The following is a 275,828-nucleotide window of genomic DNA, read 5'->3' as shown; positions in this document are numbered from 1 at the left end:
ACACTAAACCAACCATTAAACTGCGGTTCCGCAGCCACTGAAAATGACTGAGGGATGGGCCAGCAGACATCCTCCGCCAGCTCACTCCTACCCCAGCCCCGAGCCTCCCTCCCGGCCTCTGTCCACCCTCCACCCTTGTCCTTGACCTCCCTTGCCTTCCCCTTGCTCTGACCGCTCCCATCCTCTCTCATCCCTGACCAAGGCGGCCTCCCGAGTATGGGTGGAGAGTGGAGTGGGATGGACAGAGCATGTCTGCGGGGCACATCCCCGAGACCCAGTAGCTCCCATCTGCAGGCAGCGGGGCCGCCCTCTCCCTGCCCCAAGGCAGGCCACGCTCATTTCTCTTTCCCCTTGTACTTGTAGCCTCCAGAGGTGAAGTCCCCAGTGGAGCCTATGGCTACTCTTACATGCCCAGCGGGGCCTATGTCTATCCCCCGCCAGTCGCCAATGGAATGTACCCCTGCCCTCCTGGCTACCCCTATCCACCGCCCCCGCCTGGTGAGTGTGTCCTTTGCTGCCCAACCCCCCCTCATGAGCCCACCCACCCAGGCTCCCCCCAGGCCAGGGAGACTTCATTGCTTGAGCTGCTTCAGGACTAACAAAGGAGCTGGAGAGGCCCCCCCTCGGAGGGGGCCACAGCTGGGTGCTCACTGTGTCCTTGTTGCTCTCTCGCCAAGCAGAGTTCTATCCAGGACCCCCCATGATGGACGGGGCCATGGGATACGTGCAGCCCCCACCACCACCCTACCCTGGGCCCATGGAACCTCCGGTCAGCGGCCCCGATGTCCCCTCCACTCCTGCAGGTGAGGGCCCTTGGGTGTTGGCAGCCCTTCGGGACCAGCCCTCTCCTCCCCAAGGTCGCACAGAGAGCCTCAGGATGGCCAGAGACTGTTGAGAGCCGCAGATGATGGATGACCCCTGGATTACCCCAGGGGCCCAGCAGGGCTGTGGCCTGGTGGAGCGGAGCTAGATTTTGGCCCCACCCCCATCCCTTAGATACCCATGTGCCCTGGGCGGGGAAGGTCACCCTGTGTGCCTCTCGATCCTCTCATCTACACTCAGCTGGTCGGCCACAGTGGCACCTGGGGAGTTGGCTCAAGGATTAGATGAGGTGAGACATGCGATCGGCCTGGAAAGGACCGTGCCAGCGCGTGGCATGTGCTCAGGAAACCTCACCTGCTGCTCTCATTGGTGGAACTGGACCCCCAGCACCAGCTGCCCCAAGCCATGGGGCCCCGGGGTCTCTTGGCTGAGCTCAGGGGGAGGAGAGCTTGTCACTGACACCGGGTGTGTTTTACTCTCATAGCCGAAGCCAAGGCCGCAGAAGCAGCTGCCAGCGCCTATTACAACCCGGGCAATCCTCACAACGTCTACATGCCCACGGTGAGGGGGCGTGGCAGTGCCGGTGCAGCCCCGCAGCCGCAGATGCTGGGAGCTGCGGGGGGAAGACCGCACCATGTTTTAAACCTTCTAACGCAAATCTCCCCTTTCTCCCTTCTTTAGAGCCAGCCGCCACCACCTCCCTACTACCCACCGGAAGATAAGAAGACCCAGTAGGCCCTCCTGCCGCCCTGCCTCACCCTCATCTCTCTACCCTACCCCTCCCATTGGGGCTGCGCTGGGGCTTGGGGAGGGGAGGGGGCGCCTTGTTCTCCCTCCAGGTCTGATCATAAACAATTACCAGGAACTAGCATTGTGGGACATTAGGGCCCCCGGCCTCGGGAGAGGTGCCGCTCAGCTTCCCATACCAGCCCAGAGCCCACAACGCTGCCCAGCGTACCTCCCTCACTGTCTGGGGCTCTCCTGGGAGTACGGGGCATCCCCTGTTCCTGTTTCACTCTCAGCTTCTCCCCTCAAAGGGACTCTCTGGCCACCTCCTCCACCGCAGTCCAGCTCCCTCAGTCTGGCACCCACTGCTACACTCAGCCTCATGAGCCACTTCAGAACAGCCAGGTGTCTTCCCGGGCCCTGCCAGACCCTGCTCACATTCCCTCTGCTGGTCTGTGCTGGTCTCAGAAGGCCACCGCGCCCGCATTCCACTCAGCCAGGGTCCAGCTGCAGCCCCCGCCACCCTTCCTTCCCTTCCCTGTCCTGGGTCATGTTGTTGCCACCCTGTGTGACTTTTGAAGCTGTAAAATGAGCTTCCAGGGCTTGGGTGGCGTCGGGGGCAGGGCTGCCGAGGCTGGGAGGAAGCCCTTCTGCCTTTTGCTGGTGTTTCTGGAATTTGCTTTCCTCACCTCTCACTTCCCTCTAGAAGGAGCTTCCTGACTGGACCCAGAGAATGCATGTCTGTCCACTTGGTGGCTGCTGGGTGGGGCCGGGAACAAGGGCCCCTGCCCCTGTGTGCTGGCCGGGACCTGCCACCAGCCCCCCAGCTTGCTTCTTTCCCTTAAGCTTCGTGCCCCTGGATGCGCTAACATTCACTCTTGTTTGTTCCTGGACTGGCCATGAAGTGAGGAGATGGTTATTTAAAGAGAATTCCCTATTTATTTGACAAAAAATCCAGTTAATATATTAATGTGAAATAAACCCTGTTTGCACCTTGATTTGTTTGCTGGAAATGTGAAATAGTAAAAATGAAATAACTCGACCCTTTCTGGCTCTGCGTGTGGTGACCCGGGGGTCTCTTCCGGAAGGAGAGCCGTCTGGCCGCCAAGGGCCCTGGAGGCTTTTGGGATGGTTCCCTCCCACGGGAGGATCCCCATTCTCACGGCCCAGCCTGTCTGGTCCCCAAGACAGCTCTGGCCTCTGGAGCCGGTTCTTACGGTCATCGCTTAGCAGCCGTGTCCCTCCCCCACCGAGTCCCCAGGGCCTGGCTGGGACAGAGGTGGATGTGGCCCAGAGTTGGCTTTGATGGGAGGGGTTGGGGCTGCCACCTTGTCCCCTGCTGGCTCGAGGAATGGCAGCCCTGGCCTAAGTCCTGGTTGCCGGAGGGAGGAGGCCGAGTCAGCCCTGGAGCACGTCAGGACCTATGACAGGGACACTGAGGTAGCCGAGCCGGCTCGCCACCACCTATGTCACGTGCCCTGCTGTGACCTTGAAGGGACAGAAGGGTGGGAAATGGCCAAAGGCCGTAGCCAGGCCCACGCGCCCCCGAGTCCCCCAGCCCAGCACTGGGCACAGGGTGGGCAGGCCACAGAGCTCTAGGAAAGCCCCATGCTGAGGCGCATTTTCCTGTCCTCTGGGAGCCAAGTCTGTCCTCAGGAGAGATCGGGCAGCAGTCGCTCTGCCTCCTCCTCCTGGCCGGCCTGGCCCAGAGCTCTCTGGGACTTGGCTAAGCCCCCTTCAAGGGCGTCTGAAGGGAGCACCCTCCTGACTGCCAAGGTGGGGGCAAGGGTACAGGGCTGTCCCTGCCCAGCACAGCTTGGCCCCGTCATCTCCATGGAATGTCACCTGTGGGGCCAGGCAGGCTGAGCAACTGGCTGTCCTCCAGGGAGACGCCTCTTGGGAGCCCTCACCCTGGGCACCACCCCACCCTACCCCGCCCCGCCCCACGTCTGGACGCACTCGAGGAAGTGGGGTGAGAACCCCCCCGGGCCCAGGTCAGCTTCCCTCAGGGTCCAGCCCAGCCTGGGCACAGCACATGGATGGGGCAGGATGCTGCCCGCCTGTTCTGGGCCCCCCCGCCCCCTGCTGAGAGCGTTGTCCCCTTCCTAGGGCCTCTGTGGGAGGGTGGGGCGGGGCCAGGCCTGCCCACGGGGTCCACCTTCTGCTCCAGCCAGAGGAGGGTCCTGTAGGGATCCCGGCTGGGGAAGGTGCAGGGGGCCTGGGAGACCGCCTCTCCAAAGCGGTGAAACCCTCACCCTTCCGTCCCCCGCCAGCCGCCCTCCCTACAACCTCCCCTGACAGAGGGTGGCAGCCCCAGGCTCTTTGCATAATCCTGTGGCTTCGCTGTCTTCACCCAGCACCAGCGGACAGGGAAGGGCAGAGAAGGCCACCATGGCGACACTCCTCTCCCATCCACAGCAGCGCCCTCCCCTCTTGCGCCAGGCCATCAAGATAAGGCGCCGCAGAGTCAGAGATCCACAGGATCCCCCGCCCCAAATGGCCCCGGAGGTAGGAGTGACCTCACTGGGGAGAGAGCTGGCCTTGGGGAGCACTGTGGTCTCGGGTGCGGGTGCCCTGCTGTCTGGCCCCACCTCTCAAAGGCTGGGACTGGGGACCAGGGACCCTCCCCCGCCTACCCCACCCTGGGGAGAGCCCCCTGGGCCAGCAGAGCAGGGGCTGCCAGGTGGACTCTGGGTCACTGGTGGGCCTCAGGCCCTGTGGTCTGAGGCTCTCTGAACCCCTCCTTCCCGGTAGGCCTGACCCCATCCCCTGCTCCTCCAGCTTCAGAGGAGCCGACTCCGTTAGGTGGGGGTGTCCCTGCTGTGGGGTGAGCTGTTTGGGGAGCAGCAGACCCCTAGGCCGGCATGGCACCCCCCTCACCTCCACTGCCGAGCCTCACTTCCGCTGCTGGGTGAGGAGCAGCCGCCACTGATAAGCAGAGCTGTTTCCTCTGGGGAAGGGAAGGAGGTGGGGTGCGGGTGCAGAGGGCTCACGCTGCTGGGAGCCCATGGACCTCAGCCACGGCGGGCCCGGGGACAGACCTCCAGGAGGCCTGCTGGGGGAACAGGTGCGGGGCATCAGTGGGGCTGGAGGCTGGGGTGCTGGGGCGCCCATACCCTTGGCCTGGTTCAGGCCTCAGAGGAGCCGTTCCTGTCCATCTGAGCCTGCTCTGGGCCTCCCGGGACACTCTGCCTTTCCACCTTGCTCTGCAGATCCGGCCTCCGTCCCACCACTTCTCCCCCGAGCAGGTAAGAGTCGGAGTGTTGGGGTGCAGAGAGGTGGGGAGGGCGGCTGTGTGTCCTCCTGCTGGTCGACGCTGATGGCAGCAAGCAACTTGCAGTGAGCAGGGGGCTCCTGGGTCTCAACTCCCTCCGCTGCACAAGCCGCCCCTTGTCCTGCCCATAGCGAGAGGTGTTGGTGCCAGGGGTGGCTGGTGGGGTCCCCAAGGTGACCCCGTGTGTCTCAGCGGGCCCTGCTCTACGAGGACGCACTCTACACTGTCTTGCACCGCCTGGGTCAGCCTGAGCCCAACCATGTGACGGAGGCCTCTGAGCTGCTGCGATACCTGCAGGAGGTGAGCCCGGCTCCCACCCCACCCCGCTTCCTGCAACTGCCCTGTCCCGTGCCCCCAGCCACCCACCCGCCTGCCTCCCCACCAGGCCTTCCACGTGGAGCCCGAGGAGCACCAGCAGATGCTGCAGCGAGTCAGGGAGCTTGAGGTAACTTGGGGCCAGAGCCACCCTGGGCAAGGAGGGGCCTGGGAAGACCAGCCCCCTCAGGGACTCAGGCCGTCTCTCCTGTTCCTCCAGAAGCCAATATTTTGTCTGAAGGCAACAGTGAAACAGGCCAAGGGCATTCTGGGCAAAGATGTCAGTGGTGAGCATGGGGTGGGGTCCCCGAGGAGCTTCTTCCTGGCTCCTTCCTCTCCCATCACAGCCTGGCCCAGGACTCTTGGCGGGAGCACCCACCTCCCAGAAGCCCTGTAGCGCTGGCCCCCCATGCTGCTGGTCCCCTTCCCTCTCCCCAGGAAGAGGCTCAGCCCTGGGCGGGGGTGATGAGGGCCTCTCCCAGGGACCCAGCTGACTCCCTGGCTGCCTCGTCTTCCCCACTCCTTCACAGGGTTCAGCGACCCCTACTGCCTGCTGGGCATTGAGCAGGGGGTAGGTGTGCCGGGGGGCAGCCCCGGGTCCCGGCAGCGGCAGAAGGCTGTGGTGAGGCACACCATCCCCGAGGAGGAGACCCACCGCACGCAGGTCATCACCCAGACACTCAACCCCGTCTGGGACGAGACCTTCATCCTGTACGTGGCCGTGCTCCAGCCCCCACTCTGTCCAGGTCTTTCCTGGGTGGCAGGGTCTCCCCCAGACAATGAGATGAGTAGGTCGTCCTGGCTCAGGGGAGGGGGTTTGGCCCTGGACAAAGACTGGAGAAGCCCATCTCTAGGCACGTTAGATGGACAGTAGGTCAGATGGGACAGAACGACATCAATGCCACGCGTGCTGATGAGGCAAGGAGGGTCAGGCCCTTGTGGGTGAGTCTGGGGGTGCCTGAAGCCATACCTGAAAGGAGGCAGGGATGGGTGCGGTGGTTCACACCTGTAATCCCAGCACTTTGGGAGGCCGAGGTGGGCAGATCACTTGAGGCCAGGAGATCGAGACCAGCCTGGTCAACATGGCAAAACCCCATCTCTAGTAGAAATACAAAAAAGGCCGAGCCTGGTGGCTCACGCCTATAATCCCAGCACTTTGGGAGGCCGAGGCGGGCACATCACAAGGTCAGGAGATCGAGACCATCCTGGCTAACACGGTGAAACCCTGTCTCTACTAAAATACAAAAAATTAGCCAGGCGTGGTGGTGGATGCCTGTAGTCCCAGCTACTCGGGAGGCTGAGGCAGGAGAATGGTGTGAACCTGGGAGACGGAGGTTGCTGTGAGCCGAGATCACGCCACTGCATTCCAGCCTGGTGACAGAGCAAGACTCCGTCTCAAAAAAAAAAAAAAAAAATTTAGTGGGGGCCGGGTGCAGGGACTCACGCCTGTAATCCCAGCACTTTTGGGAGGCCGAGGCGGGTGGATCACCTGAGGTCAGGAGTTCGAGACCAGCCTGGCCAACACAGTGAAACCCCACCTCCCCTAAAAGTACAAAAATTAGCTGCGCGTGGTGGTGCATGCTTGTAATCCCAGCTACTTAGGAGGCTGAGGCAGGAGAATCGCTTGAACCTGGGAGGCGGAGATTGCAGTGAGCCGAGATCGCGCCACTACACTCCAGCCTGGGTGACAGAGTGAGACTCTGTCTCAAAAAAAAAAAAAAAAAAAAAATGGCCAGGCGCAGTGGCTCATGCTTATAATCCGAGCACTTTGGGAGGCCTAGGCGGGCAGATCACGAGGTCAGAAGCTCAGAAGCCCAAGACCAGCCTGGCCAACACAGTGAAACCCCATCTCTACTAAAAATACAAAAATTAGCCAGGTGTGGTGGCGGGTGCCTGTAATCCCAGCTACTTGGAAGGCTGAGGCAGGAAAATTGCTTGAACCAGGGAGGCGGAGGTTGCAGTGAGCTGAGATCCTGCCACTGCACTCCTCCAGCCTAGGGGACAGAACTAGACTCCATCTAAAAAAAAAAAAAAGGCAGGGATGTGGCTGGGAGGAGAGGAGTTTGGCAGGGATAGGCTACAACTCCATGGCTCTGGGCTGTGGTCACTTATGGCTTCATCTGGGGGCATCCACCCTCCAGGGCCCTCAACCATGCCCTTTTCGCCATACAGGGAGTTTGAGGACATCACCAATGCGAGCTTTCATCTGGACATGTGGTGAGTGACCTGGCCTGCCCCTAGGGATGGGAAGGGAAGGGATCTGGGGTGAGAGAGGCGGAACCTCCTCCTGGAAGAGGTCAGGCACTCTCTCTGCTTCCTTCTCAAACCTCTGTCCCTCCAGGGACCTGGACACTGTGGAGTCTGTCCGACAGAAGCTTGGGGAGCTCACGGATCTGCATGGGCTTCGCAGGTGTGTGTTGCAGGGCTCACAGGGAAGGGGTTGGGGCTCCTTCTGCCCTCCATCCCCTGACATGCACACTGGTTGCTGGAGTGCAGGCTCCTTTGGGGTCCAGGTGGCCACGGCGGGGGGTAGATTCCAGCCTAATCCCTTCCAACGTTTGCTGCGTCCCCCTCATGGGACCCTGCCTGATGCAGGATCTTTAAAGAGGCCCGGAAGGACAAAGGCCAGGACGACTTTCTGGGGAACGTGGTTCTGAGGCTACAGGTGAGGAGGATGAGGAAAGGGGCCCAGGAGCGAGGCAGAGGGAGGGGGTTGGGAGGGGTTCTGGGGAGAGGCTCTGTGTCCTCACAAAGCTGAGCCTGGGGTCCACCTCCTGTCGCCTCCACTGCCCCTGACTCGGTGAGGTTCTGACGCTCACGGGCTGGGCATCCCCGGCTGCCAGGACCTGCACTGCCGAGAGGACCAGTGGTACCCCCTGGAACCCCGCACTGAGACCTACCCAGACCGCGGCCAGTGCCACCTCCAGTTCCAACTCATCCACAAGAGGGTAGGTCGGGTCCTGGGCCAGTGGCTGTGCCCAGCTCCTGCGGTGGTCTGCTGGGTTGGGGGGCTGGCTGCACCAGGTATGAGGCCCTGTCTGCTCACAGAGGCCTCATTGCAGAGAGCCACCTCGGCCAGCCGCTCGCAGCCCAGCTACACGGTGCACCTCCACCTCCTGCAGCAGCTTGTGTCCCACGAGGTCACCCAGCACGAGGTACTGCCCTCCCGGGGCTGGGCGCAGCCGGGGCTGCCCTTCAGGTCCTGACACTCCTCTACCTGCTCCCCTCAGGCAGGAAGCACCTCCTGGGATGGGTCGCTGAGTCCCCAGGCTGCCACCATCCTCTTTCTGCATGCCACACAGAAGGACCTGTCCGACTTCCACCAGTCCATGGCGTGAGTACACAGCCCTGGGCAGAACCCCTGAGCCACCAGCCCCCCACGCCCCCTGCCCAAGCTGGTAGCCCAAAGTGTAATTCTCAGCAGAGTTCCCTTTGGCCCAAAATGTGTGTTTTAAGTTTTGAATCAGTTGCCAACTTTAAAAAGTCTAGAGATTCGGCTGATGCAGTGCTCACTCCTGTAATCCCAGGACTTTAGGAGGCTGAGGCAGGAGGATCACTCGAGCCCAGGAGTTCAAGGCTGCAGTGAGCTACGATCACACCAGCGCTCCTGCCTGGACCACAGAGTGAGACCTCATTTCCAAAAAATATTAGAAAAAGCTATCTGGAGATTTGACATACCATCCAGATCTTCAGCTTCTCATGAAACACAAGTGCTGGAACTGCAGGGCCATCATTTTGTTTTTTTTTTTTTTTTGAAATGGAGTTTCACCCTTGTTGCCCAGGCTGGAGTGGAATGGTGCAATCTTGACTCACTGCACGCAACCTCTGCCTTCCAGGTTCAAGTGATTCTCCTGCCTCAGCCTCCCGAGTAGCTGGGATTATAGGAATGCGCCACCACGCCCAGCTAACTTTGTATTTTTAGTACAGACTGGGTTTCTCCATGTTGGTCAGGCTGGTCTCGAACTCGCGACCTCAGGTGATCTGCCTGCCTTGGCCTCTCAAAGTGCTGGGATTATAGGCATGAGCCACCGCACCCAGCCATTTTGCTGCTTTTTTTTTTCTTTTTGAGACGGAATTTCGCTCTTTCGCCCAGGCCAGAGTGCAGTGGCACGATCTTGGCTCACTGCAGGCTCTGCCTCCTGGGTTCACGCCATTCTCCTGCCTCAGCCTCCCGAGCAGCTGGGACTACAGGTGCCAGCCACCGCGCCCGGCTAAGTTTTTGTATTTTTAGTAGTGACGGGGTTTCCAGGATGGTCTCGATCTCCTGACCTCGTGATCCGCCCGCCTTGGCCTCCCAGAGTGCTGGGATTATAGGCGCGTGCCACCGTGCCCAGCCTTTGCTGCTTTTTTGAGTGGACAGAGCAGAGCGATGTGTGTGCCTCTGCCCATCATGGCTGCCACTGGGCCCACTTGAGTTGCTTTCGTCTCCTGAGTCCTGGGCATTTGAATTTGGACTCGGTCCCTAACCCCAGCCCCGTTTCCCAATGCCATAGCCTTCAACTCAGCAAAACTACGTGCTGATAAGGACAGATCTATGTTGAGGGCCACTTACGTCAAGTCCTAGGAAGGCCGGGGAGGGCACAGGGGGTCACAGCCATTCCAGTGCATGTGAGTAGGGCAGAGATGGGACACAGCCAGCTGGGCTAGTGGCTCGCGCCTGGAATCCCAGCAATTTGGGAGGCCGAGGCAGGCAGATCACTTAAAGTCAGGAGTTTGAGACCAGCCTGGCCAACATGGTGAAACCCCATCTCTACAAAATATACAAAAATTAGTCAGGCGTGGTGGCGCACGTCTGTAATCCCAGCTACTCAGGAGGGTGAGGCATGAGAATCACTTGAACCTGGGAGGTGGAGGTTGCAGTGAGCTGAGATCGCACCACTGCACTCCAGCCTGGACGACACAGCGAGACTCTGTCTCAAAAAAAGAAAAAAAAAAGAGGTGGGACACATCCAGGTGCTGGCCAGGGGAGGAACAGGAGCAGGATGCCGCCTCAGGCCTGGGCTGCGACTTGGAGTCTGAATGGGAGGCAGAGGGAGCCCAGGGGAGTGCATTTCTGGGCTGGGGTCAGCTTGTGTACTGCTAGGACCTCAGGCAGGTGGGTGATCTGGAGACAAGGGTGGAATGGTGGTGCAGCTGGAGACTGGAGCAGGCACCAGATGGGGAGGGGCCTGGTTTGCCTGCAGGGCCCAAGCACAGTAATGCAGGTGGCTGCAGTGTCCAATAGGGACCTCGGCCTGTCCCCAGGCTGCTCCTCTCCCCCATCCTCTGCCCTCCCACTGGACGTTTGTGTGACATCCCCCCAAACCATCTGAAAGGAAGTTCTCGCTGATGCTTGCCACATGTGCACGAAGGCTCAGGTCCATAGATCCTATTTTTCTTTTCTTTTCTTTTCTTTTTTTTTTTTTTTTGAGCTAGAGTTTCCCTCTTGTTGCCCAGGCTGGAGTGCCATGGCACAATCTCAGCTCACTGCAACTTCTGCCTCCCAGGTTCAAGTGATTCTCTTGTCTCAGCCTCCCAAGTAGCTGGGACTACAGGTGCCCGCCATCACACCCAGCTAAATTTTGTATTTTTGATAGAGATGGGGTTTCACCATGTTGGCCAGGCTGGTCTCAAACTCCTGACCTCAGGTGATCCACCTGCCTCGGCCTCCAAAAGTCCTGGGATTACAGGTGTGAGCCACCGTGCCCAGCTAATCCAATTTTTCAAAAACAGCAAGAAATCCTGAAGTTTTAAAATCACAAAGATCTCAGTCTGGGCAATTTGAAAAGCATCTATGGAAACAAAGAAAAAAAATCCTGGCTGGTCACAGTGGCTCACGCCTGTAATCCCAGCACTTTGGGAGGCCGAGGCGGGTGGATCACTTGAGGTCAGGTGTTCGAGACCAGCCTGGCCAACATGGTGAAACCCCATCTCTACTAAAAATAAAAAATTTAGCTGGGCATGGTGGTACATGCCTGTAGTCCCAGCTACTTGGGAGGCTGAGGCTGGAGAATCGCTTGAACCCAGGAGGCGCAGGTTGCAGTGAGCCGAGATCGCACCACTGCACTCCAGCCTGGGTAACAGAGTGAGACTACATCTCAAAAAAAAAAAAAAAAAAAAAATCCCGCGTGTCCTGTTGAGCCACTAGTTTTCAGCCTGTACTGGTGGATGGTTGTCCACCAGGGGCCCTGGAGGAGGGAGGTGATTCCCCCCACCTGAGGCCGGGTGAACAGGGGAAGGTGATTCCGTCCTCCCTGCCCAGCTGAGGGCTTCCTGTTGCCTGCAGGCAGTGGCTGGCCTACAGCCGCCTCTACCAGAGCTTGGAGTTCCCCAGCAGCTGCCTCCTGCACCCCATCACCAGCATCGAGTACCAGTGGATCCAGGGTCGGCTCAAAGCAGAACAGGTAGGTATGCAGTGGGCAAGGGGCGCTGGGCAGGCAGGGCTCAGGGAAGGGGCAGGGGAGCAGCAGCGGCTGTCTAGGCCCCTAAAGCATCTCCTGGCTCTGCAGGAGGAGGAGCTGGCCACCTCATTCAGCTCCCTGCTGACCTACGGCCTCTCCCTCATCCGGAGGTTCCGCTCCATCTTCCCCCTCTCTGTCTCGGACTCCCCAGCCCGGCTGCAGTCTCTTCTCAGGTCAGTGGCTGCCTTCCCCTTCCTCGGTGGGGTTAGGGATGAGGGAGCAGCTGGGGTGCCTGCAGGAGTGGGAGAAGCCTGTTGGAGGAGTGAGTGCAGTGTGGGGCAGCAGGCACTTTCGACACAGCTCTTTCCGTCTTGCAGGGTCCTGGTACAGATGTGCAAGATGAAGGCCTTCGGAGAGCTGTGCCCCAACACTGCCCCATTGCCCCAGCTGGTGACTGAGGCCCTACAGGTATGGTACTCGCGCTGGGGATGGGGGAGACCAGCTCCTGGGCCTGGCAATCCCTCCCTGTTCACTGCCTCTTTGTCGACAGACTGGAACCACTGAATGGTTTCACCTGAAGCAACAGCACCATCAACCCATGGTGCAGGTGAGGGGCTGGGCAAGGGGGAGGGCAGGGGGGCACGGGGGGTGGTGCCTGCCTCTGGCAGCCCTGCCCGGCCCACCTCTGTCTCTGCAGGGCATCCTGGAGGCAGGCAAGGCCTTGCTGGGCCTGGTACAGGATGTCATTAGTGACCTGCACCAGTGCCAGCGCACATGGGACAAGATCTTCCACAAGTGAGCAGATAGCCAGGTCGGGAGGTAGTGGGGCATTGCCTCAGAGCCGGAACCATGGGGACCCTGGCGTATGCCACTGGGTGACACCTGCTGCCTTTCCTCCAGTACCCTCAAGATCCACCTCTTCTCCATGGCTTTCCGGGAGCTACAGTGGCTGGTGAGTACCTCCCCTGTCTCTAGGGCATGCCCTGCAACAGAGCTGTGGGCCCCGCCCTCCACCCCTTTCCTTTGCAGGTGGCCAAGCGGGTGCAGGATCACACTACGGCTGTGGGTGATGCAGTGTCCCCAGAGATGGGCGAGAGTCTGTTCCAGCTCTACATCAGCCTCAAGGAGCTCTGCCAGCTGCGCCTGAGCTCCTCAGAGAGGTGGGCAGCAGGCCAATTGTGGGCAGCTGCAGGGGCACAGGGGACGGGAGGGTGGACGAGGCCCCAGGGCCCATGGTGGCCCCAGCCTTCCCGACGCTGAGCCCCGGCAATCCCCAGGGATGGAGTCCTGGCCCTGGATAATTTCCACCGCTGGTTCCAGCCGGCCATCCCCTCCTGGCTGCAGAAGACATACAACGAGGCCCTGGCGCGGGTGCAGCGCGCTGTGCAGATGGATGAGGTGGGGGCGTGGCCAGGGCGGGGGTCGGGGCCCTGGTTTGGGGTTGAGGCTTGGGTTCTGCCTGGACCTCCAAAGCGTAGTAAAAGCCGGTAACCTGCTCTGAACATCCCTTTTGGGTGCACTTGAGGCCAGTTTTGTGCAAAACGCTGCCTCTGGATATCCTTGGGGCTGTGGCTTCACTTTGCCTGAGATCCTGCAGCCTGGGGGTCTAGGCGGAGCCGTGCTTGTCTCTTGTGAAGCTCCCTGCTCAGCTCTGTGCCTGGTGATGGTAGCTGCTCTATGAATGAAGGAAGGAGGGAAGGGGGTGGATTTGGCAGTATCCTGAGTCCTCCTTTCTTCCCCCAGCTGGTGCCCCTGGGTGAACTGACCAAGCACAGCACATCAGCGGTGGATCTATCCACCTGCTTTGCCCAGATCAGCCACACTGCCCGGCAGCTGGACTGGCCAGACCCAGCGGAGGCCTTCATGATTACTGTCAAGTTTGTGGAGGTGTGGCATCTTCCATGTGTCCTTCCCCCTCTTTCTAGAACAGCCACACTACCACCCACCGTTTCTCCCGTGCTCTCACCCAGGCAGCCTCCCAAAGCCTGTATCCTAAATCCCCCAAGTCGCTGAAATGCCCATGCCCTCCCACCTGCCCTTCCTGGATGCCCCACCCATGGATCAGTTCCCTCTGTCCAACCCCACCCTAGGACACCTGTCGCCTGGCCCTGGTGTACTGCAGCCTTATAAAGGCCCGGGCCCGTGAGCTCTCTTCAGGCCAGAAGGACCAAGGCCAGGCAGCCAACATGGTAAGGCCAGAGCTGGGGCTGGGAGTCTGGCTGGGTGTGGGGACCAGCCTGGGCACAGTTCAGGAAGCTCTGCATCTCTGTCCCAGCTGTGTGTGGTGGTGAATGACATGGAGCAGCTGCGGCTGGTGATCGGCAAGTTGCCCGCCCAGCTGGCATGGGAGGCCCTGGAGCAGCGGGTAGGGGCCGTGCTGGAGCAGGGGCAGCTGCAGAACACGCTGCATGCCCAGCTGCAGAGCGCGCTGGCTGGGCTGGGCCATGAGATCCGCACTGGCGTCCGCACCCTGGCCGAGCAGGTACCTTGTCCAACCGCACAGTCACCCCATCCCATCCTGTCTTCAGCCTGCCTGGCTCCAGCAGGACCTGGGCCAATGTCCAGCCCTGACCCCTTCCTGCATCTAAACTCAGGCTCTAAGGAACTCTCCCATCCCCAACTCATGCCCTGACCTCCCCCCTTCTTCCGTTTTGTGTCTCCAGTTGGAGGTGGGCATCGCCAAGCACATCCAGAAACTGGTGGGCGTCAGGGAGTCCGTCCTGCCTGAGGATGTAAGTGGCGCTTCTGCCTGCTGGCCTTCACCGCCCTGCCAGCTCTGTAGATCTGGGGTCATTGAAAGCCTTGGTGTCAAAGATAAGTCCCCCAGACTAGGCAAGGCATGTTCTTTCCCTGGGCCTCAGTTTCCTCCTGGGATGCTCACAGGAATGGGTTGGGTCACTCCACCAGCTGTCCCAGCACTGACAGTCAATGAGGGGGCTGCAGTTGGGGAGGGCTTAGACTTTGCAGCCAAACAGGCGAGGGTGCACATCCTTCTCAGCTGCCTCCTAGCTTTGCCGTCCTGTTCACACAAGCCAGCTGACCTGTAAGTGGGGGCATATCATGACGCACACCTTTGACTGGAGGGTAGAAGAATATTCATTCATTCATCAACTATTTATTAGGTATCCACTTTGTCCTATGCATTGATTTAAGCACTGGGGATAGGTCAGTGAACAATATGACAAAATACCTGCTTTCCTGCAGCTCACATTCTAGTAGTGGAGGTGAAAAAAGAGCTACATAGTGAGTATCCATAACTATAGTGATAGTTATAGCTATTAACTCTATGCACAGGCGTGTATGCGCGCACACACACATGCAGTGTGCTAGATAATGATAAGTCTACAGAGAAAAGTTAAAACAGAGAAGTGGGTGGGAAGTGTCAGAGGGTTGTATTTTTAGATGGTGGCCAGGGAAGGCCGTGACAGCTGAGTGAAGACCTATGGGAAGCAAGGGGAGGAGCCATGAGAAGTTCTAGGGGAAGAGCATTCTAGGCAGAGGAAACGGCAAGGGCAGAGACCCTGAGGCAGGACCATGCCTGGAAGGTTCCAGGGCTGTAGAGGAGGCCAGCGTGGCTGGGACAGGCTGAGCAACGGAGAGGGGAAGGCAGAGAGGTGGGCAGGCCGGCCTCTTACAGACACTACAAACTGCTCTCACAGAATGGTTCCCGGCCCTGTTTCCTCCCTCCAGGTCAGGGGAAGGGGATGGGGGTGGGGCCAACATGGGCCGGAGCCACACCCGCTCCCCGTCTCCCTCCCCAGGCCATTCTGCCCCTGATGAAGTTCCTGGAGGTGGAGCTTTGCTACATGAACACCAACTTGGTGCAGGAGAACTTCAGTAGGTCTGTAGCAGCCCCTGCCCTGGGCGCGCTCACCACCTCCCCCTCTCCTCCCACAGCCCCTCCTTCCTGGGCCCCAGCATCCGTTCTGAGGGGTGGAGGTGAATCCCTTTGGTGACCTCCCTTACAGGGTGCAACAGGCTCTGCTAAGGCTCGCTGCAGGGACGGGGAGCTTGCCACGTCGCAGGCCTCCCTATTTCCTGCTGCCCAGCTCTGAGTGCTTTGAGTTCTTCCTTAGGCTGAGCCAAAATCTACCTGTCCTTTCTCCTTTAGTCCCAGGCCTGTCTTCAGGGCCTCCCTGACTGCTCCTCTGCCCCCATTAGGTTACAGGTGGTCCCCGCCCACGTTGCAGGGAGAACTTCTAGCTAGGGTGTCTTATAGCAGGGACCCAGCATGCCAGGCAACAGGCGGTGGAGTCCAGCACATGGGCTCTGGACCACCTGGGTTCAGACTCCGGCTTCATCACTGCTTAGCAGCCTTGGGCAAGTTCCTGGTGCAGATGAGAATAGTTCTGGCTTCTGCTGAGGATTAAATGGGTCATGTGAGGTGCTGAGCATGGTGTCAGTACAAAGGAAGTGGTCAGTGACTATTAGCTGTAGTGACGATGATGATGACAGCGCCCCACCTCCCTGTGGAACCTGGGCCCTGAAGAGGCCGCCAGCTCTCCTAGAGTTCTGTTCCACCCCCAGAGGCATAGCTAGGGCCCCTCGGAGCCCGGCCGTTTTTATTTCTTAAACCATGTATATATATTTTTTATTTTTTTGAGACAGAGTCTCACTCTGTCGCCCAGGCTGGAGTGCAGTGGCACGATCTCAGCTCACTGCAACCTCCGCCTCCGGGTTCAAGTGATTCCCTGCCTCAGCCTCCTGAGCAGCAGGGATTACAGGCGCCCGCCACCAAGCCCAGCTAATTTTTGTATTTTTAGTAGAGACGGGGTTTCACCATGTTGGTCCGGCTGTTCTTGAACTCCTGACTTCGTGATCCGCCTGTCTCAGCCTCCCAAAGTACTGGGATTACAGGCGTGAGCCACCACACCTAGCCTGTTTTTAACATTTTATTTATTTTTTTCACCTTTAAGCTCTGTTGGACTTGATCTTAGACCATATTTTTCACATAAACCAGAGTTAAACCTCCACCAAGAGGGAAGTTTTACTCAGTGCTGTCTCACGAGCCTTTAGAACACCACCAGGCATGGTGGCTCACGCCTGTAATCCCAGCACTTTGGGAAGCTGAGGTGAGTGGATCACTTGAGCCCAGGGGTTCAAGACCAGCCTGGGCAACATGGCAAAACCCAGTCTCTACAAAATTATACAAAAACAAAAACAAAAACAAAAACTAGCCAGGCATGGTGGCGTACACCTGTAGTCCCAGTTACCTGGGAGGCTGAGTTGGGAGGATCACTTGAACGTAGAAAGTGGAAGCTGCAGTGAGCCGTGATGGCACTGCTGCACTCAGCCTGGGTGACAGAGCGAGACCCTATCTGAAAAAAAATTTAAAAAGAACAGTGCCTGGTACATAACGGGCACTTTAATGTGTTGCACAAATTAATTAATTAACTACTTTTTTGATGGGGGGACGGAGTCTCTCGCTCCTGACCTCAGGTGATCACCCCACCTTGGCTTCCCAAAGTGCTGGGATTATAGGCATGAGCCACTGTGCCTGGCCATGCTTTTTTTTTTTTTTTTTTTTGAGATGGAGTTTCGCTCTTGTTGCCCAGGCTAGAATGCAAAGGCATGATCTGGGCTCAACGCAACCTCTGCCTCCTGGGTTCAAGCGATTCTCCTGCCTCAGCCTCCCGACTAGCTGGGACTACAGGCATGCGCCACCACGCCCGGCTAATTTTGTATTTTTAGTAGAGACAGGGTTTCTCCATGTTGGTCAGGCTGGTCTCCAACTCCCGACCTCAGGTGATCCGCCTGCCTCAGCCTCCCAAAGTGCTTGGATTACAGGCATGAGTCACTGCGCCCGGTCGATGCTTTTTTTTTTTTTTTTTTTTGAGACAGCGTCTCACTCTTGTTACTCAGACTGGAGTGCAGTGGCTTGATCTCGGTTTACTGCAGCCTCATCTTCCTGGGCTCAAGTGATCCCTCCCACCTCAGCCTGCTGAGTAGCTGGGACTACAGGTGCCTGCCATTATGCCTGGCTAATTGTTTTCTTGAGATGGAGTCTTGCTCTGTTGCCAGGCCAGAGTGCAGTGGTGCAATCTTGGCTAACTGCAACCTCCGCCTCCTGAGTTCAAGCGATTCTCCTGCCTCAGCCTCCCAAGTAGCTGGGACTACAGGCACACGCCACCACGCCCAGCTAATTTTTGTATTTTTAGTAGAGACGAGGTTTCACCATGTTGGCCAGGATGGTCTCAATCTCTTGACCTCCTGATCCATCCGCCTCGACCTCCCAAAGTGCTGGGATTACAGGCATGAGCCACCGCGCCCGGCCTGCTCCTGTCTTTTTTTTTTTTTTTTTTTTTTCTGAGACGGAGTCTTGCTCTGTCGCCCAGGCTGGAGTGCAGTGGCAGAGTCTCAGCTCACTGCAAGCTCCACCTCTGGGGTTCACGCCATTCTCCTGCCTCAGCCTCCCGAGTAGCTGGGACTACAGGTGTCTGCCACCTCGCCCGGCTAATTTTTTGTATTTTCAGTAGAAATGGGGTTTCACCATGTTAGCCAGGATGGTCTCGATCTCCTGACCTTGTGATCCGCCCGCCTCGGCCTCCCAAAGTGCTGAGATTACAGGCGTGAGCCACCGCGCCCGGCCTTGCTCCTGTCTTAAATCATGGTTCTGTCACAGGGGGCCTGGCCTCCTCCCTGTCTCCAGCCTTGTTTGTGGGTTCCGTTAGTCTGCTGGGGAGGGTTCTTCACTGAGTTTGAGAGGTGTATGTTGGATAGGACTGATCCCACCTGCCCCTTGCTGGTCCTGTACCCACCCTCTCCCCAGCCTCACCTGGGGTGGGAGGCGGAGGGGGAGGTTGGGGGTGGGAGGAGCTGGGGTGGGGCTGGGTCCCTGAGGCCTCCCCTTTCTCAAGAGCGTCTTTGCTTCCTCCTCCGCCACCACCCTGCCGTGCTGTGTCTGCATCCCTCCGGCCCCCGCCCCAGCCTCCTGACCCTGCTCTGGACCCACACGCTCACAGTGCTGGTGGAGGCGGCCGCCTCCCAGCGCAGCTCATCCCTGGCTTCCAACAGGCTGAAGATTGCCCTGCAGGTAACAGAACCGGTCACAGCAATGATAACCCTGGTGGGAGGGTGCCTGGGGTCACCTCTGATGTCTCCCCCAGAACCTGGAGATCTGCTTCCACGCTGAGGGCTGTGGCCTGCCGCCTGAGGCCCTGCACACTGCCACCTTCCAGGTAGGGGCTTTGGGTGAGCTTCCCCGTAGGAGGTCCGGGGAGCCTTCCTTTTGGCACTCACCTATGTCCAGGGTCGGCTACATAATTTATGGGGCCCAGTACAAAATGAAAACTGGGCCCCTTATTCAAAAGTTATTACAAATTTTAGAATGGTGATGACAGAACCTGAAACCAAGCCTGGGTCCTCCTAAGCACAGGGGCCCTGTGTGCCTGCATGGGCGGTGGAGGGGCCGGGGTGGGGTCGGGGAAGCACGCCCGTGAAGCTAGCCCTATCTGTGCCTCTCCTGCTGTCTGGCCGGCCTGAGGGTGGCCCCAGCCCGTTGTCCCATGACCCAATACTTTCCATTTCAAACGGACATGTTACCCTTGACGGTGAGCTACTGGAGGGCAGGCCAGGGCTGTGGTTGGACGTGCAGTCCAGGTGGATTCTCAGCTGTATGTGTTCCCAGGCTCTGCAGAGGGACCTGGAGCTGCAGGCGGCCTCCAGCCGGGAACTCATCCGGAAGTACTTCTGCAGCCGAATCCAGCAGCAGGTGAGGCCCCTCCCTCGCGCTGTGCCCTCTGCAGGCCCTGGAGCACCTCGCTCCCGCTGTGTCCCTGCTGACCCTGCCCCTGGTCCCCACCCCAGGCAGAAACCACCTCTGAGGAGCTGGGGGCTGTGACAGTCAAGGCCTCCTACCGTGCATCTGAGCAGAAGCTGCGTCTGGAGCTGCTCAGCGCCTCCAGCCTGCTGCCCCTGGACTCCAACGGTGAGTGGAGGCTGCCCTTTGGCCACTCTCCGTGGTCCCGTCCTGGCCCTCCTGTCTCAGTGACCCTGGGAGCTCCGCTCACCCTGCAGGAGCTCTGGGTGCATTTCCTCCAGTTACCAGGAGGGGTCAGTGCCGCTGAGCAGAGCATAGCTGTGGGGGTGGGGTGCCTGGGAGACCCTCAGCTGACACACACTCCTTGGCCACTTACCAGGCTCCAGCGACCCCTTTGTCCAGCTGACCTTGGAACCCAGGCATGAGTTCCCTGAGCTGGCCGCCCGGGAGACCCAGAAGCACAAGAAGGACCTTCACCCATTGTTTGATGAGACCTTTGAATTGTGAGTGGGTCCCGTTCTTCTCCCAGTCCCTCCCCTCATTTCCCCCCACCGGGCTCCCTCAGGCCTGCTCCTCCTGGCTGGGGCCAAGGGGCTCCCCTGAGATGGCCACATTTGGGCCCAAGGGATAGGGCACCTGGGACAAGAGTTTGCAGCTGGATACGGTGGCTCACACCTGTCATCACAGCACTTTGGGAGGCCGAGGCGGGCGGATCACTTGAGGTCAGGAGTTCAAGACCAGCCTGGCCAACATGGTGAAACCCTGTCTCTACTAAAAATACACAATTAGCCGGGCATGATGGTGGGCACCTGTAATCCCAGCTACTCGGGAGGCTGAGGCAGGAGAACCGCTTGAACCCGGGAGGCAGAGGTTGTCGTGAGCCAAGATGGCGCCACTGCACTCCAGCCTAGGTGACAGAGCAAGACTCCGTCTCAGAAAAAAAAAGTTTGCTTCCCTTAGGGGAAGGGGTGGACTCCCACATGTTTAACTTAGGGACTTCTAGGGAAGGGTCCTGTCTCTGAGGTTCTCAGTAACCTGCTCCCAGTTCCTCAGGACAGGTGAATGGGGAACACAGGACCCCTGGTTTAAAGCATCAGCCCACGGTCAGAGCAGGCATTGCACCACATGGCTGAGAGGTGCCAGGCTGAGAGCTGGCTTTGCAGTCCTAACCCTGGCTGGTTCCCAACACCAAGTGGGTGAACCCATGTGCCGAGGCTGGGGGTGGCCGTGCTGGGGCTGGCAGCAGAGCCCTGACTCTCCCCGCAGCCTGGTGCCTGCTGAGCCGTGCCGCAAGGCTGGGGCATGCCTCCTGCTCACCGTGCTGGACTACGACACGCTGGGGGCCGACGACCTGGAAGGCGAGGCCTTCCTGCCGCTGCGTGAGGTGCCTGGGCTGAGTGGCTCTGAGGAGCCTGGTGAGGTGCCTCAGACCCGCCTGCCCCTCACGTACCCCGCACCCAATGGTAGGCCTGAGCCCGGGGCAGGGTGGTGCAGGGATGGGAGCCTGTAAAGCTTGGGCAGGGGCCCCAGAGAGGTGACGCCAGGGTCGGAGAACAGCTTCCCTGGAGATGGGAGCCAGTGGGACAGCCATGGCCCATCTCTCAGTCTAATCAAGAGACTAGTGAACTTCAAGCTAAGTGTAACGTGACTCTCCCTGCATGGGGAAGTCACCAAGAGGTTTAACTGGGGAGAAGGGCCTAGATCTCACTCGGCAGGGCCACATCCCTGCAGAGCATTTTTGATACCAGCAACGGTCTGATGCTTGTGCACTTACTATGAGCAAGTGCTAAGCACTTTATGCATTCCAGCCAACGAAGCAGATATTATTAGCACTCTTTTACAGATGGGTAAACCGAGGCATGAAAAGGTTAACTTGCTAGCTTTAGGTTCTCACATAAAAAAGTAATAGTCAAACCTCAGGCACGTCTCAGCCCCTCGCTGCAGTCACGACAGTGTCCCGGCAGCACTCTGTCTGTTACGCGACCGGATGCGTGTCAGACCACCTCCTGGGCTGGTGGGCTGGTGCGGGTCTGTCACTTGTTTCTTTCCAGGTTGTCGGGGAGATGGAGCAGTGCTGTGTCCCCCTGCCACACTCTTCTCTGCCACCACCAGGCACTGCCTCTCCTCCGGCATCTGACCCCCAAACCCCTCTCTCCGCAGGGGACCCAATCCTGCAGCTGCTGGAGGGCCGGAAGGGTGACCGAGAGGCCCAGGTCTTTGTGAGGCTGCGGCGGCACCGGGCCAAGCAGGCCTCCCAGCATGCCTTGCGGCCTGCACCGTAGCCGTAGAGGTTTGCGGTGGGGACTTGCAAGGGCTTTCCTGTAGGCTCTGGGGCTTCCCCGCCACTGCGCGGCCCTCCAGCCTGGCCTAACACTTGGGGAGCCCCAGCATGCGGAGTGCCCAGAGTGCAGACCTCCCCTGCCTCCCATGGTGATGGGGGCTCAGCAGCGACATCTCTACTCCCGCCTCCCTGCCTCCAGCCCTGGCTGCAATGTCTCCACCACATCCCAGCACCAGGGGGAGGAAACCCTGCCCCTACCCGCCTCTCAGAAAAGCTGCTGTGGTGGGCAGGGGATTGGGCCATCTGCCTCCTGGCCTTCCTGTTCCAGCCACTGGGGTGGGGGCCAGGTTCACTGGGACCAGGGCTACAGGCACAGAGTCTCCTGGGGAAGGGAGAGGGGACCCTGCCCAAGATGAGGCTCCAGCTGCCCTGGGGGGAGGGTGGTGGCCATTACTAGAGGGAGCCTGGGTCCTCTCTCCAGGGGCTGCCAGCATCCAGGCCAGGAAGCCTGGAGCCAAGAACCTTCTGGCTCTGAGGGAGCAAGAGCTGGCAGGCGGCGGGGCTGGCACGGACAGACGGAAGCAGAAAGGACAGTTTGGCCGCTGTGTCTGCTGCGCACGCCTCCTCCCCGGACAGCACCTGCCACCTAGAAGCTTTCTTAGCAAAAAAATTAATAAAAACCAATCCATTGTCCTCTTAAAATATACCTTTGGTCTACAGTGGGGCCCGGAATGCGAGCCAGGCCAGGTAGCTTCCTCCCCAGCCCTCAAGGGACTTTGAGCTACCCCCCCACCTTGGGGTAGCTACAAAGCAAGGGGGTAGGTGTGGAAATAACTGAGGCAGAGGCAGGGAGGGCTAGGGTGGTTTTTGGCTGTGGGCTTTGAATAAATTGCTTTACCAGGCATACCAGTTCCTGTGGTGACACCCAGGACAGGGACCCGTTCCTCGGGGGAGCACAGTGAGCGGGGGCCTCCCAGGGGTGCAGGTTGAGGCTGAGGGGCTGCTCTTGAGACAGTAGGGTGTAGAGGAGCTGCGTCCCTACCCTGCCTGGGGGGTGTCAGAACCTGAGGCCTGGTCATCACGTCATCCTAGCTGTGTGACCCTGGTTCCATGTTGGAACCTTTGAGTCTGCACAAGATGAGCACAGGAGTTGAGGTTAGCTGAGATGACATCCAAGGCCCGAGACCATGCAAAGAGGATCCCACCAGGGTGTTTTCTCACCCCCACCGCACAGCCTAGTTGAGGAGGTGGGAGGGAGGACGTACCTCTTAGGCCTCAGCCCCTCATCCCTCAGGGGCAGAGTGGGGTGAAGAAGGCAGAAGGCAGGACTTCCTCTGGGTCCTACCAGCAAATCATCCCAAAGGGAAGGTGCTGGGTTTTTTGTTTTTGTGATGGAGTCTCTCTCTGTCGCCCAGGCTGGAGTGCAATGGGGCAATCTCAGCTCACTGCAACCTCTGCGTCCTGGGTTCAAAGGATCCTCCTGCCTCAGCCTCCTGAGTAGCTGGAACTACAGGCATGTGCCACCACGCCTGGCTAATTTTTGTATTTTTTTTTAGTAGAGATGGGGTTTCACCATTTTGGCCAGGCTGGTCTCGAACTCCTGACCTCAAGTGATCTGCCCGCCTTCGCCTCTGTTTTTGTTTTTGAGATGGGATCTCTCTGTCACCCAAGCTGGAGGCAGCTGTGCAATCACGGCTCACTGCAGCTTCGACCTCCTGGGCTCAAGTGATCCTCCCACCTCAGCCTCCCTAGTAGCTGGGACCACAGGCATGCGCCACCATGCCCAGCTGGGAAGACACTGTTCCTCTGAGAAACAGTTAGGGGCCCTATTGCCAGTCACCGCTAACCACACAGCCCTAAAGAGTCCTAGGGCCTGGGAGGCCTCTTGTGTCCAAGGCTAAGGGTCCCTGTGTCATCAACCCCTAGGCCTAGGTCGGAGAGCACTTGAACTGTCTTGGGGCCTGATGGGTCCAGGAAGCTTCCAGCCCTCTCCAGCTGCCTTACCACACCTCAGGGGTGTGGGCACCAGCCGTTTCCATGGCTGAGGCAGGGCTCCTGGCCCACCTCATAGTTCAGAGGCCGTCTTTTGGGACCCACTCCCCCTCACCCCCATGTAAACAAGCTACCACTGCAAGTTCATATTTTATTTCCAATAGGTTTGGAGCTTTGTTGATTTTTGCATTTTTGTAAAAAAGGAAAAAGTTTTCACTTAATTCATTGAAAGCCCTTTCGTGCTGAGCCCAAGGGGGAGCCTGGGTCAGGACCAGACCCTCTCAGTCCTCTTTCTCCTACCCCAGACACCCGGTGCTGGGGGTGCGGCTGCTCCCCTCCGCCCACTCTGCCCTCCCGCCCCTGCTGCATCTCTCTCTGTACAGAACAATTTTTAAAATGGAAGCTAAGACACAATATACACTGGACAGGCACACACACACGCACATAGGCGTCCGCCCAGAACAGGGCGGGACACCAGCTGCACTCAGAGAGCACCAAGGAATGCATACGGAGCCCCTCCGGGTAGGAGGGCAGGGCCTGGGCCCCCTTGGTCCTCAGTCCGCACTCCTCCCCGCCAATTGCCCTGCTAGCTGCCAGAGAGGGGAGGGGGCAGGGAGAGCTGGGGGCAGCTGGTGGGGGGGGGGCGGTCATAGAATGAGTACCAGCCTGGTAGGCGGCCCTGGGGTCAGGGAGGCTCTTGTGGGGAGTCCGGGGGGAAAGGACTGAGGGTGGACCCTCAGGAAACTGAGGGCTGGAACTCCTGGGCCTTGCCCCTCAAGGAGCTTCAAGGGCCCAGGTGTCGGGAGTGGGGCTGGCCCTGCAGCACTGGCCTCCAGCCCTTGCTGTTCTCCCCAAGACTAAATATACATTTGGTAAACCTAGGAGCTAAGCCAGCTGAGACCCCCAGCACTCCCCCTCAGGCCTCCCTGAGGCCCTCACAGCTGGGGGCCAGGCCTGCTCTGGGGGACCCACGTCTTCCACACTCCACCCTTGCCCTGGCAAGGAGGTAGGGGGAGCAGGGCCTGCCCTGAGGGCTTCTCCCCTCCCCTTAGTGCCTTCCAGTCCCACCCTTCCCTGCTCAGGCCCCAGGAAGAAGTTAAAAATAGTTAGTTCCTACATTAAAAAAGAGACAGAAACAGATTCTCTGCCAAAAGGCCAGTGGGGGAAGAGGGGATGTCAGCTCTGCAGTGGGAAGGGCAGGGAGTGGGTAGGGGAGGACTGCAAAATAGTTTCTTCTTTTAAAAAGTGCTTGGTAAGTCTTTTAAAGTGTGTGTCTATATCTATGTACAGATATACACACAGACACTGTCCACACCACCACGCATACCTGCACACATACGGAAATGTATACATATACATAATCATATACATATACATACATACATACACATATATATATATATATATTCATATATATATGTATATATATATATACTTTAAAAAGTCCTAGGTGAGAAGATCTGGGCCAGGCTGGGCCAGGCCTGCAGGGTCACGACTGGAGGGCGTGGGCCCGGCCAGGCTGGCAGATGGGGCACTCGCTGCCCTCGGCGCAGAGCTCACACAGCGCAGCGTGTTGGCACGGCAGTACTGCCCGCTTCTGTTCCTGACACTTAAGGCATTTCACCGACTGCATGTGGAACACGGCCTGCAGGGAAAGGGGCATTGTGGTCACCATCCATGGGTCTGGCCCCAAGTTGAGCAAGGAGTTCCCTTGATCCTCACTTCAGCCCCTTGGGATGGGGAAACTGAGGTACTGAGCTCCACAGTGTGCTCCCAGACCCCTGTTGGCAGGTGAGAGAGCAGGCTGAGAGTCCACCTCTGCATGGGGCATGGCCAGGCTGCCACAAGACCCACCCCTCACAGAGGCTTTGCCCAGTCTTATTTGACCTTGTAATCCCCAAATGGGGAAAATGAGGCCCAGAAAGGGCTGGGACATGCCCAGGGCCACACCTGGGGGCTTGGCTGCCCGAGAACAGAGGAGACAGCTCTTCCCACCACGCCACGTTGGCCCCTAGGACCCAGCAGGAGACCTGGGAAGGCAGGGGTAGCCCTGGGGTCCTGGGCCTCACTGGAAGGACCGCTGCTCCATGGAGGGTGTACAGGAGGACGCATTTGAGTGAAGCTTGGTCAGGGCCGCCCTCAGGGGTGCTGGGGGTGGCACCAACACCCCTCACCCCCAGCCTTTTCACCTTCCCCAGTGCACTCTCCTCACCCACTCCCAGCAGGCCGGCCTTTTGAGTGCTGGCCCAGTGCTGGGCAGAGGCTCTCAGGAGGGTGGCCATCCCTGGAGCAGCCTGCACCGGGTCAGAGTCCAAGAGCTGCTGAGGCCACCGTGCATCCCACCCAGTGCTCCCTGACCTGGGCTGACCTTGTCCACTTGTTCCAGGTGGGCCCGCAGTTGTTTCTGGAGGGAGTAGAGGGTAGAGAGTGAGAGCGCCTCCAGGTCGGAGAAGGGAGGCAGGGCCTGGGGCTCAGGCCCCGCGTGTAGCCGCTCTAGCTCCTCCTGGAGCTTCTTCACCTGCACCTCCAGTGCATCCCGCTGCTCCCGGGCCAGCTCGCACTCGGCGCCCGCCGCACTGGCCCGCTCACCAGCCTCCTCTGCCTCTTTCTTCCAGGCATCACAAGCCTGTGGGCCCAGCATACAGTCTCATCACAATGGCCCTGCCCTGCCCCTGTCCCCAGAGAGCATCATCTCTTGGGGGCCACTCTGGCTGCGAGGCCTGGTGGGAAGCTGGGTTGGCTCTCTGGGAGGAGGGCAAGGAGGAGGCTGATGCTGTCTGCACAGAGGTTTCAGGACCTGCAGGAGACTCTCCCCTCTGTGGCCAGGGAAAGGGGCCTGGGCCTAGCACAGCAGGGGGCACAGGGTAGAGCTGGGATTCTGGCCAGCACCCATAGGGTAGCCTGCTGCAGCTGGACAGGGGGCCCATTTCAGAACCCAGAACCTTGGGCTTGAAACCCTGGAGAGGCAAGGCTACTGGGAGGAGGCAGGTGGTCCTGGGACAGACTACAAGCAGCTCACAGAGGGAATTTGAAGCCTGCAACAACAGTAACCACCCAGGGTCCTGACTGGCAAAGCAAGTCCTCCTAGGCGGAGAGCAAGCGAACAAAACTGAGTTTCTGCTCTGTTCTTCAAGCCCCCGATTTCCCCCATCCCACGCCCGCTCTGTGAAGGAGGGTCTTGGGCTGGATGCCACCTGGCACTGGGGAAGGCCGGCAGGCGCGGGGCCTGGTACCTGCTTGGCCTGCTTCCAGGACTCCTCCCACTGCTTGATGGTGCTGTTGGCTTCATCCAGCTCTTGCCGAAGTCGGGCCAGCTCAGCAGCCCCTGGCCCTGATAGGAAAGCGGGGGAAGTGCCCGGGGAGAAGCTTCCAGAGGCAAAATGCTCCCAGATGCTGCTGTTCATCCCGTTCAGACCTGCCCCAAGGAGGGGAAGAACATCAGCTCCGGAGGGCTTTGGGCCCAGGCCCTGGCCAGCCCTGCCTCAGGGGTTCCAGGGACTGGCTGTCCACTGGATGGGTGTGCAAGGCTCCAGCTAGTGTCAGGCCAGAGAATTTTGCAGGGACAGGCAGGCTGTGAAGGTGCAGGTGGCGTGGGCGGAGTCAGACCTAACCTTGAGTGCCACCTGCTAGTTGGTACCACTCAACTTCCGAGGCTCAGCATCGTCATGTGGGAAACGGGACTCCCATCGCTGGCCTCACAGGGTAACTCAGGGGACTCAGGAAGTACTGCATGTGAGAGCAGCCCCAGGCCCCCGATAGTGGCAGTTTATGACTGTGGCTTCACTTTTAGGCCTTTTTACAGCCTGATGTGAGGCCCAGGAAGAGATAAAGGGGAAAAGACAGGCCAGAGCCTCATCGGATGGCAGAGCTGGGGCAGGAAGAGCTCAGGGAGCCTTGGGGCCATCCCCCTTGTTTTACAGACGAGGACCCTGGATAAAATGTGTTACCAAGAATCACACAAATTGTAAGTGGTAGGGCCAGGACACAGACAGAGAGTGTGGTTCCAAAGGCCTATGCTTTCCAGTCAACTATGCCGCGTGCATAGCCTCCCACCCAATGCCAACCCAGCTGCCCTCTGCTCACTCGCTCAACACATGTTTACCAACATCAGGTCCCCCTGCTCTGGACCCCAGGGCAGCCCCAGACTTCCGAGAAGGACCCATATCCACCTCTGGCCTCACTCTGCCCATATGTACTTTCTGGTGACTTCTTCCTTGCTCCCTTTCCCACTAATCCAACCGGGATGTTCCAGAACCAGATTTAAGACGCTTTGCTCTCTGAGACACACAAGTGCACCCACAGAGGAGGGACATGGTCCTGTGCGGAGACCCTGTGCATGCACTGTCTGAGCCATCTGCCCCGTCCCAGAGGAAGACCTCAGGGTCACCCCACCCACATGAGACCAGCCCTGCAGCAAGCTCTCCTGTCCCACCCATCTCTCCTCCTCCGTTGGAGAAGCTCTCCTGACTCTGCTGTCCAGGTAGGCCCCTCTATGATTCTCAGGAGGATCCCAATGGCTGGGCACCCCTGCTTCCCACACTGGCCACAGCTGCTGGACAGCAGGGACTGCTGCCCTCACACCTGTATCAATACACCTGTGCTCAATGGTCACATGGTGCAGGAAGGACTGTATGGCCAGTAAGTGGAGCTAAGTCAAGACGCCACCAGAAGCCAGGCATGGTGGTGCACGCCTGTGGTCCCAGCTACTCAGGAGGCTGATGTGGAAGGATTACCTGAGCTCAGGAGTTCCAGGCTGCAGTGAGCTACGATCATGCCACTGCACTGCACTCCAGCCTGGGTGACAGACTGAGACCCTACTCGAAAAAAAAAAAGATCCCATCCGAATATGGGGCAAGTCCGAAAAATGCAACACCAAGCACCTAAAGCTGACAGAATCAACGTAACAGAGAACAGCCTCTTCAACACTGGAAGGCGCTGAGAAATCCATGTGCTGTTCTGGGATCAGGAATGAGATAAGGGAAGCCACCAAACCCAATCAGAACTCTGAAGGGCTCAGTCCCTGGGCCTGGGCAAAATGCCGGCACTTGGGGAGGGAGCTCCTGGTGTCTGCAGCTGCTGGGGGTAGTTAGAGCGGTGGTGCCATGGGCTTCCCATCCCACCCTCAAGAACATCCCCTGACACACACAAGAGGAGATGCACAGCCGGCCCACAGTGGCACAGGCCTCTGTGCCATTCTTCTAGCCACTAAACCTTGAAGTGCCTTCAGGAACTCCTAGTCCATACCATTCTAATTCTGTGGGCAAACAGCCTTCTGGGCCAGCCCTGGTCCTCCCTGGAGCCTCTGTCCAGCAGGAAGGGCACCCGGAGCCAGGGGTTAGCCTGTCTGGCTTCTCCCTTGGTCCCCTGTGAACCTGGCTGGTGCCAGCCAGCCTCTCGGAGCCTGGGGTGACTGGGTAGAACAGAACCATGCTGTGAAAGAGACCAGGCCCAGCCCTGGCGACTGACACCCCTGCTCTCACCTGCACTGGCCTCGTGCCTAGCACTTCAGCCCCATTACTCCATTCAATGCTCACAACAATGTTAGGAGGTGGATGCTGCCGTTATACCCATTTCACAGCAGAGGAAACTAAGGCAGAGAGGCTCAATCACTTGTCCAGGGTCACTCAGACAGGAATCTGACTCTGCCTCCTTGCCCAAGGCCTCTCCCCTAACCCCCAGCCTAGCTGATATGCCGTAGATGGGGTGGCCAGAGGCACCTCCTAAAGGCGCAGGTTCCTGCCCCAGTTCTCCTGAGTGAACCACTCCCCCTCTTACCCAAAGATCCATGTGATGCTGAGGTTCCCAAAAATGTGTTTTCTGACTGGCTCAGGTGGCCCTGGGGCTGCTGCAGGAAATGCGAGGAGAGGCTGACGGGAGGGGACGGGGATGCTGAGTGGAAGGAGGCAGAGCTGCCCAAGGAGCCGGGGATGTTCACGGGCGCAGAGCTCTGCAGCAAGCTGCCGCCTGCAAGAGAGGCCCGGGGAGGACGGGCTGGGTGAGGGCAGCGGAAGCCAGGCGGGCCACACAGAGCAAGGGGCCTGGGCCAGGCAGGAACCCAAGGAGTCCTCCAGGCTGCCCTGCCCACCCACACCCAGTACCGATGGTGATGCTTCCTGGGTGGGGCACTGTGCTGTTATCGAAAGTCTTCTCCAGGGCAGCCACGCCAAACTCATTCAGGTCCAGGTCATCCAAAGCAGACTCTGGGGACAGAGAAGAGTGGGATGTGACCTCCCGAGGGCCCATCTGACACTGACCACCTCACCTACTGCCCATGCTGCATCTTCACGCCCATGCTACACGGGGTCCGTACTCTCCCAAGCCCCTGTGCCCTTCCTTCAGCTGCTTCCTATGCCAATCCTGACTCCTGACTTCTGACGCCGTCTGCCAGTCATGTCCAACCCAAATGCCTCTCCTTTCTGAATCTTCTTTGATACTTCCAGGAGGAATCACATCCCCATCCAGGGTCCCTGCCTCGGCCAAGGGTCTTGTCCCCTGATGTTACAACTTGAGGGTCTCAGCCCCGGGCTCAGTGGGGGTGGATGGGTCTCTGGGCACTCAGTGGCTGGTGTATAGCAGGTGCTTGACAAATGTCCACTGGGTGGGAAGTTTCCCTCTAGAGGGCAGGAGCAGCATGTTGCCATCTGTCTCCTCAGTGCCTGCCACAGGACCTGGCACAAAGCGGGCACCTAGAAATGAGTACTGAAAGAAAGGAGCACCAACTTCTAGCACCAGGAATTCTGAGAACGTCATGCTGGCTATTCACTACACAAGGACACCAGTGAGATGAATGGAGACTGAACGACACATCTTGGGGTGAGACTGTACTCGCCAAGGGGAAAAGGCACCTCTTTCTAATTTGCACAAAAGAGCTCTAAGGGCCAGTCCTGGCCCTACACCTTGGGGTCATTTCCCCTTTAGCTCAAAGGACTCAGAGTGCCCACCCCCTGATTTTCCCAAGACAGATGTCTAAGGGGTCTGGTGTGCTGATTTGAGACTTGCTTCAGAGACTGGGGGGTCTCTGACCCCAGACCCAGTCCTGGGCTTGCAAACAGAAATGGCCTAGTTACCTATGACTGACGATTTGAGACTCGCTTCAGAGACTGGGGGGTCTCTGACCCCAGACCCAGTCCTGGGCTTGCAAACAGAAATGGCCTAGTTACCTATGACTGACGATTTGAGACTCGCTTCAGAGACTGGGGGGTCTCTGACCCCAGACCCAGTCCTGGGCTTGCAAACAGAAATGGCCTAGTTACCTATGACTGACTCCACCGTATCGCTGGTGGGGTAGAAGGGCAGAGCATTTGCATTCATGCCGGGGACGCTGCTGGTGCCCACTGGGCTAGGGGGGGTAGCTGCCAGGCTGGAGGTGATACTAGAAGAGATGCTTGAGGTCAGGGGGCTGCCTGCGGGAAGGATGCCCAGCATGTCCTGCAATGAGAGAGGGAAGAGGAGAGGCAATGGTAGGCCTGCATATGGAGGCCAGGACGAGAGGCTGGAGAGGGGCTGGGGGCAAGGGAAACGGCCCGTGCCAGCTCTAGTCCGGGTGCCCCCATGCCCGCATGGGCCCCGGCACACCCAACACCTTGTTGAGAGCATGGAGTTGGAGGTACGGAGGCTGCCAGGCCCACTCGCCCCTACAATCCTGTAAGCAGGGAAGAGAGAAGCGAGTACAGGGCCTGGCAGAGTGCAGAGGCTCCAGGAACACTTTCTCCACTGAGTCTAGGAGGTGAGGGGCTCCAGGGCCTGACCCCCTACCCTCTCTGGATTTGTGGCTGGGACCCCACTTTAGTCCTGCCCTCAGCTTTCGGGAAAAGTGGTGCCTCCCACTCCCCAAAGCCTCCTGGGGTTCTGGGCCAGTCCTGTCCACAGCAGAGGGGAGGAAGGGGGCTGAGAGCTCTATACCTGTTTGGGCTGAAGCAGAGGCTGCTCTTGACTCCTGGGCTCTAATGAGTGGGGTTTTAATTTGGCCTGAGGGAGAAAATTCAGGGAGTGGATGAATGTGGTGCTGGGGGGTCCCTGAGTCCATCTGACCCTGAGGCTGCTGGTACCAGGGGGCAGGTGGTGGCAGACATGCAACCCCTCTTCACATGCATGCGCACACCCCCTTCTTCCTCCCCACCCCCTACTCCCTTCCCCTACTCTAAGCAGGGAGCTGCCCTTCTCCTCCAGGTGACACCAGGCCTCATGTAAGCCCAGAAGGTATCTCTGCAGGCCTAGTTAGGGACCCCTGTGTCCTGCTTCCCCAGGCCCTGCCTTTCCATGAAGGCAGCTCAGGGCAGCAGGACCGCACCCAGGCGGGATCCGGCTCCTCTCCTAACCAGCTCTGAGGCCCAGGGGAGGCTGTGCAGCCTCCCCAGCCTCCCCGTCTTCAGCTGCAAATGGGCTGACACTGCTCCCTCTGTTCAGTCCTGAAGAGGCCGAGGACAGTGGAGTCCTAGCTCCCAGTCATCCTCCCCGTAGCTGGACCAAGACATTCCTCCAAGATTCTCTTGCCCCACGCAGGAGAAGGCTAACCTCACTGCAGCCTCCCTCATCCCTTACCTGGCATTTGAAATTTTTCAGGTACTCGGCTCCCACCTGGTCTTCCCTCTCGAAGCCGGGAGCCTTCTTATAGCTGCCAGGGGCCAGGCCAGACTCCCCAGGGAAGACGATGCCCTCCAGGTTTGGGGGCTTCCTGATGGAGCCCGGTGGGGAGCCGCAGAGGTTAGACGGGCTGCCTAGGCTGCTGTTTCTACAGAGGAGCTGCGGAGAAGGAGGGGAGGGAGTGGGCCTGGGGGCACAGCACAGCCTGGTATGTGGCCCGTCCTCCACCCTCTCCAGAGGGAGTCTGCAAGGGGCTCAGTCCCACTTTCATCTGCCAACGAGCAGCAGAGACCACTCGGGGAGCCCGAAGCTCATGAAGGAAAGGGGGGTGACCTCAGGCTTTGTCCCTGCCACCAGTCCTACAGGCTCATCAGCACAGGCTCTGGGGACTGCCCTACCCCACCCCCGGGCCTGGGCTTTTGACGAAGAATGCTGAGATGGAAAAGACAGATCTCTCTGGCCTGAGGACAAATACCAGGATGGTCTCCCGAGCCCAGGCTGAGAGGGCCTAGGAGGCAAGTGTTGGCTCTGTCAGGCATGGCGCCCACCCACTCCCCAGGATGGACACGTACGGCACTGAGGTCAGGGGCATGCGGGCTGGAGGGGCTCACAGGCACCGAGTCTCCGGCAGCAGACGGCATGTACAGGACAGGACCCGGCTGGGTGGGGCTGGACACAGCTGAGGAAGGCTGCAGGTCGTCACTTAGGGGTGGCTCTGCAAGGGGCAGGGGGAGGGGTCAGCAGGCCCGAGCCAGCTCTGTCCCTCCAAAAATGCTCCTGGGTCCCTTCCAAAAGAGACCACAAATCCCCCTGCACATAAAGGGAAGGTTCCTACGACATCTCTAGTAACACCATGTCTGTGCATTTACTGTGTGCCAGGCACTGTGCCAGCACTTTGCAGTAATTGTGCATCTTCATGGTGACCAGAACATACCAGTAATGTGCTCTCCATTTTATAAATAAGAAAACGGAGGCTCAGAGAGGTAAGGCAAACCCACCAAAGTGACAGAGCTAAAACAGAAGAGCTGGGACTTGAATGCTGATCTGCACAACTCCTAAGCCTGAATCACTTCCTTATGCTGTCTCAGCCAGGCGGTCCCAATGCCCATGGCCGGGGACCACCTCTGCATCAAGAATATGCTTCTCCCGCCCAGGGTCCTCGATTTATTTTCCATTCTCATCTCAGAGATAGGGCCTGAGCCTGGAAAGAGGTTAAGGAGACCCAGGGCAGTATTTTGGGGTGGAAAGAGGTGTTAACAGGTACAAACTGGAGCTCTGTCTCTGAGACTGGTGGCGGCCTACAGTATCATGCTGAGGATCCAGACCCACACTGTCCCACAAGACAGCCGAAAGCCACATGTGGCTACTGAGCCCCTGAAACAGGCTGGTCTGAATGGAAATATCCCGTAGGCATTAAAATGCATATCAAATATTATAGACTTAGTACAAAAAAAGGTAAAATGTCTTGATATTTTTGTATCTTGATTATTGAAATAACCTTTTATGTTGGGCTAAATACAAATATGTTATTAAAATTAATTTAACAACATATTTTCCAATTTTTAATTTTTTTAAATTTTTAATTTTTAATTTTTTTTAGACAGAGTCTCGCTCTGTTGCCCAGGCTGGAGTGCGGTGGTATGATCTCGGCTCACTGCAACCTCCGCCTCCTGGGTTCAAGTGATTCTCATGCCTCAGCCTCCCGAGTAGTTGGGATTACAGGCGTGTGCCACCATGCCCAGCTCATTTTCATATTTTGCTATTTTTGTTAACATGCTTAAATATTTTAACTTTAAAATGACATATGGGGGTTGCATTATATTCTGACAGGCTAGCTCTGCTCTAGAAGCCTGAGCAGGACTCAGCAGAGAAGAGCTCCATGTTCCATTAGTGATGTCTGTCATGGGTATGACATGGGGTGGCTGGTGGGATTTGCCAACTCAGCCATGGGAGGCACAGTGCCTCAACCCTCCCTGGAACCATGAGTGCTCAACCAGGGGGATACAATCCCTGCAGCCTCTATCATACTACTTTGGAAGCTCTAGGCCTTCAAGGCTACTTCCAGAAAGGTGGGGGAATGGAGCTTCCAGTGGGGACAAGGCCCGCTGCTGGCAGGCCAGAACTCCTGTGCAGGGAATACTGCCAGGGGCCATCCCCGGCCTAAGCCTGAGCTAGCCAGGCGAGGGAGGGGTGGGAGAGGGCACTGCCCCGGGGCAATGGGAACAGCATACGTTCTACGTGGGCAAAGGCGCAGAAGGGTCCTCGGGGACAGCTGCCCGACTGCTGCATGTCGTTGCACTTGGTGGACTTGTAGATCTGGAGGGCAGAGCACAGACAGGTCAGGCTCAGGCCCTGAGGGAAGGCCGGGCAGGCTCCCCTTCCTCCAGCATGAGTGCGCTGGCTTAGTCATCTCTTGCCCTGTGTCCCCGGCCCCTCCCCTCCCCTGCACTATGTCTCTCCCTACCAGCTTCTTACTCAAACTCCTGAGGCAGCCCACCACCACTCCCCACTGTCACCGACAGCCTCCGTTCTGGGGCCACAGGTCCCACCAGCCCTCCCAAAGGGATCCCCCAGTGACTCTCCACTCACGGGCATGGCCAGGGCTGTGCCTCCAAGCGTGCCTCCTGGGCATTAAGAGAGCCACAATCTCAGGCAACCACCCCTGCCAATGTGACCCCTGCCAGGATACCCTGGGTTGCTACCTATACTAAGTAACCTTCCACTCTGCTGTCTGCAGCTACATAATGTAGTTTCTGTCCGCGTGTCTACCTCAGGGTGTCCTGGCTTCCATGGAACACCAAGGGCAGGGACTGCAGGTACCTCTCTGAACCCCAGACAAGACCTAGGCACACAGATATGGCGCAGGCTACCTCTTGGGGCCAGAGGGCAAGGGAACTGTGTCAGGGAAGTTGCTGATAATCTAGGCCCTGATATGAGACAGGGCAACAGGAAGGAGCTTATTTTTTTCAATCCTTTTTTTTTTTTTTTCGATGGAGTCTCGTTCTGTCACCCAGGCTGGAGTGCAGTGGTGTGATCTTGGCTCACTGCAACTTCCGCCTCCCGGGTTCAAGCGATCCTTCCACCTCAGCCTCCCGAGTAGCTGGGGTTACAGGCGCTCACCACCAAATCTGGCTAATTTTTGTATATTTAGTAGAGACGGCATGTTGCAGGCTAGTCTCGAACTCCTGACCTCAAGTGATCCACCCACCTCGGCCTCCCAGAGTGCTGGAATTATAGGCATAAGCCACCGTGCCCGGCCCTATTTTTTCAATCCTGATGTCACTGGATTATAAGCACCATGAGCGGTGGAAAGCCCAGAGTGGCCAGGTCGCCACACTCCATCTATACCTGCCCTGTCAGGAAGCCTGGGGGACACAGAACTGGAAGCAGAGGGCTGCTTGGTAAGTGTGGGCTCAGAATAGGAGAAGATGCCAAATTCAGCATGCAGGGTTCCTCTAGGCACTGCCAGGGGAGAGCCGGTAGCCACAAGTCCCTCTTCCAGGACGGCATCAGGATGGGTTCTGCCAACATCTCCACGGATCCTGCCTGCCTGCCTCTCTCCTTACTTCCCAAAGCCACCCCCCTGCCCTGCTGTGGGGCCCACCTCGGGGTGGAACTGCTGCTCGGTGCGGGTGTGGCAGTACTGGCAGGCGTCTCCGTTCTCACACTTGCCAGGGTCTCCCCACTCATCCCCGTGCTTGACGTTTGGACATGGAGACGACCTGGCCAACAAGAGGGTGGGGTCAGATGGAGAAAGGAGAGGGTGAGATCGGAGCCTAGCAGGTGCCACCTGGACCCAGCCTCATAGGCGTGAGCACGGAAATGGAAAAGACCAGCTGCAGAGTCAGGGCCTTGCTGGTGCCACAAGCCAAGCTCTTTCTCTGACCCAGCCTGGCCGCATCACCACAAAGGATACTGTTTGATTCCCCTCGGCCAGGCCCTCCCATTAGCCCAAGTAGGGTCAGGCTGGAGCTACAACCACACTGTCCACGCTGTGGCCTGGTCCTCATTCAACACATTCCCCTCAGGATCAGAAGCAGTGGGGCCTCAGAGACGGTCTGACCAGGGTCCTCATTCATGCAGGAGGTGAAGCTGGGCTCCTACTGTCCAGCCATCCTCACTATGCCCTCCCCTGGGCCCTGGGCTTGCGATCCTGTCATCCCCAGGACCAGCCTCCCCTCCTCCCGGAGAGCCAGTGGGAGCAGCCTCTGCCTGACCCCTTCCCTGCCACTCCTCCCTCCCGTGGCTGGCCTTCTGGGGCCTAAGGACCTGTATTTGTGCTTCCGGGGGCTCCGCCGCCGGTCCTTGCTGTTGTGGTAGTAGGGACAGGCATAGCCTTGGCGGCACAGCCGCGGGGGCTTCTTGCAAGGCTCCGTCTTATAGTTCCCCAGCACATAAGCAGTCTCTGCACAGGGGGCCAGAGGGCAGGGGTCAGGTGAGAGGAGCTGGAGCACCCCAAGACTAGCAGGACTGGAGTGGAGGGAAGGAGAAGCCACTGGGAAGGAGTCCAAGACAGGAGGCCCCTGCGAGATGTGAATAGGGCCCCTCCTCCCAGGCCATGGCACAGCCCCAGGTGCAGCAAGGACAACAGATGCTGTCCATCAGAGAGACACTCACAGCTCACAGGGTGAAAGGGCACTCTTGCAGGGCGGAAAACATTTACATGTGCATTTATGTACGTGCCTGTGCACATGTGAAAGCCTGGGGGGATCTTGGGAACATGATGTGTCAGGGAAAACGCCCCTAGAGGCGCCTTTTGAATGGTGGGTGTAGGGTGGGATGCAGGCCAGGTCGGGGCTTCGGCTAGAGCAGGCAGTAGGTGGTGGTGAGCCAAATCCCCAGGGCAGCTATGAGCAGGATTATAGGGAGGGCGCGGCCGAAGCGTGGATGCCTGTACCTTGCCACCGAGGCTCCTCGCTGAGGATCTTTTCTATCATGGCGTGGCTCGCAGCCCCAGCCGACTGGCCCTCTATGCTCCCCTCTACTGTGGTCTGGCCATTCTGCAAGGCCTCCATGGCCTGAAGCTCCCTGGGAGGAGAGGAAAGAACAGAGAGGGTGGAGAGGGGGTATGAGGGGGCAAGAACCAGAGTGCCAGCCCTCCACTGCAGTCTGAGGTACTCACCGTCATCAGCCGCCAGGCCCCTGCCCTGGACCCCAGCCTACTGCCATCAGCCCAGCCCAGCACCCAGCCCACCTGATGTCGTAGACAGGGGAGCGGAGGTCATGGGGCCCGTGGGCAAAAGCGCAGTGCAGGCCGTTTTTGGTGCAGTTGCCTTTCGAGTCTGTCTCGTGGATGCAGATTCCAGTTTTGTAGTAACGAAGGTGGTACCTGCGCTCAGTGTCCCCTGTGGTTCTGTGCAGGAATGGGCACCTGGAACATGGTAGTGGGGGGTCACTCAACTTTGCTGCCTGCAGCCTAGGCTTCCCTGCCTACCCCCTGCCCTTTCCCCAACTGTTTTTGTTGTTGTTTGTTTGTTTTGTTTTGTTTTTGAGACGGAGTCTTGCTCTGTCACCAGGCTGGAGTACAGTGGCGCGATCTTGGCTCACTGCAACTCCAACTCCCTGGTTCAAGCGATTCTCCTGCCTCAGCCTCCCAAGTAGCTGGGACTACAGGCACACACCACTATGCCCAGCTAATTTTTGTATGTTTAGTAGAGACGGGGTTTCACCATTTGGCCAGGATGGTCTCAATCTCCTGACCTCGTGATCTGCCCGCCTCAGCCTCCCAAAGTGCTGGGATTACAAGCGTGAGCCACTGCGCCCGGCCTTTCCCCAATCGTTGAACAGCTTTCCCTATGGCCCGGAAGGTGCACTAGGAAGAAGGCAATGATGAGCCCTGCTGTGAGGTAAGAGAACTGCCCTGCTGCTGCCTGCAGCCTAAATGGGGCCCAACAAGGCCTGGCATTCCAGGGCAGGACAGACATCTGGGAGAACAAATGCTGCCCGGGCTTGGGGGCCGTCAGAGAAGCAAATGATCTACTCAAAACTCAGGTATAACCTTCATCCCGAGTGCTTCGTTAGGGTAGGGTTAGGGTCAGCAAGCCTTGGGCCTCCGTGAGAAAGAGGTGCTAGGCCGGGCCAGCAGTTCACACCTGCAATCTCAGCACTTTGGGAGGCAAGGCAGGAGGATCATTTGAGGCCGGGAATTTGAGACCAGCCTGGGCAACACAGTGAAGACATCCCCTCACCCATCTCTACAAATTAAAAGTGTTTTAAATCATGGCCAGGCGTGGTGGCTCACGCCTGTAAATCCCAACACTTGTGGGAGGGCGAGGCGGGTGGATCACCTGAGGTCAGGAGTTTGAGACCAGCCTGGACAACATGGCAAAACCCTATCTCTACTAAAAATACAAAAAATTAGCCGGGCATGGTGGCCTGCGCCTGTGATCCCAGCTACTTGGGAGGCTGAGGTAGAATTGCTTGAACCCGCGAGGTGGAGGTTGCAGTGAGCCGACATGTAAGCGCCAGTGGAAGCAGGTGCCCATTCCAGCCTCGGCAACAGAGCGGACTCCATCTCAAAAAAAAAAACCAAATCAACTGAAGCCGGGCATAGTGGCTCACGCCTGTAATTCCAGCACTTTGGGAGGCCAAGGAGGACGGATCACCTGAGGTCAGGAGGTCGAGACTAGCCTGGTCAGCGTGGTGAAACCCTGTCTCTACTAAAAATGCAAAATTAGCTGGGTGTTGTGGCGCACGCCTCCAGTCCCAGCTACTTGGGAGGCTGAGGCAGGAAAATCACTTGCACCCAGGAGGTGGAGGTTGCAGTGAGCCAAGATCGCACCGCTGCACTCCAGCCTGGGCAACAGAGTAGAGTTTGAGGGTGCAGCGAGGATGGTGCCACTGCACTCCAGCCTGGGGGAAAGAGGGAGACCCTGTCTAAATAAATAAATAAAATTATAAAAATTTTAAAAAAGAAAGAGGGCTGACGTAGGGAAGGCTCTATGAGACAAGCAGGGTCAGTGAATGTTCCGTCGGTGACACTCCCAGGTATGGCACCTCCCTATGTCTGTCATTAGTGCGACACTCCCAGGTGTGGCACCTCCCTATGTCTGTCATTAGTGCGACACTCCCAGGTGTGGCACCTCCCTGTGTCTGTCAGTGCTGTGCCCTATTTCTCTACAGAGATTTGCAGTAAGATATTTAGGGTCAGCAAACCTGGGCACCGGTGAGGCGCTCTCTCTAAACAGCCAGCTTTGGTGGGAACTGCATGGGATGTGATCCCCAGGGGAGGATGGAAAAAAGGCCAGGGAGCCTCCTGGGTTCAGATGTGGGCCCTTAGGCTTAGTGAAAGAAAGGCCTGTCTTAGGTTTCCTAAAAGTGGGAAAGGGAAATGGTACCTCCCCGCAGCCTACTGCCAGGGATGGTGGGGTCTGAGCCCAGGCTCGGGCCATGGGCTGGGCTGCAACCAGTCCTCTGGATGGCTTCCCAGAATCTGCCCAGCCTACCCTGAGGGCATCTGACCCAGAAGGAGACACGGGGCTCCTCTGAGGACAGGCTGGGTCACTCACTCGTCGCCCTCCGGGCAGAGGCCTGTAGCCTCGTCGTACTTGGTGCAGTAGACGTCAGGGCTGTAATTGAAGGTGCCGTCCCGACGGCGGATGGACCGGCGGCGCCGCTGGTTCACGAAGTGCCAGTGGAAGCAGGTGTAGGGCCGATGCTGCGTGCATTTGTGTTGCACAAACAGTGGGCACTGCTCTGTGCGGAATTCTTTCAGGTACCTGCAGAGAGAGCCCCGCATGGGGCAGGCCGGGAGCAGAGAATGAAGTCTCTTGCTTCCCAGCAAGAAGTTAGCCACCAAGTCCCCTGAGGGCCCTGCTCTGGGGTGCTAGTTTCACTGGGACACCAGGAGAGACCCAGAGCTGTAAGGCTATACCTCAGCTCTAGGATCCAAACCAACACCCCAGTCCCACACCAGCCTGAAAGGCAGGAACCACAGACCACAGGGGCCTCGGTGGTCAGCTGTCTGCTGTGTTGACCAGCTGTGGCGTTAATCAGCAGCTCGGTTCTCTGAGCCCTTTCCAAGGTTTCCCAAACCAAACCACTAATCACAGGCAAAGGGCTGTAAATAAGAGCATGAGGCGCCTCTGCCAAACTCTACAGGCCTCTGCTACCCAGGTCCACCTGCCTGTTGTTGCAGGCCTCGCCTGTACCATGAGCTGGGGCTGTGGGCTGAGAGGAGAAATCTACAGATAAGCACTTAGGCTTTTCAGCTCTGAAGCTGAAAGCCCAGGTCACAAGGCATCCCTCGGGACTACTGACTCAGTAATTACCATCCTGTCTGCCCGCCTCCGCCCAGAGACATTTCCTAGCACTACCTAGATCTGTGCTTGGGGAAAAACTCATACCGAAGACCTGAAGAGGCCCGCCCCCGACCCCGCCCCTGCTGCTCCAGCCTGTTCTGTCCCGTCGTGTCACCTCATGTGAGTACCTGTAGCAGCCAGGCTATTTATGTCCTGGGGGCATGAAGCTGTCTCCTTTTGGCCGCCTCCTCCCAACCTTCACTGGTCTCTCTCCTCTGCCCTGCATGTGTAACAGCCAAGACACTCCCAGATCTCTTCCCCCACATTCCACCCAGTGGAAGGCCCCAGACCCACTTACCCCCTTACATCTGGGTTTTTGTTCGCTACAAGTGTCCAGGTTGAGGGGTCTCCTAGACTGGGCCCCCCTGCCCCCGGCCCCAGGAAGGACAGGCAGTTAGTATAGTTCTCTTTAGTCTCTCGAGCCTAACAATGCAAGCAACAAATGGCTTGGGATAGGACATCTAACGTCATCGAGAAGGATGCTGCCAGAGGCTTGGAGACTGCAGAAAGAAGCATGAAGGGAACAGAAGTCGATCCAAAAACAGGATCCTCGACCCAGGCTGGGCTGCAGGAAGGAGGAAGGGGTAAGAGGGGAGGAGAGGTACTAGTGGATGAAGAATTTGAAGGTGTTTTTGGAACAGAAACAGTATGAGCTTAGAAACAGAGTGTGTCTGGTTCTAAGAGCTCCCAGTACCTTTGTGGATATGCATGGAATAGGAAGGGAACTGGAAAAGAGAAAAGGAGGATGAGGTGAGGTGCAGGAGGCAAACTGCAAATCTCAAGGGCCTCATCTCTGGGCTCCAGGTACGTCCTGAAGACCCCAGGCAGAAATCTGGAAGCCTCCCTATGGCCTGATGCTCTCCTGGTCCCTTTGGCATTTGAAGCAAAGGTTCTTCTCCTTTACTGTCTGGTTAGACAAAAAGCTGTGCCCTCCTGCTGCACAAAGGTACCAAGCCTGGCACTGAACCGGGATACCCATTCCTCAAACTGGTAGGACCATCCCTCTCCTGGGAGGTACATCCTCTTCCTGACTTTTTGGACCCACAAAGAAACTACCTCAGGAGGTAACAGAAAATGGGAGAGAAGGAACTTTCCTGAAAGAGGGAAGCTGGGCCCAGAGCCAGGAGCACAGAAGAGTGAGGCATGGTTAGAATGGGCAGATTAAAGATGGAACATCCAGTTAAACTGGAATCTCATATAAGCAATGAATAATATTTTAGCCTAATTAAGTCTCAAATATTGCATGGGACATACTTATCCTAAAGAAATTATCTACTTCTGGTCAGGCGCGGTGGCTCACGCCTGTAATCTTAACACTTTGGGAAGCTGGGGCGGGCGGATCACCTGAGGTCTGGAGTTCGAGACCAGACTGGCTGAAATGGTGAAACCCAGTCTCTACTAAAAATATAAAAAAAACGGCTGGGCGCGGTGGCTCACGCCTGTAATCCCAGCACTTTGGGAGGCTAAGGCGGGCAGATCACAAGGTCAACAGATCGAGACCATCCTGGCCAACCTGGTGAAACCATGTCTCCACTAAAAAATACAAAAATTAGCTGGGCATGGTGGCGTGTGCCTGTAGTCCCAGCTACTCAGGAGGCTGAAGCAGGAGAAGTACTTGAACCCAGGAGGCGGAGGTTACAGTGAGCCAAGATCATGCCACTGCACTCCAGCCAGGGCAATAAGAGCAGAACTCCATCTCAAAAATAAATAAATAAATAGATAAATAAATACATACATACATAAATTATCTGTTTCCAACGTAACTGGCATCCTGTTTTGTTTTTAAGAGACAGGGTCTTGTTATGTTGCCCAGGCTGGAGTGCAGTGGCTGTTCACAGGCTCAATCATGGCATACCACAGCCTCAAACTCTCGGCCTCAAGCAATCCTCCTGCCCCAGTCTCCAGAGTAGCTGGGATTGCAGGTATACACCACTATTCCCAGCTGGCATCCTTTATTTTTATTTGCTAAACCTGGTAGTTCTAAGAGTGAGACATGCCTGCCTGGTGTCAGTGCCTCATGAAAGCACAGGGAGGCAGGAGGAGAAACCTAGGATATGTTCACCCTGCCTCTGGGCACAGTCTGTCCTGGAGAAGGAAAGGTCCCCGAGGACAGGAGCTAGACCTGGTGAGCCTGCTGACTTGGGGCAGACATGTCCACAGTGCCACGTGCAGATGAGACTCCACAGAGGCTCTGGCTGGCAGGGCTCTCACAGATCAGGACAGACAGTGAGCTACAGATTCCATGTTAAACCTCTTCACTTCCATTCCCACTGCCCTGGGTCAGGGACTTGAAGACCTTTTCCTAAACTGACTTCCCTGTTTCTGGCCTTTCTCTGTCCAGATGACACTGCATGGTGCTCAACCCTCTTCCTAGAGCCCCAATTTAACTCTTACTATTATTATTATTTTTTTGAGATGGAGTCTCGCACTGTTGCCTGGGCTAGAGTGCAGTGGTACAATCTCAGCTCACTGCAATCTCTGCCTCCCAGGTTCAAGTGAGTCTCCTGCCTCAGCCTCCCTAGTAGCTGGGATTACAGGCACCCGCCACCACGCCCAGCTAATGTTTTCTATTTTTAGTAAAGACGGTTTCACCATGTTGGCCAGGCTGGTCTCGAACTCCTGATCTTGTGATTTGCCTGCCTTGGCCTCCCAAAGTGCTGGGATTACAGGCGTGAGCCACCACGCCCGGCCCAAAATCTAACTCTTGCTTTTTTTTTTTTTTGAGACGGAGTCTCCCTCTGTCGCCCAGGCTGGAGTGCAGCAGTGCGATCTTGGCTCACTCACCACAACCTCTGCCTCCCAGGTTCAAGCAATTCTCCTTCCTCAGCCTCCCGAGTAGCTGAGACTACAGGTGCATGCCACCATGCCTGGCTAATTTTTTTTTTTTTTTGTATTTTTAGTAGAGACGGGGTTTCACCATGTTAGCCAGATGGTCTTCTCCTGACCTTGTGATCCGCCCGCCTCAGCCTCCCAAAGTGCCGGGATTACAGGCATGAGCCCCTGTGCCCGGCCAGCAAACTCTTCTTGTAAAGGACCAGATGGTAAATATTTTAGACTTTAGATTTCTTTTTCTTTTGAGATGGAGTCTCGCTTTTTTGCCCAGGATAGAGTGAAGTGGTGCGATCTCAGCTCACTGCAATCTCTGCCCCTGGGGTTCAAGCGCCTCAGTCTCCCAAAGTGCTAGGATTACAGGCATGAGCCACCATGCCCAGCGGACTTTAGATTTCTTTTTGAGGGGATAACAACTTGCAAAGTTGGGGGATCCTTTTCATCAAAATGGATTACAAATGTTCATCGTTAACTCTGATTCTATAATACATACATATATAGTATATATATTTTATACACACACACACACACAAATTTTTCTTTTTTTAAGGCAGGGGCTTGCTCTGTTGCCCAGGCTGGAGTGCAGCGGCTCAAGCAGGGCTCACTGCAGCCTTAACCTCCTGAGCTCAAGTGATCCTCCCACCTCAGCCACTGGAGTAGCTGGACTATAGGCGCGTACCCCCATGCCCAGCTAAATTTTTTTGATTTTTAGTACAGACAAGATATCGCTATGTTACCCGGGCTGGTCATGAACTCCTGAGCTCAAGTAATCCTCCCCTGCTTTGACCTCCCGAAGTGCTGGGATTACAGGCGTGAGCCACCACACCTGGCCTATAATGAGATTTTTACGTATTTCATCTTTGAAAATGTCGATAACATTCCACATGCATGTGGGCTTGTTTGTTTTTTTTTTCCTTTTTGAGACAGTCTCACTCTGTCATCCAGGCTGGAGTGCAGTGGCGCAATCACAGCTCACTGCAGCCTCAACCTCCTGGGCTCAGGCGATCCTCCCACCTCAGCCTCCCAGGTAGCTGGGACCACAGCCACCACGCCCAGCTAATTTTTGTATTTTTTGTAGAGATGGGGTTTCACTGTGTTGTCAAGATTCAAGCATATATATATATATATATATATATATTTTTTTTTTTTGAGATGGAGTCTCGCTCTGTGCCCAGGCTGAAGTGCAGGGGCGCAATCTCGGCTCACTGCAACTGCCTCCCGGGTTCACGCCATTCTCCTGCCTCAGCCTCCCGAGCAGCTGGGATTACAGGCACCTGCCACCACGCCCGGCTAATTTTTTGTATTTTTAGTAGAGACGGGGTTTCACTGTGGTCTCGATCTCCTGACCTCGTGATCCACCCGCCTCAGCCTCCCAAAGTGCTGGGATTACAGGCGTGAGCCACTGCGCCCGGCCAAGCATATAATTTTTATTCAGGATATCCATCTCTTAGATGACAATTATAGAATTCTACTAATTTTTTTTTTTTTTTTTTTTGAGAGAGAGTCTCGCTTTGTTGACCAGGCTGGAGTGCAGTGGCGCAATCTCGGCTCACTGCAACCTCTGCTTCCCAGGTTCAAGCAATTCTTCCTGCCTCAGCCTCCCGAGTAGCTGGGATTACAGGTGACCGTGACCACATCTGGCTAATTTTTGTATTTTTTAGTAGAGACAGGGTTTCACCATATTGCCCAGGCTGGTCTTGAACTCCTGACCTCAGGTGATCTGCCCGCCTCAACCTCCCAATGTGCTGGGATTACAGGCATGAGCCACCACGCCTGGCCAGAATTCTATTAATCTTAATACTTCTCTTTTAATCACTTCCAGTTGAAGATTTGGCATAAACTCAGTTGCGCAGATTAATGGATTTTTTATTTTTATTTTTTAGACGGAGTCTCACTCTGTCACCCAGGCAGGAGTGCAGCAGCGTGATCTCAGCTCACTGCAACCTGTGTCTCCCACATTCAAGCGATTCTCCTGCCTCAGACTCCTGAGTAGCTGGGATTACAGGCATGCGCTACCACACCCGGCTAATTTTTGTATTTTTTGGTAGAGACGGGGTTTCCCCATGTTGGCCAGGCTGGTCTTGAACCCCTGACCTCAAGTGATCTACCCACCTTGGCCTCCCAAAGTGCTGGGATTACAGGCGTAAGCCACCACGCCCACCCAGTGGATTTCAAATTAGAGAAATTTCCTTTGTGTTCACATTGAGATGCAAAATCTCTGACAGAACTATAGCCTGCATTTGGAACATGTGTGTAGGAATGGAGAGCTTGCCTTTGTTTTCACTTTTGACAACACAGGAAGTATACAAGGCAGCTTAACATGACATAATGATTTAAACATTTGCTGTCATCATCATGACTTCCCTGAAGCATAGGGTTTGCATAAGCACCGTTTTACTTTGGAGTTTTAGGTTGAATTAATTAACAAATATTACCTAGTCTGCAGCAAAAGCTAATTTCCAAAGCCATTCAGCATTCAATGGTGGTTGAGAGTGATTCTCCTCATTCAGAAAATTTTCAATCTCAGCCCTGAGCTCAAAAAGTTGAAAGATAACTACCACTGCTAAGCCATCAAACTACTGCGCGGCAGGGCACATCAGAATATTCAGCTTCTATTTCTGACAAAAACCTATGGAACTGATGATGACTCACAAAACCAAGTAAAATTACTGATGCTAAGAGTTCAATAACACATGATAAATTAAGAGATTTTCTGCGAAGTGCCTGCTGATGAATAACACAATGAATAAACCACCTTACATTTTCACAAGTTTTGTAAATTTGTCCAATTATTCTTCTGCTGTACACATATTTTTACCACCACCAGCTATAAAAGATACTAGCAGATTACACTTTAGGTTGTACTGAATTAGTGTTTTCTTAGCTGTGGACTCACCAACAGCCAGGAAAAACCACATGAAATCGGCCTTCTTTTTGATGGTGTCTGGCTCTGTCACCAGGCTGGAATGCAGTGGCGTGATCTCGGCTCACTGCAACCTCCGCCTCCTGGGTTCAAGTGATTCTCCTGCCTCAGCCTCCCAAGTAGCTGGGACTACAGGTGCCTGCCACCATGCCCAGCTAATTTTTTTTGTATTTTTTAGTAGAGACGGGGTTTCACCGTGTTAGGAGATCGATGGTCTCGATCTCCCGACCTCATGATCCGCCCACCTTGGTGTCCCAAAGTGCTGGGATTACAGGTGTGAGCCACCTGGGCCTCTCAAAGTGCTGGGATTACAGGTGTGAGCCACCGCGTCCGGCCTGTAATTTTTGTATTTTTAGTAGAGACAAGGTTTCACCATGTTGGCCAGGGTGGTTTCAATCTCCTGACCTCGTGATCCGCCCACCTTGGCCTCTCAAAGTGCTGGGATTACAGGTGCGGGCCATGGTGCTCGGCCTTCTTTTTTAATTGACTACTGACATTGCTCCTAACGTCCTCAACATTTTGAGGCACTGTTCCTGCTGAAAAGCTAACACTCTCAAACAAAAGTGTGTTTTCTCTGGACACACTTCTCCAGCTGCTGCAATCAAACACAATTAACTCAACATCAGTAAATGGCTTTCCTTGCCTAGCTAACAAATGAGCCACTCAGAAACCTGCTTCAGTTGTAGCCTGCAACTGAAACTACAAAAATGTAGTTTTAATTCTTGTGAAGAAATTCTGCTGTAAGGAAATATTCCTAGCTGTATGCAGTGGCTCATCCCCGTAATCCCACCAACACAGGAGGAGGCGGTGGGAGGATCACTTGAGCCTAGGAGTTTGAGGGCAGCATAGCAAGACCCCATCACTAAAACAGTTTTAAAACATTTTTAAAAAAACTAAGCCAGGCATGCACCTGTAGTCCCAGCTACTTGGGAGGCTGAAGTGAAAGGATCACTAAACCCAAGAGTTTGAGGTTGCAGTGAGCTATGGTTGCACCACTGCATGCCAGCCTGGGTGACACAGTGAGACCCTGTCTCAAAAAAAAAAAAAAAAAGACATCTGTGCTGAAAAAATCCATCAGCATTATCAGACCAAGCACTTATCACAATATTCCCAGAAAAGCAAGCAATGGTCAGAAAAAAATTTTTAGGTCAGGCGCAGGGGCTCACTCCTGTAATCCCAGCCCTTTGGGAGGCCAAGGCAGGCAAATCACTTGGGGTCAGGAGTTTGACGCCAGCCTGGCCAACATGGAGAATCCCATCTCTACTAAAAATACAAAAAATTACCCAGGCGTGGTGGGTCACACCTATAATCCCAACTACTTGGGTGGCTGAGGCACGAGAATCACTTGAACCAGGGAAGTTGAGATTACAATGAGCTGAGATCGCACCACTGTACTCCAGCCTAGGCAACAAGAGCAAGACTCTGTCTCCAAAAAAAAAAAGGCTGGGGGGAGCCGGGTGCAGCGGCTCACGCCTGTAATCCCAACACTTTGCGAGGCTGAGACGGATGGATCACAAGGTCAGGAGTTCAAGACCAACCTGGCCAATATGGTGAAATCCCGTCTCTACTAAAAATACAAATTAGCCAGGTGTGGTGGTGGGTGCCTGTAGTCCCAGCTACTCAGGAAGCTGAGGCAGGAGAATCGCTTGAGCCCGGGAGGTGGAGGCTGCAGTGAGCAGAGATCACGCCACTGCACTCCAGCCTGGGCGACAGAGTGATCTCAAAAAAAAAAAAAACAAAGGAAAAATAAATTTTAAAGGAATATTTCCTTCTTTATTTAAATAAAGAGACAGGGTCTCACTCTGTCACCAGGCTGGAGTGCAGTAGTGTAATCACAGCTCATTGCAACCTCGACTCCTGGGCTCAAGGTGTCCTCCTGCCTCGGTCTCCCAAAGTGCTGGGATTACAAGCATAAGCCACCATGCCCAGTCACAGCTATCTTTATTATTAGGTGCTTTGCCACCAAATGTGTTAACAAATAATCCACATGCCACCGAGCCTTAAAAGTAAAATACTTGAAGTGCATTTTTCTCTTCCTCTCTTCTTTTGACATAAGAGGTATGCACTGGTGATGAAGAATGTATAAAACATGGTATGCTGGCCGGGTGCAGTGGCTCACACCTGTAATCCCAGCACTTTGGGAGGTCAAGGTGGGTGGATCACGAGGTCAGGAGATCGAGACCATCCTGGCTAACATGGTGAAACCCCGTCTCTACTAAAAATACAAAAAATTAGCCGGGCGTGGTGGCTGGCACCTGTAGTCCCAGCTACTCGGGAGGCTGAGGCAGGTGAATGGTATGAACCCAGGAGGCGGAGACTGCAGTGAGCCCAGATCGCGCCACTGCACTCCAGCCTGGGTGACAGAGCGAGACTCTGTCTCAAAAAAAACAAAAAATGTGGTATGCTGATAAGTGCAGCAATGAGAAGCAATGAGCATCACCTATAGTCAGTCTCCTGTTGCAACTACTTGAGTCTGTAGTTGAAGTGCACAAGCAGCCAGGACAACAGAGAAACGAATGAGTGCAGGTTCAAAGGAAGCGTTATTTTATTTATTTTTTATTTTTTGAGACAGAGTCTCACTCTGTTGCCCAGGCTGGAGTGCAGTGGCACGATCTTGGCTCACTGCAAGTTCTGCCTCCTGGGTTCATGCCATTCTCCTGCCTCAGCCTCCCGAGTAGCTGGGATTACAGGCGCCCGCCACCATGCCCGGCTAATTTTTTTATTTTTAGTAGAGGTGGAGTTTTACTTTATTAGCCAGGATGGTCTCGATCTCCTGACGTCATGATCCTCCTGCCTCGGCCTCCCAAAGTGCTGGGATTACAGGCATGAGCCACCGCGCCCAGCCCAAAAGGAAGCTTTATTTAGGGACTCTTTGAAATTCATATAATCGTCACATCATGAAATATCATTTTTTTCAACCATTGAAAAAATGTGAAGGGAGGACACAGTGGCTCATGCCTGTAATCCCAGCACTCTGAGAGGCCAAGGCGGGTGGATCACTTGAGCTCAGGAGTTGGGAGACTAGCCTGGGCAATGTGGCGAAACGCTGTCTCTACGAAAAAAATACAAGAATTAGCCGGGTGTGGTGGTGCACACCTACAGTCCCAGCTACTCAGGAGGCTGAGGCAGGAGGATTCTTTGAGCCTGGGAGGTCGAGGCTGCAGTGAGCCAAGATCGTGCCACTGCACTCCAGCCAGGAGGATAGACTGAGACCTGTCTCAAAAGTGAAAACAATTCTTACCTTGTGGGCCATAAAAAAGCAGGCAGCAAGCTGGATTTGGCATGCAAGCCGGTTTGCAGACCTCTGCTCTATACTTGGGTTTTTTTGTCTTTTTTTTCCCTTTCTGTGGAGAAAGGGGGCTCGCTGTATTGCCTGAGCAGGTCTCGAACTCCTGGGCTCAAGCTATCCTCTGGCCTCTGCTCCCTAAGTGCTGGGATTACAGGTGACCTCTGCTCTAAACAGTTGGTATGCCCCATCGCATCACACCCTTACATCTCCATACTTTTGATCATGTTGTCCCCTGGGTCTAGATCACCCTGAGGGTTCCCTGGCCCTGCCTGCCCCCGCTTCCATGTTCCTACTGCACTATGTGAATACTGCTGGTACAGCCACCACAGTGGATTCTGACTGTTTTGTACACTGCCACATCGATCATCTTTGTACCCCTGCACAGAGCTGACCCACAGCAGGTACTTGAGATGTGGGAAGTGAAAAGAAAAGCAAAAAGCACCCCAAGTGGTAGAAGCCTGGTACAAAAGCAGCTCTGCACGAAGCCAGCAAAACACAGAGGAGCAACTCCAACCTCTGACTTAGATACTTCTCCTGGCAATTAACTCAGTAAGCTCTCTCTTCCACATCACGTCTGCTCAGCTTTGTTCCTCACCTGAACACTAAAATTGAGATCTTCCGCCTCACACACAGAGTCGGTTGCTGGCACCTGGCTCCTCTTTTGTCATTGGTGCTGGGAATGTGCAGAGACCATTACAGATTAACTTTTTTGAAAAAGGGTCTCATTCTGTCACCCAGGCTGGAGTGCAGTGCACTCCTCCCAGTGAACTGCAGCCTCCCAGGCTCAAGCAATCCTCCCACCTCAGCCTCCCGAGTAGCTGGGACTACAGGCACCTGCCACCCCACCCAGCTAATTTTTTATTTTTTTGTAGAGATGAGGTTTTGCCATGTTGCCCAGGCTGGTCTCAAACTCCTGACCTCCAGCAACCCTCTTTTGTTTGTTGTTTTTGAGATGGAGTCTCGCACTGTCGCCCAGATTGGAGTGCAGTGGCCTGATCTCGGCTCACTGCAAGCTCCGCCTCCTGGGTTTGCACCATTATCCTGCCTCAGCCTCTGAGTAGCTGGGACTACAGGCACCCGCCACCACGCCCGGCTAATTTTTTTGTATTTTTAGTAGAGACGGGGTTTCACTGTGTTAGCCAGGATGGTCTCGATCTCCTGACCTCATGATCCGCCCGCCTCAGCCTCCCAAAGCGCTGGGATTACAGGCGTGAGCCACCGTGCCCAGCAAGCAACCCTCTTTAGCCTCTCAAAGTGCTGGGATTACAGGTATGAGGCACCACGCACAGCCACTACAGATTAATTCCTGTTTCTATTTCCTCCAACAACCAATGGGTATCATGATGACTACTGGCAAAAGCTGGGTATCGGCCAGGCATGGTGGCTCATGCCTGTAATCCCAGCACTTTCGGAGGCCAAGGCAGGTGGATCACCTGAGGCCAGGAGTTCGAGATCAGCCTGGTCAACATGGCAAAACCCCATCTCTACTAAAAATACAAAAATTAATCGTGGTTTGGTGTAGTGGCGCATGCCTATAATCCCAGCACTTTGGGAGGCCAAGGTGGGTAGATCACCTGAGGTCAGGAGTTCAAGACCAGCCTGGCCAACAGGGCAAAACCTCGTCTCTATTAAAAATACAAAAATTAGGCCAGGCGCGGTGGCTCATGCCTGTAATCCCAACACTTTGGGAGGCTGAGGTGGGGGGATCACCTGAGGTCAGTTCGAGACCAGCCTGGCCAACATGGCGAAACCCCGTCTCTATTAAAAAATACAAAAATTAGCTGGGTGTGGTGGCACACACCTGTAATCCCAGCTACTCGGGAGGCTGAGGCAGGAGAATCGCTTGAGCCCGGGAGGCGGAGCTTGCAGTGAGCCGAGATCGCGCCATTGCACTCCAGCCTGGGCGACAAGAGCAAGACTCTGTCTCAAAAAAAAAAAAAAAAAAAAAAAAGAGCTGTGGTCAATCTTTTTGTGGAGTGCATGTCTGCATGAATGTCCACCCTGTATGTTTTATGTTTGTTTATAATCTGATTTGGACAAACCTACAGATTTGAGTACAGAGACATATAGGCAAGACAATGATGGCCTCCAGACAACTAAGACAAGCCAACAGAAAGAGATGGCGCTGCAACACCAGATTTGCTCAGGACTTCGTGAATCCCAAACATGCAGTGAACAGCAAGATGTAAGCCCAACAAAAGGGACAAGAGATTGAGCCGGTGGAATAACTCACTCTGGATGCCACTCAGCCTCAGGTAATGGGCCACGAGTTTTCAAGATGGAGTGGCCAGTGAGGAAGCACCTGTTCCTGCAGCTCCTGCTGCTCTCCTGGCCACTTAGTGTCACTACTCATGACCCTCACACAGCAGCTGGCAGAGACAGGGCAATCTGACAGATCTGCCCATATCCCTAATAAGCTACTAATGTTCATTTTATTACAGCCAGTCTTATAAAAATTGAATTTCATATTTTTCAACAAGTATAGGCCAGGCGTGGTAGCTCATGCCTGTAATTCCAGCACTTCGGGCAGCCAAGGCGGGCGGATCACCTGAGGTCAGGAGTTCAAGACCAGCCTAGCCAACATGGCGAAACCCCGTCTCTACTAAAAATACAAAAATTACCTGGGTATGGTGGCACATGCCTGTAGTCCCAGCTGCTTGGGAGGCTGAGGCAGACAACTGCTTGAGCCTGGGAGGCAGAGGTTGTAGTGAGCCGAGATTGCGCCACCGCACTCCAGCCTGGGGGACAGAGCGAAACTCCATCTCAAAAACAAAAACAAAAACAAAAAACAAATATATACAAGCTTTAACATGAATATAGGATCTTTTTAAAAAGCAAGACATAGTCCTAATCTTAAACATTCTTTATTGAAACCTAACCACAATATGATAGGATTCTGCAACTAGCACCAAAGGAAAGGAAAAACAAAAAGCCAAAAAACCTGTCATTTTTGAAGATTATTTGTAGTATCCAAAGGCTCAAATGATGCTTGTCTGTAATCTCCTGCTTTCCATGTTAACTCTGCTAGCTACTTCTTTCCTTCCCCCACATGTAACTCCTAAAAAGAAATGTAGTCACTGAGGTCATAATTCACGGCCTATCAAAGGTTCTTTAAGTTTGAGAATAAAGTATGTTTTACCCTCAAAGAGAATATTGTAAGAGCATATGAGCCATAGATTAAAATTCTAAATTATTTATCCAAGTATGTATATGTTTGTTACAAGCTGCTAAAAATCTTTCCTTATTTTTGCAAATCTGATAGGTAAACTACTATCAGTTCTACATTCCATATTTATTTAAGGATATACATACACATTCTGATACCAAACATGACCCAGAAACCATACAACTTTGTAACAGTAACCACATTGGTGGGAGTTACTAAAAATGGCTTTTAGTTTAGGCTGGGTGTGGTGTCTCAGGCCCAGCACTTTGGGGAGCAGAGGCAGGACGACTGCTTGAAGCCAGAAGTTCCAGACCAGCCTGGCAACACAGTAAGACCCTGACTTCACAAAACAAATTTAAAAATAAAAAATTAGTTGGGTGTGGTGGTACACACCTGCAGTCCCAGCTACTCAGAAGGCTAAAGTGAGAGAGGATCATTTGAGCCCAGGAGTTCAAGGCTGCAGTGAGCTATGATTACATCACTGCACTCTAGCCTGGGTGACAGAGTAAGACCATATCTCAAAAAAAACAAACAAACAAACAAAAAAGCTTTAAATATTTGGATGGATCTGACACACTACACAGCTATAGAGATGTGGTTTCCAAATCTTCTAAAGTGATCCTGATTTAGAATATTCTCTCTGGCAGAAAAAGCAAGCTCAGGGAGTATTATTCAGGCAAATAAAATAAGTGTCTAGTGAATTTGTAAGTGTGTCTGAACCTTTAAGGTGGTCTTTGATCCCACACTGGCCTTTAGTCAGAGTAAATACAATATGATCTTATGGCCACTATGAAGCTCCTAGATGCGATGAAACTCCCTACCGCACCTGGGCACACACGCACGTGCACACACACACAGCAACCCACAGTTCAAGTGCTACGGGCACTCAAGCAAGTCAGTGTTTTACAGTGGGGGAGCCAATCACTGGCAATTATTTCAGCCCACTTTTCACTGGGGCTCACTGGAACTTTCTGACACCTGTGAGCTGTCCTGGCCCCAAGAACTAACAAGAGCCAGGAAGGGTGTGCAATTAGTCCTGTGTGTCCATGGTCCCTTCTTTCTATAACTGTCCCCTTGCCCTATGGGGCCTAGAACTGGTGAAACTGAGGAAGATTCATATAAGGGTCACTCACATCACTGATGTTAGAGAATATTTGAGAGTACTAAAATCCCCCGTTCATCCTCCCCCAAATTATATAATACCTTGACTTTATTCAAAGTTTTTCTGGCTGGCCATGGTGGCTCACACCTGTAATCTCAGCACTTTGAGAGGCCAAGATGGGCAGATCACTTGAGGTCAGGAGTATGAGACCAACCTGTCAGGAGTATGGCCAACATGGTGAAACCCCGTCTCTACTAAAAATACAAAAATTAGCCAGGTGTGGTGGCACGTGCCTGTAATCTCAGCTACTCAGGAGGCTGAGGCAGGAGAATCGCTTGAACACGGGAGGCGGAAGTTGCAGTGAGCGGAGATCACACCACTGCACTCCAGCCTGGGCAACAGAGCAAGACCCTCTCCCAAAAACCAAAAAAAAAAAAAAAAAAAAAAAAAAACCCACAGAGTTTTTCTGTACATAGTTAGCCTGAAAAAGCTAGCCTGGAAAACCTCCAGTTTTATAACACTTTAGTAATATGTTTAAACTAACATGTTCTTTGTACATTGTTTTCTGTACAACAAAGTATTTGGCCCTAAACTGCGTGGGTCAGTTTAGAACACACATCCATCATGTAAGATACAAGCAGTATGATGGAGGCGCTACAAAGACTGGAGAATGAAATAAGAATTCAAGTGGACATGGAAGAGAGAACTGTTCTCTGAAGATGCTGCTGCCCCGTGCGTGCCCTAGGAACTGAAGAATCTATTTTAGTGTGGATGCAACTAAAGAAGGCATTCAATCAGGGCTGTTGAAGCAAGGAGCAATGCAACTGAAAGCAGTGACTAGGGCCCTGTTCAAATAATGGCGGAGAACAGTACCTATGCTGTGCTAAGTGCCAAGCACTGTTTTAAGCACTTTACATGTATGAACTCATTTATTTCACCCTTATGACAACCCCATGAGACAGGTAATATTCCTATTCTCAGGAAACTGATACACAAAGAGGTAAGTCACTTGCCCAAGATCTCACAGCTAGTAACTGACAGAGCTGGGCCTCAAATCCAGGTGGTGTGACCCTGGAGTCAGTACTCTTAACTACCATGCTAACTGTTAACTAAGCATTTTTTTTTTTGGAGACAGAGTTTCACTCTTGTTGCCCAGGTTGGAGTGCAATGGTACGATCTCGGCTCACTGCAACCTTCGCCTCCTGGGTCCTAGTGATTCTCCTGCCTCAGCCTCCCTAGTAGCTGGGATTACAGGTGCCCGCCACCACACCCAGCTAGTTTTTTTGTATTTTTAGTAGAGACGGGGTTTCACTGTGTTGGCCAGGCTGTTCTCGGACTCCTGACCTCAGGCGATCCACCCACCTCAGCCTCCCAAAGGGCTGGGATTACAGGCATGAGCCACCATGCCCGGCTAACTAAGCATTTCTTAACTGAGCTAAAGGAAAAACAAGAGTAGTAGCAAATAAGCCTCAGTGACTCTCTGAAAGCTGTTTAGAATATGTCGGAGAGTTTCGGACAGGCCATAACTACGATACCATAAAATAAGTTGCTGAAATAAAAACAGAAATGTTCACTTTAGCATGCTCTACTGGATATTTAATATACATTTTTGTATTCATTATAAAGTACTCTTACTTCAATAGTAAAACAGAGGTTACTTTGTTTTTAATCAGGAAACACAAGTACCAGTCTCTAATTTATATTATATTTAGATGGTCTGATTCACACAAATCCTGAAGTGGCAGGTCACCAGATGCCTGGCACCTCTTAACAGTAAAAGTGACATCAGAAACATATAGTACTGTTCTTACCAAAATTAATAAATGCTTAGATATAAGAACGACTACTTAAAACTTCTAAGTCACAAAACACCATGCTAAAGGTTTTCATCAACCTCTTCTTTACAGAACATAACTACTTCTCTTATGTGGGGGGGGAGACCTGTGAATAGGCCAAAATTTCATAGGAAGGTGGGACATGGACCTTCCCCCTCCTTATTAAAAGTCATTTTGTCAGGACTTATGGTGGCTATATGGTGTTTCAAATGCTAATAGGAAACAAATGAGTCAACTTATGCACATGAAAAGCAAACTGTGAATAAAGAATAAGGAAGGGGAGGAAACAGTTCAATAAGTTCAGATACGACTTGATGATACTGTCACAGGCTGTCACAGGCCTCAGTATCTTCTTTATGTCCTAAAGAAATTGAGCCACCAACGGGAAAAAAGATCACCTCACAGAGAATGCTGTGAGATTTTTAAGTTGCTAGACTCCTTTCCATCTTCTCTTTTTCCTCAGCTCTTGATACTGCTGTCAAATTCTACACACTGGCAAAGAAAAAAGGGGTGAAAGTTGAGGGATTTTATAGAGAAATAATAAAAAGTTTGTTGTGATTACTTGAACTAATATAGTATAGCCACTGATATCATTTTAATTCCCAAAACACATGGCCTGTCCTTAAAGAAATGCCCATGTAAACCTTAAAACACTCACGATACCTGAAGAATGGACTCTATTACATTTTAGCAAGACAGCAAACTTCTCTTCCACCTCCCACCCACCCCAGGAAGTAGACATGATTCATCTTATGAAGGCATTGGTAAAAATCTGCTTGTTCCCTGGAATGGCTATCAAGTTGGAGACAAGGTAAAGTATAATTACCAGCACCTAAGAGTCTCAAACTTGTTTTCTGAATGCATATTTCTTATCTCAAAACATCTCCACAGACTTACAACATGGCGGCATTCAACTAGAATAGATACACAGGGCCTAAGCCACTGAGAAAGCTGGGAAAAGGGCACCAAGGAGCTTTGTGCAAACCACAGGCTTTCCCACACTGAACCACTGCTGCTGAGCCTTGGCAATAGGCCATGCGCTTGAAGCCCTCTCTATGGTAGGAGGGACTCATATACACTGATTTTTTAATTAACTTTTTAACAATTTGAGATATAATTCAGAGAGCACACAAACTCACCACTTGTACATTTCAGTGGTTTTTAGTGTATTCACCCATGTTATGTAACCTTCACCATATCTAATTCCAGAACATTTCCATCACTCCCAAAATCACCCTGTACCTATTATCCCATGCACTTTCTCCACAGATACCTCTGTTGCCTATGCAGGTATTTTAAAATGACTGGCTGGGGTGAATATATAGAGTATCTATATGGTAAGAAAACAAGAAGCTACATTGTCCAGAGGGATACTAAACCTAAATTCTTGGCATTGTTAGCAATTAGGCTAATGTAATTTTTATATATTGGCTAAGAATGGCAGAGAAACTTACATTCAACATCCATCTTCACATAACAATTAGTGTGACCCAAATTCATCCAAGATGTTAAAAGAAGGGAAGACAAGCTACTAGGATTAGCCATAACTGTCCATAGTTGCAATCTCAAAACAGAGAAGATGCATACGGATAGTGGGAAAACCTCCTTTAGTATCAACCATAGCTGGATTAAAAAAAACAAAAACAAAAACAAAAAAACTTAATCATTAAGCAAATATTGCCCAGTGTGGGAAAATAATCACTAGACCAGTCCACTATTTAATGTAATGCAGCTTTAAATGCAACCTTACTGTCATCACTCTCGACCTGGAGTCTCTCCTAATGAGAAAAATTACCTTTAGGTAAAGGTCTGGCAGGAAAGCCTGCAGATGTGTGCTGTGCTGCTCAGGCTGTGGCAGGGCTCTAGTTACCTAAGCGTGCTCATGGCTTCTAAGACACACAGGAAAGAGACCTCACCTTCAGGCATCAGGGTGTTGAAAAGCGGGAGGACGTGTAGGTCCACGAGGGTATCTTGCTTTTGTGCACTTATCTGGGGTGCTATTTGCAGAGAAGGAGCTCCTTTATAGAGTGTGCCCAAGATGGATTTCTCTAAGTTGCTCTCAGAGTTGTCCAGCTGCCCTCACCAATAAGTCACAGTCTTTGTAGGATGATAGAAACCACCAGTCAAAGCAGATGCATATGGGTTGTGGGGAAGCCTTCTTTAGTATTTAACATAGCTGGATTAAAACAAAAAAACTTAACCATTAAGCAAATCTTGACTTTAATAATTTAGATAATAGCAAATATCAACTAGGTGTTAAGCTTAAGAATCTACCCTTAGCAAGGGCACTTAACACTTGTTAACGGGGACTTTGTGGGATTAAATGAAGGCCACAATGAGCTCCTAATTTCTGTCCTGCAAGAAATTAGTTCTCCTTGATAAACAAGTAAACAAGATCCAGAAATGTTTCTTGGTAATGTAGCTTGTTCTCGCTGAGGTTGCTTAGTAACGCTTCCAATGACTTCTGTTGTGCAACAAGTAGTACTCTACTAATGCATGCACCATTTTATTGTAATTTGCAATAATGACTTAAATACATGTTCATGTTCAGGATTTTCCAAAATACAATCAGATGCAATCAAGTGAAGTTAATGACATTTATATAAAACATAAACTGACAAAACTGCCTGAAAAGAGTTATCTATGGAAGTATTGCCACATTATCTTTGTTTACTTCGATGCCCAGGAAACCAGTCCTAAATTTAAATGATGCCTAGATAGATGAAGCTATAAAGTATTTATTCTCTGTCGACCTATAAGAAATCACCAAGTGGCCAGAAAACTCCTGCAAACCTTCACTAAACTAGAATTTCATTTTCCTTTAACATGAGGGCATTAAGAAGTCTGAGAACCGACTGCAGTCACTGTAGTTGAAGGCATGAAGACATGATTGGTCTTTGAGGTATACTTCCTCGCATGGGGTCAAAACAATAAGGTCAGAAACTCAGAGAGTTTAATATTTATTTATTTATTTTTATTTTTATTTTTTTTCAAGCCAGAGTCTCGCTCTGTTGCCCAGGCTGGAGTGTAGTAGCGTGATCTTGGCTCACTGCAACCTCCGCAACCTCCGCCTCCTGGGTTCAAGCGATTCTCCTGGCTCAGCCTCCCGAGTAGCTGGGATTACAGGCATGCACCACCACGCCTGGCTAATATTTGTATTTTTAGTAGAGATGGAGTCTTGCCATGATGGCCAGGCTGGTCCCGAACTCCTGACCTCAAGTGATCCGCTCGCCTCGGCCTCCCAAAGTGTCAAGATTACAGGCGTGAGCCACCACGCCCAGCCAATTATTTATTTATTTTTCAGATAGGGTCTTGCTCTGTCACCCAGGCTGGAGTACAGTAACACAATCTTGGCTCACTGTAGCCTCAATCTCTCGGGCTCAGGGATCCTCCCACCTCAGCCTCCTGAGTATCCAGGACCACAGGTGCACACCACCACACCAGGCTCGTTTTTTTAATTTTTAGTAGAGAGGAGGTCTTGCTATGTTGCCCATGCTGGTCTGGAACTCCTGGGCTCAAGTGATCCTCCTGCCTCAGCTTCCCAACGAGTTGGGACTATTGCTACCATACCCAGCTGGATATTTCACATGGTAGTTTTTCTGTGACCTTTCAAGAATAAACTTTTTTTTTTCCTTGAGATGGAGTCTGGCTCTGTTGCCCAGGCTGGAGGGCAGTGGCGAGATCTCGGCTCACTGCAACCCCCGCCTCCCGGGTTCAAGCAATTCTCCTGCCTCAGTGCGCGCCACCACACCCAGCTAATTTTTGTATTTTATTTTTTTGTTTTTGTTTGAGACGGAGTCTAGTCTTGTCACCCAGGCTGGAGTGCAATGGCGCAATCTCGGCTCACTGCAACCTCCGCCTCCCAAGTTCAAATGATTCTCCTGCCTCAGCCTCCTCAGTAGCTGGGATTACAGGCGCCCACCACCACGCCCAGCTATTTTTTTGTATTTTTAGTAGAGACGGGGTTTTACCACGTTGGCCAGGCTGGTCTCGAACTCCTGACCTAATGATCCACCCACCTCAGCCTCCCAAAGTGCTGGGATTACAGATGTGAGCTACTACGCCCTGCTCAGCTATACACTTTCAATAGTATAACTGTTAATATAGCAAAAAGCCAAAAGGTAGTTAAACTTGTAGATACATTTTGAGATGTGATTGCTACAGAAGTTCACCTCATTCTTAAACGTTTTTATAAAACTCTTCCAATATATGACAGTATATTATTATAAATAAAGCTGAATTAAATTCATTATTTGTCAAATTAGAAGACAAACTGTCTAGTAAAAGGAGGTCACAGGCCGGGCGCGGTGGTTCATGCCTGTAATCCCAGCTCTTTGGGAGGCTGAGGCGGGCAGATCACGAGGTCAGGAGATCGAGACCATCCTGGCCAACACAGTGAAACCCCCGTCTCTACTAAAAATACAAAGAATTAGCCGGGCGTGGCAGCAGGCGCCTGTACTCCCAGCTACTCGGGAGGCTGAGGCAGGAGAATGGCGTGAACCCAGGAGGCGGAGCTTGCAGTGAGCCGAGATCGCGCCACTGCACTCCAGCCAAGGGCAACAGAGCGAGACTCGGTCTCAGGGAAAAAAAAAAAAAAGAGGTCATGTGGTTCTTGTATTGGAAGAATAACAATACATATACATTATCATTTTACTAAGTGCTAAGCAAATACTTGGAGCTGTATAATAAAGGAACTTCTGACATAACTGTTTTCTAAAAGGACTGGATTCCTAAGTCTAGCACAAGTGCCTGCTACACCAATTTGCTGAAAGGATTATTCCAAAGTTTCCCTTAAAGCAAGATTATTCAAGAGTTTAGAAAAAAAAATCAACAAAATTATCCTTCAAACTACGTTATGAATAATCCTCTTGGTTTAGGAAAAGGAGGGCTCAAACTCTAAGAACTTTAATTTCAGCGCAAGAATGAAGGGCAAGAAACGGAAACCAATGGGAACATAATTTTTTGCTTTTGGTGTATTCAACTGTGTTTGCCAAGATTACCGTTATGGTGAGTGAGACTCAATTATCACACAAGTGTCTCTGGATTATTGCAAAGACTACAGCATGTTACCTAATTTCAAATAACATCAGGTATAAAACTATACAAAATTAATTAATGTGTAAGAAAGGCCAGTTGAGGTGGCTCACACCTTCTCAGGCTCACGCCTTCCCATGCCACTGTACACCAGCCTGGGTGACAGAGCAAGATCCTGTCTCTTGCTCTGTCCAGTCAACCTGGGTGACAAAAAAAAATTAAAAATAAAAAAATTAAAAATAAAAATAAAAGTGGCTGGGCGCGGTGGCTCACACCTGTAATCCCAGCACTTTGGGAGGCCGAGGCGGGCAGATCACGAGGTCAGGAGTTCAAGACCAGCCTGAACAACATGGTGAAACCCCATCTCCACTAAAAATACAAATAAATAAATAAATAAACGTTTAAAAAGGTAAAAAATTTGACAGGCAGATGGGAACAGTGGCTCACGCCTGTAATCCCAGCAGTTTGGGAGGCCAAGGTGGGTGGATCACAAGGTTAGGAGTCGAGACCAGCCTGGCCAACATAGTGAAACCCTGTCTCTACTAAAAATACAAAAATTAGCCAGCCATGGTGGCGTGTGCCTGTAGTCCCAGCTACTTAGGAAGCTGAAACAGGAGAATTGCTTAAACCCGGGAGGTGGAGGTTGCAGTAAGCTGAGATCACGCCACTGCACTCCAGCTTGGGCAACAGAGTGAGACTTCGTCTCCAAAAAAAAAAAGAAAAAATTGACAGGCAAAAACATACAAATATTCAAAAGGGGTCTATCTCTGTATTCAAAATGGGATCAGTTATTATCAATGATCAATTATTATTCCACTCTGTACATCTATGTGTACCCACTGTTTACCTCCCAAGCAGCTCAAATTTTCATTTAAAATCAAAATCAAAATGCTCCCGCCCCCTAACTCCCAAGGGCAATAAATGAATTTACCTTATGGGGGTGGGGGGAAGCAGGTATGGTGGTATGTGCCCGTAGTCCCAGCTACTCAGGAGGCTAAAGCAGGACTGCTTGAGCCCAGGAATTCAAGTCCACCTGGTTAACATAGAGAGATCACGTCTCTCTTTTTTTTTTTTCTGGACCAAGTCTCACTCTGTCACCCAGGTTGGAGTGCAGTGGCACGATCTCCACTCACTGCAACCTCCGCCTCCTGAGTTCAAACGATTCTCCTGCCTCAGCCTCCCGAGTAGCTGGGACTACAGATGTGTGCCACTAGGCCTGACTAATTTTTTGTATTTTTTAGTAGACGGGGTTTCCATGTTGGCCAGGTTGGTCTCGAACTCCTGACCTCAAGTGATCCACCCACCTCAGGCTCCCAAAGTGCTGGGATTACAGGCATGAGCAACCGCACCCTGCCCATGTCTCTTTTGAGAAAAAAAAGCGGGGTGTGGTGGCCTCCCAGCACTTTGGGAGGCCAAGGCCCAACAGTAGATTGCTTGCGCCTGCTTGATCACAGGAGTTCGAGACCAGCCTGGGCAACATGGCAAAATCACGTCTCTACAAAAAATACCAAAAAAATGTATCCAGGTGTGCCTGTAGTCCCAGCTACTCAGGAGGCTGAGGTGGGAGGATCACTTGAGCCAGGGAGGTCGAGGCTACAGTGAGCTGAGTTCGTGACACTGCACTATAGCCTGGATGACAGAGACCCTATCTTAAAAAAAAGAAAAAGAAAAATCAGAGCCAGCAAGTGTGCTGGTTCCATCATATGTGTCCTCATGCTCCCTGCACCTCAGCCCTAGGAGGACTAGGGGATGAAGTTTTCCATGTCATCACAGCTTCTGAATGCTGGTAAGTCTAGCAAGAAAGACCGCTGATTTCTATCTCTGATTTTTGGAAATACAAATATAAAAACACACATACATACGAAGACAAAGAGATAAGAACACCTACAACCTCCCATCAAGCTTGGCTATTTCACCTACTCCTGTTGATTTCCTAAGACACCTCAAAAGCCAGGTCCCATTACTCTATACTTACCCACAAGGAATGGAAAGGCAGGGTTTTTTTTGTTTTTGTTTCTGTTTTTTGAGACGGAGTTTTGCTCTTGTCGCTCAGGCTAGAGTGCAGTGGTACGATCTGGGCTCACTGCCACCTCCGCCTCCCAGGTTCAAGCGATTCTCCTGCCTCAGCCTCCTGAGTAGCTGGGATTACAGGCGCCCGCCAGCACACCCAGCTAATTTTTTGTATTTTTAGTAGAGACGGGATTTTGCCATATTGGGCAGGCTGGTCTCGAACTCTTGACCTCACGCGATCCGCCTCGGCCTCCCAAAATGCTGTGATTACAGGCGTGAGAGCTACCACGCCCGGCCGGAAAGATAGGTTTTAAACAAACGAGCATCAAGAGAACAAAGACTCAGATACTGACATTTAATCAGCTGTTCACTTGTTTCACCTGTCAATTCCAAAATAAGAAAGCCTTTCTAATACAGATTCCATAGTATGCTCAATGACAACACAACACAGAAACATAAGTTGCTGAAACCAAGACTCTCATGACTCAAAATGTGTTTTATTTTGCTAAATACAGTGATCTGAGCAACCAGAGATTATAAAGAAGTTCCAATTATGTGAAGTTTCCAGATTCGAAAATCAAGACTACACCATTCAACTGATCAGTAGTCTTTGAGCTAAGAACATCTCACCAAAATCAATGGAAAGACTGCGAAAGATCTCCAGTAAGGACCAGGAAAGCAATGTCCATATCAGAAAAGGAATGGTTAACGTGAGTCAGACTGTAGTCAAGAAGCTTAAATGATTTCAGCCAACAACAGAGAATCCCACAAAGAAACCATACACTTCCTATAACCAATGTTCCCCAACCCCAGAACAGTTTCCCAAAGTCTTCTATAACAAGAGTTCCTCCTGACTGGTTTGAGTTCTTTCTACTCCAACAGATGATTCTGTTCTTCGTTCACTGAACAACTTAAGAGCTGTTCAACCCCCCAGGTTCCAAAACCTCTAGCAGCTGGGGATCCTTTCAAACATGCACATCACTCAGGAGCCCATGGGGATGAGAGGCATTCACAGAGCATCAGGGAAAATGGAAAGCAACATTTTCCTTAACAGGAGAAACCGCCCCCTTATTCGTCTTTCTCCCACATCACCTAACTCTAGGGAATGCTTAATGTGGCTTGAAGGAAATGAAGACAGCGACCTAAAAGCACACAGATGCAAGACTTCCAGGAAGAGGTTTTCCCATCTTGCTGGACTCCGGTAGTGTCAGTATTTGGGGCTCCCTCTAATGCCATATTTCTGCTGAGCCTGCAGACATACTTGGAACCCATCACCATCGGGCTCCCAGATTCAGGCTCCGCACAGCCCGCGAGGGAAACGGTCATAGGCACGCACGGACACGTTTCCATCTTTGCATGTTTATCTACGTCGACTGTGAATTCAAGCAAGGGTGGCCCTCGTGGACAACCTACGAGCCTTAGGGACACAAAAGGCTTCCTGTGCAAACTGCATGGAATCTCCTGACAGGACTTCACGCTAATCATCATTCATAGGTGGGTTCTGGGGCTGGACCCCAGGGAACTCGTCTTGGTTGTGTCTGGGACTTCTCACTGCCCCAAAGGAGCCTACTACTGTGGTTTTATGGTCTGAGGAACAGTTAGGCCTCGAAGGCCTGGCCTAGGGAGAGTGCACTCTGCATCCCGAGCTCCCGCCTTCCCCACTCGGCGGCCGGGACCGAGTTTCCCGCCCCACAGCCCGACCAGAGGTTGGTGGCAGTTGGAGGCAGTTGGGACCGGCCCCAGCAGGTTGGAACCGGTCTGGGCCGGGCCGGAGGAGGAAGGGGGGGAGGAAGAGGCCGCCTCGCGCTCTCCCTGCGCGCGTGACTCACGCTGGCCGCTGACGTCAGGCGTGCGCGCGCGGCGGGGGGGGGGGCTCTACGTACGTGTAGTGCTGCGGTTTCTCGGGCTGTGCCTGCAGCACCTGAGCGGTAGCGGCCGGGGGCGCCGAGGAAGCTGCGGAGCCGCCGGGCCCGGGGCCCTTCGACATGGTCTTGTCTTCCTGCCTCTTCGCCGCTCCCCTTTTATTATTCAGTCTGCGCGGTCCGCGCCGAGGACCCAGTGCGCTTGCGCCGCGCCACGAGAACGTGAAGACCCCCCACACGGCAGCAGGGGTTGCTGGGAGTTGTGGTTCTATGTCCGTCTGGAATTTTACCGTCGGCAGAGGGTTGCTGGCAAAGCACAGGACCACAATACCCAGGGATCCTTGCTGCTAGTGTCCCGGATGCTGAGGGCCTGCGACGGCTTCTGGGAATTGCAGTCCGGTCGCATTTCTCCGTCTTACCAGCGCGTTTTCAGTTTCATAGGGAAGCCTTTCCATGAAACTGGAGAGCCTGGAGGAGAAGGGGCCCAGAGCTAGGGAGTCCCTAGCGATTTCTGCGAAAGAGTTCCAAGTATAATTTCACTGCCAACAGTGTCATAACTACTTTGCCTTTATACTTAGTACAGCTAGGTTCGGTTCTAATGCCAGCTCACAGCAGTGCCTCCAAGCAGGGCTTAAGAATCTGTGTTGTCCGTTCTTAGTTCTGGGCCCTGTGCTGCAGGCACCTGCAATCCGCCAGCAACCCCTTCATCCCTGCGGCGGGTCTAACCTAAGAGGCATTGAGAAAGCTTTGCTAAGGAGGAGGTACACCGCACGCTACAGTTCCCGCGCGTTTGCCAAGGCGCCTCATTTACCTTTGCCAACCTCGACACCTGGAACTCCACGACTTGTGTGCTTTCTCAGCCTGACACGTGGCCTGACCAACTTGTTTCCAGTACATTAAGGGCCAAGGACGAATTTAATCTCCGCCTAGAATAGTCTCTGAGGTACACTGACAAGTTGCCAGTGTTGAGAAGCATCACAGGGTCCAGAGGAAAGGCCTGGGTTTGAGTAGGGCGTGCCCGTATTTACCCACTCTAGTTTTCTTCTCTGGACGTCAGCCTTTTTACTTGGGACATTATCTTTCCCCTCTCTGCTTCCCAACAGTCAAGCAAAGTTCTTCACTTTATAAAATAAGCCAGATGCCCCAGACCTAGGCATTTGTTTCTGTGAGTTTTAGAATGTTCTCCGTAGATATTTTAACAGTTGTCATTTAATTTGGTTTTTCATATTGAATCTATTTCAAATCCACTGGTTTTGATTTATATTTTCTTAGATGGGATTACATTAACAAATGATTATCTCATTAAAGAAACACATTCCAAATAACCTTGGGGTGAAGGGTGGTGGGGCTAATGGAAAATCGTTAATGTTTGAGTGACATATACTAATTTTATTTAGCTCCAAGTTCTCTCACATCAGAAGCCACATTACAGAGTTGAGAAACTGGCATTTCCTAAACAGGCTAAATCGTTTAGCCACTAGGGGCGTTTGAAAATGAAAAATTACAAAAGGATAAATAAAAGTTGCAGTATATTGCTTTAATCCTATGATTAAACGCAAGTTAATTGGTTTATGTTAGCCTCACAATACTCAAGTGTGATCTGACTGAAGAAATAGAGTTCACAGCACTAGATTTTAAATAATAGATGTATATCGTGAGCTTCAGAATAAGTGTGTGCTGGTAGAATTGGGAGATGATATCATCCAAACTGCTTAATTTACAAAAGAGGAAACCGAAACCCAGAGAAGCTAAGTAACTTGCACAAAGTTACTCAGCAAGTTGGTAACAAGAGGAACTAGGACAGTAGCCTACAAGGCTACATCACATTCACTGTTGGGTTTTGTTTGTTTTGTTTTCTTCTGCTATTTTTTTCATTGTATAGACATTTTTTATTCTTCCTCATTTCCTGTGTTGCTTTTCCTCCATTGTACCAATCTGGAAAAAGTGAAACATACCTGCGTGACTACCAAGTAAGAGAGACAGCCTTTTTTTTTTTTTTTTTTTTTGAGACGGAATCTTGCTCTGTTGCCCAGGCTGGAGTGCAGTGGTGCGATTTCGGCTCACTGCAACCTCCGCCTCCCAGGTTCAACCAATTCTCCTGCCTCAGCCTCCTGAGTAGCTGGGATTACAGGTGTGTGCCACCACCCCCAGCTAATTTTTGTAGTTTTAGTAGAGATGGGGTTTCACCATGTTGGTCAGGCTGGTCTCGAACTCCTGACCTCACAATCCACCCTCCTCAGCCTCCCAAGAGCTGGGATTACAGGCGTGAGCCACCGCGCCCGGCCTCCTGTTTCCACGAATCATACTTAAATGGATAAATGTATATCCATACCTTTTTTCTCCGGGTGGCTTTAGTTTCTAATAATTAGCAAAGCTGGAAAGAAAATGACTGTCCATCCACACAGAGGCATGGAAATGACAGGATTCTGTATAACCTAGAAAAATCGTGAAACACAGCTGGGAGCAGTGGCTCAAGCCTGTAATCCCAGCACTTTGGGAGGCCGAGGCGGGCGGATCACGAGGTCAGGAGATCAAGACCATCTTGGCTAACACGGTGAAACCCTGTCTCTACTAAAAATACAAAAAAATTAGCCAGGCTTGGTGGTGGGCGCCCGTAGTCCCAGCTACTCAGGAGGCTGAGGCAGGAGAATGGTGTGAACCCGGGAGGCGGAGCTTGCAGTGAGCCGAGATCGCGCCACTGCACTCCAGCCTAGGCGACAGAGCAAGACTCCATCTCAAAAAAAAAAAAATCGTGGAACACAAAGAGGGGGACCAATTTAGAAAGCCTATTCCTCTTCTAGGCCAAAGTCAAAAAAAAAAAAAAAAAGATGACAAGTTATTTTTCTGTTTGCATCCCAGAGAATTTGACAGCCTCATATGTGTGTCTAAACAGTCCCGTTTCTTAGCTTGACACAGGTTTGAGAACAAAGCATGAGAATCCACCTAGGTTTCTCTTCTCAGCATGGCATGAATAAAATCATGTAATTTTTCCCTGCCTCAAATTTTGAGTCAAAGGCAGAAATTAAAGTTGGTTATCACAGTAAATTTAGGTATATGATGATTAAATACATAATGTGCATGTTAAGATTAAGAAGGCTGGCTGAGCGCGGTGGCTCACGCCTGTCATCCCAGCACTTTGGGAGGCGAGGCGGGCGGACCACGAGGTCCGGAGATCGAGACCATCTTGGCCAACATGGGAAACCCTGTCTCTACTAAAATACAAAAAATTAGCTGGGCATGGTGGCGCATGCCTATAATCCCAGCTACTTGGGAGGCTGAGGCAGGGGAATCGCTTGAACCCAGGAGGCGGAGGTGGCATTGAGCTGAGATTGCGCCAGTGCACTCCAGCCTGGCAGCAGAGCAAGAGTCCGTCTCAAAAAAAAAAAAAAATTAAGAAGGCTGAAATAATGACAGGAATTTGGTACCAGAGATTGAGATGAAGCTGAGCTAGTTTTTCAAATTGTGCATTTTTTTCTCGTTGTTTGATACTTGACCACTGGTGTGACAAGTCAATATTGAGGTATTTGTACTTATGTACTGTACTTCTCTGAAGCCCAGGCATGGTGGCTCATGCCTGTAATCCTAGCACTTTGGGAGGCTGGGGCAGAAGGATTGCTTGAGTCCAGGAGGTCAAAACTGCAGTGAGCCGTGGTCACCGCACCACTGCACTCTAGCACGGGTGACTGGGCAAGACCCTACTTCAAAAAAAAAAAATATTATCGGCCAGGCGCGGTGGCCCATGCCTGTAATCCCAGCACTTTGGGAGGCTGAGGCAGGTGGATCACGAGGTCAGGAGATCGAGACCATCTTGGCTAACACGGTGAAACCCCGTCTCTACTAAAAATACAAAAAAATTAGCTGGGCATGGTGGCAGGTGCCTGTAGTCCCAGCTACTCGGAGGCTGAGGTAGGAGAATGGTGTGAACCCAGGAGGCGGAGCTTGCAGTGAGCCGAGATCGTGCCACTGCACTCCAGCCTGGGCGACAGTCAGACTCCGTCACACACACCCAAAAACATTATTTTAGTTGAAACCTATGTGTACCTGTATCTGCTACTTTTTCTTTTAATAGTTTAGAATATTTGTTGAACCAGCATCAGAACTATAGAGTAGAATGCCCAAGGCTCTATTTCAATTTTCTGGGCTTTGCTTGGCTAGTCTTAACCTTAAGCCTGCTATGGTATTTTATATACTTGAGGCAACTGAAGAACTGACTATTACAATCTACCCAAGACATTTACTTAGGCAAAGGTAGGGATTAGCATATTTACACATTTGTCATGTTTCTTCAGAAGTAATACCTACCAGGATATGCTATTAAGCATATGGAAATCAAAAAATATTTTGTGACACCTTAAAAACATAGGCCGAGGCAGGCGGATCATGAGGTTAGGAGATCGAGACCATCTTGGCTAACACAGTGAAATCCCGTCTCTACTAAAAATACAAAAAATTAGCCGGGCGTGGTGGCAGGCGCCTGTAGTCCCAGCTACTTGGGAGGCTGAGGCAAGAGAATGGCATGAACCCGGGAGGCAGAGCTTGCAGTGAGCTGAGATCGCGCCACTGCACTCCAGCCTGGGCAACAGAGCGAGACTCCGTCTCAAAAAAAAAAAAACAAAACAGTTCTTCTAAAATAATTTATTAACATGTTTATTTGTATCTATTATTTACCCCTTCCCACCCCACCAAGGGACCTGCTTTTGGTTAAAAATGTATGTGCATGATATATGAAACGCTTGATAATATAACGTGATTTACTGAATTCTAATTCTCACACTACGCACTTAACTATCAAAATATTATGAAAGGTAAATAATCCAGGGAACACATTTTATTTTACATCGGAAAATGTTTACAAAAATTTTGTTAAAGTAGCCTCTCTGCGTGCATAGCATTCGCTTGATGCCTGTAAGTTTAGACTCCTGCTCATCCTGATAGAGACCAATGCAATTCATTTGCATTGACTTTCTATTGCAGAGCTTTGGAACCAAGGGAAGGATCCAAACATAGCTCCATTTTATCCAATCAGAAGGGCCGCTTAGTGCTAAACTCTGATTCGTCCATTCCTCTTTGCATCCATCCAATCATTAGGCCACTTTAACAGCCAATCAGCGGCCTAGATATGCGCCAATCATGGAACAGTGCCGAAGCACGGCCTTTGTGTCGGGGGATGTCAGCGCGTCGGCGAAAGCGCCCACCAATAGAAAAAGTCGTTGGTGTATGCAAATAAGGGTTCTATGACGCAGAGACGCAGCGTGAAGCGTGCTTATAAAAACGGAGGCGTCGAGGGGGCTTGGAGCGCAGAGCGGTTTGGTCGTTCGTTGGACTGTGTTGGTTTTTCGCTCGTCGACTGCGGCTCTTTCTCGGGCAGCGGAAGCGGCGCGGCGGTCGGAGAAGTGGCCTAAAACTTCGGCGTTGGGTAGGCGTTCGTGGGTTTACCCGCGGCTTCAGGTTCTGCCAACCGTTGGCGCCGCGGGCCGCGGCCGTTGGGAGCTGAGCGGCGGGGGCTGCTCGCGCCGCTGGCGTCGGGTCGGGTATGGGGCCGGGAGGTTTCCCCTTGGGGCTTTGTTCCGGAACTGCGTCCCCGCCTTTTCCCGGCGGTGATTCAGAGGTCCCGACGCCGGGTTCCGGGCAGTCGGGCCTCCGCCCGTCAAGGGAGGGAAGTGACTCCTCCCCGCGCTCCCCCTCCCGGGGGAGGCTGCCGCTCCTTGCAGCCTGAGTCATTAGGGGAGGGGGAGGAGGTTGGCGGCCCTCGGCCATCTGCTGCCGCGAGGTGGGGCGCGGGGAAGGCGGGAGGCCTGGTGGAGGGGCCAGGGTCTGTTCCTCTTCCCGCAGCCCCGGGGGGCGGCCCGGGTGAGTGCGGCGGCCTTATCTTCGGGGCGTCTTTCTTAGGTGAGAGAAAATGGCCCGAACCAAGCAGACTGCTCGTAAATCCACCGGTGGGAAAGCCCCCCGCAAACAGCTGGCCACGAAAGCCGCCAGGAAAAGCGCTCCCTCTACCGGCGGGGTGAAGAAGCCTCATCGCTACAGGTAGGTCGGGCGGGGGAACAATGGCCCGGCGGTGGCCGGCTTTGTGCGGCAGCGTCCGCTCACCGCTCCCCTGCTCGCTGTAGGCCCGGGACCGTGGCGCTTCGAGAGATTCGTCGTTATCAGAAGTCCACCGAGCTGCTCATCCGGAAACTGCCCTTCCAGAGGTTGGTGAGGGAGATCGCGCAGGATTTCAAAACCGACCTGAGGTTTCAGAGCGCAGCCATCGGTGCGCTGCAGGTAAGACAAAGGCCTGGAGCTGGGAGAGGGCTGGGCGGTTTCCGCTCCCCGAGAGGGATTAATAGTGTGGCTCTTGTCCTCAACAGGAGGCTAGCGAAGCGTACCTGGTGGGTCTGTTCGAAGATACCAATCTGTGTGCCATCCACGCTAAGAGAGTCACCATCATGCCCAAAGACATCCAGTTGGCTCGCCGGATACGGGGGGAGAGAGCTTAAGTGAAGGCAGTTTTTATGGCGTTTTGTAGTAAATTCTGTAAAATACTTTGGTTTAATTTGTGACTTTTTTTGTAAGAAATTGTTTATAATATGTTGCATTTGTACTTAAGTCATTCCATCTTTCACTCAGGATGAATGCGAAAAGTGACTGTTCACAGACCTCAGTGATGTGAGCACTGTTGCTCAGGAGTGACAAGTTGCTAATATGCAGAAGGGATGGGTGATATTTCTTGCTTCTCATGATGCATGTTTCTGTATGTTAATGACTTGTTGGGTAGCTATTAAGGTACTAGAGTTGATAAATGTGTACAGGGTCCTTTTGCAATAAAACTGGTTATGACTTGATCCAAGTGTTTAACAATTGGGGCTGTTAAGTCTGACCATACATCACTGTGATAGAATGTGGGCTTTTTCAAGGGTGAAGATACAAGTCTTAACCACAGTGTAACTTACAGTTTCCTTTAAAAAAAAAAAAAAAAAAAAGTAAACCTGGCAGCTATAGAATACACTATGTGCATTTATAATAGCTATTTTATATATTGTAGTGTCAACATTTTTAAATTAAATGTTTTACATTCACAAGTGGTGGGGAGTCTTGTCATTAAGGTGTGTGTAATTTAGAGTCCAGTTGGTTTTCTTCTGACTGCACTTGTTCTCATAGTAGTAAAATGCTATGCGCATTTAGACCTTGCATAAGTCCTCATTCTACCACATGTTAACCCTCTAGCTGATAATGCAAACACTAACTGGGGGATTTTATTTATAAGGGCTCTAGAAAAAACGAGTTATTCACACCAGCATCATCTTAACTAATACTCTGAACTAGTTAGTGCAGCTTTTCATTGTGTTGTGTGGTTGGTCTCATAAGTAGGTTGAGTTTTTCTCCTTTGCTAAGAGGAAACAGTACCGAAGTTCTTTTTCTTGTGGCATTTGTATTAAAAACTTGGTGTGGGGGAGGAGCACAAAACTCCAGCCCACTGAACCTCTGCCAATGAAGATGGTGTTGGGTTAGGTTACATCTGGTTACTGTCCTGGGAAAATCATTTTTATAGAGATGGCCTTCCAAGTGGTTTTAAAATTTACTGAAGTTTTTAGGTCGATTATGTATGTTGACTAAATTTACAAATAAACTTGTTTATCCAACTAAGTGTCCAAAACCTAAATTGAATGTACTAAGTTTTGACATGTCCCATTATCTAGGTCCTTGTATACTAATGTTTTGAGCTTAGATCATTTCAGGTGTGTTGCTTGGTGGACAAAGGAACCTTTTATTTACAAAAATACTGTAGAAAGCATGTGAACAGCTCTCTGCTTGATTAAGATGCCATAATACTGCTGTATTTGCAGTGTGGGCTAAGACAAAGTATATTAATAAGCTTTTCCCCCCACTCCCGTTCCGTAGTGTAGAAGCCCGCAGGTGTAGAACTCAGTCTTAAACTTCAGTATGAAGCCAGTTTCCTTGTGCAATGATGGCCACTGAAGCGTAGTACGTGGATGTTAGACAGCATGAGAGCCAGCAGTCATCAAAGCATTCCACGTTTGAAGCTAGCAACTGCTTGAAGTTATGCCCCATTAAAATTGCTTTCTCAAAAGTTTGGGTTAGTTTCAAATGTAAGATTTTGGAGGGAAGGTAGAGTAGGTATCTTTCAGGTCGTGATAATGAGCTCCTATGAAAGAATGCAATATAATGACCTGCTTTTCTAGAAAGTTCATAATCAGCTCTGGAACAAGCACACTTAATGATTCCTCACAGTGTGCTTCAGAAAGATTAAGATCAGGTGTTGGAATGTGCTATGCTCTGGCGTGTCTGGAAACAAGTACAGAAACCTGGCTACGGTGATAAGTTAGCTTCTGTTTACTACCTGTGACAACCCAAGTGGGTGACACTAGTTAGTGAACCTTCTCCAGTCTGCAGGCTGGCATAGAAGGCTCTCAGATTATATTGGGCAGCTTGCAATCTGCCGAAGCAGCGACTTGCATTTCCACACTTGGCTCGAGCACTCAACCCAGAAGGCAAAGACAGCTTTTGGTTGTAGGCAGCTTCCTGTATGGGATATCCCTGGGTAAGGGTAAAGGAGCAGAAGCAAAGGAGAAAAGCAGAAGTTGGAGCTGATGGAGGTATCCTATGCCCTTGATGGATGAGACTAAAATAAAATTTTTGAAATTAAGATTTTCTCATTTCTCAATGGTTTTCATTCAAATGATAATGTCTTTCAAAAAGTTTGGGGAAATGTCCAAAAAGCACTGACTTCGGATTCATCTGGGGCTGGGACGTGTGCATTCAATAATAAGGACGCTCCCTATTGAGGTGACCTCAGTGACAGTTGGCCCAGGACAGTGCCAGTCTGTGCTTGTTGAAGTGGTGTATTTATTTTATTTATTTTGAGATGGAGTCTTGCTCTGTCTGGACTGGAGTACAGTGGCGCGATCTCGGCTCACTGCAATCCCCACCTCTCAGGTTCAAGCGATTCTCCTGCCTCAGCCTCCCGAGTTGCAGGAACTACAGGCAAACACCACCACGCCCAGCTAATTTTTGTGTTTTTAGTAGAGATGGGGTTTCACCATGTTGGCCAGGATGGTCTTCATCTCTTGACCTCGTGATCTGCCCACTTGGGCCTCCCAAACTGCTGGGATTACAGGTGTGAGCCACTCCACCCAGCTGGTGTATTTACTTTTTAGAGACGGGGTCTCCCTATGTTGCCCAGGTTGGTCTCAAACTCGAGCTCCCAAAGTGCTAGGATTACAGGCGTGAAGTGTATTTAATAGTGCCTGTGTTTACTGTCCTCTGTCCCAATTTGGCAAATTATGTGGTCGTTCTACCTACCCATACCATGGTGATGTGAGGTGGGGACCCAGTGAATCTTATTTGTATAGGGACATGTCTCAGGAAAATAAGGTCAAATTGCTTACCCACCAATATTCTAATTATACTACCTTCAGTCTGAAAACGGGACATAATTTGTTTTGTCCCTTAAACTTCAATCATCTGATCCACATAGCAGTCAGTTTTGGGATGAAGCAGGGCTGTTTTACCCAGAACCAGGGGTCCGCAGTGTAACTGCAGAATAGGGAAAAGGAGGGGTGAAGAGGAAGACGGGAGAAATGAAGGGCAACGGGTGTTCCCTCACTAAGAGTGGACCCGGCTTCTGACCTGCAACTTCATCATGAACAAGTGGTCTTCCAGCCACCTTCCTGAGGACACAGGCTAAGGGCTTCAGGACAAGTGGAGTGGCTTGGGTTTCAGAATTTCTGGGAGCCAGAGTCCTGTCAGGACCTTGGGTACTTTTAGCACCTGGCCCACTAGTCCTGGCCTAGGGACCATCAGCCAAGGGAAGAAGAGGCCCTGAGCTGACTGCCTGGACTGGAAATTAACAGTTTCTAACTCATCGATTCACTGGATGATTCCCCAACAGTGGTATCTGCTGCTCAGCTCCCCCTGCCTGGCTCCTTGCAAGCACTGCCTGGTGTCAGGTGTCAGGGTGGGGTCTTGCAGCCCTGGGAAAGCAGTCCCTTTGTCCTGAATCACCTTCAGGTAGGTCAGTAGAGGGAGGAACACTGCGAAACACGGTCAGCTGTCTGCAATTCAATCAGCAGGAAACAAGGGCTTGCCCTATGATTTCTGCAAGATGGCCCTGGTCTGTGTTCAGATTCAGAGACTGAGGCCTCAGGCCAGTCTAGCCTGCCATAGAGAAGGGCTAGGTGGGTAGTTTTCACCCCTTCTGCAGTTGTCTTACAGGGGGTGCTGTGGTCCACTGGGCACGAGATCCTTGAGCCCCTATCCTGGGCATTCTTTCCTCATCCCTTGGAGTGGGAGCATTTTAATCATCTTGCCAAAGGAATCGCAGTCCACCTCTCTCAGCCCCACCCCAGGCACTGATTAGTCCCACTGAGGCTGAGCTGGCTGCACCTTCCCCGGGCCCTCACAGCCTCTTCCCTCCCTCACCCCTGTGGTGCTCCTGCCTGCCCCTGTGGGCATTCCTCAGGGAGATGCCCTGATCACAAGGATGTCACCAGCCTGGACCACTCTATCAAGCTGGGCCTGGCTTCTGACCAGCAACTGCTGCATGAAAGCTGGCCTTCCAGCGTCTTCCTCCAAGGCAAGGCTAGAAGAAGGGGAGAAGGGGTAGGCCCCTGTCGGGTTGCCAACCCAAATTCTATAGCACCTTCAGAAGACTAAGGATGCCCTCTTCTTGGGCCGGGTGGCTGGCCTTTTCCCTCCCTGATCCCTTTGTCAGCAGGTCTGGGGAATGAGGGAGGCTGCAGGCCGAGGTGGGTGCAGCTGAGACAGCCCTGTGTTTACGCACAGAGGAGTTTGCACAAGGCCTCTATTGCAAGGGGCTGTGGTGTGAGAAGGGGCTGGAGAATATTATCCTCCCCTTGGGGACTCCTACTCCCTGTGGTCCTGCTGATGGCCCAGCAACCCCTGGCTATCAGTGATCCCACCAGACACTGTCTCCCTCCAAGCAAAGAGTCACGGGATTTCTCTGGGATGCGCCCCAGCATGTTCTGGTGTCTTCACCTGAGCACTATGCCTGGTGGCCAGCAGGGGCCAATCTTGCAGGTCAAGCACACCTGGGAGCAGTGCTTCTTAGCCATTTCCTGAGCAGAGGTCTCTCCACTCGAGCTCAGCCCGCCTCCTACGTCATGACCCCTCCCCATGGAGAAAGCTAAGAGGTCCTACAGTCACCCCCTACTGGGAAAGCAAGAAGTGGGGGCTTCAGTGAGGCTGTAGCTCCTGGAGGGGCGGTAAGGCCATGCGTGATCTGGAAAAGGGTGCAGAGAGAGGGACATGGAGAGGCAGCCAGGGTCTGGGGCCTTCTCACTGGCAGCTGCTAACTCTCATCAGGAAGCTGCAATTCTGGGGATACACACAATGGGATGGAGAGTGGGCAGAAAGGCAGAGGTTCATCTCAGACATCACCAGTACCAGGGACAAGAGGGCTCCAGGGAAGGAGAGGGAGATGGGCTGCAGGCTTAGGGCAGGTAGCCTTTGCTGAGGGGTGTGTGAGGGATTGTGCCTGTCCTCATGGAGGTGGAACCTGGGCTCTGTTAAATCCCTATTCACGTACCACCTCCTTGTTGGCCACATTTCCCCCCCATAAGCTCCTCTCTGCCAGGCACTGAGCCAGGGGGCCAAGCAGAGGGGTCAGGAGGGGCTTGGGTCCACAGCCCAGGCATCATGGTCCTCACAGGGCTCTCCCTCCCCAGCTCCGCACCTGCAGCTAGTCTCAATCAACCTGCCCACCACCAGCAGTGGCCTGAGGCCTGGGCAGCTGCAGTGCCAGCCAGCAGCTTTCCAGCCAGTGTGAGGCTCAAGAGGAGACAGCCTCGGCCCTGAGCTGTCAGCTGCATCTTGTAGGTCTGGACATGCTTCTTGGCCAGCAGCAGGGTGGTTGTCAACCTAGAGGGCAGGAACTTCAGGGACAGAGTAGGAGCAGCAAATAAAGACAAGACCTGCAGCTGGGTTATCTGAGCAGGGGCATCTGAAACCGGAGGGAGATGAGAAGCTCCTGGCGCTCCGAAGGCAGGGAATGAGTGTGTCTGCCCCTGGAATCACACCTGACACATAGCAGAAGTTCCAGGAGTGACTGCTGACCAAACCAAATGGCCCCAGCAGCCCCCAGGCACAGCTGGCTGGATCTGCTCCCAGCATGGGCGGCGAAGAATCAGTCTGGTTCCCAAAAGCTTTGGTTACTTGCCTGGCTTCCAAACCAAGAGTGTTTCACGTAGGAACTGAGTCTGAGAGAGCAGCTGCCCCTCCTGTCCCTCACCAAGAGGCTGAGCTTTAACTCTTGACACTTTCGTAAGCAGAGGCCAGTAGAGCAGAGGCTGCAGCAGTCCAGGAAACAGTAGTGGCTGAGAAAATGGGCTCAGGGGCCGGGAGAGGTGGCGCATGCCTGTAATCCCAACACTTTGGGAGGCTGAGGCAGGTGGATCACTTGAGGCCAGGAGTTGGAGACCAGGCTGGCCAGCATGGCAAAACCCCATCTCTACTAAAAACACAAAAATTAGCCAGGTGTGGTGGCACATGTCTGTAATCCCAGCTACTCGGGAGGCTGAGAGAGGAGAATCGCTTGAACCCAGGAGGCGGATGTTGAAGTGAGCCGAGATCACGTCACTGCACTCCAGCCTGGGCAATAGAGTGAGACTCCATTTCAAAAAAAAAAAAAACAAAAAAAAAACGACTCTGGTAGTAAACAAGCAGTGCTGCCCCGCAGGTGCATCTTGGTTAGATATCAGCCCTGAGGTCTGGACTTACCATGGGCTCAATATTATTATCAATATTCCAGACACTGTTATCATGAATATTATAGAAGGGCAAAGGGAGCCCAGATCAGGAAATAGGTTAACCCTCTAGAAGAAACAATAGAAGGAATCTCCCAGAATGGGTAAGAGTGAGCCATCTGCTGGGGGCAAGATGTCAGTCTCTGAAAACACTGGGAGCCATGGACCTAAGTCCATCGGGGAATCAGGCTGTGACTGCAATGCAGAAGCCAGCGCTGTGTCCAGTGTATAGTCCTGTGAAACATAAAGGCTGAGCTGAGCAAGGAGGGCCCAAGGATTTGGCTTTTGTGTAGAAGACAGACACGGACTCTCGTGGAGAAGAGGCATTTTGGAGTGCCTGTCCTCAGTGGTAGGTCAGGTCTTGCCGCGGCCTAGACAAACATTGTTAGAGCCAGGTGCAGTGGCTTACCCGTGTAATCTCAGCAACTTGGGAGGCTGGGGTGGGAGGACTGCTGCAGCTCAGGAGCTGAAGGCTTCAGTGGGCTGTGATGGTGACACTGCACGCCAGCCTGGGTGACACAGCGAGACCGTGACTGAAAAAAAAACAACAACAAACAACAACAAAAAAACCCACTTCTAAGCCTGTCTAGGTCACCAGACACCTGGCTGGCACGCATGGCATTCCCACCACTGGCTAGTATGTCCCAGTGGTGGATATAACCCAGAATTCTATGCAGACACCTCAGCCCTATGTGGTAATCAGCAAGATACAAGCAAGTTTCTCAGCCAGCAGAGCAGAGGACAAAGCTCAGGGTGAAGTGTTTCCATTACCATGCCACCTCCCCGCTAATCCTGAGACATCTGCCCAGGAAATGGGGGGAGGGTCAAAGGTCAAAGGAGACTTCACTCTGAACAAATTTCAGTAACACACTAGATGGGATTCAAAAAAGACAGTAAACACATTTCCCAAATAAAATCAATGTTTCAGAGTCCATCTTGAACAAACGGACGTGCTTCGCCTTACGCCAAATTTTTTTTCTTTTTTGAGACGAAGTTTCACTCTGCAGCCCAGGCTGGAGTGCAATGGTGCCATCTCGGCTCACTGCAACCTCTGCCTCCCAGATTCAAGTGATTGTTCTGCCTCAGCCTCCTGAGTAGCTGAGATTACAGGCGCATGCCACCATGCCTGGCCTATTTTTTGTATTTTTAGTGGAGATGGAGTTTCATCATGTTGGTCAGGCTGGTCTCAAACTCCTGACCTCAGGTGATCCACCTGCCTTGGCCTCCCAAAGTGCTGGGATTACAAGTGTGAGCCACTGCGCCCACACTAATTTTTGTATTTTATTTATTTATTTATTTTGAGGTGGAGTCTCCCTGTTGCCTAGGTTGGAGTGCAACAGCACAATCTCAGCTCACTGCAACCTCTGCCTCCTGGGTTCAAGCGATTCTCCTGCCTCAGCCTCCCGAGTAGCTGGGATTACAGGCGTGTGCCACCACACCAGGCTAATTTTGTACTTTTAGTAGAGATGGGGTTTCACCATGTTAACCAGGCTGGTCTCGAATTCCTGACCCAGGTGATCCGCCCATCTCAGCCTCCGAAAGTGCTGGGATTATAGGCATGAGCCACCTCGCCCAGCCTAAATTGAGGTTCTCCAAGAAAAACTAAAATAGGCTGGGTGTGGTAGCTCACGCCTGTAATCCCAGCATTTTGGGAGGCCGAGGTGGGCGGATCACTTGATGTCAGGAGTTTGAGACCAGGCTGGCCAACAGAGCAAAACCCGTCTCTACTAAAAATACAAAAAATTAGCTGGGCGTGGTGGCTCATACCTGTAGTCCTAGCTACTTGGGAGGCTGAGGCAGGAGATTCGCTTAAGCCCAGAAGGTGGAGGTTGCAGTAAGCTGAGATCACACCATTGCACTCCAGCCTGGGTGACTGAGAGAGACTCTGTCTCAAAAAAAAAAAAAAAAGAAAAACTAAAAGAACACAAAGGATGAAGATGGGTCAAACGGTCATGTTGGCCGGGTGAGGTGGCTCACGCCTATAATCCTAGCACTTTGGGAGGCCAAGGCAGACGGATCACCTGAGGTCAGGAGTTTGAGACCAGCCTGGCCAACATGGCGAAACCCTGTCCCTACTAAAAATTCAAAAAATTAGCTGGGCATAGTGGCACATGCCTGTAATCCCAGCTACTTGGGAAGCTGAAGCAGGAGAATTGCTTGAACCCGGTAGGCAGAGGTTGCAGTGAGCTGAGATTGTGCCACTACACTCCAGCCTGGCGATAGAGCAAGACTCCATCTCAAAAAAAAAAAAAAAAAAAAAAAAAAAAAGTCATGTTGTCAATTAAAATGAATCAATGGAAATAAAGATAAGGGTGTGGACTTCTAACTGGTCAGAATCCCTGCTCTCTCTTCTCCTATTCAGAAAGCTCTAATCAACATTTATTGCAGACAGAGGGGGTCAGATTTGTGACTGCCTCCCAATCAGACCGTGAGAGCCTGAGGCATTTATCTTTCTGGCCAATTGCATACAGGAGAGTACCATAATGCCTGTTGAATTAATGGACAACTGATAAGAATAGCAAACATTTATTCTGTGCGTACCAAGTGCCAGCTGCTGGGCTGGGCACTTTATGAAGATTATCTCATTCAGTTCCTTTTACAACAGCACGTCTGGGAGCAATCTCTAGCCCCATTTTACACATAAGAAACTGAGGCCCAGAAAGGTCACATCATTTACCTGAGATCATATAATAGTAAGAGTGGAGATGAGGGCTCAGCACTGTTAGATGTCAGAGGTGAGGTGAGTAAAAGGCATGCAGAGAAGGGGCTGCTTCGCTCACCTCTGCCCTGATAGACTGGGCCCTTGTAGGGAGGTATGGTTTGTGAGTTTCATTCCATTTCAACCAGCCCAAGGGCCACTCATGGTATGATTTGTTTGGTGTTGGCTGTGCCAAAAAATGCTTTACTGAAGTGTGCTCAAAAGGAGCAGGTCATCCTATGAAATCTGGAATTGCTTGGGCTGGAGTGCAGTAGCGTGATCTCGGCTCACTGCACCTTCAACCTCTGGGCTCAGGTGATCCTCCTGCCTCAGCCTCCCAAGTAGCCGGGACCACAGGCACACACCACCAAGCCTGACTAATTTTTGATTTTTTTTTTTTTTGAGACAGAGTCTCAGTCTGTTGCCCTGGCTGGAGTGCAGTGGTGTGATCTCGGCTCACCGCAACCTCCGCCCCCTGGGTTCAAGCGATTCTCTCGCCTCAGTCTCCTGAGTAGCTGGGATTACAGGCTTGTACCACCACACCAGGCTAATTTTTCTATTTTTTAGTAAAGATGGGGTTTCACTATGTTGGCCAGGCTGGTCTTGAACTCCTGACCTCAAGTGATTCACCCGCCTCGGCCTCCCAAAGTGCTGGGATTACAGGCATGAGCCACAGTGCCCAGCTAATTTTTTATTTTTTTTGTAGAGATGAGGTCTCCCTTCGTTGCCCAGGCTGGTCTTGAACTCCGGGCTCAAGTGATTTGCCCACCTCAGCCTCCCAGTGTTGGGATTACAGGCGTGAGCCACCACACCTGGGCCCCATTGTTTTCTTAACAGCTTTATTGAGATATAATACATATACCATATAATTCACCCATTTAAAACATAAAATTCAACAGTTTAGGATATTCACAGGCATGTGCAACCATCACCACAGTCCATTTTAGAACATTTTCCTTACCACAGAGAAACCTGCCATCCTTTGGCTCTGGCCCTGCTATTCCCTCAGGCCTAAGCAACCACTAATTAACTTTCCATCTGTAGAGATTTGCCGATTCTGGATATACAACAGGTGGTCTTGTGTGACTGGCTTCCTTCACTCACCATATTTTCAAAGTTCATCCTTTTTTTTTTTTTTTTGAGACGGAGTTTCGCACTGTCGCCTGGGCTGAAGTGCGACGGTGCGATCTCAGCTCACTGCAACCTCCGCCTCCCAGGTTCAAGCGATTCTCCTGCCTCAGCATCCTGAGTAGCTAGGATTACAGGCGCCCTCCACTATGCCCAGCTAATTTTTTTTTTTGAGATGGAGTCTTGCTCTGTCACCCAGCCTGGAGTGCAGTGGCACGATCTCCGCTCGCTGCAAGCTCCACCTCCCGGGTTCACGCCATTCTCCTGCCTCAGCCTCCCGAGTATCTGGGACTACAGGTGCCTGCCACCACGCCCGGCTAATTTTTTTCTTGAAGGCTTCATCCATTTTGTTACACGTATCAGTACTTCATTTCTTTTTATGGATTAATATTTCTATTGTATAGATACATCATTTTTTTTCCCCCCGAGACCAAGTTTCGCTCTGTCACCTAGGCTGGAGTGCAGTGATGAGATCTTGGTTCACTGCGAACTCCATCCCCCGGGTTCAAGTGATTCTTGTGTCTCAGCCTCCCGAGTAGCTGGCATTACACATGTGCACCACCATGCCTGGCTAATTTTTGTGTTTTTAGTAGAGACGGGTTTCACCACGTTGGCCAGGCTGGTCTGGTCTTGAACTCCTGCCCTCGAGTGATTCGCCTACCTCGGTCTCCCAAAGTGTGGGATCACAGGCATGAACCACCACATCTGACCTTTGAGCATCTTTTCATGTGCTTATTGGCCATTTGTATTTATATTATTTGGAAAAATGTCTCTTGAAATCTTTTGCTTTGTTTTTTTTCTCTTTGACGCAGGGTCTCTCACCTTCTGAGTAGCTGGGACTGCAGGTGTGTGCCACCCCACCTGGCTAAATTTTTTTTTTTTTTTTTTGGTAGCAGTGAGGTCTTCCCACGTTGCCCAAGTTGGTCTCAAACTCCAAGCCCCTGAGATATATATGATTTGCAAGTACTTTCTTCCATTCTGTGAGTTGTCTTTTCACTTTCTTGATGGTGTTCTTGTCAGGCCTCTGAGCCCAAACTAAGCCATCATATCCCCTGTGACCTGCACGTATACATCCAGATGGCCTGAAGCAACTGAATATCCACAAAAGAAGTAAAAATAGCCTTAACTGATGGCATTCCACCATTGTGATTTGTTCCTGCCCCAACCTAACTGATCAATGTACTTTGTAATCTCCCCCACCCTTAAGAAGGTTCTTTGTAATTCTCCCCACCCTTGAGAATGTACTTTGTGAGATCCACCCCTTGCCCGCAAACCATTGCTCCTAACTCCACCACCTATCCCAAAACCTGTAAGAACCAATGATAATCCACCACCCTTTGCTGACTCTCTTTTCAGACTCAGCCCGCCTGCACTCAGGTGAAATAAACAACCTTGTTGCTCACACAAAGCCTGTTTGGTGGTCTCTTCACACGGACGCGCGTGACAGTTCTTTGTTGCAGAAAAATATTTCACTTTGATGAAGTACAGTTTATTTTTCTGTTGTCACTTGTGCTTTTGATGTCATATCTTAAAAAACATTGCCTGGCCGCATTGGCTCACGCCTGTATCCCAGCACTTTGGGAGGCTGAGGCAGGCAAATCACTTGAGGTCAGGAGTTCGAGAGCAGCCTGGCCAACATGGTGAAACCCTGCCTTCACAAAAATTACCCAGGCATGGTGGAGGGTGCCTGTAATCCCAGTTATTGGGGAGGCTGAGGCAGGAGAATCACTTGAACCTGGGAGGCGGAGGTTGCAGTGAGACAAGATCGCGCCACTGCACTCCAGCCTGGGCAACAGAGCAAGATTCTGTCTCAAATAAATAAATACGTATATAAATAAAAATAAAAAAACATGACTGGGTGTGGTGGCTCATGCCTGTAATCCCAGCACTTTGGGAGGCCAAGGTGGGCGGATCACCTGAGGTCAGGAATTTGAGACTAGCCTGGCTAACCTGGTGAAACCCCAGTCTCTACTAAAAATACAAAAAATTAGCCGGGCATGGTGGCACGTGCCTGTAATCCCAGCTACTCGGGAGGCTGAGGCAGGAGAATCGCTTGAACCCGGGAGGCAGAGGTTGCAGTAAGCTGAGATCGCGCCATTGCCCTCCAGCTTGGGCAACAAGAGCGAAACTCCGTCTCAAAAATAAAAACCAACCAAACAAAAACATTGCCTAACCAATGTCACAAAGCTGTACCCCTATGTTTTCTTCTAAGAGTTTTCAGAATTGCCCTTGGAATGCAGTTCCCCACTCTTTGGGCACACCCTTGAGCAGGCCCCAAGCTACATCCCTGGCCATAACTCCCCACACAACTCCCACCCTAACCCCAAGCAAGCTGCTTACATTTCAGTCTTTCAGTTTCAAAGTTCCATGTAGGGTGGGCAGCTGTGGACAGGCATCAAAGCAGCAGTTGGGGCCGGCCTGCAGGTTTAGGATGCAGGCTAGCAAGAGTGCCTGACTGGGAACAAGCCCACGCCTCTGAGACAAGGGTTTCTGGGCTGAAGAAGTGCCTGCTGGGGCCAACAGCACAACCTACCTGGACAGCTGTGGCAGGTCCTTAAGGGAAGGGCTGGGCCCACTGCTGGCCACCGCCACCCTAGTCCAGTTCTCCACTTCTAGGAGCTGTTCCATATTACCTAGAAAATGAGCTTGTAAAATTGACTCTCTGGTCACCACCAAACTTGTCTTTTTTTTTTTTTTTTTTTTGAGACAGAGTTTTGCTCTTGTTGCCCAGGCTGGAGTGCAATGGTGTGATCTCAGCTCACCGAAACCTCCGCCTCCCAGGTTCAAGTGATTCTCCTGCCTCAGCCTCCCGAGTAGCTGGGATTACAGGCATGAGCCTGTAATGCCCAGCTAATTTTGTATTTTTTAGTAGAGATGGGGTTTCTCCATGTTGGTCAGGCTGGTCTCCAACTCCCGACCTCAGGTGATCTGCACACCTCGGCCTCCCAAAGTGCTGGGATTACAGGTGTGAGCCACTGCGCCCGGCCCAAACTTGTCTGTCTTTATCTCTACTTACAGTGAGTGTCAGGACACCCTCTTGGAGACCAGTGATCAGAGGCTGATGACCTCTCACAGCTGCTGGCCCTGGGGACCTAGGAGATCCCTTTGGGAATCCCAGGTCAACCGGGTACCGGCTCCATTGCTCTGGCTGTGTGGGTGGTGGTGGGTGGTGAGGCACATAGAAAGTCACCAGCGCCAGGGAAGGGCAGCTCAGAAATCCCAGTCATGCCAAGTGCCACTCAGGGCTATTCTCACTCTAGTGAGTGCCCATTGGTTTTTCCCGAAGTCCAGAGAGAAGGACACCATCGGGGGCGCTGTATCCCACCCGGCACCATTAGCCCCTGCCATCCACCACCCAGCAGCTGGATTCCCACGGGAGTTGCGGGTGGGGGCGGAACCGGCTGAGGTCTGGGGGCGGGGCGTCCGGGCGCGGGGCGGGGCTGGCGGGTATGTGCGCACCCCCGCGCGTGGCCCCGCCCGAGCATCCCGCGCCGACGGGGCTGTGCCGGAGCAGCTGTGCAGACTGCAGGCGCGCGTCATGGCTGCTTTGAGACAGCCCCAGGTCGCGGAGCTGCTGGCCGAGGCCCGGCGAGCCTTCCGGGAGGAGTTCGGGGCCGACCCCGAGCTGGCCGTGTCCGCGCCGGGCCGCGTCAACCTCATCGGGGAACACACGGACTACAACCAGGGCCTGGTGCTGCCTATGGTGAGGGGCTGCGCGGGGAGCCCCTAGCCCGCCGCCGCCTGTCCCGGCCGCCGAGGAGGGCGGGCCTCGGGGGCGCTGGGGGCGAGTTCTTCCCGCGGGAGATGTGGGGCGGGCAGCTGCGCCTGGAGCACCGGCGCACGGAAGAGTCCTCGGGACGGGCTGTTCCCCACGTTGTAAGGGAGGAAGCGAGGAAGTGGCCGGGAGAGGGTGCGCGGCCGCCTCTTCGCTCAAGCCCGCCCTCTGGGGGCTGGGGCTCCTCACCTTCAACCTGGGAGCATGTTCCTCTTAAACTGTGAGGCCCTGTGTGCCACGCAGAAGGGGACACTCCGCGCCTCCGGCCACCGTGGGGCCCCAACCACAGACCTGGGCGAACGTAGCCTTCTGGCCCAGCCCGTTCAATTTACAGAGGAGGAAACTGAGGCCTAGAGAGGCCCAGTGAACTGCTGGAGGTCACACAGCAGGTTCTTGGCGGGGCTGCGACTTGGGAGTGAGGACTCACAGCTTTCAGCGTGGGGCGCTTTCCGCCCCATCTGCAGCTTGGGGAGTGCACAGGTACAGGATGTCCAGAGCCACCCCAAAATGTAAAGGCTTTGGAGCTCCGGTGATCTGTTTTCCCTTTGGGCTAGCTCTCCCCCTTGCCCCACAGCTCAGGGCAGAGTCCAGGTCTGTGCTCCAGCTGCAGCCGCCCCGCCCCTGAAGACCTAAGGGGGCAGGGCTCAAGCCCCCAAGGCCAGCTGGCGCTCAGGATCTTCCCTGCGAAGCTGAACCTGGAGGTTCAGAACCTGATGACTGTGGAGGCATCAGAACCTCCGCTGGAGGCGGTGTCATTGGAGAGGCTTACTCCACCAGCTGGCGGAAGCCTCACGTACCGCTTGTCTCTCCTGCCAGGCTCTGGAGCTCATGACGGTGCTGGTGGGCAGCCCCCGCAAGGATGGGCTGGTGTCTCTCCTCACCACCTCTGAGGGTGCCGATGAGCCCCAGCGGCTGCAGTTTCCACTGCCCACAGCCCTGCGCTCCCTGGAGCCTGGGACTCCTCGGTGGGCCAACTATGTAAAGGGAGTGATTCAGTACTACCCAGGTATGGGGCCCAGGCCTGAGCCAAGTCCTCACTGATACTAGGAGTGCCACCTCACAGCCATAGAGCCCATTCATTTGTCTGACACACTGTGGGGAAGGCTTGCAGAGTAGAGCATCCCATTGTACAGATGAGGACACTGATGCCCCCAGAAGGCCGGGAACTTGCCCCGGGTTTCCCATGACCTGATTGGAGGAGCCAGGATTCAAACCCCAGCCTTTTTTCCCTCCAGAGCCCTAAACCAGGAGGACAATTAGAAGTGTCCCAGCAACCTCAGAGGGTGGGAAAATGGAGGGCAGTGGGTCCATTGGCCCAGCAGGTTGGTGGCTTCTGACAACTGAGACACACACCCTAGAAACAGCTGCTAGGCCGTTGCTGCCCTTCCTACCAGGACACGTGCCCTTTCTGTGCCATCCTCCCAGGCAGCCCCTCTTACCATCACCTGTTCTTTCCCCTGCAGCTGCACCCCTCCCTGGCTTCAGTGCAGTGGTGGTCAGCTCAGTGCCCCTGGGGGGTGGCCTGTCCAGCTCAGCATCCTTGGAAGTGGCCACGTACACCTTCCTCCAGCAGCTCTGTCCAGGTACCAGCTAGGCCCCAGCCCTGACCCAGCCCTCCTTCCCTGAGGTCTCCAGGTGGTCCCAGCTTCTACTATGCCTTATGGAGGGGGTGGTAGGGAATCTCTCTGGAGTGTCATTGGAGCCACTGCTGCTCCCACCAGCCCTAGCCTCCCCACCTCACCCTGTACTGCAGACTCGGGCACAATAGCTGCCCGCGCCCAGGTGTGTCAGCAGGCCGAGCACAGCTTCGCAGGGATGCCCTGTGGCATCATGGACCAGTTCATCTCACTTATGGGACAGAAAGGCCACGCGCTGCTCATTGACTGCAGGTTGGGCTCGCTCCCCTCGTCCCCTCCTGCCCTGCACTCCGGAGCTCCTGGGTGGAGTGTGCCCACTGCCTGGCGCAGCAAGCACACCCTTGGCCTCATCATCTCCCCCATTGTAACTCCACCCCAGGTCCTTGGAGACAAGCCTGGTGCCACTCTCGGACCCCAAGCTGGCCGTGCTCATCACCAACTCTAATGTCCGCCACTCCCTGGCTTCCAGCGAGTACCCTGTGCGGCGGCGCCAGTGTGAAGAAGTGGCCCGGGCGCTAGGCAAGGAAAGCCTCCGGGAGGTGCAACTGGAAGAGCTAGAGGGTGAGAACTGCCAGGGTGCTCTGTCCTGGAGGCGGCTCTGCTCCCTGCTGGCGCCTCAGTGTGGCCTTGACCCTGCCTGGGACCCCGATTTCCAGGACCTTCTGCCATGCTCTTCCCAGTCCCTTCAAACACTGCAAACCCAGGGTTCCACTCTCAGCAGGCCTGCTTGAAATCCTAAAATGGTCTTATCTAATCAGAAAAATCATGTTTCCATTGGGGAAAATGTAGAAAAGTACAAAGTAGAAAATAATAAGCTATAAGACCACTACCCAGAGATAGCCACTGCTGACATTTTCACGTTTCCTTTCAGTATTTTTCCACATCTGTATTCAAAGCTGAGTATATGTAATATATCATCACTTGCCCCCACCCCCTTTTCTTTAAGAGGCAGGGTCTCGTTCTGTTGCCGAAGCTGGAGTGTAGTGGTGTGATCATAGCTTACTGCAAACTTGAACTCTTGAGCTCAAGGGATCCTCCCAGCTCAGCCTTCCAAGTAGCTGAGATAACAGGTGTGCCACCATGCCCGGCTAATTTTTATCTTTGTAAAGACGGTCTTGCAATGTTGCCCAGGCTGATTTTGAACTCTGGCCTCAAGTGGTCCTCCTGCCTTGGCCTCCCAAAGTGTTGGGATTATAGGCATGAGCCACTGCGCCCAGCCCATTTGCCATATTTTTTTTTTTTTGGACACAGAGTTTTGGTCTTGTCACCCATGCTGGAGTGCAATGGCGCAATCTCAGCTCACTGCAACCTCTGCCTCCCAGGTTCAAGTGATTCTCCTGCCTCAGCCTCCCGAGTAGCTGGAACTACAGGCGCCCACCACTACGCCTGGCAAATTTTTTACAGTTCTAGTAGAGACTGGGGTTTCACCATGTTGGCCAGGCTGGTCTCAAATGCCTGACCTCAGGTGATCCTCCCGCTTCAGCCTCCCAAAGTGCTGGGATTACAGGCGTGAGCCATATCGCTGGTCTTTTTTTTTTTTTTTTTTTAACTAAACATAATCTCAGAACCCAGAACCCTATCTTATCCTATGCCATGAAAGGCACATCTCAGTGTGGCTCTTTTTTTTTTTTTTTTCTGGTGAGACGGAGTCTTGCTCTGTTGCCCAGGCTGGAGTGCAGTGGCGCGATCTCGGCTCACTGCATCCTCCACCTCCTGGGTTCAAATGATTCTCCTGCCTCAGCTTCCTGAGTAACTGGGATTACTGGCACCCACCACCACGCCCAGCCAATTTTTATATTTTTAGTAGAGACGGGGTTTCATGTTGGCCAGGCTGGTCTCTAACTCCTGACCTCGTGATCCGCCCGCCTCAGCCTCCCAACTTGCTGGGATTACATGTGTGAGCCACCGCACCTGGCCTACGTGTGGCTCTTTAAAGCTCCACAATATTTTAGCATTCAGGTGCTCTGTCATTTACTTAACTGTTTTCTGATACACCTCACACTGTGATTAACTTTTTTTATATATCTTTTTTATTATTTATTTATTTATTTTTTTTTTTGAGACAGAGTCTTGCTCTGTCACCCAGGCTGGAGTGCAGTGGCACGATCTCGGCTCACTGCAACCTCTGCCTCCCAGGTTCAAGTGATTCTCCTACCTCAGTCTCCTGAGTAGCTAGGATTAGAGGCATGTGCCACCATACCCGGCTAATTTTTGTATTTTTAGTAGAGATGAGGTTTCACCATGTTGGTCGGGCTGGTCGTGAACTCCTGACCTGGTGATCTGCCCGCCTCAGCCTCCCAAAGTACTGGGATTACAGGCATGAGCCACTGCGCCCGGCCATCTTTTTTTATTTTTTAAAGAGATGGGTTCTGCTATGTTGCCCAGGCTGGACCTGAACTCTTGGGCTCAAGTAATCTTCTCACCTAGTCTCCTCGGTAGCTGCAACTAAAGGCACCCGGTTTATCTGCATTCTCTTTTTTTTCTTTGAGATTGAGTCTTGCTCTGTAGCCCAGGCTGGAGCGCAGTGGCGTGATCTCGGCTCACTGCAACCTCCGTCTTCAGGGTTCAAGCAATTCTCCTGCCCCAGCCTCTGGAGTGGCTGGGACTACAGGCGCATGCCACCACAGCGAGTTAATTTTTTTTTTGTATTTTTAGTAGAGACTGGGTTTCACTATATTGGCCAGGCTGGTCTTGGACTCCTGACCTCAAGTGATCCGCCTGCCTTGGCCTCCCAAAGTACTGGGATTACAGACACAGGCGTGAGCCACTACGCCTGGCCTATCTGCATTCTCTTAATAGTTTCTTAGGAATGGATTCTTAGGAGTAGGATTACAGAGTCAAGAGACACAAGTATTGTAGGCTGGGTGTGGTGGCTCACGTCTGTGCCTGTAATCCCAGCACTTTAGGAGGCCAAGGTGGGCAGATTGATTGAGCTCAGGAATTCGAGACCAGCCTGGGCAACATGGCAAAATCCCATCTCTAAAAAAATACAAAAATTAGCCAGGCGTGGTGGTGTGTGCCTGTAGTCCTAGCTACTTAGGAGGCTGGGGTGGGAGGATCGCTTGAGCCCAGGAGGTTGAGACTGCAGTGAGCTGTGATTGCACCATGGCACTCCAGCCTGGGCCTCAGAGTGAGGCCCTGTCTCCAAAACAAAAAAGATACAAGTATCTTTAAGGCTCCTGCTACACATGGCCAGGAAGGCAGTCTATCGGACAGTTTTAAGGTCATTATCAATATTAACTCATTTAATTCCCCCCAAAACTCTGTAAAGCACATTCTGTTACCATAGTTGTCATATTTTTGATGGGGGAATCTACAGTGAGAGGCAGTGCTGGGATCTGAACCCCATCTGGACAGATTAGCTCCAGGGCCCATGCTCTTGACTGGCTGGCCGTGCTGCCCACACTGAGTTGTTCCTTCCTGGCAGTGTAGGTGTGCCTATCTCAGGGACACTAGACAGCTCCGAGGGACCTCCCTGTCCTTTTCCTTTGCGAACTGTGTCATGTTCTCCAGAGCAGCGCTCAGACCTTCCCTGCCTGCTCTGTGCAGATGTCCTTGGCCAAGGTTTCCACACTGAAACAAGTTGGTCCCTCCTCCCTACCCCAGCCTGTCCTTACCCCTCCTCCAGGTCTCCTTCTGCCTAGGAGCAGCTCACCCTGCCTCCTCCAGAGTCCTGCCCTAGAAGCTGTAATCCCTCTCCTTCCATCCCCTGCCTGGCTGCCTGGCTCCTTCCCTCAGCCTCCAAGACATGCTCAGTTTTCTTCCCTCCTAAAACACCATCCACTGTCTCATTTCCATTCATTTCTTTCTTTTTTTTTTTTTCTGAGAGGGAGCCTCACTCTGTCACCCAGGCTGGAGTGTAGTGGCATGATCTCCACTCACTGCAACCTCCACCTTCCAGGTTCAAGCAATTCTCCTGCCTCAGCCTCCTGAGTAGCTGGGATTACAGGCGCCTGCGACGATGCCCGGCTAACTTTTGTATTTTTAGTAGAGACGGGGTTTCGCCATGTTGGCCAGGCTGGTCTCGAGCTCCTGACCTCAGGCAATCTGCCTGCCTCGGCTTCCCAAAATGCTGGGATTACAGGTGTGAGCCACCGCGCCCACCCATTCATTTCTCAGTCCTTTGAATCCACTTGCGGAATAGAGGGCTATTCCGCCATGCCACCTACCCTAACAACCTTCCCCCTTAAACCTGCGGGTTTGGCCGGGCGCAGTACACTGAGTCAGTACTGGTACTGACCCAGGTACCCCTCCAGCCTCAGCTCCAGCCAGATGGGACAGCCTGCTGGTCCCTGGCTGCTCCTGCCCCCTCTTCTGGAGCTCTAGCCTTGGAGGCTCCATGTGGCTCAGCAGAATTTCTTCTCCTCCTGCTCTGTGGCGGCCTCTTGAGGGCAGCACTCACCTTGGAAAGCATGGATTGTTTCAATCCTCACTGCTCCCTGAAGGACCAAGGTGTCCCATTTTACAGTCGGGGAAGGAGGCACTGTGATAAAGGGGCTCTTCAGACCCACGCCTGAGAGAGCCAGGCTGCCCTGCCCCCGCGGCCTCCCACCTTTCACTGTCCAGCCAGGGCCACTGCCATCACCGCCTGCTGGTCCTCACAGGCGTCGGGGCCCCAGGCAGTGAGACGGCGGCTGCTGACTCCTTTTTCCTCCACAGCTGCCCGGGACCTGGTGAGCAAAGAGGGCTTCCGGCGGGCCCGGCACGTGGTGGGGGAGATTCGGCGCACCGCCCAGGCAGCGGCCGCCCTGAGACGTGGCGACTACAGAGCCTTTGGCCGCCTCATGGTGGAGAGCCACCGCTCACTCAGGTGAGGCCCTCTGGGCACCCCGCTCCTGCCGGGCACAGGCCGGCCCCAGGCCCACCCCTTCGATATCTTCTCTGCAGAGACGACTATGAGGTGAGCTGCCTGGAGCTGGACCAGCTGGTGGAGGCTGCGCTCGCTGTGCCTGGGGTTTATGGCAGCCGCATGACGGGCGGTGGCTTCGGTGGCTGCACGGTGACACTGCTGGAGGCCTCCGCTGCTCCCCACGCCATGCGGCACATCCAGGTGGGCGGGCACCAGGGCCTGGGCAGGCAGGAGTGGCAGCTTCCCGGGGCCCTGCCACTCACCTCCAGCCCGCCTCTTACAGGAGCACTATGGCGGGACTGCCACTTTCTACCTCTCTCAAGCAGCCGATGGAGCCAAGGTGCTGCGCTTGTGAGGCACCCCCAGGACAGCACACGGTGAGGGTGCGGGGCCTGCAGGCCAGTCCCACGGCTCTGTGCCCGGTGCCGTCTTCCATATCCGGGTGCTCAATAAACTTGTGCCTCCAACGTGGTACCTGCCTCCTCTAGAGGTGGGTGTATGTTTGGGTGTCAGAGAATGGGGGATGTTAGAACCGCTCCCCTACCCTAGGGGAGCACCTCTCAGGCCCCAGAAGAATGGGCAAGGCAGGGCCTAGCAGTAGCAAAACCATTTATTAAGTGCAGAACAAAGGCTGGGTCCTTGTGCTGCTCCCAGCTCTTTGGTTACAAATAGGTTTGGGCCTACAGAGGAGGGACCTTGCCCTCTTCATGCCTCCCAGGAGACACCTAGCCCCTGCTTTGTGCATGTGGTTGGGCTGGGCCCCCAGGGGTGCAAGGATGGAGTAGCCGAGGAGGCTCCAGGAGAGGAGTCGGGAGGACGCCTAGTGGGACATGGCGGGGGTGGGGCAGGGTGCGGTCAGGTTTGGAAGAACTGTTGGTCCACCTGGGTGCTGAGGGTTCCGCTGGTGGTCAGCGTCCGGCTCACAAACTCCTGGGTCACATGCCGGGTGAGGGAGCCACCTGCCTCTAGGTGCTGGGCCCCCAGGGTCAGCCCGTCTGTGGAGGAGGAGGCATTAGATGACCTGGCTTGGGGTCTGCCCTTCTCCCTCTGCTAGCTCCCTGTCCCAGGAGAGCCGGGATCCCCCAGCCCTCAGTGCTCACCCACTAGGAAGGGCTCGGTGGCGCTGGTGTGGGTGGTGGTGATGCTGCTGTACTCGCTTTGCAGCGGGTGCTGGAAGAGCCCGGCATGGCTGCCCAGCTGCGGGAAGGGTCCTGGGGTGGGCAGATCGGCCAGTCAGAGGGTGGTGCCAGGAGAAGGCACGGCCCAAGGAGGGGTGGGGGTGAAGGAAAGGACAGGTGCCTACCGCCATCCTGGGACTCTATGGTGATGATGCCCTCGCGCTCTGGCCCGAAGCCTTCAGTGGTCCTGGCCTGCACCTTGAACTTGTAGGGCACGTTCTCACTGAGGCCCGGCACGGTCAGCCGGCTCTCGGGGCTGTCTCCATCCACCCGGAATGTGGTGGCTGGCCCTGAGCAGGGAAGATGCCTTCAGCCTCTGCGGCCCCCTCTCTACCCCTCCCCTGGCCACTCCTGCCCCCGGGGTGGGCAGCACCTCCTCCTTGGGCCATCTCACAGGTCACCAGGTAGCCAATGATATCCCCATTGGGCCTCCGTGGCCGCTCCCAGCTCAGCTGCAGCGAGTCTGGGCTCAGGGCAGTGAACACCAGTGGGCCTGGGGCACTGGGAGTGCTCAAAGTGAAGGCGGAGCCTGGGGGCAGTAGAGGAAGAGCATCAGCGTGTGGGTGGGTGGTGGGTATGATGGGGGCAGCTGTGGGGCTGGGGGAGGCAACTCACCTGGCAGGGGACAGAGTGGGCTCTGCGGGTGCACCTGGGATTCAATGGTGATGACGCCCTCACGCTCTCGGCCCCAGCCTTCCTGGCTCTGGGCCCGCACGCGGAACACGTAGGAGTGGTTGGGCAGGAGGTCTTCTACCACCACCGAGGTCTGGGCAGGGTTGGGGATGTTGAGCCGATGCAGCTCACCTGGGGGGTCAGGTGGGGCAGACAGTAGTGCAGTGTTACTCCCACCCCTGGCCTGATCCCCCTCGTCCCTAAGCTGCCATCGAGACCTGGTTATCACCCACCCAGGACTAGCTGTGGTTTGGGTACAGGTTGGGTACAGTATGGTATGGCTGGTTGTTCAGATTGTGTACTACACAAGAGCGGAGCCCGTAATCCCACTCATGTTTGGGTAAAATCCTGCATCCTGGTCATGCTGCTTTGAATGTGCCTGCCCAGGGAAGTGCCACTTCCTTGTTCCCCCAAAGGCATCTCAAGCCAGCAGAGGCCCTAGGATCCCAGCCCAGAGAGGCCTTGTTAGGCAAAACCTAGCAGAGAATGACCAGGAGAGAGGCCCAGGGAGGTGGGTGAGACCTCAGAAGAGGGGAGGCAAAAAAGTGGGGTGGAGAATGGGGTGGGAGACCCTCTCAGGCTGGATGGGGGTTTTAGCGCTCAAGGGACTTGGGTGGGTTCCTGACACAGCTGAGGTGCCCTATGTGTCACACTGGGGGCAGGCCTTGCAGGGCTGCACCCCGCAGCCTGGCAGCCACCATGCCTCACCGCCGTTCAGCAGCTGGTACTCCACGCTGTAGCCCTGCAGCGGCCGCTCGCACCGCGGCTCCTGCCAGCTCACTCTGAGAGATGTGGGCCCCAGGGCAGAGAACACCAGGCGGGTGGGCGTGTCGGGCACACCAGCAGTCAGGCGAGAGTCTGGGGACAGGAGGCCACAGTCAGCCAGAGATGCAGGGGCTAGGGTCTCAGTGGGAGTCACGGTGCTGCCCCCTGACCTCCCTCCCTCAGCTGGCATGTCTACACTGACCGCTGGCTGGACAACTCACTCACCCTGCAACACCCTGTCCAGGCTGCCCAGCACCTACTGCACATCCTCCAGCAGGGTGCGGGCCCTGCTTGTGCCAAGAGAGGGTGAGCCCCGTGAGTCTGCCAGCTCCACCCCCTCAACTGCTCAGCTGGCCTGGCCCCTCTCCTGCCCCAGCCCCAGCCCCGCCCCCTGGAAGGGCAGAGGCAGAGTTAGGCATCAGCACTGATGGCAGGGCAGGTGGTTAGCGCCTGTGGGCAGGCGGGGGTCCTGTGGATGGAATGGAGGAGAAGCAGTGGGCACAGCTGGCGGCTGCTATGGTGGCTGGATGACAGATGGAGCAGGACAGCTGTGGAGACAGGATGGCCACCCCTGTACTACCTGGGCCCCAGGAGGGCGCTGCTGGCCTCCCAGCCAGGATTATAGAGTCTCGTGGGCCCCTGGAAGGGGGGAACCCTTTCATCTGAGCCCGACTCCGGGACCCCAGGGCCCAGGACAGCGGAAGCCTGCTCCTCCCGTGTTCCCAGATGGGAGGGAGGCCTAGGGCAGGACAAAACAAGAGTGAGAGGAGCAGGGAGTGTGCATGCATGTGTGTACGTGTGTGCGTGCGTGTGTGTACATGTGTGCGTGCATATGTGTGCGTGCGTGCATGTGTGTACGTGCGTGTGTGTATGCGTGTGCATGTGTGTGCGTGCGTGCGTGTGTGTACATGCGTGCATGTGTGTACGTGCGTGCGTGCGTGTGTGTACGTGCGCGCGTGCATGTGTGCATGTGTGTATGTTGGAGAATGGGCGGTGGGGACAGCAGACAGAAGCCCGAGGCTCCAGGAGCTGGAAGAGAGGAAGGGTTAGTGGGAGAGGCAGGGTTGGCTGAGGTCACTCACCGTGGGAGGAGACGGAGGTGAGGGTGGAGTAGTCCCTGGGCAGTGTGGTCGAGTGTGAGTGTTCCGAGCGGGTCAGCGAGTTGTAGTCCCGTGTAAGGGTGGAGGATGTGCTTAGCACGCGGTGGGGCACGTGTGGGCTCAGGTGGGTGCCATAGGCAGCAGTGCTGGTCGTGGTCATCCCGTGCAGGGAGTTGGTGCTGCCCGGGAAGGCAAAGTCCATCCGGCCATTCACCAGGTGCTCTGCGCGGGGAAAGCAGGGTCCCTTGGTCAGGCCTGCCCCAGACCCGGGCCCCGTGGGGCAGGCTGGGCCCTGCACATTCCTGGTCACCCACCCTCTGGGTGGCTTTTGCTTAAATACAACCAGTTTTCCTCAGACCACTAGGGATAGAGGCCCTCTGTCCCTGGAGGAGCCCAAGGGCCACCTAGGCTTCCACAGCCCATGTCCTCTGGCCGGCCACTATATCGGTGTGAGCACTGCCGACCCTGGCGGTGGCGGGGGATTTGCTGCCCCTGCAGTCAGCCCTGCCCTGGGGAGATCCCCAAGCCTTCCCTCCTGTCCTTTGAGGCCCCTGAGGGGTGTACTTGGGTGCCAGGGTCCGCTTCCCGGGCAGACTTCTGAATTTGCACCCCCTGGCCAGGCAGGCACCGTAAGGGCCCAAGTGCCTGCCTCACGCGTCCCCCGGCACTGGGCCCTGCCTCTGAGCAGCTGTGCTCCCAGCCGCCAAGGCCCCGGCCTGGCTGAAACTGAGGCCCCCGAGGCAGCGCAGACGCCCACCCCAGGTCCCCAGGCCCGCGGGCGCGAGTGAGGCTGGGTGGGCGCGGATCGGGCGGCGGGTGAGCCTGTCACCTCCGGGGGGCCCGGGTGTCGCACTGCGGGGCAGGCTGCCGCCCTTCCCGCCCGCGCCGCCGTCGTCCGGGGGCCCGTGGGGCGCCTCGGCGTCGGAGGAGCGCCCGCTGCTGGCCGACAGGCGCGGGATGAGCTCCGGGGGCAGCCGCCACGTGACGCGCCGCAGGTCCAGCTCCTCCCCCAGCAGGGGCTCGAACTTCCAGCCGCAGCCTTGGGAACAACGAAGGGCCGCGTTGGCACCGCCGGGGGGCGCCGGGCCGAGCAGGGCCAGGCGGGGGAAGGCAGGAGGCGCTGCGAGGGGAGCCCGTCTCCGGCTCCCGGGATCCCGGGGTGTGTGTTGGGGGCGGGGGTAGATGCGCACCGCCGGATCGGGAAGGCCGCGGCAGGTGAAACCCTCGCGCGGCTGGAGGCTTTCCAGATGAGCGAGTGCAGCCTTGGCACAGCTGGGGAGGACAGACCCCCAGACCCGCCAGGAGACCTGGGGGAAGTCTGGGCTCTGTCACCAGCTGTGAGGTCTCCCTTGCTTTACTTAACCTCTCCGAGACTCAGTTTCCCGTTTGTACAATGGAGAGAGGAATCTTGCCCCTGCCTGCCTCCCAGGGACCGTTCCACAAGCCACCGAGTGCTTCGCAGGTAGTGTTAGAAGCAGCTGAGCTGGGGTTCTAGAGTCACACCAGCTGGGCTCCAACTGAACCCCTCAAAATGGCTCCTTAAGCCCAAGCTGAGCCCCGTGGGGGCCAGTATGTGTTCACTGGGGGCAGCTTGAGGCATAGGCAGGGATGGAAGAAAATACAAATGATATACGTGTCCCAGAGGTTTTTCCACTCATGGTACTGTGTGATTGATATCCCATTATACAGAGCAGAAAACTGAGGCACGGAAAGGATAAGTGATTCATCTGATGTCCCACAGGTGGAGCCAGAGCTGACACTGAGCACTCAGGAGGCCCAGCTAAGGGCTCTGTACCACTTTGTGCTGGGAATCAAGGAGGAAGGACAGAGCTGTTGGGGGGTGTTCTTGTCCCCTTGGCTCCCCTACCCCTGCCAGGTGGCCGCCTGGTGGCTGCCCAGGGCTCCTGGGCCAGGCCTGCCCCTGGGGGGTGGCCTGAGTGTCCTGTGTGCATGGCACAGCTGGTGAACCTTCAAGTTGTGAAGCTGTGTTTCTTCGTGGTCCCGTGGGCATGAACTCATGTGTGCTTGCACAAGGCTGTGTGTGTCTTGCCCCCAGGCACTGGTTCGTGTGCCCTGTGCACAGATGCGCACACCATTGCATTTGTCCAAGGCTGTCTTAACCTCCGTGTCCTCTAGTTGCTGGCCCCTTTGCCCTCTCTGGACCCAGTGGACTCACTCTGTACCCAAGACCCCCACTGTCCTCTTGTGGGTCCCGGGTCTCCACTCACCAGTGTCATCGGAGACGCTGGGCCTCTGGCTGCCAGATGGAGAGCGTAGAATGTCATCGCTGTACATAAGGAAGCTGTCGTAGTCCTCCCCGCTCTGGGCGTCCACGATAGGGATGTCAGGAATGATGGGGACTGCAGGGCAGGGGAATGAGCCAGGGCCCTGGCTGCTGCCCTCTGTCCCCCTACCCGGTCTGCCCCTCACCTCCCTGCCCACCACTCACTGGACATGGGCCTCTTGGGCTGGGTGGCCAGGTTGATGATGGCCTCCCGCTCGGGCCCCCAGCCGGCCCCATTGCGCGCCTTCACCGTGTAGCGGTAGGGCTGGGACTCCCGAAGGTTCTCAATGAGCAGCATCCGGTTCTTAGGGTTGTCAACCAGCACCTTCTTCATGGGCCCGATAGGTCCTGGGGCAGAGAGAGTGCTTCAGAGGGTCACCCAGGTCCCAGCCTGGTCCCAACACCACCCCTGACACAGCAGGACGGCTGTGCATCCCCTGGATGGCACCCAGGGGCTGGGAAGCAAGGCAAAGCCAGCCACTGCTGAATTGCCGCCTGCGGAGCCTTGAGCGTCAGCATGACTGGCGTGGACATGTGTCACCAGTCCTTCAAGGGACTCTGCTGAGTAAGTGGCAGAGCCAGGGCTGGACTCAAGTTGGCCTCGATGTCACCTCTACCCATATATCCACGGTGCCTCCACACAAGGCAAGGGCACGCATAGGGGGTTGCCCACCCCTGCCTCCCTTTCAGGACTGGAGAAATAACTGTTCTGCTAGGCACTCTGATCTCAGGCTGCTAGATAAAATACTGTATAAAATAATCCTTTTTATTTATTTATTTATTTTTAGACGGAGTCTGGCTCTGTCACCCAGTCTGGAATGCGGTAACACGATCTCGGTTCACTCCAACCTGCACCTTCTGGGTTCAAGTGATTCTCCTGCCTCAGCCTCCTGACTAGCTGGGACTACAGGCATGAGCCACCATGCCTGGCTAATTTTTAGTAGAAACGGTTTCACCACGTTAGCCAGGCTGGTCTTGAACTCCTGACCTCAAGCAGTCCACCTGCCTCGGCCTCTCAATGTACAAAATAATCTTTTAAAGTGCTATCTGAAATTCAGAGCCTCCTGTATTTCTGTTTGCTAAATCCGGTAACTTTCCTCTCACCCTAAGAAAACCATGCACGTGTGAGCTCCCTGGTTACCCGCATGGGGAGGGGTACCCCTGGGCCTGTGACATCACTCCGCATAGGTAACCACCCACCCTGCAACCTTCTGGGTTTGGTCTTAGAATGCAACCCAGCCCAAATCTGGCCAAAACCCTAAAGATGCCTCAGGCTTATCTGCTGACCAGGATGAAGGCCTCGAGTGCCCTGCACAGCAGGTCCAGGGAGTGACCGAGAGCTCCCTCCAGCTTTGTCCCCTCCCCTTCCATAGCTGTTCTCCCTGTGGGCAGGCAGGAAGGATCTGGTTCTTACGGTTGTCATCGTTGACCAGGCCATAGCAGACCTCGTAGGCTGTGATCTCACCGTTGGTCTCGGCTGGCTCAGCCCAGCTCAGCTGGGTCACCGTGGAGGAGACGACATTGAAGGCCAGACGCCCTGGCTCGCTGGGCACTAGGGAGCGGGGGATACAGGAAGAGTGCTGTCAGTGGCAGAGGGAGGGAGGGCTGGGCACGCTGGCATCAGGGCAGCCAGGGGACAAATGGACAGACATGGCGAGGCCTCACCTTCCTGGTGGGTGCGGCAGGACACCAGGGAGCTGTAGGGTCCCTCGCCCTCAGCCCCGTAGGCGCACACCTTCATCTCATAGTCGCAATACGGGTACAGGTTGGTGAGCTCCACTGAGGGCACCTTGCTGTCGAGCAGGTGGGCTTCGGACTCGGAGTCACCCTGAATCCAGTACTTTACCTACCCCCAGGGACAGGGGTCCTGGTCAGCGGGGAGCAGCAGGCACCCAAGCTGCCTGTCCCTCCGCTGACCTCTGCCCTTACTGTCCTCTTTGCACAGATGAGAGACACTGAGGCCCGAGGGAGGGGCTGAGAGATCTGCCATGCGCACACGTCAGGACTAGGGCAGAGCAGGTGGGGGTGTCTCCCATGCGGGGGTGGGAGGGGGCCCCATTCTAGGACGGAGGGCAAATGTCAGATAAACTCAGGAATGGGTCTTCCCTCTTCCCCAGCACAGACCGGGTTTCCCTCTGACTGCCTGTGCTAGGTTCCACTGTCTGCTCTCTCTCAGGGGGCCCTGGCCTCGGACAGCCCACCTCTTCTGTGAGTGCTGGTGCCAGACCGCCCATCCACCTGTCGTGGCCCTCAGCCCCCCGCCTTACCCTGTACCCCATTGGCTTGCCAGAAGGGGGCAGCCAGTTGAAATGGATCTTCCTGGACCCAGCGGCCTTAGCACTGGGGTTCTGCGGGGCGCCCAGGTCGCCGTGAGGGGGTGGCTGTGATGACAACATCTGACTCGTGAAGCTCCGGTCCAGTTCATCTAATGGGTTTTAGGTCGGGGCAGGGCAATCACTCAGATCCCCCTTTGCCACCAGGGGGCGCCAGACACCCACTTAAACACCCAGGGCGCTCTGCCCAGCGCATTCAACTCAGACCTGCCCACCCGCGTCTCTGGAGACCTGGTGCCCCATTGCTGCCACATAGAGCATCCTGCCAAGCTTGGCGGAGGACCCAGGAGGGTCTCTGGAGGAACAGAAGGAGGAGGGAGTTGGTCTGCCCCTTTCTCCCTTGGCAGTTCAGGGAACATTCCACATGAGAACATTTGCTCCCCACCCCATCTCCACACTGTACCCTGAGTATCTCCCTCCTCTCCCATCTGCCCGGCAGGCCTTCTCCCAGCGGGGAGGCTGAGGGCTGATAGGAACGAACTGGCCCACTCCTTCCACAAGCACCTGCATGTTAGTTGGAACTGAGGCCGAAGCCAAAGGGCCAGGGTCTGTCTGATGGGAGAATTCCTGCTGTGTGGTGACAACATGATCTCAGCCTCTCTGGCTGTGGGGTTGCCAGATAAAACGCAGGATGCCTAGTTACATTTGAATTTCAGATAAGCAACAAGATTATTTTTTGTTGAGGGACAGGATCTCATTCCACGGCCCAGGTGCTGTGCACTGGTGCCATCACAGCTTGCTGCGGCCCAGACCCCAGGGGCTCAAGTGATCCTCCCACCTCAGCCTCTGGAATAGCTGGGACTGCAGGTGCACACCACTATGCCAAGCTAATTTGTTTATTTTTTGTAGAGACGAGGTCTCACTATGTTGCCCAGGCTGGTCTAGAACTCCTGGGCTCAAGTGATCCTCCCACCTCGGCCTCCCAAAATGCTGGGATTACAGGCGTGAGCCAGTATACCCAGCCCATTTTGCAAAAAAAAAGGATAAGAATGTTCCAAATATTGCATGGGACATACTTATCCTACCAACGTGTATGTTGTTTATCTGAAATTCAGATTTACCTGGGCGTCCTGTGTTTGGATTTGCTAAGTCTGGCAGACCTAGTTGAGAGACCCCCAGTCTTCCCTCTCCTCCTGCTTAAGCCGACCCCCAGGCTCTGCCTACCTGGGTCCCTGATGATGATGGTGGTGGAGTGGGGCTGGCCCAGGTGGGCCCCAAACTTAGGGTTGCTGAGCTGGACGTGGAAACGGCGGACCTGGCGGCCCCGCAGGAGGGAGTCAACCTCTTGCAGCTCCAGGAGCTTCACCTGCAGCTCTTTCCAGGCCTCCCCAGGCTGGAACAGCAGCTCGCCCTCCATGGGGATGTAGTCCTGAGAGTAGAGGGGGTCAGGGTTAGGGTCATGGCTGGGGGCTGAGGCAAGAGTCATGGCCACACGCTCCCACCCAACCTCATGGACGCTGCAGAGACCATCCCTGCTTGCTGGGTGGAGTACTTACATGAGGTTCAGGTTTTTGTGTTTTTTTTTTTTTGAGGCGTAATCTCACTCTGTTGCCTAGGCTGGAGTGCAGTGGCATGATCTCGGCTTACTGCAACCTCCACCTTCCAGGTTCAAATGATTCTCACGCCTCATCTTCCCGAGTAGCTGGGATTACAGGCACCTGCCACCACGCCTAGCTAATTTTTGTATTTTTAGTAGAGATGGGGTTTCACCATGTTGGCCAGGCTGGTCTCGAACTTCTGACTTCAAGTGATCCTCCCACCTTGGCCTCCCAAAGTGCTGGGATTACAGACATGAGCCACCATGCCCAGCCACGTTTCTGTGTTTTTTTGTTTGTTTGTTTGTTTTTGAGACAGGGTCTCACTCTGTCACCCAGGCTGGAGTGTAGGGGCACAATCACGGCTCACTGAAGCCTTGACCTCCTGGGCTCAGGCCGTCCTTCCCCTCAGCCGCCTGAGTAGCTGGGACTACAGGCGTGCACCACACCTGGCTAATTTTTTTTTTGTAGAGGCACGGTTACCCTATGTTGCCTAGGCTGGTCTTGAACTCCCGGCCTCAAGCGATCTGCCCACCTTGGCCTTCCCAAGTGCTGGGATTACAGGCGTGAGCCACCCATCTTCCTTTCAATGCCGTGGAGCATGCCTGAGCTTTCCAGAATAAGAACTGGGAGGAAAAAAAAAAAAAAAAAAAAAATCCTTCACACAGAAGACCACTAGGTGGCACTTCAGGGCAAGATTTCAATTCCAGGGGCAGCAGCCAGGGCCATGGCTGGGGAGGCAACCTCATGCCACCCAACTCAGAAAGTGAGACCCATAGTTGTAAAACAAACAAACAAAAAACAAAACAACAACAAAAAACAAACCAGGGAGCTGCCTGCAAGCAACCTACACAGATACTTCAAAAACGTCAGTGTCATTAGCCCGACATGGTGGCTGGTGCCTGTAATCCCAGCTACTGGGGAGGCTAAGGCAGGAGAATTGCTTGAACCCGGGAGGCAGAGGTTGCAGTGAGGCACTGTACTCCAGCCTGGGCGACAGAGCGAGAACTTGTCTTAACAAAAGTCAGTGTCACGGAAGACAAAGCCAGAAACTTCTCTAGATTAAAGGAGTCAAGACACGTGACAAAAGTCAATGCCAAATCCTTGATTAGTTCCTGCATTGGGGGGAAAAAAGCTATAAAGGACATTATTGGGACATCCGAACAAGGGGACATTGGAATATGGACGAATTTTATTTTATTTTATATATTTTTTGGGATGGAGTTTTGCTCTTTTGCCCAGACTAGAGTGAACTGGCGCAATCTCAGCTCAGTGCAACCTCCACCCACTGGGTTCAAATGATTCTCCTGCCTCAGCCTCCCTAGTAGCTGGGATTACAGGCATGTGCCACCATGCCTGGCTAATTTTTGTATTTTTAGTAGAGACGGGGTTTCTCCGTGTTGGTCAGGCTGGTGTCAAACTCCTGACCTCAGGTGATGCACCTGCCTCGGCCTCCCAAAGTGCTGGGATTACAGGTGTGAGCCACCACGCCTGGCTGGAATATGGACTAATTTTAGGTACTAGTATAATCAATGTGAAGATACAGATGTCCACATCTCTATCTATGTTTCTATGTTGCTATCTATATAGAAAGAGAGAGAAAGCAAATATTAGCAATGGGTGAATCTATGTAAAGGGTAAATGGGTGCTAGTTTTATCGTTCCTTCCATTTTTCTGTATGTTGAAGTTTTTAAAAATAAAAAGGTGAGAAAATGTTTTAAAAAACAAATATCAAAGCTTTTTTTTTTTTTTTTTTTGAGACAGGGGTTTCACTCTGTCACCCAGGCTGGAGTGCAGTGGCACTATCTCGGCTAACTGCAACCTCCACCTACTGGGCTCCACCTCAGCCTCCCGAGTAGCTGGGACCACAGGTGCACACCACAACACCCAGATAATTTTCTGTATTTTTGGTACAGACAGGGTTTCGCCATGTTGGCCAGGCTGGTCTTGAACTCCTGATCTCAAGCGATCCGCCCGCCCTGGCCTCCCAAAGTGCTGGGATTACAGGCATGAGCCACTGCACCCAGCCTCAAAGCATCTTTATACAAGTGTAACAGGATAACCAGAAGGCAAGGCAAAAGGATCATGTTATCCTAGGAGTTTGAGACCAGCCTGGGCAACATGGCGAAACCCTATCTCTACTAAAAATACAAAATGGCCGGGCGCGGTGGCTGACGCCTGTAATCCCAGCACTTTGGGAGGCTGAGGTGGGCGGATCACGAGGTCAGGAGTTTGAGACCAGCCTGACCAACATGGTGAAACCCCGTCTCTACTAAAAATACAAAATTTAGCTGGGTGTGGTGGTGCGCACCTGTAGTCCCAGTTACTTGGGAGGCTGAGGAGGAGAATCGCTTGAACCCTGGAGGCGGAGGTTGCAGTAAGCTGAGACTGCACCAGCCTGGGCAACAGAGTGAGACTCCGTCTCAAAGAAAAAAAAACACAAAATTAGCCGTGTGGTGGTGGACATCTGTAGTCCCAGCTACTTGGGAGGTTGAGGTTGAAGGATTGCTTGAGCCCAGGAGTTCAAGATCGCAGAGAGCTAGGACTGTGCCACTGTACTCCACCCTGGACTAGAGGGAGACCTTGTCTCTTAAAAAAAAAAAATTATTCTTTGGAATTTTTATGGGGGGACATTGGAAAAATAATAAGAACAGTTCCTATCAATAAAAAGAAGTAAATAAAAATAGGATGTGGCCAGGCAGCCTGGGCCTGCTGACTACATGCTCCCCTATGTTTGCCGGATGGGCCTGTGGGCCCAGGGAGGCAAGACTTTATTACTTTTGAGATAATTTTTTTTTTCTTTTTTTGAGACGGAGTCTCACTCTGTCGCTCAGGCTGGAGTGCAGTGGCATGATCTCGGTTCACTGCAGCCTCCACCTCCTGGTTTCCAGCGATTCTCCTGCCTCGGCCTCCCGGGTAGCTGGGATTACAGGCACGTGTCACCATGCCCAACTAATTTTTGTATTTTTAGTAGAGACAGGGTTTCACCATGTTGGCCAGGCTGGTCTCGAACTCGTGACGTCAGGCGATCCGCCTGCCTTGGCCTCCCACAGTGCTAGGATTACAGGCATACGCCACCTCGCCTGGCCTTTTTTATTATTATTATTTTTTTAACGTAGAGACAGGGTCTCACTATGTTGCCCAAGCTGGCCTGCAACTCCTGGGCTCAAGTGATCCTTCCACTGGGGCCTCCCACAGTGTTGGGATTACATGCATGAGCTACTGCACTGAGCCAGGTTTTGTTTCTTTGTTTTTTTGTTTGATCAGTGCCAGGTTTTGTTTCTTTGTTTTTTTGTTTGATTTTTAAAAAATTAATTATTATTATTTTTTTAGATAGGGTCTTTCTTACTCTGTTGCCCAGGCTGAAGTGCAGTGGCATGAACATGGCTCACTGTAGCCTCAACCTCCTGGCCTCAAGTGATCTTCCTGCCTCAGCCTTCCAAGTAGCTGGGTCCACAAGTATGCACTACCATGCCCAGCTAATGTTTAAATTATATGTATAGACACGGTCTCACCACGTTGCCTAGGCTGGTCTTGAACTCCTGGGTTCAAGTGATTCTCCCACCTTAGCCTCCCAAAGTGCTGGGATTGCAGGTGTGAGCCACCATGCCCGGCCTTTGTTTTTAATTATGGATTTGTTGCCAACATTTAAAAACTAGAAAGGCCAGGTGCACTGGCTCACACCTGTAATCCCTGCACTTTGGGAAGCCGAGGTGAGAGGATCATTTGAGATCAGGAGTTTAAGACCAGCCTGGCCAACATGGCAAAACCCCATCTCTACTAAAAATACAAAAACTAGGCTGGGCGTGGTGGCTCACTCCTGTAATCCCAGCACTTTGGGAGGCCGGGGTGGCTGGATCACTCGAGGTCCAGGAGTTCAAGACCAGCCTGGGCAACATAGCAAGACCCTGTCTCCCCAAAAAATTAAGAAGCAAAAAATCCCCACACAAAACAAACAAAAGAAACAAAACTATGAAGCCTGTACACCCAGTCCAGCCTGTGTGCCACCTGGTTTGGCTGTACCCTAGCACTGGGGCTCAGCAGTGAAGGTGATGCTGGTCCAGCTACGGCACTCCCTGCCTTGAAGGGTTGCTCTTGCTGCTTGGCAAATTGTGACAGCCCTTGGGGAGTCGGGCCTGGGGACATGGGGTCTTCGATCCCAGCTCAAGAAGCCCAAAGCCCCCCGGACTGGGGCATACAGGGGGAGTTTATCTCCAAGCGGTTTGGCTACCCTGTGGATCCTGGGTTGTAGGAGGGGACAGGAATGGTCTGGGCAGGTCCCTGGCCCATGAAGGAAGAAAGAGCCCTCTTGGCCTGAGTCCCTGGCAGCAATGGAGCCTCACCCAGGGTGTCACTGGCACCCTGGGCAGGTGAGACTCCCCTGCCACAGGGTGGCAGGAGCAGGTGGACGTGTCCTTGGGAGGCCAGCCAGGGGCACGGCCAGCATCCAGGGACTCAAGCAGCTGCCATGTGCTGCTTTGTCCTGGGAACCCAATGCAGTGCCCACGCAGCCCCCCGGGCTGGACCCTCGACCCTGTGGCGGAGCCTCACCCGGTTGCCCTGCGCGGTGCCATCCTGTGTGCGGTAGGAGACCTGGGACTTCCCGCCATCCAGGACGCGCCGGATGACAGGGATGCGGGCCACCTGGTCCCCGCGGCTGACCGAGAACTCAGGCTGCTCAAAGGACACCACGTCTCTGGCTGCAAGGAGCCCGGGCATTGGTCAGAGCGTGCTGGGCCCAGTCCTTTCCCACCTCCTGCTCTCCTGCGGCCCTGCCCAGCCCAGCCCAGCCCAGAATCCAGTTGTCCGCTTGGTTCCCTCTATGCATTGCCCTCTGGGAAAGGCACAGGAGCGAAACGGAAAATCCTTCCAGAAAAAGGTGAGGGACCGGGCGCAGTGGCTCGTGCCTGTAATCCCAGCACTTTGGGAGGCCGAGGCAGGTGGATCACCTGAGGTCAGGAGTTCGAGACCAGCCTGGCCAACATGGCGAAACCCCATCTCTACTAAAGATAGAAAAATTAGCTGGGTGTGGTGGTGAGCGCCTGTAATCCCAGCTACTCGGGAGGCTGAGGCAGGAGAATCACTTCAACCTGGGAGGCAGCGGTTGCAGTGAGCCAAAATGGTGCCATTGCACTCCAGCCTGCATGGCAGAGCAAGACTCCGTCTCAAGAAAACAAAAAGTGGGTCTGGAACAAAGTGTCCAGACATCCTGGAAGGGCCAGGCAGAGGAGGGAGGCCAGGCACGGGCAGGACCAGAGATGGAGCCCTCAGCCCCAGGGCTGGAGCAGAGCAGGAACAGGCCTGAGGCCTGTGGCTTCGGGCACAGGTGGGAGGAGAGCTCAGATGTCCATGGTGTGATGCCTTGGCCAACCCCTCTTCTAGATAGAGAGGAGCAAGGGTCTGGCCCTTATGAGGATGCAACAGAAGCTTCCATTTACTAAGCGCTCACCACCAGGCAGTGTGGCGAGGTGAACAGCCCTGTATTCCGTAAAAGAGCCCTTACCCATTTTACAGATGGAGAAGCCAAGGCGTGCAGAGGTTAAGTGACTAGCCCAGGCCACATGGCCAGGTCGCAATTCCACTTAAGCAGGAGGAACCAGTGCCCCCGAGCCCCCGTCTGCCTCCCCCACTCTCCGCACCCTGACCCACCTTGCTCCTTGATGATGGTGATGTTTACCAGGCGGCGGCCGAGGGTGGCAGTGCCCGCGGGCACATCGATGGCCTCCACCAGCAGCTGCTTCTCCTCGTCATCCTCAGGCCGGATAAAGAGGGGCACCCGTACGTCCACCAGCTCCACGCCCTCCTGGAACTCCACCATGCCCCGGGCGTCTGGGTGGGAGTTCGGAGGTGGTCAGAGGTGGGTCACAGGGCCACACGGGCGGGAGGTGCGAGGCAGTGGCACAGGGGACCTGCCCTCCTACCCTGGTCTGCAGTGAGGGTGTAGTAGCCAGGGGCCACCTTGAGGTCGTGGAAGGCCCTCTGTTCCACCTGCTTCTCTGTAAGCTTCAGCAGGGCCGGCTTGGCCGAGCGGGGTGCCATCAGCACTGTGTCCACAATTGTGTGGTCTTGCCTGGGTCGAGGGTGGAGGGTTCAGGCAGCAGAGGGGTCAGGCTGGCACCTGCTGCCCTGTCCCTCCTGCCTGTCCTCTCCCCTTCAGGGGCCAGGATGTAAGACAGCAAGAAGTGCAGGGTCTTCGGAGGCAGGCAGTGCTCCAGGCCTATGCCAGCCCCATACCCTTTACCTTGCAGCCTCAGCCCAGCCATGGCGCCTCCCTGTCCTCAGCGTCCTCCTCTGTGAAATGGGCTTCTCTGCCCACCTCATCAAGGGCTGGACAGCAAGATGCTAAGGGTGTGAGTGCTCAAGCCAGGCTGCCGCGGCCCCAGCCCTGGCTCTAGTTCTCGATAGCTGGGTAACCTTGGGCAAGTCACTTAACCCTTTTGAGCCTCAGCTTCCTCATCTGCAAAATGGGAACAGCAGTGAGATCTACCTCACAGGCTTGACGAGAGGGTTGGATAAGATGACCACACACGGAAAGCCCTTAGGACGATGCTTGGCTCGTAGCAGGATCAGAAATGCTGGTCAGCCATTCCTTTTTTTTTTGAGACAGATTCTCACTCTGTTGCGCAGGCTGGAGTGCAGTGGCGCAATCTCGGCTCACTGTAACCTCTGCCTCCCGGGTTCAAGGGATTCTCCTGCCTCAGCCTCCCAAGTAGCTGGGATTACAGGTGCCCACCACCACACCCGGCTACTTTTTGTATTTTTAGTAGAGATGGGGTTTCACCATGTTGGCCTGGCTAGTCTTAAACTCCTGACCTGAGGTGATCCACCCGCCTCAGCCTCCCAAAGTGCTGGGATTACAGGTGTGAGCCACCACACCCAGCCAACGGTTCTTACTGATGGCCATGTGCTGTGATTCTAGCTCTTCTGTCCCTGCATCAAGACCCCCTCCTCACTCCCTCTCTCTCCCCCTGAAGGGCCAGGACTCGGAGTAGGACCTGGGGAAAGAGGTGTGTGACCTGCTGGCCCATCTTCTCGGTAACCTGCCTGGCCCCCAGAGGTGCACCCAAGATCAGGGTCTTGGACCCTGGAGCGGATGGAGATGGGTACCTGCTATCGCTGGTACTGGGTGGGGGGCTGGACGGTCACCTATATGAGGGCAGGGACTGGGTTGATTTGCTTTTGCCTGCTCTAGTCGAGGGGTCACTTCATAGCAAGCACTTCACACTAGCATTTGTTGAAGAAATGGTCAAAGGAACGAATGAAGGTCCGAACCCGACGGACACATCCGACCCTCCTTTCCTATGGGATGGAGATAGAGTAGGGACGGACGAGGCAGTGGCTGGGCTGGGGACAGGCAGGCAGGAAGTGGGAGCCCTCTCACCCGCGAGTCTTCTACTCACTTTTTCCCAGCATTGGGCTGCTGCCTGTGGGGACAAAGAGGGCGCTGTGAGCTAGATAGCCCTGAAGTGGAGGCCTGATCTGCCTGGGGGCTTCAGCTCCTGGAGTCCCGGTAGGAGCGGCTCCCCCACCCAACCCGGGCACCCCGGGACTCACCGGAACTTGGTCTGCTGGAGCTTGTGTACACCGGAGATCTGCCTGTAGACCTCGTTCAGCTGCCAGGCAAGGGAGGGGCGTGAGGCTGGGCCTAGGCCACCCCATGGCAAGCCCTCAGGCTGGGGACCCAGGGAGCCAGGCAGCCTCTGTACCCAGAGATCCTCAGGGTTGGCTGGGGCATGCCCCGTGGGGCAGCATCCTGGGCCCAGGCTCTGGCCTCCTGCCCTCTGGAAACAGATCCCAGGATGCCCCCTGCCAGGCACAGGTCCAGAGAGGCCCCTCTCCCCTAGTTAATGAATCTCGGTGCCACGACCGCATTCGCTCTGCCCTGCCCACCTCACCCGCCCTCATACCCACATCTCCTGCCAGGCCTAGCTCCTGGGTCCTTACGTTCTCCTCCACCTCCTGGCGCAGCTGGGCGCATTCCCGAGTGTCGGGCTTCAGCAGGTTCTCGGTGCAAAGGCGGGCCAGGCGCAAGGACAGCCCGTAGGGCACTAGGGAAAGGCGGTGGGAGGGGGTGAGATGGAGGTGGTCAGCCCCCTGCATGACGGGCACCACAGAGCATCCCTCCAGCAACCATGCTAGGATCGGGGGACGCCTGGCCAGCAGGCCACGCACACCGAGGCACGAGGTTGATAGCACCATCAGGACAGGGCAAAAGGTGGCTGAGCCCTGTGCCTGCACCCCACACCCAGAGAAGAGGCGTGCTGTGATCCCAGATCTGGAACAGAGGGCCCGAAGGGCACTGCCCAGAGCTGTGGCGCCCAGCCCTGCCCTCACCCAGCTCTGTGGGGTTGATGCTGGCAGCATGAGTGGCAAAGCCAGGCCGTTGCATGTTGTTGGTGACCTTCCAGCGGACCACGTCACGGCCCTTGAGGCTCCCGCTACGCAGCATGGGTGTGTCCAGGTGGTCTGAGGCCATCAGGTTCTCCCGCAGCATGTAGTGGTCTTCCTTAAAGCCTACCATGTGACCTGCAGGATGGGGTCCTCAGCACGGCACCCCTCCCTAGACCTGCACAGCCCAACCTCATCCGGTGGGACCCCAGAGCCTCCAGCCTCTGCCGTTCCAAGTTCGGCTTCCCTCCACCCCAGCTCAGAGAAAGAGCAGTCAGATCCCCTGCTGCCCCTGCGATGCCAGGCCCATACCTCGGTTGCAGCAAGGGAGAAGTGCCAGGCAGGCCTAGGAGACAAGGTGGGTGAGGGTGAGGCCTGAGACAGCTGCCCTGGCCCAGGTAAGCCCTTCCAGCCACCCCGCCCCATGCCAATGGTCCAGAGGGGTGACAGTGGCTTCCCAGACACCAGAATATCCAGGTGGTGGCAGGGTGTAAGCATGGCACACAAGGGCATAGAGGGGGATGGGGGCAGAGGGCTCCCAAAGTTTGCGCCGTGGAACCCTCATCCTGCCGGGTGCTCTGTAAAGGTTCTGTGGTCAGATTCACTTGGGAAGCACTGAATTCATTCCCCATACCCCTCTTGCAGGTTAGGCACAGGACTATACCAAAGCCTCTGAGAAGTCCTGCAGACAAGAAACTTGTTTCTTCGTTTCTTTTCTTTTTCCGTTTTTTTTTTTTTTTTGAGACAGGGTCTCGCTCTGTTGCCCAGACTGGAATGCAGTGGCACGATCTCGGCTCACTGCAACTTCTACCTCCCAGGTTCAAGCAATTCTCCTGCCTCAGCCCCCCTAGTAAATGGGATTACAGGCATTCGCCTCCATGCCCAGCTAATTTTGTATTTCTAGTAGAGATGGGCTGTCACCATATTGGCCGGGCTTTTCTCGAACTCCTGACCTCAAGTGATCTACCCGCCTTGGCCTCCCAAAGTGCTGGGATTACAGGCGTGAGCCACTGTAACTTAAACAAATTTAAGAAACTTGTTTCTTAAACCTTCTTTTTTTTTTTTAATTTTTGAGTCTTACTCTGTCACCCAGGCTGGAGTGCAGTGGCATAATCATAGCTCACTGTAGCCTCAAACTCCCAGACTCAAGTGATCCTCCTGCCTCAGCTTTCTGAGTAGCTGGGACTACAGACACGCGCAACCGTGCCTAGCTCAAACCTATTTGATCACATAACTCCTTGCCTATGTAATGCACATTAATATCCCACAACACTGGGGGTTACTACGGAGTGTGGTCTGCCGCCTACAGTCCCCACTCTGAGCCATGCCATCCTCCACACTTTCTCTTGTCCGTTCTCCCTTATGACCGCCAGCTCCTGGCGGGCAGGGACCTTTCTTCCTTGTTGTGGCTCCCAGGCCCTTTGCACGTGGCTGACCCCAGAGCAGGTGCTCTCAGGGATCTGGCCACCGATGGCTGATGGAGTGGGGGTCCTGGGTGGGCACTAGAGCTGGGGAAGACGTGGGCTCAGCTTGCCTCAGCCCCTTTTGAGGACTGTGTATTTATCACCTGCCTCTCAGCCCCAATTTCTCCATCTGTCACAGGGCAGAGTGACCTTGCCCCACTGACCTTATGGGGTGATGGGGGGCAGGGAAATGGAGTCATGTGGACATGCTGTGGCGACAGCACAAAGAGGAACACTGAGCTAAGCAGAGAACGGATGCTGGCAAGGGCTGAGCTGGGGGCTGGGGCTCCAGGATGACTCGGGCTAGGAGCTCATGGGTGTCATCATCATTACGGTCACTCGGGAAGCTGGATGGTGTTGGTGTGGGTCTTGCCAAAGTGGGGGTGGGGGTGATGGTGCATGCTATGGGTCAGTCCCTTCTGAACTTTACTAATTTAAGCTTCAGCTCCACTTTCTGAGGTCAATTCTTTTTTTTTTTTTTGAGATGGAGTCTCGCTCTGTTGCCCAGGCTGGAGTGCAGTGGCGCGATCTCGGCTCACTGCGACCTCCGCCTCCCAGGTTCACACCATTCTCCTGCCTCAGCCTCCCGAGTAGCTGGGACTACAGGTGCCCACTACGATGCCCAGCTAATTTTTCTGTATTTTTAGTAGAGACGGGGTTTCACCATCTTAGCCAGGATGGTCTCAATCTCCTGACCTCGTGATCCACCCGCCTCGGCCTCCCAAAGTGCTGGGATTACAGGCGTGAGCCACCGCACCCGGCTCTGAGGTCAATTCTATAATCTTCATTTTACAAGTGAGGGAACTGAGGCATGGAGAGATTAAGTAATTTGCCCAAGGTCACACAGGTGGGACCAGAATCCAGACAGCTGGACTCTACGGGCTGAAGCCTCTGGCTAGAAAGCTGCGGGAGTGGGGATGGTGGGTGGGCTGTTGGGGGAACCATGGGGAGGCCGGGGACCCTGGTGGGGGTTGGGGACCCTGAGGAGGACCCTGATGGAGGGTGGAGACCCTGTCAGGGAGGGGACCCTGGTGAGGTGGGGACCCAGGAGGGGGTTGGGGACTCTGGTGGAGGGTGGGGGCCCTGTTGGGGTGGGGACCCTGGGATGTGGGGCCTTGGGAGGCACCCTGGGTGCTCACCTTGCAGCAGGCGCAGTACTTCCAGCATAGTAGCAGTAGCAGGGCCAGGAGCGGCAGGAGGAGGAGGAGCAGGGGGATGAGCCACCAGAAGGAGCCTGGAGGGCAGTCTGGAGAGGAGAGGAGGTGGGGGAGGTGGTGCCTGTCCTCCCCACCAAGCTCTGACAACATGCCCCCTCCCTGTGCCCGGCCCCACCAGCTCACCCTTCTTCTTGTGCACCAGGACAGTGCTGTTGGGCCCAGGGGCGCCGTCGCCTTCCATGGTGTAGCTGTAGGTGCAGTCGTCATCCTCGTCCCGGAAGGAGCAGCGCACCACCACCTCCTCGGCTGTACCCACAGCCAGTCAGCAGGGCACCTCAGCCACACCCCTCCGCCCCAGAGGACCCCAGGGTCTGGTGAGGGGGCCCCTACTCTGGGATCTGCCTCACCCACGGCAGGGCCTCCTGGGGAAGAGTGGAAGTCCTTGCAAAGCCGTGCTCTCACCTGGCACAGGAACGGGTGTGGTGGGGGTTCCCCTGCTCAGGAGCATTAGAGCCTAGAAACCTACCTCCCCCACTTCCCTGACCTGGACATCACCCAGGAACTCAGGGTCCAGAAAACGTATCTGATCTCGAGGAGGGGAGGCTGCGTGTCTCCACAGAGTGACCATGTACCCCTGCTGTGTGCGTGCCCCTACCCAAGTCAGGTGCCTCTCACCAAGACTCTTGGTCCCTTCCTGGGCCAGACTGTGTCCCACCGCCTGGGTTGTGTGCCTCCTGCTCAGGCTTTTACCCTTTTCTGGGACTCAGTGTCCTCTATCTGGGTTCTGTGGTCCCTCCCAGCTCTGGAGTTCCTGTGCGGACTGTGTGACCTTAGCCCAGACTGCAAGCCCCTGTCCAGGTGATGACACCCTTGCCCCGTTGGATGCCCCCTGCCTAGGCTCTCAGCAACCGCAACCCTCAGCCCCTGCCCTACCTCTCTTAAGCTCGTCCACCATCTTGACCTTGAAGTTGCATTCCTCACACGTGCGCCCCTTCTTCTCCCCGGTGCCCCACGCCTGGCACTGCACGCAGGAGCGTAGGTCCTCGCAGAGGCCCGGGTGGATCTTGGCGGGGAAAGACGGGGCAGACAGGCACTGTGTTGGGTGGGCCTCTGCCAGACCCCCGCCCCCCAAACCTCTTGCCCTTGGCCAGCTCCTGTGGCATCAGGCTTAGCCCCTCCTGCCCACCCTGCCCTGTGCCTTCCCTGTTCCCACGCCCACACCTCGCAGGTCCTAGCCTCACCGCCGAGTAGTTGATCTCGCAGATGGTGTCCGTGTAGAGTGACTGCTGGTGGCAGTGGCAGCGGCCACACTCACAGTGGCCACGTCCATTGCAGATGCCCTGGGGTAGGAGGGGGCACCAGTGAGCCAGCTGTGCCCCATCCCTGCCTGCTCCCTCTCCTCTCTCCATAGGGTTCTCTCTGGAGAGGGTGGGTGGTGCTGACAGACACTGTCTGTCTTATGCCCAGGCCTACCCCATTGCTGTCGATGCAGGTGGCATTGCTGAGGGGACAGTCACAGCTTGGGCCTGTCCAACCAGGCTCACACACACACTGGCCCATGGAGCAGCGTCCTCGGTCTGCAGAGAGGGACAAGGAAGGGAGATGAGAGCTACATCTGCGCCTGTAGTCCAGGCTGCCCACCTGGCAGGGAAGGCCCGTGGAGCAGAGCTGTGGGAGCCAGGATGCCGCTAGCCTGGGGCAGAAGTCATCTCTTCCTCACTTTCCTGGAATCTCCTTCCCTCCATCTCTGCCTCCATCCTGCCTACCTTCCACTCTGCAGCCAGAGTAATTATCTCAAAACAAATCCAATCATGTGGCTCCTGCTCCCCTAGCTCAGAACCTCTAATGGGTCCTGGCCAATGCAATAAGGTCAGAAAAAGAAATAAGATGTATAAGCATTAGAAGGTAAGAAATAAGGCCAGGCAAGGTGGCTCACGCCTGTAATCCCAGCACTTTGGGAGGCTGAGGCGGGCAGATCACAAGGTCAAGAGACTGAGACCATCCTGGCCAACATGGAGAAACCTCATCTCTACTAAAAATACAAAAATTAGCTGGTCATGGTGGTGCATGCCTGTAGTCCCAGCTACTCAGGAGGCTGAGGCAGGAGAATCACTTGAACCTGGGAGGCAGAGGTTGCAGTGAGCCGAGATCATGCCACTGCACTCCAGCCTGTCTCAAAGGCTGAGACAGAGCAAGACTGTCTCAAAAAAAAAAAAAAAAAGAAAAAAAGAAAAAAGAAATAAAACTGTCAGCCGGGCATGGTGGCTCACACCTGTAATCCCAGCACTTTGGGAGGCCGAGGCAGGAGGATCACTTGAGCTCAGGAGTTCAAGACCAGCCTGGCCAACATGGTGAAGCCCTGTTTCCACTAAAAATACAAAAATTAGCTGGGCGTGGTGGGGGGCCCCTGTGATCCCAGCTACTTGGGAGGTTGAGGCAGGAGAATTGCTTGAACCTGGGAGGCAGAGGTTGTAGTGAGCCGAGATCATGCCACTGCACTCCAGCCTGGGTGACAGAGCAAGACTCCATCTCAAAAATAAATAAATAAATAAATAAACAAAATTGTCTTTATTTGCAAGTGTCAGGAACATGTCACAAAGTATCCAGAAGAATCTACAGATAAATTATTAGATTTCATAAGTGTGTTTATCAAGGTGACTGGATACAAGGTTAATATGCAAATAGTTAGAAAATGAAAGTAAAACCTCCAGTGACTCCCTTTTGTCCAAAGGATGAAGTCCTGCTCTGGACTAGAACCGAATCCCTTTGTACTCTGGCCCTGCCTCCTTCTCCAGAGGCACCTTCCTCCCTTCCTCTCTCATACCTCCCTCTGTGCCACTTGTCTGCCTTTCTCCAGTGGTGCCCAGTTCTCTCTTCTGTTTCTCTGAGCACACTCAGGTACAGACAGTTGAAGAGAAGAAATGGTGAACAAAAGCAAGAACAGAAGAAAGAGTAGAAAAGCAGGGGCTTGGAAAGTATACAGTGAGGGCTTCATAAGTATTTGATGAGTAGATTTTCATTCATCCTCCTCCATTCAACTATCAATCCTTCCATATGTCCTCTTGTCTGAGTTCTGTGATCCTGCCTAGCTCTGATGTTCCTGGTCAGACTGTGTGCCTATGGCCTGGACCCATGGGAATACAGAGGAAGCTCCAGGCCCTCCAGCTAGAAATTTAGCATCTTTGGGCCAGGCTCAGTGGCTCACGCCTGTAATCTCAGCACTTTGGGAGGCTGAGCGGGGGCAGATCACCTGAGGTCAGGAGTTCGAGACCAGCCTGGCCAACATGGTGAAACCCTGTCTCTACTAAAAATGCAAAATTAGCTGGGCATGGTGGTGCATGCCTATAGTCCCACCTACTAGGGAGGCTGAGGCAGGAGAATCGCCTGAACCCAGGAGGCAGAGGTTGCAGTGAACCAAGATTGTGCTATTGCACTCCAGCCTGGGCGACAAGAGCGAAACTCTGTCTCAAAAAAAAACAAAAACAAAAACAGCAACAACAACAACAACAACAACAAAACCACAGAAATTTAGCATCTTTGGAGAGAGGAAAGATCATAATGCCAATATACCTGCCAGCCATTGGAGGGCTGAGCTTGGTGGCACCCACTCTAATAAGACAGGGGTGTGGAGAAGGCGGGTGGGCATAGAACTGAACTTCCAGAGAGAATCTCAGGGGAGTTGGAATCTTAAAACCAGGGGAAAGTCCTGCCAACAGTGGCCTTGGGCATGGATGTTGCAGATGAGGGAAGTGAGGCCCAGGTTGGGGCAGGACTCAGGGGCGGCCCTCAGGGCATCCAGAGTGGGCTGGGCCTGAACTTGGGGATTCTGATTCCAAGTCTCGCTCTCCCCACCTGGGTCCTGACGGGAAAGTCATGCTTGCTGTCCTCACCCTACCCCGCCGTCAGCATTGGCCGCAGTTGTTGTGCTCACCATTGCAGAGGAACCCGGAAGTGCGGGGACACTGGAAGTTGTCATACTCGCAGAACTGACCCTCATAGCGGCCTTCGCCGTAGCACACACAGTGCCCGCACTGGCACTCGCCACGGCCGGAGCACGGCTTGTCCTCGTCCTCCCGCAGGCAGGGCTGAATGTCACTCAGAGAGCCGGTGGAGCAGTTGCAGGTCTGGCCACTCCTGAAGGAGGAAGTGGTCACTTCCCCGAAACAGCCCAGGAGGAAAGCTGGGGCTTTTGCTGTCCCATTTTATTTTATTTTTTTGAGATGGAGTCTCGCCTTGTCGCCCAGGCTGGAGTGCAGTGGCGCGATCCTGGCTCACTGCAAGCTCTGCCTCCCGGGTTCACGCCATTCTCCTGCCTCAGCCTCCTGAGTAGCTGGGACTACAGGCGCCCGCCACTGCGCCTGGCTAATTTTTTGTATTTTTAGTAGAGACGGGGTTTCACCATGTTAGCTAGGATGGTCTCGATCTCCTGACCTTGTGATCCGCCCGCCTCGGCCTCCCAAAGTGCTGAAATTACAGGCGTGAGCCGCCGCGCCCGGCCTATTTTATTTTATTTTTTTTCAAGACAGAGTTTCGCTCTTCTCGCCTAGGCTGGAGTGCAGTGGCGCGATCTCAGCTCACTGCAACCTCCGCCTTCTAGGTGCAAGCAATTCTGCCTCAGCCTCCCGAGTAGCTAGGATTACAGGCATGCACCACCACGCCCAGCTAATTTTTTGTATTTTTAGTAGAGATGGGATTTCACCATGTTGGCCAGGCTGGTCTTGAACTCCTGACCTCAGGTGATCCACCCACCTCGGCCTCCTAAAGTGCTGGGATTCCAGGCGTGAGCCACCTCGCCTGGCCTCTGCTGTCCCATTTTACAGATGACGAAACTGAGGCTCTGAGAGGGCCGAGGCAGCTCCCAGTCATGCAGACAGAAGTTGCTGAGCTGAGACCTAAACTCCAGTGCCCTGCCATGTCACCCCTTCCAGTGTCCTTTCCCCACTGCTCTGCCTCACGTTGTGGCAAGATTACCCAGTGTCCTGAAGCTAAAGCCCTTACTGCTGTGCGTTTACGAGCTCTCTTCTGATCGGGCAATATGACACAGGACTCAGAATATCAAAGGCATGGAGCAAAAAGGAAGCCTCCTGTGCCCGTCCCCCAAGATCCAGACCCCAGCCCCAACAGCCAACCCCGTCTCAATCCCCACACCTCTTTCTAGAGACAGCCCATATATCTCTGTATTTCAAAGTGCTTTGACCTGGGTTTGACCAACAACTGGGTGTGCCCCGCCCTTAGCTGTTTCTTTGATTGCCGCCCCACCCCTGGCCAGGTGCACAAGGTGCACCCAGGTCCAGGCCCCTGCAGGAGCCCAGCCTTCCCATCAGGGGCCACTGGTGTCCTGGGTGCCCAACTCCCTTCCCCACTCACCAGCCCTCACTGCACACACAGTGTCCACACATGAAGTCTCCGTTGAAGCTGCAGCGAGCTGACCGCACCTCTTTTCGCTGGAATGAGAGAGACCACGGTGGGGTGCATTGGGGGAGCAGGACCGGGGCCACTGGACATTCTGCTCTCCTGTGTGCCTCGGGACACCCCACAAGGGATATGGGGCACAGGAGTCCTGCTTCATTCCTCAGGGCCCCTGGGTGCTTGGCTCAGCTCTCCCCTCCCGCCCAGCGGGGCTGCGTTGTACCAGCTCGCAGGTGCACACGTCACAGATGATGCCCACGTCCATCTTGAGGCCATCGGAGAAGGAAGGTTTCAGATGGATGTTGCCCTTCTGGTCCTCCGGCAGCTGGCACACATGAGTCCCATCCACGTGCTCGAGGGCCCGCAGCTGCACCTGGTATACACCCTGCAGGGGCCCCGTGGTCAGCCAAGGCAGGCCCAGCCCCAAGGACCAGGGGGCCACGGATGCCCGAAGGCCCTCAGCCCCCAAGTTCCTAGGAGATGTCTGGATCCCTGATACGAGCTCCTGCTCACTTCCCTCAGGGCTGAAAACTCCCTCCTTCCCAGCGCAGTCACAATCACAGCAACAATGACAGTAGCCAGGGCCTCTGGGCTTCATGACACTAACCCATTTACTGCCCCAGCAAGCCTCCAGGCTGGACGCTTGCATGCCGAGGAAACCAACAAGCAGAGGAGCATCCCAGGCTCATCCAAGCGGCTAGGCCCAGGGATCTGCACCGAGGCCTGCCTGACTCCAGGGGCCACGCTCTTGACCGCTGTTTTAAACGATTCCACTCCGTGCAGGGCGCTATGCCTGTCCCCCACCCCGCTGCCCCCACAGAGGCGTACCACTTCCCCCCGCCGGATGTGAAAGGACCCAGTCTTCGTCTTCTGGAACATCTTGGAGGTGACCTCTGTCCGAAGGCCTCGGGGGCTGTCTAGGGCCCGGATGTCCAGGTTGGAGCGGATTCGCTAAAGGAGGAAGGAGGTTGATCAGTGCTCTGTGGGGGGCCTGGTTGTGCTCCACCCCAACCTCCAAGTGTGGCTGGCATCATGCGGGGTATCACAGAGCCTGCAGGAGCCAGGGCCAGGCCCAGGTGGCCCCTCGGGGCCTCAGGGATAGCCAGAGACCCTTCCTCACTGGTCTGTCCCAGACCCATTTCTCCACCATGACCCAAGACACCTCTTGCCCACTCTGCCCACCTCCTGCCCTGCCCCAGTAGGGCTCAGACTCTGGAGCCTGAGCTGCCCTCACATTGAAGGCCTCCTCCAGCAGCTCCACGATGTTGGACGAGTCCTCCTGCAGCACCCCCAGCGAGGAGACAGGGAAATAGGTGTGAAGCTTCTGCGGGAGAGAAGTCCAGGTCTCAGGCTAAGCATCTCCATGAATCTGAACAGCTCTAGGATTCTTCCCGCTTTGAGGATGGGGAAACTGAGGCCTGGAACCTGCTGTGGTGTCGCAGAGCCTGCCCTCTTAGCCCCCACCTGCTTGGGAGTTGGGGTGGAAGATGAGCACATGACCTCCCCTTCCCACTAGGGCCCACTTTTGGGGGGGGTCTAAAGGCTTTGGGAAGGGAGGAAGGAAAGAAGGGAGGAAAGGAGGGAGGGAGGAAGAGAGGGAAGGAGGAAGGGAGGGAGGGAGAGGTGTCTGAGAAGTTCCACGGAGCCCCTGCCTTGACCACCTCCCACCCGTGGGGCCCGGGCCCTGTACCTCGTAGTAGCTATAGGAGTAGTTGGTGACAGCAAAAATGGGGATGATGTTGTGCTTGGCGAGCAGGCGCACCAGGGTGGGCACCGACGGGTAGTCCTGTGTCCTGTACTGGGTGTAGGTGCCCGTGGCATCCAGGTGGCACCGTTCATCGTTGCGGCTCATGATGCCAGCCAGCACGTTGGCGCCGTCGGCCTCATAGTGGAAGGCTGACTCGGTGGAGAAGACCAGCAGGTGGGTGCTGTCTGGGCGCCAGCCAATGTCCCTCTGGGGAAGGCAAGGCGGGGCGTGCCCACTGAGCAGGCTGCCTGCTGACACGCATCACGGCGTCATGTAGGACAGGGAACGCGGGTCCCAACATGGGGCTGGGCTTAAGCCACTGGATTCACAGCAAGTGCCCTCATGAAAGATGCATCTGACGGCACATGACTGAGTGACAACGCTGAGAAACAGGAGCCGGAGAGGCGGCTCCCCCAAAGAGCTAGGGCCGCAGGCGTGCATCACACCCAGCTAATTTTTGTGTTTTCTGTAGAGACAGGGTCTTGCCATGTTGCCCAGGCTGGTCTCAAATCCTGGACTCAAGCAGTGCCCCCGCCTCGGCCTCCCAAAGTGCTGGGATTACAGGTGTGAGCCACCACACCTTGGCTCGCTCTTTGTTTTCTAACCTAGTAATATGGGTATGTCATTTTCAAAATGAACAAATGGATGTACATATCAAAGGAAATAGCTTATTTGGATGCCCAGAAAACAGGTGGAGACTGGGCAGCTGGTGGGTTCAGGGTACTAAAGATTCCAGAACCCTAAAGTCCAGGTCTGCCTTGCTAGCTGATATGAAACCAGGCTGTGACTGCTCAGGCCAGAGGACCATGGCTCCCGGCACATCTGAACTCAGATTGTAACTGAGACCTACTCACAGAGTCTGAGCTTGTCTTAGGGCGAAGGGGTTGCAGGCTCCCAGGCTTTCCCACAGGGCCTGTGAGCCTGGCGCCAGAGCAGGCCAGGGGGCAGCTCAGGCCCTTGCCCAGAAGTGCTCATCCCTGGCCTAGGCTGGCAGCGCCCTTCCCAGTACCCACCGTGCACACGGCCGTCTGCAGGATGGCATCGAAGCCGCCCTCAGGAGCATCCAGGTTGCCTGAGATCCGCTCTCCCTGCAGTTTATTCCGGAACTCATCCACATCTTCTGTCAGGCTGATGACGTTCTTGAAGGAGAAGGGGGGGTCACTGTTGGGCCAGGGCTCCTTCAGCCTGGGCAGAGGTGGGAGGGAGAGGGAACGTCACAGGCAGAAGACACCGCAGACCCCAGTGCCCCCGGCTCATTTCAACTAGAAGGAGAATTTGTTTTTTTTTTTTTTTGAGACCAAGTCTCACTTTATCACCCAGGCTGGTGTGCAGTATGCATGATCTTGGCTCACTGCAACCTCTGCCTCCTGGATTCAAGCGATTCTCCTGCCTCAGCCTCCCAAGTAGCTGGGATTACAGGCACCCACCACCACACCTGGCTAATTTTTTTTTTTTTTTGAGATGGAGTCTCGCTCTGTCACCCAGGCTGGAGTGCAGTGGCGCGATCCTGGCTCATTGCAAGCTCCGCCTGCTGGGTTCACGCCATTCTCCTGCCTCAGCCTCCCGAGTAGCTGGGACTGCTGGTGCCTGCCACCACGCCTGGCTTATCTTTTGTATTTTTAGTAGAGACGGGGTTTCGCCGTGTTAGCCAGGATGGTCTTGATCTCCTGACCTCATGATCCACCCACCTCGGCCTCCCAAAGTGCTGGGATTACAGGCTTGAGCCACCGCGCCCGGTCGTAGAAGGAGAATTTTAAGTTGTGGGTGAGAGAGGAGAGGGGGTCACATGGCCTGGACCCTTGCCCACCTGCTGGGCCCACACAGTCACTTACTTCTCAGGCCTCATGTCCGTCTGCGGGACGCTGACTTTGTCCACAAACTTGCCAAATCCAATAGTGTAGTCGCTGGTGAGCTGGCTCAGGACCCGAGCTGGATGTCAATAGGACAGAGAGGGGATAGCTGAGCCCTGATGCCTGGCATAAACACGGGCCCCCCTACCAAGGGCTGGCTCAGAAGGGAGGAAGAGGGAGGTTAACGCTTTGCATGCTGGACAAAAGTTCATGCTCACGACATTGTCTGTTCCTATTTATGGATGAGGGAAATGGGACTGGGGGTCTGGAGTTATGCATACAGCAAGGTCAGGGTGGCTGGGAATGCAGCCCAGCTCTGAGGAGCAGAAGCTTCCCCACAGCGTCGTGGCAGGGGCTGCCCTCCTTGTCAGGGCCAGGTGGCTCCACTGCCCGCCTGCCCTGGGCCTTCTCAGAAGTCCCCAGTGGTGAGTAGGGTCTGGCTGAGATTCTTCCCTTGAGAATGGAAGGGAAGGTTTTTGGGGGCTCCAATGTCCTGTTTCCTTCTGGGTGGGTGCAGCTGTCCTGAGTCCTGGCCTCCCAAGCAGACGCCCACCCATCCCCCTCCTGCCCTGCTGTCCTCCACTCTGGCCCTTCCGTACCCAGGTTCTGCCCCATCTTCTTGAGGTTGTCCAGATCATCGGACATGGAGTTGGAGAAGTCCATGAGGATGTACAGGTCCACAGGGCTCTCCAGGGGCTCAAACACCTCCAGCTCAAAGTGCTGCTCCTCACCGGGCCGCAGACGGACCCGCAGGCCCTGGGGGGACATCTGGCTGCGCCGCAGGGTGGTGTCAATCTGGGTCTCCTGCAGCCAATGGAAGGGGACACCTGGCTAGAGGGTCACTCCGGAGGCCCGATGGGGGCCCAGCCCGGCCAAGGGGCACTATACACCCCCATAAATAGCCAGGCTGAGCATGGGGAGACCCCACCCCAGTCCCCACACCGGGCACCTCTGTGATCTGGAAGCTGCTCTCCATGACCACGATGTTCTCCCGCTGGCAGCCCGCGGCCAGCAGCTCCGCCTGGGTGTTGCAGCGCCGGTCCCTGAACATCTGGCCAGAAGGACAGGGGGTCAGTGGGGGCAGCACCCATTCCCTGGATGCCCCAACCCCAGATTCATTTCCACCAGCTATTCCCGACCCTTGCCTGTTCCACACCGACCCGGGCCAGGCCCTCACCTCGTCCGTGCAGTAGGCGCAGTCCTTATCCACACGGACACACTCCGTGCAGCTCTTCACTGGGGCCTTCTTGCAGCGGTTTGCTGGGGGAGCGGGTGTGGGTACATGAATGGGGAGGCGCTCAGCAAAGGCAAGCACTTTCCCACCTGCACCCTCACCTGGAGAGGTGGGGATTCCCTCCTTATGTTATTTATTTATTTATTTATTTATTTAGAGACGGAGTCTCGCTCTGTCGCCCAGGCTGGAGTGCAGTGGCACGATCTTGGCTCACTGCAAGCTCCGCCTCCTGGGTTCACACCATTCTCCCGCCTCAGCCTCTGGAGTAGCTGGGACTAAAGGCGCCCGCCACCACGCCCGGCTAATTTTTTGTATTTTTAGTAGAGAAGGGGTTTCACTGTGTTAGCCAGGATGGTCTCGATCTCCTGACCTCGTTATCCACCTGCCTCAGCCTCCCAAAGTGCTGGGATTACAGGTGGGAGCCACCGGGCCCAGCCTTATGTATTTATTTTGGTTTGTTGTTGTTGTTGTATTTTTATTTTGTTTTACTTTATTTTTCAGACGAGTCTTGCTCTGTTGCCCAGGCTGGAGTGCAGTGGTGCGATCTCAGCTCACTTCAACCTCCACCTCCCAGGTTCAAGTGATTCTCCTGCCTCAGCCTCCCGAGTAGCTGGGATAATAGGTGGGCACCACCATGCCTTGCTAATTTTTGTATTTTTAGTAGAGATGGGGTTTCACCATGTTGGCTAGGCTGGTCTCGAACTCCTGACCTCAAATGATCTGCCTGCCTCAGCCTCCCAAAGTGCTGGGATTACAGGCGTGAGCTACTGTGCCCAACCTGCATTTCAATTTTATTTAGTTTTGAGATATGGTCTTGCTGTGTCACCCAGGCTGGAGTGCAGTGGCATGATCACAGCTCACTGCAGTCTCAACATCCTGGGTTCAGGCAATCCTCCCACCTCAGCCTCCCAAGTAGCCCAGCTAATTTTTTATTTTTTGTAGAGACAGGGGCTCCCTATGTTGCTCAGGATGGTCTCAAATTCCTGGGTTCAGGCGATCCTCCCACCTTGGCCTCCCAAAGTGCTGGGAATTATAGGCCTGAGCCACTGCACCCAGCCCTTCCCTATTTTACAGAGGCTAGGGGTATGTGATCTGCCCCAGGTAGCGCAGCTAGAAACAAGCTGTGGTTTCAAACCTGGGACTTCCCACTCAAGCCAGAAGGACAGAAGGTGGGGACTGAGACAGTGGCACTGGCACACTCGGTGCTGGTACACCCTGGCCACCCCCTGGCCTGCTGCCTCCTCAGGTCCAGCAGACGGTCCTCAGCCTTCCCCATTACCTTTGATGAGCTGCACCTAGCACCCTTTTCAGGTTCCTCCTCCATCACAGCTTGTGCCTCACAGCAAGACCACTGCCACATGGCCTGTCTGTCCTCTGAGCCCCCTCTAGGGTGAAGGGAACGGTGTCTTGTTTATCACGGTAGCCCTAGCACCCGGCACACCTGGCACACAGTGGGTCCTCAGTAACGAATGAAGTAAAACTCTAGATTTCTCTTTGGCTCTGCTCAGTTAAAAATCACAGTGAGGACCTACTGTGTGCACCTGGTGTACACAGTAAGAGGTCTCCTGGGCTTCAGGCAATGGTGTGCTGGTCAGTGTTTAACAATGGCTGCGGTGGCCAGTGCGACGGCTCACACCTGTAATCCCAGCACTTTGGGAGGCCGAGGTAGGAAGATTGCTTAAGCTCAGGAGTTTGAGACCAGCCTGGGTAACATAGTGAGACTGTCTCTACAAAAAAAATTGTTTTTAATTAGCCAGGCATGGTGGTGCACGCCTGTGGTCCTAGCTACACAGGAGGCTGAGGTGGGAGGATTGCTTGAGCCTGGGAAGTTGAGGCTGCAGTGAGCCATGATGGCATCACTGCACTCCACCAGCACGACAGAGTGAGAGCATGTTTCTACATATACATTGAATTAAATAAATAACAACGGCTCTGGTCTCTGGTGCTTGACATGTAGCATTTGCCAATTTCTGTGGTGTAAACATTTCTGTCGTGGTCTATTTCAAGCCACCAGCAGGACCCCCTCTAACAGACAAAATTCAAGTGGTAGGAGCTGGCTCCAGTGATTTGTCCACTAGTGACACTCAGAGAGCAAGTGACATGTCAGCAGTGCCTCTCTTCTCCAAATTCCTATAACTCTCTTGACTCCATCTCTGGGGCCTCAGTGCATCCTCTGGATGCCTCAGTCCTGGGTGGGTGTCTCCTTTCTCCTCTAGACACAGCCTCCTTCGCTCCTGTTCTCAGGCCCCGTGGTCAGGGCTCAAGATTCTCTAGGCTGAAGAGCTTGGAGACTAAAGTTTTCCAGCCCTGAAGGTGGGCAGTGGTCAGTTGCTGAATGGCCAAGCGTGTTTAGGTGAGACCCCGTGAGATCCCCGTGCAAGGGCAATGCCTGCCCAAGGGATGACCCTGCCAGGAGGGAGCTGCAGGGCAATGTGGACTCACCCAAGGTCCCAGAGAGGCTGACGCTGATCAAGGCTGCCAGTAGCAGCCTGGCCCATGGGCTGGGGCGTGGCCCTGCCATCTTCCTCCTGCAGAACAGCAACAATTGACACATGAGGCCTCCACAGCCGTGGTCGGTGCCGTCAGCTTCCTCTCACTGCACAGCTGTGGGAACTGAGGCTCTGAGCGCCAGCGACGTGACCAAGGGCACCCAGCCGCCAGAGGCAGGGCCCTGGGCCTCTGACTCCTGCCTTTTCCGCTGCCCTGTTCCGTGCCATCCCTGCAGTGGCCTGTGCCCTGCCCAGGGAGGCCCCCTCCAGCCCTCAAGGACTCTGGTTTTCGAGTTTGTCCCAGTGCCAGGCCTCTCGGCGCTGGGCTCCCTGAGGGCAGATCTGGGTTTATTCTTCTTTGCCTTTTAGCTCCCAGTGAGCCTGGGTCAGGCTTGGCCATGAGAGGGTCATCCAATGAGTGTGCCACCCTGAGAGGGGGCCACGGCTCTGCCTCCTGCTCCTTCTGTCCTGGCCCACTTACCCTTTGGTGAAGGTAGCGCAGCCGGGAGCAGAGGGGCCCCTCCCAATATCTGGGGCCTGGGGCTGAGCCACAGCTGCATGCAGTGGCTTACTGCACCAGGTTGGGTTCTGCAGTGGCTTACTGCACCAGGTTGGGTTCTGCAGTGGCTTACTGCACCAGGTTGGGTTCTGCAGTGGCTTACTGCACCAGGTTGGGTTCTGCAGTGGCTTACTGCACCAGGTTGGGTTCTGCAGTGGCTTACTGCACCAGGTTGGGTTCTGCAGTGGCTGCCCGGCCCATCAGGGTGGGGTCTGAATCATCTGCCCTACCCTGTACCTCTGCCTGCCCCAGAGTTAAGTTTTCGGGGCCCCTGAGCTGTTCATCCTTTCACAAGTTAGCCCAGAGTGAGACACACACACACACTGTGTCCCAGGCGGCTGTGGGTTCAGTATTAAACCATCCTAAGTCCTCAGCAGCCTTCAGGGCAGGCCTGGACATCCCTGAGGCCCTTTAAGAGATGCTCAGCCTGAAGCCTGGACAAGAAAAGAGGCTGGCAGCAGAGCCATCCAGGCCTGCAGGGCCGGGGCAAATGTGTGAGCACCGCGCCTTTCTCTAGGGCCAGGTCTCCCAGGGGCCCAAGCCTCTGCCCTGCCCACTGGCCGTCCCCATTGAATCCTTTCTCAGCCCGGCTTCTGGGGCAGCCGCCACCCCAGGGTCTGGGGGCTGGGGTTCCCGAGGTGCTGGAGAAGCCCTTCTCAGCCCAAGGGCAGGAAGGCATAGCCTGCTTCTAAGGCGTGCAGCCTGGAGGAGGCCACAGCAGCGCCAACACATACAGGGCAGACCTGTCGTGGCACAGGGATCGGGAGGCAGCCCTGAGCTGGCAGGGAAAGGGTGGGGACAGCAGGGTTCCTAGAGGGAAATGACTTCCTTGCAGCCTCAGGGTGTAGGCGCCACACCCACACGCTACACAATACAGGCTGCAGGCTCAGGCCTCCCAGGCATCATTACACAGGCAGGTACAGGCCTGGAGAGCTGAGCCCAGCTCTTCCTCCCACTGCCCCTGGCCACAGCCCCTCAGGCAGTGCTGATTCCCACACTGTGACTGCCATATGAGCCCAGGGCTTCACGGAGGAGATTGCTCAGCACAGGAGCCCGGCGGGGAGATGACTGCATTCTGCCCGTTTCCCAGATGAGAGACCAGGCACAGAAGGCTGTGGAGCTTCCCCATCCCGTGGCCAGCACTGGGAGGGCCAGGACAGGGCCCTGCTCTGCAGGCCCTGCCTTTAACCTCCATGGCAGCCTCCACGCAGAGGCTACAAAATGGCAGTTAGAGGGTTGGCGAGGCACCCAAGAGTGTTTGGCTTGACTTAACTTGTTTAGAAAGTTTTAAAAGTAGGAGCCAATATTAGAAACAACGAGATTTCCCATAACAGTTAGGAATTTGTGTTTATCATGAGATGCATTATGATGGGCTGGGCCCAGGACCAGGACACCCACTCTCCAGGCGGCCCGGACCCCACCAGGCTGCCCCGACTTTATGTACCAGCAGGTCCCTGGAGTGTGTGACTGCCACTCTGAATGCCGTCACACTGCAGCACAGGCAGCTTCCCCCACACAGGGACACACACACACCCCCCCCCCCCCACACACACACAGGGACACACACACACACACACACACAGGGACACACACACACACACACACACACCACACACCACACACACACGGACACACACACACACACACCCCACACACAGGGACACACACACACACACCACACACAGGGACACACACACACACACACACACACCCCACACACACAGGGACACACACACACACACACACCACACACCACACACACAGGGACACAACCCCCCCCCACACACACACAGGGACACACACACACACACACACAGGGACACACACACACACACACACACACCCCACACTCTACACACACACGGACACACACACACACACCCCCCACACACAGGGACACACACACACACACACACCACACACAGGGACACACACACACACACTCCACACACAGGGACACACACACACACACACCACACACAGGGACACACACACACACCCCCCACACACAGGGACACACACACACACACCACACACAGGGACACACACACACACACCACACACAGGGACACACACACACACACCCCCCACACACACACAGGGACACACACACACACCCCCCCCCCACACACACCACACACACAGGGACACACACACACACACACACACACCACACACCACACACACAGGGACACACAAACACACACACACAGGCCATGCCCACCCACCCACAGGCTCAGAGCTCCCCTGGCCCCCATCCCAACCCCTGGGGACCCCTCTGGGCACCGTTGCTCCTGCCCACCATCCTCTCCCGCTGTCACATCTCCTCCCCTCAGGGACCCAGGCCCTTCCCTCGCCCCAGAGAGGCAGCTGGCCAGAAGTCTGGGGACCCCAGGCCCTTGGCTGCTCTGTCTCCCTGAGAAATCAGGGTCGAGTAGACAGACATACCTCCCCTCCTGTCCCTCCTGCTGTCCTTTCCTCGGCCCCCAGGATGGAGACTCCAAGCCTTCACTGCCAGCTCTGTTGGGGACAGCAACACCCATGCCACCTGTGCCTGGTCCTTGTCCTCAGGGTGTGGCAAGGCCATGGGGGCAGAGGAGGAGCCCTGTCCCTGCTCCTGGGAGTCACCAGGAGCCCCAGAGCCCCAGTCCCAGCCAGAGGGCCACCCCAGAGGCCAAGCCGTGGGAAAGAGGGTGGATGCTGCAGGAGGTGGCAGTGTTGCGCACAGCCCTGGGGCTGGTGGGTGAGGCCTGTAGAGCTTCCTGAAGGAAGGCGCCTGGGGCTGACTTTGGGAGGAAGGCAGGCCTGTGCTTGGCCAAGAGAAAAGGAAAATCAGGGACTCCCCAGCCCCAGGTGGACTGTGGCACCGCACAGAGCAAGCCCTGCCTGGAGCTGGGATGGCGTCTGCCTCTCAGGGTGGCTTTTAAAAGTAGGAGCCAATGTTAGAAACAACGAAATTTCACATAAAAGTCAGGAACGTGGGTTTATCATTAGATGCGCCATGATGGGCTGGGCCCAGCGCTCAGGCTGGTTTCTACTCCACCTTCTTTGCAAACCCTGGAGGGGACCAGCCCCAGAGGGCTGCCAGCCACTGGCCTCTGCCCACTTCTCCCGCAGGCGCGCCCAAGGCGCTCCTCTGGCCTGGAGGTCTGATGGGCACCACCCTTCTCTAGCTGCCCTGCCTCTTGGCTACCAGCTTCCCCCGGCGCACCCCGGGGAGGCTGGACACCTGTTCTGGGCAGCGTGGACAGAGGGACCGGGGCCTGCCAGCCTTCAGGGAGGGGAAGGGGAGACAAAAGCCACCGGCCCTGCCCGACCAGCTCCCCTGCGCGGCTGCCCAGCTGGGGCGGGCACTCACCCTCTCCCGGCCAGCCTCGGCTGCTGCTTTGCGCCCGTCCTGGACCTACCTCAGGGCGGACTCGCTCCCTCCGCGCCTGGGCTGCCGCTAGGAGATGGGGCTGCAGCACGCGGGCGAGCAGGGACGGTCCGAGGGCGGGCGCCGGGGTTGGCGGGGTGGGGACGGGGCGGGCAGCACTTTATGGGGCGGGCGCGCAGGTAGGAAGGAGGCGCTGGTGAGTCAGACGGGCTGCATTCCTTCGCGCGGCGCGCACCTGTCGGGGCAGGAGCTGGGTGCCGCCGCCGGAGCCGGGTCCGCCCCCCGGAAAGGGCTGCGGCTCCCGCGGCGCCCGCCCAGCGCCCCGATCGGCTAGCGGCGGGGGCCGGGGGAGGAGCCACCGCTGTCCCTCTCCCTCCGGTCCGGCCCCGGGCGCGGGGCCTCCCCACCCCTCCAGGCTCCGGGCTCCAGGCTCGGGTGCGCGGACTGCCCCGGGCTGGAGGCGGCCTCTTAGCCCCCGTCCGCACGGGAACCCTCCCTGCCCCGACTCTGGGCCGCGAGCCAACGCCGGGCTGTGCTGCTGCTGCTGCCCCGACGGTCGTCAGCCGCGTACCCCCCTCCCTGCTCTCCGTGCCAGCGCGAGGCATGGGCCCAGGGAGTGCCCCCGGCCGGGTCGGGAGGCCTGACTCCCCGTCCCAGCTCTGCTCGGCAGTTCACGGGGTCCTCTCAGCCTCCTACCCCCTAACCTCAAGTTGTATCCAGAGGGAGATCCGAGGAAGGGTCGGGTCCTCAGTGCACCCTTCAACAAGCTACTTAAATCTCCTTACAATGTGAACAGTGATACCCTGGAAAGGCCACTGCCGACCTGGCATGGGGCACTCGATGCCTTGTTACAGTTGTTCTTGACAAGCTGGTTACAGAGCTGGCCCCTCCCTCCAGTCAGTCCTCTGAGAGCAGTCTCTCCAGTGCCACTGCTTACCACGGGTGTTCAGGTCAGAGAAGGGCTTCATTTTTCTTTTTCTTTTTGTTTTCTCTCTCTCTCTTTTTTTAGACGGAGTCTCACTCTGTTGCCAAGGCTGGAGTGCAGTGGTGCAATCTTGGCTCACTTCAACCTCTGCCTCCCGGGTTCAAGCGCTTCTCCTGCCTCAGTTTCCCATGTAGCTGGGATTACAGGCGCCCGCCACCACGCCCGGCTAATTTTTGTATTTTTAGTACATCATGCTGGCCAGGCTGGTCTCGAACTCCTGACCTCAGGTGATCCACCCGTCTTGGCCTCCCAAAGTGCTGGGATTACAGACATGAACCACCATGCCCAGCCAGGGCTCCATTTTTCTCTAGCCTCACCGGTCAGCAATGCCAGACAACACCAGACTGCTGGCAGAGCTCTGTCCAAACCATGTGGTTTCAAGCCACCGTGATTTTGCAACAGGCTGGTCCCTTCCCATGACATTGAGCCCAGTTTATCCTTCTTGTCCTTGAAGACATTGCACCAACCACGTGCTAGAGAGCCTTTCTTGACCTCTCCACACCCCAAGTTGGGTTATGTGTCCCCATAACCCTTGGGCCATGGCTTTTTCATGGCATTTGCCACATTGATTTGAAATGATGTTTAGGAATCTCTCCACACTGTTGGACTGTGACTCCAAGGGCAGCTACTCTCTAGCACCTAGCACCATGCCTGTGCATAGCAGGTGCTCACTAAAAGGGTGGTTGAGCGAATGGGATCGTCACACAGCCTCCCTGAGCCTCCATGCTCTCATCTGTAAACAGATTCCTCCCCTGCCACCTCTCAGAGTGATTGTGGGGGTGCTGGTTGCAAATGTGTGAGTCGCCACCTTTCCTGGTCATCTGAGAGCTGTTCCGCACAGAGAAAGTGCTCAGAGAGGCTTGCTCCTGGATTTGGGAACAATGTGGACAGAGTCCCAGTTTGGTTGAAGCACTCAAGTCTGTGTGTGTCAGGCCAGCACAAGTGCCCTGTGGACCTAAGCCACTCCAACAGGTACCTAGTCCACCCGAAAAACAGGAACATGGAGCAGGAGCTCAGAGAACAGCCAAAAACAGCCTGCCTGAGGGGCCTGGGTCTGCCAGCAGCACCCATTAGATAACTAGGGGGTCATATACACCCCACTGTGGGTGGGGACTGAGGCTCCTTCCTAGAGAAGACCCAGGTCCAGAGCTGGTGATGCCCCAGACCACTGGGCTCAGCAGCCCCTTCCTCTCTTCATTGCAAACCCTTCTGAAAATGACTAGGGGGCCTGGAGCCCTGTAGCAGCTGAGAGGCGAGATGTCTACCCAGGGAGGTCTCACCAAGTAAGATAAGCCATGAGCTTCCTTGGCTTCTCGGAGTCCTGGGGTTCGTTATCTGGAGCCCACAAGTGGACCTGGCAGTGGGGAGTCCCTGAACTATCTCAGATCTTGTGCAAACTTCGAGGCGTATCTGATTTCAGAGTGTGGGTTTGCTGGGAGGGGAGCCTTAGCTTACACTGGATTCCCAAATAGGTTACTGGCCCCAGAAGGTTAAATATTGCATGTGTTTTTTTTGTTTGTTTGTTTTTTTTTTTTTTGAGACGGAGTCTTACTCTATCGCCTAGGCTAGAGTGCAGTGGTGCGATCCTGGCTCACTGCAACCCCTACCTCCTGGGTTCAAGCGATTCTCCTGCCTCAGCCTCCCGAGTAGCTGGGATCACAGGTGCACACCACCATGCCTAGCTAATTCTGTATTATTAGCAGAGATGGGGTTTCACCATGTTGGCCAGGCTGGTCTCAAATTCTTGACCTCAGGTGATCCACCTGCCTCAGCCTCCCGAAGTGCTGGGATTACAGGCGTGAGCCACTGCTTCCAGCCTGCATGTGAATTTTATAAAACTAAAATAAACCCCACTGTCTCTGCAGCCTTAGGGCCAGAGTGAGGTTGGCTCATAGAGGGCTTCCTAGGCTCTGCAAGAGAGGTGAGGCCCCTGGAACAGGACCGAGCCCAAGGACCTTGGATTGTTGCTCCTCCACTCCCCTGCACTCCTCATGTGGCCTCCAGTAGGTCAGACTTGTTCATTCATTAGTTCAATTATTTATTCATTTTATGAGCATTTAATGAGCTCCTATGCTAAATGCTGGGGATACCAAGATGAATGAGAACTACGGCCTGCTTACTCCATTCCCAGTTTAAACCAGGGGTCTCCAAAGTAGGCTGCGCATTCTCGAGGTAGGTGCTAGCTGAGACCCTATTCTTTTTTTTTTTTCTTTTGAGATGGAGTCTCACTCTGTCGTCCAGGCTGGAGTGCCAGTGGTGCAATCTTGGCTCACTGCAACTCTGCCTCCTGGGTTCAAGCGATTCTCCTGCCTCAGCCTCCTGAGTAGCTGGGATTACAGGCACGCACCACCATGCCCAGCTAATTTTTGTATTTTTAGTAGAGATGGGGTTTCACCATGTTGACCAGGCTGGTCTTGAACTCCTGACTTCAGGTGATCCGTCTGCCTTGTCCTCCCAAAGTGTTGGGATTACAGGCATGAGTCATTGCGCCCAGCCCTGAGCCCCTATTCTTATACTTGAGAATGTACATTACTTATTGGTAGATTGGCACCTGTTTTATAAAAGAACAAGTTAAAGAATAAATAGAGGATGTGTGGTGGAAAGAGTCCAGTGACCTGTCTGGAGAGCCCACATCAACCACATGTTCACACTGGGGGCAGAGGCCTCTCCGGTGCAGAATCCTGGGGTTTGTTTTCTTCTCAGAGCCAAGGGGTTGCTCAATAGGCCCCCTCTTTTTTGTGACAGGGTCTTACTCTGCTGCCCAGGCTGGAGTGCAGTGCCATGATCAAGGCTCCCTGCAGCCTCAACTTCCTGGGCTCCAGTGATCCTCCCACCTCAGCTTCCTGAGTAGCTGAGACTACAGGTGTGTGCCACAAATCCTGGATAAGTTTTTAATTTTTATTTTGTAGAGACAGAGTTTCACCATATTGCTCAGGTTGGTCTTGAACTCCTGGGCTCAAGCAATCCTCCCGTTTCAGCCTCCCAAAATGCAAGGATTACAGGCATGAGCCACCATGCCCCAGAAAGTTGAAAGAATACAAAAATCACCCGTATTTTTACCAATTAGACTCAAGAATAATATTTTGCTGTATGTATTTATATATTTGTTAAACATTTGTATATTTTTAAATTTGAAGTTGCACTTATCGTGTCATTTCATCCTCAACACTCCAGCACGTATCTCTCAGTCCCCACGTAACCTCAATACCATCCTTTATTTTTTTGAGACAGAATTTCGCTCTTGTTGCCCAGGCTGGAGTGAAGTGGTGCAATCTCGGCTCACTGCAGCCTCTGCCTCCTGGGTTCAAGCAATTCTACCTCAGCCTCCCGAGTAGCTGGGACTACAGGTGCATGCCACCACGCCCACCTAATTTTTTGTATTTTTTGTAGAGATGGGGTTTCGCCGTGTTGGCCAGGCTGGTCTTGAACTCCTGCCCTCAGGTGATCTGTCCGCCTTGGCTTCCCAAAATGCAGGGATTACAAGTGTGAGCCACTGAGCCCGGCCCCTTTTCACACCTAAGGAAATAATATCTCCATTAAATGATGTGTGATTCAGTCCATATTGAAATTTCCTTAGTTGGCTCCAAAATGTCTATTATAAAGGTTTCCTTTTGAATTTGAGTCCAATCCATGCCGCCTATTGCATTTGATTGTTTGTCTCTTTGTCATTCTAAAATAGAACCCTCAGCATCCCATCCCCTGCCCCACATTACTTTTTTTTTTTTTTTTTTTTTTTTGAGACAGAGTCTCGCTCTGTCGCCCAAGCTGGAGTGCAGTGGCGCGATCTCGGCTCACTGCAAGCTCCGCCTCCCAGGTTCACACCATTCTCCTGCCTCAGCCTCCGGAGTAGCTGGGACTACAGGCACCCGCCACCACCCCCGGCTAATTTTTTTTTTTTTTTTTTTTTTTGTATTTTTAGTAGAGATAGGGTTTCACCATGTTAGCCAGGATGGTCTCGATCTCCTGACCTCGTGATCCGCCCGCCTCGTCCTCCCAAACTGCTGGGATTACAGGCATGAGCCACCATGCCCAGCCCACATGCACTTTTTTTTTTTAGACAGTCTCACTCTGTCACCCAGGCTGGAGTGCAGTGGCGAGATCTTGGCTCACTGCAACCTCTGCCCCCTGGGCTCAAGTGATTCTCCTGTCTCAGTCCCCCGAGTAGCTGGGACCACAGGTGTGTGCCACTGCACCTGGCTAATTTTTAGTATTTTCCTTTTTGGTAGAGATGGGGTTTCGCCATATTGGCCAGGCAGGTCTCGAACTCCTGGCCTCAAGTGATCCACCCACCTCGGCCTCCCAAAGTGCTGGGATTAAAAGCATGAGCCACTGTGCCCAGCCCCCACGTTGACCTTTTAAGGAGTTGGGCCAGCTGTCCTGCAGAACGCTCCCCTTTCTTGTCTTCCTCATGGGAAGCTTCCTTCTGGAATGCTTCCTCATGGTGTCTCTGGGCCTTTCTTTCAGCCCCTTGTAAACTGAGGTATAGGGCTAAAGGTCAGATTAGAGTTAAGTTAAATATTTTTGGCAAGGATGGTCACAGGGGGTGCTGTGTGGTTTGCAGATGGCAATTGATGCCAGGTGCCTAGTAGCGATGCTTAAGCCAATCACTTGGTTAAGGAAGTGACTGCCATCTCTCCCAATGTAAAAATACCAATTTTCACTTTGTGATTAAGAAGTAATCTACCTGTAGCCGGGTGCAGTGGCTCACGCCTGTAATCCCAACACTTTGGGAGGCCGAGGCGGGCAGATCATGAGGTCAGGAGATCGAGACCATCCTGGCTAACATGGTGAAACCCCGTCTCTACTAAAAATACAAAAAATTAGCTGGGCGTGGTGGTGGGCACCTGTAGTCCCAGCTACTCGGGAGGCTGAGGCAGGAGAATGGCGTGAACCTGGGAGGCAGAGCTTGCAGTGAGCCGAGATCGCGCCACTGCACTCCAGCCTGGGCGACAGAGCGAGACTCCATCTCAAAATAAAATAAAATAAAATAAAAAAAGAAGTAATCTACCTGTAATCCCAGCACTTTGGGAAGCTGAGGCTAGAGGATCGCTTGAGGACAGCAGTTCAAAGCTAGTCTGGGCAGCACAGGGAGGCCCTGGCTCTGCAAAAAATAAAAATAAAATTGGTTGGGTGTGGTGCCGTGCACCTGTGAGGTAAGGCAAAAGGATCCCTTGAGCCCAGGAGTTCGAGGCTGCAGTGAGCTATCAAGCCATGGCACCCTAGCCTGGGAGACAGAGTGATATCTTCTCTCTCTAAAAGAAAAAAAAATTAAATTAAATTAAACAATAAGCTGGGCACAGTGGCTCACGCCTGTAATCCCAGCACTTTGGGAGGCCAAGACAGGTGGATCACTTGAAGCCAGGAGTTCAAGACCATCCTGGTCAACATAAGGAAACCTCATCTCTACTGAAAAAAAAAAAAAGTCTTGGCGTTGTGGCTCATGACTGTAATCCCAGCATTTTGGGAGGCCAAGGCGGGTGGATCATGAGGTCAGGAGTTTGAGACCAGCCTGGCCAACATAGTGAAACCCCGTCTCTCCTAAAAATACAAAAATTAGCCAGGCATGGTGGCACGTGCCTGTAGTCCCAGCTACTCGGGAGGCTGAGGCAGAAGAACTGCTTGAACCCAGAAGGCGGAGGTCATGGTGAGCAGAGATCATGCCACTGCACTACAGCCCGGGCAACAGAGAAAGGCTCCATCTCAAAAAAAAAAAAAAAAAAAAAAAAAAATGACCCGGGTGTGGTGGCGCATACCTGTAATCCCAGTTACTTGGGAAGCTGAGGCATGAGAACTGCTTGAACCCAGGAGGCAGAGGTTGCAGTGAGCCGAGATCGCGCCACTGCACTCCATCCTGGGCGACAGAGCAAGATTCTGTCTCAAAAAAAAAATTAATTAAACAATAAAAAGAAAAAAAAAAAGAGGTTATCCAGGGGAGGAGGATGATGCTTTGTCTCCCTGTCCATTTCCCAACAAGCTTTCACTGAATCGTTTTAGTACTCATTGGTGACTCTGGTTTGAATCAATTAGACTGTCCCCAACCTAGATGGTTTGATTTAGAATTTTTTAACTTTAAGATGGGGTTTATTGGGGTGTAACATTATCATAAGTTGAGCATTTGGACTTACAATGATTTGACTTAAGTTTTTTTTACTTTACTATGGATTTATCTGGGTATTAAATGCATCTTCCACTTACATTTTTGACTTACAATGGGTTTATCTGGACATAACCCTATTATAAGTCTAAGGGTACCTGTATCATTTTTGGGGCTGAAAAATTGCAATTTTCTGTTTCTACCTTCCTTCCTACATTTTTATTTTTTAAATATTTATTTATTTATTGAAATGGAGTCTTGCTCTGTTGCCCAGGCTGGAGTGCAGTGGCATGATCTCGGCTCATTGCAAGCTCCGCCTCCCGGGTTCATGCCATTCTCCTGCTTCAGCCTCCGGCGTAACTGGGACTACAGGCATGCGCCGCCACGCCCGGCTAATTTTTTGTTTTTTAGTAGAGACGGGGTTTCATCGTATTAACCAGGACGGTCTCGATCTCCTGACCTCGTGATCCGCCCACCTTGGCCTCCCAAAATGCTGGGATTACAGGCGTGAGCCACTGCGCCCGGCCCTATTTTTTTAAATTTAAATTTTTTTTTTTTTTGAGACAGAGTCTTGCTCTGTCACCCAAGCTGGAGTGCAGTGGCGTGATCTCGGCTCACTGCAAACTCCACCTCTTGGGTTCAAGTGATTCTCCTGCCTCAGCCCCCCGAGTACCTGGGAGTACAGGTGCACGCCGCCACACCTGGCTAATTTTTTTTTTTTTTTAGTAGGGTCAGTGTTTCGACATTTGGCCAGGCTGGTCTTGAGCTCCTGACCTCAGGTGATTTCCCACCTCAGCCTCCCAAAGTGCTGGGATTACAGGTGTGAGCCATTGTGCCCAGCTCCTTTCTACATTTAATAAGTGTCTTTCTGATTAAAAAAAAAAAATAGAGGTTCCCTTAATCAACTGGGAATGAACTACATTCCCCTAAAAATGCAGGGTAAATGCTTTTTAAAATAAAGTTTTGAGTTATAGAGACTTTAAAAAATTACTATTACAAAGCAACCCAAAATATTTTTTTAAAAAAGATGGGCCGGGTATGGTGGCTCACACCTATAATCCCAGCACTTTGGGAGGCTGAGGCAGGCGGATCACGAGGTCAGGAGATCGACATCATCCTAGCTAACACGGTGAAACCCCGTCTCTACAAAAAATACAAAAAAATTTAGCTAGGCTTGGTGGCGGGTGCCTGTAGTCCCAGTTACTCGGGAGGCTGAGGCAGGAGAATGGCGTGAACCCGGGAAGCGGAGCTTGCAGTGAGCAGAGATCACGCCACTGCACTCCAGCCTAGGCGACAGAGCGAGACTCCGTCTCTAAATAAATAAATACATAAAATAAAATAAATATAAAAAGATCCTGAAAACACGTTAAAGTTCACCATCTTTACCATTTTTAAGTGTACAGTTCAATATATTATTGTGTAACAGATCACCAGAACTTTTCATTTTGCAAAACTAAAATCCCGTACCCATTAAGCAACTCTCCATTTCACCCTTCTGCATCCCCAGTTCCTAGCAACCACCATTCTACTTCCTGTCTCTTATGAATTTGTCTACTCTGGATGTCTCATATAAATGGAATTATTCAGTATTTCTTATTGTGACTGGCTTATTGCACTTAGCGTAACGTCCTTGAGGTTCATTCATGTGTTGAATGTGACAGGATTTCCTTCCTTTTTAAGGCTGAATATTTATGTATGCGTGTATGTATATTGTATGTATATATCATTATTTGTTTATTCACTCATCTGTCAATGGACATTTGGGTACTTCCACCTCTTGGCTATTGTGAATGATGCTGCTATGAACATGGGTGTGTAACTATCTCTTTGAGACCCTGCCTTCAATTATTTTGGATATATATTCAGAAGTGGGACCACTGGGTCATATGATAGTTCTATTTTTAACTTTTGAAGGACTAGCTGGGCATGGTGGTTCCTACCTATAATCCCAGCACTTTGGGAGGCCGAGGGAGGTGGATCACCTGAGGTCAAGAATTCGAGACCACTCTGGCCAACACAGTGAAACCCTGTCTCTACCAAAAATACAACAGTTAGCTGGGTATGGTGCCACGTGCCTGTAGTCCCAGCTACTTGGGAGGCTGAAGCAGGAGAATTGCTTGAACCCAGGAGACAGAGGTTGCAGTGAGCCGAGATCGCACCACTGCATTCCAGCCTGGGTGACAGAGTGAGACTGTCTCAAAAAAACAAACAAACCAATCAAAAATTAGCCGAGCATGGTGGCTCATGCCTATAGTCCCGGATACTTTGGGGGCTGAGGCCGGAGGATTGCTTGAGCCTAGGAGTAGGTTGCAGCGAACCAAGATGGCACCCCTGCACTCCAGCCTAGGTAACAGAGTGAGACTGTCTTAAAAAAAAAAAAAAGAAACTTTTGAAGAACTGCCATACTGTTTCCACAGCAGTTGTAGTTCAAAATCCCATCAATGGTGCACAGTGGTTAATTCTTCTCACCTAATTATCAATTTCAGAGTAAGCAGTAGATATATTCAAGTCTAATGGTGGCAAATACATATTTTTTTCAAATTATCACTGTGAATGAAAGAATTTTTATTTGCTCAATAGTTTACAATTCATTGTAGGCCAGGTGCAGTGGCTCACGTCTGTAACCCCAGCACTTTGGAAAACCAAGGAGGGTGGATCACCTGAGGTCAGGAGTTTGAGACCAGCCTGGCCAACATGGTGAAACCCCGTCTCTACTAAAAATACAAAAATTAGCTGGGCGTGGTGGTGGGCATCTGTAATCCCAGCTACTCGGGAGGCTGAGGCAGGAGAACCGCTTGAACCCAGGAGGCAGAAGTTGCAGTGAACCGAGACCGTGCCACTGCACTCTAGCCTGGGCAACAGAGTGAGACGCTGTCTCAAAAAACCCCAAAAAACACACAATTCATTGTAATCATTCTTCCTTCATGTTCAAATGTAACCAAATTTGGCCAGTAGGAGATCCCTTCACCCTAGCTTTTTTGACCTCTTGATCTGACTTCCGTGTCTTCCCTGCTTTCTAGAACTGCCCCAGTCCTACTTAGATTTCAGGATCTGCTGTTTCTCCAAGGGGCCCCGGCTTGGTTCCTTTCAGCGGGTAATGGTATTAGAGACCACGATGTGAGCACTGTGTGCTGGATGCTACCAGGGTGTCTATTATTGCTTCTAGGTCTTTTTTTTTTTTTTTTTTTACTCACCATATACAAAGCAGGAGGTCCTAGCTCCTTGCAATGGACAGACAGGAAATGTATCTTTTTCTTAAATCCTGAGTTCATATTGATATCTTCATTCAAATCATTCAAATTTAATATTAGAGATTTTTCTTAATTTATTTGGTTTTATTTTTGTAGCTCCTTCTTCTATTGTTATGATTATTTTTTAGAGATGGAGTCTTGCTGTTGTTCGGGCTGGAATGCAGTGGCGAAATCTTGGCTCACAGCAGCCTCCAACTCGTGGGCTCAAGGGATCCTCCCATCTCAGCCACCTGAGTAGCTGGAACTACAGGTGCATGCCCCCACGCCTGGCAATTATTATTATTATTATTATTATTATTATTATTATTATTTGAGATAGAGTCTCACTCTGTTACCCAGGGTGAAGTGCAGTGGCACGATCTTGGCTCACTGCAACCTCCACCTCCCAGGTTCAAGCGATTCTCTCGCCTCAGCCTCCCAACTAGCTGGGACTACAGGTGCCTGCCACCATGATCGGCTGATTTTTGTATTTTTAGTAGAGATGGGGTTTCACCACGTTGGCCAGGCTGGTCTCGAACTCCTGGCCTCAAGTGATCTGCCTGCCTCCTCCCAAAGTGTTGGGATTACAGGCATGAGCCACCACGCCCAGCCAATTATTTTTTATTTGTATAGTATTTTCTCCCTTCTTATAAAAGATAATTTATTACATGTACTCTTTGATACCTTTTCATTTAATCTCTCCTAAAGATCACTCCAAATCTATCCATGAAGATCTTTTTATTTTTTTTTTTTGAGACAGAGTCTCACTGTATCGCCCAGGCTGGAGTGCAGTGGCGCGATCTCAGCTCACTGCAACCTCTGCTGCCTGGGTTCAAGCAATTCTTCTGCCTCAGCCTCCTGAGTAGCTGGGATTATAAGCACCTGCCATCACGCCAGGCTAATTTTTGTATTTTTAGTAGAGATGGGGTTTCACCATGTTGGCCAGGCTGGTCTTGAATTCCTGACCTTGTGATCCGTCCGCCTTGGCCTCCCAAAGTCCTGGAATTAAAAGGCGTGAGCCACCGCGCCTGGCTCCCTTTTTTTTGAGACGGAGTTTTTGCTCTTGTTGCCTAGGCTGAAGAGCATTGGCGCAATCTCAGCTCACTGCTACCTCTGCTTCCCAGGTTCAAGCTATTCTCCTGCCTCAGTCTCCCAACTAGCTGGGATTACAGGCATGCGCCACCACGCCCAGCTATTTTTTTTTTTTTTAATTTAGTAGAGACGGGGGTTCACTATATTGGTCAGGCTGGTCTCGAACTCCTGGCCTCATGTGATCCAGCCCCTTGGCCTCCCAAAGTGCTGGGATTACAGACGTGAACCACCGCGCCCGGCCCCTTGTTCTTTTTTGTGTGGCTTAATAGCCTTCCGACCCCCTCCGCCCCTGAGAGGGAGTTTTGCTCTTGTCGCTCAGGCTAGCGTGCAATGGCGCAATCTAGGCTCACTGCAACCTTCGCCTCCTGGGTTCAAGCGATTCTCCTGCCTGAGCCTCCCAAGTAGCTAGGGTTGCAGGCGCCTGCCACCACGGCCAGCTTTTTTTTTTTTTTTTTTTTTTTGAGATGGAGTCTTACTCTGTCGCCCAGGCTGGAACAAAGTGGTGCGATCTCGGCTCAATGCAAGCTCCGCCTCCCGGGTTCACGCCATTCTCCTGTCTCAGCCTCCCGAGTAGCTGGGACTACAGGCGCCCACCACCACACCCAGCTAATTTTTTTTGTATTTTTAGTAGAGACGGGGTTTCACCGTGTTAGCCAGGATGGTCTCGATCTCCTGACCTCGTGATCCGCCCGTCTCGGCCTCCCAAAGTGCTGGGATTACAGGCGTGAGCCACTGCACCAGGCTCAACAGCCCTTAAAAAATCCTTTATTATAGAGATTTCCAAATAGATACAAAATTAAAGAGAATATTGAACCCTCCTGTACCTATCATTGAACCTCAATAATTGTCAATGCATCGCCAATCGACAGCAGCCCTTTGGAAATCAAGCCCCAGGCGGCTTGAATGATGCTGTGAGCACAGGGCTTGGGGGCTGGAAACTTTCATTTCAGTGACCATAGGAGCAGAGACCACCCCTTTGGAAGATGAGCAAACTCACCTCTCCTTTCAACCCTCCATTCCCCCAATCACCTGTGTACTTATCTCATGCCAGGCACTGGAGCAGAGAGTTATTTATGCCTGCTTTGTTTCTGCTTACAAGAACTAGGAGACAGGAGCTGTCTCATCCCGCTTGTGGGCAGAGGTTACAAGGCAGTTCAGTGTGATCCTAAAAGCAAGGGGGTGCTGTGAGCGTTGAGAAAGGAGCACCCACCTGTCCAGCAGAGTCAGGAGGGGATTATACAAACCTGAGACACATCTTGGGGTATTACATGTGCAAGGTGGGAAGCTAAATGAATCCCGATGCCCACCCAAGATCAGAGCCCTAGGGAGAGGTAGTGGGTGTGTGGGTGGGGGACAGTAGGAGCCGTGGACAGAGTTCAGTTTGGACACTGTTCTCTGGTGAGCAGACACACACTGGTTAGAAACAGCTTTGACCCCTAGTGCCTGGGCCATCCACGCACAACAGGAACTGTTCACACATCTCTGGGCCATCCTTGATGCGACTAAGGTGGGTAAGCACCATTTTATAGAAGAGTAAATGGAAGTCCAGAAGGATTAAAAACCTTGATCCAACTCATGAGGCTGGTAAGTGGGGCAGCAGTTTTGGCCTGGGGCTGCCCAACTTCTAAGCCTATGTTCACTCTCCAGGCCCCCCACCTCTGCGGCCCCGCAGGAGACAGTCATTACTGCTTTAACTGGACAGATGAATAGCAGGGCCAGGGCTGCCCAGAGGAAAGCGGGGAGGGGAAAGACCTGCCAAACCCCACCCCACTGACAGAGCACGAGACGGGGGACAGGCCAGGAGTTTGCTCCTCTCCTTGGTCTACAACAACAACAAAATTGGATTTAGCCAACAACAAACACTGGCAGGAACTTTCCAGTTTATAAAGCTTTTGCATAAGTCACCTCTGGTTCCTCCCAACCACCTTACAACGCTTTATTACTGTGATTTCAGAGAAGAAACAGGCTTATAGAAGTCAAGGGCTTGAGACCACTCAACTGGTTTTAAGCGGAATCCAGGCCAGAGGTGTTGGCTCCACGTCTACTGCCCTTTCCACGGTGCCATGCTGCCTCCCACAAAACATCCACGGTGCCCTTGGCTCATGAGGGGCCGCTGTCGGAGGTCACAGGAAGCCTTTTCAGAGTCCCTCTGGGGCATGAGTGGGGAGCAGCTCTTCTCCCCAGAGCTTTAAAGCCCCATCAAGGAGGGGTGAGAACTGACCTCCTGAAGTGCCCGAGTGTGTGTGTACGGGGGGAGTGGACTCAATTTTTATTTTTGAAACCTCATGCACAGAGTTCCTTATATTCCCCAGGTCCCAAAAGAGTACCAGGTGCAATTTCAGAACCACCTTTCTAAACCTCTGCCCACCCACTGAAAGCAACACGGCCCTTCACAGCCTGGCTTCCTTCTTTTGACACACAGCCCTTCCGCTCCAGTGGAGTCACCAAAGATCATGAAGGGTAAACAGTCTCCTCTGAACCCCCGGTCTGGGAAACCCGTTTCAGCCCTGGGGGGAGCCCAGTGGCCACTGGTGCTGCCCAGGGGCTGCTGTGGGGCAGAGATAACACACAGAGGAAGGGTGGGGTGGCAGGAGCCCTCCCAGGAGAAGGGCTTGCCCGTAAACAATGAGCTGCCGCCTGGCCAGGGCAGGAGGTGATTCATCTCCCTCACTGCTCAGCTCCTGCTGGCTGCGCTCACCGGGCACCGAGGGACTGGGGCAGCCCTGGCCAGGCGCTGACACCTCCCCACTCCCTGCACAGGTCGGGATCTCACCCCAGCCCTTCTGGAAACTGGCACCTCCCCACTCCCTGCACAGGTCGGGATCTCACCCCAGCCCTTCTGGAAACTGGCTTGACTTCAAAAGCCTGCCTGGGTGTGTCCAAAAAGTGATCTGGTCTGGGGAGTGCTCAAGTGCACCCAAGGGAGCACAGCTCCGCCATCACCCGAGAACTGGCTGGGTTTTGGGATCAAGGCAGCAGATGGAGCATACATGGGGCTCGGGGACTCCCGCCTGTCCATGCCCAGAGGCATACACGGGTAACAACGGCGGCTTCTTGGGTCACCCCTCTGAACAGTGTCCCAGGCCTCCATCACCCTGTTGTCAACCCTGAGGCAACAGTCCCAACAAAGATGGGGGGACATGTGAGCTGAAGCATTTGCCTGCAAACAGAATGCAGGAGAGGCCAGTGCATCTGAAATGCCAAGAGGTAAGAATATGGCACTTTTAATAGGCGGCAGACCCCAGGTGGTGCGTGGACAGACCCTGTCCACAGTGCCTGGCTCCCGCGCTGCCTGTCCTTCCATCTGGAATGCCACACAGAAGCTCCTCTCAGGTGGCATCTGGGGAGCAGGTCCCAGTCCTGAAATACACAAAGTGGCGCCTCCCACTGGGCAGTGGTCACTGGGCGGCACGGTCCTTTCAAGTCCTAGGGTGGCCCGTCAGGTCACTGCTTGGCCTTCTTCACAATGGTGCCCACAGCAGAGATGACGGTGGTCTTGGAGCCGCTGGCGCTGGTGGTGACCGTGACGACAGCTGGCAGGGTGGCCGTGGTGGTGAGGATGGTGGGCTGGGCTATCGTTGTCACTGGGATAGCCGAGTCCCACTTGCTCTTTCTCTTCTGAGCATCTGGAGATAAAGCAGAAGTCAGGATCACGATCCACCAATGAGCGGTGCCCTCTTTCCCTTCCCCTTGCAGGCCGGCGGGAGCCTAGAGAGCAGACCCCAAAGCGGCCCACCCTAGACTACAAAGCTGCTTCTCAAAGTAGCAAGGCTAAGCCCAGGCCCAGATCCACGTGTTGTCTGTTGCCCAAACAAGCCAGGGAGACCCTGGCTCCATGTGTGTGGCAGGAGGCAGGGCAGCTCTGCAATCTACCTGCAACAGCTGTGCTAGCGGTGGTAGTGGTGGTGGATGTGGCGTTGGTCGTGGTGCCTTTCTTGGTGCCCGTCACAAACTCAATCTGGAGAGGGAGAGGGAAGAGAATAAGACCAGGCAAAGCTGGGTGTCCACAGCTTTTTGCCATCCGTCAGCTCCTGGGGGACAGGAGCTTGGCACTACACAAAAGAGGCATTGGAAATGAACTCTGCTCTGACCATCTGGGGGAGGGCGAGGTGTCTAAGAAGAACCCAAAGGGGCTTTTCACTCTTAAAAGAACTTTCCAAACAGTACTGGATCCCTCCCGGCATCACCAGGTCTCTGCACATGCCCGGCACCCCCCGCCCACCGCCCCACCTCACATGCCCAGAACCGTTTGGCCAGGCCCCTCCTCCTCACACCCAGGAGGAGGCGGTGCCCGCCCGCACAGGGGAAGGACAGCTCCGGTCCCCAGGCGCTGCAGACACGTCCCTGCAACAAGCCTGGGGTTTGGAAGGGAGAGGGAAAGAGAGAGAAGGGAGATTCAATCAAGGGTTAAGAATGAGAAACCCCGATTATCCCCTTGCACCAGTTCCCATGTTCCTGGCCCAGCAGCCAGCGCCTCCAGAGGGCCACCGGCATGCCCAGGCCCCACAGCCCCTCTGCTTGGGGTGAGGGAAGCGGTCTGGAGGCCGCAGCTGCTTGAGGATGGTCAGGCCGAGCCAGAAGTGGGAGGAGCTGGTGTCCTGATGCCCGGCTCCGAGACTGTTCACAAAGGGAACAACACCCGGAGATAACAGTTTGGTCTCCCAGCCAAACTGATGCTCCCTGAAGAACACAGACCACACTGCTGGGGAACAAGTGGTGCTCAGGGCCCTAACGTGGGACCTAATAGGTAGCACCCAGGCAGGCCACTGAGGGCAGCTCTGGAGGCCAAGACACTCACCGCGCAGAGCAAGCTGGGCCCGGCACTCTCTCAGGGAACTATTTCCCTCCCTTCAGGCCACAGAGGGCCCCCATGACCCAAAACAGACAAAGCCCCCCAAGGCTCTGCAATTGGCGGGGAGGAAAGGGGGGCACAATGTAGCAAACAAGCCTCCGAGGGCAAAAGCAGCAGACGAGCGCCGTGAACCCACCAGGTCTGCTCAGCGCACAGGCCCTGCTGAGGGGCTCAGAGCATCACCGGGCGATGACACAGGGCCAGGGTTGGGGGCAGCCTGGACACCTTCTGGGCTCGGCCAGCAGGACCCATGCACTCCACACCTGCCTTTTTCATCTAGGAGGTCTGCCATCACTTACTTTCGTTCGCTCCTTTTTGGCCTTTTCCAATTTGTCCATCTCAATCTTCTGGGCCTTGGCTATGAAGACAAGAGAAGCTGTTACAAAGGTGGCCCCCGAGCAGCTCTGGGCTGAGGGAGCCTACTCTGATCCCTGCGTTCTTTTCAGCGGGCTAAAGGCCTTCACGGGCTCAGTGAGTGTTCTTTGTGCTTGGCAAAATGAAGCCAGCCCTTGGTCGGCGTAGGGCAGGGGCCTTCAGCTCCAGACTGGAGGGCTGCATGCCCTGTGTGTGTATGGAAGGGTCGGCTACTCCTGAGCTCCTGTGGACTGCCGCACACGGGAATACAGGCCCAATGGGGAATACAGGCCCAATGGGGACTACCCTCCTACTGACGGAGAGAAGCTGGAATCAGAGATTACGTAAAATGTTGGCAATGAATTCAAATTAAAGATGACAAAATTCATGAAGGCCAAACAAAGCACCTCTGCAGGCCAAGATCTGCGCCATGGGCTGCAGGCTCAAGACCTGTGCTCTAGGGGTTTGGGCCCTTTGACATTTCTCCCAGTGCTCCCAAACTGGAATCTTAAGAAAAAGCCATCCTCTCACTGGCCTCAGAACACTCTGCCTACACCTGCCTGGCCCCTCTGCCTCTTCAAACTTCAGCTTGAACAGTTTCGTCAGTGAGGCCTTCCCATCCCTTTGGCCAGATTAGATGACCCTGCTTGCCAAAGCTCCCCTGTACCCTGCAACTCTGTCATCACCAACACTCATCGAGGCTGGCATTACTGGCGTGACGTTCCATCTTCTTTGCTGTGGCATAAGCCTCTTAAGGCAGGGATGGGTCTGTCTCATTCAGGCCTGTACCCAGCCCCCTTGAACATGGCCTGACATAGAGGAGACCCTGAAACATGTGTCACCTGGATAACCAACTGATTGGATAAAGGGACAGTCGGGTGGGCGGACGAGGTATATGGGAGGAGGGACAAAAGGCTACCTAATGCCTCATAGTAGGAGTCCTCAGACCAGCCATGGGGATCAAACATATCCTGCAAAGGAAAAGGCGAATGACTCAGATGACAAATGACTCAGAAACCCAAGTTCCTTGCCCGAGTCTTTCCATAGAGGTTCTTGGTCTGGGGTCCCCTTACCCAGGGCTCGGCTGTCATCTTTGGTCTTTAGCAAAGGGGTGGCTGGCAAGTGCTGAAGAACATGGGAGCACGAAGCCCCCATCCAGCGACCCCCAGGAGCAGCAGGTCCACACACGTCCCCACCAGTCAGGGGCCAGGCATCAGGCCGGCCACCGGAATCTCTTTATTGGACTATTTCAGAACAATAGGGACTCAAACAAAAGAGACGGGGACCGTGCTTTCAACTAGCGGTGCCACTACACGGACCTTTCTGTGGCTGCAGGTCAAATCCCACGGAGAAAGCAAACGACCCTGGGTGTCCCCATCACCCTCCAGCCCCGTGTGCCAGACGCACCTTTGGGTAGTTGGTGCCAAGCTCGTCAATGGCACAGAACTGGATCAGCTTCTCGTAGATGCTGAAAGAACAGCACCGGCGCTGAGCAGGCACAAGTCCACGTCCCTGCATGGGACCTGAACCATCCAGCTCCTGGGGCTGACACAAAACCTTCAAAACCTTTAAACCCAGCTCAGCCGCTCTAAGCAAGCTTCCTGATGGCCCTCCACCCTCCCAGGGAGATGGACCTGTTAACTAGGGGCCGGGAGGAGCAAGGGGTCAAGGTGATGGCTGAGTTTTGTCTCACTGACCTTCAGTCTGCATAGCTGGATTGGGCTTACCACACTCAGACCCACACAAGGGCCATGCTCTTTCCCCTGTATGTCACTAGCTTGAGCATTAAATGGAGCAAGACCAGACATAGCTCTGGTCCTAAGACCTCTCACCTATACGCAAAAATCAGCTTTTTAGAGTTGGAAGATGAACCTACAGTAATCGTCTAGTCCAATTCCTTCCATGAGGACAGGGGCCTTGAGAGGTCATGTGCTTTAGGCTCAGAGCAGGGACGAGAACTCAGCCAGGTCTCCCTCATCCTCGGTATGGATTGCTTTGTGTTTTGTCTGGATCTTAAATGGCAAGCCTCTGGCTAGGTTAGCACAGTCTGCCATGTCCAGCAGGCACTCAGTGTAATGACAAGTCTGGGTGATGGTTTGGGCTCAGGGCTTTTCCTCACCACCTCCTTGGGGACGTCTTAGTCCTTAGCCCAACATTAATAACTCAATAAACTCTGCAGACTCAAGGGAAACTTACCTAGGGTTCCGAAATTCTTTCTTCCTTTGGATAATGTAGTTCATATCCATTCCCTCCTTTATCTTTCGTTCATAAAGCTTCTGGATCTTGTCCTATGGAAGAGGAGCAGAGGGGGTGTATGACAGAAGCCCACCCCTCCACCATCCCAGCCCCTGGTCACCAGCTACGTGTGCAGCATGAACGTGAGGCTCCAGTCACGCAAAGCCCAACCTGACCTCAGGTTAAAATTTAACCTATTCTCAGCCAGGCACGGTGGCTCATGCCTGTAATCCCAGCACTTTGGGAGGCTGAGGCGGGTGGATCATGAGGTCTAGAGATTGAGACCATCCTGGCCAACATGATGAAACCCCGTCTCTACTAAAAATACAAACAAAATTAGCTGGGTGTGGTGGGGCGTGCCTGTAGTCCTAGCAACTTGGGAGGCTGAGGCAGAATAGCTTGAACCTGGGAGGTGGAGGTTGCAGTGAGCTGAGATCATGCCACTGCACTCCAGCCTGGTGACACAGTGAGACTCTGTCTCGACAAAACAAAACAAAACAAAACAAAAAATTAATCTATTCTCTTTCTCCACCCTGCCTTTGCCCAGAACTGCACACAAGTAAGATAAACCGAGACCAGGCTGCTTTCACTGCTGAGGTTTCCTGACGCTCTCTGGATGACAGTATAGTGAGCAGTGAGAAGATCACACAGCAGAGGAGCCATGGAGAAAATAATGAACAAAGCCCCAACTGGTTAATCAGTTCCAGAATCATCCGAAGTAGGGTTTAGGGATTGGTGTTGATATGCAGGGACTAAATCCTGGTTTTAAATTTTAACATGAGGTCAAGTCCTCAGCAGAACTGTGAACCACAGGAGACTTCGGAAGGGCTATGTCCTTTTAATGGGAGGCAGGAATAGAGTTGTTTGGATTCGGTCTTGCAAACTTTTTAGAATGTGTCTTTTATGGGGAGGCTCACAGGTGGCTGGTCCGCGCTGGTTTATCGAGGGCATCAAGGGTTAACTGCTTATCTCTCACCCAAACTCCCCCACAGGTCACTGCCCTGGCTTTCGATGGGAGAGTGGAGAACCACCTGGGGCGATCCAGGCTTACCTACTGTGGCCAGTGGCACAGGCGTCCTCAGGAAGGGGGTCCTGCCCAGCCCATGGACATGAAGCCCAAAGTAGATGGCATCAGCATGACCCAGTGCCAATGAAGACGGCCAAGACACCAGAGTGTCATGGCAGAGCCACCTCTGGAAAGAGCAGTCTTAGCCAGGAAGGTGGGCACTGGCCCAGGGCAAGATCTACCTGCAGCCTCCCCCTGCAGTGGGGGTTAAATATAGATTCTCCAGAAGGGAAACATCTGAGGCACTGTGCTGGCAAAAGCAGGTGGGCAGGCCTGGAGGGCCCACGTGACAACATTTAGGACACGTCAGGAGGGGTGATCCACTCCCCTTGTTAGAGGCCAAATCTTTCTACCAAGACTGGCCAGAGCAGAGCTCAACTGCAGAGAGGGGTCTGTGACTTCAGCCAAGACTGAAGAACCTCTGTCCTCCAAGCTGTCTCCTCCAGGGTCATGGGGGGCGCCGTATACAGAAGGCTCGGCAACTTGAGGAGAATCCATGTCATACAGATGACTTGGCTGTGTCTCCTGGGCCATACGATCAGTTCTACTACCCAAGATGAACTAAAATGTTTGCTCAAATGCCATGGTTTCCACCATCAGGAGGGTCTAAAGAGGAGGCACAATTGGCACTGCATGCTGTGCGCCGCTTGTCTCTGACTGGCGGGTTGCTGGAGTCATCCTTACAGGCTGGAGCTTGTTGTCTGGTTGTCTGGCATGGAGGGTGATGTGATTCTGGAGGGCAGTGGTGGGGAGACGACTCAGCAATGGGAGGAGACTTCTGGGAAGGGAAGGGAATCTGCACTACACTCCCAGTCCTGCTCTGGCCCTCCCCTAGCTTGCTGCATTCCTTAGCCTCAGGTCTCATTAGTCATCCATCCGTTAGGGTGGTGTCATGGGCTTGCTGTGTAGCCAGAGGCACCCAGTGGGAGCTCCAGGATCAAAGGTGAAGCAGGTGGTCCAGAAGCCATGATTGTGCAGCCTTGGATGCCTGTTCTATTGTTCATCACAAGGGAACCTACAGAGGGACAAGGAGAGCCACGGGCTGAACCCTAGCTGTCCCCCCAGGAATGTAACTGCACAAAAGCTTCGACTCCTTGGGATTTCAAAATCTCCAGTCAGGACTGCACATTCTGTCAGGCAAGAAGCTACTGAATCAGCATTTTAGAAATAGATTAGGATAGAAAATGTATACATATAATGCCTGTGATTTTTTCATTTCTGTAATTTATTTTACATTCTGAGGGTTCCTCAGTTTCTTAGCAAAGCTCTTTCTGAGAAGCTCCCACTGGTCCAGCAGGGCTGCACAGAAAAGGTTATCTTCTTTTCTCTGTCTCTGCTTAGGACCTTACTGAGGGCAAGCCAGGGCCGCCCTGCTGGAGCAGCACCACAGGACATGGCGGTGGGTGTAGGAGCCGACTCCTGAGATGAGGCTAACAGGAGGTAAAGTGAACTGTGGGATCCTTCCCACCTGTCAGTTTCTTTTACAGAAGCCTCAGTCCCTTTCCCTGCCATGGTCTCTTAAGATTAAGACCAAACCAAACACGTAACCCAGGCTATCTAATCTATCCGACCTCAGTAGCCAAGCCTCATGCTTACTTGCAAGTGATTTGAACATCTGCCAGGGGGTTCTGGCGGGATCTTGATTTCATCAGGCGACATGTTCCGAACTCTTTCAGAAAAGGAGGCTGTTGAGAGAAGAAGGAAAAATTCTATAGGTGGGGATTAGAACAAGGGACAGACATGGACAAAAAAAAATAAGCACATAAAATCTTATCAGGTAGTGATAAACACTATGAAAACAGTACAACTGAGTGTTCGGATGTGGCCTCTCTGAGGTGTCATCTGAGTTGAGACTGAATGACCAGAAGGGGTGGGCCATGTGCCAGCTTGGGAGAAGAAAAGTTCAGGCAGAGGGAATAAATGTATACAGCAGTTAACTTTTCCTTTTTTTTTTTTTTTTTTAAAGAGACGGGGTCAGCTGGGTGCGGTGGCTCACGCCTATACTCCCAACATTTTGGGAAGCCAAGGTAGGCAGATCATTTGAGGTCAGGAGTTCTAGACCAGCTTGGCCAACATGGCGAAACCCTGTCATACTAAAAATACAAAAGCAACTGGCATGGTGATGCAAGCCTGTAAACCCAGCTACTCTCAAGGCTGAGGAACTAGAATTGCTTGAACCCGAAGGTGGTGGCTGCAGTGAGCCAAGATCGCGCCACTATACTCCAGCCTGGGTGACAAAGTAAGACTCTTGCCTCAAAAAGGAAAATAAAATACATAAAATGAAATAAAAAAATAAAATAAAGAGACGGGGGTTTTACTCTGTAACCCAGGCTAGAGTGTAGTGGTACAATCATAGCTCACTGCAACCTCGAACTCCTGTCTCAGCCTCCTGAGTAGCTAGGACTACAGGTGCATGCCACCATGCCCGACTAATCTTAAAAGTTTTTGTAAAGATGGGGTCTCGTTACGTTGCCAGGCTGGTTTTGAATTGTTGGATCAAGCCATCCTCCCGCCTCAGCCTCCTAAAGTGCTGGGATTATGGGTATGAGCCACTGTGCCTGGCCCATAATGGTTAACTTTTAAGGAAAGAGTCAGCAGTGTGTTGGTAAATATTTAATGACCAGCTGGGCGTGGGGATGGTGAAGGGGGGAGGCGCCATGATCTGTGGCATTTGCCATTTCTTGTGGTGTAAATCCTCCTGCCATGGCCAATTTCAAGCTACCAAGGTGAAGTCACTGAACTCAAGGCTGGGAAGAGATGTACACAATAGGCTCACAACATGAGCCAGCTCCAGCCACCACTGCATATGTCTCTAAACCAGCTCCAGCCACCACTGCATATGTCTCTAAAATACCTGCAAGACTTTGGAAACTCAGAGGTGCTTGGTGCCACCCGTCTCGTCTAAGGCTGACCTGCCTAGACTACAGGAGAAACAGAATTCAGGGTTCCCTGAGTTTTGGGTCCCAAAGTAAACAAAATGGCCTTGTGTATAAATGATACTTTTTACCATTATCAGCTGAAGATCTTTTAAAAATAAACCAATCAACTCTCTCTTAGCCCACCTCATTCCTGAGAACAAAAGGCCTGATTCTGATGGGAAGAACCACAACCCCCAGGGGACAATTTCCTTAGACATCTGCCACTGTCCAGCAAGCCTTGCTCTCTCCAGCCCCTTCCCTGCAGCCTTGGGCCACCCCAGCACTGCAGTCCTGCTTTGGATCGCTGGGACAATGCGCTATTTGTTAAGATTCTGTCTGCGCTCTTCAAAGCACTCTTTCATGAAAAGGATCATACAATGAGCAAAGAGCAGGCAGGGCAGGGTGGGGCAGGATGAAAAGAAAGAATGAACAAAACACCAGTAACACTCAGCAAGCACTTACTGGGCACCTACTGTGTGCAGGCCCCGGCTAACCCACTGCTGAGCTGCCTGGGCTGGCTTTGCACAGCCAGCCCCTTCTCCTCTCCCCAGGCTGGGTTAATGTTTGCTTAGTAGACAAGGTGCTTTGATCTCTGCCTGGAGTTTCAGTTACTGTCAAGAACACAGTGCCAAGGAGGGCTGGGGACAAGGCTCCCAGACTCTGCCAGTCCAGCTGCTGCAGGATAAGCCTGTGCCCACTGCAAATACACTGAGACAGGGGTCGAGCCTGGGGCCATCCTAAAAACATGACTTCATGTGCTGATTTTCACTGTTGTCAGTGGATTCTCACTGGAAGCGCCCCAAGAACAGAGCACTAATCTGCCATTTTAGGTGAGGGCAAGAGGACAGAGACTGAATGACACATTGATCAGAGGTCCTGCTGCGGACCCCAGATGCCAGTGCAGCCCAAGAGCAGGGGACGAGGTGCTTCTCTTTGCCCAGCACCTTCCTTTGGTCTCCTGACTCCTCAAGCAAAGGTGAAACCCAGATATGGCTGGAATTCAAGTCTCCTCTAACTTCCTCCTTCCTCCCAGCCCTGGAATAGGCGAAAGTGCCAAGGCTGAGGTTGCAGAAGCTGGTGGAGAGTGGAATCAGCTGGGGGGAGCTAGTCCTATCTCACAAGCAGCAACAACAAAAGCAAGGAGGGCCTTGGCAGGTGCTAGGCACATAAACAAGCAGGGTTAACTTCTTCCCTGGGCTGGAGAGAATGTATGTGTGCTTGTGACAGAGAGACAAAGAGTGCCCTTTGGCATTTGCCAGGAAAGCCTTTTGGAAAAACAGGGTGTGACCATGTTGCCACAGCAACCCAGCCACACTCTGGGGCTCACCTGGTGTACAGTATAAGAGGAGGGGCTGGGCGCGGTGGCTCACGCCTATAATCCCAGCACTTTGGGAGGCTGAGGCGGGCGGATCACAAGGTCAGGAGATCGAGACCATCCTGGCTAACACGGTGAAACCCCATCTCTACTAAAAATACAAAAAACTAGCCAAGTGTGGTGGTGGGCGCCTGTAGTCCCAGCTACTCAGGAGGCTGAGGCAGGGGAATGGCGTGAACCCGGGAGGCGGAGCTTGCAGTGAGCCGAGATTGCACCACTGCACTCCAGCCACTCCAGCCTGGGTGACAGAGCCATACTCCGTCTCCAAAAAAAAAAAAAAAAAAATAGAGGAGGGGAGCCCCTCCTGAGCCTGGGGCTTGAAACAAAATAATTCCTAGGAAGTAACTGGCAAATAAAGGAACACATTCAGGAAAACTAGATGCAAGTGTACAGCACAGAATTTGGAAGCAACCTTTCAGTGATCCTCTCCTTCCTGAGTCCTGGAATGAATCTAATGTGGAAGACCTGAACCCCACATTTCTGTTTCTTTCTTTTTTTTAATTGAGATGGAGTCTCGCTATGTTGCCCAGACTGGAGTGCGATGGTGTTATCTCGGCTCACTGCAACCTCCGCCTGCCGGGTTCAAGCAGTTCTCTTGCCTCAGCCTCCTGGGTAGCTGGGACTACAGGCATGTACCACCATGCCTGGCTAATTTTTTTTTTTTTTTTTTTGTATTTTTAGTAGAAATGGGGTTTCACCATGCTGGCCAGGCTGCTCTTGAACTCCCAAACTCGTGATCTGCCCGCCTCAGCCTCCCAAAGTGCTGGGATGACAGGCATGAGCCACTGCGATCAGCCGAGCCCCACATTTCTTGTAAGCAGACAGAGCCTCAAGCCATGTCCCCAGGACATATGTAAAGCAATGTGTCCACAGTCTCTTGGAAGCAGTGCTGGGTCTGTGGCTGCTGCCTGGGTCTGATGGGTGTGTTCTCAGAGGCAGCCGCACTTAGGACTTGAGAAGCCAGCTGTCAGTGTGACTTGCCCTGGTGCGTGCCCAAGTCAGAAAACAGAGTACCCACAGCTGCCAGGGAGGGATCTGTGCAGGAACAGCTAGTTGGACGAGCTTATGGGATGGCAGGGAGTGAGCAAGCTGGGGGGCCCCAGGGGACAGTGGAGTATCTCCAGCTCCTGAGTGACATAGAGAACCCACATGCACTGCCACACCAGCACCACTGCTCCAGGCTCAGCCGTGGGCATCAGCGAGGCCCTGGAGGGCACAGACAGGGTGTGCACACTCGGCTCTGTCAAGGAGCTGCAGTGCTGCAGACGCCTGTGGCTTGGCTTCTCTGCTCTCCTGCTCGTTCTCTAAAATCTGGGGCCGCCTACATGCATGGACACACTTCCCATACCTGGTAAGCAACCTGAGTCCTGACACCAGAGCGGACAAAAGCTTAGGCAGAGGGGCCGACAGGCACTGCATCATGAATGGAAGCCACTGTCCTTCAACTAATTACATCTTCAGTAAGAGGAACTAAACTAGCTAGTCGTCAATGAGGAATGGTGAGTAATCAAAACGATGCCGCTTAAAGATCCATTTGTGTCCTCATGGGTGAATCAGTAAACACACTGTGGTGTATCCCTACAGTGAAATATTACTTGGCTACAAAAAGAAACTCTGGACATGCCCAGCTACATGGATGAGCCTCGCAAGCACCGTGCTGAGTGAAAGAAGCCAGACAAAAACGCCAGTTCCCTTTCTGTCCCTGGTTCTCAACTGGGGGTGATTCTGCCCCAAGGGGACATTTGGCAATGTCTGGAGACAGTGATCATTGTCACATCTGGGGGAGGGAGAGTGCCTCTGGCATGTAGTGGGTAGAGACCAAGGACACTGCTAAACATCCTGCAAAGCACAGGACAGCCCCACAACAAAGACTCATCCAGCCCCAAGTGTCAGTGAGGCCAGGGTGGGAGATCCTGACTGATAGGAGATTCTAAACAAGGCAAAGCTATAGTGAGGAGAGTGTAGGTCACAGCTTGCCCGAGGCTGAGGGAGGGAATCACCTGTAACAGGGTCGGGGCACAAGGGAACATTTCGGAGTGATGGGTGAGTTCTGTATCACAATTGTGGTGGGGCTAACACAACTATACACACATTTGTCAAAATTCATAAAATGGCACACTTAAAACTGGCAAGTCTTACTCTATGTAAATTAGACCTCAATAAAGCTATTTCCAAAAAGTGGCACAGGGAGAAAAAGTGACAAGTTGGCTCTGGAAGTGACTGGGGGCTGAGATGGCTGATGCCCACACACATTCCACTGCCTGCCCAGCACTACCAGCAAGAGCAAGGGCATCTCTGCGTCGGCACGTGACAGGCTACTCTCTGATCCCCGGCCTTGTAGTTTCTCAGAGTAAACAGCAGGGTCGGCTCGGGTGATGGCGGGGATAAGAGGCCAAGGCTCCCGTCCACACCTGACCGGTGGATCGCCCCCTTAGGGCAGGCCATCGGCTTCCCAGCAGATGCGCACTCTGCTTCCTCTGCCCTCAAAGCCAAACGTTGCACCCCTACGGCGCCACTTTCTAAAGAACAAACTCTAGGTTTTAGGAAAATCCTGGTTTTTATAGGATTTGAAAGACTGAAACTCCATCAGAGAAACCAGGGATTAAGGCCCTCCTGCAGAGGGTCTGGGCTGCTCAGCGTTACCGTGTTCCCACCCAATCCTTCTTCAAAAGACAAATAGAATGAACGATTCCTAGCTCCTTTAGTTCCGGAAAAGGAGAATAAGCTCTGTAGCAGAACTCCCAGCAGAAAGGCCCTACTGGGAGGAAGCCTGGGTGGGAAGGACTGACTACTGGGGCAGCGCTTCCAGGTGGTCCCTGGGCTCAGAACCCCTAGGGCTGGAGCCAGTGAGCCACTGAGGCAAGACTGCAGGAGGCAGGAGCCTGTTTGTGAAGATCAGCGGGACGGGCAGGAGAGCCGGTAATGGCTGCCACAGAGAGGGAGGGCCAACCCCACCAAGAGCTCTGACTCAGATGCCGGGAACTCCTCCCGGTCGGGCTTTGGGAGCCATGTGAAAGGAGCTGGGGGGCTTTCTAAAAGGATTAAAAGGCTGGGGCTAGCACAGGACTTGGATGATATGTGCTGTTTTCCAGAAACATAGTGTCCCTGCTCCTCCCAAATCACAAAGAGCCCCAGACTCCAGGGCTGTGAGGCATGTTGCTGCCTGGGGACAGAGCAAAGTGCCAGCAGAGGCCACATGCTGACTCCCTGAGCAGCATGCATATGCCAGCAGAGAGGGGGAGGAGGGGTCGCAAAGACAGAGGACAAGCCCAGGGCACTAGGGGAAGCAGAGACCAAGACACGCTCCCAGCTGAGGGGTCCTGAATTCCCTCTTGACAGCGCTGGCAACCGACCAAAGCCCATTAAAACACACCACAAATATGATTTCCAAAGAAGAACTGCTCCCGGGGCATCTCACCCAGGCATCTTAGGAAATGCCAAAGCCCTGAGAGGGAGCCGAAGGGACCACGGTGCTCACAGCACACAGAAGCCCTGTGGGGCGGCAGGCCTTGGCATGGCTGGAAGCCAGGCTGCTAGGGGCAAGGCTGAGAAACGCGCCCCCAGGATCCCCCAATACTCACCCACGAGTTCCTGGGGGTCTCGCTTTTCTGCTTCTGTATTATCCTGCAAAAGAGAAACAAATACGAGGAGGTAAGACTGGGGCTCCTGAGCCAGCTACTCTCCATTGAGACCACTCAGGATTTTTAAGGAAGGAGAAAAAGTAAAAGCACCGCCAGGAACACTAAGGGTAAGCTGATGCTTCAGGGGCCTCTGGCACCCCCGAGCCTCCGAACCCTCTTCTTCCCACATTGCAGCAGCCGGATGCTCCCGAGCCCCACGCCTGTCTCTCCTCCATGCCTTTTCAGTGACCAAACCCACCATCACTTAGGAGAACACACGCCAGCAAGCCTGCTGCGGCCACCTGGGCAACGTATACCCTGCCTATTGCTCTCCCCTGGGTCTGAGGAAGCTTGCCTGAATGGAGTGCAGAGCTCAAGGGCCCAGCCAGCCCAGACATCACCACCTCTACCGCTGGTACCAAGGAAGCAAGAGGTGACTGCTTTGTAACAGCAGACTCCCGAGATGAAAATGCAGACTAGCTGCTCACAAGATACTCTTCTTATTTTTAGTTCAAAGAAGGGAGGCTTCATCATGAGGATAAAGGGGCAGCTCATGGAACCTCAGAGCAAGCATGCAGCGAACCTTTAATAAGCAGTAGAATGGGGATCTCAGAGAGACCCCAAGCTCAAGGAAGCTTCTCTCTGGCTCTCAGCTCCCTCTACACTGGCTTTATACTCCCTCCAAAGAAAAGCTTCCTCCAATCCCTAATGCAAACAGCGTCCCATGACAGCTACATCCACATGTCCTGCAGAAACCTGAGAGCAAAGGCTTCTTAGACGTTTTCTGGATTTCACTGTTTCGTAGGAAATGTTTCATCTAAACCAAAATCAACGCTGAGAAAGCCACGGTCCAAGCCCTCTGTCACAAGTCTTCCCTTGCCTCCACTGTCTCAAGTGTAAAATGGCAAGAACACACCTGTTTCCCCCATTTCTGGGTTGCTGACACCCAGCCCCTCAAACCCAGTTAGATCAACAATCTCAAGGGCCACATGTGCTAATCATCAAAACAGCAGAAGCAGAGTTCACAGCAAGTTGTCGGACCCCATGTCTTTTCCCGCTGATGAGCGAGGGAGGAGACGAGACAGGAAGACCCTGCAACAAGACCTTTTCGAGGACAGGTGCAGAGCTCCGCAGGCTCCACTTACACAGACATGGCACACCACACCACGGCTCCAAAAGGAAGGTGCCAGGAAGCCCACCCAGTTCCCTACACTGAGCCTAGACTCAGTCTTAGCCCCCTTTCCAGAAAGTCCCTCCTGATGCTGGGACAGGCCAAATTCCCCATTCCTCAGAACACTGCAGCTATTCATTCAACCTGGCAGGGCACCACGTCCAGGCCAGGCTGCTTAGCAACCCATCTCTTCAAGCCACTGCCCCCTGCCAATCAGGTGGGCAAAGAGGAGGATGGGAGTGGGCAGGGAGGCGCGCCTGGAGGACTGCCACGCCAGCTTCAGGTTGCAGTCATAAATCAGCGGCTCTATAGAGACTGCCGCAGTCATAAATCAGCGGCCCTATAGAGACTGCCAGTCTCTTAGGGGACCAACAATCCCTTTGTAGCAGTGACTCTCAGGAAACCAGTGTTCAAGAGTGTTAGTAACAATACATGGGACTGTAAAATGCCCTCACATTTTCCCTCTAGAGAACAGCTTTCTGGGTGCTGATTGTAGGAAAACATCAGCTCCTCCCCCACCCGCCAGCTGGCTGATCATACAGGGACTGACCATTCGTTAACTCTCCCTCCAGCCCCCACTCACCCTTTCCCAAGGCTCCGCACCATACCACACCCACCCCTTCTCATGGACTCAACTGCAGAGGCCCAATACCCACACGAGGAGTCTAACATGTCTACCCCAAAGCCACAGGAAGTTAGTCACCAAACATGCAACGGCTCTTCAAAGGGAAACACACTTGCCACTTCAGGGGCTCCTTAGGTAAAGTAAGAGGCCAGGAGCCTCCCCGTGGCTTCTTGTGGCTTTTGTGACCCTGGAGATGGAAAGGTGTGTGGGGTGTGTGTGCTGTCAGGCTCAGCTGAGGTTGTTGAGTCACGTCTCTGGAAGAAAAGAGATGATGGGGCAAAAATCACAGGAAGTATTTTATCCCTTTATTTTAGTTTTTTCCTTTAGCTTGGCTCTTCAGTTCCCCCTAAATTATTCCTTCTATGCCTAAGAAATAAATAAACTGGGTAGTTGGGTTCCAATTTGCCAACTAGTCTGGTCTTTGCTCTTCTACCCTCTTAGTACAAAAAAAGGGCACGGCATGCCCAGAGTACACCCTCAACTCGCAACAAGAGGACTCTCATTCAGTCCCGAACCTGAGGCCCAGAAACACGGCCCACCCAACTTCCCAGCAGCAGAATCCAGCTCCACGGGCCTTCCCACCCTCAGTGCCTCTGAACAAAGTGCTGACCGATGGACCACAGACCCAACTCCAAGTTCAGGAAGATTCTCCTGCCTTACGAGAACCCATTAAACCAAATGCATGAAGTAGCCTGGCCAGCTCAGAAGCCATATAAGCATGCACGCTCAGGCGGAGGCCAGCGCTGCTGCACTAGGGTCTCCTAAGAAGACTGCGGAGTCTGTGTTGGTTCAGATTCCCATTGGTGTCATAGGCACCCTTGGGACCTACAAGGCTCTGGAGAATCAAGCTGGGAATCTGCCTCCTGCTGGCTATACCTTGTCATGTTTAGAATGTGATTCTTCTGCCCTCTGAGTCCAACAAGCTGGGCCATGAGCTTGCTGAGCCCTGGGTGCCTCTGTCACTGTGCCGAGCTTCTCCTGAAGAAGAAAGACAACAACCTAAGTTCTCTGGATCCTACAGTCCCCACTTGGTCAGGCGCAGTGGCTCACGCCTGTAATCCCAGCATTTTGAGAGGCTGAGGTGGGCCCGACTGCTTGAGTCCAGGAGTTTGAGACCAGCCTGTAGTCCTAGCTACTTGGGAGGCTGAGGCGAGATCACCTGAGTCTGGGAGGTCAAAGCTGCAGTGAGCTATGATCATGCCACTGCACTCCAGCCTGGGTGACACAGGGAGACCCTGAAATACCCTAGAGCTGCTTTTTAGTACCATTTACACACAACCATCCACTGAATCAAGTTTCATCCAATAAAAGTGACCTCTATTCAAACAGTAACGATATGCCTCTATAACGACCTCCACCACAGGGAGGACAGGCCTAAAGAGATGCCCTCTTACCAGTCATGTCTCAGATAGCATGTATGTAGTATGAAAAATGGACCAAGCACCCATGACAGTTATCATGGAAGCCAGCCACGTGTCAGAAAAAACATGTGATGAACGATTTATTTTATAATAAAAAAAAAAAGCATTTTATTTTAGATTTGGTGGTATATGTACAGGTCTGTTACATGGATATATTGTGTAATGATAAGTAAGGTTTGGGCTCCCAGTGTACCCATCACCCAGAAAGTGAACATTGTACCCAGTAGGTAATTTTTCAATCCTCACCTCCCTCCCATTGAAATATTTTAATTGGTAGAAGTCACCTCTCTCCCACTGAAATATTTTAAATGACAGAATTAAGGAGACAGAAGAAAGGCTCAATTATTAAACTGCCAGTTGTTCAAGGCACTGGTGTTATACCACCTCCTCTAGGGGGAGATTCTCACTATGCCCTTAAAGAGGCAGGAAGCGGAAAGAAGGGCTGTGAGGATACAAGTAAAAAGCAACAAGAAAGCACTGTTCATCTCTTCCCCGCCAGCAGCGTTTCGAAATGCACAGGAAACACATCTTGACTCGTATGAATCCACCCACTGGCCTCCAGGTAGAAATTCTCAGTTGGTCAAAGTAATGAACTCACCTGGATGTCTAGTCACCAGGCATCTGTCTACATTAGCCAGAGGGCATGGAACCCGCAGCCCAGAGACATGAGCAACAACACACAGAGACATGAGCAACAACACACAGCCAGAACAGGCTGAAGGCTTTTCACCCAGTTCCTAAGGAAGGTGAAAACAAAGCGCCTCACCTAGGAAAGGAAGGCTGCTCCTGAAGAGGCCCACCTCTTCAGCCCCCTCATTCAATTCCAATCAAGACACAAGGAAAAACAGGCTGGGCGCGTTGGGAGGCTGAGGTGGGCAGATCACTTGAGGCCAGGAGTTTGAGACCAGCCTGGACAACATGGTAAAACTTCCTCTCCACTAAAAATACAAAAATTAGCCGGGCATGGTGGTGCATATGCCTGTAATCCCAACTACTTGAGAGGTGGAGGTTGCAGTGAGCCTAGATTGCACCACTCCACTCCAGCCTGAAAGAGAAAGATCGTCTCCAAAAAAAAAAAAAAAAGATACAAGGAAAAACAAAAAGACAAAAACAAAAGCCAAGTTAGAAAACAGAAAGGAGGAAAGAGGAAGTATGGTTTAAACGCTGAGCTGGTGGAGGACACCAATCTGAGCCAAGGTCTCCTCCTCTGCCTGCACCCCTCATCCACCCAGACCCCACCTGAGACTAAAGGCCCAACAACCAGAGCAGGAGGCAGCTGCGGCAGGCTGGGGGCTATGCCTGGAGAAGAATAGTGATCTCAACCTGCCAATTTGGTTTCTTAACCAACTGTGACTGAGACTTGGAAGATGCAACTGTAGGTCAGTGGCAGGGGCTGGGTTCTCAAGAATTACAGAACCTGGAATATGGTTCCTCCTGCAGAGAATACAAAAGTCCAGCCACTGATGAAGCTGACTGGAGCGCAGGAAGGTAACAACAATATAGACCCACGAAACTGGACAAGCTGCCATTTGAGCTGGGAGGATTTACTCAGCAGAGAAGTACTAAGTCCTGAGAAAGAGAATGGAGGTTTATTTACAGCCAACAATGCTTCCTCAATCCTTCCTGCAACCGGCCCCACAAAGCTCCAGTGTCAAACTTGAGTTCCACAAAGGCAGCCGCCAGCATCTAGATCCCGCCAAATCTAAATGTCACGTTTTCTTTCCAGCTTCTGGAGCAGCGGGCACAGAGAAAGCACTCTGAACAGGGGCACAGGGCAGCCAGCCCCGAGGCCACGGGCAAGAATGCTACAGACTGGGGGTTTCCTGTTGGACAATGTAATCGTGCATCTTACAAGTATGTGGCAGCTAGGGAGGCAGATTAGTAAAATGACTCCTTTCAAACCTTTATTCTCTCAGACCTGGGACAGCCCATGGCCTGATGAGATCTCACTTCACGAGCACAATAGCTCCTTAAAAACAGATCCTCACTGTGGCCCACGAGCCTTGAGGATTCCCTGCTGGCCATTTCAGCCTCTTCCTCCCCTTTCTGCACCCAGGATCTTTGCAATGCCTGCTCCCTGAAATCGCCTTCTCCCCACTCCTGCCTAGAAAGCCCCGTGTAGGCCTCAGCCCAGCCCAGGGAAGCCTTCCTCTACCCTCATGCCTACCTGGCCGATGAAGACAAACTACTCTACTCTGTGTACTCACAAAAATCACCACCTCTAACAGTCAGACCGGCCCACAGAAGGTGCTCAAGCACTGACCTCTCTCTCTCTCTCTCACACACACACACACACATACACACACATCAAACACTGTTAGTTTGTCTTCTGTGAAGTTTAGTTTCCACACCTACCTTCAGCTGTTATGTTTTAACTTCAGACTCCCAGCCTGGTCAACTCCACAGTGAGTTTCATGTGTAGATTCACTAGAAATGTCAGACGGACAGGCAGCAGAAGAGCAGCTAACAAAAGGGCTAGGCTTGCAATAAAATTCTGCCAAGGGGCAGGAGAAGGTGGGGAGGGGACACCAATGCGGAATTACAAAAAAATTTCAAACCGAATTCTTTCCAATTCTTTGTTCATCTTTCCGCATCATCTTTCTTTTTTTTCTGAGACAGGGTCTCACTCTGTCACACAGGCTGGAGTACACTGGCGCAATCATAGCTCATTGCAGCCTTGACCTCCTGGGCTCAAGCAATTCTCTTGCCTCAGCCTCCCAAGTAGCTGGGATTACAGGCATGCAACACCATGGCTGGCTAATTTTTAAATTTTTTGTAGAGATGGGGTCTCACTACGTTGCCCAGGCTGGTCTTGAACTCGTAGGCTCAAGCAATCCTCCTGCCACAGCCTCCCAAAATGCTGGAATTACAGGTGTGAGCCACCACATCTGGCCCTGAATCCTCTTTCTGAACACTGGACCTAATGCTCCTAAACCCTAAGACAAAAAGAATTACTGTATAGTTAATTCATTTATTTTTTCCACAGATAATTTACTGAGCATGATTTATACACCAAGCAATGGGCCAAGCATTGAGGATAAAATATGAAAACTCGATCTAGGGGAATAAGTTTAGATATTATGCTAAGCTCTTCAATTAAGAATCCCATTTTTCACAACAGTCCCACGAAACTGTGCTCTTAACCATCAGGCAATACGGCTGCTTCAGAACAACTGCTATGCCATCCTCCAGAAACCCTCTTGTGGGGGCATCAAAGTAATAGTCAAAACAAGGTTTTCTGAGATCAGTGTGAGTCACTTCAGGTTGCCAAGAAAGCAACAATGCTGGATTATCTTTATAAAATACCTCTAAGTTCCAGAATAAAATGATGTTGGTTTGACAGAGACATGGTTGGGGGCTAGGAGTGAGAGCTGTCAACAGCTCAGCAAAGCCTCCAAACCCAATGCTGCATGGGAACATCCCACCCCAGGGGCCAGATGCCAGCCACCCCCACTGGAGAGCCCTGGAGAAAGCCCACTGCTAGCACATTTCCTTTAGTTGTATCCTGTCGGCCAGGACTGAGCCACTGCCGTGGGCGCACTGCCTGCCTGGGAATGGAAACACTCAATTTATCAGAAAAATGGGCGGAAGTTGGTGGGGCCCTTTGGGACACATTGGGGTTGCCTTTGCTTAGACCGCTTGCTGACGGGAAGGCTGCTTCCAACCACAGAAGGTTTCTTTTTTTCTTTCTTTTTTTTTTTTTTTCTGAGACGGCGTCCCGCTCTATTGCCCAGGCTGGAGTGCAGTGGCGCAATCTCGGCTCACTGCAAGCTCCGCCTCCCGGGTTCACGCCATTCTCCTGCCTCAGCCTCCAGAGTAGCTGGGACTACAGGCGCCCGCCACCACGCCTGGCTAATTTTTGTATTTTTAGTAGAGACGGGGTTTCACCTTGTTAGCCAGGATAGTCTCGATCTCCTGACCTCATGATCTGCCTGCCTCGGCCTCCCAAAGTGCTGCGATTACAGGCGTGAGCCACTGCGCCCGGCCCCAACCACAGAGGGTTTCTATAGGAATGGGTGAAACAGGAGTTTGCCAAGACTTATCAAGCCGGCTATAGAATTGGCCTTGTAGACTGAAGACAAGGTAGGGAGGAGGAAGGGAAACAGTTTCTCCATTTGAAAAATCTGGCTAAATTTACAAAGCCCACGTTGCTCAGCATGGCTCCTGATGTTGTTACATGGAACATGTTACAACCAATTAGACTTCAATGTAAACGCAGGGAGCTATTTCCAAGGGGAGACTTTTGTTATCTGACTATTCCAAGTGCAATCTACATTTGATTCAAGACACTTCAAGATTTTTGGTTTCTTGAAAGTTACAGAAGATGGTCAGAGAGGGCCATTCCCTTTCTGTCTTATCCCCAGTGTCAGGAATGGGTGTATCTAGGTCCAGAGGTTGCCTCACACCAAGGATCTGAGTCAAGCCCTTGGTGGTGAGGCCAGGACAGGCTTTTTCCCTTCAAGGCTTCCCACAAGAACGGTATCTCTGTGCTTTAGGTTGATATATTTGGGGGGTTGAGGGGAGCCTGGAGCCAGACAAGGACAAAAGAGACAGCTTTGTGAGGCTGAGAATGCAAGTCTGGAAGGCACACAACTCTACATGGCTAGCAAATTACAAAAGCATTCCATCTGAGAGGCTGGCCAACAAGCTGAGGAGTTAGTTACATCAACATCTCAGGCAAATATACTCGCAGTCCCTGAAAGTCAGGGTGGCAGAAATGCAAACTGGTCATCATCGACACTGGTAGGAAGGGGACTGAGTTACTTAGAGGGCCAAAAAGAAGGCAAGCATCTTTAAAGCACAGCCCAGAAAATATTTACCTAATTCCAAAGTTAGGAATAGAAATGAGCAAAATCCTATCGAACCCAGAAATCACACAGCAGCATTTCAGGAGACATGGATGAAAATACAGAACGAAGGTCAGAAGTGCTGGATCCCTAAGGACAGGCAGTTCTCTGCATCATATAATTTCAAAAAGATGAGTCCCAGATGGGGAAGGAGGGGCCCAGCCACACCTCAGTTAGCAATCCATGGCATCTGGCCCGAAGGGAAGGAGGTATGTTGGGGCTTGCACGGCAGATGGGAAGGTGGACCAGACACGCGGTGGCTCCCTGTGGGCTGCGGAACTACAGGAGTGAGGTGGGGCTTCTGGGAGTCTCCGCTTCAGGTTACTTGGATCAGCTGCCATCAAGAAGGCCCCTCTGGCAGTGCAACGGAGCCAGGGAGGGGTCAAAGAGAGAATAATGGTCATTGTTCCCCTTTGCATGAGATCACAACTTCCAACAACTACCAGCGCTTCTACTAGCAGTGTTCAGCTTATGATGTAGTGAGGCCTTCCTTGGAAGGTGGCAGGACAAAGCCAAAGCAGGCTTGGATTTCCTTCCCTTGCGACAATCAAAGAGTGACTTTCATGGCCTGCCTGCCTTTCTGACTCCTGCTCAGATCCGGTTACCACCCAGCAGGCCCCTAGAACCCCCAGAACCCTAGACCTCAGGTTGGGGTAGATTCTCCCCAGCATGGCCACTCCACGAGCTTCTGGAAATTCCATGTCTCCCAGCTGTGCAAGGCAACCCTAGTGTTGTTGAGGAAAAGCCTAAAGAAGACCATCCATCGTGTTGAGTGCAGGGAAGTGCCAAATGCTACGTAGGCTTGGGCATTCTCAATAGTTCAAGGCCCACATTACAACTTCCAAGAGAAGGGTGGTGGATGGCTCACAAACCAGCAACGGCCAAGGGCCATTTCCTTCTCTGGTCCTGGGTGAGTCATACTGTAATTTTGTTCCCTTCTAATCAGCACTCAAAAGATTACAGGGTATGGGAGATAGAACATAGGGGCAGGTGGACTAATAAAACAGGATGGAAGAATGAAGCATATACTCACTCACATAGCACCCCACGTGACACCCTAAACGCAGAACCCACTACAAGCTAACCTACACTATTCAAGTCTCACAATAACCCTATGACGCAGACATTATTATTTCCATTTTGCACACGAGTAAACTGAGGTAAAACACAATGAAGCAGCTTACCCAATAAATGGCAATGTTGAAACTCAAGGCCAAATCTGTTTGGCTCAAAAGCCCAGTTATCCAGTTATTCCCAACTTCCCACCTTTTTCCTCTAGACTAAGAGGCTGCAAAGGGTAGCGGTTTCTAGGAAGCTGTTGGTTCAACCACTGGGTAAGCCAACAGTGAAGACCAAGAAGGAAAAGCACCTCTCCAGGAATGATTCTCTAGCAGGTCAGAGTGAAGCAGGTATTAAAACCCTGGACTTCAGGGAAGACAGCCAGAATTATTATCTTTCAGCTATGACGATCAGGGGAAACAGCTCTAGAGTCCATGGGGCCCCAGTGAGTCACATCTGAGTTAACTTGTTTGAAAGGGTTGGTCCTGCAGGCTTAATCACACAAACCGTGGGTGCTACCGCCCTGTCCTTAGCCTAGAGACTTCCTGGGGACTCACAGAAAAAATGCTACCAAATCCTGAACTCTACCCAGCTCTTCTCCCTTCCTGGGGGAACAATCATGTGGACTTCCAATAAGAACACGAGCTTAAAGAATGAGTTATTCCTTCTGACCCAAGTAAAGAACACGGCCCATGTCCTGTTCATCAGAGAACTTCATTAGAGGGAAACTGCAGACATAGCATTCAATTATAAAAACCTATTCAGATTTTGCTAGTGTAACATGCTTATTTCTGGATTTAACTTATATAGCTGAAGAAAATATGAGAATGAGGGAAATTATGTGAAAATCTGTGGGGCTAATGATTGGTGTCACTACTAGAACAAAAGTTGGTAGATCTCAATGGGTTTTTTTAAAAATCTCCATTTGGAATATTTTAAAAATTATTATTATTATTATTTTTTACCAGACACCATGGTTCATGCTTGTAATCCCAGCACTTTAGGAGGCTGAGGCAGGCAGATCATTTGAGGTCAGGAGTCCGAGACCAGCTGCTTGGCCAACATGGTGAAATCCTAGCTCTACTAAACAAATACAAAAATTGGCCAGGCATGGTGGTGTGCACCTGTAGTCCCAGCTATTGGGGAGGCTGAGGCAGGAGAATTGCTTGAACCCCAGGAGGGAGGTTGCAGTGAGCTGAGATCGCACCACTGCACTCCAGCTTGGGCGACAGAGTGAGACTCTGTATCAAAAAAAAAAAAAAAATTTTTTTCTTACAGCAGCTTTATTGAGATGTAACTCATATACCATACAATTCTTTTTTTTTTTTTTTTTTTTGAGACGAAGTCTCACTCTGTTACCAGGCTAGAGTGCAGTGCCGTGATCTTGGCTTACCGCAACCTCCGACTCCCTGGTTCAAGTGATTCTCCTGCCTCAGCCTCCTGAGTAGCTGGGATTACAGGCACGTGCCACCACGCCCGGCTAATTTTTGTATTTTTAGTAGAGACGGGGGTTTCACTATGTTGGCCAGGATGGTCTTCATCTCCTGACCTCGTGATTCGCCCGCCTTGGCCTCCCACAGTGCTGGGATTACAGGCATGAGCCACCGCACCCGGCCTCATATGCCATACAATTCTTCAGTGTTCGTTTTTAACTATTCATTTGTGTCATATTGCTATTATAATTATACAGTACAGCAACACTGAAAATGTTTATATATAGATAGAGACAAAGCTGGATGCAAAACATATGTTATTATAGGCAAACATAAAAGAAGAATAAAAATGGCTGTATGAGGCCAGGTGCGGTGGCTTGCACCCATAATCCCAGCTCACGCTTGTAATCCCAGCACTTTGGGAGGCTGAGGCAGGTGTATCACCTGAGGTCAGGAGTTCAAGACCAGCCTGACCAACATGGAGAAACCCCATCTCTACTGAAAAATACAAAATTAGTCGGGTGTGGTGGTGCACACCTGTAATCCCAGCTACTCGGGAGGCTGAGGCAGGAGAATCGCTTGAACCAAGGAGGTGGAGGTTGCAGTGAGCCGAGATCATGCCATTGCACTCCAGCCTGGGCAACAAGAGTGAAACTCCGTTTCAAAAAAAAAAAAAAAAAAAAATGGTCATACGGTTAGCATCATGGGATTAGGTGATTTTTTTTCCTTTCGCAAAATACTCAATCTTGCTACAATAATTTGACAAAAATAAAAATAAACACAACGTAAAAACATTTTATATTTTTATAAAAAATAACTGTCCATTAAAAAAAAAAGTCCAAGCTTAAGCTCTGAGAGCTCAAGTTTGCTCTTTCGTTCTGAAGAGTAATTCTCAGTTGTCAGGGCTCTCCAGTAGTGCATCAACAAAGGCACACAAACAACCTGTTTGCAATGCTGCAAAAGGACTCAGGGCTCCTATCTCATACCACATCACATACCCTCCTAAATATTCTTCAATATCAGGAGGAATGCAACCCTTTGCTGCTTGTTTATGAAAAGCAACAGCATCTTCCTTTCAGATCCCAGAGTCCTGGAAGGGCAGCAAATATACCAGGAGCCCAGATGGGAAACACTTGTGCTCTGCAGCAATCCTGCAGAAGCTGCCCATGTTCTGGGTCTGTGTTCAATAAAAAGAATGTAAGATTTCGACCTGCAGTGCTGCCCGCATGCAATTGCTGGCAGGCTCCTCAAAGTTCTTCCTATAATCAGCAGTCAACAACAAATTCCTGGGAGATTAGCCCCTTAGGCAGTTTTCAGATATTTGATTCTGGTACTTCAAAAGATCAGGAGTAATGCAAGGACAGTGGGAAGGAGTTGAGAGGAGAGTGGGTGAGGGAATTACCGAGTCAGCTCTGCCCAATACAAATCCTCGTCTAGACTGTGAGTCAGTAACTCCCGTCAACTGGGAGACCTGGTCTTCTTCAGGATGGGTATGAACAGCCACTGAGGCAGAGAACCACTCACCCGGCTGGGCCTCCAGCGGAGGCTAAGTGAGGACTTGTCAAGGCCCCCACTCTGGAACTCTAAGACAATCTACTGCCAGTTCCCAAACTGCTACCTGGGGTAACCCAGCAAACTCACAAAGGTGCCACAGAATATTTAACAAAGCTGTTACAGGAAACACAGCCTTACTCCACATGTCACATACCACACACACTTACACATATTATTTTTTTAAGCAGCTACTGAATTGTGAGGACAGTAATACTTACTGTCTGAAGCTAATGACATAAGAAACAGAACCATTCGTTAGGCATTTTTTCTTCTTTTTTTCAGACAGGGTCTTGGTTTGCTGCCCAGGCTGGAGTGCAGTGATGCAGATCTCGGCTCACAGCAACCTCTGCCTCCCAGGATCAAATGATCCTCCCATCTCAGCCTCCCAAGTAGCTGGGACTACAGGCACACACCACCATGCCTGGTTAACTTTTGTAGTTTCTGTAGAGACGGGTTTCACCATGTTGCCCAGGCTGGTCTCAAACTCCTGTGCTCAAGCAATTCTCCTGCCTCGGGCATCCCCAAGTGCTGGGATTACAGGCGTGAGCTACCACACTCAGCCATTAGGCATTTCTTTTGGTTCCGGAGGTCTGTGAAAAACTATGGAGACATGAAGGGCAGTGAGCCGAGAAATCGTGGCGCCTTCTAACCTACAGGATAAGGGCGTATAATCAGACTTAGTTACACCGAAAAGGCCAAGCACTGCTAACAAGTGCATTGTATACTGCGAAAAGCATCTTCATGTACATTCTCTCATGCCGCAGTCACAACCACCTTGCAAATGGGATCTCACAGCCATGACTGCCCAAATGGAGCCAAGTGAAGCTTAAGTTATAGGCCTGTGGTTCCACAGCCAGAGGGAAGCCAGGCCAGGGCACAACCCAGGTCTTCGGACCACAAGTCCACCAGACCGGCTCTAAATTGTTTGTGAACTCCACATTTTAGTACTACTTTAGGGATCTAAGAATTTTAAAAATGTCTTCTCTTAACTGGGGTTATACACGCCTTTTTAAAAAATGCCAGAACAATTCCCCCCAACCCCCACCTGATGCCACCTCCTTGACCCAGAAGACGGAATTTTGTTTTCACAGATGTGCACCCCTGGGCCAGGAGGATTCTTTTCCTAGATCAGAGCGTGAGATCTAGATCTTTTCCTAGATCAGCCCCTCAGGGAGGCTGGCGATCCCAGTCCCTCCCAGTTAGCTGGCAATAGGCTGCTCCATCTTTCTTGCTCCAGGCTCTCAACCCCCATGTTTGTTTTCAAAGGAAGGGTGTGTCAGGGACAGTGAGCGAGTGGAAACAGCTTCATCCACAGGAACTGTAGGAGTGGAGAAAAAAATAAACAAGGGAAACCGTCCAGAGCAACCGAGGTAAAAATGGACAAAGGAGAGTGGCAAAAGGGATGCTCGGGTGCCAACGGTAAACAGGGGGAGGAAACACTTCAGCCACCAGGCACTCCTTTCCTGGAGTGAGGTGCTGGCCCCAGGACTGTCACTTCTGCTCTTTTTCCAGAACAGCAGCGCCACCTCCTGTTAATTTGCTGCTTACTGAAGAGACAAGATCAGAAACTTGAAGTTAGAGACAAAAAAATAATGGAACATAGGAAACAAAGCTTGTTTCCTATGCAACGCCCAGCCTCCTTCTCCAATTTCCTGTTCACTAGTTTGGGGCAAACTCAGCACCCGCAGAGCCCAATCCCTGCTGCCCCAACCTAAAGGACAGGACCAAGGCTCCCTGCCCAGGTGGGCCAGAGTTAGTTCTTACGCTCCCAAACATGGGACTCTGTGCTCACAGGTAACCCCAAACATCAGAGCAATAAAAACCAGGGCAATTCCAGTCTGTGCATATTTTAAAGTCATCAGATAATAAAGTCAGAGAATACTCAACTTTCCTTATGTATAATGCCCAAGTCCTTTCCTAGGGGGTTCCCAGGGAACTCCCTGGAGTTTAATCCAACCTCTACCAACAGATTTTATGATGTTGATGACAAGTCGTTTCTTAAAACTTGCCTGGAGGCCGGGTGTGGTGGCTCACACCTGTAATCCCAGCACTTTGGGAGGCCGAGGCAGGCGGATCACGAGGTCAGGAGATCGAGACCATCCTGGCTAACACGGTGAAACCCCGTCTCTATTAAAAATACAAAAAATTAGCCGGGTGTGGTGGCAGACGCCTGTAGTCCCAGGTACTACTCGGGAGGCTGAGGTAGGAGAATGGCGTGAACCTGGGAGGTGGAGCTTGCAGGGAGCCGAGATCGAGCCACTGCACTCCAGCCTGGGCGACAGAGCGAGACTCCGTCTCAAAAAAACAAACTTGCCTGAAAAACCTCTAGAAACAGGGAGCTCACTACCTTACGAAACAGCTCAACCCACTTTTGGCCGGAGATCACAAAAGGTCCTTCGTTATGTGAAGGTAAACTTCTGTGGAATTCTGCGCGCGGCTTCAGGTCTGCCTCAGGCTGCCTTAGCCTTTCCCTCAGCAGACCTTCAAACACCAGAGCGCAGCCCCGGCTCTTCTGAGTCTTCTGTCTTCCAGCTCTACCTTTCCCTCAGGTGATGGTGCTTTTGAGTCCCCTCACCTTTACGACTGCTCTTCTGAGAGCACTCCAGTTTAAAACATGGAATCTGCTCTTCCAAAACAGGCCGACAACATGTATGACCAGCCTGGGAAGTATGCACAGGTGGAACTGGAAGTGATGGTCAGTTCAGCCAATGCTACTGAACAAACACACACAAGACATACTGAGCCGAGTACAGCAGGCCCTCTGGATCTGTGGTTCCGAATCCATGGCCAAAACTCACCTCCAGTTGAAAATGTGTGTGTGTGTGTGTGTTTTAAATTGTGTCTGTGTTGAACATGTCAGACTTTTTTGCTTGTCATTATTCCCTAAACAACACAATCTAACAACTAGTTACACAGCATTTACATTGTATCAAGTATCATAAGATGATTTAAAGTATCCAGAAGGATTCCCAAGGCTAAATGCAAATGCTACACCATTTTATATCAGAAACTTGAGCATCTGAGGAGGGGGTCCTGGGATCCCCACAGATAGTGAGGGACAACTGCATTTTACTTTTACTTAGTTGAACCTTAAAATGAATGAGGCAGATTTTATTATGATGATTATTTTTGCGATGAGAAAAACTGAGGTTAAAGGACTTCCCCAAGAAAACCCCAGTCTCATTCCAGAGCTTGAACTCCTCCCCACCATGCCAGGGCTGAATCATCTTACTCTGAATACTAACCCACCCTCAACGTGGCTCAAGACTCCATAAGGCTAACAACTTAACGGACATTTTCAGAGCAATAAAAACAGTTCTCAAACAACTACTGAATCACTGACCCATGATTTCTGTTTTAGAATAATAGTAGTTTTTCTAAGGGGTCTACAAAGTCAAAACTGTTTTAAGTCATTATTTGTCTTTTTCATCGTGTTGACTTTTGCACAAGCAATGGTGGGTAAACTGCTAGCCTTTAGAACAAATTGAGGCGGCAGCACTAAACTGTAGCCGTTTGATTAAAAAAAAAAAAAAAGGGGGGGGGGGCTGGGTGTAATCCCATGGGATTCCCATGCCTGTAACCCCAGCACTTTGGGAGGCTGAGGTGGGCGGATCACTTGAGGTCAGGAGTTCGAGACCTGCCTCACCAACATGGTGAAACCCCAAGTCGACAAAACAAAAAAAAAAAATACAAAAATTAGTCAGGCATGGTGGTGCACGCCTGTAATCCCAGCTACTCGGGAGGCTGAGGTAGGAGAATAGCTTGAACTGGGAGGTGAAGGCTGCAGTGAGCTGAGATTGCACCACTGCACTCCAGCCTGGGTGACAGAGCGAGACTTCGTTTCAAAAAAAAAAAAAAAAAGCCAGTTTCACTTAAGAATGGTCGGCCATAAGCCGGGCGTGGTGGCTCACGTCTGTAATCCCAGCACTTTGGGAGGCTGAGGCAGGAGAATCACTTGAACCTGGAAGGCAGAGGTTGCAGTGAGCCGAGACTGTGCCACTGCACTCCAGCTTGGGCAACAGAGTGTGTGTCTCAAAAAAAAAAAAAAAAAAAATGTTCTGCCAGGACAGTAAAAATGATTAGTTTTATGACATCTTGACATTTGAATATACATCTCTTTAACATTTTGGGCAATGACATGAGAGGCATGCATAAATACTTCTGCTGCATAACAAAGTCAGATAAATGTCTCAGGGAAAAGCACACATAGCAATGCCCCCTTATCCCTGGGGTATACGTTCCAAGATTCCCAGTAGATGCCTTGAACCTCTGATAGTACTGAGACCTATACATACCATGTTTTTTTCCTATACATACGTACCTATGATAAAGTTTAATTTATAAACTAGTAAGAGATTAACAACAATTAGAATGATATACTGTAATAAAAGCTATGCGAATGTGAACTCTCTCTCAAAATAGCTTACTGCATGTAATATTTTCAGACTGCAGCTGACCTCAGGTTACTGAAGCCACGGAAAAGGATGGACTACCGTTTGTGATTATTTGAGTCACCAGTTGAACTGGCAGTTTTCTTCAGGAAACACCATTTTTATTTGAAAGAATGACAAACAAACTAGTTCTCTGGACTTGGGTATTTGGCAGACATTTTCTCAAGACCAAAGCCTGTTACTTCAAGGAAAGCTCTGATAGCACATATTGAAAATGATAAATTCATGCTTTCAAACAAAAATTATTAGAAACACATTATCTTGAAAAATGTGTTGCTCCTTATTGTGGGCTTGCTAAAAGGTTTCTAACATTTAATGATTTTCTGATGAGATCAGTGATGTCACTAATAAATACTACTTTTTTGGTACCACAGAACAAAATGTGTCAACATTTAGATCTGCATAACTCAGTAAATCATCAATTTTCAAATCACCAGTGCCTGATGATATAAAATCATGTATGGGTAAAAGATCCATTCAAAGGGCAAGACAGACCAGTGGATTTTAGGGAAGCAGAATGCAGAGCTCACTGGTAAGGCTTTGCATTCCATGATGTAACTAACCTTTCAAGGAAACTATTACCTGTTGAGTTTTGATGAAGTATCAAAGAAGAATACGTATAATTACCTGAATACAAAAGCAGTTACATGTACCCAGCCATATTCTATTAAGCCAGACATTAAAGAGATTTGTAAAATGGTGACACAGTGCCACTCTTTGCATTAACTTTTTGGAAATACTTTTTCTAAAAATGTTATTGATGTTAATATGTAATAGGTTTGTTTGAGACAAGGTCTCAGTCTGTCACCCAGGCTGGAGTGCAGTGACAAGATCACAGCTCACTGCAACCTCTACCTCCCAGGCTCAAGTGATCCTCCCACCTCAGCCTCTCGAGTAGCTGGGACTAGAGGCATGCAGCGCCAAACCCGGCTAATTTTTGTATTTTTTTATAGAAATGGGGTTTTATCACATAGCCCAGGTTGGTCTCAAACTCCTGGGCTCAACCAATCTGCCCACCTCGGCCTCCCAAAGTGCTGGGATTACAGGCACGAGTCACTGTGGCCGGCCCAGGTTTGTTATTTTAAAATAAATAATTCAAAATTTTCTCAGTTTTAACTTATAAAATAGTAAACATCAATAGATAAAACCAAAATGAACAAAAACTCTGATCCTCAATTTTTAATTGTGTAAAGAAACCTAAATGTTTTGAGAACTACTGAAAAAAATTAAAAGATCTTAAAAAACCAAAGTAGAGGCTGGGCGAGGTGGCTCACGCCTGTAATCCCAGCACTTTGGGAGGCTGAGGTGGGCAGATAACGAGGTCAGGAGATCAAGACCATCCTGGCCAACATGGTGAAACTCCGTCTCTACTAAAAATACAAAAATTAGCTGGGCGACGTGGCATGTGCCTGTAATCCCAGCTACTCGGGAGGCTGAGGCAGGAGAATGGCTTGAACGCGGGAGGCAGAGGTTGCAGTGAGCCGAGATTGCGCCATTGCACTCCAGCCTGGGCAACAAGAGCGAAACTCCTACTCAAAAACAAAACAAAACAAAAAAACAACAAAAAACCAAAGTAGAAAGGAGAATGCCATCTAGTGGAGATGACAATTATGACAGTAATCTAATTGTTAAACAACACTTCTAACAAAGATCCACACTTGTAACATATTCTATTGTTAGAAACTTCGTATGTTCATGTGCACTGGGCCTGGTGGCTCACACCTCTAATCCCAGCCCTTTGGGAAGCCAATGTGGGCAGATTGCTTGAGCCCAGGAGTTCAAGACCAGCCAGGGCAATATGGCAAAACCCTTTCTCTACAAAAAAATAAAAAAAATTGCTAGGTGTGATGCACACACCTGTAGTCCCAGCTGTTTGGGAGGCTGAGGTGGGAGGATTAATTGAGCCAGGGAGGTTGTGGCTGTAGTAAGTTATGATGGCACCACTGCACTCCAGGAGACAGAGGAGACTCCATCTCAAAACAAACAAACAAACAAACAAAACAAAACAAAAAAACTTAATATGTTTAAAGCAGAATGTTCAAAATTAAGGGTTTTGAATATAAAATATATTGTTACACATCAATTTAAAAAAATGTGGGCTGGGCACAGTGGCTCATGCCTGTAATCCCAGCACTTTGGGAGGCAGAGGCGGGCCTATCACTTGAGGCCATGAGTTCAAGACCAGCCTGGCCAACATGGTGAAACCCTGTCTCTATTAAAAATACAAAAAATTAGCTGGGCGTGGTGGCTCACACCTGTAATCCCAGCTACTCGGGAAGCTGAGACAGGAGAATCACTTGAACCCGGGAGGCGGAGGTTGCCGTCAGCCGAGATCACATCACTGCACTCCAGCCTGAGCGACAAAGCAAGACTCTGTCTCAAAAAAATACATAAAATAAATAAATAAAAATAAAATGTAAATATGCCAGAAAGTTCTGGATTTGAGGTACATGTTGCTATGTGGAAGAGAGTCTGAGGCCAGCTCAACCAGAAGGATGACAGGGCCAGGACTAAGAGTATCACGGAAGACTCATGCTGGGGATCATTTGTAGTCCTTGGAAATGCCACAAGGACTCCTAAAGGCCTGGCAGCCACTGGGGATTGCAGAACATTGAAGCTGGCAAGCTCTATCTAACCCTTCTCCATCACCCTCCAAAAGAACTAAATCAAGTGACTTTGACGGTTGGATTTTGTGTTATGATTTCTGAGGGCTCCTCAAGAGGAACGGAAATTATTCCATGAAAACTTTTCATTCCACAGTAAAACTTGAAATGCACATGAGTGAATGAGGAACAGCGAAGCACATCAGTCAAGGAGCAGGCAGGAATGACGAGGCTGTCAGCCGTGATGTGGGGCTGAGAAGGGGAGCCTGAGCACAAAAGGCATTTCCACAATCTTCCCAGCTTCACCTTTTTTAGGTCCCTCCCACCCCGTTCTTTAGTGACTGCTACTAGACAGTAGTAAAGTCTGTTTTGTTTTTCATGTGGCCCTTAACCTGACTCACAAAGCCCTGTCATTTCCCCAAGGAGTTGCTGCCTGGGTCACAGTATTTTAGAAGGGGTGACCGTTAAGTGTATGTACCCTCCTCTCCAGCCAACTTCCCCAGGAGGCCTTCCAGCCCTAACAAAAGGCTGCAACTATACCCAGAAAGACTCTAGGACCCAGATCCTCCCTTCCCTCCACAACTGAAATCCAAACACTTAACGGCTCCCTGGGCTTGTTTTATATGCAGGCTCCAAGTCCTATATACCCTAAATACTAGGCAGAAAAGATTATCACTACTGAGTGTTTTCGTTCTGCAAGCCCGAGCAGAGCTGTGACTGACTTTGAACTATGGGGCCACGGGTCTGCTCATACCATCTTGCCAGTTCTCAGGTAGGGTGAGTTCTTAGGCCTGGGTTCCAGGTTTTTCACTCAGCATAGAAAGTAGGTTGCATTTACAGTTTTCAGGGATTCTTTTTTTTCCCTCCTGCATGCTGGTGCCAAAACTTTCTTTCCTGGTAAAACACACTCTTATCTTTCTCACTCACAACTCTCATGATTTTAGTGGCTACATACAGTTCTATCCAATCACAGAATCAGCTCAAATATGCAACAGCTCACACTATATTTTCAAGTATATTACTGTTTTAGATTATAATTGGGCATAAATTTCCTAAATTTTACTAGGTCATCTTGAAAGTTACAGCTGGTTTCCAAGCAGTTTTTTTTTTTTTTTTTTTTTGGAGACAGATTCTCATTCTGTTGCCCAGGTTAGAGTGCATTGGCAGATCTTGGCTCATTGCAACCTCTGCCTCCCAGGTTCAAGTAATCCTCCTGCCTCAGCTTCCCCAGTAGCTGGGATCACAGGTGTGTACCACCCACTAGTCTCACCAGTTAATTTTTGTATTTTTAGTAGAGACAGGGTTTCACCATACTGGCCAGGCTGGTCTTGAACTCCTGACCTCAAGTGATCCTCCTGCCTTGGCCTCCCAGAGTGCTGGGATTACAGGCGTAAGCTACCGCGCCTGGCCTCAAAGCAGTTTTTAACTGCAAAACGTGGTCCTTATTCCCTGGGTCTAGAGTGATAGAATTAAGTTGTTTTCTTTGCGGGTACAGGGGGGAAGTTTTTCCTCATAAAAAATGACTCTTCGACAAGTACACATTTCTAATGGCCAATGCACAGCACAGCAGCTTAACCAACACAAGGGTGTCTTAACCTTCACAACAGATCATTAAGGAATGCGATAGGAATTGCTACAAATTACTCTTGGCTGCTACTAGGATGAAACTGTGAGAATAGTTATGTTGTTCCGAAAAAGACCATTCTGTACAGCTTGCCCAAAAGTGGATGGACACACCCCCAGGAAAATGAGAATTAGACCCATCATCCCTGAGAGCTGGGGAGAGGCCTCATTTTGGTCTGACCTTCTTATAGCCTCTTGTTCACTTCTAGATGATTAAAGAGAACCCAAAGCACGCGAGGTGGCCCTTACGCCTTCCTGAGTCTAGAAACAGACTAATCCACCTGCAGGGCAGTGACACTTAAAGCCCCATCTGGGATGCAGAATGCAAGAGGGTTGTTGGACTCAGCCAGGCCCCTCGCCTTTCTAGTCAGGAGATATGGCACAATCTGAAAGGCTGGAAATCCAATGTGTCTCAGGATTTGTTCATTCCTGAGTTGTCTCCAGGTTCTTTCTTTATAAAGCTTATTTTATCCCAGAAAATGTCCACACAGTTGCACAGTTTGTCAGTGGGACAGATCTTGACCAGACATACGAACTGAGCCATAATGTTCAAACACCTTGTTTGCATCCAGCCACCCACCACAGCCAACACCAAATACCTTTGGGTCATCAGCCTCAGGTTTTTCAGTCTCTGAATCGTCATCTTCCTACAAGACAAAGAATTTAGAGGATTAAGCTTAAAGGAGCGGGCCTGAGGAGTCTCACATGCATAACTAGGGGCCGGAGCAAACAGCCCATTTACCCAGCTGGGGTCATCCCACCAAGAATCCCTCCCCTACCATATAACTCAGAACCAGAGAAAAATAAGGGGAAAAAGAGATATTCTGGGGGGTGGAAAAAAACAAAAAAGCATCAGCAGCTCAAAGTCGGGTTACTCTAGTGGTGAGACAGTCCACATCAATGAAGATGCCCGAGTTAAAAGTCACATACATAAAAATGGAGAAAGCTTGCAATATGTTTTAGGAAAGAGTAAGATCAGGCCACACAATAAAACAGGCATCGTGTTTCCATCGTTTTGAAGTATCAGTTATTTCAAATCAGGATTATGAGCCTTCTTTCCTTTTCATATACACATGTACATCAGACTCAGACCTACTGTAACAGTGTTCAACACCAAGTGCCAAGGCTTACACACAGCTGTATCGCAGCACCTCAACCAGCATTTGCACTAACATCAACACAGGAAGGTAGGCATCAAATGACCTGAGCAAGTGACCTGGGAAAGGCAGGACTAAAGGGCAATGCCCAACCTTTCAGGAGTCCCAGTTGAGTGGGCTCTGCTTCCACCTAAGTGCTCACAGAACTGCCAGTGATCCATTCTACCCAGTCCTGTTCCTTATCCAGATGAGGTCAGCCTGACACAAAGGATCACACATGGTAAGGCATTCTCCAAAGTGAGCCTGCCATTCCACTGAACGCTAATGCTGATGCTATGAAGGTCAAAGATCAGGAGCAGATGCTGGACCAGCTACCTTATTAGTTGGCTAAATCCATGTCACCTCCACTATCCAGAACACTCCCAATGCACAGAAGCCTTTAACTAAATACCCAGGAAAAAATGGTTTCATTTGAAACTGCTATTTTCAACAAAGCTACACTTCAGCCCAAACATTACAGAGCACTCCATATATTAATATAAATACCACTCGAGAGACTTGAACAAACTAGACTGATGATTTGGAGACTTAACTGTCCTGTAAGGTGCCAGTGAGTCCAAGGCTTTAAATGCAATCTCCATAATCTCCTTAAAATGAAATCAGTCACGCTAAATAAACAGAGATGGAGCTCAGACAAATACAATCACATTTCAGAATCTCTACAATAAGATCTGATGAGAAGATTTTACTAAAATATGAAATGAAGCTTAAACATGATGAAAATTCTAAGCAAATATGAAACAACACTTCAAAAACACATTATGCAAATGTACTAAAGAAAAGAGTTATGAATATTAAGCCAGAATGTGTGTACTTCAGAAAAGTCAGAAAACAACTTGCAAAACTTTTCTGAATAATTTCAGTCAACTCTGAATTATCAGTATTAATGGATGGGGCTAAAGGCATGAAAGTATCTCCCAAAATGCATAATGTATAAAACGCATTTCTGTTTGTTGTGGAAATAATTTTTTTGTTGTTGTTGAGATGGAGTCTGGCTCTGTTGCCCAGGCTGGAGTGCAGTGGCGTGATCTCGGCTCACTGCAACCTCCACCTCCCGGGTTCAAGCGATTCTCCTGCCTCAGCCTCCCAAGTAGGTGGGACTACAGGTGCGCACCACCATGTCCTGCTAATTATTGTATTTTTAGTAGAGATGGGGTTTCACCATGTTGGCCAGGATGGTCTTGATCTCCTGACCTCATGATTCACCCACCTCAGCCTCCCAAAGTGCTGGGATTACAGGCGTGAGCCACCATGCTTGTGCTAGCATTTACATACCAACATGTAATAAAAATTTCCAGCAAATAATATATTTTAAGTGATTTAATTAAAACTGTTGCTAAATAGTTAGATTCGACATCCAGACTCAACTCTGCCTGTCTTATGCTAAGCACCAACCTCAATTTCCTTGTGTTGTCTGCAAACTTAAATTCCGGCTCATGTTGCTCAGGTGATTATGTGTCTAAAGTCTTTCTTGTTAATAATAGCACAGGTTCTCCTTTCTCCAGCACCTACTGAACTTCAGGCAAGATTTGTGATCAAGAACTAAGGGCGCCATAATAAAAAGTGCCAAATAAAATGTCAAGAAAGAAGTTAAGAAGGCCAGGGATGGTGGCTCACGCCTGTAATCCCAGCACTTTGGGAGGGTGAGGCAGGGGAATTGCTTGAAGCCAGAAGTTTGAGACCAGACTGGGAAACATAGTGAAACCCCATCTCTAAAAAAAAATTTTTTTTTTTAATTTTAAAAATTGGCCGGGCACCGTGGCTCACGCCTGTAATCCCAGCACTTTGGAAGGATGAGGCGGGGGGATCACCTGAGGTCAGGAGTTAGAGACCAGACTGGCCAACATGGTGAAACCGTCTCTATGAAAAATACAAAAATTAGCCAGGCATGATGGCAGGTGCCTGTTAATCCCAGCTACTCAGAAGGCTGAGGGCAGGAGAATTGCTTGAACCCAGGAGGCAGAGGTTGCAGTGAGCCGAGATCACACCACTGCACTCCGGCATGGGCGACAGAGCAAGATTCCGACAAAAAAATAAATAAATAAATTAGCTAGGCATGGTGGCGCCCACCTGTAGTCCCAGCTACTGGGTAGGCTGAGGTGGGAGGATCACTCGAGCCCAGGAGTTCAAGGCTGTAGTGAACTATCTATGATCACACCACTGCACTCCAATCTGGACAGCAGAGTGAGACCCTATCTCAAAAAAAAAAAAAAAAAAAAAGAAAAAGCAGGTGAAAACGAATTTTCCTTTCTTATCTTGTTAATAAACTGAGAAGACTTAAATGAGCCCCAACCAAGATTAAAAATAACGCAGAGTTGACTGTAGATATAAATGATACACCAATTAGGATGAATGCCTGCTATAAAAGGAGTAAATCTTTTAAACAGGGAAAAATCAACACAAAACACCCATTGATATCTGGGTTAAATAAAATAATCCACTATCTTTTCCCCCAAATTTCAATTCAAAGATTAATAAAAAATGATCCATGTGAAAATACATTTTCAAACAGATCTGATATCCAACCCACTTTCTTCCACTAATACTAAAACAAAAGGGGAGAGCAAGGGATGAAGCTAACCATGAAATGGAACACTGTTGGCACAGTTCCAAAATCTGACAAATGAAACTGTGCTTTCAGCAGCTCTGGATTTGGGAGATTTACCTACCGACTGTCTACTGTTCTCATCTTCTTCTTCTTCATAACCATCTTCATCACCCCCTAGACGAGAAAAGTCATCCTCCCCATAGGCATCAGATACCAATCCGCCTTTCTCCTCTGAAAAGTTAAAAAAACAAACAAACAAAAAGCAAGAAAAAAAAAACAAGAGTTACAATGTAAGAAAAAATGTCCAGAGATTTGAGTGGCCAAGACTATCTCTGAAGATACAAGGGGAACCTAAATCTCATGTTAAGTGACAATAGGCCCAGATTCGGCTCTCTGAGAAGGCCATCATTTACTGAATAAAATCATCAAAAGGTCAGGGAACAAAACCAAGTACTAAATTCTTTTTCTAATGCTATAAACACTAGATAAACACTATAGTGTTTATAGGAAACCATCAGAGAACTTTCTGACTGGAAGAGACCACACAAAATCACAAAACATGGAAGTACCTAACCTAATCCAATCCCCTTCACTTTCCAGATGAGGAAGCTAAGGTCCAGATATGTTGTTAGGTAACTTGTTCTTTATTCTCCCAAAGAAATCTGTTTCCACTATCTAACATTGTGCTTCTCAACCTGAGGAGGAGAACATCACCGATAGGCTTTAAAAACTCACGAAATAAGAAAAACCACCCGGGATCCTTAAAAAGTTCACAAATGCCCACATCCTACCCCAGTTCTACCGAATTAGGTTCTCTCACTTTGGGCATCAGATACGTTTATTTTTAAAAGCTCCAAGATGTGTTTAGGGCACATTCCCAACTAAAAGTTATAAAGTTAACGAACACAATCTTTACCATCTTCCACGTATGTTTTACTCATCGCTCTCCTTCATCAAACAACGAGCCCAGGGGGAACAGGCAGTGGCTGAGCAGCCGCTCCCTCTTCGTCCATCCCTCTGTCCATCACTATAACCGGCACGGAGTCTTTCAGTAAGTTTAGGCAAATTAATCGAAATAACGGGAAGGAGATTCTTCATTCTTAGTCCACAGTCTCTAATGCTCTATCTCACCCAGGACCCTGGGCCATTCTTCGGGGTCCGGTGCTTGGAGCACAATGACCATCTTGTTCCCTCCCGCCCAGCGAGGGTACAGCATTCCGGGCAGACACCCGATTCCCCTTTCCAGCTTCCCACTTGGGCCTTACCAGCCGCGCTGCCCACCGCCTCGATTCCAGCCTCGCCATCAGACTCGGGCTCTGAATCTTCCGCGTAAACCGCGAGGGACGACAGAACATTCTTCTTCCCCGCCATCTTATTCCCACAGCCCCGGCGTAGCTCACTCCTATGACTCAAGATGCCGACTTCCGGGCGGAAAGACAGGTTCTTTCGGATCCCAGGAGACCCCGCGCCACGCTGGAAACCAATCAAAACGGCAGTTTCCAGCGCCTGGCTCCGCCCTCATGCCAGCGCTCGCGCTACGTCATCACTGCGCGACGGATATAAGATTGCGTGGGTTCCGTCTAAAGCTGAATGCCCAGCGCTTTGGCTTCTCTGAGTTGGGGTTGTGTATAGGGGTCTTCGAACAGTTCCGGAACCAGCCAGCAGCAGCGGCCCAGTAAGGGCCTTTAATTCCTGGGCGGACCACGGCCGGTTCTGATATCTTAGGGTGAAGAGAGGGAGGTGTCGGCCGGCCAAGAGAGAAAATTGCGGATCTTGGGCTCAGGAAGACGGGAGAAAGGGGGTCGGGGTCCCGGGGTGGAAGAACGGTCCTCGTGGTTGCGCTTGAAGTAGGAGCAGGTGGTGGATCTTAGGAAAACGGTTCCCCGTTCTCCATACTGTTCTGAAGACATTTATGTTTCTTCTCTTGATCTGATTTCTAGCTCTGTGCTATACCGTGTCCTGGAATAGTTCAATGTTTTTATTTTCATTGAACCTGAAAGTGGAGATGTTAATTACTCAGGAATGTATTGCTTGAGGCAGTTCACCTTCAGCTTTATTACTTAAAAATAATACATTATTTAAGTGTAATATAGCAAATTGTTACAGAAAAATAAGCTGTATTTTTAATGCAAAACAGAGGGTTCTCGTGGCAACCTTTTACTACCTTTGCCTTAACCTTTGGCCACTGTTCTTGGCTAAGATGAGCAGCCACCATACCACCTTTCCTTTTGACCCTGAGCGGCGAGTCCGGAGTACGCTGAAGAAAGTCTTTGGGTTTGACTCTTTTAAGACGCCTTTACAGGAGAGTGCGACCATGGCTGTAGTAAAAGGTAACATTACCAAGCTACCTTCCTTTAAATTTATGCTGGCTATACCATAACGCTGCGGCAGAACACCCTCCTCCTGATCCTTCGTACTGCCTCACCTTTGGTCCATAACTGGATTTGGAAATCTTTAGAGTTGTCAAAGCTTGTAGTTTCGTTTATTTGTTTTAATTAGAGACGGGGTCTTGGCATGTTGCTCAGGCTGGTCTCCAAATCCTGGGCCCAGGCAATCCTCCCACCTCGGCCTCCCAAGGTGCTGGGATTACAAGCATGAGCCACCACGCCCGGCCCAAAGCTTGTAGTTTTAATGGCAGAACCACCCAGCTGGTCTATTTCATAGCTAGATCTACACATGGTCTTTGAAAACACTTCAGATTCTCATTATTGTTCGTTTGTACACACAAACGAACAGCAGCAGTGAGGGTGGCAGGAATAACTTAACTCAGTCACTGGCCTTCTAGGTAATTCCCTTGTTGAAGGTTGAGTGGCCTGGGTCCCAGATAGAGAAAGTGATAATTAATAATGTTATAAACCTGAGATACGGTGACAAATGGAAGTTGCCAAGAGGCGAGCAGCAATGTAATATTAATGATACATGTCTAAACAAAAGCCCTCTAAGTAATGTCCTCTCGTGTCTACACAGATGTACCCACTCATCTAGCAGTACTCTGCTTTCATGGCTGTTTAGTTCAATCATCCATATCACATTAGACTCAGACTTCTTTTTTTTTTTTTGAGACAGACAGTCTTGCTCTGTCGCCCACGCTAGAGTGCAGTGGCGCGATCTTGGCTCACTGCAAACTCCGCCTCCTGGGTTCAAGCAATTCTCCTGCTTCAGCCTCCCAAGTAGCTGGGATTACGGGCACGTGCCACCATGCCTGGGTAATTTTTCTATTCTTAGTAGAGACAGAGTTTCACCATGTTGGCCAGGCTGGTCTCAAACTGTTGACCTCGTGATCTGCCTGCCTCAGCCTCCCAAAGTGCTGGGATTACAGGCGTGAGCCACCGCACTCGGCCCAGACTTTTTAAATCTTGTTTTTAACCATTACTAGAAATGGTTTGGGCATGTATCCAAGTTTCCCAGGATCCTTGCCTTTTTCATAGAAAGGACAGGAGGGGAATTAGCATGACATTGAGACCCTCCCATGTGCCAGACACTCTGCTAGGTGCTTTTCCTACATTCTCACTTAATTTTCAACAACTTCAATGAAAAGGCAGGAAGCACTGAGATATCGTTGTCTTGTATTTTTGCAGGTAACAAGGACGTCTTTGTGTGCATGCCCACAGGGGCAGGAAAATCCCTATGCTATCAGCTCCCTGCTCTGTTGGCCAAAGGCATCACCATTGTAGTCTCTCCTCTCATTGCTTTGATTCAGGTGAGGCTTAGGGCAATGAAGATGGTAGCCCAAAAAGATTCGGGGAAGGATTTTCGAGGCTGGAAATTTCACTTCTCTATTGGTCTTTTGCCTATTTTCTTTTCTTTTTATTTTTTTTTTTGAGACAGAGTCTTACTCTGTCGCCTAGGCTGAAGTGCGGTGGTGCGATCTTGGCTCACTGCAGCCTCCGCCTCCCGGCTTCAAGCAATTCTTGTGCCTCAGCCCCCCAGATGGCTGGGATTACAGGTGTATGCCACCATACCTGGCTAATTTTTGTATTTTTAGTAGAGATGAGGTTTCACCATGTTGGCCAGGCTGGTCTGAAACTCCTGACCTCAAGTGATCTGCCCGCCTCGGCCTCCCAAAGTGCTGGGATTACAGGCGTGAGCCACCACACCCGCCCCTGCCTCTTATTTTCTATGATTTGCCTATCTCACTCGCTATATTGGGTTTCTGTATTTCCCAATGTAGTGTTCTCCACTGGTGCATATCACTCTGGGGGGTTATGAATGACTCCTCTGAGGTCCCTTACCCTCCTTTGTTATTTTTTTGTTCAGAGGAGTATGAAACTGTATTTGTACACACATATACACTCAGTCTCATGTATACACACATGTGCACTCGTGATGTTGGGACAAAAGTTGCAGATGGATAGATAAGTTGATATAGGGAATCCCTGGTGTCCTGCTTATTTTGGTAAGGGCACAGTATGTGAAACAGAAAAAAAGATGAGAAACTGGCTGGGACCTGATTAACATCTGCTCTACAGGTGTTCTGACTATTTAAGGCCTGCAGATGGGCTGATAGAATCAGAATTGAGGAAGTGTGGCTATGGGGTAAGAGCCATCCACCATGAAGAAAGGTAGAGAGACAGGGAACTACAGTAATAACTTGGTGAATGTTCACCGGGTCCCAGGCTTTGTGCTAAGTGCTTTACATACATTAATTTCTTTCTTTTTTTTTTTTTTTTTTTGAGATGGAGTTTCGCTCTTGTTGCCCGGGCTTGAGTGCAATGGCACGTTCTCGGCTCACCGCGACCTCCACCTCCCGGGTTCAAGCAGTTCTCCTGCCTCAGCCCCCCGAGTAGCTGAGATTACAGGCATGCGCCACCATACCTGGCTAATTTTGTATTTTTAGTAGAGACAGGGTTTCACGATATTGGTCAGTCTGGCCTTGAGCTCCTGACCTCAGATGATCTGCCCGCCTCAGCCTCTCAAAGTGCTGGAATTACAGGTGTGAGCCACCGCACCCGGCTTACATACATTAATTTCACCTCTGAGATGTAAATTTTAAGTCATACAACAATGCTATTAGATAGAATTGTATAAATCGTTCAGAGGGTAAGAAACAGCCAGCGAGCATGTGGCGATTAAGTGAGCCAGGATGAAATCTAAATCTGACTTCAGAGCCTGTCCTCTAAACCACTTCACCTTCCATACAGGTTGAGCATCCCTAATGCAAAAATCTGGAATCTGAAATGCTCCAAAATCCAAAAAATTTTAGTGCTGGCGTGACGCCACAAGTGGAAAGTTCCACACCTTTCTGACCTCATGTGATGGGTTGCGGTCAAAACTCAGTCAAAACTGTTTTTTCATGCACAAAATTATTATTTTTTTAATATATATTTTTAATTGTACTTTAAGTTCTAGGGTACATGTGCACAACGTTATGCACAAAATTATTAAAAATATTATATAAAATTACATCTAAGCTATATGTATAAGGTATACATGAAAGAAAAAGTGAATTTCATGTTCAGACTCGGGTCTCATCTTTAAGAGATCTCGTTATGTATATGCAAACTGCAAATATTCCTAAATCCAGGAATATCTGAAATCTAGAACACTTTTGGTCCCAAGCATTTGATAAAGGATATTCAACTTGTACTACTGCTATGCAAAGAGAAGACATATTGGAGGGTGGGAGGAGGACAGTTTATGACTGGGAAATCCTCCAGGGACTTGCAGTGATGTTTACCTGAGTCCTGAGGGCCAATTATAGCCCCTTTCTCTTTTCTTAGGACCAAGTGGACCACTTGCTAACCCTAAAGGTACGAGTAAGTTCCCTGAACTCGAAGCTGTCTGCACAGGAAAGGAAGGAGCTGCTTGCTGACCTGGAGCGAGAAAAGCCCCAGACAAAGATTCTGTACATCACCCCGGAGATGGCAGCTTCATCCTCCTTCCAGCCCACCCTGAACACCCTGGTGTCCCGCCACCTGCTGTCTTACTTGGTGGTGGATGAAGCTCATTGTGTTTCCCAATGGGGGCATGACTTTCGTCCTGACTACTTGCGTCTGGGTGCCCTGCGCTCCCGCCTGGGACATGCCCCTTGTGTGGCTCTGACCGCCACAGCCACCCCACAGGTCCAAGAGGACGTGTTTGCTGCCCTGCACCTGAAGAAACCAGTTGCCATCTTCAAGACTCCCTGCTTCCGGGCCAACCTTTTCTATGATGTGCAATTCAAGGAACTGATTTCTGATCCCTATGGGAACCTGAAGGACTTCTGCCTTAAGGCTCTTGGACAGGAGACTGATAAAGGGGTGAGGCACTGAGGTGGAGGCCAAGCAGCTGTTAGAGCAGTGGGGTGCGATGTACAGCGTGAAGATGGAGATTGGTCTTCTAAGACCTTTGGTTTTTCTAGCTTTCTCAGCCAGGCTTCTTAAAACTTGTGCACAAAAAGAGTTGTCTCTTTGGTTTCCTGGCATTGTCCTCCTTACCAGGGTTTCCTTGTTCTGGATCCTGTGGAAGGCAAGCAGCCAGCCAGTCTGTGTGAGGCCTCTGCAGACCCATGCAAAGTTCATGAAGAGGAGGCAGAGAAGTTAAACAGGTTGAGTTTTGAGCAACTTTTGGCCTGCCTTTTTTTTTTTTTTTTTTTTTTTGGAGATGGAGTTTTGCTCTTGTTGCCCAGGTTGGAGTGCAATGGCGCGATCTCGGCTCACCACAACCTCCGCCTCCTGGGTTCAAGCGATTCTCCTGCCTCAGCCTCCCAAGTAGCTGGGATTACAGGCATGCGCCACCACTCCCGGTTAATTTTGTATTTTTAGCAGAGACGGGGTTTCTCCGTGTTGCCCAGGCTGGTCTCTTAACTCCTAGCCTCAAGTGATCCCCCAACCTTGGCCTCCCAAAATGCTGGGATTGCAGGCATGAACCATTGCACCCAGCCTGGTCCTGTTTTTTATAAAGTGACAGAGCCTTACTGGGTGTCCTGCCTCAGAAGAGACTGAAGCCGACGAGAGAAGGAACACAGAGCTTTTAGAGCAGGGTGCATTACACTGGGCCTATTGTTCTGTTCTTGCTATGCTTATTTTCTTCCTGCATCTCCCCATTCAGTTATCTGGCTGCGGCATTGTGTACTGCAGGACTAGAGAGGCTTGTGAACAGCTGGCCATAGAGCTCAGCTGCAGGGGTGTGAACGCCAAGGCTTACCATGCAGGTAAGGGGCACCCAGGCCACTTGAGTCTCTTCACCCTCAGAGGCTTCTTAGCCGGTCTCTTGTTCTTTACAGATCCTGGTTATCAGGTGACCCACCATCTTATTACAGATACTCAGGCAGAGCTAAAGTGATTCACTTAAATCCCCTAAAAGGAGTCTGGACATGAATGAGGTCTAAAATGAGAATTGTGACTCCTGAAGTTCTTCCCACTGTATGCCTACCCAGCAGCAGGTGATAAGTTTTTACAAGCCAAGGTAATGGTGTTGTAGGAGGAGCACAGGCTTTGGAGGCCAACGGGCTTGGGCTTGAATCATGGCCCTAACCTTTGCCAAATGCTCTGTGTCACACATGGGCTAGGGTCTTTGTGCCTGTCAGCTGAGGCTCAGTAAAGTTAAGCACCTGATGTAAGGTCAGACAGCTGGGAAGTGAAAGATTCAGGGTTTGTGAAGTGCCTAGCACACAGTGTCAAACCCAAAATAGACCCCGGGTAAACCCAAGGGAAATGTGAGTTCCCTTCTCCATCTTTCCCTCCTTTACAGGGCTGAAGGCCTCTGAAAGAACGCTGGTGCAGAACGACTGGATGGAGGAGAAGGTCCCTGTAATTGTTGCAACCATTAGTTTTGGGATGGGAGTGGATAAAGCCAACGTCAGGTGAGCTTTGGTTCTTGCCCTGCCTTCCTGGTCTGGGCCTGGCTCAGGGTGGATTGCCTAGTGCTATGCCCAACGGACCAGGTACATGTGCTCCTTCGAGGGCTAGAGGGGAAGGAAGCTCCAGGAGAGAGTCGTTAGAATACAGCCTGAGTGCTGACAGCTTCTGTGCGGCCTATTCCCAGGTGACTGCACGGCACGGTTCTGGCACCCCCCAGGATGGGGCAGCATGGAGTCCGTCAGGCTTGTCCTTTAACACAGCCCCGTTCACTCACATCTCAGTAGGTGGATCCTATGAGGAGGTGGGAATAAGGGAACTATAGTCATGCACCTCATGTTGATGTTTTGGTCAGTGACAGACTGCATAGACTGAGATCCTGTAAGAGTGTAATGGAGTTGAAAAATTCCTGTCGCCTAGTGATTTGCGTTACAGTTGCCTACAATATTCAGCACAGTTAACACTCGATACATGTTTACAGCCTAGCTGTGCAGGCTGCAGTACCATCTAGATTTATGTAAAGACTGTCCACCATAATGTTTGCACAATGATGAAATCGCCTAACAAGTCATTTCTCAGAACATATCCCTGGCAGGGCACAGTGGTCCACACCTGTAATCCCAGCACTTTGGGAAGCCAAGGCAGGTGGATTGCTTGAGTCCACAAGTTTGAGACCAGCTTGGGCAATGTGGCCAAACCTCCATCTCTACAAAAATACATAAAAATTAGCCGAGTATGGTGGTGCGTGCCTGTAGTCCCAGCTACTTGGGAGGCTGAGGTGGGAGGATTGCTTGAGCCCGGGAGGCGGAGGTTGCAGTGAGCTGAGATCATGCCACTGCATCTCAGGCTGGGCAACAGACCAGGACCCTGTCTTAAAAAACAAACAAAAACACCAAAAACCAAAACACAATATGTATTCCCATCATTAAGTAATGTGTGACTGTATTTTAGGCTACTCCCTGTGGAAGGTCAAAGGCAAGGCTCTTAGAACCATCATTCCTTGTTATTGCTTACTAGTAGTCTAGAAGAGTCGGGGTGCATCCCAGCCTCCTAGCCCCACACTGGCAACTAATAGGAAGTCTTTTACATCTGGCCATGACCTTCAAGAGGCATTTTGGGCTACAGCCTGAAGCCCTTTGGTCTGATTAACACCGAATAATAATACCTTGTATGATTTACAGAGCATGTTTGCATACATGGTCTTGGTGAACCTCACAGTGACCCTGAGTTAGGGACGAAATTTTATAGTGCACTACATTTGAAAGAACACCGACTTTAGAATCAGAGTTCGAACCCTGGGTCTGCAGCCAGGTGTAGCGGTTCACACCTATAATTCCAGCACTTTGGGAGGACTAGATGGGAGGATTGCTTGAGCCCAGGAGTTCGAGACCAGCCTGGGCAACATAGCAAGACTCCATCTCTATAAAATTAAAAATTAGCCAGGTATAGTGTCATGTGCCTGTAGTCCTGGATACTTGGGAAGCTGAGGTGGAAGGATCGCTTGAGGCCGGGGGTTGAGGCTGCAATGAGCTACGATTGTGCCACTGTACTCTAGCCTGTGCAACAGAGCAAGACCCTGTCTTGAAAAATAAAAAACAAGGCCAGGCACAGTGGCTTATGCCTGTAATCCTAGCACTTTGGGAGGCTGAGGCAGGCGGATCATGAGGTCAACAGATTGAGACCATCCTGGCCAACATGGTGAAACCCCGTCTCTACTAAAAATACAAAAATTAGCTGGGCATGGTGGCACCCACCTGTAGTCCCAGCTACTCAGGAGGCTGAGGCAGGAGAATTGCTTGAACCCGGGAGATGGAGGTTGCAGTGAGCTGAGATCGTGCCACTGCACTCCAACCTGGTGACAGAGCAAGACTCCATCTAAAAATAAAATAAAATAGAAAACAAAAAGCAAAATAAATAAAACGAATCCTGGGTCTGTGGTATCTTGTTAAGAGCCAGTTTTGAAGGCAGACACCCCTAGGCCCAAATTCTAGCTCTGCTGACCCTTTACTGTATAACCTTGTACAAATTTACCTTTCTGAATCTCATATTCTGGAGAATGGCCTACCTCACATGATGGTGACTAACAATTAAATGAGACATATATAAACTGGCTCATAGTAGGTATTTAATAAATATTATTCCTTTCCCTCTCCAAAGAAGTTATAAATAACTTATTCAAATTTGCATAGCTCATAAGTGGCAGAGCCTCATTTTGTTTCTTTAGGTCCAGTATTTTTTCCACTGGGCCCTGACTGAGTTTTTTGGTCCCCCATATGCGCTGGATTTGCCCCCCCTTAACTCCTGCTGTGGCCTCTAAGCTGGGCTGCTTCTAGAAGGGAGACGTGCTGATGGGCTGCAGGTGTCTTATATTCTAACTCTGGGACTATCCCTCTGCCTCCCTATCTGCTGGCCTCCCTGCTCTCCTAGTCATGATTACTCCTCCAAAGGACACTCAGCTTCTCCACCATCTCATGCTGCTTGTCTCTTTGGATCCTACAGGTTTGTCGCCCATTGGAATATTGCCAAGTCTATGGCTGGGTACTACCAGGAGTCTGGCCGGGCTGGCAGGGATGGGAAGCCTTCCTGGTGCCGTCTCTATTACTCCAGGAATGACCGGGACCAAGTCAGCTTCCTGATCAGGAAGGAAGTAGCAAAACTCCAGGTAAGACCTGGGCAGTAGAAGGTCTTTCAGTCTGACCCACCACTCTCCAGTTTTGTGAAGCTGATTTCTGAACTCTGATGATGCTTGATGTAAGCTAGAGGAGGCTGCTCCCAACCTGTAAGTATAGCAAAGGGAAATGGCGTCTTGGTTAGGTAGGCAGCTTACAACAAGCTAGGTTAGACTTTTTCTTTCTAAATATTTAAATATTTAAAGTATCTTAATACTGGCTTTTTTTTTTTTCTTTTTTTGAGACAAAGTCTCACTCCGTCGCTCAGGCTGGAGTACAATGGCATGATCTCGGCTCACTGCAACCTCCGCCTCCCGGGTTCAAGCGATTCTCCTGCCTCAGCCTCCTGAGTAACTGGGATTACAGTCGCGCGCCACCATGCCCAGCTAATTCTTGTGTTTTTAGTAGAGACAGGGTTTCACCATGTTGGCCAGGATGGTCTCGATCTCATGACCTCGTGATCCGCCTGCCTCAGCCTCCGAAAGTGTTGGGGTTACAAGCATGAGCCACTGCACCCACCCTTTTTTTTTTTTTTTTTTTTAAGAGACAAGGTCTCTCACTGTCGCCCAGGCTAAAGTGCAGTAGCATAGTCATGGTTCACAGCAGCCTCTAACTCCTGGCCATAAATAATCTTCCCACCTTGAGTAGCTGGGACCACAGGTGTGCACCACCACGCCCGGCTAATTGTTTTTTCAGTTTTTGGCAGAGATGGGGTTTCACTATGGTGCCCAGACTGGTCTCATAACTCCTGAGCTCAAGTAATCCTCCTGCCTCAAACTCCCAAACTACTGAGATTACAGGTGTGAGCTACTGCACCTGGCCTTAATATTGTCTTTTGTGTACATGTTATTTTATGTGGTCAAGATCAGTACTGCCTTATTTCTTTTGTTAAAGAGATGGGGTCTCACTACGTTGCTCAGGCTCAAGTGCAGTGGCGATTCACAGGCGTAATCATAGCACAGTATACCCTCGAACTCCTGGGCTCAAGTGATCCTCCTGCCTCTGCCTCTCAAGTCGCTTGGACCAGAGGCATGTGCCACTGCACCTGGCTTAATCTTCCCTTGTTTTTTGTTTGTTTGTTTTGTAGAGACGAGGTCTTGTTATGTTACCCAGGCTGGTCTCAAACTCCTGAGCTCAAGTGAGTCTCCCACCTCGGGCTCCCAGAGTGCTGGGATTACAGGCGTGAGCCACCATGTCCAGCCTACAAGTACTTATTTCTAATCTCTGCCAAAATGACAATAAAGGGGCCGGGCGCGATGGCTTACGCCTGTAATCCCAGCACTTTGGGAGGCCGAGGCGGGTGGATCACGAGGTCAGGAGATCGAGACCCTCCTGGCTAACACGGTGAAACCCCGTCTCTACTAAAAATACAAAAAATTAGCCGGGCGTGGTGGTGGGCACCTGTAGTCCCAGCTACTCGGGAGGTTGGGGCAGGAGAATGGCGTGAACCCGGGAGGTGGAGCTTGCAGTGAGCCAAGATTGCACCTCTGCACTCCAGCCTGGGGGACAGAGCGAGACCCTGTCTCAAAAAAAAAAAAAAAAAAAAAAAAAGACAATAAAAGGATAAATATACATAAATTCGCAAGGATAATGAAAGTAGGAGAGAAGACAACAGCAAGTAGAAATGACAACACATTGTGCCTAGAAACACAAAAACCCTACTAGAAATCTACTCAAATTCGTAAGAAAACCTGGCAAACTGGCTGAATATAAGAGAAATAGTTTAAAGATCAGTAGCTTTTCTCTAGTCAGATGAGAGCCAAGGAAAAAAAAAATCAGTAGCTTTTCTCCACATTACCATAAATACCTAGAAATAGAAACAAAAAAAAAACTTAATTTGCAACAATAAAACTTACAAAATACCTAGGAATAAGTATTACAAGCTGTTAACAAGAGTTTTTTTCAAAAAGCTCCCCAGTAGGCTGGGTGCGATGGCTCACGCCTGTAATCCAGCACTTTGGGAGGCTGAGGCGGGCAGATCACCTGAGGTCGGGAGTTTGAGACCAGCCTGACCAACATGGAGAAACCCTGTCTCTACTAAAAAAATGCAAAATTAGCCAGGTGTGGTGGCGCATGCCTGTAATCCCAGCTACTCGGGAGAGGCTGAAGCAGGAGAATGACTTGAACCCACGAGGTGGAGGTTGTGGTGAGCCGAGATCGCTCCATTGCATTCCAGCCTGGGCAACAAGAGTGAAACTCAGTCTCAAAATAAACCAAAAAAAGCTCCCTAGTTGCTTTGAATATGTGGCCAGGGTTGACAACCACTGATTTAGATGAAGAAAACTAATATCTCATCAAGAGAAAACAAGCTCTGGGGCCAGGAGCAGTGGCTCTTGCCTGTAATCCCAGCGCTTTGGGAGGCCAAGGCAGGCAGATCACCTGATGTTAGTAGTTCAAGACCCTCCGGCCCAACATAGTGAAGCCCGTCTCTACCAAAAAAATACAAAAATTAGCCAAGCATGGTGGCGCACACCTGTAGTTCCAGCTACTGGGGAGGCTGAGGTGGGAGAATCACTTGAACCTAGGAGGTTGAGGTTGCAGTAAGCTGAGATCGCGCCACCACACTCCAGCCTGGGCGACAAAGTGAGACCCTGTCTCAAAATAAAAATAAAATAAAATTTAAAAAGGCCAGGCGCGGTGGCTCACGCCTGTAATCCCAGCACTTTGGGAGGCCAAGGTGGGCGGATCACGAGGTCAGGAGATCGAGACCATCCTGGCTAACACGGTGAAACCCCATCTCTGCTAAAAATACAAAAATATTAGCTGGGCGTCATGGCAGGCACGTGTAGTCCCAGCTACTCGGGAGGCTGAGGCAGGAGAATGGCATGAACCCGGAAGGCGGAGCTTGCAGTGAGCCCAGATTGCACCGCTGCACTCCAGCCTGGGTGATAGAGCAAGACTCTGTCTCAAAAAAAAAAAAAAAGGGCGGGCGCAGGGGCTCACGCTTGTAATCCCAGCACTGTGGATAACTTGAGGCCAGTAGTTCGAGACCAGCCGGCCAACATGGTGAAACCCCGTCTCTACTAAAAATACAAAAATTAGCCGGGCATGGTGGCGGGCTCCTGTAATCCTAGTTACTCGGGAGGCTGAGGTAGGAAAATCGCTTGAACAAAGGATATGAAAAGCAAATAATATGAAAAGAAAGTTCCCAGAAAAATTTATCAAATGACATGTTTAAAAATGTTAGGCTGGGTGAGGTGGCTCATGCTTGTAATCCCAACACTTTGGGAGAATGACATGGGAGGATCTCTTGAGGCCAGGAGTTTGAGTAGCTTGGGCAATGTAACAAGACTTTATCTCTACAAAATATTTAAAAATTAGCTGGGTGTGGTGGTATGCACCTGTAGTTCCAGCTACGCAAGAGGCTGAGGTGGGAGGATCACTTGAGTCCAGGAGGTCAAGGCTGCAGTGAGCTGAAATCGTACCATTGCACTCCAACCTGGGTAACAGAGTGAGACCCTGTTTCAAAAACTAATAATAATTAAAAAAATTAGCTGAGCATGGTGATGTGCGCCTGTAGTTCTAGCTACTCAGGATGCTGAGCCGGGAGGATTGCTTGAGCCTAGGAATTCAAGGCTGCAGTGAGTTATGATCATGCCACTGCACTCCAGACTGGGTGACAGAGCAAGACTCTGTCTCCAAAAAAATAAACAAATAAAAATTCAATGCTGTATGTGGAAACTTGAAGGAAAAAACAGATATCTTCAGATACAAAGGTTTCAAAAACTTTCCCCTAGTATGTCATGTCTCAGAAGCTATTAAAGGATGTTCTCCATTGTAGAGAAGCAGTAAACCTAGAAAGCAAAGATGGAGACTTACCCAGGAGTAAGTCAGTCTTGGCACAGGACAATATTGGAGGGTAGTCCGGAAAGACAGCTGTGTTCCAGGCCTAGGGAAAACCGGTCCAGATTGCACTACGGGGCAGAAGACTCCAGGAAGGAAGGTTCCAAACATCAAAGTGGAAGCTGGCATCTCTGGCTCCTATCAAAATGAATTGTTCATTATGTTAGGACAGTTAGGGGTGAATTAATAACATACTGAAATCTAAGTAAATGGAGAAAAACAAAGCTATGAATTTCAGGGGAAACACAGTTACACAAGAAAGGAAATGTGATCACGGGAAATATAAAAATGCGATCACTCGGTTTAGCTGTGAACTCTGTTGACATAGTCATAATAAGGAAAATATGGATTTAATCAGAAATTGTGTTGTAAACATATTGGGAAGTTGGGGGTACAGAATCTGTGTGTATTTGTGTGTATTGGTGGGGATGAGTTACCTGCCCAAAGCAGAAACTCAGACTCAATAGATGATGTCTCAGATATCAGTGTCTGGTTTTTGTTTTTTTGGGTTTTTGTTTTGTTTTGTTTTTCAGACAGTCTTTGTCGTCCAGGCTGGAGTGCAGTGGCGCAGTCTGGGCTCACTGCATTCTCCACCTCCCAGGTTCAAGCAATTCTCATGCCTCAGCCCCCCAAGTAGCTGGGATTACAGGCGCCCGTCACCACGCCTGGCTAATTTTTGTATTTTTAGTAGAGACAGGTTTCACCACGTTGGCCAGGCTGGTCTCGAACTCCTGACCTCAAGTGATCCACCTACCTCAGCCTCCCAAAGTTCTGGGATTACAGCCATGAGCCACCATGCCCGGGCTCTTTTTTTCCTTTTCTGTATTAAATAATTCACAGTATTTTAAAAGGATATGTTGGCAAATAGACATGTACACAAAAAAGGCCGCTGATGAATAATCACATCACTCACAAATGCTCAGTGTTCTGCTAGTTGATTCAGCCACAAGTCCATAGACAGTCTTATAACAGAGTGAAGCCAGGAATGGTCTCTGAGCAGAGCTGCACCAGAGCTTCAGTCACTAAGAGAGGAATTACCTCCAGGAATGGGCAAGGAAGGAAGTTGGCTGCCATCTTTAGCGTTCCACTGCCCTGACCAAGGTATGGTGCCCATTCCTTACCTAATAGTGGTTCCTGGCCCAAGGTGAGACTGTCCTTTCAGTTGGATAAGGGTGCAGAGGTCTTCCTGGTGGGAAGGCCAGGAGCTGTTGCTCAGCTGGGGGGACCACCTGCTGTTGCCCTACTCCCCTCTAGTGGGAGCCAAAGGGAAGGCTGGCTGATGAGTGTCTGCGGATTGAGGATGTGGCAGGGACCGGTGCCCCCACCTCCCTCCGCCCCACCGCCAAAGATGGGACTCTGCCTGCTGTGTGCCTGTCACCAGCCACCAGCAGTCATGCCTTGGGTTTCCCAGGTGGAGAGGTGGCAGGCAACATTTTAAAAAGAAAACAGGAAACTATATTGTGTTGGGGGAGGCAGGAGTGGAGATGAGAAAACAGTTTGGATTTTGTGAGAGGGGCTTTGGGGGAGTTTGGTAGTTGTTGGTAACTTAAGTGCTTTTTCTTCCTTTTAAGTTAGTTGCAGGCTTTGGCTTGGAAAGCCCCAGGGAAATGGGGTGGGGGACAGAAACCTGAGGCTCTTGCCCCTTTATCTGCCTTCACAGTACCATCTCCTTCCCCCAGCTTTACCCTGCGCCCAGGAGCCAGGCCTCAGCTCTTCCTGCTATCCACTCCCCATAAGCCACTCCTCTGATATTAGTCCATAGCCAAAGGAGCTGTGGGTCCAGGCCTGGTGACCAGCCCAGCTCAGCCCACTCATTCAGGGTGCTCCCTACCTGCAGGCAGGAGGCAACACCCTGTCTGCTACCATTAGCACCTTCCAGAGCCCACCTCCTCTGCCCAGCCGTACCCTGCTCTGCCCCATCTGGGATGCTGTGCTCAGGCATTAGCTGGCAGGGCTGCACCCAGCCTCCCTGGTAAGTAGAGACTCAGGAAACCTATGGCGTCCTCCTGTTTTCTGGTTGTGTGATCCAAGGGGTGCCCACTGGCCCCTTGGATGCCAACAGAAGGACTTGGGAATCTTGCTCTCCTGGTGTAGCTGGCAGCTGCCCACCCCCACCCCACGTGGGTTTCTGAGTCGGCAGGTCAAGCATTATTTTATTTTATTTTTTTATTTTATTTGAGATGGAGTCTCGCTCTGTTGCCCAGGCTGGAGTGCAGTGCCACGATCTCAGCTCACTGCAGCCTCTGCCTCCCGGGTTCAAGTGATTCTCCTGCCTCAGCCTCCTGAGTACCTGAGATCACAGACGTGCGCCACCATGCCTCGCTAATTTTTGTATTTTTAGTAGAGATGGAGTTTCACCATGTTGGCAAGGCCGGTCTCGAACTCTTGACCCCAGGTGATCCACCCGCCTCAGTCTCCCAAAGTGCTGGGATTACAGGTTTTAAATTGTATTTTAAATTCATGTTTTAAGCTTATCAAGAAGAGTCACAACATTTTAATATATCTCCCTCCAATATACACAGAAGTATATGTGTTCATATATGTTAAGTTCAGAACATTTGTGTGTGTATTTACTATTATTAAGATAGGTGATATTATATAGTGCTTCCTAAACGCCAGTCTGTGGGCCCTTTGCATGAGAACCTCCTGAGAAGCTTTTCGGAAACCCTCAAAAGCTCATCCCAGAAAATTCAGTTCAGTAGTCTGGGGGTTATGATATATAGTCAGGTTTGGGGACACTTTTGTAAATGGCTTTATTACTGTCATTTAATATTTTTCTCCCTTGTTACTTTTTTTTGTTTTTGAGACGGAGTGCAGTGGCGTGATCTCAGCTCACTGAAACCTCCACTTCCTGGGTTCAAACGATTCTCTTGCCTCAGCCTCCCAAGTAGCTGGGACTACAAGCATGCGCTGCCACACTTGGCTAATTTTTTTGTATTTTTAGTAGAGACAGGGTTTCACCATGTTGGTCAGGCTGGTCTCGAGCTCCTGACCTCAAATGATCCTCCTGCCTCAGCCTCCCAAAGTGCTGGGATTACAGCCGTGAGCCACCGCACTCGGCCTCCTCATTACTTTTTGTGGCTCTAAGGTAGTCCAATTCTATAAGACTTGCTAAGTGGTCATTTTCTGTCCCCAGGAAAAGAGAGGGAACAAAGCATCTGATAAAGCCACTGTCATGGCCTTCGATGCCCTGGTGACCTTCTGTGAAGAACTGGGGTAAGTGACTTATTTTGTATGTGGAGCAAAGTGTCAGTGAGATCATTTACTTCCCTGGCACGCCCTAGTTAAGCAGGTGACATAAGACAGCCCGTAGGCTACCAAGGGACACCTGCCTGCAAAGGCCGTTGTGTTGGGCAGCGTGGAAGTCAGGACTTTGCTCTTCTCTATCGGAGGCCCCAGGATCTCTGGCAGTGTGGGGATTTGCTCAGTATTCTGAGTGGTATCCTTCCCTCCACTCCACCCTCTTCTGGGATGGCTGGCCCCACAAGCCACTCAGTTCCAAGGGATGTGACCAGCTCTGAGCCGTCGGCTTTGTGGTCATCATGTGCCACCGAGCTGGGACTTCTGGCATCACTTGAGTAGTCCTTATCCTTATCCAGGACCCACACAGAAGCCTCTGGCCCCGCTTACCTCAGGGAGTCATGTACTTCAAACCCACGCATCTGTTTTACCTGTATCTGCAGGCGATGGGGCAGGGGCCACGGAAAGAGTCTGAGGGCTGCTTGGTGTAGTCAGGTTGTGTCCAGGCATGTGGAGCTGTGAGTGCCTGCGTGGGAGACACCCAGGAGGAGTTTTTACATTTTGGTCTAAAAAGCTCTTGGATTCATCTCATCTCATGGAGTGATCCTGTCGGGGGATGATGCTGACGTGATTGCTTCAGGCTTAGAGGTGAATAAATCGAGGTGAGGTCACAGTCACGAAGCTCATGGTAGACTGAGGCCACTAAACACCCGTCTCCTGATTTTCAGTGGCGTGCTCATTTTCATGCACCTGGGCCATCTTGGTTTTTGCAAGAAAAAAAGCAAGGAAATCAGAGAAGCTCTTCTTTGGGCTGTGTGTTTTTATTTCCACCTCCTCCTGTTCACTAGTGAGTCGGTGGCTTCTGGACTGAAGCTATTTTCTTCTCCAAACTGCCGTCTCTAATTTGGCCTCTGTGGCAAGACCACGCCCAGCAGAAGTGGTCGGCTGCAGTGCCAGGACCACCCTTGCCTGCAGCCGTTGCGACCAGAGCCCTTTTCAAGCACAATTAATATGGGAGTTGCTAAATTTGGCCTTCTTAGGCTTCTTGAGCAGAGCTCTCATTTCTGTTGAGTAATGAAAGGGCCAAGTGTTCCTGTTCATTGTGAGTCCTCTTTGCTGAAAAAAGCTCTGGGGCTGTCTGAGGCTCTGGAATGCTCTCTGGAGGGTTAACTCTGCCTGTCCCCAGGGTCTGCTCAGCCTGCCAGGCAAGGGAACAGGTCCTCCCAAGGGCCTCTGCCTTCATTTCTCCTGTCACCTTCCGGGGAGCTGGGACTTCTTAGTGCATCAGTGGCCTGGTTGCCAGGGGCTGGGGTCCAGGCATCTGTGGACCCAAGGAGTCCAGGTGACAGTGTCGCGCTGCCTCTTGAGCAGCCTTGTACCTGTCTCCTTTGCTACATGTGATGATTCTGAAATCCAGGCAGCAGGCTGGAATAAACACTGCTGGTATGTCTGTATTGGCTACTGTTCTTTGAATAAGTGAATGTTTCTTTATGGCATAACTGGCATGTAGCACAAAGAAAAAGCCCCTTCTCCACCAGATATTTGCTCCCTAAGAATAGTTCTCATTGGAAGCTAAGGTTGAAGCAGCCTCCCACCAGCGATCCCTTGGGGCGGGCACCTGGCAGTGAGGGACAGAGCTAGTGGGGTGGGCTCAGCAGAAGTGAGTACATTTCTGCGAAGGAAGCTGTAGGTTTCCTGTCTGTTTGTTGTGGGGTCTGAGGCACATGGGAGTGGGACCAGCAGAAAAGATACTCAGGTCAGTTAACTAATGAGGCAGGGCTGTGGCAGCCAGCGGTTTTCCTCTCTTCTCTGTCTGTAGCTACTTTCTCTGGGCTACAGCCTTGAAAAAGCAGTGTTTGATTATTCATGACAATGAGTGTCTTTTAGTGTCATAGGGAACAGTTATTAGATTTGAAGCAACCTCCAGCTTGAGGCCTCGGCATTTTGAGATGGAAGAGCAGCCTTGTGTTTAGACCTGGATTGAATTGGGCCCTGTTCTTTCCTGGGATCTTGGGGCTGGGGGTGCCCAACAGCCCGGCATCTTCTTGTTTATCTGTATGTTTACTCATTCATTCATTTATTCAGCTGACAAATATTGACTGATGCCAGCTCTGTGCCGGGCACATTGGACATGGGGGATACACTAGTGGGCAGAAGCAGCCCTGTCCCCTGCTTTATGGTGCTTGGTCCGGTGGGGAAGAGCACTGCAGATAGTCACAGTGGGCAGAAACAGCCCTGTCCCCTGCTTTATGGTGCTTGGTCCGGTGGAGAAGAGAGCACTGCAGATAGTCACAGGAGAGACATATAAGTCCCAGAGCCGGCCGTGGTGGCTCACACCTGTTATACCAGCACTTTGGGAGGCTGAAGTGGGAGGATCACTTGAGCCTGGGAGTTCAAGACCAGCCTGGGCAACATGGCGAGACCCTGTCTCTACTAAAAATACAAAAAAAAAAGCACAATTAGCCAGGCATGGTGGCACATGCCTGTAGTCCCAGCTCCTCAGGAGGCTGAGATGGGAGGATCATGTGAACTCCGAAGTCGAATCTGCAGTGAGCCGAGATTGTGCCACTGCACTCCAGCCTGGGTGATGGGAGTGAGACCCCATCTCAAAAAAAAGGCCGGGCGCTATGGCTCATGTGTGTAATCCCAGCACTTTGGGAGGCCGAGGCGGGCGGATCACAAGGTCAGGAGATCAAGACCATCCTGGCTAACATGGTGAAACCCGTCTCTACTAAAAATACAAAAAAATTAGCTGGGCATGGTGGCGGGCGCCTGTAGTCCCAGCTACTCGGGAGGCTGAGGCAGGAGAATGGCGTGAACCCGGGAGGCGGAGGTTGCAGTGAGCCGAAATCGCGCCACTGCACTCCAGCCTGGGCAACAGAGCGAGACTCCGTTTCAAAAACAAAGAAACAACAACAACAACAACTAAAAAGACATATAAGTCCTGTAAATGGTATTTCGAGAGTATAAAACAGGGGGCCTTACCCTAATCCTCAAGGGTTAGGGAAGATTTACCTGAGGGAGTCAGGTTCAGACTGAGATACAAAGGATGAGGAAGGACTAACTAGGCCATGGAGTAAAGCGTGGTGTGAGGGAGAGCATCCCAGTAAATGAGAATAGCATGTGCAAAGGCCCTGTGGTGGGAGAGAACACGGCATATTCAAGAACTGAAAGACACGCTGAGAACCCAGGGGCAGGGCGGGGTGGGGTGGACGAGATAGCTGGAGATAGGCAGGCCAGACCGTGCAGGCCCCGGTGAGGCTTTGTTCGGGAAGCTTGCTCTGGTAGCTCTATCTGGATTAAAAATGAGCTCTCACAAGTTAGCAGATTTGAAAAGGAATTTTTACTTCATTTGGTTGTATCTTTCTCTGTCAAGGATTTGTGAAATTGCTGGCTGGGCCTGTGAGCCTGTTAGAGAACCTTGTTAGCCATCGCTCCTTCCACCTGAGGCAGTGGAGCCGTCCTCTCCATGTGCTTTTAGGGTTCTGGTTGGGGAACCCTAAAAACAATAGGGTCAAGGAGGCAGAATTGGTCTCAGACCAGCCTCCCCATCTTACTAGTCTGACCAACCCTAAGCCAGATACAGTATTTTACTAGACTTTTTCCTGGTGGGAAAGGAAGACACCAGGGCTTGGCCCCTGAGCCAGAGGGAACCACGGAGGGGCCCACCACCAGAATGGGGGCAGGTCAGCTCGCCTCCCCTGCTGCCGTCTCAGTCCCCAGGAAGTCAGGTCACTCTTCACCCGCTTCATACTGAGTGTTTTCTGTGGAAGTGAGTAAACCAAACACGATGGCAAATAAGATGAGAAGCAGGACAGCAGTGATGAATAAGATAATCACTGCCAGGCCCCCCTGGTCCCAGGGGTTCTGCCAGAAGGCATCATTCCAGATTGTCTCTTTGAATACCAGTTGGTCCATGAGAATCTGGAAAAGAGGGACAGAGGACCTGAGTGCAGGCAGCCCGCCCAGGCCCTGTCCCAGGTGCTATGCTCTGCCCGCTGACTCCAGCCTCTGTAGCAGCCTCTGTGAGCAGCTGGCCCGCCCGGCAGCCGGGGACATGAAAGGGCTAGAGTCTTTGTGCTGGATGCCTGCAGCCAGCAAATGGCATTTCCCCCGCTCTAGATACAGGAGCCAGGACTGGCGCAAGGAGTGGGGCCCTGGATTCTTCCTGGGGGCTGCCCCTGGATTCTCCAGTCCTTCTTTCCTGAGTAGCAAGTGTGAACAAGGACTCTCTCTCATCCCTGAGACCTACTTGGCTAGAATCTAAAAAGCATCACGATAGAGCCTCCCTGTTTTTCCTGCCCCAGCTGCCGAACATTTGGGAGGCATTTGAGAGAGTGTATAGGAGCCGAGGAGGGGCCAACTCCAGCTGAGGCCTCGGTAGCCTCCTTGGAGCAGCCAAGAACTTACGAATCTTCTAGAAGCGGAGCTCCTTATCACAGACTGCAAGCCCATAGCCAGGTGAGGGCAGCCCAGGTGGAGAAGGAGGGAGGCATTACCTGATTCTGCTGGTAGCTGTTCTGGGTCCTACAAGGGCAGTTCAGGGTGGTCCTTCAGGCTCACACTTTGTGGAGGGCTGAGCTGAAGAGGCCGCCAGGTGACCAGAGCTGCACCCTGACTCAAAGAAGCAACTGTTGAGAGGAAAAGGCGTGAGCGTGGCCAAGCGGCCCTGACCAGACCTTAGTTGCTGTCACCAAACAAACAAAGGTGGGCTAGGGCTGGTTGCCTGGCAACCACGGCTCCTTTTCTGCCTTTCACGTTCCCCCTTCAGCTCCTTTCTGCCATTGTGTGATGTCATTTTGGGGGTGCTCAGGGCACGTGTTCATGAGTCCCTCCTGAGAGAAGTCAGACTTGGGGTGTACGGGGAAGAGACTGGACCGAGGGCCTTTGCCCCAGGCCATCAGGCCACCTCACCTGTGGCTGGGCTGGGCTGTCCTTTGTCTGGATGATGTGTGGGCTGCGGACCTGCCCTGAGCTCAGGAAGCCCTGGGGCTGGGGCTGGGACTGGGGTGGGGCTCACTTCCTGTGTTGTGGGGTGAATGATTAACTGCAGCCCTGGCTGGCGCCTGGTGCCTCCTGGAACTGTTTCTGGGGGAAGTGTTGCTCCCCGCTGAGGCTTCCCATTGGTGCCTTTGTCTGTTGGGCACGGCCTCAGCAACATTGTGTGGTTGGTTTCTGCCCACTGGCACAATAGGGAAGCTGGGAAGAGGGGATCAAGCCTGTGCCCTGGTGCTTGAAACCTAGTGGCCACCATTTACTCCTTTAAAAGCTAGGATGTGAGGGCCCGCTGTGGCCAGGAACCATGCCAGGCACCGTGTGTCCAGTTGTGAGATCAGAGAGGCGGGCCCTGCCCTCCCAGGGCTTCCCTTCTAGCCCTCGGGTGCTTATCCCAGCTGGTAAAGATCTGGGAGCTTTGAGAAATGCCCAGGCCCCACCTGGTACCACTTACATCAGTCTCTGGGGTTGCCAGGATGTCGTATTGTTTACACATCCCCAGGTGATTCTCCCCAGGTGTGGCCAGGGTTGGATTACAGATGGAGGCAGATTTAGGACAGTCGTTCTTAACTATCATGGGCGTCGCTGACCCGGGTTACCTGATGTTTTCCGTTTCCTTGTGTGAAACTTACTGACTAAGGTCCTTGGCATGCTGAATGCTCACAGCAGTGGGCAAGTCTCTAGCTCACCCTTTGCGTGCAGCTCCGTCAGTTAAGTCAGATGCTTATCAAGAGTCAGGTGTTGGTTCCCAAACCTGTTCATGGCAGTTGTACTTGTAATTACATAATTGAATTTAACATCCCGGGAACCAATGAAGCAACAATAATAGCTGAAACCCCAATTTTACATGTGGGGAACGGGCACAGAGAGGTTAAATAACTTAGCCAATGTCATCAGCTACTAAGTAACTGAGTTGGAGTTTGAATCCAGCAGCACACAGTCTGAGCTCTGAAGCACTTGTGCTGCACCTCAGAGCGAGTGGTGAAAGAAATTCTTTCTAGAAATACCTACTGACCACTTTGGGATGACTTTGGAATCACTCAGATAATGTTCCTGTTGAAAAAGATGCAGACATGATAACTAAACATCAGGGACATTTTCTAAAAACCCAGGAGGTTTTCACACCCAGATTCCTTTGCCTTTAAGTTCCAATGACTTTAAGTTTTTGTTCTGCTTTAAAGAAACCAAAACTAGAAAATAACAATACAGGAGCTCTGGTTGGCAAGCCCACACTCAGAGAAAAGGCCAGGAAGGCCAGCCAAGGAATAGTTATATGTTTCCATTTAATGTGAGATATGTAAAAAAGTAATAGATGTGTAGAGAACTTAGGTGTTCTTTAACAAAAGTTGCTTTGACCAGCTCTTTCAATTAACTGCCGGCCCCAATTGGATAATTTTTTTTTTTTTTTTTGAGGCAGAGTCTCACTCTGTAGCCCAGGCTGGAGTGCAGTGGTGTGATCTCGGCTCACTGCAACCTCTGTCTCCCGGGTTCAAGCGATTCTCCTGCCTCAGCCTCCTGAGTAGCTGGGATCACAGGCATGTGCCACCATGCCCGGTTGGGAGGAAACTTTTATATACTCTTTGCCAAGTTTTTCTAATGAGATTCTTGTATCCATGGCTTTATTGTCATTTTTTATTTTTATTTTATTTGTTTTTGAGACAGGGTCTTGCTCTGTCACTCAGGCTGGAGTGCAGTGGCACCGTCATGCCCCAGGCAGCCCTTCTGCCTCAACCTCCACAGGAGTAGCTGGGACCACAGGTGTATGCTACCACGCCTGGCTAATTTTTTTTTATATTTGTAGGGACAGGGTCTCCCCACGTTGCCCAAGCTGGTCTCAAACTCCCGAGCTCAAGGATCCTTGGCCTTCCAAAGTGCTGGGATTACATGCATGTGATATACTGTGCTGGTCTGTTGTTGTTTTTTGTTTGTTTGCTTGAGATGGACTCTCACTCTGTGGCTCAGGCTGGAGTGCAGTGGCGTGATCTCAGCTTACTGCAACCTCTGCCTCCTGGGTTCAAGCAATTCTCCTGCCTCAGCCTCCTGAGTAGCTGGGATTACAGGCGTGCGCCACCACACCCGGCTAATTTTTTTGTATTTTTAGGAGAGACAGGTTTCACCATGTTGGTCAGGCTGGTCTTGAACTCCTGACTTCAAATGATCTGCCTGCCTCAGCCTCCCAAAGTGCTGGGATTACAGGCAGGAGTCACCACGCCCATCCCTATTGTAGCTTTTAATCAGGCATGATGTACAGACAGTGCGGCACGCAGGTCTTCAGAGTAGAGTGCAGCCCTTTTGAGGAGCCGAGAGCAGCCTGCCCTGTGGCAGAAGCAGAGGGCACAGCTGGGGGTGGGCATGAAGAGGCTGGCGAGATGATTGTGGGGACCACTTAGGATGCTGCTGTCGTGACCACAGGTAAGCATTGATGGTGGCATGGTCCAGGATGGCACAGTGGCGGGAACAGAGAGGTGGTGGCCAAGTCAGACGTCCTCTAAACCTGAAACCAGCCTGATGGCCGCCCCTTCCATGGCCCCCGCCCGTCTTCAGGCTGCCCAGGTCTGCAGCATCTTTCTGTTTATTCTTTCCCATAGTGGGGCAACTGCTGCCACCTTTCCGTGCCCATCTTCCCCAGGGAAGACTGGCATGAGAGGCTGCCTCTTAAAGGAGTGGGCCAGGCTGCTGTCGGAGAGCAGGTCTGGTTTGTTCATCTCAGTGGGTTTGAAGCCTGTGAAGGAGTTGGCCCGACAGCCGGGCCTGGTGTGTGCCAGTTGGCCAAGGAGCGGGGAGGAGTGAGTCCTGTGAGGGCAGGGACCGAATCCTGTGCGGACTCAGCAGTTGTTCACCGCCTGCCCTAGAGCGGCCATTCGGCCTGTCTGTGCCCAGGGCTGTCTGTGGTTCCCACCTCTGCAGCTGGGCTGGGGAAGCAGAATATTTTCTAGCAAAGGGCCTCAGCCTCAGCGGCCCTGGAGCAGGGCTATTCTTATGCTGATGAAAACTGGCTTATGGAAAAGTCACCCAGGAATTGGGCTGCTTCCCTGTTGGCCATCTCCCAAACAGAAGGCTTCCAGGGACCCTCCAGCCATTGGTGCTGGGAATGAAAAATGTGGGGTTTCCTGTCCGTCCACTCCCCTGTGTTTTCCTTCTGGGAGGGGTACCTCATTGGGCACCACCCCAGCTCTTACCTGTTGGGTCCCACCCACTCCTGTGAAGGTTATTTTGAGACAGAGTTTGGGGTGTGGGTGTTTTGGGTGTAGGGTTGGTCGATGGAGGATAATGGATTAGAGCCTTATCTGTCCTGCAACCAGGAGGCCAAGTTCTGGGTCTCAGAGCCCTGGGTGTGGTAAGCAGAGGCTCTGGAGCCAGATAGGCTGGACTCAGGCAGGCCCTGCTCCTTGTCAGCATGGTTGAACGTAGACAAGTTACCTAACATCTCTGAGGCCCAGTTTCCTCATCTCTAAAATGGGGGTAACAGTGGTATCTTCAACATGGAGGTACTGTGATGAGTAATTGAGTTTATCTGCACCAAAACGCTGAAGACAATGCTGAGTATATGTAACTCCTCAGTAAATTTTAGCCATCTTCTTCATCATCATCATCATCATCATCATCATTCTGAATCCTGTTCTTTGGAGGGGGCTGAGAATGGACAAATTTTTGAATTTCTTTTCTTTTGTATGAAAATGCTTACTCTCTGGGTCTTTAACCTAAACCTGTCAGACAAGTCCGTGGACACTAGAAAGTGAAACCAGAGGGTGAGAGCTTCTCCTCCCTGCCTGCTGTTGCCAGTGTGGCCTGGACTGCCAGCTGGAAATGGCAGGGGTGTGGCAGGGGCTGGGATCCCCTCTCCATGACATGTTTCCCAGGTAGACAGGGCTCTGCTCCCAGGTGGCCAGAGCACGGGCCACACAGTCCAAGATGATGGAAGCATGTGAAAAACACAGACTTCTCGAGGCTCTGGGGAAGCCCCAGGGAGGCACCTCGGGATGCTCTGTCTGGACCCATTGGCATTTCTGGAGCCGTGTGCCTCCCCTCCCCTCACTCCTGGGTTCGTAGCTCTACCTGGAAAGTTCTCTGGAAGTAAAACTCAGCAGAAAGGAGGGGGTAAGGAAGGAAAGGTCCTTCCTCTCAGCAAGACCAGTCTTTAAAATGGGTCCCTGTTGCCCTGGTTGGTCCCATGTTTAGAGGGGCAAATAATAACGGATCATGGTGATGGGGCTCTAAGGATATGCCCAGCACCGAGCTTAGTGCTAGACATAGGTCATCTTAGTTTATCCTCACAGCAAACCCCAGGAAGCAGTACCAGGATTTGCCCCATTTCACCAAGGGGGAGTTCGGCTTAGGGAAGTTGAGTCACGCAGCTGACAGGGTGAGGGTGTGAGCCCAGACAGCACACAAATGGGGGAGGGCCACAGGGTCAGGAGGCAGGTTACAGGTGACATTAGGGCCTTCCTCTGGCAGTTTGTGAAGACCCACTGGTCTGAGTCTGCTAGTGTGGGATGTACAGGCCAAAGGTGCAGGCAGTGGACAGAGTGAAGTGCCGTTCCTGAGCTTAGCTCCTGCCTTTGGGCAAACACAGTCTCTGCCACTCTACAGAGTAGTGCCTCAGCCTGGCAGAGCTCATTAGCAGCTAATGCATGACAGGAATTTCATGGCATCGTCCACTGGTCCCGTGGTGTTACCGCCTGTGTGGCATGCTTCTCTGCGTGGTTTTCCAGCTTTCGTGGGCACAGGGAGAGCAGAGGCCTGGGAAGGACGGGCACCAGCCATACCCCCTCCCGATGCACAGAGTCCAGCCCAACCTCAGGGAGTCTGGCACTGCAGAAACACATAACACAAAAGCTTTTACTTGGAAACTGGCAAATACTGGACTAGAATACTGACATGCTCACGCTCTGGCGGGAGCTCGGATGCAGAAGCTATTGCACAAAGCCCCTCTGATTGCCTTGCTCCTCTTTGGCATGTATCAGCAGAGCCCAAAGGGCCAATTGCCCACAGGTGGGGGCTGTTCTCCATGAAGGTATGGAGACCCCTACTTCCTTGTTTTGTTAAAAAGTGCAGATAGGCGAAGAAGCCCAGGCGGTTGACCCAGTCTTTGAAACAGCTGACTCCCCAGCACCCAGTGTCCACTGGCAGATGAGAGGTTTGCACCTATACCAGCCCTTGTTTCCTTGGTAGGGCTCAAGTTGTCAGTGTCCAGGTACCTGGGCCGGGCCAGAGCTGGGGCCAGGGGAGCCTGGTCTTGAGGGGTGAGGGCTGCAGGGCCAGGCTGATGGCCTGTGTCATGGCATTGGCCATCTCCTCTCCAGCTTCTCCTCAGTCATCCCCCGTTCGTCATGGTGGTGTTGGCTGCACCTGGACCTTCCTGCCTCTCCGCTCAGGGCAGCAGCAGTGAGTGCAGCAGCAGCTGCAGGCTATCAGCAGCAACAGCAGAACAGTGGCTGGAGGGCCGGGAGAGAGCATGGGACTCAGGTTGGGGAGAGAAAGGATGCCCACCCTCCTTCCAGAGAGAAACCCACTGCGTGCCAGGGTCTTTCCCCCACAGGTCTGGTGGAGGGGTCAGAAAGACCTGAGAGGCTGGTGAGAGGTGTGGACAGTCCCCATGCCAGCCGCCAGGGCCAACCTCCTCCATGTTGTGTCTTCTCTTTCGCTGCCCAAGCCTGGCTCCCGTCATCCCCGCATTTGGGATCCCGGGGTACTGCTGGGCCCTGTCCCCAGCACCGTCCATCACCCAAGCAGCATATCAGAGGATGAGGGAAGTCCCTTGGCTTCCCCCAAGGGACAACTGGTTTTCCTCCTTGATCCGGGAGACACCCGCCACCTCTGCCAGCCCTCTGGCTGGCACCATGGTGTGGTCTCTCCCAGAAGCCAGGGAGAGCTGTGGGGCGCTGAGTGCCCCAACTAACCTGTGAAAAGGACGATGACTGAGAAGGCCACGATCTCCACGGGCTCAGCCTGGGGCAGTCTCTGCAGCTTGAGCAGCAGCCTCTCGCCCACGGCGCGCATCTCCTGCACGAAGTCGGTGGCGGCCATGCCGCGCTGGCTTCCTGTTGGGGCTCCTGCCGGGCTCTGCTGGGGCAGAGAGAACACCTGGAGCCTCCACGGCTGGCCCCACACTCGCCGAAGCACCGAGATTCCACCCTCGCACCCATCCGCAGCCCGCAGAACAAGTTTGTCAGGTCTCACACATTGCACCCCTGGTGACTTCCACCTAGTGGTGGCCCTCAGTCCCCACCCAGCTGACACAGCTCAGGGTGGAGGAAGCCGGTGAGGACAGTGAGACCAAGGGCTTGCTTCAGGGGCTGCCGGCCAAGGCCGCGGCTGGTGGTAGTTTCTGGCTTCGCTGTTCCATTCCCTTGTCTTGAGGTAACACTCCTAGGTTTTGCCCGGGTGCTTGGGACTGGCACAGCTCCCTCGGGGTGGGGAGACTGGGATAGGATGCCAAGCTGGTACTCTTGCCTTCCATCAATGTGGGGACAGAAGGAGCAGGTTCTCCCAAGAGCAGGTTCATGGGGCTTCTGGCCAGGGTCAGTCAGAGGTGAAAACTGCCCCCCTGTCCCCCAGGCCGCCCAACCTCTCCCACCAGCCCAGTTTCTACACTCATTCGTGTTCTGCTGGAGAGGGGAGGCCGCACCGTGTCCCTCCAGGTTTTGCCAGGGTTTCTGTCCTGTCTGTTGGGAGGGGGTCAGGAGGCCCAGGTTGCTCAAGCCAGCCCCTCCCCTGCTGGTGTCATCTGTTTCTCTGGCCTGACCAGGAAAGTCCTCTCCACTCCCACCCCTGCCCCAGGAGAGCCTCTTCCTGTCTCAGGGTGCCCAAGAGGCCCAAGGTGCCGCTCCAGGCTGAGGCTGTCGGGCTGTTGTGTCTTTGAGCCGCTTTCCCCTTCTGCCTCTTCTGTGGCCATGAGGGCGCTGGTGCCTCTTTAGAGAGGAGCCAGAGACAGCCTTGTCCCAACCCAGCCTGATCTGGTTCACCAAAGCAGTTGCTCTAATCCAGGGGTGGTGGTGGGGACAGGTGGCCAGGGGCTTGTGCCAGACCTTTGGCTGTAATTATCGTTGCCTCGTCCCAGGTCTCAGCCAGTTCTCGCTGAGATGGCTACAGTCCTTGAGGTCAGTCACTCCCGGTGCTGCTGCCTTGGCAGAGCTGGTTTAGAACCACCGTGAAGGTCATCGAACGGAGCCTTCCACGCTGCACTTGGCCTGCGGCCATCCTTGAGGCCATGTGGCCTCTGCATGAGCACCCAGGATGGTGAGGAGCCCCCGCCTGCTGAGGCAGCCCACCCACTGCAGAAGGTCGGACTCCCTGCTGGCCCCGTTAGTCCCACTTGTGCTCACTTAGACCTTGCCCCCACTTCTGCCTCGTAGCCCTTCAGGAGCAAGATGGCAGCCAGCATGTACCTTCTGGATTTCCTTCTCTGCCAGGGGCCTGCTCTAGTGTTTTCAGCTGCCCCTCCTTGAATGCCACCTCCACTTCTTCCTTTTGTGACGTGAACAGGTTGCTTCATGTCTCTGATATGGAATGAGATGCCCGTGTTTTGAGGCTATTGGGAGGACTGACCATTTCGCAGCACATTGTAGACAGCCATAGGGGGGTGCCTGGTACACGAGAATGACCCCTGGGAGGGGTCTCACTGGCTTTGGGGGCTGTCATCCCCATGCACCGTCACCAGCACCCCCAACACCTTTTGGGTGTCTGTCCTAGGGTGTCTGTGGTGTGTGCTCTGAAGGAAGGTAGGCAGGCTGGAGGTGGGGAGCTATGTTTTTGTTGTTGGTTTTAGTTTTCTTTGAGATGGAGTTTCCCTCTTGTTGCCCAAGCTAGAGTGCAATGGCGTGATCTCAGCTCACTGCACCCTCTGCCTCCCAGGTTCAAGTGATTCTCCTGCCTCAGCCTCCCGAGTAGCTGGAATTACAGGCGCGCGCCACCATGCCCGGCTAATTTTTGTATTTTTAGTAGAAACGGGATTTCACCATGTTAGCCAGACTGGTCTCAAACTCCTGACATCAGGTGATCCGCCCTCCTTGGCCTCCCAAAGTGTTGGGATTACAGGTGTGAGCCACTGCACCCGGCCTGGGGAGCTGTTTTTTTAAGTGATGATGAGGGTGGCAGGCAGAAGATGGCTCCATGGAAAATTAGATGAGTTATTGTCAAAAGTGGGAGGTTCCCTGAGTTAGATCCACCCAGCTTTTCACACCTCACCTGGAGTGAGTGCGTTTCTGCGGAGGTGAGGATCTCAGTTTTCAAATGTACTGAGAGGCATAGGGTCCTAGAATGCTACAGATCATCCGCTCCCACCTCCTTCCTTCTACACATGGGGAAACTGAGACCCGAGAGAGCAAGCAACTTCTCTGAGGTTACACAGCAGGACAGGGCCCCAGCCAGCACCCCCACTGGTGCCCCACGCTGTCTCTCCATGGAGGCCTGTCTCCAGCTTAGACCAGCAAGATAGCCAGGAGCAGCCCCCCTGAGGGCACTGCCCGTGCAGTGGGCTCAGTACAGGAGCCAGGGCCCGAGAGCCTCCTGGAAGCCAACTGGCTGTGCTCGGCCAGCCCCAGCCCACATTAGTGGATCTGAAGCCGCTTTTATCAGCATATCACCACCAGGCCAGGGCCACGCCAGGCTCTTTGAGACTACCTGGAGTCCTTGTCACCGCAGGTACAGGTCTTGTGAACCTAGCCAGCCTGAGCGTAGGACTGAACCCTCTGGTCAGACTGAATCAGACATTCCCTCTGGCCAGGTGGAGCAGGCTTGCACAAGGACAGTGGTCACCTCTTGGTTCCGGGACCTCCGTGCCATCCTCACGCCCCAGCTTTCCAGGTTCCCTCATTCTTAGAGGGACGACAATGCCGACAGTGTCCCTTACGGGACAGTTTGTGCGTGGTTCAGGAGCGGGGCTGCCTTTCTCCCCTCCCTCTCTGTCTACGCTTGGTCTGGCGTTTTCAGCCTGACTGGCACTGTGCCCACACGGCCTAATGTAGCCCAGCAGAGACACTCCTTCAAAGAGGAAGCGGGCAGGGAGAGCTTTTTTGCTTGTGCGCCACACCCAGAGACCCAGGGAGAGATTGCAGGGGGGCACTTTTCCTTGTGAGCGAGAAGTGGCATGGAGACCTGGGTTCGTGCTCACCAGAACAGGGAGGAAGATGGTTGGACTGAGGCTAAATTTACTGGTGCAGGAAAAGTGGGGTTTGTTGCTGAGAAGCTCCGGCCAGCCTCCTCCAGGGGCTGCAAAGTGGGAGAGCTGCAGACTCATGCCGGGTGGACCCCGGCCCCCAGCGGGGAAAAATGTCAGTTCCCAGCAGCAGAGGCTGTGGCTGTGGATAGTGTCATAGCTTTGTGCCCAGGGCTTCCCTAGGGGGCTGATTGGAAGCTGAATTTGCCAGCTGGGCATTGCCAGCCTCACCCAGCCCCGGGGTCTGACCCAGGGGTACTCACGGTATCCTGTCACACAGCGAGCAGAAGTGGGACCATTGGACGTGGCTGTTCTGCCCCCAGAAAGCTGGAGAGGAACCCCAGGACCCCCTTTGTTTTGCAGTTGATATCTTGTCATTTGGAGCGTAAGCCCGCAACTGAACCTTCATGGAGCAGGTTGGGGAGCTGAGGGGTTCTTTCTCTAAAGAGAAGGACGCGCATTCCAGCCGGTCCCCAGGCGGTCTTCCCAGCGGGCTATTTAAAGCCAGGCCAAGGAGTGCCTGACGCTTGGTGCCCAATATAACCAGCAGCCATCAGGTGACTGTGTGGCATGTGCCCCAGCCGCTGCTCCTAAGGGAACCTTAGTGTTCCCAGCTGTGGCGAGGGGAACATGGGAGCTCTGAGGCTGGCCACCTCTCCTCCCCTTTCCCTTCCTAGGTTTGGCAGGAGGAAGGCAGGGAAGCCCAGGAGGGCTACTGATGATCCTGTATTTTTCTCGTCTTTCTATCTCAGGTTCACCCAACTCCTTCGAAAACCACACTTCCCACCTGCGAATCAGGGCAACCAGTCCCTCCCAACCCCACGCTCGGTAGTGCCCACCTGCGAACCAGGGCAACCAGAGTCCCTCCCAACCCCACGCTCGGTAGTGCCCACCTGCGAACCAGGGCAACCAGAGTCCCTCCCAACCCCGCGCTCAGTAGTGCCTTGGTTGGAGGTTTCTCAGGGTCCTCAGGGGTTCCTGAGTGGCTGCCAGAGCAAGTGGTGGCTTCCTCTGGCCTTAAGAGGGAGTGTAGCCCAGCTGCCACCAGGCCCTCCTGCTGCCCAGGCTGCCCAGCCAGCCCTGCTTGGAGCCTTCAGAGGGTGTGCCCTGGCTGCAGTAGCGGTCAGCACAGGGAAAACACTCAGGGCAGAGAAGGCTGGCAGAGCCGGAGGGATGGGAAGCATTCCTTTATGTGGCATCTCCTGGCACACGGAGCCTTGCAACAGGCAGGCATCCTGCAGGCCAGACAGCTGCCACTTGGTCCCGAAGCTTCCCTGTTTCCTCCTCGCAGAGCTGATACTCCAACCCCAGGCGCCTCACGAGGAAGGGCTGGCAGCAGGCGGCGTGTTTGAGACTGATAAGCGAGGTGTGCTGGCAGCGCGGGGCCCCAGAGGGCTGCTTGTTCTGCCCTGTTGTTTTGTCATGGTGGGTTTTAGCCACCCTTGCCCTGTCGGGCATTATCTCGTTTGAGGTCCAGCTAGAAGGAGGCATAACTGACACTTGTGGGAGATTTGCAGGGTCCTGTGCCTGAGCAGCCGGGGGGATGCCCGTTTGTGGCATTGAGCCTTTGGGTGACTCCCCTTTTTGCCCTGGCTCCAACTGGAAGTAGAAAGTGGTGCTTGAACCCCTGGCAGGCCCTGCTCCTGTAGCCACCCAGGGCAGGAGGAAGCCTTTCTGCTGCTAGTGTTCGAAACAGTAGGCGCTCTTTTTGCAGCTACAGAAGCTGGCCGTTCATTCGCCCTCCGTCCTGGTTCAGGGACTGTGTTGGAGAGACCCTGTCCACTCGTGTCCTATGGATGCAGGACAGGGATCCCCACCTGCCTGCCTGGGGCATCTTGTGAGTGACAGCCAGTGGGGTCTCCAGGCTCACCGCTGTGCCCCGACCCCCACCTGGCCTGACTCTTCCCTACTGTGCGTCTCCCAACACCACAGGAGCTTGTCTCCCCAGGCACCAGCCCCAGCCGAAGCCCCCAGCCTCTGCTGAGCTGAGAACACTTGGGCTGCTCCTTGGTTTCCACATTTCCCTGGGTCATTGTTTTTCTTTCTCACTAGATGCCAGCTTGTTTGCTTTGAGGAAAACATATGGGGGGTGGTGGCTTTAACGCCGGCTTGAGGACAGGGAGGCAGGAGGAGTAGGCAGCCTCGGCTCATGGGCCCTGCCCAGGAGGGCTGCTCTCAGTGTTCCCCAAAGAACCAAACAGCCGGGTCCTGCTTCCTTAGGGGTGGTGTCACGTCAGCCTGTGCATCACGGTGGCACAGCAGAGGTCCCGGTTGCCAGCGTGGTCCCTCCCAGCCTCATTTCTGTGACCTTCTCCCACCTGAGCCTGGATTGAAAGTCAGTCCTCCAGGTTCCTGGTTTGGTGTTCAAGGCTCGTCACCAGAGGGAGATCTAGGAGTTCATGGGGTTCTAGATGGGCCCAGGGAGGAGGACCCAGGCTGAGCCCTGAGCTGAGAACACCAGCAGTGAGTGGGCCAAGCCCCTGAAAGGACACAGATGGGCAGAGTCCTGCTGCATCCTGGGGGCGCCGCATGCTGGCTGGGCAGACCCTGTGCTGACCTCAACAGGGCTCTGCCCTAATCCTGGGAAAAAGGGAGGCTCAGCAGGCCGGCAGCCATTCTCTCCCAAGCTGGACAGCCAAATCCCTCTTTTAAGCCCCCTGAATAAAAGAGCTGAAATGAACTTGCAGAATAAGCAGGCCCTCGGGGCCCCTCTGCTGCACAGCAGGCGGAGCAGGAGGCGCTCTGAGCAGAGCCCCCGGCCCTCCCCTAGTGCAGGGTCCCAGCAGCAGGCAGAGTGCAGGTGCGTGCAGGAGGCTGCCTGACTTCCCTGCAGGGAAGCGACCCAGCATGTCCCCCAAGACCTCTCCGTGTTTATGGTAGACTGTGGCCCTTCACCCTGGGGGTAGGGGACTCTTGCTGCTCCCTCCCTGTCCCCCCTTCTTCTGTGGCCATTGCCACTCACCTGGGAGCTCAGGTGTTGGGGGCTGAGCAGCAGTGCTCCAGCGCGGAGCCTCCACGTGCTGTCCTCGTACTTCCTTCGTGGGCGCCGCTGCTCCCCTGGGCGCCTCAGCCCAACTCCTCTGCTGACAGCCAGCTGCTGTCTCTGCCTGGCTTTTTTGTTGTTGGTCGTCCTGGAGATCCAAGTGTCAAATTACCGTCGCGAGGGGGAGCCCGAGAAAGCCCTGCTTGGGAACTTGTCCTCCAACTTCATGTTGTCCCGGTGCCTCACCTCTGCCCTGAGAGGGCTGCTCGGGGACAAGACAAGCTCCCTCTCTCCTCCTCCTTCCTCCTTCCTCCTTCCTCCTCCTCTCCCTCTCCCCCACTCCCACGCCGTGGGCTGGGCCTGGGCTGGGAGCTGAAGAAAGAAGTCCGCTCTCGCCTCCCTGGCCAGGAGGACCCTGGGGAGGCTCTACCTGAGCCTGTGGAGGGGAGTCCTGTAGCGCTCTCAGGTCTGGGGCACCCACCCTGCCCTCAGGAAGGCCACCCCTTCTGTCCCTCTGGCCACTCCCTGGCTGGTCCCTCCCTCTGGCCTCTCTCAGGAACAACAGTAAACAGTGGGGAGCTGGTGGCCCTCCCAGGCCGAGCAGGAGGCTTTGCAGCCAGTCCCTGGGGAGGCCCTTGTGCCGCTCAGCATCTGAAGGCGTCTTGGGGGAGAACTTGGAATCCTGAGTGACCCGGGAGTGGCCTGCGCGCCCGGCAAGGCGCCTCATGTTCCTCGTGAGGTGAGGGCCTTCTGCCGGGGCTGTGACCGCACTCCTGGCCCAGCTCTCAGGGCAGGGCTCCAGAGTCCAGGGGCCGGGCCCTGTGACATTTGCCTGGTTGTGCCACCCAGCAGGCCAGGCTGTGTGGAGAGAAACCGACCCCAGCCCCACTGTCAATGGAGCTCTTTGAGTCTGAGCACAAAACCCCAGTGAGTCAGGGCCTGGGGAGGGCAGGGGGAGGAAGCCAGCCATGTGGTCACACCACTTGGATGCCAGAGCCTCCCAGAGGCTGGACAGGCGGCCGCTGTGCGGGCGCACGGACTCCTGGAGATGGACCATTTGTCGCATTTACTCATTGGAGCAGAGTGGAGGCAGCAGCGCCCTCTGGTGGCCGCCTCGGCTGTCGCAGCCCAGGTCAGGCTTCAGAGCTGCATTCACTCAGCTAAAGGAAAGTCAGCCAGGCCCTGCTTCCTTAGGGGAGTGTTGCAATCAGCCTTGGATCCTTGAGCCTGTGCCTTGGGGTCGCAGCCCCAGCAGTGCTCACACTGGGAGGAGTTCTAGTTAGAGCAGTTAACGCCAGCTATTCTTGTCCCTGGGATGTGGCACCGCAGACAGCCCTGCCTGTGTTCCAGCATCTCCTCTTGGGCTTCCCTACCCTGTGCCACGTTCCTGGTGGCAGGAATGGCTGTTTATAAGGAGCCTGAGAGAGCTATGGCCCCTCTTGAGGCCTCTGCAGCTGCCCCAAGGGTCGACAGCCCCCCCCATGCATAGGGAACAGAGATGTGACAGAGCCTCGTGGGCCAGCCAGAGGCTGCTCCCTGCTCCCAGCATGGGCAGAGGCCGCTCACCCCAGGAGGGCTGCAGCAGGGTTGAGACAGAGGAAGACGAGAGGAGGACTCCAGGCGAGGCTGCGTCTCCCTGGCTAAAGGCCCCACCTGTGACACCCTCACGGGTTGATGATGGGACATATTACTACACAGCCATGCCTGCCTTAGCAATGCAAATACGTTTTGAGAAATTTAACTTGTCATTGCGCGGTCACAGTGTATACTTATGGAAATCAAACGGCAATTCCAGGGAAGAGAAGGAAAAAAATATCAAGTGACACAGCCTCCTACACACCCAGGCCATGTGGTACAGCTTGTTGCTCCTAGACCACAAACCTGTACATCATGTTACTGTCCTGAGTACCATATGCAGTTGTAACACAGTGGTATTCACATATCTAAGCACACATAAGCATAGAAAAAGTATAGTAGAGAACAGTGTTAGAATCGTAGGGGACCACCGTTGGCTGTGCAGTCATTCCATCACACATCACCTCAGCCATCTTCGCTCAGTCCGTGAGGCCTGTGCCTTTCTGCACCATCTTACTGATGGGAATGCATGGGCTTTAGGAGGTGAAGTGTGTCACCCAAAAGACAGCCTTCATGGCAGAGCCGGCATCTGCACCCAGAGCCTGAACTCTGTGCAGTACATCCCATTGCCAGAGGACAGAGGGGAGGAGCAGAGGAGTAACTGGACAGAGTGGGGTTCACATCCTGCTTCCCGGGAGACCCCCATCTGTTACGTGACCTTGAGAAAGTTTGTTCACCTCATTGTCCTCATCTGTGTAGTGGGGAGAGCCAAACGATGCCTGGTGCGGCTTGGATGAGATGAGGGATATGGGGCTCCTGGCATGGTGCCGGACACAGCAGTGCTCGCTCAGCCAGTGATTCCGGCTCGGGTGAACAGACACCGGCTGGCTGGGCTCTCCGCCCCTCACCTCTGCGGTGCTGCCTGCTCCAGGTGCCGCCATGCTGCCATTGCCAAGTACTTCGGGGATGCACTGCCTGCCTGCGCCAAAGGCTGCGACCACTGCCAGAACCCCACGGCCGTGCGGAGGCAGCTGGAGGCCTTGGAGCGCAGCAGCAGCTGGAGCAAGACCTGCATCGGGCCCTCCCAGGGGAATGGCTTTGATCCCGAGCTGTACGAGGGAGGCCGCAAGGGCTACGGGGGCTTCAGCAGGTAAGGGGCCAAGAAGCCAGGGACTCCAACCCACTGGAATTGTCTGGCATTCCCTTGGCGCCAAGGCCAGACCAGAGGTGGCACGATGCTGCAATCCCCCCTTGAGCTGGTAGGACATCAGGGACATTGCCGTCCTAGCAGCAGCACACATGGGGAGGGCAGAGCGAAGCCAGGGCCACTCACACCTGGCCTGTCCCTAGGTACGATGAAGGTTCTGGAGGCAGCGGGGATGAAGGCAGAGATGAGGCCCACAAGCGGGAGTGGAACCTCTTCTATCAGAAGCAGATGCAGCTGCGCAAGGTGAGGGGAGCCACTCAGTGGCCTGTGTAGGGCCCCTGGTGGCCCCCTGCTCGCACCTCTCAGCCCCTTCTCTGGTGCTGGATGGGACTGTCCTGCGGCAGGGCAGGACGCCTCATGGGCCCTTCATGTTGTCCTCCAGGCCAAAGACCCCAAGATAGAAGAATTTGTACCCCCAGGTCAGTACAGAAATGTTCCTGGAGGCTTGTGGGCTCTTCCCGGGGCATGGAGGGAGGATTCTCATCCGGGGCGTGGGGGACCTCAGTGCAGAAGGTGGAGTGAAAGGACCAAGGACTACCACCCCCCCCACAGATGAGAACTGTCCCCTGAAAGAGGCTTCTAGCAGGAGGATCCCCAGGCTGACTGTGAAGGTAAGAGACGGGCAGCTCCTCAGCCACCCCCTAGGGCCCTCCTCCAGCCGCGAGGCCATGTGACCAGTCTCACTCTCCTGTGCCAGGCACGGGAGCACTGCCTGGGGCTTCTGGAGGAGGCACTGAGCAGTAACCGCCAGTCAACACGTACCACAGATGAGTGAGTTCCACGATCATTGGGCTGAGGAGCCCTCCAAGCTCTCGTTCCCTTGGAGACTGCAGGACTCTGTCAACCCTGGCCTGTTTGGGCCACCTCTCCCCAGATTGTACCTCTCCTACTCCAGGGGACTGCCCCTACAACCCCACCAGGGCCAGGCATGGCTACAATTTAGGTGCTGCCAGCAGCTGCTGAGGGACAGTAAGCCACAGGGTGCCCAGAGAGTCCTAATCAGAATCCCTGTGCCCAAGGCCTACCCCACCAGGCCTCGAGTCCCACAGGAGCTCAGCAGGGAGAAGCCCAGGCCCACCTGATAACCTTGTGCCTGTTACCTTGCACCCACAGAGCTGACCTCCGGGCCAAGGCTGTGGAGCTGGAACATGAGACATTCCGGAACGCCAAGGTGGCCAACCTCTACAAGGCCAGCGTGCTGAAGAAGGTGGGCCTGGTGCAGGTGGACCAAGGGTCGTTGCGGGGTCCCCTCCATACTCTGAGGCAGAAGCTGTCTGCCAGCTCTCTGGGCATAGGCAGCCCAGAACTCACCCTCCCCAGCCCACCCCAGAGACAGTTTATGGGGGTAGAGCTCCATTCTCCACTGGCCAGAAGTGTTTCTAGCCAACCCTGTGAGGATGGGAGGCCTAAAACTTGCCCAGTGGTCAGTTGCCTGCGGCCGCTGGCCACAGAAACCCACTTCTAGTGCCTAGTGGAAAAGGAGGGCTGGGTGGGGCATGTCAGGAGGAGCTGGTGGGTGCCACAGTCTCCCTGCCTATCCCTGCCCAGGTGGCCGATATCCACAGAGCCTCCAAGGATGGGCAGCCCTATGATGTGGGAGGCAGTGCCAAGAGCTGCAGTGCCCAAGCTGAGCCCCCGGAGCCCAATGAGTATGACATCCCACCAGCCTCCCATGTGTACTCGGTGAGCTGTGGCCCAGTGCCCTCCAGACCTGTGACCAGGAAAGGCTCCACTTCCCCTCTGCCCTCAGGGGTGCACCTCTTGCCAAGGCCTGGCTCCCCAGCAGGGTCCTGCCTGCCTGTTCCCTCCCACACTCCTGAGAGCCCCGTCCTAATGTGAGTGACTGGTCCAGCCAGCGGTGCCCTCGAGGGGGCCTGGTGGGCTGAACCTCCTCTCCTCCTGCTCACATTTACAGCTCAAACCCAAGCGGGTGGGAGCTGGTTTCCCCAAAGGCTCCTGCCCGTTCCAGACGGCCACGGAACTGATGGAGACAACTCGGATCAGGGAGCAAGCCCCCCAGCCCGAGCGGGGAGGCGAGCACGAGCCCCCGTGCCGGCCCTGTGGCCTCCTGGATGAGGACGGGAGTGAGCCCCTCCCTGGGCCCAGAGGGGAGGTCCCTGGAGGCAGCGCTCACTATGGGGAGCCCTCCCCTGAGAAGAAGGCAAAAAGTTCCTCTGGGGGCATTTCCCTTGCCAAGGGCCGGGCTAGCAAGAAACAGCAGCTCCTAGCCGCAGCGGCCCACAAGGATTCTCAGAGCATCGCCCGCTTCTGCCAAAGGGTGGAAAGCGCACCTCTGCTGGCATCAGCCCCAGAGGCAGAAGGCGCCTGCCCCTCCTGTGAGGGGGTTCAGGGACCCCCGATGGCCCCAGAGAAGTACACAGGGGAGGACGATGGAGCTGGGGGACATTCGCCTGCCCCTCCCCAGACTGAGGAGTGCCTCAGGGAGAGGCCAAGGTAAGGGTACAGGTAGTCATAGAATCTTCTGGAATCCACACGGCAGTATCCCCTTTGCTCACTGGGCGTCTGAAGCTCAGAGCTCACCCCTAAGATGGGCTCTCCTAGGCCTCCTGGGATGAAGGAGCCACCCGGACCCAGAGCTGTGACGCCTGCTCTTCCCTCCACCAGCACCTGCCCACCCAGAGACCAGGGCACCCCTGAAGTCCAGCCCACCCCTGCAAAGGACACATGGAAGGGCAAGAGGCCTCGATCCCAGCAGGTGCCGGCAGGGATGAGGCTGTTGGGGAGGAGAGAAGGGCTGTGGGCGAGGCCAGGAGCTGTTGTGCCCTGCTCAAGGGGTCAGGGAAAATCAGCGCTTCTTTCCACACCCGGTGGCAGATGGGCTGGGCTGGAGGGAGGCAGCTGGTGTGGGGACCCCGTCTTCTGGAGGAGGGGAGCAGGCCAGTGGAAGGGAGCTCAGGAGTGACCCTCTGCTGTGGCCCTTCTCAGGAGAACCCAGAGAGCCAGCCTCAGAAGAGGCCGCGCCCCTCAGCCAAGCCCTCCGTCGTAGCTGAGGTCAAGGGCAGCGTCTCAGCCAGCGATCAGGGCACCTCGAATCCCACTGCTCAAGACCCCTTCCAGCTCTCAGCTCCTGGCGTCTCCTTGAAGGAGGCTGCAAATGTTGTGGTCAAGTGCCTGACCCCTTTCTACAAGGAGGGCAAGTTTGCTTCCAAGGTAGGGGGAGTGGGTGGGCTCTGCCTTCTCCCAGGCCTGGGGTATGTGGGTGTAGTGGGGGGCGGAAGGCAGGGAGTGTGAGCCCCAGAACACAGTGGGCCTAGGGCCAGCCTCACGCCCGTCCTCCCTGGGGCCTGCCTTGCCCTTGGGTCATGGCTGTGGGCTGCTCTGGGGGTCAGGGCAGGGTCCTGCTCTCTCTTTTTTTTTAATCTGTCACCCAGGCTGGAGTGCAGTGGCGCGATTTCGGCTCACTGCAACCTCTGCCTCCCGGGTTCACGCCATTCTCCTGCCTCAGCCTCTCAAGTAGCTGGGACTACAGGCGCCCGCCACCACGCCCGGCTAATTTTTGGTATTTTTAGTAGAGTCAGGGTTTCACCGTGTTAGCCAGGATGGTCTCGATCTCCTGACCTTGTGATCCGCCCGCCTCGGCCTCCCAAAGTGCTGGGATTACAGGTGTGAGCCACCGCGCCTGGCCACCAAGGGTCCTGCTCTCTGCTTCTCTTCTCCCTCTCCCTTCCAGGAGTTGTTTAAAGGCTTTGCCCGCCACCTCTCACACTTGCTGACTCAGAAGACCTCTCCTGGAAGGAGCGGTGAGTGCTGGCATTGCCAGGGCCAGGAGGCACTTGGGAGGGTGGTCTACAGGGAGGAGGCTAACGCTCACCTCCTCATGCCCCCACCCTGAATCTGTAGTGAAAGAAGAGGCCCAGAACCTCATCAGGCACTTCTTCCATGGCCGGGCCCGGTGTGAGAGCGAAGCTGACTGGCATGGCCTGTGTGGCCCCCAGAGATGACCAACTGCTGGTTGGGCAGGGCCCGCGTTCTCCCCCAGATTCTAGCATGGGTCATCCTGGGCCTCGCCTGCTGATGCCAGGGCCATCGTCTTTTCTCAGTCCTTCTCCCTTCCAACCATACTTGGCTTTGGGGATGACCCCAGACACCCCCTGAATCCAGGTCAGAGGTCAGCCCACCTTTCTTTCTGCTTGCAAAGCCTATAGACCCTTCTCAGAGCGGCCCACATGGCTGGGTTTTCTGGGACACCTCCAGGACAGAAGGTGGAGGGTGGTGGAGCTGCTGCTGGAAGAAGGGGAAGGAAGAGCGGCCCCTCCCCGAGTTTTAAGTCAGGATAAGGCCCATCGTCCAAGGTATTAGAACCTACTCAGGGGAACCGCAGATCCTCCACCCACTCCCGCATCCATTACGATGCCAGCTTCCAGCCTTGCCCAGGTCAGAGCTGCGGCAGAGGAGAGGCAGCCAGGCCCTGTTCCTGCTCAGCTCCTGCTCAGGAAGGCCAGGCCTGACTGAGATGTTTGGGAGAGGAATAAAGTTGTGTTGTTGTGGCGCATGCACGCGTGCACACAGCCCTTTTCTCCAGGGAGTTTTATTTCCTCAGCAGCTGTTTCTCCCATGCCTGGGCTTGTGCTAATGTGGGGCCTGGGTGGAGCCTGGGGCCGGGTGGGCATCTCCCTCAGACTGGGCAACCTCAGGTGCCCCAGCCGAGTTCCTGCAGCCCCCTTTGGCCCCAGGCCATCCTGGAGAGGGTCTGGCTGTTTTCTTTGCCTGCTAGTGACGTGATAGCAGCCCCTGCCTCATGGCCTGCATGTGGGCCAGCTGGGCTGTGCTGAGGCAGGTTCTGGAACAGTGATCTGACAGCATCCAAGGCAGACCATCTGGGTGAGACTTGGGCCGGGGGAGGCCTCATCCTCATCTCTCCCCAGCCTGCACTCCTCTCAGTTGATGCTGGGCCACTCAGTGCAAGAGGCACTGCTGTCTATCAGGAAGACAGTGGTGTATAGCAGCTCCTGGGCCTGCGCAGAAAAAGGCCTGTTACAAGAGGGCTCGCCAGCCAGGCCCTCGCCTCTGCCCCGGCCCACAGCACTCTGGAGCAGTGGGCCTCGGCCTGGGCCTGGGCCTGGGCTCCCACTGCACACCATGCCGGGGCAAGGCCCTCACATCCACCTTCCCAAGGTGGCCACAGGCCTGGCCACTCACCTGTGGCAGCTCAAACCAGATGGTCTGGGGGTTGTCAGCTGAGCCATAGTTGACTTCCAGGCCAGGGGGCCCCTTCTCCTCCAGAGGGCTTAGCAGGTGGAGCCGCTGCAGGCTCTTCAGGGCAATGCGGCAGTACAGGCTCTGGGGGCAGCAGAGAGCAGGGCTGGTCTCCTCTCCGGGGAGGGGTCATTGTGGGTGATGGAATGGCCCGAGGGTCCCTAGGCCAGTGCTGGGGCAAGAACTGTGCCCACCTGGGAGCTGGGGTCCATGAGGATGAGATGCTGGCGGTTGAGCCCCAGGAGAGCGGGTCCAGACAGGGCCTGTATGCTCACTCGCAGCACCCCGTAGATGGTGTAGCCGAAGAGGGGCAGCTGGCTCACGGCCTCTGCGGGTGGAGAGGGTGCAGGCAGGAAATCTGACTGCTGGGGCCCTGGAACCTGCTCTGCTTGGTACCCCAGGTCAGCTGAGAGGGACAGGGCAGGTGCAGACCCCTCCTCACCCCTCTACCTGCATTCCTTCCCTCCTGGCCTCCAGCCCCCACCCAGCGGTCCCCTAGCCCCAGACCCACCAATGAAGCTGATCTGTGCTTCCTGGGGGCTGTGTCCTTCCAGCTGTTTCAGCTCCTGACCCACCAGGTTCTTGATGGAGGCCGTGTTCACCTGCCGTTGCAGGGGCTTTGGCACATAAGCTAGCAGGTCCTGCCTAGGATGCGTGGCTGGGGTCAGTTTGGCCCCTGACCACCTGGTACAGGGCTGGGCATACAGCATGTGCCAAATAACCAGTGCCTATTGTGGGCAAGACTAGACATCCATACACATGAACGAGGTGAGGGTCCTGCACCAAGAGGAGCTCGGGGTGGGGTGGAGAGGACAGATGTCCACAGGCCCCGCTGCTCCCGGCCAGTCCAGTTAGGGCAATGAAGGGTACCAGTCAAATGGCCTTGACCTTAGAGCTAAGGGGAGGGGCTTAGGGGCGGGAGGTGCCTCCACTCACTCTGAGGGGGTATTCCTGTTGGCCTTGCTGAGGTGCTGCAGGGTGGCCAGCCTGGCGAGCTGTGCGTCCGCCTTGGCGCTGACTGGCAGCTTCCCCTGAAGGTAGTCCCAGAGCACCTGTGTGGGGAGCATGGTGAGGAGGGCAGCGGTGGTCCAAAGCCCCCCATCAGTTGGTGGCTCTAAAGGCTCAAGCCTACTTTTGCCACTGTCACCCCCCAGCCACCACAGACCCACACCCTTGTGGGGAGGGGATGCTTGGAGGTTACCCAGGCAGGAAGCCGCACCCTCAAACTGCAGCAGCAGCTCGGAGGCAGGCAGGCTGACCTGGCTGTAGTGGGTGCTGATGTAGGTGGAGTTATCAAAGTGCAGTGGGGTCTCCCAGTGGAGCCGCCGGCTGTGCAGGCTCACGTCCTGGTCCACTACCACACTGTTGAGGTATTCGGCGGGCTGCAGGGGCCGCACCAGCTGGCCTGCGTGGGGAGCCTAGGTCCACTGCTGCTCAGACCACACACACCCCGCCCTGCCACCCCAGCAGAAACCAAACCACCTCACCCCTGGGCAGGGGAGTGGCCCCACCGTGAAGCTCTGTCCCCAAGCTTACTCTTCTCTTTGATGAGGAAGAGGGCGAATTCCTGTACTTCCTGAGGCTCCGTGATACCCATTTGCCAGCACAGCTCCTCCTGCACTTCAGCTGCCACCTGGGCATGTGGACAGGCTGTGATCAGGGGGAGGGAGGCTGGGGGACCCAGAACTGATGCCCAAGGCCGCCTCCCTTGGTGGCCCCCAAGCTCACTGTGAAAGTCTGGATATTCGTCCTATAATCCACACCCCCCGGCAGGTGGATAAGAAGCAGGCGAATGGCTTGTCCTTTCTGCCAAGGCAGGTTGCAGGGTCAGTCGGCCAGTGGTCTCCTGTAGGAGACACTCGCCACCCCAGGGTGTCCCACAATGCCCATCCGCCACCCCCAGTACCAGGAAAGCCTTCATTTCGCCCGGTGGGGGCATCCGTCGGCGCCCCCCATATTTGACTGTGCGCTGGAGGTGCTCCTGGCTGCTCCGGGCCAGCTCTGCAGAGAAGCCAGGCTGGGGTTATGAGGTGGCCAGGCCTCCCCAAGCCCACCAAGTTCCCAGTCCTAGAAACCCCTGCCCCTCCTCCATCTCCCCCCTCCCACGGGCACCTTGGCTGGGGCCTGAATCCTGCAGGAACTTGGTCAGGTAGGGCATCAGCCTGGTCGACGGGGGGAAGAAGCCTGTGAGAAGGCTGAGGAAGCTCCAGCCTCGAGTGCAGTGTTCCCTGCAGAGCAGAGAGCTCGGGCTTCAGGCCAGCCAGGCCACGGTGCCCAGCTGCCCCCAGAAGCCACCCCACCCCGCCGGTCCCCACTCACGGCCGGGGGTGTCCCGTGACCTGCTTGATAACCTGGCAGTAAATCTCATCCCTTAGCTTCTCCTGCTGGCACAACTGTGGGGACAGGAAGGGCAGGTGGGGTGAGGGATGGGAGCGGTGACCCTGGGGTCTGAAGCCCTGGAGAAATCCTGCTAGGCCATGGGCTGGGGCTGGGGCTGGGTCAAGATGTCTCCCTCAGCTTAAGAGCATCACTGCACTGGCTACTCAGCCACTTTCTTCGCTGCTCCCCTGTCTCCCTCTGTCACACAGGCTGGAATGCAATGGCATGATCTCAGCTCACTGCAATCTGTTTCCCAGGTTCAAGCAATTCTCCTGCCTCAGCCTCCTGAGTACTACAGGTGTGTGCCACCATGCCCAGCTAATTTTTGTATTTTTAGCAGAGATGGGGTTTCACTATGTTGGCCAGGTTTAATCTCGAACTCCTGACCTCAGGTGATCCACCCGCCTTGGCCTCCCAAAGTGCTGGGATTACAGATGTGGGCCTCCGTGCCCGGCCTTTTCATTTATTTATTTTATTTTTTGAGACAGTCTTGCCCTGTCGCCCAGGCTGGAGTGCAGTGGTGCCATCTCAGCTCACTGCAACCTCCACCCTCTTGGGTTCAAGCGATTCTCCTGCCTCAACCTTCCGAGTACTACAGGTGTGTGCCACCATGCCCAGCTAATTTTTGTGTTTCTAGTAGAGACAGGGTTTCACCATGTTGACCAGGCTGGCCTGCAACTCCTACCTCAGGTGATCCACCTGCCTCGGCCTCCCGAAGTGCTGGGATTACAGGCGTGAGCCACCGCGCCTGGCCCCTGCTTATCTGATCTCTTAGTCATCTCCGCCGGCTCCACCTCAACTCCTTGGCCTGTGAGCGGTGCTGTGCCCTTGAACCTCTCTCTGTCTGCCCTTCTCCCCGTGGCCTCAGCTGGTCCCATTTGATGACTCCTGGTGCCTGCCTCCAGCCTTCTCCCTTGAACCCCAGACTCCTCCACTGGGAAGTCTGGGATTTCAGACCTCACGTGTCCAAAACAGATTTCCTCCACCAGCCAAGACCTGCTCCTTGAAGACAATAGTTGTCCTCCTTCCCGTAGCCCACATGCGATTGGTCAGCACACTCTGCTGGCTCAATCTTCTGCTTCTCCCTTGCTGCCAGCACCATCCCTCACCTGGGACCACTGCGATAACTTCCTTTTGCTTTTAAACTTAGACCCCCCGAATCTCAAACAACAGCCGAGTGACCCTGTGAAATGTAAGCCGAGTCTCTCTCCAGAATCCTCTGGTGGTTTCCCATCTCTCCAAAAATCAGAGGCCAACGATGGCTACAATGATGGCTATAAGGCCTGTGGTGGCCTGGACCCACCATCCGCTCCCCATCTTCATCCTCCGTTCTCCCTGCTGCTCACTAGGCTCAGCCACACTGGCCTTCCGGTGCGTGATGGTGCCGAGGGTTCCCCCCACATCTGAACTGTTGCCTGCCCTTCTCTGTCACCCCGTGCTCACTCCTTCCCTCCCTGTAGGAAGGCCCTGCCACAAAGCCTTCTCCACTGCAGCAGCCCCTTCCCTGCATTCTTACTGTCTAGTGACCTCTCACTCCCAGACACATAAGTTATCTCATCGTAAGCACTGCAGAGACTTAGCCTGTTGGCTTCACAGCCACGCCCCCTGCACACAATGGGTGCTCAGTAAATACTTTGGAACGATTTCAAGGACAGTGACCAAAAGAAGGGGATCTCCTTCAGGCCCAGACAGGAGGACAGGCACAGGCGCTGGGGGTCACACAGCCCAGGCTTACCTTCAGCAGTTCATAGAGCAGATCCATCTCATCCTTGCCCCGGGGCTTGGACTGGTCACCCATAAACCGCATCAGGGCTGCAGGCAGGATAAGAAACAGGGCACACAGCTGGGGCTGTGCTGGGGCTAGCCCCGGCTCATGCTGTTGCTGTGCAGGGCCTTCACCTGCCATCTGATGCCTCACTCTCACAATGCCAGCCAGGGCAGCTGGTTGCAGCTCGACTCATGGGGAAACAGGCTCCTGGGTATCCAAGGCCCCACACAGCATCTTCTGGACCCATGGACTGCCTTCCAACCCCAGACTCCACACAACCCACAACCCTTGAGTGGGAGTAGAAGTGGGTGAGGGCCCTGGGGTCCAGGAACCACCAGTGAGCTTCCCAGAGTTGGCAGACTGGGACGGAGCCAGGCAGAGCTCAAGGACATAAAGGGACCAGACACCCAGGTTCATGGCACGGCAGACATGGGGACCCAGGATGCCTGTGGCCACTCACCCAGGAAGCTGGCCACTGCCAGCTTGCTCACATCATCACTGAGGCTGAGGAGCGACTCCTGGATGGGAGCCTGCGGCCAAAGAGAGGAGGCCATGGGTCTGGGGGCCCGCGGAGGTCAGAGGGGAGATCTACGGGCCAGACCCCTCCCTGCCTCTCTCCCACCTTGGTGTACTGCACCAGGCTGTCCGTGTCCTTCCCTGCGGCACCTCCATCTGTCTGGTCCAGCCTATGGGGGTGCAGAGGGAGACAGCCCAGCTTGTTTGGCCCTCCTGCCCTCATCCCAGCCAGCCAGGCAGGGAGAGTGCTAAGAGCACAGCCCAGTGGCTCTGAGCAGGGTGCTCCCTCGGGAAGGCTGAGGACAGACAGGCACAGGGGTTGGCCCAGTGCACTCACGAGGCCTGGGACTTCCGGAAGTAACGCAGGGCAAATTCCCGCATGGTGTAGTTGTGGGAGTCGGTGGACAGAGAGGCATAAGCCCCAGAGGAGGACTCCGAGTTGTCACTGTGTGCCTGGCTCCAAGGGTGGGCAGGGCGCTGGGAGCACAAGAAACCTGGTGCCACCTGAGTGTCCAGTGCCCTGTCCCAGGGGTCTTGTCCAGACCCCATCCCTCCCCAGCCAGACACCCAAGGAGCAAGACCAGAAGCCAGGAAAGTGAAGAGCTGTTTATTTAAAGCATCTGCTGGGGCAGCATTGAACTAAGTACCACGTGGGGCACAAGAGCAGCACCCAGCCCAGCCCCTGCCTGCAAGGAGTGCAGAGTCTTGCCGGAGAGACAAGGCGAGCCATCAGGAGGGGGCAGATGGGGCAGCCACAGGAGACGGACAGCAGGGTGGTCCTGCCACATGGCAGCCTCGGGAGTGGTCAAACCCCTTTCCTTCCTCAGTCTCAGGCAGGCCTTGCCTCTGGTTGTCCCTCTCCCATCTTCCTCACCTCTGAGGCCCTGTCCCACCGAGCCAGCCCTCGTTCCCCGTTGGGCAGCTGACCCTTGTGCCAGCCACTCCTCTGCTCCTTGGAGAAGGAAAAGTCGGGAGCGGCAGCCGGCTGCACTATGTCGGCAGGAAAGAGTCCGGAACGGCCCCTGGCAGAGCCAAACTGCCAGCCTGGAAGGCACCCAGGGATGTGGCTCACCCACTGGACCCTCTACCCCCGGGAAGCCTCTGCCAAGTGGATGCCCTCCCTGTGTGAGCCCCTGCCGGCCTCGGGCGATACCTGGCTCCAGGGTGGCCACCGGCAGCAGCTTGATGAGGTCCCCACGGTGGAAGCTGAGGAGGCTGCAGTTGTCAGTGATGTAGCTGCGCAGGGCGATGACATAGCCGGAGTCCTGTGGGCAAGCAGGCGACGGCCTGGAGCAGTGAGTCTGCCTGTGCCTGCCTGTCCTGCCTGCCCACCTGCTCCCCCTGCTGGCCTCCCCCTCCACCTAGCACCCCAGACTTCCAGGGATTTGGCCCAAACTCCCAGCCCCCGCCCCCACAGGGAAGACGGACAGGGAGATGCAGCATCGGTGAGGGCTGTCTGCCCGGCCTCCCAACCCGTGCCCCACACTTACCTTCTTAAGCTCATTCAGGAACAGCTCAACCAGCGCCTCGATGGCCCTTGCCCGGGCTGTGTGCAGCACCAGCTGCTCGCTCTTCAGTGACAGCTCCAGGGTGGAGCTGCCCCGGCACTCCACGCCCAGCACCTCCGCGAAGCTGCGCAGGGATCGGGCATGAGCTGGGGTCACCTTGCCACCTGCCCCCACCTCTAGCCCAGGGTCGTGAGCCAGCACACCTGTATGAGCAGAGAATCTTCAGTTGGTCGGGGCGGAGGCCGGGGCCTTGGGTCACCTTGAGCAGTCGTAGCCCGCGGTGGGACACGGCTAACAGCTGCACGTCGCTGCCACTCTCGCCCTACAGGAAGGTGGTGGGTCTCGGGCAGGCTCCTGGGTCCTGCTACTGCCCAAGATGCCCTGGAGCTGCCCAGGGCCAGTGGCTGGGCTTTGTCCTTCCCCTGGCGCCTGCCCCCCAGCTCTCCTGCTTGTGGAGGGTCTGTGCCCGTGCACCCCAGGATCCAGGCTGGGGGCCTGGCATCCCAACTCCCTACCCCAGCGCCACTGACCGAGACAGGAAAGAAGCGGGAGAAGTAATTGGCCCAGTTGTCCCGAGCGGCCACCACGATGCGCTTCTTGACGCTGTCTTCAGTAGTGGTGAGAGAATCCAGGTCCACCTCCAAGCCTCCTGTGGGCAGGAAGGACCCAGGCTGCCCTCTGCTCACACAGAGGGGGCTCTAGAGTTTGCTCCCATGCTGCTCCCTCCTTCAGGGCAGGCGCGGCCCCCAGCACTCAAGCTCCCAACTCCATGGCCCCTGGACCCGTACCCAGCAGGTCTTTCATTTTCCGCCGCTCATCCTGGGAAATCCGGATACAGGACTCGGAGAAGGTGTCCCGCAGGATCTGGGGGCAGAACGAGGTGGTCACCACCAGGTCCTGAGACAGAGCCCACCCCCAGAGCAGCCATCGACATGCATGAAGGAAAAGCTGAGGAGGCCGATGGAGGGCGCCCTGGCCCCCGTGGCCTGTGTGCTCAGCAGAGGGCCTAGGTGGGGCAGGGAGGGATGGAGGGCTTGGGCCACCTCTATTCACACGTCTCACCTGTCCCCTCCCCTGCAACTGCCAGCCCTCCCTTTTCACTCACTGCCCAGAGACCCCATGGTAACTGCCCTTGGATCAGCCCAGATATAAGATTGTTCGGGGCAGGGGGCGGGTGCTACTGCAGAATTAGGGGGAACAGAGGCTCACTCCTGGGAGCATTCAGAGGTGGCAAAGTGACAACCATTTATTAAGTACCTACTGTGTGCTAGAGCCTGTGTTGTACACTGTACACACTTTGCCTTTAATCTTTATCTATGAAACTAGATGAATAATGGTCCCTACTTCTTCTTGTTGTTGAGACACAGTCTCGCTCTGTCACCCAGGCTGGAGTGTAGTGGCACAATCTCGGCTCACTAGAACCTCTGCCTCCCGGGTTCAAGCAATTCTCCTGCCTCAGCCTCCCGAGTAGCTGGGATTTCAGGTGCATGCCACCACGCCTGATTTTTGTATTTTTAGTAGAGACAGAGTTTCACCATGTTGGCCAGACTGGTCTCGAACTCCTGACCTCGTGATCCACCTGCCTTGGCCTCCCAAAGTGCTGGGATTACAGGCATGAGCCACCGCACCTGGCCATGGTCCCTACTTCTTAGGGATGTTGTGAAGATTCAATGAAGGCAGGTCTGGGCACACAGAAGTGCCCCCTAGTGCTGGCTGCCAACATGCCCTACATGGTGTTCACCTGGCCCAGCCATTAGACAAAGGGCACCAGGGATGCTGTCTCTGCAGATGTCTCAGGCTGGCAGGTGGGCCAGCTCTCACCTGCTCACAGAGGAGCCGCAGATAGTAGGGATGGCTGAAGTTCTCCCGTGGGTAGAACACCTGGAGGAGGGCACAGAAGGGCAAAGATCGGTAGGTCTGGTGCCTCTTCCCAGCCAGCCTCTGCCCTCCCAGGCCTGGAAAATCAGCCTTGAGATGGTGGGCTGTGGGGAGGGGATGCTGGGGTCCCAGGCTGGGACACACAAAGCCTGCTGCCTCCCTGCCAGCCCAAAGAGGCCAGGCCAAGGCCCCACCCTTATGCCCACCTCCTTGCGTAGGAACAACTTCCAGGGCGTGCCGGTGTAGGAGAAGCACACGCTGCCAGAGGGCGCGAGTAGCTGGGTGGAGACCCCCTGGTCCTCCATGGGCTGTGTCAAGCCTGGCAGAGAGGAGGGGGTGAGGAGCCTCAGGGAGGGGCTGCAGAGCCAAAGTGATGGGGGCACGGGAGGGAAGACTCTCATCCCCAAGAGCCTTCCAAGGGCCCGGCTCTCCCAACCTCCAGCTGCCTTACCCTTCCATGGTACCATCTCCTGCCTCCACTTCGGGCCCTAAACTTGCCCTGGCGTCCCTGAGGCTCGTGGGTCTTCTATGAGCGACCATGTCAGCCAGGGCCACCTCACAGAGCTGTCGGGTATGTGTCAGGGACAACACCCTGTGTGTGATGCCACTGACTTCCCCACAGAGCTGTCGGGTATGTGTCAAGGACAACACCCTGTGTGTGACAGCCTCTCAGTGACAGCCCCAAAGATGCCCAGGCCCTGCCCTGGGTAGGAACGCGGAAGCTGGGACTCCCCAGCTACGTATGGCTCCAAAGTCCAGAAGCCTGAACAGCTGGCCTCAGCCACGCAGAAATTCCTTCAGCCCTGGGCACCGAGAGTCTGTGCGAACCCTGCCTCTGCCCCAGTGAAGCCCACGGCGCAGGAGAAATGTGGTTCCTTACAACGACGCTCTGCTGAAAGGGTCCCTGGGTCCTCGGGCAGAGGCAGTGGTGGTGCTGGTGGAGGTGGGGGTGTCTGGGCAGTAGGCAGCTTCTGGCCAAACAGGTCCAGAAGGGGCCCCTGCTTTTCCTTGATGGAGCGAGAGGGCCCAAGCTGTAGTGGGGCCTTGGGTCGAGGAGCCACAGCTGGCGGGGGGCCCTTTCCTGGGCTGGGGGACAGCATCTGGGGGGATACAGAGAAAGTACACGGGCTAAGTCACAGCACAAGGACAACTTCGCCCCAGAGAGCCTTGGGCTCCCCAGTGCAGCAGCACACACTCTGGGGGAGACAGGCTGGGGTGCTCACCGGCGGGGACGAGTGGGCACCGTTGATACCCAGCTTGGCCAGAGCCTCGTCCTTGGGGTCGATTTTCTTCAGGAAAGCTTTGGGAGGCCTCGTGGGAGAAGCAAGAGGTCACTGAGTTCATAGGGTGAGTCCCCGAGGAGCGGGACAGCCCTGGCCACCTCCCCGTGGGGGCCCACCTGGATGGCTGCACGGGCACAGGCACGGGGCCTGGGCGGCTCTGGTACATGCGGATGATGTTGCCAATTTCCCTGCTGGGTTGTGGCCGCTTGGGCTTGGAGTCTGAGCTGTGCACCACGATCCCCCTGCCTTGTGCTGGCCCTTGGCCACGGCCCTTGGCCACTGTCTCCTTGGCTGGCTCAGCTTCAGCCTCTTTTGGAGCTTTGGCCCCACCTGGCTTCAATGGCTTCTTCACAATGGGGGGAGGAGGAGGGGACGGCACTGACCAGGAAAACAGGAAAGACCGTTAAACGCTGTGCAGAGCCACAGGAGCCCCAGGCCCTGCCCAGCTCCCCACAACCTGCTCTTGTTTCCACTTCTTGCTCCTCCTGCTCCTCCTGCTCCTCCTCCTCCTCCTCCTGCACCTCCCCCTGGGGGATGTGGACCTTGGCTGGGGGCTTCATCGTCCTCACTGTGATCTGCGGCTGCCCTGCAAGTGTCCAGATGGTCTTCAAAGTTACCCATACTGGCCCAGCTGGGCTCCTGGATGGGCTGCACCAACTCCGGGGAGCAGAGCACACCCCACCCTCCCTGGCCCAGGCTAGGGGCACTGCCCATGTTTCTGCACAGTCCTGCCACCCCAAGTGCCCTCACCCATCTTCTGGAAATAGTTCCGTTTCTGCTGGAAGCTCTTGGGCCGATAGGGCCTGTCTTCAGCCTCCTCAGAGATCTCCTGGCAGAAGCAGAAGTGAGTGGCAGCTCAGCCAGCCTGGGTGCCACACTCGCCACATCCCTCGGGTCCCGGGCCAGCAGCCTCTTCCCTGCGTCTGCCTACTCACCCTGCCCATGTCCCCTGCCCCTGCAGCCCCCACCCTCACACCCCTTCCTGAGAACACGGTCACCTCCTCACCCTCAGGCGGCCACCCTCTGCTTCCAGGTCACGCTGTGGCTTCTCCGGGGGTGTGGGGGGCTTCCTGGGCTTGGAGGTGACGGCTGAGGGTGAGGCCTGGGACGCAGCCTCGGAGGCCCGAGCCTGCCGCTGCCGCTGCTGTGTCTGCTGCTCCAGGGACAGGGTCATGGCCTGGGCTGTCATCTGCTGGGCCTGAAGCAGGAGGAGCAGCCAGTTCAGACCCTCATCCCCGAGCCACAGACCTCTCCTCCACCAGGTAGCCCCAGGGCCCTGCCAGCGCTCACCAGGATTAGCGCCTGCTGGTTGATAAAGTTCTGCTGCTGGACGGCCAGCTGCCCTGCGTCCAGGCTGGGAAGCAGCGGCTGCGGTGGCTGTGGCGGCACCACCATGGCTGTGAGGGCGGCAGGTGGCCAGAGCAGTGGGCACCATGGCCAGCCTTGAAGCTCGCTGCCCACTGTGCACTCGGGACTCCTAGCAGGACCCTCCCTCCTCCAGTCCCAGAGCTGGTGGCTGCTCTCCTGAGAAGGGACTCTGGTGCCCCCAGCCCAGACTTACCTGGCATGGCAGGGACTGTGCCCATCGCTGGCATCATGGGCATGGGTGCAGGGACCATGCCTGGCTGGTATCCAGGCATCTGAATCATTCCTGGGTACACTGAGGGAACACGCCCTCCCCGTCAGTCCCTGCCTGGGCCCACATGCCACCTCCCTCCAGCCCCAGGCACAGAGAAGAGCATCGGGTACCGGGGTGCTGGCCAGGGCATCAATCGGCATCAATCGCCACTGCCAGAGGGGTCCCAGGCCATGCCTGCCATGCTGCCAGGCCCGGAGGCCCTGGGTAAGGAATCAGCCCCTCACTCACCCATGGGGTAGCCCTGCTGCGTGGGCCCAATGGCGCCCCCTCCCTTCATGCGGCTGCTCAGAGCCCAGCTTTGTTCCAGATCCTGAAGGGGCAATGGTCACAGGTCAGAGCGAGAGCCCTGAGAAAAATGGAAGGGGCAGCAGAGGCCCCGGGGGGTTGGGGCAGGGGCATTCAGGGGCTGTGCCCAACTCACGCTGAGGCCGGAGGATATCACTGGCTGGAAGATCTGGTCCAGGAAGCCGTCCAGGCTCCCTGACCTCTGGACCTCCCCTGTGGGGCAGGGAGAGGGTTGGAGCCACGGCCCGGGGCGTGGGGCTTCCCATGCTCTGCCAACCTCCATGTGCCCACTCCAGCCTTACCTGTGTGGTCCCTGCTGGGCAGTGTTGAGGCTGGACCTGGAGGGGGTCCTGGGGGCAGTGAGGGGGCCTGGATGCCAGGTGCAAGGGGAATGGCCTCGGCTCTGCAGGAAACGGGATCCAGCTAAGGGAGTGGCCAAGGCTGAGGGTCACCCAGGCTGGGGCAAGAGGTAGAAGCTGCTGCGGGGGTCGCCCCATGGTTGGGAGGAGGCTGGGTGGGAGGGCTGGGCCTGCGGCAGCTCCTATAAACCCCTGAGTGTGGCAGGGTGGCGGTGGGGTTCCCCTGCAGGAGCAGGCCAGGGAGAGGGGTGCTGGGTGGCACCTACGAGCCAAGAGGAGTGATGGGGTAGCTGCGGGGACGAGCTGGGTCCCCCAGGTCCTCAGTCTGGCTGATCAGGTCCAGCACAAAGTCGCAGCCAGCCAAGTCCTGCCATGCGTCCCTGGAGTGCAGTGACACGGACCAGCCCCGGGGAGGCACCTCCAGGCCTCTGGGTGGGAGGGGAGCAGTGAGGCAGGCGTCCGACACGGACCATCCCCGGGGAGGCGCCTCCAGGCCTCTGGGTGGGAGGGGAGCAGTGAGGCAGGCGGCCGACACGGACCATCCCCGGGGAGGCGCCTCCAGGCCTCTGGGTGGGAGCGGAGCAGTGAGGCAGGCGGCCATCCAGAAGGGGCAGGGACTACAGGGTGGGCCAAGGGGGCAGAGGGCTGAGGAAGGGAGGGTGGCCCTGGATCTGCCTGGTCCGGGACCCAGGTTTGCTCAGCAGCGGGGACTGCTCCCCTCCTCACCTCACGGCCCTCCATTTCCACAAGGGCTCCAGCATGGGCATTTATTTTCTGACCTACTGAGTTAGAATCTGGGCCGTGGGAGCTCCCAAGCCCCTCATTCCTAATCTGCCCCTGGCTCCCCATCGCCATCTGCAGTCTGGCCCCTGCCCACCCCGGGGCACCTCCCCTCCCTGCCCCCGAGACTGGGCTTGGAGAAGGAGGAGAGTATAGGACAATGGTCACTTTGGCCACACTGTCCCCCATCCCCGGTCCCCATACCTGCTCTGCAGGATCCACCCAGCCAGCTGCTCCCCGGTGGTCCAAGACTCCACCTCGGCCGAGTAGCACTCCTCTGCAGGGGCGCAGGGAGCAGGGGCAAAAGTGAGGGACAGCAGGGTCCACCCTGACAGGAAGGGGCTGCTGTCCCCATGAGGGTTTCAAAAGCAGGACAGAGGGGAGGGAGATCAGGGTCACTGAGGACAGGGCAGCAGGAAGGCTGGGGCAGGAAGGGGTTCCAGGGAGGGCAACGGGGTAGGGCTGGCCCCACTTCAGGCCTGGGAAGCCTCAGCCAGAGGCAGCCCTCACCGCTGAAGGTGAACACGTCCAGCGCCATGCGGCCCCGCCGCCATCCGGCCAGCCACTCCAGCTGGGTTGGGGGGTGGGCCCGAGTGGCCCCCGAGGCCAGCTGCGACTGCTCCAAGGCCCACAGCAGCTTGTGCTGGCACAGCGCTGCCATGCCCCTGGGGGCCTGGTCAGACACGAACCTGCAGGGCGCGCACAGGCTGCAGTGGAGGCAGGGTGATCCAGCGACCCCACCTGCCAGGCCCCTACCTCCCAGGCCCCTTACTTGAGCAGCGGCTTCTGTAGGACAGGCAGTGGGGGAAAGGCGCTGAGCAAAACAGCCATGAGGGCCCAGCCACGCTGGCTCTGCTGTTCATCTGGGTTCTGCCATAGCTGGGCCACCAGCTGGCTAAAGAGCTCATTCCGCAGCCCTGGCCGGCACTGCCCCTGCCGCACCAGGTATGTGCCCATGGTCTGCCTCTGCCAGGACTCCAGGGATCCGTCCCCCAGGAGCCGCAGCATCTGCCGACACAGCCGGGTAAGGACAGGACGTGCAGGGCTCCCAGGCGCCCATCCTGTCCCTTCTCCAATGTGTCACTCACCACTTTGTTGATGTCCAGGGCATGCTGAGGGTTCTCTCCGTCCAGCTGGGTTAGGGGCTTCGCCAGTGGCTGCCCCGGCCTGGGCAGGGACGGCTCCTGCAAGGAAGGAAAGGGCTCAGTCCACGCTCGCCAGCTGTTAGACAGCCCAGGGGAGCCCCACCAGAGCAGGCACCTCGGGAGAGGCAGAGGGCTGGACAGAAATGCATCTTAATGCTTTTTTTTTTGTTATTGTTGTTGTTGTTGCTGAGGCAGAGTCTTGCTCTGTCACCCAGGCTGGAGTGCAGTGGCACAATCTCAGCTCACTGCAGCCTCCACCTCCCAGGTTCAAGTGATGCAGCCTCCACCTCCCAGGTTCAAGTGATTCTCCTGTCTCAGCCTCCTGAATAGCTGGGACTACAGGCGCATGCCCGGCTAATTTTTGTATTTTCAGTAGAGACGGGGTTTCACCATGTTGGCCAGGCTGGTCTCAAACTCCTGACCTCAGGTGATCCACCCACCTCAGCCTCCCAAAGTGCTGGGATTACAAGCATGAGCCACCATGCCCAACCTGTATGTGCAGTTTTGAACCTGCATTTGTATTTACTGTTGAAGTCTGGACAATTTCCCTTGTCAATAAACATTCTTTAAGGTCATGACTTCAAAAGCAGAGCACTACCGCAGGTACAACAAAGGTGTGGCATCGTGGATCTAAATAACGTCTCCCATTCAATAACACCAACTGTTATCGCCAATAACCCTCTATGGTGAGACAATTACATTCAACGGTTATTTTCAGAGCAATTCAGCGCTATTGACAGCCCCAAAGGCTGGGGAGGGAGGAGGGAAAGAGCTGACAGCAGGGAAAAAAACGCAGCGTCTGCCAGGCAGGTGCTAACTCAGAACGGTGAGGCCAGTGGGAAGAGCTTACGCCTGGGCGCCCACCTGAAAGCCAATGGCGACGAAGCTGGAGAAAGGGAATAGGTCAATGTCTGCTGGGAGAGTCAGGCTGGGCCGGGCAGGAACCTCAGGCGGCAGGCACTCGGTGATGCTCCCAGCCAGGGCATCCTGATGGCCTAGGAACAAGCACCGGGAGGCAGGCAGCCCAGGAACACCCAGGTGTGGTACCTGGCCCTGGGACCACCTCCACCCCTCACCATGAGCCATCAGCCCCTGTCCACAGGGACCCGAGCGGTGAGCTCAAGGGAGCCTGGAGCATCAGAGGGAGGAACCACAAGGGACAGACACACCCCACAGTAAAGGGACTGGAGAGGGGGTCTTAACAAGAGGACACCAACAAGACTCACCTTCCGCCGTCTTCAGCATGACGGCCAGCTCAGCCGGGATCTCCAAGCGCCACAACTCCTGGCAGAGGGGACTCATTTACCCAGGATCCACAGGAGGGGCCTAGGGACCAGTGTCCCTCCCCACACCCTCACCCCCAAGATTATAAACATCCCCTCCAAAGACCACGGATTTTTTTTTTTTGAGGCAGGGTCTCACTCTGTCACCCAGGCTAGAGAGCACTGGTACCATCATGGCTCACTGCAGCCTTCACTTCCGAGGCTCAAGCTCAAGCGATCCTTCCACCTCAAACCTCCTGAGTAGCTGAGACTACAGGCATGTGCTACTGTGTCCAGCTAATTTTTATTGTTTTTGTAGAGATGGGGTCTTGTCATGTTGCCCAGGCTGGTCTCAAATTCCTGGGCTCAAGCAGTCCTCACACCTCGGCCTCAAAGTGCTGGGATTACAGGTGTGTGCCACCACGCCCAGCCAAAGACCAAGGATTCTGACCCTGGACACTCGAACAAACAGAGCCCCAAAGACCCTCTGAGGGAAACCAAGAGCCAAGGGCACCCCGGTCCTCTTCTCAGGAGGTGCAATGCATGGCCCTGAGGGACAGGACCCATAGTAGCACCCTGGCGGCCCTCTAAGCTGTCCCAGTCTCAGCAGGTTCATAGCCCCATGTAAAACCCCCCAATAGCCCCATGTAAAACCCCCCACTTTCCAGGCCACCTACCATGCTTGGCACTCTCTCCAAGGCCCTTTCGCTGCTGTGCCAGCCCTGCCAATGCCCAAGCTGTTGGAAGAGATGTGGGAAGAGCTGATGCCGCCCATGTGAGTCACCTGGGGGCACCTCCCCAGCTCTGAAGTTCAGCTGTCCCCTCCTGCCCCTGGGAGGGTCTCAGCAAAGGAGCGAGAACAGATCAGGAGGGGCCAGCCACCCCTGGCCCTCCAGGGCCCTCACCAGCCTTAGCGCTGTGGGCATCTGTGCCCATCTGCCAGGGCACCGGGAAGAGGGCAGGAAGAAGGGAAGAAATGGTCCCAGGGGACAAAGTCCAGCCAGGGAGGGGCCAGAGAGGGGGTAGCACGTGGGCATTGACCTTTGAGCTGCTTTATAGACCTTAGATTGGAGTCATCATGCAAAAGAGGGGAGCAGAAGGGGCCCAGGGGAGGCCTGGAGGGGATGGGAACCCCAGGCAAGAGGGAAGAGCCAGGCCCTGGGGAGAGTGTGCAGGGATGGAGGAAGACAGCACCTCCCAAGGGCCCCGGCCTACCCCAGCCGGGGGGAAAAGGGATGAGTTCAAGAAGCACTGTGTCCGAAGCTGCAGCCCTTGTGAGGCTGGGCTGAGAGGGTTGACGCTGCTGGGATTTGGCCAGCTCGGCCAGCTCAGGCAGCCTGGCTTCTACCCTGAACTGCCCCACCCAAGCCCCTGCACCTGCAGTCTCTGCCGCCTCCGGAGCAGGGGCTGGGCCACCAGCAGGATGGTGTTCAGCTGTCCCAGAGCTGCCCGCCGCCGGAGGTACCGCTTCCTGGAGGCCGGGAAAGGGCGGGGGCGAAATGAAGAGTCCACACTTATGCTTCCTGCCTGGCACCGCCCGGACATTCATGTAAAAACTGACTTTGGACCAGAGAAGCCCTGGACGCTTCACAGAAACGACAGGAAAAGAACAGGATACTTCAAAAGAAAAGCAAGGGTTGGGTGCGTTGGCTCATGCCTGTAATCCCAGCACTTTGGGAGGCCGAGGCGGGTAGATCACGTGAGGTCAGGAGTTCAAGACCAGCCTGGCCAACGTGGTGAAACCCTGTCTCTACTAAAAATACAAAAATTACAGCACACCTGTAATCCCAGCTCCTCAGGAGGCTGAGGCACGAGAATCACTTGAACCTGGGAGGCGGCGATTCAAGTGAGCCGAGATCGTGCCATCGCACTCCAGCCTGGGTGACAGAGCAAGACTCCGTCCGGAAGGGAGGAAGGGAGGGAGAAAGAAAGAGAAGAAAGAAAGAGAGAGGGAGGGAGGGAGTGAAGGAAGAAGGAAGGAAGGAGGGATGGAAGGAAGGAAGGGAGGGAAGGAAGGAAAGAGAGAGAGAGAGAGAGGAGGAGGGAGGAGGGAGGAGGGAGGAAGGAGAACAAGTAAATTGAGAGACTGTTTAGCCTGAGGGATTAAGATCTGACTCTCTGACTCTGGGCCTAGAATACCTGGGTTCAGATCAGTTCCCCATATGCACACTGACCAAAAAAAAAAAAAAAAAAATCATTTCCCTTAGCTTGGTACGGTACCTCATGCCTGTAATCCCAGCACTCTAGGAGGCTGAGGAAGGAGAATTGCTTGAGACCAGGAGTTCAAGACCAGCCTGGGCAACACAGCAAGACCTCATCTCTACAAGAAATATTTTTTAAATTAGCCAGGCATGACGGCGTGTCCTTGTAGTCCTAGCTACTTGGGAGGCTGAGGTAGGAGCTATGATTGGGTCACCGCTCTTTAGCCTGGGTGACAGAGTCAGACCCTGTCTTGTTTAAAAAAAAAAAAAAAGAAAGAGCAGCAGAACTTATTAAAAAGTAACATCATTGGCCGGGTACAATGGCTCATACCTGTATCACACCTGTAATCCCTGTACCTTGGGAAGCTGAAGTGGGAGGATCACTTGAGACCAGGAGCTTGAGACCAGCCTGGCCAACACGGTGAAACCCCGTCTCTACTAAAAATACAAAAAAGGCCAGGCGTGGTGACTCACGCCTATAATCCCAGCACTTTGGGAGACCGAGGCGGGCAGATCACGAGGTCAGGAGTTTGAGACCAGCCTGGCCAACATAGTGAAACTGTCTCTACTAAAAATACAAAAATTAGCTGGGCATGGTGGCAGGTGCCTGTAGTCCCAGCTACTTCATAGGCTGAGGCAGGAGAATCGCTTGAACCCAGGAGGTGGAGGTTGTAGTGAGCTGAGACCAAGGAATTGCACTCCAGCCTGGGCAACAGAGCGAGACTCCATCTCAAAAGAAAAACAACAACAACAACAATAACAAATTAGCCGGGCTTGGTGGCCTATGCCTGTAATCCCAGCTATTCCAGAGGCTGAGGCACGAAAATCACTTGAAACCAGTAGCTGGAGGTTGCAGTGAGCTGAGATCACGCTGCTGCACTCCAACTTGGGTGATAGAGCAAGACTCTGTCTCAAAAAAAATTTAATAGCAAAAAAATAATAAAAAATAAAGGCCAGGTGCAGTGGCTCATGCCTGTAATCTCAGCATTTTGGGAGGCTGAGGTGGGTGGATCACCTGAGGTCAGGAGTTCGGGACCAGCCTGGCCAACACAGGAAAACCCCATATCCACTAAAACCACAAAAATTAGCTGGGCATGGCGGCAGGTGCCTGTAATCCCAGCTACTCGGGAGGCTGAGGCAGGAGAATGGCTTGAACCCAGGGGGCAGAGGTTGCAGTGAGCTGAGATGGCACCACTGCACTCCAGCCTGGGTGACAGAGCAAGATTCCATCTCAAAAATTAATTAATTAATTAAGAAATAAAAACGGGCAGAGGAGAAACAGACATTTCTCCAAAGAAGTGACTCTAATGTCTGAGATGCTTAATGTCATTAGTCCTAGAGAAATGCAAATCAAAGCCATAATGAGATGCCACTTCACACCCACTAGCAGGGCTATGATTTTAAAAATGGGAAATAATAAGTACTGGCAAGGATGCAGAGAAACTGGAACCCTTGCACATTGCTGGTAGAAACATAAAATGATGCAGCCACTATGGAAAGCAATTTGGCAGCTCCTCAGAAAGTTAAACATAGAATTACCATATGATAGAATTACCAGCACTTTCACTCCGAGGCTTATACCCCAAAGATTTGTAAACAGACTAGAACAGGCCGGGCGCAGTGGCTCACGCCTGTAATCCCAGCACTTTGACAGGCTGAGGCAGCTGGATTGACTCAGGAGACAGGAGTTCAAGACCAGCCTGGCCAACATGGTGAAACCCCGTCTCTACTAAAAACACAAAAAATTAGCTGGGCGTGGTGGCGGGTGCCTGTAATCCCAGTTACTCAGGAGGCTGAGGCAGGAGAATTGCTTGAACCTGGGAGGCAGAGGTTGCACTGAGCTGAGATCGAGCCACTGCATTCCAGCCTGGGCGACAGAGCGAGACTTCATCTCAAAAAAAATAAATAAATAAATAAATAAAAATAATAATAATAATAATAAATTATTTATTAACCCTCAAGCCCGGAACTGAATGAATTTCTGACACATGCTACAACATGGATGAACTTTGAAACATTATGTTAAGCGAAAGAAGCCAGTCGTAAAAGGAAATATTGTATGAGTCAACTTACAGGAAACATCTGGAATGGGCAACTTCATAGAGACTCAAGTAGACTGAAAGTTACCAGGGGCTGGGGGTCTTGGGGGGAATAGTTACTGCTTAATGGGTCCAGAGTTTCCGTTTGTGGGATGAAAACGTTTTGGAAATAGATAATGGAGATGCCTGGCTTCCCCGATGTTCTCCACTGTCTTCACTTTATTCTCAGCCCTCGAGTTACTCTCTGGGAAGATCACTGGCTGCTCTACCATCTGAATCTGACTCCCCACCTAGCCTGGGAGGCCCCATCTCTGGCACCCCCAGCTCTATCGCCAGCATCTGGCCCAGGGCAGATGAGGCAGAAGGTCAGCCAACAGCTGTTGGAGGAATGTGTGAAGACAGGCTGTGAGGGCAAATAAGAGATGATTAGGTGAGAAGTGGGAGAGTGGTGTTATAAGACAGAAAAGTCTAAAGTCACTGCAGGGTGAAAGTCTGGCCTAAATTGGGCTGGGGAGGTAGTCAGGTCCTTAACAACATGATTCATGCTTTGAAAAGATGACTGTAGCCAGGCACGGTGGCTCACGCCTGTAATCCCAGCATTTTGGGAGGCTGAGGCGGGAGGATCACCTGAGATCGGGAGTTCGAGACCAGCCTGACCAACATGGAGAAACCCCGTCTCTACTAAAAATACAAAATTAGCCAGGCATGGTGGCACATGCCTGTAATCCCAGCTACTCAGGAGGCTGAGGCAGGAGGATCACTTGAACCTGTTAGGTGGAGGCTGCAGTGAGCTGAGATCACACCATTATACTCTAGCCTGGGCAACAAGAGTGAAACTCCATCTCAAAAAAAAAATTAGTTGAGTGTGGTGGCACAAGCCTGTAATCCCAGCTACTCGGGAGGCTGAGGCAGGCGAATCACTTGAACCCAGGGGGCAGAGGTTGCAGTGAGCTGAGATCGCGCCATTGCACTCCATCCAGCCTGGGCAACAAGAGCAAAACTCCATCTCAAAAAAAAAAAAAAAAGATTGTTCCCACAGTGTGGAAAACAGACCAGAAAAGAGAATGATAAAGGAGTCAGGACCACAGGTTCAGGTGGTCTCAGTAGGTAATGAGTTTCTCGTGGCTGGGGTATTCAAGTAGAGGCTGCACGGGTATGGGGGGGAATGCCGTCAAGGAGAGTCACATGCCGATGAGATGGCACTGGGGCAGGATGACTTGCCTTGAGGCTCTATGTTTCCCCAACCCTGCCCCACCACCTGGAGGACGTGCCCACAGCCTCACCCCCTCACTTCAGCCCTGGCTCCAACGCCTGCAGACCTGGCCTGGAACCCACGCACGCGAGCCTGCATCCGGGGCAGGATGCGCTGGCGGGAGATGCGGGTGTGGAAGCTGCGGTGCAGGTTGACCAGGGCCTGAGAGCGCTGCTGGTCCCGGAGCTCCTCCAGCCGCTGCCAGCCCTTTTCCAGCAGCAGGACCTGTGGAGCAGAGGAGTAGGCTGTAGGCAGGAACCACGAGCCAGCCCTGCCTGCTCTCCTCCTCTGGTCTCAGCCTCCTCCCTTCCAGCCAAACCATTTGTTCTTCTTGCCCTGCCGCCCAGCCCTTCCGTCTCCCACCACTTGGACGGATCCCCAAGTTTGGATCCTGGGTTTGTCCCTTTGGGCCCAGAATGCATCTCTCCTTTCCCATTCATGCTGCCCTCTGCACACAGGGATACACACACCCACCTTGGTGGCTCCAAGGTGACAGAGAGGTGATTCGGCCCCCAGCACCTGGCTCAGGACGGCACCACACTTCTCCCGGTCAGAGAGGTCTTCCTGCCCTTCTGACCCCAGGGCCCGGAACCTGCTCCAAGGATGGAGCTGAGATCAGAATAGCCAGAACCTCCTTTTACACTTTTTTTTTTTTTTTTAAGATGGAGTCTCACTCTTTCGCCCAGGCGGGAGTGCAGTGGCGCTATCTCAGCTCACTGCTAGCTCCACCTCCCGGGTTCATGCCATTCTCCTGCCTCAGTCTCCCGAGTAGCTGGGACTACAGGCACCCACCACCGCACCCGACTAATTTTTTGTAATTTTAGTAGAGACGGGGTTTCACCGTGTCAGCCAGGATGGTCTCAATCTCCTGACCTCGTGATCCACCCGCCTTGGCCTCCCAAAGTGCTGGGATTACAGGTGTAAGCCACCGCGCCCGGCCTTTTTTTTTTTTTTGAGACAGAGTTTCACTCTCGTTGCCCAGGCTGGAGTGCAATGGTGCAATCTCAGCTCACCACAACCTCCACCTCCCAGGTTCAAGTAATTCTCCTGCCAGCCTCCCGAGTAGCTGGGATTACTGGCATGCACCACCACGCCCAGCTAATTTTGTATTTTTAGTAGAGACGGGGTTTCTCCATATTGGTCAGGCTGGTCTCGATCTCCTGACCTCAGGTGATCTGCCTGCCTCAGCCTCCCAACGTACTGCGATTACAGGTGTGAGCCACCACGCCCGGCCCTTTCACACTTGCTGTGCAACACCCTGAGCCCCTCGGTATTTATTCCATTTCTAGATCATTAAAAAATTTGGAAAGTGCCTGCTCTATGCTAGGCGCTCAGCTGGGGGCTGAGACACTGCAGCGAACTTGGGTAGGGAGGGTCTCTGTGCTGGAGCTCAGGGGGAAAACAGGTGAACACGGTGTGCGCAGGAGACATAAGGGCTGGTTCTGGCCCACGGGAGCAACGGGAATGTGGTTCCCAAGGCCTTAGTCTCCTCGCCACCCAACACAGTGGGTCTCAGGACAAGTTTGTGGGAGGGAGGGAGGGAGGGAGGGGTGTGGCAGGAAGGGATGGGTGGGGGAGTGTTGAAGGACATTTCACAGGTCCACATCATGGTACCAGTTTGGCTCAATGGACACTCAGTAGTTAGTCTGTACCAAGCAAGCACTGTGCAGGTTCTGGGGATGTGGTCACGGGATGCCACAGCGCATCGGGAATGGCACAGATCAGCAGACCTGGTCTGTGCTGGGTGGAGAGTTGTACCTGGAGGTTCCTCTCACCCAGCTTCCGGGCTCAGGGCTTCTTGTTGGAGGTGACAATTGCTGTAGCTGGTAGGTTTCCAGATGGCAGAGACAGAATGTGCCCCGCCCTGGAGCTTCTCAGGATCTGACTCAAGGCTGGGCACACCCATCCCTACTGCCTGCCTTTTGCTCAGTCCCCCAACCAGGCCATCCCCATTGCCAAGGCCGTCACAGGCTAAGGAGGTCCGCAGAGCCCTGGGGTAAGGCTGCTGCTCCTAGCAGCTGCCCCCTCCCTTCTGAGGCAGCCACCAGCCCAGCTCAAGCTCAGCTGCACATCAGTGAGGTGTGACTCCACCTGCTCCCTCTGTCCCTGTCCTTGGGGGAAACTCCAGCCCTTCAGAGGATTCCCAAGAGGCCATCCAGTCAATAGCCAAAGGCCAGATAGGCAAACACCAAAACGGACAATGCCACCAGCTTTTCTTTGAGGTTTCTGAACTCTGGGAACAGAGCTACCTCCGGGGTTCTTGGCAGCTCCGTGTGCACCCCGCCCCTCCCCGCCCCTCCTGCCCTTCTGAGAGGCTCTTTTCTCACTCCGTCCCCCCCTCCCATCTCACTGCTTCAGCCTGCACTCCCTGGACAGCTGCTGCGGGCACTAGACCGTGAGCCCCGCCCAGGGCAGGTACTGCTCCCACCTGATCTCTGGTGCCCAGGCATCAGCACAGGAGAGATTTGAGGAGAGAAGAAGAAATGATGAATGCATGGAGGAATGGTGAATGGTAGAAGAGAGCGAAATGAAGAGAGAGAGAGAGAGAGGGAGGATGAGAGGACGAGGAGAGAGAGGGAGGGTAGGGTGCTAGGCCCAGTCCTGGGCAGAGTGAGTCCATCTCCAATCGGAAGGACCCCCGGGGCTGCCGGTCACTCCCGGAGGCCTCCTTGTCAGTCCTGCCCCGAGGTGCTGGGCCCCACCTGGCCAGGAAGGCCTCGAAGGGCACACGCACGGGGAAGTTGGCACTGCGGGTGCCCACGGCCTCCAGTATGGCTGCCTGGTGCAGTTGCTCTGTCACATGTCCCACGTCAAAGAGGCCTGGAAGCTGTGGCCACAAGACAGAGCCAAAGACAGCTGGAGTCAAGGGGCCTGGAGCTGTGGGTAGGGAGGTGCAGGGCGGGGGAGAGCCCTGAGGCCAGTTGCTGGGGAGCTCACCTTTCCAGGGTTAGGGGTGAGGCACTGGATGAAATAGACATGGCTCCTGATGAGGGAAAGAGGGGTCACTTGGGCACAGACCAGCGCCCCATACAACTCCCTGGGGTCTGGTGTGGCGGGCGCTGTTCTCACCTGCCCAGCCGGGCTATGAGGTCCTCCAGGGCCTGCTGGAAGCGAGAGGCCAGCGTGGGTCTGCCTCGCCCTCCCCTGGACTGGGGCTCTGCCTCCTGGAACAGGCTGCCCACCAGCTGTGAGGGTGAAGGGCTGAGCCAGCTGCCCACTGGGGTGTGCCCATCCACCCTGCAGCCCGGGAGAGCCAGAAGGGACCAGCCCTCGGCATCCAGACCCTGGCAAGCTCAGCCCATGGCCCAAGGTGCCGGAGGCTTGAGGGCCAACCCTTGGGCAAGAGCGCCCAGGGGGAAAAGGACAGAATTGGGGGACAGAGTATGGAGCGGGTGGAGGCCTGGAAGGGCAGATGGGCACCTGGAGCTGGCTCTGGCCAAGCATCTCCACCACGGCAGGGTCCAGCTGATCCCGGTTTCTGTTTAAAAACTTGTGAACCTGCAAGACGCCATGCAGGTGCGGAGGGGAGTGGAGAAAGGGAGGAGAGCAGGAACCAAGCAGGGGAGGCTGGATATGGAGGAGAAGAATCTACCCTCTCCCCAGGTGACCTGAAAGGCTGCCTTCGTGTTTCCAGTCCTTTACCTAGCCTTGGGTCTGCCACTGGACTTTCCATTCCACCCCATGGAAAGGTCCAGTCCCCAGCAACACTACACTCTCCCCACTGGGGCCTTAACCTATGCTAGTCAATAGGTTGACTAGACAAGAATGTTGTCTGTCTCTCCATGTTAAATCTATTTTGACTTACATTTTCCTAGCTTTCTTGAACTCCTTGTATTTCTTTTTTGGGGGGCAACTCCTGGGTAGTTTGTAGTTTTTCTTCTCCAAGCAAAGTGTGCCATCTCCTCCAGGGAGAACTGATTCTCCCTACTGCCCTTCCCTTTATTCCAGCCCCCATTCCCCCACCCCCAGTTCCTCTCCTCCTGGGGTAGGCATGCATGCAGCTTCTTGGTAGGCATAGAACTCAGAAGGGGGAAGGGAAGTCCATTCAGTGAGCACCTACTATGTGCCAGGCACCTGCCAGGCCATCTCCACGTTACTACATCTCACCCTCACAGCAACACCAGAGCTTAGGTCTCCATGCCCATTTTACAGGTGAGGAAATGGAGGCTCAGAAGGCAAAGTAAACTGCCAAGGTCATCAGGTCCCATGCTTGTGCTCTGCCCACTTGTCTGGAGGGTCCCAAGGCTTCCACTCCCTGACCCCATAATTGTCACCTAGAACTCAGTAAACTGTGCTCAGAACTGAGCAGGGCCCATGGCTCAGGTAGGGACAGGTATCCAAACCTTGCAAGGGGCCTCCCCACACCCACTCCTCGACACTGTGGGTGACTCAGCTTGGGAGGGGACACTGCCCTCACTGATTCACCCTGGTCTGTCCCTGAGGCCAGGTACCTGGTAGGTGACAGTTCCTGCATAATGTCGCATGGTGAACACGGGCAGGGGCAGCCGGGGCTTGGCATAGCTGGGGTGGTCACCATGGTGATAGTGGCTCTTCTGGAGGAAGGTGTGGTCTGTGGCCTAGGAGAGCAGCCATGAGCTCCCTTCATGCCGCTGCACAGGCTGTCCTTCTGGATGGCGCCCTCTCCCGGTGAGCAGGAGTTCTGCCTACACTGACTACAAGGGTAGGTTTGGCTTTGTTCCCCAAAACAAGCGCTTTGGGAGGCCAAGGTGGTCGGCTTGTTTGAGGATAGGAGTTTGAGATCAGCTTGGGCAACATAGTGAGATCCCGTCTCTACAAAAAATTTAAAAATTGGGCCAGGCGCGGTGGTTCACGCATGTAATCTCAGCACTTTGGGAGGCCGAGACAGGCAGATCACAAGGTCAGGAGTTCGAGACCAGCCTGGCCAACATAGTGAAATCCCATCTCTACTAAAAATACAAAAAATTAGCCAGGTGTGGTGGCAGGCGCCTGTAATCTCAGCTACTCAGGAGGCTGAGGCAGGAGAATCACTTGAACCCGGGAGGCAGAGGTTGCAGTGAGCCAAGATGGCACCATTGCACTCCAGCCTGGGTGACAGTATGAGACTCCATCTCAAAAAAAAATAAAAATAAAAATAAAAATTAGCTGGGTGGGGCCGGGCGCGGTGGCTCATGCCTGTAACCCCAGCGCTTTGGGAGGCCAAGGCAGGTAGATCACCTGAGGTCAGAAGTTCAAGACCGGCCTTGGCCAACATAGTGAAACCCTGTCTCTACTAAAAATACAAAAAAATTAGCTGGGCATGGTGACTCATGCCTGTAATCCCAGCTACTTGGGAGGCTGAGGCAGGAGAATCGTTTGAACCTGGGAGGTGGAGGTTGCAGTGAGCCGAGACCACACCATTGCACTCCAGCCTGGGCAACAAGAAGCAAACTCCGTCTCAAAAAAAAAAAAAAAAAAGAAAGAAAAAAGTAAGATTAGCTGGGTGGAAGGACTGATTGAGACCGGGAGCCTGAGGCTGCAGTGAGCTACGATGATGTCACTGTACTCCAGCCTGGGTGACAGACTGAGACTCCATTTCTAAAATAAATAAAGTACTTAAACCAAAAAAAAAAAGAAATGGGGATGGGGTGCTTTAGTACAGATTTAGCAATCATTCCTGGGAGAATAGTCCCACAATCACATGTGCTTTTAAACAAGTCTTTCAAAGATCACTTTCAGGCTGGGCGCGGTGGCTCATGCCTGTAATCCCAACACTTTGGGAGGCCGAGGCGGGCGGATCACAAGGTCAGGAGACCAAGACCACGGTGAAACCCCATTTCTACTAAAAATACAAAAAGTTAGCTGGGCGCAGTGGTGAGCGCCTGTAGTCCCAGCTACTCGGGAGGCTGAGGCAGGAGAATGGCGCGAACCTGGGAGGCAGAGCTTGCAGTGAGCCAAGATCGTGCCACTGCACTCCAGCCTGGGCGGCTGAGCGAGACTCCACCTCAAAAAAATAAATAAAAAACAAAAATAAATAAAATAAAATAAACGAGTCTTTCAAAGATCACTTTCATGCCAGGCGCGGTGGCTCACACCTGTAACCAACACTTTGGGAGGCCGAAGCAGGTGGATCACGAGGTCAGGAGATCAAGACCATCCTGGCTAACACGACGAAACCCTGTCTCTACTAAAAAATACAAAAAATTAGCCGGGCGTGGTGGCGGGAAACTGTGGTCCCAGCTACTCGGGAGGCTGAGGCAGGAGAATAGCACAAACCCGGGAGGTGGAGCTTGCAGCAGTGAGCTGAGATCGCGCCACTGCACTCCAGCCTGGGCGACAGAGCAAGGCTCTGTCTCAAAAAAAAAAGAAAAAAAAAAAGAAATAAAGATGAGGAGCTTTAGTACAGATTTAGCAATCATTTCTGGGAGAATAGTCCCAGAATCACATGTGCTTGTATTTATTTATTTTATTATTATTATTATTATTATTATTATTTTGAGACGCATTTTGCTCTGTCGCCCAGGCTGGAGTACAGTGGCGCGATCTTGGCTCACTCCAAGCTCCACCTCCCGGGTTCATGCCATTCTCCTGCCTCAGCCTCCCGAGTAGCTGGGACTACAGGCGCCTGCCACCGCGCTCGGCTCATTTTTTGTATTTTTAGTAGAGACAGGGTTTCACAGTGGTCTCGATCTCCTGACCTTGTGATCCGCCCGCCTCGGCCTCCCAAAGTTCTGGGATTACAGGGATGAGCCACCGCACCCGGCCTACATGTGCTTCTAAACAAGTCTTTCAAAGATCACTTTCAGGCTGGGCGCAGTGGCTCGTGCCGGTTAATCCCAGCACTTTGGGAGGCTGAGGCGGGTGGATCACGAGATCAGGAGATCGACCATCCTGGCTAACATGGTGAAACCCCGTCTCTACCAAAAATAAAAAATAAATAAATAAATAAATAATTAGCCAAGCATGGTGGCGGGCGCCTGTAGTCCCAGCTACTCGGGAGGCTGAGGCAGTAGAATGGCGTGAACCTGGGAGGCAGAGCTTGCAGTGGGCCAAGATCACGCCACTGCACTCCAACCTGGGCAACAGCGAGACTCCGTCTCAAAAAAAAAAAAAAAAAAAAAAAAAAAAATCACTTTCAACAAGTAACTCAGTTGGGAATGATAGTAGGAGTCAGTTAAAACACACATACGCAAACACACACAGTAACTCAAGGACAGGTGCAGTAGCTCACGCCTGTAATCCCTGCACTTTGAGAGGCAAAGGTGGGAGGATTGCTTGAGCCCAGGAGGTTGACACCAGCCTGGGCAACATAGGGAGACCCCATCTCTGTTTTTTAAAATATAAAAATAAAACTAAAAAGTGATTTGGTTGGACGCTATTTTACTGAGCTAATGCACATAAAACAGCAAGTGCATGGGGGAACTTGCCTAATATTATGTAAATGAGAACTTGGGTTTGGGGTAACAATTCCAGGCTCAGCACCCACCTCGGACTCAGAAAATGGTACATGTCACATAACACAGACCTAAGTGATATTGCTGAGCCCTGGAAAACCATGCTGGGGGATTCCAAAAGTGATCTTGGGACCTCAAAGACACTCATGACAAGTTTTAACAAAATGTTATGAAATGTGAACTGGGAGAAACAATCATTTAGAAATTAACACTCTCTTAATTATCTAGTACAAGATTTTACATAAGTATTAATAAATGAACCTTATATATTATATATTAATGTGACCTGTTATATATCAATATATAGTATATGAAGACATGTATTACATTAATATGACAGTGATCAATGAACTATTACAATAACATTTGACAATTTTACCATTATTTTTCACCTTTCTTTTTTTTTTTTTTTTTTTTTTTGAGACGGAGTCTCACTCTGTCGCCCAGGCTCACGCCATTCTCCTGCCTCAGCCTCCCCAGTAGAGCTGGGACTACAGGCGCCCACTACCATGCCCGGCTAATTTTTTGTATTTTTAGTAGAGACCAGGTTTCACCGCATTAGCCAGGGTGGTCTCGATCTCCTGACCTCGTGATCTGCCCACCTCCGCCTCCCAAAGTGCTGGGATTACAGGCGTGAGCCACCGTGCCCGACCCATTTTCTTTTCTTTTTTTTTTGAGACGGAGTCTTGCTCTGTCCCCAGGCTGGAGTGTAGTGGCACAATCTCGGCTCACTGTAACCTCCACCTCCCCGGGTTCAAGCGATTCTTCTGCCTCAACCTCCCGTGCCTGGCTCACCTTTCATTTTCAACCACTAATTGGGAAAATGGGGGAGGGTCGCCCCATATTCAGAATCACATTATATTGAGCTTGCACAGAAACTCCTGCTCCACGTTCCAGCCTCAGTTCCTAGAGGCTCTTGACGCCCCCCCAACTCTCCCTGCCCCACACACCCACCCATGGAGCCGGACAGGGGTGATCTTGTATTTGGCTCTGCGTTTTTGGTTTTTTATAATTAATTAATTTTTTTGAAACAAGTTCTCACTGTGTCACCCAGGCTGGAGTGCAGTGGCATGATCATGACTCACTGCTTCCTTGACTTCCTGGGCTCAAGCAATCCACCCACCTCAGCCTCCCAAGTAGCTCTAACTACAGGCTCGCACCACCACACCAGGCTAATTTTTGTATTTTCTGTAGAGACGGGGTTTTTTCATGTTGGTCTCGAGCTCCTGGGCTCAAGAGATCCACCCACCTTGGCCTCCCAAAGTTCTGGGATTACAGGCGTGAGCCACCGAGCTTGGCCAAGGCCTGTTTTTTTAAATGAACATTTCTCTCCTGCTGCACTGCGGGCTGTAAGAGGGGAGAGACTGGGTCTAATTTTGTTCACCTTTTATTCTTGGCACAGTTCCTGGCACAGTTATTCATTCATTCATTATTTCCTTAATACGTGCTGCAGATAGAGCTAAAACCCTTCACACGGGCACCCGCCCTTGTGGAGCCCAGTCTGGCGCGGGAAGGAGTCAGTGAATGAATGGACACTGTGACTGCATGTGGACGCTCGCTGAAACGGGAAACAGGGACGAGGCTGCTATTTAAGTCCGAGCAGGCAGGAGGCAGTCAGGAAGCATTTGTGGAATGGGGGACACGGTGCCCTGGGGTTTGTCCCCGACCGGTCAGAGGCCTCAGTGGCCACCTGGCCACAATTGTGAGGGACCTGCAGAAGCCCTTCATGAGCCCCGTGCAGTCCCCGCCACCTTGCCCATCAGGCACTACTGTCCCCCTTCTGTGGCAGGTACGTGAGGAACCTCAGAGGCCAGATGTCATGCTCAAGATCACCCCGAGACAAGATGTGAACCCAGGTCTGCGGGAGCCCAGGGTTCTTCCCCTTTGCTGCTGCTGTCCCAGGCCATGCTGAGGAACTGTGGGCAGGGTCTCTGGATCCCATAACCTTGTCCCCTCTTGGAGGCTCTGCCAGCTACAGCCTGGACACCCAGGGCCTCCACTCCTTCCCGACACTGGGTGGGGGGTCACCGTCCTAGCCCTTACCTGGGACAGCCATGTCTGGGCGTCCAGGATACTCAGGAGGCTGTGGGGCTGATCTACCAGGAGGTCTAGGCAGGACTCCCTCGGAAGCTGAGGGACAGGCACCCAGGACAGCAACTCCCGCCGACACTCCTCCTGGGAGAACAGCCGGCATTTGGCCATTTTGCAGGAGCAGGGATAACCCTCCCATCTTATAGAATAGTATATTGAGGCTCAGAAGACTGACACACCTCAAGGAAAGGGGCCTTCCAGGCAGAGCTCTCAGTTCCCAACTTTCCTTCACCAAGGATGGCCTCTGCCTGGGCAATGCCTGAGCGGCCCCTGCCACGTCCACACCCAATCCTCTTACCTCCTCCTGGGCCAGCAGCATCTGGCTGGAGAAGAGCTGTAGGCGCTCGCTGGCGAGGTTGTTGCACAGTTGCTCCAGGCCATTCACCCGCAGGGCCTGGGGGCATGTGGCAGTGACGTGGGCACATGGGGCTGGCAGGGGCCAGTACACAGGCCTGTGCCCTCCCCCAACCCCAGAGGCTTCCTTCATTCTGGCCAGGGCACAGGGATGAGTAATACCCAGGGCTGATGCCGTGTAGCCAACAGGGTCAAGTCTAAGGCTCTGGCACAGCACACGGGCTACCTCAGCCCTGCCCAGCCACAGGTCCCTCTAGCTGCCCACACCCCTGCCCTCTGCTGCAGCACTCCTGCGAGCCTTTGGGCCTCTTGTCACGGCCATCCTGTGGCTTGGAAGGCGCCTTTCTCTACTAAATAGCAGGCTGGCTATCAGAGTCCCGCATCCTCATGCGCAGGGCTCCAGGCTGCTGCCTCCAGGAAGCCTTCTAGCCTTCCTCCTATAGGAAGTGCTCCCTCAACACTCTCCTAGGAAGCTTCATGCAGCTTTGTGCACCCTTGAAACACACACACAGGAGCTCAGATGCACACAGAGGCCAACATCACCACCAGCCTCAGGGTGGGCACAGTCACAAGGACACACTGGAGTGTAGGACAGAACAGGGGGCCATGAATAGTGCCCGTCCAGGGACTGAGGGCAGGGGCCACCTCCTCTCTCTCCAGCCCCCTCCTGGCTGTCCCGAGGCGGCAGGATCCTCTGTAAAGGGGTGCAGAGCCTCTGCCAACTCAGAGAGACTGAGGGACTCTCCCTCTTCCCTTTCCTCCTGACGTGGGGGAAGTGGGGCTGCAGGCGGGCCCACCCTGGGGACTCTGTCTTCCACTGCCTTTGAGACTCCTGTGTCTCTACAAGGCCACGGAGGACAGGCCATGCCGAAGGCAGGACCGGCCAGAGTGGGACAGAACGGCTGCCCCGGAGCACACAGCTCTCTCATGGACTATCTCTATTAAGCCTCTGAAACTCACAAGGTAGGTCCTGCTGGGATTTCTACTTTACAGACGGGAATGCTGGACCTCAAAGGTTCATCCACTTGCCCAAGGCCACACAGCTAGTGAGTAGCAGGACCACTCAGAGCCTCTGCTCTGTCTGCTGCACTAAGCAACTCCTCCCAGCAGGAGGACAGCACGGGCCAGGGCTGGGGCTTGTGGTGGGCTCCAGCCATCCCAGAGAAGCGAGGAGCGCTCCCGGCCCAGGCTGCCCAGCCCAGGACCAGAGAAGGGAGCAGCGACCATGCCTGGATGAACGTGGGTGTGGGGCGAGGGGCATCGTCCTCTGGAGGTGAGTGGAAGCGAGAACTCCAAGGCGCGCAGCCAGCCCTAGTCCTCAAGAGATTCTAAATCCCCAGAGGCAGCCCCACTCCTTTTCCTCTCCATCCCTGTACCCCACCCCAGCAGGCTCAGCCCAGCAGATGCAGAAGGAGCCCTGAAGGCGCCCTGCCAGACAGGCAAGCACCTCGCGAGCGCCCCCAGGGAGAGCTGGAGCTGTGGGGGTCCCAGAAATCCATCAGAATTGTATGGGTGCCCCCTTTCCTGGGCCCCACCCCAAGGGGTGACCTCAAAGCCGTAGGCATCCACGACAGTGACGGTGCCAATGCTGCCTCCCTCCGCTGGTGGTGCCAGCCGTGCATTGGTCCTCCTCAGAAGCCGGTGGAAGAGGCGAGAATACAGGGCCTTGGCCAGGGCATCCCTGTAGGCATGGTGGGTGGGTGAGCCACGTAGAGCCGTGCCTCGGGCCCTGCTCTGACTCTCACCCATCTCTAGGGCCACCTGGCATCAATGGCGCTTTCCACGGGCAGGGATCGCGAGACCTGGCCATAGGGCGTCTCCTGGAGGGCAGAGGAGGCACAGCTGGTATGTCAGGCCCGCAGCCCTCATGGTGCTTACTCAGCCTGTGAGTTGCCCAGGCCAGGCCCCTCTCCCCAGGACCCTTGGGCTCACCGTGACCCTCCTGGTGACAGCCCCCTCCAGGCACTCTGGTGGTACCCGCAGCAGCCGGGCTGCTGTGTGGATCTCGGCCCAGCTAGACACAGCAGCCACCTCCTGGGACTCCCGCTACACAGAGACGGAGGGACAGGGAGATCTCTGCTTCAGGAATGGACACACTCCCCAGGCAGGGCAGGCCGGGCTTTGCCTGGCAAATGGCCCTGTCACCCAAAGGGGAGATATGTCACATGAGGAGATCTGGGCCATTAGGAGCAAGGCTATGGTTCTCAGGGCCCTGAGTTCGAGTCCTACTTTCCCTCTTCGCTGGCGGACAGTTCTGGCCAGGCTCCTTCCTTCCTGTGCCCCATGGCCTGACTGCTAAAGGGGAAGCAGTAACCCTTGCCAGGGGGTTGTCTTGCAAACTAAATTAGAAAACAGATGCAAAGTGATTTACACAGTGCTGGGTACGTAACAGCTGCTTGCTTGATTTTTTCTTTTTTTTTTTTTTTGAGACAGGGTCTCACTCTGTTACCCAGGCTTGAGTGCAGTGGCACGATCAAGGCTCACTGCAGCCTCCACCTCCCAGAATCAGGTAATTCTTCCACCTCAGCCTCCCCAGTAGCTGGGATTACAGGTGCATGCCACCATGCCCAGCTAATCTTTTTTTTTTTTTTTTCTTCTGAGACTGAGTCTCGCTCTTGTTGCTCAGGCTGGAGTGCAATGGCGTAATCTTGGCTCACTGCAACCTCCACCTCCCAGGTTCAAGCAATTCTCCTGCCTCAGCCTCCTAAGTAGCTGGGATTATAGGCAGGTGCCACGACGCCCGGCTAACTTTATATTTTTTAGTAGAGATGGAGTTTCACCATATTGGTCAGGCTGGTCTCGAACTCCTGACCTCAGGTGATCCGCCCATCTAGGCCTCCCAATGTGCTGGGATTACAGGCATGAGCCACCACGCCTGGCGTGTTTTTTTCTTTTTCTTTTTTTTTCTTTGAGACAGAGTCTCGCTCTGTCGCCCAGGCTGGAGTGCAGTGGCACAATCTTGGGTCACTGCCACCTCCGCCTTCTGGGTTCAAGCAATTCTCCTGCTTCAGCTTCCCTAAGTAGCTGGGACGTGCCACCACACCCAGGCATGTGCCACCACACCCAGCTAATTTTTGTATTTTTAGTAGAGACAGGGTTTCAGCATGTTGGCCAGGCTGGTCTCAAACTCCTGACTTCAAGTGATCTGCCCGCCTTGGCCTTATCTTTTGATATTTTTTGTAGAGACAAGGTTTTGCCACGTTGCCCAGGCTGCTCTAGAATTCCTGGGCTCAAGTGATCCACCCACCTCGGCCTCCCAAAGTGCTAGGATTACAGGCGTGAGCCACCACGGCCAGCGTTTTTTGTTTTTTTTTTTAATAGAGATGGGGTTTCTCTATGTTGCCTAGGCTGGTCTCAAACTCCTGGCTTCACACGATCCTCCTGCCTCGGCCTCCCAAAGTGCTGGGATCACAGGTATGACCCACCATGCCTGACCATAGCTGCTCATCTAATGCCAAATGTTCTTAGGGGTGGCAGCTTAGAGGCACAGACGTTGGGAGAGTGGAGAAGCTCTATGTCTCAGCTTTCTCATCTACACAGTGGGGATCTACCCGCTTTTCAGGGCAGCCCAGCGCTCTGTAGTCTCCTGCACACGAGCATTTGGCGTCATTACCACTGCCCTGATTCTGCAGACCCAGCACCCCAGATGGCCTCTGCCCACGGGGGAGCCCACCTCTGAGGAGGAGAAGCAGATGTTGCCCAGCTGCAGGACGGCGGCCAGCACAGCCCAGACGGCATTCAACTCCTCCGGGCACAAGCCAAGCCCCTGCAGTGCCTTTACCAGCCCCTCAAAGTCCTGGGCATCCTCCTTGCCTTGGAGCCTGCAGGCCTGGCCCTGCGGAGCACACCAGGGGTGAGGGGGCAGGGCCTGCCACTCCATAGCCTCCCTCTACTCTGGCTACTTCTCAGACCTCTGGGCCGAGATCTTCCTCTGGGCAGGCCTTATCCCCATCGCACCACAAAGGCTCCCCCTACCTGGTTGAGGTAGTAGTAAGTCTCCGGTCCCTGCAGGGAGAGCCGCTCCTGCTCTATGGAGTCCAGCCCTGCCAGCAGCTCGTAAAAAACATGGAAGCTCCGCTCAGCCTGGGCCTTGGGGGCAAGACTGGCTTAGGGGCTCAGTGCCCTAGGGGCTTAGAGGCCACACCCCGACAGTGGCACCCTCTGCCCTTCCTACTCTGGGAACGGGGAGGGGTGGATAGAAGGGCTGCCCTTACCTGAAACACCACCCTGGAGGTCTCAAGTAGATAATGAGACACAGAGGCTCCCACGAGGACCCCTCTGTGGGCACAGAAGATGGGTGTGAGTGCCCAGGATGCAGACCACCCAGGGGCCCCATGCAGAAGAAGCCCTACCAGGGTCTGGACCCCAGGGAAGCAGACCAAGGACCCAGCAGGGTAAGTGATTGTAGATGCCCCGGGCAACCCTGCCACTCACTGCTGTAGGTAGAGGCAGAAGACCTGGCCGAAGCGGCTGGCATTGGCATTGAGGATGGTCTTGGCATGGCCAAAGCTGCTGAGTATGGGCAGCACATCCTCCACCTGTACAAGGAGGGGTGTTCAAACTTCCCTGGGCAGCAGTAGCCCCCACCAGCAGGCATCCCAGCTAGGGGCAGGTCCAGGGAGGCGTCAGTCCCATCAGAAAGGGCAGTGCCTGCAGCTGACCCCAGGAGACGCCAGAGGCCTGAAGACCACCCCTCTCCTGGCTGAAAGGAGAAAGATGGTCCCTTGGACATGGTCAGCTGTCCCCTGGAAGGAGACAGATGGCCAGCTCAGCCCATGAGGTGCCTCCAGCCTGGCCCTCACCTGACACTCTCGGTTTCCCGTCTGATCCTGCTCCAGGCTGCTTAGGAACTGCATGATCTTTTTGGCGGCTTCTGTCTTCCCTGAGCCACTGTGCCCACTGCAGTGGGAGGAGCTAAGGATGTGTTGGTTGGTAGGGTCTCCAGGGAGGGGCACGTAGGACCACCCCCAGTGAACCCAGGAAGTCGGATGTGCCACCCAGAAGTGACAGCTAGCCTGGAAAGACCCCCATAAATGTGGAAAGATAGTCCCAGGGCATGGAGAGACCTGACAGAAAAGAAAAAGTCCCCAAGATGCCACATTCCAGGGGCTCATGCGATGATTTCAGCTGGGAGCTGAGGAGTCCAGAGCTGTAGCCTGGCAATGGAGCATACCAGTGGCTTCCAGTGAAGACCTCAGGCCCCGCCCCATCAACCCTCAGTGTGGCCCATGGGTTCAGCCACGCAAGAAGGCCACCACTCACCACAGGAGGATGCACGGGTCCTGCCCAGTATTCTGAGCTAGGTCATAGGCTGATGCCACGATGGCAAAGATGTGTCTGAGGGAGATGAGAAGGTTGCCAGACATGGGGACCTGGTACCCTCCGAGGTGTAGCAGAGGTGCTCACAGGCCCCGGGACCTCAGTCAAGGGGACATGCAGGGACTGGGCTGTCTGGGAGGTGAGCAGAGGGTCAGCGGGGCAGAGTCACATACGGAGTGGTGCTGAGGGCCTTCCTGGGGTGGTAGCTTGCCTGGACCTCAGGTGAAAAAAGAGGCAAGGGCCGGTGAGGGTTCAGAACGAGCAAGAGGGGCCCCCCAAAGGTCTGGGGAGGAAAACAAGCTCTCATCAGAGTGTGGAAGGAGCAGGGGGAATGCAAACAGAGCCCAGCCCCCCAGTCCCGCTCTGCAGGGCTCCAGAGAGGGTTCACCGCCCAGCCCGGGGAGGAAGAGGAAGGAGAACCTCCAGGGGTGCCAGGGAGCCCTCTGTCCCCAGAGGAAAGGGGATCCCGGCCCACCATCCCTCCCCGTGGCTCCCCATACATAGATGCGGCCCAGGTGAAATCTCTTCTTGAGGCACAGCAGCACAGAGCTGTCACACACCAGCCTGTGGAGACAACAGGGTGGAGGCATGACAAGTTGTGGCTGCAGGAGGTTGTGGGTTAGTTCTGCCACCCACTGCAGGGACACTGGCAAGTCATTCAACCTCCCAGAGCCTGATCCATAAAATGGGGGCTGAGCTGTCAAGTAATGGGGAGGCTACAAGTAGGGCTGGCGCTGACCCAGAAGGAAGCTTTGTACTAATTAGAAAGGCAGTCCCGGGGACGTAGCACCTGTTGCCCCTTACCTGCCCCCTTCCTGCCAGGAGGGTTCAAGCCCATCCTTCTGAGGATTCAATAAGGGTCTACACGCAATTCATAAAGATAAGCGCAGGGTGGGTGTGAGGAGCTGTGAGCCGGGGATGGCAGCTTTGGCACCGCGCCTGCTCACCGCAACCGGGCCAGGTCCTCCATGTCTTCCAGGGCGTCTCCGAGGCTCCTGCCCTTGGCACCGGGGAAGGGTGGCGCCTCCAGGCCCGGCCCGAGGCTCAGCTCCAGGTCCCTCTCCAGCACCGCCTCGTCCTCATCCTCGGGTTCCCACAGCTCCCTCAGGGACCCGCGGAGGCCCGGGTCTCCCCCCTGCTGCAGGCGGGTCTCCAGGGCGAGTCGGGGTAGCAGCACGGCGGCGCCAAGCCTAGGACCCTCGCGGGGGCCGGAGCCCTGCGCCCAGTGCACCGGGGGCTCGTCGTTCAGGGTCTCTAACTCCGCCTCACTGCTGGAGCCGCTCTCGTCGAGTGAGGGCCCGTCGGGTGCAGTCGGGGCAAGGAGGGAGCCGCGACGAAGCCCGGACACCCCTTCCCCACTCGCCCTGCACCCCTCACTGTGCCCCCCCGCCCCTGCACGAGGCCAACCTCGGCCTTCCCCCGTGGGGGCATCTGCGGACGCTTCTTCAGAGCTGCGGCTGCTCGACGCCCGCGCTGCCCTGTGGATCCTGGGGAACACGACTGCGAACTTGGGATCTGGAGTCTCGTCCTCCTGATCGAAAGGGTCGTCGGGGACTGGGCTTGTCGGGACCTGCGGGGAGCGGCCGCCAGGGGGAGCCCTCGGCATACCCCCCAGCCCTGCTAAGCCAGCCAGGCGCAACGCTAAACGGTGCCGCAGCCCGGGCTCAGGGCCCCGCCCCTCGTCCCCTCTCTCGTGGTCCCGGCCCTCGTCCCCTCTCTCGTGGTCCCGGCCCTCGTCCCCTCTCTCGTGGTCCCGGCCCTCGTCCCCTCTCTCGTGGTCCCGGCCCTCGTCCCCTCTCTCGTGGTCCCGGCCCTCGTCCCCTCTCTCGTGACCCCGGCCCTCGTCCGCTTTCCCGCGGCCCCGCCCTTCGTCCGCTTTCCCGCGGCCCCGCCCTTCGTCCGCTTTCCCGCGGCCCCGCCCTTCGTCCGCTTTCCCGCGGCCCCGCCCCTCGTCCCCTCGCTCGTGGTCCCGCCCTTCATCCGCTTTCCCGCGACCCCGCCCCTCGTCCGCTTTCCCGCGGCCCCACCCCTCGCTCGGCCGTGGCTCCGTCCCCCGCCTCTTGCCCTCTGGCGGCCGCCGCCGCAGCCGTAGCCGCCGCCGCAGCCAGCGCAGGAGGCCCAGGGCTCGCGCTACACTCAGGAGCCGCTCCTTGAGGCCAGCGCGGCGGGGGCCCACGGCCTGGGAAGCGGCGCCTGGCGGGGGCCTCGCGAGGAGCCTGCGGACCACCAGGAGGGCCGCCAGCGGGGCTGGGTCCTCCCGCCCCGCTTCTGCTGCGGCTCCCGCTTCGCCCTCGCCTGCTGCCGCTGGCACCTGCCCCGCCGCCTTTCCGACCTGGTGGCGCGGAGCCCGGGCCATCGAGGCCTGCATTGTTTCTGACTCGGCGCCCCGCTGCGCCCGGTTGTCGCTCGCGTCCTTGGCCGGCCCAGTGTCCCGAGGAGCCCGCGAGCTGCCCTCGAAGGTCCTGGAGACCATAGCTGCCCGGGAGCCCCGTCCGGTCCCCAGCGGACTCGAGTCGGAGTCCCCCCCGGAATGCTCGCTGGCTCCCAGGGGCTCCGTCCCCGACGACCCTTCCCGGCCCCGGGTATCTGCGCGGGGCCAGTCGCTGTCCAGGCCGTCGCTGCTTGGCTCCAGCGCTGACTCCGGCCCGGTTTTTGTCCCCTCCGAGCCCATGTCCGTAGGCTCCGGCGTGGGCCGCAGCTCCCGGGCTCTGCCGCTCTGGCTGCCGCTCTCCTGGGCCTCGCGGGTTTCGCTGTCCGGACAGGAGCTGCCTCCGTTTCCACCCGACGTGTCCCCATTAAGGCTCCTGGGCGTCCGGCGGCCCCGCCGAGCCGAGGGCCCCTTATCTTTTCGCTTCCTCCTACGGCGGCCGCCCAGCCCTTCTCCTCGGGAGAGGCTTTCCTCCAGGCGCCCCCCGCGGCGGCCCCTGGGCCCGCGTCCCTGACGCTGCGCGCTGCCTTGCCTCTCCTGGGTTTTCGGGGCCAGCCCAGCCCCTGGGCGTCTGCAGCCGCCGTTCTCCTCTGCAGTGGGCTTCCTGCGGCCACCAGCGGTCCCCTGGCCCCCGGCGGTGGCAGGCTCGGCCGCCGGTCTCGCCCTGTCTGCCTGGCCGCGGTCGGATCGGCGTTCCCGGCTGGGCGCGCCGTCTGCGCTGGCCGACCCCGACTCCTGCTCCCCTGAGGCCGGCCTCCCGGGCCTCTCCAGGCGCTGGGGCGCTTTGCGCTGGTTCCTGCCCATGGCTGGCCCAGAGGAGACCGGCTTCCCGACGCCGAGGTCCTCTCCCCTCCCCGGGGATTTGGCCGCCCGCGGTCTGTGCAGTGCATCACCCGGCTCTGCTCTTGCAGGGGCTACAGGCTCCTTCTACTCCCCGAGGTGCCCGCCTTACAGGACCATCAATAATGCAGAAGGCGGCGGGTCCTGACCCCCTCGGCCAACAATGGAGTAGAGGCGCCCAGGAAACAGGAGACGCTGCAGCTGCGGACAGGGCAACCGTGCCGCCGGGAGGTGCTGCCAGCCAGGCCAGCCTGGCACCGCGCCAGACTGAGGGGGCCCATGCTCCACTCCCACCTCGGTGCTTGCCCAGCAAGGAAGGGCCCAGAGAACCTGTCTGGACTTTTTCCTTCTGAGGGTTCCAAGGGACTGGGGCCAGGCCCACCCTGGCGCACGGCAGCACTCCATGAGTCGCTAGGGTTTTTGTTCTTTTCAGTTGTGGAATAAATACAATTTACCGAAAAGTGCATAAAACATAAATGTACATCTTGAACTGGTGTAAAACATGCCTGTCTACCTCCTTGGAGTTGTGGAACAGAACCACACCCCATACATTCCTGATTGCCCCAATGTGTGTGTTTTTAAAATATCTATTTTTAAAACAGGTAATACGTTCACATCATTCAAACATCCAAACATTACAAGATAAAAGTCTCCCATTTCTGACCCTCAGCGTACGTACTCAGTGTTCCCCTGAGGTTACCCATTTCTGTATTTCCTTGCAAAACTTTCCAGGCTGGCCGGGCGCGGTGGCTCACGCCTGTAATCCCAGCACTCTGGGAGGCCGAGGAGGGCGGATCACGAGGTCAGGAGATCGAGACCATCCTGGCTAACACGGTGAAACCCCCGTCTCTACTAAAAAATACAAAAAATTAGCCGGGCGTGGTGGGGGGTGCCTGTAGTCCCAGCTACTCGGGAGGCTGAGGCAAGAAAATGGCATGAACCCAGGAGGCAGAGCTTGCAGTGAGCTGAGATCACACCACTGCACTCCAGCCTGGGCGACAGAGCATTTTGTTTGTCTCAAAAACAAACAACAAAAACTTTCCATGCAGACAAAAGCAAATATATTTTTCCCGTTTAGCACAAGTGGCAGCTTCTGTAGCTCAGGGGTCTCCACTTTGCCTTTTTCACTTAACAATGTAATCTGGTGATTTCATAATAATACCATTTAAAAGCCAGCCTGCATTCCTCCCTTCTCTCCTCCCTCTCTTCCTTGCAAATAAATGCACCATGGTTGAACCAATTCCTTATTGATAGGTTTTTACATCCAAAGTGGATCCTGGCCAAGTGAGATGGCTCATGCCTGTAATCCCAGCATTTTGGGAGGCCGAGGTGGGCGGATCACCTGATGTCAGGAGTTCGAGATCAGCCTCGCCAACATGGTGAAACCCCATCTCTACTAAAAATACAAAAATTACCTAGGTGTGGTGGCGCATGCCTGTAACCCCAGCTACTCGGGAGGCTGAGGCAAGAGAATCGCTTGAACCCAGGAGGCAGAGATGATTGCAGTGAGCTGAGATTGTTCCACCCTACTCCAGCCTAGGTGACAGAGCAAGATTCGCTCTCTTAAAAAAAAAAAAAAAAAAAAAAAAGGTGGATCCTTCCTTCATCTCATCTTTTGCTTAAGTTACAGCCAATACTGGAATAGAATTTCAGCAGCATCTGCACAGAATCAACTATAAGTAGAATTGCTGCACCATAGGGCACGTGCATTTGTAATTTTGAGATTTCCAAATTTTTCTCCACAAAGGTTGTGCCGATCTATATTCCCACCAATAACAGGGGAGACCACCATTCTTTTCCAACACTCTGAAACATGACAAAATTTCAGTGCCACTTTGAATAAATAAGATCTAGTGTTCAATAGATCAGTAGGATGACTATAGATAACATTAATTGATTGTACATTTCCAAATAGCTAGAAAAGAATTGTTGGGAGAAAGGCTGAGTGTTGGGACATAAGCTCAGGCAGGGCTTGCATGTCTGCTAGACTTGCTGGCTCCTTGCTTCTAGCACTCCCATTATCTCAAGCAGCTGTATCTTTCTCCTTCACTTGATACACTATTTCCTTTCAACCCCCACATCCTCACCACCTGTTTCTTTGTTTGAGCACCAATAAACAGCCTGGGCTCCCAGCGCTCAGGGGCCTTCGTAGCCTCCACACTCGCGATGGTCCCCTGGTCCCACTTTCTCTCTCAAACTGTCTTTTTCTCATTCCTTTGACTCTGCCAGACTTCATCACCCCCACGACCTGGTGTTGCGTCTGATTACCGCAACAGAGAATGATTCAAATGTTCCTAGTATTAGAAAAAGAAAAATAAGGTGACAGATACCCCAATTACCCTGATTTGATTATATGAATATATCAAATTATCACATGTACCCCCAAAATAAGTACATCTAATATGTATCAAAAAATAATTTTAAAAAATAAAATAAAAATAAACTCAGTGCCTCTTTTAAGTTCATTTATCTGTGAAAATAAGCAGCTCTCCCGCTCTTAGAGCCACTTTACTTCCTTTTCTGAGACCACTCTCTTCTCATCCTTCCCCATCTCTCTATTGGGTGTGAGAAGATCTGTTTCTTTTTTGAGACGGAGTCTTGCTCGGTTGCCCAGGCTGGAGTGCAGTGGCGCGATCTTGGCTCACTGCAACCTCTGCCTGCTGGATTCAAGCGATCCTCCTACCTCAGCCTGTAGCTGGGATTACAGGCGTGCACCACCATGCCCTGCTAGTTTTGTATGTTTAGTAGAGATGGGGTTTCACCATGTTGCCCAGGCTGGTCTTCAACGCCTGGCCTCAAGTGATGCGCCGGCCTTGGCCTCCCAAAGTGGTGGGATTACAGGTGTGAGCCACCTCACCCCGTCAGGACTGTTTCTTGATGATTAGACTGTTAAACCCGGGCAGGATTTGTGAGGCTACTAGAGGGTCCTGGGGCAACGCAGCTGTGCAGGGGCAGGCTCAGAGGACCCACGATGGAGTCAGATGGGTCGTCCAGGTGGGGCCTGTGACCTGCCCCACAGGGACTCCCATGCCCCCGCTGACCAGCTTGCTGTGGCGTTTCCTCACCAGGAGCAGCACCCAGTACAGAGCAGGGGAGGTGACATTCCAGACTGCGGCACTTTCCTTTGGAATGCCCTCATCAGCCCACGCCTGCCTTGTGCCCATCTCTCTGCACATCTCCTAGAACCAGCCTCAGACATGGCTGCTGCTGTTGCCAGCATCCACGTTGCCCGAGAGGGCTGTTCACAGCCCAGAGGCCTGGTTTGAGCAACAAGTTGACAGTGATTTGGCCTTTGCAGTCTGCATCCTCAAGAAGGCAGCCTTCTGGAGAGGGAGGCAGCTGTTCGAAAGACTACGAGCTCACGGGTAACAGCCTGTAGATGTCTGCAAGCTGTACTCCCCCATCGCCAGCTGTGCTGGGGCAAAGAATGATTATAGTCTGAGCACTCGTTTCTCCTGCAAGAAGCAGAACGTGGGTGAGGTATTCACCCGGTGGATTAGTACATAGCATCGAGAACTGTCTACAGCTGTCAGCAACAACATGGATAATCTTGCAAGCATAATGGTGAGTGAAGGAATCCAGGCATGAAAGAGCATCCACTGCATTCTATTTATATAAAGTACAAAAACAGGCAAAGTGATCTATAGAGTGGTCCCTCCAGGGTCAGTAGTGACTCAAAGGGGACACAAGGGACACTCTGAGATATGGGTGATGCTGTTTGTTCAGTTTGTGGGGATTTGCTGAGTCGTTCTCCTATGACTTGTGCACTGTTGGTTTCTATCTTTTTTTTTTTTTTTTTTTTTTTTTGAGACAGAGTCTTGCTCTGTTGCCCAGGCTGGAGTGCAGTGGTGAGATCTCGGTTCACTGCAACCTCCACCTCCTGGGTTCAAGCGATTCTCCTACCTCAGCCTCCCGAGCAGCTGGGACTACAGGTGCACACCACCACGCCCAGCTAATTTTTGCATTTTTAGTAGAGACAGAGTTTCACCATATAGGCCAGGCTGGTCTGAAACTCCTGACCTCGTGATCCACCCACCTCAGCCTCCCAAAGTTCTGGGACTACAGGCATGAGCTACCACGCCCAGCCTGGTTTGTATCTTATAGCACAGTGGGCTGGGCAAGGTGGGTCACAAATGTAATCTCAGCACTTTGAGAGGCTGAGGACTGCTTGATCCCGGAGTTCCAGACCATCCAGAGCAACATAGCAAGACCCCGTCTCTACAAAAAATTTTCAAAAATTAGCTAGAGGCTGGGCACAGTGGCTCATGTCTGTAATCCCAGCACTTGGGAGACCGAGGTGGGTGGATCACTTGAAGTCAGGAGTTCGAGACCGGCCTGGCCAACATGGTGAAACCCCATCTCTACTAAAAATACAAAAATTAGCCGGGTGTGGTGGCACATGCCTGTAATCTCAGCTAGTCAGGAGGCTGAGGCAGGAGAATCGCTTAAACCTGGGAGGCAGAGGTTGCAGTGAGCAGAGATTGCACCACTGCACTTCCAGCCTGAGTGACAGAATGAGACTCCGTCTCAAAAAAAAAAAAAAAATTATTAGCTGAGCATGGTGGCACACGCCTGTAGTCCCAACTACTTGGGAGGCCGAGGTGGGAGGCTGAGGTGGGCATATTGCTTGAGTCTGGGAGATGGAGGCTGCAGAGAGCAGTGATTGTGCTACTGCATTCCAGCCTGGGCAACAGAGCAAGACTCTGTCTCAAAAACGAAAACCAAAACCACAAAAAAACAAAAAAAATTAAGACAGCATAGAGAGAGAGCTCACTGTGTGTTTTTTTTTTAGACGGAGTCTCATTCTGTCACTCAGCTACTCCCGAGTAGCTGGGACTACAAGCGCATGCCACCATGCCCAGCTAATTTTTTGTATTTTTAGTAGAGATGGGGTTTCACCATGTCAGCCAGGATAGTCTTGCTCTCCTGACCTCATGATCCACCCGTCTCAGCCTCCCAAAGGGCTGGGATTACAGGTATGAGCCCCCACACCCGGCCAGAGAGCTCACCGTTGTGCCCTGGACAAACAATGACGATAATAGTAGCAAATAGCTAGCACCTCAGGGTTTCTTACGCTCCAGGCATGTTGTAAGCACTTTTTTTTTTTTTCTCAGATGGAATCTTGCTCTGTCGCACAGGCCGGAATGCAGTGGCGCGACCTCAGCTCACTGCAAGCTCCGCCTCTCAGGTTCACGCCATTCTCCTGCCTCAGCCTCCGGAATAGCTGGGACTACAGGTGCCCGCCAATACACCCGGCTAATTTTTTGTATTTTTAGTAGAGATGGAGTTTCACCATGTTAGCCAGGATCTAAGCACTTTTCTGTGAATTTATTTAATCCTGAGAGCACTGTAAGAGGAAGGTGCTATCAGGATGTTCATTCTAGGGATGATACCACGGAGGCACACAGCTAGGGAGTGTCAGAGCTGGCATGCCAGCTCAGGCAGTCTGACTCCAAAGGCCCAGATGGAGAATGTGTGTGAGAGAAGTGTCAAAAAAATTACACCATGTTTAGTTAAAAGATCTTCAATGGCAGGCTAGGCGCGGTGGCTCATGCCTGTAATCTCAGCACTTTGGGAGGCTGAGGCAGGAGGATCACCTGAGGTCAGCAGTTCAAGATCAGCCTGATCAACATGGTGACACCCCATATCTACTAAAAATACAAAAATGAGCCGGTTGTGGTGGTGTGTGCCTGTAATCCCAGCTACTCAGGAGACTGAGGCAGAAAAATCACTTGAACCCGGGAGGAGGTTGCAGTGAACTGAGATCACACCACTGCACTGCAGCCTGGGCAACAGAGCGAGACTCCGTCTAAAAAATAAATAAATAAATAAATAAACTTAACTGGCTTTTACTCGCGATTCTAGAATCAGGCAACACCTCATTCTATAAAATAGAATTATATAAAATTGAATGTTCTTTCGAGCCAAGCAGAGGAACCTGGCTTTATAGACAGAAAAGGGGTGAGGGAAACAGACACAGAGAACAGAAAGCACATGGGTGTGTTTTGCTGAGACGGAGTCACGCTGTGTCGCCAGACTGCAGTGCAGTGGCAAGATCTTGGCTCACTGCAATCTCCACCTCCCAGGTTCAAGCCATTGTCTTGCCTCAGCCCCCCGAGTAGCTGGGATTACAGGCACACACCACCACAGCCAGCTAATTTTTGTATTTTAGTAGACAGGGTTTCACCATGTTGGCCAGGCTGGTCTCAGACTACTGACCTCATAATCCGCCCTCCTCAGCCTCCCAAAGTGCTGGGATTACAAATATGAGCCACTGTGCCCAGCCTAGACGGGTGGTTTAAAAGTGGTTTTCCTTGTAAAGGTTAACAGAAAGGGAACTGCTGTGTCCAGAATTGGTGGGTTCTTGGTCTCACTGACTTCAAGAATGAAGCCACACACCCTCCTCTTGAGTGTTATAGTTCTTAAAGGCAACATGTCTGGAGTTTCTTCCTTCTGGTGGGTTCATGGTCTCCCCGGCTCAGAGATGAAGCTGCAGACCTTCAAGATGAGTGTTACAGCTCTTAAGACAACGTGTCTGGAGTTGCTACTCCTTCCGGGTGGGTTCATGGTCTCACTGGCTTCAAGAGTGAAGCCGCAGACCTTCACAGTCAGTGTTACAACTCATGAAGGCAGTACAGACCCACATAGTGACCAACAGTAAGCTTCATTGCAAAAAGAACACAACCTCCACTGCTTGGAAGGGGAGCCTTACAAATTGCCAGCACTGGCTTGGGCAGCCTGCTTTTATTCTCTTATCTGGCCCCACCCACATCCTGCTGATTGGTCCATTTTACAGAGAGCCGATTGGTCCATTTTACAGAGAGCTGATTGGTCCGTTTTGACAGGGTGCTGATTGGTGCGTTTACAATCCCTGAGCTAGGCGTAAAGTTCTCTACGTCCCCACTAGATTAGCTAGATACAGAGTGTCCACACAAATGTTCTCCAAGTCCCCACCAGAGTAGCTAGATACAGAGTGTGGACTGGTGCATTCACAAACCCTGAGCTAGACACAGGGTGCTGATTGGTGTGTTTACAAACCTTGAGCTAGATACAGAGTGCCGATTGGTGTATTTACAATCCCTTAGCTAGACATAAAGGATCTCCAAGTCCCCACCAAACTCAGGAGCCCAGTTGACTTCACCCAGTGGATCCCGCACCGGGGTCGCAGGCGGAGCTGCCTGCCAGTCCCGCGCTGTGCGCCTGCACTCCTCAGCCCTTTGGTGGTCGATGGGACTGGGCGCAGTGGAGCATGGGGCGGCGCTCGCCCGGGAGGCCCCGGCCGCGCAGGAGCCCACGGCGGGGGGTAGTCTCAGGCATGGCGGGCTGCAGGTCCCGATCCCTGCGCCGCAGGGAGGCAGCTAAGGCCCGGCGAGAAGTCGAGCACAGCAGCTGCTGGCCCAGGTGCTAAGCCTCTCACTGCCCGGGGCCGGTGAGGCCGGCTGGCTGCTCCCAGTGCGGGGCCCGCCGAGCCCACGCCCACCCGGAACTCGCGCTGGCCCACAAGCGCCACGCGCAGCCCCGGTTCCCGCCCGCGCCTCTCCCTTCACACCTCCCCGCAAGCTGAGGGAGCCGGCTCCGGCCTCGGCCAGCCCAGAAAGGGGCTCCCACAGTGCAGCGGCGGGTTGAAGGGCTCCTCAAGTGCCGCCAAAGTGGGAGCCCAGGCAGAAGAGGCGCCGAGAGCGAGCGAGGGCTGCGAGGACTGCCAGCAGGCTGTCACCTCTCACTTCCTTATCACGCTGGCTAAAACTGGCCGGTTTGGGATTTGGCTGTTACCTTTTTCTCTTGATTTCGTGGCAGGTCAGATAAACAACTTAGTTTCAGCTTGGTGGTGTGGAACTTGAGCAAGAGTGACTCCAGTTTGGTTTGGTTTACTGGGTCTAGCGCAGGAACTCAGTCCAAACCAATGGCTAAAAGTTTTATTTAAAAGGAGCTGGGCTGGGCGCGGTGGCTCACGCCTGTAATCCCAGCACTTTGGGAGGCGGAGGCAGGCAGATCACCTTAAGTCATGAGTTCAAGACCAGCCTGGCCAACATGGTGAAACCACGTGTCTACTACAAATACAAAAATTAGCCAGGCGTGGTGGTGGGCGCCTGTAGTCCTAGCTACTCTGGAGGCTGAGGCAGGCGAATTGCTTGAACCCAGGAGGTGGAGGTTGCAGTGAGCAGAGATTGTGCCACTGCACTCCAGCCTGGAAGACAGAGCAAGACTCTGTCTCAAAAAAAAAAAAAAAAAAAGTGGCTAACATCACTCCAAACAGAGCTCGAGTTCCTCGGTGGACCCACTATCATGTATTCTGCAAGCTCTTGGGACCAGCTCTTCAGCTCTGTGCCCCTGTCCAATCTCCTGTCCCTTTGGGTGCCCTCTTCTTCTTTTTTTTTTTTTTTTTTGAGTCTCGCTCTGTTGTTGCCCAAGCTGGAGTGCAGTGGCACAATCTTCTTCCTCAGCCTCCCAAGTAGCTGAGACTACAGGTGCGCACTACCATGCCTGGCTAATTATTGTTTTGTTTTGTTTTTGAGATGGAGTCTCGCTCTGTCACCCAGGCTGCAGTGCAATGGCGTGATCTTGGGTCACTGCAACTTCCACCTCTGGGTTCAAGCAATTCTCCTGCCTCAGCCTCCCAAGTAGCTGGGATTATAGGTGGGCGCCACCACGTCCAGCTAATTTTTGTATTTGTAGTAGAGTCAAGGTTTTGCCATGATGACCAGGCTGGTCTTGAACTCCTGACCTCAAGTGATCCACCTGCTTCGGCCTCCCAAAGTGCTGGGATTACAGGTGTTATCCACTGTGCCTGGCCTGGATGCCTCTTCTTTCTGCTGACCCAGGCTGGGGCTTGTATCTCACTCAGCTCAGTGGGCATGGCAGGCTTCTTACCCTCTGAGCTTCAGTTTCCTAACCAAGTACCATTTTATTTAAACCTTCTCTAACCCTAGGAATGAAATAGGATCCCATTTTACAGATGATAAAATGGCTCAGAGAGGTTAAGTAATTTAAGGAGCCAGGTATGTGCCTGTAATCCTAGACCTTTAGGAGGCCAAGGCGGGAGGATCGTGAGAAGCCTGAAGTTTAAGGCTGCAGTGATCCATGATTGCGCCACTGTACTCCAGCCTGGGTAACACAGCGAGACCCTGTTTCTTAAAATAAAAATAAAAACAAAATTAAGAAGTAGTTTAAGGCTGGGCGTGGTGGCTCACGCCTGCAATCCCAGCACTTTGGGAGGCTGAATTGGGTGGATCACGAGGTCAGGAGATCGAGACCATCCTGGCTAACACGGTGAAACCCCATCTCTACTAAAAAATACAAAAAAAAATTAGCCGGGTATGGTGGCGGGTGCCTGTAGTCCCAGCTACTTGAGAGGCTGAGGCAGGAGAATGGCGTGAATCTGGGAGATGGAGCTTGCTGTGAGCTGAGATCGGGCTGCTGCACTCCAGTCTGGGTGACAGAGAGAGACTCTCTCTCTCAAAAAAAAAAAAAAGTAGTTTAAGCGCCAGGCACGGTGGCTCACACCTGTAATCCCAGCACTTTGGGAGGCTGAGGTGGGCGGATCACAAGGTTAGGAGTTCGAGACCAGCCTGGCCAACATGGTAAAACCCCATCTCTACTAAAAATACAAAAATTAGCTGGGCATGGTGGCATGCACCTGTAGTCCCAGCTACTCAGAAGGCTGAGGCAGGAGAATCGCTTGAACCCGGGAGACGTAGGTTGCAGGGAGCCAAGATCACTGCCACTGCACTCCATGGGCGACAGAGCGAGACAGTTTAAAAACAAAACCCAGTAGCTTAAGGACACATAACCAGTAAATATGGACTTGAGGACCAAGCCCAGGCCCTCTGGCCTTTAATACCCACTTTTCTGCTGAACCCACACTGTGGAGCTCTGCAGCACTTCTGCTGGAATCAGCTTTGGAACGAGACAGCCTTGGTCCCCCATCCCAGCTGCAGTGCTCCACCCTCCTGGCTCTATGACCTTTAACAACCTTCAGGGAACAGCTTGGCTAATCTTGACACGCTGGGAGACAGGCCGCACCCTGGAGCCTGGCTCTCCCCTCTGCTTCCCACTTTGCCGTTGACTTCCTTTGCCTGCTTGGCTCACCAGTGTAGAGTGAGCTCCTCCCTGGGGCTGTGTGCCGAGCCCTCTCTGGACTTCCTTCCACACTCCCTCCCTCTGGAGCCATCTCCTCTCCTGACCTCATCCACCATCCACAGTAACTTTCACCTCCTAGGGTTGGGTGTTTACTAGGAGTCAGGTGCTGTGTAATTTTACAGGCTCTCATTTAATCCTTTACAACCCTCTGAGGTAAGTCCTATTATTATCCCTCACTTTACAGATAAGTAAAACAAGGTATGGGAGTGAGGTCATGTACCCAAGGTCACGCAGTCAGTCACGTGAAAGCCAGTGTACAAAGGTTAGATCTGCCCGGCCTCAAAGGCTAAATGAACACCAGGTCTCCACCACTTTGAATGCCCAAGACCCTCACATCTAAATCTGCAGACTGGCAGGGTGCGGCAGCTCATGCCTATGATCCCAGCACTTTGGGCGGCTGAGGCAGGAGTATCCTTTGAGACCAGGAGTTTGAGAACAGCCTGGGCAATATAGGGAGTCCCTGTCTCTACCAAAAATTTAAAAATAAAAAATTAGGACAGGCGCAGTGGCTCATGCCTGTAATCCCAGCACTTTGGGAGGCCGAGGCAGGCGGATCACAAGGTCAGGAGTTTGAGACCAGCTTGGCCTACATGGTGAAACCCCGTCTCTACTAAAAATGCAAAAATGAGCTGGGCGTGGTGGCGAACGCCTGTAATCCCAGCTACTCGGGAGGCTGAGGCAGGAGAATTGCTTGAACCTAGGAGGCGGACATTGCAGTGTGCCGAGATCGTGCCACTGCACTTTGGCCTGGGCGACAGAGTGAGGCTGTCTTGAAAAAAAAAAATAATAATTAGCTGGGCATGGTGGCACCCACCTGTGGTCCCAACTACAAGTTTGCTCCAACCCAAGAGTTCAGGCTACAGTGAGCTGTGATCACACCACTGCACTCCAGCCTGGGCAACAGAGCAAGACTCTGTCTCTAAAATAAATCAATCTCCATGGCCAGGCTCGGTGGCTTATGACTGTAATCCTAGCACTTTGGATGACTGAGGCTGGAGGATTGCTTGAGCCTCGGAGGTCAAGGTTGCAGTGACCCATGATCTCATGCCACTGTACTCCAGTCTAGGTGACAGAGTGACACCCTGTCTCTAAAAAACAAATAAATAAAAATAAAATAAAATAATCTCCTGACCACGAATCCAGTTGTCTGCTGTATACCTCCTTGGCCCTTGGAGGCAACAGGTAGCCCTCATGCTCACTCACCTCCTCCCATCTGGCAGCCATCCTTGTCAACCCAACCCCTCAATGCCTCTATTTCCCTACCACCGTCGCCTTGCCCCTGGATGGCTGTGGGGATCCCAGCTTCCTCCAGTTCATTTTCTTTTTCTTTGAGATGGAGTCTTGCTCTGTCCCCAGGCTGGAGTGGAGTGGCATGATCTCGGCTCACTGCAACCTCTGCCTCCCGGGTTCAAGAGATTCTCCTGCCTCAGCCTCCCGAGTGGCTGGAATTACAGGCACGCGCCACCACACCTAGCTAATTTTTGTATTTTTAGTAGAGACGGGGTTTCACCATGTTGTCCAGGCTGGTCTTGATCTCCTGACCTTGTGATCCGCCTGTCTCGGCCTCCCAAAGTGCTGGGATTACAGGCGTGAGCCACCGCTCCTGGCCTCTCCAGTTCACTTTGTAGAGAGGAGGATGCCACATCCTTCCATCTTGCACACTCATCAGTACCAATTGTTCATCTCACACTCCCAGTGAGAATATTTTTCTTTTTTTCTTTTTTTGAGACAGAGTCTCACTCTGTCGCCCAGGCTGGAGTGGAGTAGCATGATCTTAGCTCACTACAAGCTCTGCCTCCCGGGCTTACCCCACTGTCCTGCCTCAGCCTCCCGAATAGCTGGGACTACAGGCGCCCGCCATTACGCCTGGCTAATTTTTTGTATTTTTAGTAGAGACGGGGTTTCACCGTGTTAGCCAGGATGGTCTCGATCTCCTGACCTCATGATCCGCCCGCCTCGGCCTCCCAAAGTGGTAGGATTACAGGCGTGAGCCACCGTGCCCGGCCGGGAATATTTTCTTAAACTGAAATATGCAAACCGACATTAGCTAATACTTCAAAGCACAGCGTATTTACAGCAAAGCTCAAAGCTCAGCACTAATGAGCATGGAAGTCAGTCCATGTTCGGAGTCTTCCTGATACTTTCAGGGCTGTGTGTTTTCGACTTCTTGTTCAATTTCATCAGCAAGACCTGTGCTGTGGCCACCAGGCTCCTCTGTGCCACAGAAGTGCAGGTTCTGCCATTTTTTTCTGATTCACTGCATTATCACCATTATCTTTTTTTTTTGAGATGGAGTCTCGTTCTGTTGCCCAGTCTGGAGTGCAGTGGTGCGATCTTGGCTCACTGCAACCTCTGCCTCCCAGGTTTGTGATTCTCCCACCTCAGCCTCCTGAGTAGCTGGGGTTACAGGTGCCCGCCACCACGCCCGGCTAATTTTTGTGTTTTTAGAAGAAACAGGGTTTGACCATGTTGGCCAGGCTGGTCTCGAATTCCTGACCTCCAGTGATCCGTCTGCCTTGGCCTCCCAAAGTGCTGGGACTACAGGCGCGTGCCACCATACCCGGCTAATTTTTGCATTTTTAGTAGAGACAGGGTTTCACCATGTTGACCAGGCTGGTCTTGAACTCCTGACTTCAAGTGATCTGCCCCACCTAAGCCTCCCAAAGTGCTGGGATTACAGGCATGAGCCACTGCGCCCAGCCACCTCTTGTTCTTTATGGCAGTATAGGAAGGGACTAATACAGGTGTCTCACCAGGTGTCCCCCACCCCTGTGGCTGGTCTCTGCCAGGCATCGTCCCTTCCCTGCTTCTTCTAGCACGGTGTTCCTCTCCCTTTGGGGAACTGCTCCCCTACATTCCTCATAGTTCTCGAGCTGCTCATCTCAGAAGTCTTTCTGCACCCTCCCCTGGGGAAACAAGGGACGGTCAAGTGGCCATCTCGAGGTGGACATGGCCAGATGGAACGCCTGGTACCCAGCTCCTCTGGACGGGCCTTTCCTCGCTCAGGCAGAGCAGGCGCCTGTCACACCTGGCTCTCACTGGGCCTCCCTAGTCTGGCCGCACTTTCGGCCGTGCCTGCTAGCTACCTTCAGCTCTCCACT

General features: G+C 53.6%; 11 protein-coding genes, 1 long non-coding RNA gene and 1 pseudogene across 37 annotated transcripts in view; 7 read left to right on the top strand and 6 right to left on the bottom strand.

The window, feature by feature from the left end:
- WBP2 (WW domain binding protein 2) overlaps positions 1-2,546 on the top strand; it is a 10,806-nt gene extending 8,260 nt beyond the window's left edge. Inside the window, exons 5-8 of one of the 3 annotated variants that reach the window (XM_009252048.4) lie at positions 364-498; positions 681-803; positions 1,307-1,383; positions 1,504-2,546. In XM_009252048.4, coding sequence (XP_009250323.1) covers positions 364-498; positions 681-803; positions 1,307-1,383; positions 1,504-1,557 — 389 coding nt within the window. In that variant the 3' untranslated portion in view covers positions 1,558-2,546. Of the gene's footprint in view, positions 1-363; positions 499-677; positions 804-1,306; positions 1,384-1,503 lie in introns of all 3 variants that reach the window. The other 2 variants (XM_063718951.1, XM_009252049.4) reach the window with 2 other exon arrangements.
- A 990-nt stretch (positions 2,547-3,536) lies between these two features.
- Positions 3,537-22,259, top strand: UNC13D (unc-13 homolog D). 2 transcript variants are annotated; one of them, XM_054537347.2, is made up of 33 exons: positions 3,537-4,056; positions 4,761-4,796; positions 5,015-5,122; positions 5,208-5,267; positions 5,358-5,424; positions 5,668-5,848; positions 7,310-7,354; positions 7,479-7,547; positions 7,733-7,802; positions 7,981-8,085; positions 8,200-8,292; positions 8,368-8,471; positions 11,403-11,520; positions 11,626-11,750; positions 11,895-11,985; positions 12,068-12,124; positions 12,215-12,312; positions 12,418-12,469; positions 12,547-12,677; positions 12,795-12,915; positions 13,261-13,404; positions 13,608-13,706; positions 13,793-13,999; positions 14,181-14,249; positions 15,279-15,358; positions 18,445-18,550; positions 18,624-18,695; positions 19,145-19,228; positions 19,324-19,444; positions 19,656-19,779; positions 20,543-20,739; positions 21,437-21,566; positions 22,039-22,259. In XM_054537347.2, the coding sequence occupies exons 1-32, from the start codon at positions 3,940-3,942 to the stop codon at positions 21,556-21,558; spliced, it is 3,273 nt and encodes a 1,090-aa protein (XP_054393322.1). In that variant the 5' UTR covers positions 3,537-3,939; the 3' UTR covers positions 21,559-21,566; positions 22,039-22,259. The 2 variants fall into 2 exon arrangements, with proteins under 2 accessions (XP_054393322.1, XP_024090692.1); XM_024234924.3 differs by having other exon boundaries at positions 21,437-22,259.
- Positions 22,260-23,686: 1,427 nt separating this feature from the next.
- Positions 23,687-64,676, bottom strand: UNK (unk zinc finger). Of its 5 annotated transcripts, XM_054537354.2 has the most exons (18): positions 64,504-64,636; positions 57,493-57,752; positions 57,031-57,199; positions 39,641-39,850; positions 37,327-37,503; positions 37,030-37,160; positions 36,402-36,537; positions 35,737-35,854; positions 34,364-34,448; positions 32,705-32,847; positions 32,091-32,291; positions 31,452-31,517; positions 30,803-30,977; positions 29,648-29,749; positions 29,325-29,513; positions 26,783-26,964; positions 25,918-26,175; positions 23,687-25,194 (listed from the first exon to the last, which is right to left on the bottom strand). In XM_054537354.2, coding segments are annotated over exons 3-18 (2,331 nt in total). In that variant the 5' UTR covers positions 57,033-57,199; positions 57,493-57,752; positions 64,504-64,636; the 3' UTR covers positions 23,687-25,038. The 5 variants fall into 5 exon arrangements, with proteins under 5 accessions (XP_054393329.1, XP_009250321.1, XP_063575019.1 ...); XM_009252046.4 differs by lacking the exons at positions 57,031-57,199; positions 57,493-57,752 and having other exon boundaries at positions 64,504-64,676; XM_063718949.1 differs by lacking the exons at positions 57,031-57,199; positions 57,493-57,752 and having other exon boundaries at positions 32,127-32,291; positions 64,504-64,674.
- LOC129051430 (uncharacterized) lies at positions 26,959-29,329 on the top strand (annotated as a pseudogene).
- A 5,100-nt stretch (positions 64,677-69,776) lies between the features above and the next one.
- H3F3B (H3 histone, family 3B (H3.3B)) lies at positions 69,777-73,129 on the top strand. Of its 2 annotated transcripts, none has more exon segments than NM_001133832.1 (4): positions 69,777-69,898; positions 70,372-70,509; positions 70,593-70,746; positions 70,833-73,129. In NM_001133832.1, coding segments are annotated over 3 exon segments (411 nt in total). In that variant the 5' UTR covers positions 69,777-69,898; positions 70,372-70,381; the 3' UTR covers positions 70,962-73,129.
- Positions 73,130-84,516: 11,387 nt separating this feature from the next.
- On the top strand, positions 84,517-98,385 carry GALK1 (galactokinase 1). Its single transcript, XM_054537346.2, has 9 exons — positions 84,517-84,775; positions 85,664-85,853; positions 86,311-86,430; positions 86,601-86,736; positions 86,864-87,045; positions 91,144-91,294; positions 91,372-91,534; positions 91,617-91,710; positions 98,121-98,385. The coding sequence occupies exons 1-8, from the start codon at positions 84,611-84,613 to the stop codon at positions 91,686-91,688; spliced, it is 1,179 nt and encodes a 392-aa protein (XP_054393321.2). The 5' UTR covers positions 84,517-84,610; the 3' UTR covers positions 91,689-91,710; positions 98,121-98,385.
- Positions 91,926-129,215, bottom strand: ITGB4 (integrin subunit beta 4). Of its 9 annotated transcripts, none has more exons than XM_063718945.1 (41): positions 128,855-129,213; positions 127,945-128,016; positions 124,891-124,976; positions 122,392-122,474; positions 122,164-122,265; positions 121,814-122,018; positions 121,197-121,293; positions 120,378-120,549; positions 119,308-119,571; positions 118,852-118,941; positions 118,446-118,568; positions 117,841-118,002; positions 117,576-117,652; positions 116,140-116,342; positions 113,682-113,785; positions 113,450-113,548; positions 113,142-113,271; positions 112,392-112,514; positions 112,191-112,297; positions 109,901-109,934; positions 109,535-109,726; positions 109,145-109,248; positions 108,755-108,813; positions 108,601-108,624; positions 107,122-107,270; positions 106,850-107,029; positions 105,752-105,900; positions 100,830-101,034; positions 99,600-99,757; positions 98,998-99,178; positions 98,747-98,884; positions 97,498-97,680; positions 97,277-97,408; positions 95,031-95,270; positions 94,529-94,687; positions 93,892-94,041; positions 93,127-93,315; positions 92,885-93,040; positions 92,637-92,801; positions 92,434-92,544; positions 91,926-92,328 (listed from the first exon to the last, which is right to left on the bottom strand). In XM_063718945.1, the coding sequence occupies exons 3-41, from the start codon at positions 124,967-124,969 to the stop codon at positions 92,189-92,191; spliced, it is 5,418 nt and encodes a 1,805-aa protein (XP_063575015.1). In that variant the 5' UTR covers positions 124,970-124,976; positions 127,945-128,016; positions 128,855-129,213; the 3' UTR covers positions 91,926-92,188. The 9 variants fall into 9 exon arrangements, with proteins under 9 accessions (XP_063575015.1, XP_063575014.1, XP_063575018.1 ...); XM_063718944.1 differs by having other exon boundaries at positions 128,904-129,213; XM_063718948.1 differs by lacking the exons at positions 94,529-94,687; positions 127,945-128,016 and adding an exon at positions 95,878-96,087 and having other exon boundaries at positions 128,904-129,215.
- Positions 129,216-142,136: 12,921 nt separating this feature from the next.
- Positions 142,137-182,754, bottom strand: SAP30BP (SAP30 binding protein). 5 transcript variants are annotated; one of them, XM_024234410.3, is made up of 12 exons: positions 182,451-182,754; positions 181,307-181,416; positions 178,080-178,127; positions 159,366-159,467; positions 156,655-156,697; positions 150,377-150,465; positions 147,676-147,767; positions 146,887-146,947; positions 146,399-146,450; positions 145,425-145,483; positions 144,147-144,231; positions 142,137-143,899 (listed from the first exon to the last, which is right to left on the bottom strand). In XM_024234410.3, exons 1-12 carry the CDS (start codon positions 182,554-182,556, stop codon positions 143,718-143,720), a joined length of 1,029 nt encoding a protein of 342 aa, XP_024090178.1. In that variant the 5' UTR covers positions 182,557-182,754; the 3' UTR covers positions 142,137-143,717. The 5 variants fall into 5 exon arrangements, with proteins under 5 accessions (XP_024090178.1, XP_009250318.1, XP_054393317.1 ...); XM_009252043.4 differs by lacking the exon at positions 159,366-159,467; XM_054537342.2 differs by lacking the exons at positions 178,080-178,127; positions 181,307-181,416; positions 182,451-182,754 and adding exons at positions 158,602-158,743; positions 169,022-170,325.
- Positions 165,105-170,687, top strand: LOC129051429 (uncharacterized). Of its 3 annotated transcripts, XR_008515696.2 has the most exons (4): positions 165,161-165,667; positions 166,037-166,166; positions 170,070-170,173; positions 170,316-170,687. It is a non-coding gene; the product is annotated as an uncharacterized LOC129051429 (long non-coding RNA). The 3 variants fall into 3 exon arrangements; XR_008515698.2 differs by lacking the exon at positions 166,037-166,166 and having other exon boundaries at positions 165,105-165,667; XR_008515697.2 differs by having other exon boundaries at positions 165,286-166,151; positions 170,316-170,489.
- RECQL5 (RecQ like helicase 5) lies at positions 182,753-223,161 on the top strand (the record flags this gene model as incomplete). Its single annotated transcript, NM_001133179.1, is given in 20 exon segments — positions 182,753-182,901; positions 183,372-183,515; positions 184,764-184,885; positions 186,906-187,424; positions 188,215-188,317; positions 188,857-188,968; positions 191,463-191,625; positions 198,612-198,691; positions 218,357-218,575; positions 218,776-218,875; positions 219,015-219,051; positions 219,185-219,243; positions 219,330-219,403; positions 219,746-219,839; positions 220,181-220,315; positions 220,548-221,086; positions 221,258-221,348; positions 221,579-221,803; positions 222,324-222,393; positions 222,494-223,161. Coding segments are annotated over 19 exon segments (2,973 nt in total). The 3' UTR covers positions 222,595-223,161.
- Positions 191,068-205,924, bottom strand: SMIM6 (small integral membrane protein 6). 4 transcript variants are annotated; one of them, XR_008515695.2, is made up of 4 exons: positions 203,215-205,924; positions 201,731-201,849; positions 195,452-195,613; positions 191,069-191,740 (listed from the first exon to the last, which is right to left on the bottom strand). XR_008515695.2 is itself a non-coding variant. In XM_002827840.5 (2 exons), the coding sequence occupies exon 2, from the start codon at positions 202,631-202,633 to the stop codon at positions 202,448-202,450; it is 186 nt and encodes a 61-aa protein (XP_002827886.1). In that variant the 5' UTR covers positions 202,634-202,639; positions 203,215-204,119; the 3' UTR covers positions 202,036-202,447. The 4 variants fall into 4 exon arrangements, 1 of the variants encoding a protein (XP_002827886.1); XR_008515694.2 differs by lacking the exon at positions 201,731-201,849 and having other exon boundaries at positions 191,068-191,740; XR_008515692.2 differs by lacking the exons at positions 191,069-191,740; positions 195,452-195,613; positions 201,731-201,849 and adding an exon at positions 202,036-202,639 and having other exon boundaries at positions 203,215-203,346; positions 203,630-204,115.
- On the bottom strand, positions 208,531-209,751 carry SMIM5 (small integral membrane protein 5). The gene is made up of 2 exons (XM_002827839.4): positions 209,611-209,751; positions 208,531-209,145 (listed from the first exon to the last, which is right to left on the bottom strand). Exons 1-2 carry the CDS (start codon positions 209,735-209,737, stop codon positions 209,039-209,041), a joined length of 234 nt encoding a protein of 77 aa, XP_002827885.1. The 5' UTR covers positions 209,738-209,751; the 3' UTR covers positions 208,531-209,038.
- Positions 223,162-223,169: 8 nt separating the features above from the next.
- On the bottom strand, positions 223,170-262,551 carry MYO15B (myosin XVB). Its single transcript, XM_063718940.1, has 65 exons — positions 261,315-262,551; positions 260,267-261,212; positions 259,820-259,883; positions 259,493-259,602; positions 259,263-259,337; positions 258,803-258,914; positions 258,435-258,538; positions 258,215-258,278; positions 257,976-258,089; positions 257,674-257,835; positions 255,933-256,046; positions 255,762-255,820; positions 255,549-255,681; positions 253,945-254,040; positions 253,599-253,730; positions 248,595-248,720; positions 247,564-247,641; positions 247,213-247,328; positions 247,081-247,126; positions 246,846-246,970; positions 244,618-244,735; positions 244,175-244,368; positions 240,029-240,122; positions 239,329-239,388; positions 238,616-238,673; positions 238,254-238,384; positions 237,333-237,428; positions 237,017-237,252; positions 236,755-236,933; positions 236,449-236,521; positions 235,731-235,892; positions 235,408-235,508; positions 235,242-235,318; positions 235,049-235,130; positions 234,743-234,841; positions 234,472-234,578; positions 234,188-234,379; positions 233,932-234,010; positions 233,639-233,767; positions 233,298-233,559; positions 233,122-233,209; positions 232,779-232,998; positions 232,105-232,217; positions 231,842-231,901; positions 230,809-230,884; positions 230,551-230,669; positions 230,224-230,342; positions 230,003-230,144; positions 229,666-229,777; positions 229,387-229,556; positions 228,850-228,989; positions 228,619-228,682; positions 228,457-228,526; positions 227,964-228,040; positions 226,169-226,242; positions 225,962-226,077; positions 225,756-225,850; positions 225,578-225,655; positions 225,386-225,482; positions 225,109-225,254; positions 224,786-224,901; positions 224,361-224,494; positions 224,044-224,177; positions 223,793-223,933; positions 223,170-223,608 (listed from the first exon to the last, which is right to left on the bottom strand). The coding sequence occupies exons 1-65, from the start codon at positions 262,549-262,551 to the stop codon at positions 223,531-223,533; spliced, it is 9,321 nt and encodes a 3,106-aa protein (XP_063575010.1). The 3' UTR covers positions 223,170-223,530.
- Between the last annotated feature and the right edge of the window lie 13,277 nt (positions 262,552-275,828).

This window comes from Pongo abelii, chromosome 19 (genome assembly GCF_028885655.2).
Source record: "Pongo abelii isolate AG06213 chromosome 19, NHGRI_mPonAbe1-v2.0_pri, whole genome shotgun sequence".
Lineage (NCBI taxonomy): Eukaryota > Metazoa > Chordata > Mammalia > Primates > Hominidae > Pongo > Pongo abelii.
This window is presented reverse-complemented; position numbering and strand designations above follow the sequence as displayed.

Excerpts from the sequence above, each read along its gene's own strand:
- UNC13D (XM_054537347.2), top strand. The coding sequence starts at position 3,940 with ATGGCGACACTCCTCTCCCATCCACAGCAGCGCCCTCCCCTCTTGCGC. Across the intron at positions 8,472-11,402 it reads GACTTCCACCAGTCCATGGC|GCAGTGGCTGGCCTACAGCC; the intron begins GTGAGTACACAG and ends TGTTGCCTGCAG. Across the intron at positions 19,780-20,542 it reads TTTGATGAGACCTTTGAATT|CCTGGTGCCTGCTGAGCCGT; the intron begins GTGAGTGGGTCC and ends CTCTCCCCGCAG.
- UNK (XM_009252046.4), bottom strand. The coding sequence starts at position 64,607 with ATGTCGAAGGGCCCCGGGCCCGGCGGCTCCGCAGCTTCCTCGGCGCCC. Across the intron at positions 36,538-37,029 it reads CGAGGAGCCTCGGTGGCAAG|AGACTGCTTATGTGCTGGGG; the intron begins GTACAGGCATCC and ends CCCCCTGTGCAG. Across the intron at positions 34,449-35,736 it reads AGCAGCAGTTCCACCCCGAG|ATCTACAAGTCCACCAAGTG; the intron begins GTGGGCCCCACA and ends TCTGCCCTCCAG.
- H3F3B (XM_054535263.2), top strand. The coding sequence starts at position 70,382 with ATGGCCCGAACCAAGCAGACTGCTCGTAAATCCACCGGTGGGAAAGCC. Across the intron at positions 70,510-70,592 it reads AAGAAGCCTCATCGCTACAG|GCCCGGGACCGTGGCGCTTC; the intron begins GTAGGTCGGGCG and ends TGCTCGCTGTAG. Across the intron at positions 70,747-70,832 it reads CAGCCATCGGTGCGCTGCAG|GAGGCTAGCGAAGCGTACCT; the intron begins GTAAGACAAAGG and ends TGTCCTCAACAG.
- GALK1 (XM_054537346.2), top strand. The coding sequence starts at position 84,611 with ATGGCTGCTTTGAGACAGCCCCAGGTCGCGGAGCTGCTGGCCGAGGCC. Across the intron at positions 84,776-85,663 it reads AGGGCCTGGTGCTGCCTATG|GCTCTGGAGCTCATGACGGT; the intron begins GTGAGGGGCTGC and ends CTCTCCTGCCAG. Across the intron at positions 86,431-86,600 it reads CCTCCAGCAGCTCTGTCCAG|ACTCGGGCACAATAGCTGCC; the intron begins GTACCAGCTAGG and ends CCTGTACTGCAG.
- ITGB4 (XM_063718948.1), bottom strand. The coding sequence starts at position 124,969 with ATGGCAGGGCCACGCCCCAGCCCATGGGCCAGGCTGCTACTGGCAGCC. Across the intron at positions 107,030-107,121 it reads CACCCTCACTGCAGACCAGG|ACGCCCGGGGCATGGTGGAG; the intron begins GTAGGAGGGCAG and ends ACTCCCACCCAG. Across the intron at positions 98,885-98,997 it reads CTGCCGCACCCACCAGGAAG|TGCCCAGCGAGCCAGGGCGT; the intron begins GTGAGGCCTCGC and ends CCCGCTCCCTAG.
- SAP30BP (XM_024234410.3), bottom strand. The coding sequence starts at position 182,556 with ATGGCGGGGAAGAAGAATGTTCTGTCGTCCCTCGCGGTTTACGCGGAA. Across the intron at positions 156,698-159,365 it reads CACATTCTAAACATGACAAG|GATAATACAGAAGCAGAAAA; the intron begins GTATAGCCAGCA and ends TCTCTTTTGCAG. Across the intron at positions 150,466-156,654 it reads AGACCCCCAGGAACTCGTGG|CCTCCTTTTCTGAAAGAGTT; the intron begins GTGAGTATTGGG and ends TTCTCTCAACAG.
- SMIM6 (XM_002827840.5), bottom strand. The coding sequence starts at position 202,633 with ATGGACCAACTGGTATTCAAAGAGACAATCTGGAATGATGCCTTCTGG.
- SMIM5 (XM_002827839.4), bottom strand. The coding sequence starts at position 209,737 with ATGGCCGCCACCGACTTCGTGCAGGAGATGCGCGCCGTGGGCGAGAGG. Across the intron at positions 209,146-209,610 it reads AGTCATCGTCCTTTTCACAG|CCACTGTTCTGCTGTTGCTG; the intron begins GTTAGTTGGGGC and ends CCGGCCCTCCAG.
- MYO15B (XM_063718940.1), bottom strand. The coding sequence starts at position 262,551 with ATGGGCAGGAACCAGCGCAAAGCGCCCCAGCGCCTGGAGAGGCCCGGG. Across the intron at positions 261,213-261,314 it reads GAAAGCGGACGAGGGGCGGG|GGCGGGGCCGCGGGAAAGCG; the intron begins GTCGCGGGAAAG and ends AAGCGGACGAAG. Across the intron at positions 234,842-235,048 it reads GCAGCAGGGCTACCCCATGG|TGTACCCAGGAATGATTCAG; the intron begins GTGAGTGAGGGG and ends GTGTTCCCTCAG.